The following is a 288,358-nucleotide window of genomic DNA, read 5'->3' as shown; positions in this document are numbered from 1 at the left end:
GGTAACGTGCAAACACCCACTGAAGTTTTGAATTAAAAATAAGCACAGAAGTAGAATTATTGTCTCTTCATATTTGCTGAATCTGATATTATTCTGCAGGCTAAATAACGCTAATCACATACCTTCATCACCATACTGATGGCAATCTTTTCACACTATTTTCAAGAAAATCCTGGAATAGCACCATAGTATGACATCACATGAAAAGCCTAAATATGGGCTCATAAACATTCTCATTGCGAAAACCAGACTAACGTACTCTTCCATGACATCAATCTTTCATTTTTCATAGAGAATTTTTTCCCGTATCTGCGGTTGCTTCAAAATGAATATTTCAAAAAATTTGGTACGATTCGTGGGTCCCAAAATGTTTTTCAGTAAAAAACCTGATACTCATGTATTCTACATTTTTCTTTAAATTCTTCTGGATTGTACTAGTTACACCATTTGTTATGTGCCATACATCCCATATTTCGGAATATTTTGCTTTGGCAAGGTTGGCTTGGGTTCATTGGTGTTAAATATCAGACTTGGTAAATGTAAGAAATTGCTCCAGATTAATTTAGTGATAAAAATAAACAGCAACATGGAATCCCGGCAAAACAGGTTGGTGGGAACCATAAACCAATGATCAACATATTTGAAAAGACATCATATGGTAAGTGAATTGTAATTTGATGATTTAACACATCTTTTTTATTACCTATTTCCTTTGTCATGCTTACCATTAATTTTTTTCACTGTTAGTTTACATGAGGTGAAACCATTCCTAATGCACTGCATTTAAATGTGTCAATCTCATTTTCTTTGCTCCATAATACCAGCTACACAATTAGATTTCTACACCCACAGGGCTCCCACTCAAAAAATGAGAAAAAGTAAGAAAAAAAAAAGACTGAAAAATAAGATGGGGAGGGTAACCTCCCTTAGACCACATAATCACAGCAAATGAAAAAAAATCTAATTATTTTTTAAATAAAATAAGTAAAAAAAAAATTTAATTCTGAACTAACTTTTCTTTTATAGCACTATTTCAGGTTTCCTGAAAGATTGACTCGCGCCAAAGCAAAATGACATGGTAACCAATTTTTGATATCCAACTGCTTTGTAATGCAAACTGATGTTTCTCCTATTTGCACCATAATTTTAAATGATGAATGTTACTGTCCAAGACCATGAAAAACATAAAATTATTTTTTCTATCCAGACAAATTTTTAATGACAACTATACTTGTTGAACCCTCAAACTAACCAAATGAAAAATTAAATCAACCAAGTGGTCCACATACATCACCAAATAACCTTAAAAACAATACAATTTCTGCTTTGGCAGAATCGTTAATTGCATTCTCCAACATTTGTAATATTTGGCAATGCATCAATGATACCCTGCTCAATTAAAATCCAATACAAATTTTGCCAATAGGATTTGGTAAAATAGGAAAAGTAAGACAAAACCGAGATAGGACATTTAACCAAAAAATAAGAATAGGACGAGTGGGAGCCCTGCACCTATCTTTGGTCCAGAGAAAAAAAAAGTCAAATTTATTTTTATCCCAGAAGAGTTTTAATCAGCCTGAGAATACCTATTTACAATCCAGGGAATATAGTTCCAGACTAGGACAGCGTTTCTCAACCTATGATCTGCAAGCACTTAATAAAATTGAATTTATTCATGTGTTATAACTGATATCGTTGAAATCTATGTGTTCAAATGAAACATGTATCAGAAAACAGGAAATAGTTAATATAGGATTAACAAAATCCTATTAGTTATTATAAAATTATTAAAAGGGTCTGGAAATAAAAGGCTGTTACAAATCGCAGAAAACTTTCACGAAAAATTCAAATGACCTTATTTCATAATTTTGAGAGCAGTTTATCAAATTTTATCGGTAAAAATTAAAAAAAAAAGGACTAACAATGTAGCATTTCATAATTCGCCCCAATAATTCTATAACTTATATTATGAAACACCGTATTCACAACTTCAGTAAATGATACAAATTCAAACAAGTATCATTGAAAAACTTCAAATACATAATTTTTATCAGAATTACAGAATGTCCTTCAATAGGGAACAAAAAATAATGTCAAATTGTTTGGCATGTTATTTGTTTTTGTGTTCAAAAAGGTTGAGAAACACTGGTCTAGAATGTTATATTTTAAAATCACGATTCCTCTGGCAAAAATATCCAAAAACATAATACCAAAAATTTTATTACACTTGTCAATTTTCTTTTAGCTCAATGTTCATCCATTTCTTCCGTTCACGTTGTTCCTGTCGGCTATCTCCTTCAGGTTTTTTCTTTCATTATCAATCTCTTATTTAGTCTAAGAATAGTTTCATGAGCTCGTGTTAATTTTTTCAGCCATAGGATATTTTTTTATATAGTATCGTGGTGATTTTTCTTCAGACATATTATAGCTGTTCTGGGGAATTTTCATTAGCACAAAAAATGTCCGAAAGCACGACTGTTCAACTCTTCACAAGATCTCAAGCCTTTGGATGTTTTGTCTAATTGAGGGAAAAAAATCAACACATTCTTGCTTTCACGGAGAATTTACTGGTTACATGTATTTGAAATTCACTCGCCTGATGATAGCCAGTAAACTTGCCTAATGCAATCAAGCCTTAGGGAATGTTCAGATCCATATAGCAATGCTCAGCTAGACATTTTTAAGTGAAGCAATTTCATCCCACAACCAAAAATATTTTCAACCTGCCATTAACAGTTATCTATGCCAATAGGCTTACCCTTTATTTCAATTCAATTAAATATAAAAATCAAAGCTAACAATTCATTTCATGAATTCCTTTTCAAGCCTCAGACTTCAATAAATTTCCAGATCTAAAGGCCAGGATCAACTTGAAAGTTAAAAAATAAATGCATTTAATACTCAAGTTACATTCAAACAGGGGTGAGGGTAAGGGCAATTGGTAACAATGCGATAGGTAAGCTTATTAGTTACATTTGTGAAATTTCATAATTTTTTTTTAAACGTTTATGGTGTAATACGGGCTTAATGGATTTAAAAAAAAAAATGATTACATTATACTGGGGTTTCTACTCCTAATTAAAAATATCGAGATGCTAATACGATCACAAGTTGATCAATAGCCCTCAAATTTCGTCCAAAATGAGCCCCCCCCAAGGATATATAAACCAATGCAGCGTTTGTACCGTTCAATAATTTCACTTATACGTTATCGATCGATAACGGAGCCGCGCCTAATCGCTCAATCGCAACGAAAAAAACTTCCATCGAGAAACGAAATAATCATCTCAAGTGCACCACAGACACGCACTTAAAACAAATTTAATAAGCAGTGCTCCACTGAAAGCATTTTAAAATTGATGACAACGGATTGTAGGAACAAAGGGTGGGGGAAATGGGGATGACGATCGGATTAGCCCTGAGCGCCATTTTGTTAAGCGAGACGACGCGAGCATCTACGCTATAGCCATTTTTCACCCCTAAATATTAAACTTAGCGAATAGGTGGTAATTAAAATGGTTATTTACCTGTCTTCATCCGAAGGGGATTTAGGTGCGATATCGGCGGAGCTTCCGTTCATTCCAGTTGTGTTACCGTTCTGTCCTCCTTCGTCCATACTTTCTCCCTGGTATTGTTCGCCATAGTTGTTCTCGCCATAGTCGGCATACTGCTGATCTTCGGCAAAGTTCTCTTCGTATTGTTGCCCATCGCCTGCCATAACCAAGTGATTAGAATTGCGTTTAACGATAAAACGTTCGAAATACGGTTAGTTAAGAATTTGCGGGTTTTGTCTTTAAATTAGGAATTTATTTTTTCAAATATCGGCGGAGCGATGATTATAACGCCGACTTCCTCAACTCAATGCCTCTGACTCGTAACAGGGAACCGCGCAAAATGGCCACAATCGACAAGAAGAAAAGAGGAGCAGAAGGCGGTTATCTGTTCACGTGACATGCAATGCACGTCTCTGATTGGAACATTCCAAAAAAACAAACGGCATTTGACATTTGGCTTTACAATGCATTGAAAGTGAAGACTGTGAAAAAAAAAAAACGGAATTAGTATTTCAAAAATATCCGAGTAAAATGTATCGACTGGTGAGAATTTGTTAATACAAATACAACGCCACAACAGACAAAATGCCCAACGAGGTGGCTGATAAAAAGATGCCCATAAGAATATGGATGTCATATATTTCAAAAAAATTAAAAAAAAAGTTAAAAATTAAAAAAAATATTTTTTGAATTCGTGAGTTAGGAAACACGAATTTATTCATCCGATTTGCGAAGCAAAGCAGCATGAAGAGCGCCCGTGTGGAGGCCACACTGAGGGCCGCTCTAGGAAGGGCGCCAGAACCAATTTGAAAGGGGAAAAAAAGAAAAAATTGTGTTGACTAAAACGAAATGGCTGGACGCCAAAAATAGGTGCTACACAAGTGAAGATTTTTCCCCCATATTCCAAAAAATTTTAACTTAAAAGAAAATAGTTCAACCCACCTTTAAAAAAAAAAAGATTCCAAAATCTTAGAATTTAAAAATTTCGTCCTTCCAGCCAGAATTTAGCGTCCCTCCTACAGTGAACAAAAATAATTTTTCTAATTTTTTTCCCTTGACAATAATTTTCCTTTTCGCCCTTTGATCTTCAATTTAGCGTCCCTCCAAGAGCCTACAGAAATTATTTTCCCTTTTTTTTTTGGCAAATTAAAGTGTTTCATATCTTTTCTTCTTGGATTTGACGTCCCTCCTAGAGTGTACAAAAGTAATTTTTCCTAAATTTTGTCACTTAAGTGATCTTTAAATAAACCATTTTCACTTAAGTGATCCAATAATGTGCCGCTTAGTTAATTTTTAGAAAATTAAGTTTTAGGTCATGGGTCATGGTCAACAGTTCCCTCGTCAGTAGTACTGTGTTAAAAGTGTTATTTAACCATGAGAGAATATCTGGGACCACGGTAATTCTCTCAGATCGATCGCTGTCTCTCACGTAAAGCGGTCTCATTGGTTGGTCTGACGAATTGAACTAACAATTCATGGAGTGGGATCGAGTCTTTTAATGGAGGAGTTTGGTCCATCGGAGTAGTCGAACAGAAGGTGAGAAATCGTGAGAGTGCATCTATTTGAGAAGCAACTTGTTGAGGTGGATGGAGGAAGAACAAAGGACGTGGGAGAGTTGGGGGTGTTTCTTTGTCTTTCTTTCAGTTGCCGTCTTCTGTGGTTTTTTTTTTGAAGGACAATATGGAGACAATCCTCTCATCGGTGAGGTATGTGATTACTCTGAGAATGTGTCCGGGAACCACGGAAATTCTCTTTGGCCCCTCATCGTCTCCTTGATAAAAAAGCGGTCTTATTCTTTCTTTTTAAAATTAATGACTTTTAATTCGAAAAAGGGATGACCTATGTCGAATATATCCAATTTTTGTGATGATAGTTGTTCTACAGAAGCAGTTAAAAGTTCAGCAGTGTATATATTACTACGCACAATATATTATTACGCTCTTTATGCGCAAAATTCAGGGACCGTACTAGAATATTTAGTGCACGTGAATTCGTAAACGCGTATGCGTCTTCATTAATGAAGACGATTCATTACAAAAAAAAAAAAAATGAAGACGATTCGCAGGCATGGAACTGAGCGCCCCTTAATTCATTCGGAAATCAAAATTTTCCTTGTAAAGATCAAGACGAGCACAGTGGCCCAAAAAAAACAAAAAATGATGCGAATCGTCCCGGGTCCCAGGGCTGGAGCTCTGTCAGCCCCACACCCTTGTGAAGACGCGAGGACCATGACGAGCACCCACAAGTTCCCCCACATAATACAAAGAAAAATAAATTCCGCCCCTGACGATATATAGTGAAACTAGAACGCTGCTTATAATGTCAATAATTAGAAAGTAGTAAACGATGAAAAAGCGCCAAAAAGAAATTTCAAACACCGTTTTTAACGTTAGTGTCAAATCAGCAATGTTCATAATATTTTCAACATGAAAATTGCCTGGCAGTTCAAAAGAACATGTAAAGGTCCAAGTGCAAACGTCCCTACCGGGCTGCACAAAACAGTTACTTGCGATTTCCCAACTTTTTGCACTTACGTTTCGCAGTTTTATAGGCTTAAATTGGTAGTTCTAATTCCCATAATTCGTTAATTAGAGAATAATATTAACGAACCTCACTTATAACATCAATCAAAACCACATTGACCTCGTATATGCCAACACTGGTTATAACGTCAATAATTGGCGATGCTAGTTACCACAGACTAATCTTAACGAACCTCGCTTTAACGTCAATGAAAACACAATGACCTCGCATATAACGACATATTTTTTTTGTCATTAATCTGTGCCGTTTATCATAATTGATGGTCGAATCCCGTTATAACTAACTCCAAGAGACCGGAGAAATCACTTCGTTATAACGAAATTTCGTTATAAAGAATTTCCAGGTTTTTGTATTGTTTCTATGTGAACTTATCTGATGGATTAGAAAACAGTGCCGTCTTAACGCATGGGACTACCCGGGCACGGCCCGGGGGCCTCAAGAGAAGAGGGGCCTCAGGAAAAGGAGAAGTAGTTGAATTTTTCAAGAATTTTTAAGGTAGGGTCTCAGAAAAATCACTTGGTCCGGGGGCCCATGTTGCTCTTAAGACGGCCCTGTTAGAAAAGTGTTCGTAAAAACGAGATTTTCGCTATAACGGTATTTATTAAAACGAGATTTTCGCTATAACGAGATTTTCGCTATAACGGTATTCATTAAAACGGGATTCGACTGTATGACATGAAAACAAAACATTTCGCAATTTTGTTCGATAAATTTTTCATGCTCAAAAGCATTTGTAAACGGCAACCTTGGTTATAACGGCATGTCGGTTTTAACGACAAAATTTCGCGGAAGCTTCGATATCGTTTTAACCGAGTTATTTCGCGCTGACCTCAAAAGCAATAGGTGATCACAATAATGTGACTCGTTTATTCCAGCGATTATGATCACTACAGTCATCATACTGCGGAAGTTTTACCTCATGCCGTTCACCAGCACCTGTCGTGACAGTGAAAAATGACAGTAGCTGTGTATTCGAAAATTATCGCGTGAAGTAAATTGTTTACGTTGTACTTGAAATATATTTGCCGACAATCCCATATTTCCAATGAAACTGTCTTTAATATTTATTCCTTTATTACGCAGATCAAGAACTGAAATTATTTTCCCAAACTCATTAATTGTAGTCAAGCACGCTTATAGCGGAATTGGATATTACAAAGTATCGGCTACACTTACACGCAGCGGCTTTTCGCGCAGTGTGGTCGCATGGGCATCGTGCATGGACTCTCTTCGCGAAAATCCAGGTTCGAACCCCGTTTGCGGCGCAGTCGTGAATTTTCTGTGGTCACTTTTCTGTGGTTTTTCCCGATTTCATAGGGCACTAACGCGATCTGTCTCCCATTTCAAAAAAGTCCGCATAGAGCAAGCAGACCTTCAACGCGATCCTTACATAACATGAAAAATTCAGGGTGTTTGACATCTTTGCGGAAGTGATTCGGATGCATAATAACGCACTCGGCACCGTCCGTCCAGTCCCACGTCAGGGGCAATGGATAAAATTGACACTTGTCGATACAGCCTGGGCAGTGCACGGTATGAAATGTGAGAAGAGACTCGGGCCGCTTTTAGTAGTCCAGTGGTTGTAGTGACGGATTCACATCGCGAGGTCCCGGGTTCGAACGTCAGTGGTGGTCTACTGAAGTTGGTTTTCTGTGGTTCCCATCTTCGAGGCGTGAATGCGAGCCGATCTCCCCGTTAAAAAGTCTCGCCACAGAGAGCAACAGGCCTACAACGGTACATGTATTCAATCATTACACTTTACTCACTTCACTTCTGAAATATAGATGGCAGCATTGAAAGAAAAAATCCAGACACAACACTATATATTCTCTCAGACTGTTAATGTTAGGTACGCACACACACACTCAGTGCCGTCTTATCACATGGGCCCACTCAGGCCCGGGGGCCTCAAGCGAAGAAGGCACCTCATAAAAAGAGATCGAGAATTTACCAGGTAGGGCCTCGCAAAAATCACTTGGCTCGGGGGCCCATGATGGTCGTGAGACGGCCCTGCACACACTTCTGGCACAATTCACTCTGTAGGAAATTGCCCATGGCGATAGACCGTAGTTGTGCTCCGTTTGAAAGAAAGTAGTTCGGGCTTTGGCCGGCCAACTCACGAAGTGGCTATCGATCCCAGGCCAATGTTCGATGTGCTGATGTAAGACGGCCCGGTAGGCGCCACATCCATTGTTTTCATCACCAACGTGTGATACGTGGCTGTACACAGTATAGTATAAGTATACAGTAGTAAAACAAAACACATAAGAATTAATATTAAAATTTGATAATATACGAAGGAAGCATGGTGATATATTTTTGGCCGATTCATGGCCGATTTCTTTGATTGTTAGCGTTGCCATAGATAACGTGGCTATAATTATCAGGAAAAAAAATGCGGCAACATTTTGTAATTAACCCGAATCATGCCATTTTTCGGACTTCGGCCAGGGATCAGCAGCCACTGCTCGAGTTGGTCGGCAAAACCAGATATTCGGACATTGGCCGGGTCCATTTTCAACGAAATCCTTTAATTCGCGAACTGGCCAATTTCGAGCTTTGGTAGTAACACACACACACTCACACAACACGTTCCCGCATTAACCAATTTGTTAGAAATTCCCCAGAAGAATATTTAAGAAGTCATGCGTGGTTTAGTAGCAGTGGTTTTTGAACTGTCGAAACACGTGGCTCCCTTGTCTCATTTGACGTTTACACGCGGTACCCAAAATATAGAGACAGAAGTGCATTTATGGTTTTTGCCACCCTTGGGCTACACGAATTTTGCGGCCGAGGAACAATTCTAGTCAGGGTCGTCTTAAAAGCATGGGCCCCCATGACTAGAAATGGTTGCTTGCCAATTTGCATGCTTAATCTCGAAAATTTCAACGAGATTACATTATCACGCCCCCCCCCCTTGAAATTCAGGTACCTTCCCCCCCCCCACCACCCCCGGAGCAGCATCCGGGTAGGCCCATGCGTTAAGACGGCACTGCCTCTCTACGGTTGAGAAATGTTGCATGAGTGAGTTCTCTCATAAGACTCGAGTGTTTACCCTGTATCGGTTATAACGAATTTCTAATATTGCGAATGTTTTCGCAGTCAAGTGCGACTTCGTTATAACATTCACGCTCGACCGTAATATGATATTTACACACACACGCGCACAAGTATAAATACAAATATATTCATCTCACATAGGGTGACCATACATCCCGTATTTCCCGGGACAATCCCGGTATTTTCTGTTTTTTTGGCTGTCCCGACTTTTTAGCAAAAGTGTCCCGGTTTTTCCCGTATTTTGCATGAAGCCTACTTGAATTTTTATTCTTTATTGAAGTCAAAGATTGAAATTATTTTCAACTTATAAATTATATTATGATAACTACAACTATAAATGACTATATGAATCTTCCATATTTGTCTTAGTGACAATTTTTTTTCGGGGAATTCATCCACTACAATTAGCAGTAATGCTGCATTTCCCGCCATTGTGATTTCTCCGTTATTTCAACAATATTTGGCGACTTTGTTCGGTTTTGGTGTCATTTTTGGCGATAATTGGCGATGTCCCGTATTTTCCCGCATTTGGAATCCCAATGTCCCGTATTTCTGTCGAGGAAATATGGTCAGCCTAATCTCACATGTTCTTTTAAATGAGTTTTTTATTTTTTTTTTGCCGAATTCATTTTAATATACTACATACTCAACATTATCCCGTGGGCCAAATGTTTCCCTTGGAATCAACTGATGCGGCTCTCGCCCTTAAAACTAATTTTGTAGAAATGAACTATAATAAGGGGCACGTTTTCCCACGTCACTTAAACGGCCTGCGACACATTTCCGGATCGCTTAAGTGACCCACAGTGCAGTTTCACATAATTTTAGCGAACCGCGGCTTATTCTAGTATCATTCTAGTGACCCGTCGCATACGCACCCCCTTAAGTAACAAGCGGCACATTTCTGCATAGCTTGAGCGACCCGCATTGCAGCTGAAGATCACTCAAGTGACATGCGGCAGATTTACAGATCACTTGAGTGACCTTTGCCACACTCCCAGATAACATAGGAGGCTCCGGTTCAGTTATAGAATACTTAAGTGTCCTGCGGCACAATCCCAGATCACCTAAGCGACCCGCGAAACATTTACAGATCACTTAAGTGATCCGTGGCACAGTTCCAGACAGACCCGCAACTAACGGGGGACATGGGGATCTGCTACCTCGGGCGCCTGACCAGGAAAGGTGTCGAGTTTACTCTTTTACTGTTCAAAATAATGGGGAGGGGTCGCTAAAATATATACTGGCCCCAGCGACGGAGTAAATTTTCGTTTCTAGTTAGGGCCCTGGTTCCATAGATCACTCAAACGGACCGCTTTATTACGGCACAACTCCATCGGTAGCAAATTGCCTATGGTGATAGACCGGAGTTGTATTCGGTTTGAATGAATGAATGAATGTGCATTTACAGGTCACTAAAGTAACTTGCGGTGCTGTTCCAGATCAGTTAAGAGACCCACGACAAGTTTTCAAATAGATGAAAGAATCCTCGTTCGAACCCCAGTGGTGGTCAGCTGAAGTTGGTTTTCTGTGGTTCTCAATTTCGATGAGCGAATACTTGCCGACGATCTCCCCCATTGAAAAGTCGAGCAACATGCCCACAACGGGTACAGATGCTCAATCATTACACTTCACAATTATTACACTTCATAATTTTGAATATAGATAACACATCACTGTGTTAAATTAGACAGAACACTTGATAAGCACTCAGATTGTTAGGTACTCACACTCGGCCCAACTCACTCGGTAGTAAACGCACCTTTGGCGATAGGACCGGAGTTGAGCTCAGTTTGAAAGAAAGATCACTTATATAAATGACCACAACGCCAGTCCCATAGATCACAGCAGTACACTTCCAGAGCACTTGAGTGACCTACTGTACAGTTCCAGATCACTCAAGCGGCCCGTGGCACATTTACATATCACTCAAGAGGCCAGCGGCACATTCGCATATCACTCAAGTAACGACACTACATATAAGAATATTCACCTCACATATTCATCATGTTACTTTCTAAACGTTTATTTCGTGGAATTCATTTTAATCCACTGCAATTTGCAGCATTGCTTTATAAGTCGCCATTGGCGAGTTTTCAAGGATTTTAGCAACAACGTAGCTAACTTTTGACATAATTTTTGGCGACAATTGTCAATGTCCCGTATTTTTCTAGAAAAGTATGGTCATTTAAGCCTTAATCTATTTTTTTCCGGTCCTCTCGTGGCTATCGTATGAACCAACAGAAGGGGGTTATAATTATTACCGCTCTAGTTTAATTTTTTTTTTGTTTCGTTATTCAAACACGGGGGACGGCTGGGAACACGGGACTGCTCGGAGCGTGAAAAAACTTTTTTTTCTTATCCCTCCATCCCATATCGTCTATCCCGGCATTCCGTGTGGAGGCTTATTTTCGACGTCGAAATACATAATTATCGATGATAAATTAATTTAAATTCGTGTTTCGCTTATAAATTTCGCTTGTTTTAATTATAGTTTCATTCATTTGTCGCTTTACGGCATAAAGATGAGTGACGGCGATTGGGTATGCAGCGACCAGCAGTAAGTACTATTTGGATTTGCATTCCACCCATTTCTCATTATTAAAGAATTAATACAGTGGAACCTCGATATAACGGCACTCTGCAGATCAAGAAAAAAAAAATCGTTGTAGAGGGATTACTGCTACATCGAGAGAGAGAGAGAGAGGCAGCAGTTTAACATTGAAGTATGGGCATTTCCCAAGCAAGACTTGAAACAAAATATCGTTGCAAAGGAATTTATTGTTATTTATAGTTATATCTTGTACCGTGTAATAGCGAGATTCCGCTTATTAATTCATGTAAAAATCTAGTTTAAATGCTCTTCTCAATCGAATTCATTGTTTTTCGTAGGTGCGGGAATGTTAATTTTGCGAGGAGGACGTCCTGTAATAGATGTGGTAAAGGCAAGTATTTTTATCAACACATATTTTTCGTTTTTTCCCCTCAAATTACCGTTCACATTAACTAGAATCCGAAAGTTTAGGCACTAAAACAATTCAAAATAGAGGCACTAAAAATATCATGGGCTAATGAATAAAATAGGCACTTATAATCAATGGAAAAAAGAAAAGTAACTAAAACACAGGGCCGAACTGGAGGGAGAGTAGATAAGTAATGTCCGGGACGCTGGACTAAAGGGGGACACCTTTGACTGCTCCTTCTCATGGTCCCCACATCTTGGAGCAGGGCCCATAGGCTGGGATTTTTTGCTTCCCCCCTCCCCCACCCTGGACTACACTTTCACTGGTTCCTTTGATGAATTTATAATTTGTAAAAGCAAAAAAAATGGTGAAAATCATTACGGGTCCCAGGGCTGGAGTCTTGTCAGCCTACCCCTTGTGGGGCCAAGCTCCTACATTACACGGGGCTGCCAAAATGAGTGCTTGTCGCGGCTGACAAAATATCTAGTTACAGCCTCGTTAAAACGAAATCAACGGCCCCCGAATACTGGCTAAAAATTGATTGCACTCATTGAATCTACTTTTAAATGATAGATTATAATAACTTAAGCTAATTAATATATTATTATGCCAAAAAAATGTGTTTGTGGTCCGTCAAGATTAGGTCAGAGTTTGATTTATTCGCATTCTTAATGTGTATTTTTTTTACATGGAAAAGTGCTAGCTGAATTGAAGAATAATTATATCAAAACTATGTAGGCTACAACGTTTTCATATGGAATTATTTGAAAACCATTTCCATGATAACAACATATTTTTCACAAAATTTTCAAATATATAGCATTGTATTTGATTGATTTTGCATGAATTTTTTTGAAAAGATCTTTCAAATTTTGGATGAGGTCATGGTGGTTTGATCATTTTTGTTGCACCACAGTGATTTTCTGCACACAAGGGTTAATTAGACCGAGACCTACAATTTATTTCCGATTCTGAACGGCAGGCTTATTTTATACTCATCGGTTGGTGCATTAACCCGCAATGGGGGACTCCTTGTGCTGTAGCAATTTTTTCCTGCGATCATGTCACCATTTATCTTGGTGGTTTGCATTGCTTTTAGGATTCAGGAAAATAAAATCAAACATGAACTCCAGGGCTCTGTCAGCTCCTACCCCACCCTGTGTGAGCCATGACCATGAGCTATTGAGATAGTCATGGGTAGATCTCTACAATATTGTATTCTCTGCTTCACTTATACATGGGGTTGCTTTCGTCTAGAACTCTTAATATCTTGAAGCACATTTGACGGTATATTGATTGCCACTGTATCTGAAAGATGAAAATTTTTTCATATTTATATGCCAAATTTCCTGTTGCTTAGGAACTTACTCCTATTCGTGTTCAAATGGGGCTGAGAGAGGGGGAGGAGCTTGTTGATAAGAATTATTACCAAGGGTTGAAGATTTTTTTAAAAAAGTTCTTTTGAAGTTCTAAATGTTAAAAATACCAATTTACAATGTTAAAAAGTTCTACAGAATATGGCTTCTAAAATTCACGAATAAACATAACAATATGGAAATAGGCATTTATGGCAGGAAAAATTAAAAGGTTTTTCACAAAAAAAAGTTTAAAAACAGGCAGAAAAAGATATTTATGGCATTTTGCCTGAACTGCTGGGCTCTAATAATAACAAAAGAAAAAAAGAAGAGATTAAAGAGCTTATTAATCTTCATTCATTTATATTAGAAAAATCACCATTAGAATGTGTGATTACTGGTCATTGATCCTTAGTGAATCCATGGGCGTAAACTTGTGCCTGGGGCTCCTATGGCCCCTACATCCTGGAGCAGAGCCCCTAGGCTGGGATCTTTCGCACCCCCAAACCAGACTTTTACACCGACCCCTTTATGATGAATTTATAGCATGGGAAAAAATGATGAGAATCGTCCTAGTTCCCCTATGGCTGGAGCCCTGTCATCTCCACCATTGTGAGGGCCTCTAACATTTTCTATCATCTCCATAATAACCTATGGAAATATGAGGTTTGACCCCCAGGCCCAATTATTCTGAACCCTCCCAAAACTTCCAATAACTTTACGCCTATGTATCATATTTATATGATATATATAAATGCCTTGCGTATCATATTTTGTGGGGAGAAGCACCAGATAAAAAATTGAAAACATGATCATTATTGAAAAAGTTTTATGTATCTTGTTTTACAGTTTTTCCTTCTCTTCCCCCCCCCCCCCAGAAAAGTCTGCTATTCCACCAAGAAAGAAGCTTGGACATGAAATCGGAAAGGCTGCAGCAGAAAAAAGCAGGGGTCTTTTCAGTGCCGATGATTGGCAGTGTGGGAGGTAAAAATGAGTTTTCTCTAGCTATATTAAAAATTTTACAGTAATCTAATGCATATATTACAGTAAATGTGAGAAATCTGGTTATTATACATAATTACCAACCACTTTGAAGTTTAATAAATTTGAAATTTTAAAAGATAAAACTAGTGAGTTTTATATCTTTTACTGGTGATTATGCATAACACAATGTCCTTGGTAAATTTGATGAATACTAAAAAACCCACCTTTGCCTGCGATTGCATAATATATATCCAAGCATCATTTGCGAGCATGATAAATTATACTAAATTCATCACATTTTCCAGCACCATTTCATATCAGGGAATAGGATAAATTGCTCCCATTTGTGTGTTAATATTTCTTATTTAAATTACTACTTATGAACCAGAGTCTGAACCGGATATGTTGAACAAATTTTTCTAACATCTTCGAAATAACTCTTATTTGATGAATTCTGAAATCAGACCTTGATATAACAATCCCCTATTTCAAAATCAGGATCATACCCTGATGTAACGAACTCTCAAATAACGAATTTTACAATTGCACTTCTGATATTAGGGTTTCTCATTTAAAAATTTACGACCATACCCCTGATATAACAAACTCTCATTCAACAAATTCAAGTAACTTCAACAAGGTAAAAGTGATAAATTTATCAAACTTAGAGATCATTGGCAATTATTCATAACCTATTTATACCATTTGCTATAACATATATGTGTTACTGCCAAAGCCCGAAGTTTACCACTTCGCCGAAGTGGCCCTCCCAGTTGACTCGGCCAATGTCCAAAATTCTGCCTTTCGCCAGCTTTTATATATCAATCCTTATGATTCAGGGCCATCATCGTGTTGGCGTATTTTTTGTGTGACAATTATGGCCATAATTAAACTCTAACAACTGAAAGAAATCTGAATATTAATATCTTAGTTATACATATATAGGAATCAACATATAAGGGCTGGCGAAAGCCAGAATTTTTGACATTGGCTAGGTCAACTGGGCTCTCCACTTTCCAAAGTGGCCAACTTCAGGCTTTAGCAGTAACATATATGTGTTACTGCCAAAGCCTGGGTATATATATATATTTTCAATAATATATAGCTTGTGTCAGTTCAAACCAGAAAATACACCTTGAGGCAAAGTAGTTTGTTCACAAACCTCCATTCAACTCATTTGCATCCTCCTGAATTTGTTGCTAGGCTTGTATCACTATGCATGAAAAAATATCTGTTTTAATCAAATAAAATTATTTATGCAGCTTTAAAAAGTGATTTAAATTTTTATTGAATTATTTTAATTATATTTTTAAATATTTATAATTTTAAAATATATATTAAATATCAGAGATGCGATAGTCATACCAATTTAAGGTAGAAACGCATTGATACTTCCTGTAGAGGCACGATGGAATACTTATGTTCATTCTCTTGAATCTTATGTTAAAATTTGTCGGTTGTTACCCAAGTTTGTGAAGACCACAGATCTCAAATAGATAGTGACATCTCCAGTAAAATTGTAAATAGTGGTTTAAAAAGAGAAATGTCAAGGACATGATCAAGATTCTGAAATCGATAGCCAAAACTATTGATTTTGTACAAAACAACTATTCCCTAGCTGAATGGATATTTCTAACCAGCATGGTAAAAGCTGCAATTGAAGATAAAAGAAGCATCAAACAATAAAAAGGCCTTATCTTCAGCATATAAAAATAGATATGAACAATCATATTAATAGATGCACACTTTGCTGCATTTATTCTAAGCTCATCAGTGTTAATTTCTAATATGGGAATTGATGTCACAAAAAAAAAGAAATAAAGGTCTTGAATTGATCAAACAAAACTTATTCTAGGTTCCCGGCAATTACATCAAAATGTATGTAATGTGTGATTTTAAAAATTTGGCCTTTTCCTCTCCTTTTTTTCCCCTTGTTGTCTTATTCTCTGAAATTCAATTCGTGAAGTGAAAAAAAAAAACCCTGTATATTATTTTCAAGTTCACCTTAAACTTCATATGGGCATGTGTGGTTTCATGAAATAAGCTATTTTAGTTGTTTTAAAATCTGGTTTGTAATAAAAATAATTGTGTTCTTGCAGGTGTGGCAACGTAAACTGGGCACGTAGACAGCAGTGTAATATGTGCAATGCTCCTAAATTTGGAGAAGTGGAAGAAAGAACGGGTAAAAAATTCAAGTTTTTCTCTCTTCGATGTGTTAAGGGGGTAACAAATAAATTTTGTGTAGTAATATTTTTCATTTCCATGGCCATATTTTTAAAATTTTGATAAACGTAACTTTCCCAATGCTCAAAATTTGGTACATATACAGCTCTCTAACAAAAACAAAACCATTAAAGAATGAATGAAAATGTTAATAAAGGTATATTCACACACTTGTTCTATGTTCCGTTTTTGAGCAATTTGCTGAGCTTCCGTGAATGTTAACAGGGCTTTTTCTTTCTTTTTTCTTTCGATTGGTCTAGCCTTGATGTAAACAGAATGAAAGGTTGCAATGATTTTCCAAAAAAAAGTGAAACTTGTGTTAAAGAAGAACATATGGCAAGCACCAGTATAACAAAACAAACGCAACTGTGATAAAATAAATATGTTAGGGCTATGCATATAACACCCACACAACATGTTCCTACATGTGTTAATTTGTCAGAAATTTCACAGGAATATTTATGAAATGCACGTAGGGTTGAGTGAGGCGCAAATGCGAGCCAATCTCCCCATTGAAAAATCTCACCGCAGAGAGCAAGAGGCTTACAATGGTACAATTATTTAGTCATTACACTTCATTTCTGAAATACAGATGGCAGTATTGAAAGATGAGTCACAACACTATATGCGCACTCAGACTGTTAGGTACGCACACTCCAACATCCACCACAATTGATTTTGTAGTGAATTGCCCATGGTGATATACCAGAGTTTTGTTCAGTTTGAAAGAGAAAGAAAAAAGGTTAAGTGAGTATGCCGCTGTGTTGGTCAAGTGGTCATAGTGACGGACTGGCATCGTTAGGATCCGGGTTCAAAGCCCACCGGTGCCACAGTGGTGGTCTGGCTGGAGTTGGTTTTCTGTGGTTCCCAACTTCAAGGTTGAAATGCCAGCCAATCTCTCCATTAAAAAGTCTCTCCACATAGAGCAACAGGCCTATTAATGATACAAATATTCAACCATTGCACTTTGCTTCTGAAATATAGATGGCAGCACTGAAAAATCAGATGCAACACTATATGTTAGGTACACACACTCAATTTTTAAGCACAAACTAACTCGGTAGTAAATTACCCATGGTGAGAGACTGGACTTGTGCTCGGTTTCAATGAAAGAAAAAGAAAGGTTAAGTAAAAGTACTCGAGAAAATCTATTTTTGTTCAGTACTTTAAAGAGACTCGCATTGTGTGCCTCTATGGTCCTATATAGCTGAAGGCTTTTGCTTTGCGGTCACAACTGGCTTGTGCAAAAAAAGAAAAGCAAAAGTCTATTTTTTCCCCCTACACGATAGATTTATTTACATCTATCATTTCTGTGGAAAAATAGTCTTCACAGACATACTCTAGATATAGGTATGTGCTAGCATTTTCTTGAAACATGAATTGTGAGGAAGGATCATTGCACCTTTTTCCAAAATACTTTGAAGCTAATATTTTTCCCATATCCAATGTCTTGAGTTTTCATGACTTCCATCAATGTGTAATCTGATCGTAATGTTTATGTAGGACTTGGCGGAGGTTATAATGAAAGGGAAAATGTCGAGTACATAGAACGAGATGAATCCGATGGAGAATATGATGATGTAAGTATAAAAAATAAATCAAATCTGTTTATGTAGTATAAAATTTATTAAGCATAAAATAACTATAAAAATGATCAAGCTTTTTTTAACCCTTTTTACTAAATCATACCCAGCATTTCAGAAAAAGACACATAAAAATTTGGTTCACGCTTCTTCCGGGACGTATTCTTTCCTAGTTCTAAGAAGAAAAAAAAGTGGAGAGAAAAACCTCCCTAATTTTTTTTCTCCCTTTTCATCGTAATCGCGCGACCTTGAAAAAGTAGTTATACTACTTTGTATACTGTACTGTATTGATATACATACGTGTTGTTAAAGAATAAGATGGATACCTAGTTGCTTCCCTGAATGAGGAGCCGTGTACAGAATTTTCAAATTTGTGAGTTTTTATTCCTCTGTGTATTACATACCTCTGGTTACATGCCCGAAATTATGGTACTTTCATGGTTATCTGCCAGCATTCAAAGACAGCGTTCTATACGGCGTAAATTCGCCTTGTTCCTACAAGATTGCAAATGTACATTTTTTAAAAAATCATAAAGAATTGGGAATGCGTGTTTATAAATTGTAAAACATTTTCCGAGAGGTCATTCAGGAAAAAAAAAACAATCTGCAAAACTCTACTTTGAATATCCACAGTTGACATCTAGCTGCTATGTGGTAGTCACCGTTTTGCATTGCAAAAATCACAGGTGTGTATGCAGAATCGGCAACAATGTAAATCGTCAACTAAAGCCGATGTGGAAAAGGGCAGTATTCATGATATCAATGTATCGTGATTCGGACATGCAATTGTTCATAACTGAGAAATGATCAAAACAAGACCACTAACATCATTTTTACAACATAACTCTTTTGAGTTACAGTACTGAAATAAAAATGGAACTAGATGTTTTGTCTGTAGCTGTGATATCTTTAGTGATTATTAGCACCCAAGTTAATTATGTCATTATCAAAATGACTCCAGCCATGAAAGTTTATATATGCACCATTTTATTCCTTGTATCTGAATGGAAAACTCGTTTTTTCCCATTTGAAAAAAAGAAAATTCTTTGATTATTTTTGTCGCATTTATTTTTGTCATTTTCTGCCCACAAGCGCTAATTAGATCGGGACCTACAATTTATTGCCAATTCCGCATGGCAGGTTTGTTTTTATACTCATAGAGGGGTTGGTGTGCTAACCCCTCGATGGGGGACTCGCTGTGGTAGCAATTTTTTCTGTGGTCATGTTGCCGTTTCTGTTGCACCTCTGCGTCAGGAAAGTTTTCTGAGGAGGACGAACTGGGTATCGAACTCGCGACACCTCTAAACATCCTTTGGTACTTTAGGCGAGTATCTTATCGACCTGGGCTATCGTGCCCAAAAAAATTGAATGTTTAAATGAATGTTTGTTTTTTTAAGCATTTTCTTCTATGAAAAATACGAAATTGCATATGGAAAAAAAAGGTAAAACATCTGGTTGATCAATTACTACCATATATACTCGTGTATAAGCCGACCCCCGTACTCCAGAATCAACAGAACTGCAATAAGTTAGAAACCTGTGCATGAGTGGAGATATGGGGGGGGGGGGCAAAAGTGTGTGTGTATGTGGAGTGGGCAGTAAATGTATATGTGTATGTATCTAATGTATATGTGTATATATGAATTGACATCATTGTGCTCCCCCAGCAATAATGTTCTTGCCCCCCCCCCCCCCCCCCAGACTTCCAAGTCTATCTCCGCCTATGAACCTGTGTTTAAGCTGATCACTCAAAATCAGTGCTTTTTAGAGCGAAAAAAATTCTTATATTTTCATGCAATAAATGTTACAATAAAAAATGATACAAACTTTCTAATCTATTTCTTCTTCTGATTCTCGGAGTTCTACATTGAAAGCCTATACTGTACAGTGTTTTCATCTTACAATGTGCTGTCATTGCTTTCGAAGAAGATGCAATCTTCAGTTCTGTCCATCATGCTACTAATATAACACTCTTTAAAGGATTTAATGATTTCAGTGGAAACACAGAAATCCATCCCCCATGAACCTGTTGGCCAATGTCTGGTTTCGTTAAGGCACCGCTTTTTGCTGTTTCTTTGTCTTCAGAACTTATCCATTTGGTTTATAAATTCTTTAAATAATCTTTAAAAGTCTTGTTGATGCTCACATCTAAAGGTTGTAAAATCGATGCATGTCCACCGGTTGTCAAAACCAACAATGTTTTTGATACTTTTGCTTTGGTATCAGCGGTTCTGTGGGTTTGAACATAGCTACAAAAATCACTACTAATCAGTAACGACATGTAAAGTAGTCCAGTGAGGTCTCAGATCTTCAAGCTTACCACGTGGAGGCCAGAGGCCATGCAGCTGTATGATTTTGTAGAGGAGGGGGTATTGGACTCCCATATAACCCGACCCCCCCCCCCTTCAAATTGAGGAACAAATTTTTCAACAACAAAAAATTTGGTGTATGCTCAAGTATATATATGTATGGTATATATATTTTTGTAAGTAGCCTATGCTATAAAAAATAAAGAAAAAAAACATTAAAGATGTCATTTTTGGCACATCAGACATTCTTGAGGGGAGGGGGGGGGGAGAGACCCAAAATCCAGGTGTTCTAGTGTTAAGTGCATTCACATTAAATTTCTCATTTAAACATCAGAATTTTCGCTAGACAGTTGATGAAAATTTCTGGTGGTTCAAAGGAGGGAAAATACTCTGGAGAAGAATACTTATTACTTACTTATAGGCCTATGCAGTGAATTTGTAATTAATATTGAAGACATTTTCTTGTTCTCTTTCATGCTAGTATCTAATGTGATTAGCAGCTACCTATCCTAATTATACAAGCAATAAAAAAATTTTAATTTTAAAAATGTTTACAGTGAAATGAGTCTAACTCAACTCTATCAGAAAATAGAGTTGAGTTAGACTCATTTCACTGAGGCAAGTTTACCCATGAACTAATAGGTAATGCAGACAAGTTTTATGGAGATCTTTGGGGGTAGAAAATTAATAGTAGGCCTATTATTTCTCTTTGGCCATATCTCTTCTTACTTTCGAATTAGAAAAAAAAACTAGAGCAGTTGGCTTAAATACTTGGAAGTTCTTTGTAAAACTTGAACAAAAATTTTTTTTTCTTCTCAGTTGCAACAGTGTGCAAATCTGTTGAATGAAGTTCGTTGGGGTTGCTATTGACATTGTTTCCTTCAAAGTGTATGCATTTCAGTTGATTACAAGGTTAAGCTTAAATACATCCTTTTTCTGGTTTTGTTTTGTAGTTTGGTCGAAAGAAAAAGAAGTACAGGGGAAATGAAGAAGTCGTACCTAAGCCAAAAGTTGTGCCAGCAGCAGCAGCAGTTGTTGCAAAACAAGCTTCTGATGAAGATAATAACAAAAATGCCGAAGAGGTAATAGCATTATTTTTTGTAAACATTTTATTATTGCTAAAAGATATGAAATAAAATTTGATTTGTTAACGCCCAAACATTGATGAACTTTGAATTTTGGTTCAACATTGAAATGTTTTGTTGAGAATGCACCATTTGCGAATATTTCTGAAGATTTTTGTAAATATACCACATCTGAGGACACTGGGCTGTGAAGTGAAATGAAGAAAAGCACTAGAATCAATGAATTGATAGAAATTTAATACTTTTTGTAGGAAAATATTAGTTTAATGAGCTTAAATGAATTTCATAAGAATATAATTTAATTTAAGATAAAAATAATGCCCTACTCGTGATATACCATATCCCCTACCCCCTGCATTATATGGTTATGCCATAAAAATCGGGGATTCCCATTAAAGTTTTGCCGCAGAGAGCAACAGGTTTACTACAATTTTATATTATTCATCATTACACTTCATGCATAGTTAAAAATGGATGGCAGAGATGGCAGCACTACACATAACACAAGCAGTACTCAGAAAAACTTCACGGGAAGTTCACTACACGTACACACACATTCCAACATGTACCGATCTATTAGAAGTTCTGCTGAAGAATATTGACGAGGTGCATGTCTGGTTTAATAGTGGTAAAAATGGCATTTACAGTTGGGGCCGCTTATTGAAATTACGGATAATGCTATCATTCAGGTATTGTTATTACTTTTGCAAAGAACTGAACAAACCAATATCATTACATGGGGGAAAAACTTGTTTATAGTTATCTGGACTTTGGATAATGTTATAAATTTTTTTCATTTAAATTTTTTTGCGTATTCTGAAAGCTTAACCAAACTTATTTTCCTGAAAGTTAACATTGTCAGACTGCAAGACTATGTAGGAGGTTAGAAGGTGTTTTCTCTTCCCCCCCCCCCCATACACACACACACCTTGTTGACAAACATTTCCATACTTAATGTTGTAATCAGTCCATAGTATTGACATTTATATTAGTTGTGATGCATGTATGAATTTTGCAATAGTGAAGGCAAATGTATGATAAGGAGAAAAACCCTTTACTTCAGTTCTTGATCAGTTTCTTTTAGTTGACCAAATTCAAATTTCTTTTCCCAAGAGAATTTCTCAAGGGATCTATGAAACATTGCAGCTAAATGTTAAAAAAATATCGTAATTCCTGATATAAATCTGACCATAGTTTCCCAAACTTTTTGTGCCATCGCCCCCTTCACAAATGTTTTTCTCTCATTGCCCCTGACTTAATGGAGCTCACAGGATTCTATGCTATACTTGTAGCTTCTATTGCCCTCCTGTACCATTTCATCACCCACTTTGGGAAACACTGCATTAGACAGTTCTATTCTAACTCTCAACAATGGCTGAATAACAGAAATGCAGGATTTTGGCTTAAAGCAGGGTTGGGTTTTTGAAATGGCAAGCGCCAAAAACTGGTGTAAACCGTCAAAAACCTAAATGAATGCTTTTTGATAATGTTTTGAACACAATAGGTATATAACATGATGAAAAACTTACTTTTTTGTATATTACAATGTTTTATTTTAAAACATTAATTTAATACAATAATTAAAACAAAATATTAATTATAATTTGCAATTTTGAATTTTTCAACATAAGAGTCTCAGACATATAAAATATAGTTTTGTGGTTCATTTTATCTAAGCTATTGATTACCTGTGTTCAATTTGCTAAGTGGAATAGAGCTGCTTATTCAAAATACAGTCGGCCCCCCATTATTCGCGGTTTCCGTATTCATGGTTTTTTGCTTTAGTGGAATTTTTCTCTAAAATACTCAGCAATCGTTGTTCATGTGTTTTATTTACAAAATTTGAGTTGTGCTTGTTTAGGATGGCTCATTTTTCTAGTGCTACTGATAATGCTTTGAAAAGGTAAATCAAAATGAAAACTTGACAAGAAAAATTTGATATATTGACTGCTTGGCGAAGTCAATACCTTCTGTGGTACGCCATTACGGAATCAACGAATCTATAGTGAGATATATCAGGAAAAAGGCATCTGAAATTCGTTCAGCCGTAGCTGTAGCTGAAGCCGTGGCAGTCAAAACTTTGCAGCACCTATGGAATCCATGTGTTTCATGTACAGAAAATGCTTTTTTTTGTGGGTACAAGACTGACACAAAAAAGTATTTCAATTGACTGTAATATTATAACAGAAAATGCGAAAAATTTTACTATTCCATAAGGAAAGGGCTGGTGAAACGTCTATTTCATCAGAATCTTATGCAAGTAAAGGTTGTTTCATAGGTTTAAGAAACGATTCAGATTGCGCAATGTAAAAAGCACTGGCGATCAAGCCTCTGCCGACCAGGAGGCAGCTAGAAAATTTCGTAAAATTTGTAGAAAAATATTAAAGAGAAGGGTTATGCACCTCACCAGGTGTTTAACGCTGACGAAACTACACTATTTTGGAAGAAAATGCCGCAAAAAAGTTAAGCAACAGGAAGAAAGCGAGCTCCTGGTTTTAAGGCAAGTGGAGATAGACTTACTATGTTGTTTTGCGCAAATGGGAATGGGTACATGATAAAGCCCACCATCATTTTCAAATCTGCGAATTTGCGAGCATTGAAGGGAAGGATAAGCCAAAGCTCCCAGTATTTTGGACGAACAATAAAAAGGCTTGGACTATGAAAACACTTTTCCTGGATTAGTTTAAATGGTTTTTCGTTTCGGAAGTCAGGAGGTACCTTGTTAGTGAATACATGCTATTCAAAGTTCTTTTGATATTGGGTTGACTGAGAAGGAGTTAATGCAGCTAACTGTTACTGAAACTGAAGCAGTACCAGATAAAGAAGATCGAGATAAAGAAGTAGAAGACAAGTTCACCACAAGTAACATAGCGAAAGGGATTCACAAGCTGAAATCAGCAATAGATTATTTTCATAACATAAATCCCTCTATTTTACGTTCTTCACATGTAGAAAAATTAGTAGAGGAAGCCTTGCCAACATACTCCGACATACTTAATGATATGAAGAAGACACGGCAAACATAAAAATGACAACAACAACAACATTCTTTCAGAAAACATCGCCAACAATCGCTGCACCTCTTTTACATTCCCTTCTACCTCTGTGTCACCCTGCTCTTTCTCATGATATTCAATAAACGAGATATACAATAAAAAACCTATGGTTTCTGTTATTTGCGGATTTCCGTATTCACATCATATATGTATTTCCCCTGAACGTAACCCCTGCGAATACGGGGGGCCGACTGTATGTATGATAGGGGCATCACAGAGTTAGGTTTTAGACTTCAGAAACTATAAATCAGTATTAAAACAGTAAAAAACTTATTGCCAACTAGTTTTTTTAACCTGATAGTGATATGCTAAATAAAAAATCCACTTTTATGTAGATTAAAAGGTTTTATATTCAGAACTATAATTACTGAGAATCTATTTTGATATTTTAAATTTTCTTATCTGCCCAAACTTTTATTCCATGTAAAAATTCTCACACAGAATCTGTTAATGCACTAATTAAACTTATTTTCATCTAAAATGTTCTTGGAGCTCAGGGTGTTCACAGAGTTTCTCTTCTCATTCACAGAGTTTTAAAGAGTATTTTCAACCAAAGCAGAGCCGACAGGACTTGATACCCAAAGCATTTGTTTTGCACATTTAAAATTAAATACAGCTTCAATTGGAAAACCATTGCATTATAAATTCTAGTAAATATACCATATCATAGTGCAGAACTAAGAATAACTAAGTTTGACTAAGGATAAGTAACAGTAGTTTCTTAAGCTTCATGTACACGCTAGCATTGCCAAATTAAATGACATTTTGGTTCTACAATTTAGTATTTTGATCGCTAGATATATTTCAAGATGAAGAATGCACAATAAGAGTATAACTAACACTAACAGTATAATGCACAATAAGAGCATATTGTGCACAGATATTGTTATGCACAATAGGAGTATCTCAGTGATTATCTAGATGATAATAACAAATCAACATTACATATATGATGTAATAAACTTTTTTAAACACTTATCTGTTGTAAAAAGAGTATCGCAGATGGATCATAATAATGCACATATACAAGCAAAGTTGAAGAAATTTTGGAAGGTCAAGAATCTTCTTGAATCAGAGAATGTCAAATCATCCCATAGTTTTCCCTTCAGTGTTTATGCTATGCTTTATTCAAATTGTATATTTTATAAGAAAAAAAACATAGGTATATTTTTGTCCAAAATAATTCTTTATATATAGAGTAGAAAATTATTTTAGAATCATATTAAATATTTATTCTTTTCATAACATAGTCACTTTAAACATTACATGCAATTAACGTGTGCATTTCCAATGGGAATTTTTATATTGAAAAGCAAATTTTGAGGTTTTTGACGTGACAGTTTAAACCATCAAAAACTGCCGTGTGTCAAAAACCTACCAACCCTGGCTTAAAGGGGAAAAAGTCTAATTTTTTTAGAACATAATTAGAAGAAAAAAAGAATGCGATGAACATTTTGCAAACAATTATATAGGGAAAGAAAAACCAGAATTGTCCAGTTTTTGCCAACACCCGTTTACCATACGTCCCGTTCGACCAAACGGGATGTTTGGGCATCATTTTTGCAAAAGGGACTTTTTCAGATATAGTTATCATTCTATTATTGTTATCAGAAACCCACAGTCACGATGTGATCACATTAAGTGGCGTAGACTGTATTTAATTTTGGCTAATTGCCAATTATGGCTAATATTTAAGTAATTATTTTTTTGAAAATTAATTCATAAACGCATACACACAAAATTAAAAAAAAATTAGAATTTTTTAACTTTTCGAAATTTGGAAAAAGATTTAATGAATTCTTTACTTATCGATTCCAGCTGGAACAACAATATATAAATATTTGTTAGGCATTTGATTATATTTTTTGATGTTTTTCTTGAGTCATGCTCATGACAGTATCAAATCTAAGCGCAGCATGCACAAGATACAAATGCAAACAGACCGCAAAACAAACTATTTTAGGTACTATATTTTTATCTCAATCGAAATGGAAAATAAGTAAGATCGCTGATCGGGGGGAAAAACTTTCACAACACAAATTTTGTCACACATTTGTGGAAGCAAGAGTAAAAGATGAGGTCTTAAAAAATTGGTGATCATATTTTTTGAGAATTGAAAAATTAAACTCTTATCATTTCAATTTTCCCAAATATTATATGTATATACTTTAAGTTAACATGATTTTTTTTCTCCATTTCTCACCTCTGAAAATGCTCTTCTCCATCCCTGTCTAAGAATTCACTGTTCTAATCTAATTATTGAAAGCCTAATACTAAATACAGATACTGTGTTTTACAGGTTTTTTCATTTTCAGAAAGAATTGAAGAAATATGCTGTCGCTTTTGTATTACAATACCATGTTTTGCAGTGCAGCTGCAAAATATGGTATAATTTTTCACTCTGCTTTTTCTAATTTTACACACACGGTCAAGAATACAAAAACACTTTGCAGTCTACAATCCATTTTTCCATTCTAAAGTCTGATTTTTCCATTTAGATCAACCAATCTATGAGAATGGAAATGCATAGAAACCAACATTTTCAATAAACCAAGATTTATGGTAGCAAAAGCAAACGTAATAATCTATCTCCAACTTAGTTCATGAAACACAAAATATTCTAAAATGCAGAGAAAAGACAACATTCAAATCAAATAATTCGATTCTTTAAGTCCAGATATTTAAGAATTTTCCCAAATCCTTGACTCAAATTTTCCGGCATGCTGGAAAATATGGGTATTCCTTGAATAATAGTCTCGCTCAATATTTCCCTGCATGCGACTAATGTGAGGGAATAAGGTATTATTTTTGAGTAAATTATTATCGTAATCCAATAAGCATTGTATCTGGTTTTTGATGCATTAAATAAATTTATCATCCTAAAATTAATTTTTTTTCCAAATTCACTTTATCACCATAGAGATAAACATTGTAGCAATATGATATATTAAATCAAATAATTATTTTGCATTATTATTTTTATCATTGTAATCTAGGATGATGATGAAGATGACGACGATGGTGACTTGTCTAAATATGATTTAACTGGATGGGGAGATGATGATGATGAGAAAGATGACAAAGAAAAGTCTGGAACCAAAGAAACTGTTCGAAGAGACAGGTCAAGATCACACTCATCAGTTTCTTCGAGATCATCTTCCTCTTCATCTCGATCTAGATCTTCCAGTGGTTCATCTCGATCTTCTTCAAAGTCTCGCTCTCGATCAAGTTCAGACACAGAAGCGAGGGGGCGAAAGAGGCGAGCTCGCTCCAGGTCCAGGTAAAAGGGAGGGTGGTAATGGTTGAAAGGTCAATATCATTTTACTTCAATTTCTTTGCTTCGATTTTTTTAGTTTCCTCATTGGTTGAGTATAGCACTTTTTTTACTTATTGTTTTTGTGGTCTGAACAGATTTTTTTCTTTAATTACTTGGAAATTACTGTACTGATACGTGAAATTATCTTTTGGATATGTCAGAAGTTTCCTTCCAATTTGTTATTCATTTAAACTACATTCGATGTCGTGAAGACTTTTGTTTTTAATTAGAATGAAAGTTTGACCAGACGTAATTTCAAGAGGAGAACAGAAATTATAATAAATGCATAGCTGTCAAGTCTCCCAAATTTCTATTCAATTTCCCAGACTCCCAAAAATTTTTTGTATCTCCTGAATTTACCTGTGACCATGATTGCCAGAAATCCCCTTTTTTTAGGGGAAAAAGATTATTCCAGAAGAATTCATCCAGAAAAGTCCATTGCATGTGTTCCTTTCCCCCTGAAAATATCACGTGCTTAATTTAAGTTGTCATTTCATCAAATCACAAAGAAATGTTTCATTTTGTTAAGGGAAAGACAAAAATTCTCAAAATAGCTCGTGTAGATTCGGTCTCTTTGCGATGGAATGATGGAATCTACTAGATGGCTCATATCTGGGGGGGGGGAAGGGATCATATGTTCTGTTGAGTCTGTATATTATTTTTGGGCTTTTTTTTTTTTGTGATTTTATTTTAGTGTAGTAATGACTTCTAATTCAACCTACTGGTAGGTGATGATTGGGGACTTTGTGCTAGTTGGTGATGGCCAGCACAGTTACATTTTTCTAAGCAAAGGGGAATCCCTACAAATTTGCTTTCATTTATGAAAAATCGGTACTTTCTTTTTCAAAGATTTCTTTAATAGCTTTTATACAAAATTTTTGATCCCTTTAAAAATCTCCCATATTATTCTCCAAGTTTAGCAGCTATGTAATTGTTTTTAAAATAATACGAAAAAGTTGAAACAGTTTCACAATTAATAACTTTTAAAAATGTCGGCCTATATAGTTCGGTTGATTTTTAAAATGTTTTGTTAAAAGAGTATATAATTTCCATCATACAAATAAAATATATCTTATTTCGGGTATCAAATCTTGAATTTTTTTGTTCTATGTATCACTGAAATTACCAGGTTGTTTTTCTTATAATTCATTGCAGGTCTTCATCTGCTGAACGTAATAACACCAAGCGTAGTGCAAAGTCTAATTCACCTTCTGGAGTCATGAAGTCTAAGGAGAGGTTTGTTGAGAGAAATTGATTAGTATTTTCTGACAAGCCCATATCCATAGAGAGTTCTTGGTGAACACCACCTAAGGAATGTAATTTTGGCAAGCCAAAAATGGGTTTAATTGCCCAAAAGTGGCCAGAACTGATTAAAACTATTGAAATACATTGAAATGGTTTTAAAACTGATGTAGTGATAGAGTTTTAATTGTTTCTTTTACATTGCATTTTAAATTATAGCCAGTTTTTTAATTTTAACAAGTAAAAACTGATTTTTGATAACTGAAACAAGCAATCCATTTGAACTGGCCTGATTGATATCATTTTTGACTATTTCTCAAGTGATTTGCCGTAAGTGTGTTCAAATGATCGAAACAAACAGCAACCAATTTTTCCATTATTTAACTTTTTTTTTAAATTTCACAATTTTTTTTATCTGCTTATAAATATTCCAACTTTATGCGACATTTTCACATACAGTTCGGTTTAAGGTGGAGGTTTTGGACAACAAGGCGTGGCAAATCGAAAAAATATTTAGGCGCCAGTTAAATTGCTTAGGAGTCAACCATAGTATTTGCTCAAGACAGTCCTGGATAATGTTTATAGACTTTTCTGAACTTGATTAAGTCTTTCAAAAGGATGAAATTATGTAATATGAATTAAGCAAATTTTGTGTCATCCACTATAATATGTGCAATCACATATGGGTGCCAGTACAGGTTCTCTAGTTGCAGGGTGGCCATGGAAACTAGGATTTGTCAAGCCTTTTTTGGACAATATGGTAAATACCAGGGCTATATAATAAGGGCTGTTTCATGGCGTGCTGGAGTCAGTATATGCTGATGTCATGCATGACATCATTGCTCCAACAGAACTGAAGGAGCCCACTTTGCTACTCTGTTAATTGTGATAATTTGCAATCGCTGTACTGCCTATTTTACTGGATTTCGAAAATTACCTTTTCGATTATTGCCACTAGTGTTTGTATATTTATTGGATTGCTCCATTCAACCAATTAAACATTTAAAAATAAGTTTTGCATTTGCTTATGAGGGAACTTCTCCACTGAGAATATTTTTCTCAGCTTCATTTCAGTTGAATCATGTGCATTAGTTAACTTTCATTGAGTTGATTGAAAGCCAACTTGACGTAGATAATTTTGATTACCTTTTGAACTTTCTAACAATTTTTAATTACTTTTGTGCTTTCATATGAATTAGGTGTGACTTTTAAAAGCCCTGGACTTTGTTATCTATATATATAAAATTGATTTTCTGTGTATGTTCTCTATACAAATCGACAATTTTAGATTGATCTGTGTCAAATTTTACATATATACCAAACGAGACCTACTTGAATGATAGGCTGCTTTAAATGTTTCTCAGAGCAGGGCAAATGCCTGAAACGGGCGAAAAACTGTCAGGCAACAATGGTTTCTTTGCCTCAACAATAACTTTCAGAATGTTTATTTTGGTTATAGTGGTTCCCTAGCAATGCATTTCTGACGTGCATATGCCTTTACAATGGTTTGTCACTTTAATCCTATCGGTATATGTATAATAGTTTATATGCCTTTATAATGGTTTGTCACTTTTCCAATCCTCTCAATAATTGAAAAAACCTGGGCATCACCAGGTATTATAGCTAGTTACCAATACAACTGCAATGGGACCATTCAAGTATTACGTAAGCAGATTTTTAGGCATTTTTGATCCCCCCCCCCCTTGTCAGCAAAAATCTGCAAAACACTGACCCCCCTCTCCTCCTTGTCAGCAAAATTTCGTCAGCAGATTAGAATATTTCATATCTTCAAAAAGGGTGGTTGATGACATAAGCAACCTTCAAACCCCCCCCCCCTTGTCATCAAAACTCAGCAAATCTGAAACCCCCCCCCCCTCCCTTGATGCTGACGTAATACTTGAATGACCCCAATGTAAAAACATGGGGAGCCAAAAAAAAAATTCTGATATAAAATTTTTGAAGTTATTTTAAATGCTAATATCAAAAGATGTTATTTTTAAGGTTTAGTTTATGGTTTTGAAGAGTGTGCATTCAGATCTTAAATCAAACACTTTCTCACAGATGACGACTTTGACCTTGTTATATCTTTGCCACATTAGCATGCTGTATTGCACACACTATAATATAGGATACTTTGTTTTTCTTATTTTTTGAATAGTCATATTATTTGAACATATTTACCACTAGGGTTACGAGATTCGAGAACTGAGAAAGGAGGATGCCTGCATGTGCAACCCTGATGACTTCATTTTCTCTAATTTTCACAACAGATAGCGCCACTTTTCTTCCAAAAAAAGGAATCCACCACCACAATAATTTTTTTCCAAATAAAACCGAAGTACTATTCCGTGTTACTGCAACTTGATAAATCTGGTTATTATGCATAATCACCAGCTTTTATGCATAGTTACCAACCACTTTTGGAAGTTTAATAAATTTAGTTTTTCACATTTACAAGGGATTATGTGTGATCCCTTGCTCTCTTATTGGTAAATATGATAAATCGTCAGTAAATTTACCGGAAAGTTTGCTCAAATTTCAGTCAAGGATGTTGGATTTGATCAGTGATGATTATTTAAAAATGTTGATAAATGTGGGAAAAGCTAACATTACATTGCTAGTAATAATTTGTTTTTTTATTCTCATAACACTTATTTTCATTTATCGTATTTTAATGTGTATAAGGAACCCTTTTTGCCGAAAATTGGGTCCTGATAATATGAAGGGTTTCTTATACATGGATAGTATAGATGTGTATCTTTCAAACTGTTTTCTATGTTTTAAGCCCAAGAAATCAGGGGGTTCCTTATACATGCTAAAATACAGTAATTTAGTTTTTATGACAAAATATAACCATGGGTGGCATCATGCATCCATCATGTGCAGAAGAAACTGATGAGTGGGTGAAGTTAAGTGATATTTTTGCTTGATTTTTTCCATATTTATCATACTTCATACTTACCAACTTCAATCAGGAATTTCGCATAATTACTGGTAAAAGTGACAAATGTAGAAAAATGTATCAAACTTACTGAAACGATTGGTGGTTGTGCATAATTGAGCTACTTCATTTTACGGTTCATTGGTTAATTTTTTCTCCCCTTCAGAATTTCAGATCAGATGGAAAGGGGAGTAGGATGACGGCGGCTAAAAAACTATACAATAGTCTTGGACCATCTCGGCATTTTGACATACATGTCTAGCACAGACATTATGAGTTGGAACAAAAAATAAAAAATAATGATCTGTCTTCCCTGGGGAGGGAGGGAAGGAGTGTCTTTTTTTGCTAGAGGAATCGGCATCAAGTGTTCTTTGCATCCTATTTTCTGTATTTCTGAATGGTAATCCCCCCCCCCCCACTTCAGTACATGGCATCTGCTGTTGGTGAGCAAAAAATGGTATTTTCAAAATGGATATTGCGCTTTTCTTTTTCCAGAGCTGGTTTTCTGACTGTCTTTTTCATGTTATCTTGGGGAAGCTGGACCCATGGGTAAGAATAACATCTGCCCTGCTTGGAGGCAACTTGGATTCATCTGGGAATTTCTAGAGTGTTGGTCAAAGCTTGTAAAAATGTGGGGGGGGGGAAACACATGCAAACACTCATATATTTCAGAGTGAAAAAAAAGAAAGAAAATGATTCCCGGAAACCTAAAGAAGGGGACAAAAGGACAAATTTTCTAAAACGTTGAAAGACACTTGAAATGACACAAAAAGGAAGGATGGATGGTAACCTTATTTACCACCTTCAGTGCAGCACTGATATTTCTGGTATTCTGCCAATATAGACACTTAATTTTGACTTTATTTTCAGAGTTCATTCATGCCATGTTGCCAACTTCTTTTCATATTTGCCATATTTCTTTTGTGTTTAAACTTTTGAGATGGACTACATCATTAGACAATTTTTGCATTTGTATTACTTCTCCTGTAATAAATTAGAAATATTCTCTGATTGACCATTTCACTCTTTATTGACAGACTCGACGCTTGATAGAAAGCACAATTATAAATAAATTTGCAATTTTTTCAAAGAGTGTTGAAATGGAACTGATTTTAATGACCTCAATTACTCTATATACAGTAAAACTTCTCTTTTATGGACATGGGCAGGACAAAAAAAAATTGCAAAAGAGGAGTGACCATTAATCATGTTTAAAATGCATACTTTTATTATTCTCTGGGAAATTATTCTTTGACTGTAAAAGACGGGTGACTGCATCTGGGGGGGGGGGGATGTCCATTAAGAAGAGTTTTACTGTGCCAATTTATTCACCATAATTGAGAAGTGATAAACTGCCCTATTCCCCCACCTTTTGATTTTTTTTTAATGTTTACAGTTCTTGATAATTTAATGTGTTTTCATATGTTTTGATAAATTTTTCAAATGTATTTTTAGGTCGACATCAAACTCTCCAGTTTCCTATAGATGAAGCGACTGATAGTCCGGGAATATGCCAAGAGCGCTAGCTCATCTGGGAAGAAATCATGCTGCCAAGTGCCGTTTTTTGATGTTTTCAAGTCTGCATTTTTTTTTTCTCCTGTATTCCCAAGCTTTTTTTTTAAATTTTCTTTCCTTATGTATGATTATTATTTTATTGAGTGTAATTTGTGGTTATGATAATTCTAAGTCATTGCAGTCCGAATGTCATTTTTGTTGCTTTCATTTTTTTTTTCCAATATCTTATTCAGTTGAGCTGGAAGCTCAGAACATTTTCTTTTATGGGTCAATTGCAGGTCTCGCCTTTATCAATAACTTTCTAGGTAGGTCCATGTTTCACAAATAACAAATATATCTCTGATCGTTTTGTTATTGATCGAACAGATCCAGAGTTGATGGCTAGATTTGAAAAAAATAACAATTTATATTGTATTAGAGGGAAAAAATATGTGCTAATCTCTTATATTAGATCATTTTTGGAAATTTCGTTACAATACAGTTCAATTCATGAAAAAAATTTAGCTTAAGCTGCTAACCAGTTATGCAAAGTCTTATCTCATCTATCATTACATTGTTCGTTTCTCATTCATTTCGAGAAAATTTCAAAATGTCTGTAGTGGTTGTTATGAATTGTTTTATACTACTTGGATGTTCTTGTTCGTACACATCATTCTTTGCAGTTTTGTATGTCAAATCATGTCAACAACAAGCACTTGCAAAAACTTGAAAAAATGAGGTTTTTGTGTGGTATGCCACTATGTTCAAAATGTTCTGGAACTTATTTTGTAACGGAAGAATTAGTATAGATAGAACCCTATTTATTTGGTATTTCCTTTGAAGTAACTATGCTGTGCAATTATGCATTTTTGCCATTGTTCCTACAAAGATGTAAATGCGGATTGCCTACTTTTTGGCACATTCCCCAGTGCCCCTTCGTCATTGTTTGCTGCACTACTTCGGAACCAGGAATCGTTGCCCCCTTTAAGCAAATTCTTTATTTGCATAAAAATTAAATAGTCACATAAGGTGAGATTAGGGGAATAAGCTGGTTATGGAAGTATCAGAATATGAGTTTTTGACAGATAATCTGACACTAGTAGAGACCTGCGAGTCCTTACACATCTGTATGATTCGGCAAGATGCAAGCAAGCAGTTCTTTGGGGAGCCAAGTCTTGAGCACTACATCACAATAATGTGCCAGCTCACAGGTCCTTCCTGGTGTCAGATTACCTGTCATAACATTGCATTATGATACATTCCCAACCAGCTTGTTTCCCTGATATCAATCCATGGGACTTTTTTTTTCTAGTATAAAGAAGGAGGATAAAGACTTAAGGAGCAACAATTCTCAAGTTTCAGAGTAATGCAGCAAACAGTGATGATAGGCACTGGGGAATGCGCCAAAAGTAGGCAATCCACATTTACTTCTTTGTATGAATAATGGCAAAAATGTATAATTGTACAAGGTAATTACTTTGAAGGAAACAAAAAAAAAAAAAAAAAAACAGGTTCCATCTGTGTTCATTCTTCCGCAATAAAAGTTCTGAAACTTTCTTAGTGTAGTGGTATATAGGGGTTTCTCCCCCCGGTTAAGTTGGTATCAGTATTGTTTATTAGTTATAATATTGAGCTACTTTCTTGCTTGCTATCCAACATGTTACTCCAAATTTGGTTTATATTTCTTGATAGACTTCATTTGGTTTTGCTTGAAGCTTATTTTTTTGTCCTTGTGAAAAAAGTGGAGTGTTATTCGTTTTTTCCTCTTGGATAGAATAGAGCTTCATATGCAGTATTTTATTAGAGTTCACACTCTTGCTATTTTTACAAGCCAAATCCAACATTTTTAAATACCGTATTCTTGAGAAAAACATTTATACGCTATTATGCATTATTATGACACTTTTTTTTTTAATACACAGGTTATTTTCCACCATGCTTGCAATTATGTGCAATAAATGACATAGTATTCAAGCAGAAAGCTGTTGGATCGAAGAATTCTGTCTTCGTATGGTTCATAGTTATCAGGTTAACCCTTCAGCTGCGGTTGGTTTTTTAATATAAAATCGCAGGGTATTTTTATCCGTTATGAATATAGAATGCCATATTAGCGTACGCCTCCCCTCAAAATTTTACAGAATATGAAGAATGCAATATTTGCATTGCCCACGGCTAGAGGGTTGATGAAACAGATTTATGGGATGCTTCACAGGGTCTCGAAAATAAAAAAATGAATAACATTTGGATGGGAAAATCTTTTTATCTCAAATTTTCTGGATTTTATGCATGAAAAAAAGGAAATTAAAAAGAGATGCTTTTCTTAAAATTTTTGTCATTTCAGTAAACTGAAACAGTCTCTGCTTAAAGTTCTTGATACACAGGGAGCGGCGTGGAAAGTTGGGAGTAAGTCAGGTAAATAAAAAATGGTCTGCAAATATTTGATAAAGTCAAGGAAAAAATTTGAAACGTGAAAAACATTTGGAAGGTCAAGATTTTTGTTTAAATGATCAAGCAGATTTTTATAGGAACTTAGTGATAACTTGCTTTGAGTCTATTGAAACCGACTATAACACACTTGTTATAGTTCCCTAATGTACCTGACAAATCTCTGTATACATCATCATAATCTCTATTAGAAGCTGAGTGGTCATAAGTCACGGATGTGGGTGGGGGGAAAACAAGCGAGTCCTTTGCCAAAATGATTCAGGAAGTTTCTTGCGATGACAAGATTGTCATAGTGACTTAGCACGTCTAATATGCCACCTGTTTAAATGTTTCCCATTTTAAAAAAGGTGGAGCTCCATTCTGCTGGAACCATGTGACTCAGATCCAGTGTTCATAGTAGGCATCTGGTATGAACTTTGTTGCCAAGAAATTGGTTTAAAAAAATAAGGACCCCTGATGAAATCTGCATGCAAACCACACCACACAGACTTAGATATTCTACCAACAGATTAGCCTGACCGATTGAAGCACAGCACATTTTGACAAGTCACACGCTTTAGAGTAGACAAAACATAAATTGTTAAAATTATGACTTGTCTGAAGAGTTCTGGACTTGTAATTTTTGTCTTATGTTAAAAATAAATGATGTTTTTCGCTGAAAAAATTGTTCAAGACTCACCCATTTGTGGGGTTGAGTTATCTAGTAAGTACATGCTTTGGTTTGTTGGAAAATATTCTCTTTTTAAAAGCTTTGCTATGGCAATAAATATTTTTGTTTCATTCTTGTGGCGAGGAAACTATCAATATAAAAATGCTATGTAATTGTTCTCTTTATTTGGTCTCGAATACCAGATCATGAATATGTCATAACTTCAGTGATATCTAAAAATTCAGAGTTGGTTGATGATTGTGTAAGTTTTGGTCACTTATTTTTTTATAGCACCTTATAGGGTGCATGTTTAAGTTATGGGAACTAGAATATGAATGGTATATTGCAGTGGTTCTCAACCTTTGGAAGCCCGCAGCCCAGTTGATTTCTTTTATGTGATTGGAAGGCTCAGTCATACACTCGCCTAATGGGATATCAATTGGTGATCTGTTCATGGCCTGGTTTGACTGATGTCAAGGCCCAGTACCAGGCTGCGGCCTGGCAGTTGAGAAACACTGCTATATCGTATATAATTTCTATTTTTTTTTTAAAACTGTCTTGTTAAAAGTAATGAAAATGCACATTGCAAACATCAAGAAAATGTTATAGGGTCCAAAAGTTTGTCATTTTCTTCCTTCTGGGAACACCTTGATATATATATATCAATCATTTTGACTCGTTAGATATTAGATTTTATCTACTTTCCTGAAAGGTAAAGTTTTCTTAGGAGCGGGGAAATTTTCCATGCAGAGAGCCATGTAAGAAAAAAAAAATGCTATGATTAATCTGAATATTGCCATGAAAACTGCTTCATGATTAAGGAATGAATTGAAGTCCATGTATTCGTAATATTCATAAAAATTATAACTTGACTTTTTATGGTGCGACAATGAACGCATATCATATTTCCGAGTCTGCAAAATTATTTATTGCATAAAATTTCGATGCGAGCTCTCCTTCCGGTAGAAGCGATAAATATTTTAATTGTATTTTGAATTTAAGTGAAAAGATTCTTATTCCTGTGCCATGAAGACATTATTATTCATCCCTTTATATACATTGTCTTTATCTTTTCTGGAATGTTTCTTGGAGTTTCGATTCTCAATTTTTTTTTTTCCTATTTTGTATCATCTTTCCCACTGACATTATCCAAATGTTCAGGATCTGAGTGAAACAGTGTGAATTTTTTCTCTTTAATATGTGCAAAATTTTTACAGCAGCTGGCTGATGTACTAAGACTGTTTGAAAATTATCATTGGGACAATGAAAATGTGTACAAATCGGCCTAAGATGTCATTTTGAGATCGAAATGCATTGCTGAAACAATGCAGGTGAAGTTGTTTGTTGCACGAAGGGTATTTTGTTTTCCTGAAAAAGTCAGTTAATATCATAGCGTGCTATTAATTCAAAGAATTTTTTTTCATCACAAATATTATTTTGGGGAATGAATATTTGAATTTTCATTGCGTATGGTATTATATACTGTGTATGATATAAAATAATTTTTAGTATTTACGAGAATGCACTGTTGATGAATATCACGTTTCACTATAATGTTCAAAAAAGAAAAAAAAATGTTTAGCTATGATTCATGAATGTACATGAATAAAACAATAATTACAACATGATTTTGTCATGGTGATTGCTGTCGAAATCCAATCTGACTTTCTTTAACTGATCGGGATTTTGCTGCCATCATCAGTGGAAAGAGTTAAAGGTTGATACGTTACTGTTACATGTTGATAGTACACTGATTGACAAAGGCTGACGTTGATTTTAAATTTGCAGATATTTTTCGTCATACCTAATGGTAGACATCCTTCAAAGAAATTAAACTTGGCACATGTTTAATAGACATCCTGAAGCATCTTTATTATGCAAAATGACATAGATATTGTCACATGATGAAAAAAGATAAGCTAAAGGTGCTCTTTACAAAGCAATTGTAAACAGTTATATGAAGTGCTCGTTCTGCTGCAAATGACAGATATGACCTTCTCGGACACTGTAAGGAACATCTTTTTCCCCTTTGCTTATCTTTTTTCATCATGTGGCAATATCTGCCCTATTTTGCATAATATACTTAAAGCATATCTATTAAACATGTGCCAAGTTTCAATTCTTTGAAGGATGTCCATCATTAGGTATGATGAAAACAACACTGATTCCTTAGCATTTGTCAAGCAGTTCATTGCTCCATGTATAGTCCTCCAAGCATGAGATGAGACCAGAGCCGCAACTAGAAGCTTGATCAGCAGGGGCAAGCATGCATTTTGGCACCCCCTTGTAATGTTGAAAGAGGTAAAAGTGTGACATATTTCACATATCTTCTGATCCAGCGAGGCAGAAACGCCTGCTCTTCCCCCCCCCCCCAAGTTGCGGCCCTGGATGAGACTTGGCTATGTCACAGCAGACTATTTTGGGTAGAGTGATTGCACATCAAGAATCGACTGTCAGTGACTGAGCTTTTACGTTTTGTCTTCTAGAAAAGAGTAGAATCGTCTAACGTGCCACAGCAGTCTCATCACATGGTTGTAAGTTTATACTGGTCTAAGACTTCCCTACGATTACAGCGTGCATTTAGAATTTTGTAAAAGCTGTTTTGTCCTGATTGGTTGTTGAGGGCTTGTACAGATGTCTTATGAGGGTCATCAGAGTTTCAGAAACTTTATTTCTGTTGCTTCCCCTCCCTGTCCTTAGATCATTCCAAACAGCACCCTTCAGAAAATACTGGTCTACAAGAAAGATGTGGCAAGTTTGAAAATAGTCTACTGGAAATGTGGGGGCAGAAGGCCTTCATTGGTATGAAACAGCTAATCAACCCACCCATGATCAGAGCTTATGCTCTTCTAGCCTGTTAGACCCAGCTTGTTGTGATTGGTCATAGTAAATATTCGATTGTTGATGTCTCCTGGGAAAGGCATCTTCATGTCCTTGGCAAAGATAGACTTAGGACTCTAGATGAAAATAGAGGCAAAGGTCTGGGGCCATGACCTCAATTCATACCTGTATTACATCACACATCTTTGATGGGGGTGGCACATATCTCGGCGCAGCCAAAGGCATAAGAATTTATCAGAAAATTGAAAATATTTTACATAGAGATTCAAGAAAGATTCTAAATTTTGAGGCCTGGTCTGACTCAAGCTTGCAGGCATTTGAGGCTTGATCCTTGAACAAAAAAGCAGTAACCAATCCAGTTAATTATCTCGCTGATGGCTTCAAAACCAAAAGGGTCTTTTTTTTTCTTTCAACCCAAGCACAACTCTATTCTATTGCCATGGGTGATTTACTACCGAATGAGTTGTGCCGGAAGTATGAACGTGTACCTGACAGTCTAAGTGCATATCTATTGTGGTACATGAATTACAATGCTGTTGAATTAAGAGGAACTAGACATTGAAAAGTTTTTTGTTTCATCTCAATTTCCAAATTTACATTTAGATATTCAAATCGGTATATTGCAACCTATCAGACATTGCTGGCCAAATTAAAACTTTCATGAAGCTTGTGGGAAACCAAGTCACAGACGTTCTCGCATGTTCTCAAACAGGGTTCCACAAATTATTGAACAGTTATTTACTCTGAAATTATTTCTTTCATTAAATTTGAAATATAATTTTAAATAATTTCTTTCACAGATTCAGATTTTTTTATTAGCTATTTCTTTTATTAGCCCTCTAAGCAGCACTGACGAGATATCTCACCTCCATAAAGCCTCTTATTTTAGCATTGGCAAAGCCCAGATATTTTGTAAAAATGATTTTTAAATGGAAAAATTTTCCCTTGTATCTCTTAGTTTGCACCTGCTGAAAATCTGAAGAGACCCTATTTCATTAAAAAAGAGATAGTGCATTTTGAAGAGAAGTTTAGTGATTTCTAATTGCTGCTTGAAATTTGTCCTAATAATTCTGCAATTATTTTTCATTAAATTTTACATTTTTTATAAAATCATTTCTGTCATGAGAATTTTTTTTCAACAATGTGTTTCTTTCAACAATTCTGAAAATATTTGTATCAGTAATTCTGCAGTTATTTCTTTCAAAAGCAAAATTTAGCTGCTGTGCAGGCAGTCGCAAGGCCCCCACATCCTGGGCAGTGCTTCTAGGCTAATATCTCCATGAGCCCTTCTATAATGAATTTATAACATGAAAAAAAAAATATATGATGGCATTTGTCCTGGGCCTTGTCAGTCCCGCCTTTGGGGTGGGGCCCATGTGTGGTCGTGCCAGAACATTAAAATTCAGGATTTATGAAAGACAAGATTCCAGAATTCATAAAAATTCAGAATTTATGAACGAAATGATTCCAGAAATAAAAATTAAGAGTTTATGAATAAAATGATTCTCTAGGATTGATGAAATTCAGAATGATGCAAGAAATTATACCATGGGGGGGGGGGGGACTGATCTAATGTATATATGAAATGACATCGTGTCTCCCCCCCCCCCCCCAGACTTCCAAGTCAATTTCCGCCTATGAATTATACCATAAGTGCAAGGCCCAGTGCAATCACACCTGTCGCACAACCCTAAAGGCGGCTATGAGCCCACATCAAAAGTGGCCCACAGCACATTCCTAGATCACTTATGTGGTCTGTGGGACATTTACAGACCACTCAAGTGGCCCTCGGTGCAGTTCAACATCACTCAAGTTACCTGTATCACACTGACATATTACTTAACCTTACATCGGCCAATCCAAAAACATTTGGTCTTAAAACCCTCTAATATTGGCAAGCCCAGAGAGCTTTGCCATTTCCCCCCCCCCCCACTTCCTGTAGATAAACTGCCAGTGGGCAGAGTTAGCCTTTGTTCAGTCTGATAACAGAAGGGGGGGGGGAGAATCCGGACATGTTTCCTTCGAGGTAGTATACAATATTATGCCTCTGCATAGGTCACTCTTATGGCTACTCACATGCTGTTTTGATCGCTTACGTGTTCTAGGTCACTCACTGACATGGTATCTGTCACTCAGTGATATGGTCTTTTGATCTCCAGGTCACTCTCACACTGTCTATGCCACTCTTGGTCACTGACCTCTTCTCTAGCTTTCTAGAGCACTCACTGACTCTGCTCTCTTGGTCACTCTTTTTGATCTCTCCACATGCTTGCATACTCTTCTGTTCACTCACATTCTTGAGACCTCATAGGTCACTCTCTACACAGAGGTAGACTTATGGTTTTACTGCTTTTGTGTGGGTGCTATAAAACTTTTTACCATGCTTTTCCTATTCTAATAAAGTTTTTTCACTACATTCCTCAAATTTGCAGCCTTGGGCTAACCACCCTGTAAATACGCACCAGACTGTGGCAGTTATAATGTAGATCAGCAAAATTTGAAAAACCCTTAAAAAGGTTGGTACCTATGGCATTGTTCCAGATCACTGAAGATGGCTCATGACACATTTTCTATAATCAATGAGATATAGTTATCATTCACTTATACACCCTCTTGCTTTATGTTTCTCTGTTATAAGACAATTTTTTTAACTCCCGATCAAAGACAGGTAAATACTGTAATGCTACTCACTTATACGTTTCTCTCACTCTAGCGGTTTTTTCCCCTGTTCCCTAGCACAGGCACATAAATGAGATCACCGCAGGTCAGGGGTTCTTAAATTGCACCTCCAACCTTTATGAGGGGCAGTGCTGTGACAAAGGTTTTTTTGAAAATATCCTTTGTTAAACAGCTCTGGGTGAGCTGGCGAAGTATGTGGTTAAGCACTGAATTGGAAAAAGGGGTGCAGCAAGTGCAAACAGTTTAAGAACCCCTGCTCTAGGTCAATGCTGGAAAAACTTTTTTCACAAGGAGCCATTCAAGCATTATGTCAGCAAATTTTTTTTGCCATTTTTCACCCCGTTACGTACCAAATGTGGCCCTGGGGATTATCTGATACATCCTGTCTCCTCAAACCAAATTTTTCAGAAATGAACTAAGTGACACATTTATAGTTCACTCAAGTGACCTGTGACACAGTTCCAAAACACTTAAGCGATCCGTAGCACATTTAAAGATCCCTTGAGAGAGCACTTAAGCGGCACCCAGTGGGGCTCTACATCACTCAACTTACCCATAGCACAATCCCAGATTACTTAAGTGATCCATGAAATAATTATGGATCACTTGAGTGATGCATGCACAGTTCCAGAGCACTTAAGTGGCCCGGACACATTTCCAGATCACTTGGATCCTTGAAAAAATTATATTTATCCCATACAGATCACTAAAGTGGCTCTGTATGAGACTTATCAATAGGGAGAATGTTAGTTCAGGTGCTAACTAGCGAAAGGTTTTCTCATTTTTGGCGGACCAAGTAAGATGCCATGAAGAATATTTCATGTGGTTGATGAACTAAACATCATTCAAATCCCCCCATCGATGCTGGCGTAATACTTGAATGACCCTTAAAGTGTTCATCAAAAGCTTATACGTCACATCCTGGAGACTATCAAAAATTAAAAATATTTTTACATTAAAAGAAAATACCCCAGATTGTTTCTGCAAGAGATTTCCTTCCCCCATCTTGTGCTCACAAGGTAGATTCTGCATATGCCTTCTGGTGTTGAAATTGAATTTCAATAATATGGCAAAAAGTATAAGAAATACATTTTTATGTGTTAATTACTTTGATATTATGGGGGGGGGGGGAAAGATCTTGCTCTGATGAAGATTTTATTTATATGATGTTTATATTTCTAATAGCATATATGATTATTGAAATTTTTAATATAATGGTCTCATATGCAAAAGAAACGGGAGAAAAAAAAAATTATGTATCTTTTTAAGAGTCAAAAATTTTTAGGATTTTCCACATATTCTTTGCAACCATAAAAAACCATTCTGTGTAATCTAAATTAGAACAATTATCATAATGAGAATCCAGTTTTTACAGCAGATGAAACCAAATCTTCAAGTTTTTTGAAATTCCCAGAACTCTTATCGTATCCATATTTTGAAATATGAGTACCGAGGAACTCTACATCGAGGACTAATTGTTGCCTAATCTTATCATCATCGGACATGGCACCAGATATATTTTGTCCCAAAGACTTCTCCCTGGCTTTCTTCAAACGCTTCAAGCTGTCTTCCATCTTTTTGATCGAAGTTAGAACATCCGACGTCATTAAAAAGCATTGTTCAATTATACTATCGATAACATCGATCAGCCAATCTTGTTTGCACTGGGGGACATCCAATGATTCCGTCTCAGACAGGAATGCACTCAGAGGCGACAATACCATAGAAACATAACCAGATGGTTTGGTTGGTACTTCTCGGTTTGTTTTTCTGTAGAGTCGAGGAATATCTGTTATGAGTTTTAGATGTTGCGTACAGTGTGATGTCAAGCGGTGGACTATAATACTACCGATTTCGGGAATCAGTGACTTGTAGGTTCTGATACAACCGTCCAAACCATCCCTCATAGAGTCTGTGACTTTATTGAAACTCCTGGAGATTTGGTTTTTGAAGAGATCTAAAACAGCCATAGACAACTCTTGCAAATCATGAACAAGCATGACTAATTTGATTGAAGGAATATCAGCTTCAATACCTTCGGAGGTTAGTTTTATTGATTTCTTATCATGCTCTTCTGTTCTAGAGATTGTTTTCACCCAACTGCTGTGGCGAGCGAGAAGCTGTAGGGTCAGTTTCCAAAACCTGTAATCTAACGATGCAACATACACATCAGACTCCCAACATCTTTTTAGAGCCTGCAACAGTACTGCACTAGAATATAAAAATAATTTTTCTCTATTATCATCACAAGTGAACGGGGTTGTTGATAGAGACGCCTCAAAGAATCCGGCTACCTCTTGGAACCTTATTTCGAAATATACGTCCAAGTTCCACCTGTCCATGAATAACTTATAGGACTTGTGGTTCCGTAACCGTTTCACGCTGGCCTGTACTTGACAACTCATCTCGAAACTATCGAGGAACTTCATGCTGTGCACGTAATTCTTGTGGAAGTGCATCGGGTCCCCGGGATTGAAGACGACCGGAGCGATGTATTCAAGGCAACTGACTATTTCCGGCCACACAGAGTTCACCAAAAAGTCATAATCTTTCAAAACTTCAGTGTCTTTTTTCCCGCCTCTTGTGATGCGAAGCAACAAACCGCAATTTTGAGGTATGAAATCGAGCACCCTCTCATACATCATATCTATCCCCTCTTTCCTCAAGAACTCCTCGTCGATTACCTGTTGCATGTATGGCCGAACAATCGCCACCCTGAATCTATCTTCAACATCACTAACTTTTTCGATATTGGAATAGACACGAAGAACCCTATATAAGATAGCTGAATCAGAGTTAGATAAGCTAAGTACGAACAATTTGTCCAAATGATGGAGGAGAAGTCCAGTGATTCCATTGATTGCCGGTTCATTTTCTTTCAGGATCCCAACAGACTCTCCCTGTGACATGTGGAACTGTATTCGGCTACACTCAGCTGCAATTCTCTCCAAAACCTCCATGTTTAGCACCACCTCCTTGTCAGCAGAGACTTTTTGTTTCTCGACGTGATCAACACCTTCCAAGACAGAGATAACCCTGTGCAAGAGAGTCTTCTTTTGATGGATGGTTTCTCGTCTACGCATGCTATCTTGCAAGGAGAATAATGTCCCTTCGAGTCTCCTCAGTACCCCGTGCACTCGAGACTGCACGTCTCTCAGCGGCGAAGAGAGGTTCTTAATGGACTTGTCCAGCCCTACCAGGTTTGTGGAGAGATTCACGAAGTCAGTGTAGTCCCTGTTGATCAATTCGACCATCGCTGTGTGGAGGACCTTGAGGAAGAGACCTAGATCTTCCTTGATGTTCTCCAGCGAAGTGTTTCTTCTATACTCGCTGACAAACTTGTCCACGCTGAAGTCATCGGCCATGAAATCCTCCCTCTTGAAACACAGCTCCGAAGACCTGTTCATAATAGCGCTTATTTCCTCCATTGTCCCCTTTTCAGTTTCAATTCATATATTGCCTATGGTGGGGGGAAATTGGAAAATACGTTTTTATAATTAATCGGTAAAGAAATCATTATTAACTAAAACACATTTACAGTGATAAGACACAATGATATCGAGATAAAATACATACTATTTCATCATAATAGATCCTAAGATCTACGGTTTATATTAACTTGTACATGTATGGGGAAGAAAATTTGTTTGTTGACAATCCACCTCATCCGCCCAAGATGTATGCGTTCATTGCAAGATGATTGGACTAATCACCTAAAGCATTAAAAAAAAAAAAATTCATATAAAATTAATAAATATATATAAATTGAAGTTTGGTTATTTTTTTTTATTCCATTTTATTTAAAGAAAAATTTCACTATTTTTTCAATCTGCTATCAACAACATTTTCCATTTATTTCTCTTTTTTAAAGATTTTTTAAAACAAAATATGGTCAGTTAATTTGTAAATGAATACAATTTTCACCACTAGGTGACGCAACTGTTTTTCTTTTCTTTTTCCCCTCTTTTTTTTCTGTTTCTCTCGTCTGCAGTTTATTTATCTTTTTCTGCTACAGCTTTTTGCCGTCATTTTTAACAAGAGCTGCGTTTGTTGTGGTTTTTCGTTCGAGTTTCGTCTCCGGCTTCAGTTGTTATTTGCGTACTTATTCACGTTTATCATCATATTTCTTCCAGTGAAAATCGGCCGTCATGTCTTAGACTTTTAAGTGTGAGTTTTGAATTGTATATTTCTTTTTAATATAAAGCTTTCAATTTTATCATCACATATAATATTTATATCTTTAACTATTTTCTAGCGGTATGTGAGTAATTTGATATTCAATGATCATCAAGTGCAGTGCATGGACTGAGAATCACACGTACCATGTTCATTTTATGTCTCATTCCATAGAGGATTCAATTTTAATTCTCGATATATTTTCACATTGTAAAACTGTTAATTTCAATTAAGTTATTAAAACAGTTAATTTAATTTCAAAAATCACAGGGAATTTCAATGTCATTCAGGGCATATATATTTGCCTTTTTTTTTTTATCAGTATATATAATTATTGATAATATAACTAATCTGAACTTTATATTGAGAAATAATGGGTAAAATCAGAAATATACAGGCTGAACGTCACCTAATCTATTAGCACATACAGGGTGTGAACTTCACTTAATTTATCAGCATATACAGGGTGAATTCCAACTAATATATCAAATGAAAGTGGGTGACAGACGAGCTCAAGTAGAACATAAGACACTGTAGCAACTCTTACGGTTTTCGAGTCATGGTGAAAAGAAGGAAAATGTGTCGAATCTGATGAACCTCAATTTGTGCAACCTTCCTGAAAGAGCTACAAGCAAACTAAGCACATATTTAGAAAGAACAAAAAATCATACAAGGTGACACTATTTTTATCAGAATATCTGGATTTAATGGCGAGCTAAAAACACTGAAAGATTGGCAAAGTGCAAAATCAAATAGTTGCCAAAATCTGTAACCGTCAATTCTGCAAACACTCTTCTAGCTACAATTGGTCAAATTTACCAGAAACTTGTCCATTCCACGAGCTTTTGAAAGAGCCTAAAACAAACCACGTCTGTGTTTCAGTTCAGGAGAAATTAGCCCTTAGTTTCCAATATATCACTGAAATTTGCATTTGTTGAAGTTGACATTCAGAATTGGTAGTTAAAGATTTTTGGGTGACAATTTTGCATTTTGATAATCTCTCAGCGCTTGTAGCTTGTTATTTAATCCAGATGTTCTGATGGAATGGGTGTCACCTTTATAGGATTTTTTCTGGGAAATCAAATTATCACCAAAATCTATAACTGCCAATTCCAGATATCTACTTTGATGAACGCTGATTTCAGTAATGTAGTGCAAACAAAAGGCAAAATTTCTCCTGAGCTAGAGCGCCAATATGATATTTCTTGAAGTTATTCTCAATGTAGGGGCCAGGATACAGTTTCTGGTAGAGAATCTGGTTGGGTATCTATGTGTAGGAGAGGAAAAACAAGAATGGACTTATTTTGGGCTGATTGGTTATCCAAAATTAGAAAATACAAGACAATAAAAAAAAAAAAGAATAATATAAATAATTTTTTTCTTTTGCGATATGAGTCTGAACACCTTCAATGAGATAATAAAACCTAATTTAATTTCCTTATAAACTTTATGAAAGCTAAATAAGGTTGAAAAATGTTGTCACAGTATTCCTTTACGCGAAAAATCCAGATCTAATACCTTTAACAATTTTGTATCATTTTAATTGCAATGGTCACTTAATATAATTTCCACTGTTTAAATCAAATGATGAGCCACACAAACCTCACATCATACAATTCTGTACTATTCTATATTTTTGGCTTGAGGAGAAAAAAAACGTTCCACAGTTCCATTAACTTACAGTTTATGTTGTAGATGTTAATTTTTTTCATGTTCTTCCAGGTAATTTTTTTCAGTGTTTGTGTGTGTGTGAATCGTCAACATGTTGAATAGCCAATCTCCGGGAAGACTGTCGAGGAAGTGTATCGTGACTTTGGCTGTTGGAATATCTTTTGGATTTAGCTTTGCATATGTGTTATTGAATGTCGTTGCATGGGAAAGAACTGATATATTTCGCTCACAGATATGGGACTCTACTTCTGATAGATCATCTATACATGACCCTCATTCTCATAAAGATTTAGAAGGAGCCAGGGGGCCAGATAGCCCAGTAAATTTTCATGGCACAGATGAAGAGTTTCATAAAGGTGAGTGGACATAAATGTTACTCAAATAACTTGACATTATCTTAAACAATGATTTTAAGATTTTTGATTATAATGGCCATCTAATTAAACCCATTGATATGACATCAGATGCAGTACTACTACTAAACCAAACATTCACCTTGTCCATATTCCTCTGCAGAATTTCTAACGAATTAGTACATGTTTGGAATGTGTGTGTATGTATAGTGAACCTTCCGTAAAGTTTGTTTCTGTGCAATGCTTGTTATGTGTAGTGCTGCCATCTGCATGCAATTTTTTAAACTATGAGTCTTTTCAACTCATAATGAGTGAAATGTAATGCATGAATAATCGTAATGTTGTAGGCCTGTTGCTCTCTGCAGATAGACTTTTTAACGGGGATCATCAGATGTACTGCTGATTCTTTGACTTGAGAGTGTATTTGTAAGCATTCCAAGTTTTGACTGTAAAAATATTTTCTACTACCTATAATACCCGGCGCTGACTGGGTTCTCTTCAATTATTAGGAGGATTGAAGTGACAAACCATTATAAAGGAGTACACTATTATACATAATACTGGCAGCATTAAAGAAGTGACAAACCATTTTAAAGGCATATGCATATCTGAAAGGCATTAATAGGGAACCACGGTAACCAAAGTAAATGTTCCAAAAGTGATTGTTGAGTCTCAGGAACCATTGTTGTTTGACACTTTTTATTTGCCCTGCTCTGATGAACTTTTAAAGTAGTGGTAGGTAAAGTAAAGCGTTTGGTAGGTCTATATATGTAAAATTTGGTGACAATCAGTCTAAAATTGTAGATTTGTATAGAGAACATACTCGCACAGACAGACAGAAAATCAATTTTATAAGTGTAGATAAGTCAGGGATTGACGAATTTCAAGTAGAGACAAGAAATTATTGGTGCCTAACCTTTTCTTTGTAATTGTTGAATTGGAGTTCAGGGGTGATACATTTTTTTATTATTATTTCATGGCACTTCCAATGTAGGAAGAGGTTATTAACTCTGGGAAAAGTAAAAAAAAAAGTCATTTAGTTGACCAGTTATCTTTAAAAAAACATTCTTAGCTTCTAAGAAATTTCACTTGCACTTAATTTTTTTTTTCAATATCTCAGTGTGCTATAAATGTGTCAACTAGTGAAGAAGTATACTCTTAACCAGTGTGACATAAGAAGAAAAAAAAACTCATTTGATACATAAATGCTTGAGCTCTTTACAATTCAAAGCTAACAGTGTTGTGAGATTTTTTGTTGTGTATTGAAGCCTAATTTATTTAGTTTGTGGAGGAGTAGATAAACTTTGTCCAAGAAACTCAGAAAGGACCATGACGTTTGAAGGGATCAGACATACATTTTCTGTTGAGTAACCGAGAGTTAAAATTTGGTATCCAACCCAAGTGGGATCCTCAGCCATCCTGTGATTAGTGGTTAAATAATTTTTTCCTCTGAAGGCGACACCCACTATGTGTCAAAATGCATTAGGAATTTTCATATTTTTCATATATTTTCCTTATTAGTTGGTGACTTCTTAATAACTTAACCTTATTTTTTGTGCATGTGTATAGAATAAAAGTACAATGCACTGAGCCATGCTAATTGATTTTTATATGAGTAATCAATATTTTTAGGGTGTAAAACAGTTTGATTTGTATTCGTTACTTTTTACATGGAGAAAGTTTATTAGGAATTTTTGTGTTCCTGATATTTAGGCTTTAATAACATATTTTGTTGACTTTTGCTTATGTAGGATTTATTCAACATATCATTAGTGAAACAAATCAAATGATGACAGTCCTTGAGGGTGGAGATTGGCTTCTTAGATGATGGTTGAGTATAGCTGGCAACATGTGATTGTGTTATGAATCATCTCCAGTGCCATTGACCAGAACTTTAGTGACTGCATGCTAATTATTCTCCGAGCCTTTGTTTTCCCACCTTCTCATGTAGCAGTTTTAAAACAATAGTTCTAATGTGTTACGGATAGATATCCTGTAGGATATAGCCCTGGCCACCACATAGGTTTTTCAAATGTACTACAGCATTTTTTTCTTAAAACTATTTCTTCTGCTAGGATTTCATTGATATATGTATGACTACCCAACATTTTTATGGCACCATGCTTGAAGTTCTATGCACATGTTCCTCCTCCACCTGGATGTTTTTCCCTATCACTCAGCAGTGAAAAAAAAAGATGAAACCGCTCTGATCTATAATAAAAATTTCGATAAGGGGGCAGGGTTAGAAGGAAAAAATCTAACCTGAGAAAATGTTTGTGAAAGAAAAAGTAAAGCTCTATATACAGGGTGATTATAAAAAAACTATCCCGACATATGGGCCCCTAACTATCATACCATTCACAGAAACTGAATGAAATTTTGGCATAAGGTATTTTGATGTATGCGCTCAAGAATGATATGGAAAACAACAGTGTCACTCTAACAGCTACGGTTACAGTGAGAAAATTTCGAAAATATCAAATGGCAACACCAAGTTTTTTGTATTGGAATGTGATCTCCATTGTGAAAAACCCTAAATAGCGTTCGAACGGCAACTGTAGCATGAAAATCACCGGCGGTAGATAGGCTAAAAGTGAGGACAACCAATAAGGACAGAGAAGCAGCATAAAATAAAGCATTTTATTGTGTTTCACAAATTTTCCACATGACCTTGGGGAGGACTAATCAGGCTGGGATCTCAGCCGAATGAAACGAACATTAATGCTCTGGTGCACGGCAAAGTCCTTTTTACTTTTTCTTTGCCTAGCTCCGGGAATTTTCGTGCTACAGGTGCCATTCCAACGCTATTTAGTGTTTTTCAGTATGGAGATCGCATTCCAATACAAAAAACTTGGTGTTGCCATTTGATATTTTCGAAATTTTCTCACTGTAACCGTAACTGTTAGAGTGACACTGTTGTTTTCCATATCATTCTTGAGCGCATACCTCAAAATACCTTATGCCAAAATTTCATTCAGTTTCTGTGAATGGTATGATAGTTAGGGGCCCATATGTCGGGATAGTTTTTTTATAATCACCCCGTATATAAAGTATTCAGATGCTACTGGCCTAATGACTAGAGACGTCGGCACAATTTCAATTAAATGTTTTTGCTACATCTGCATAAAAATTTGCTTTTTCTTTGTATAAAAATATTGTGCACCATTTTGAGCAATCTCAAAATTTGCATTGATTTAAAGCAGTCCATATTCATTTAGTTGATAGCCCAACATCATGAAATAGAGCAGATTGGTGATGATTATTATAGTTGCTCAAATGTAAAAAATTACCTTCACATTTTCGAATTAGGCAATTTTATTGTTTATGAAAGAGTTCCATTAATTTTCAGAAAAACAGCTGTGTTTCTTTATTATCAATAGATGTTGGAAGCAATTTATGTTCCCATAAACTTAATAGGCATAATTCATTCCATAAAATATGAAATTTTCCCCTATTTGATCATTCACATCTGTTCAGAGGTAAACTTGAAAAGTTTGCAAAGACAACTGTTTCTCCTGTTCACCACTGATTGGGGATAAAGCTTGAGAAATCATAAATACGGAACACACGATTATGATAACAGTATATCGTGTAGTATTTGCTGTGAAGAAACCAAGATATATTTGATCAGCTTTTTTTGTCCCGAAAGAAATGACCAAGATCTTATTTGTTACAGAAGGAAACCAACAAAAAGGCAAATAAAGTAAATTTTCCTTGGTTTCTTTGTGATTTTATCAGGCCAGGGATTATTAAATAATCCCTCGCCTGATATATCAGATATGGAAGAGTAAATTTTACTGTTCAAATCTCATTTGGTTCTGAAAAATTGGTTTTAAGGGTCTGCATTCGGGTTTCCCGTGTCTTCGTTTGATTTGAATCCCGAAACCGGGAATAGACCTTAACTAGGTTTCTTCATTGATAGGAAATTTTGGTTGTGTTTGTGTCAAAAGTAAGGGTAGTTGAATTTGATGCAGATTCTCACAACTATTCACTAGCCCAAGTTTAGTAAGAAATTACAGACATGTTTCCGTTTTCTCTCAAATTTACGGCAGCTTTGCCGGTCAACTCAATCCTCGCGTTCAGGGAATTTACATCTGGACAATTAGATTAGAATTTATCTCTGAGTCTTTGTCTTTCTCATAATTTCTCTACCAGTATTTATCAATTATGGAATTATTGCAACTTGTCGAAGAACAGCTAATAGACGGCCTTACGATCCATGTACGTATATTTCTATTCAAATGACGGGGCTGTTTTTTCAGTAAAGTGTGTGCGTCTCGTTTTTTATGTTTCATTCGTAAATATTATATCAGGCTGCCTGCTCAGTGATAAACGATCCACTGTCCAGCATAGAGGCTACTCAAAACAAGTAGTTCTTGTCAGAGGGTGAGCAGGAATGATCTCACTATCTTTGTTTCTCTTTTTTTAGTGCGGTGGAAAATCCATTTCAAATGCTAAAAGAAAAAACTGTCTTACTTTTACATGTGTCAGTACAGTTGATAAGGTGGTAGATAATATTTCGAGTGGTAGCTGATAGCATCGTTTTGGACGTGAAAGAAAAAGATTGCACTCTCTGAAATTGGGTACCGGTGCCAAAATTCTGGGGCTACCGTAATGAGAATAAGGGAAAAAAATATTTCTCAGTGTCGGTCGTTTCCAGTCATGTGGAAGTTCCTACTTTCCAAGTGTGTGAGGAGTAGTGATAATAAGTTTTCTATTTAAAAAACTTCTGAGAAATCTTGGATCGCAGTCTCGCAGCAGTCAGACTCACCAACCGTACCAAAGAATATTCAGAGATGTCACGCGCCGATACCATTAGTTCATGTCAGGATCATAACGCGCGTTTACATTAGCATGCCGATGTTGCAAAACTCAAGATCCCCTGCAGTGGTTTCCGTTCGTGGGTACACAAACTTCCTTTGTGTTCGTTGAAAAAACCGATTCTAGGTGGGTCCAATTCAGACAGCTCAAGAATCGTTCTCAACACTTCTCTCAAATTACTGAATAACCAATTGCGAATGATTTCATTGCATGGTCCGCTCGCTAATGTATACGTTCCTTTTCACTGATACCACAGAAATGTCAATATGATGACCGCTGAGCATATTTCAGCAGCAAGAAGTCTTCCCCCCCCCCCATTTCAAGGAGGGGGTGAGGTGACAATCTCCTCGCGAGACATGAAAAAAAAATGTTTATCAGGGGTCTGCAATCCATGGCCCGCTGGCCAAATGTGGCCCTCCGAGCTTTTTGCCTCGGCTCACCGACCATTTTGAGAAAATAGATCCTGACATAAATGATTAAATTACACACGCACAAACAAACAAAATTCGTTACAGAGCTATGGCAACTGAAATCTGTACTGCTGTGTTTAGAACTAGGTGCCATTCAAGTATTACGTAAGCAGATTTTCAGCCATTTTGACCCCCTCTCCCTCCTTGTCAGCAAAACACTGCCCCCCCCCGCGTCAGCAGCTTAGAATATTTCATATCTTCAAAAAGAGGTGGTTGATGACGTAAGCAACCTTCAAACCCCTCTCCCCCCTTGTCATCAAAAGTCAGCAAATCCGAACCCTCCCCCCCTCGATGCTGACGTAATACTTGATGACCCCCCTATGAGATAATTTACAAATTCAATGGTAATGCATTTGATACATTAAAAGGGTCGTCTTAACGAATTCGGAGGACCCGGAGCCAAAACAATATTTAAGATTTATGATTTCATGTACAATATATATATATACTTCGAGAGGCAAAATTCGGCATCCAAAACTTACAGAATTTACATAAATGCTGAAAAAAATTAATGAAAGAAATAACTTTTTATAGAACTAATGGGAAAAATAATTGCAGTACTACTGGAAGAAATAATTGCAGTACTACTTGAAAGAAATAATTTGAGAAGCTTATTTTCAAAAGGAACATTTACACTTTTTTCCGAAATGCACTTTTTAATAGTTTATGAATCTTTGGGACAAGCTCTGTCAGATTTATGCCACCGGGATTTATTCAAACGGAAATATTGGTCGTTTGTATCAAAAGGGAACACATTTTCAGATCACTGAAGTAGGCCCGTGGCACATTCAAAGATCACTTACCCGCGACACAGTTTCAAAACACTTAAACGTGGCACATTTAGAGATCCCTTGAGTGACATCATGTGGCACAATTTTAGAGCACTTAAGCGGCCCCCCAGTGTTGCTCTACATCACTCAAGTTACCAGCGGAACATTCCCAGATTACTTAAGTGATCCGTGGCATAATTACGGATCACTTGAGTAATGCGTTGCACAGTTCCAGAGCACTTAAGCAGCCCGGACACATTTACTGAGCACTTGAAGGATCCGTGAAACATTTAGAGATCGCTGAAGTGGCTCTGTAAGGAATTTATCATTAGAGAGAATGTTAGTTCAGGTGCCCACAAACTATGTAGCAAAAGATTTTCCTCGTTTTTGGCGCACCGAATAAGATACCATTACGAATATTTCAGATTTTCAAGTGGTTGATGACGTAAGCATCATCCAAACCCCCCTCCCTCTTGTCATCAAAAGTCAGCAAATCGGAACCCCCTCCCCCCCCCCATCGATGCTGACGTAATGCTTGAATGACCCCCTACCTCCTAATGTATAATGGGATCAGAGACGTACGCGGGGTGGGGAAGCATAGGGGCTCGTGCCCCCACCCTCGATGATCAAAAATTTAGTGTTTTGATGCAAAAAATATTTAAAAAAAAATTTCTGAAGAAAATACATTTATACATGTTATACAATCCATTTCTGTTAATTTCAATGCTATTTAAGGCTAAGAACAATAATTTCTTTTAAATAAATAATTGCGATCTACCCTCCAATCCATATATGCCAAACCCACGGCCCGCTACCTCAAACCTAATTTTGTAAAAATGAACTAAGCGATACATTGTTACAGATAGTAAGTGACCCGTGGCACAATTCCAGAGCATTTAAGCGGCCCGTGGCACATTTTCAGATCACTTCTTGTATAGGTCTATGGCCAACAATATTGTGTAAATAAATAAAATATCGAAGTAAATATCTATATTGTTGCCAATTCAATATTTGTTAATTTAAAATGCTTTTTTGAAGAAGTTAGGTCCGCTGCACATTCGCAGATCACTTAAGTGACTCGTGACTTAGTTCCAGAACACTTAAGCGAACCGTGGCACATTTAGAGATCCCTTGAGTGACATGTGGCACACTTTTAGAGCACTTAAGCGTCTCCCCAGTGCAGTTTTACATCACTCAAGTTACCCTCGGCACATTCCTAGATTACTTAGGTGCATTGTCCTTAAGGGGGGGGGTGTTGGGGTTCTTAACCCCCCCAAGCCAAGATTATAGCGTTATTTTACAGGAAAAAACGTAACACCCCCCCCCCAAAAGGAAAAAAAATCTGAACTCCCCTCGGAAAATTCTGTGTACGCCTATGCTTAGGTGATCCGGGGCATAACTACGGATCGCATGAGTGACGCTCGGCACAGTTACTGAATACTTAAGCGGCCCGAACACATTTCCAGATCACTTGACGAATCCGCGGAACATTTAGAGCATAAGTTTCCCAAACTTTTTGTTCCACCGCCCCCCTTCTTCAGAAATTTTTCTCCCTCATCGCCCCCCCCCCACTCAAACGAATTCATAGGATTTTAAGTTAAATCAGTAGCTTTTATCTTCCCCTGCACCATTCCATCACCCACCGGGGGCGATATTTGCCCACTTTGGGAAACACTGATTTAGATATCACTAAAGTGGCTCTGTAGAGGCAACACCCACTAGAAAAGAAAATGCTCTAGTAGGTATTGGTAGAGGACTTATCAGTAGGAAGAATGCTAGTTCAGGTGCCCACAAACTAGGGAAAGATAATCCCCCCGTCATCAAAAGTCAGCTAACCTGAAACTCCCTCCCCTATCGATACTTTGAAGGACCCCTAACGGACATCCCTTGGGGCCGAAAAATTTTCCGCTAACGATGAGTGACCGGTAATGGATGCCAAGATATATTGAGTTCCGTCGATGGGAGGTTCCACTGTTGTGTTCCGTATGTTAATGACGAGAGGGCAGTAAGGGTACCTTCCTGGGCAAGTTAAAACCTTCTGGAATCAACAGGTGACATAGAAATATCAAATTTTTCAGACTTGCCCAGCTCAAATTTTCAAAAGTAACATTTCCACTAATTTTCTTTCAAAACTGAACATTTTCAAAAATTCAAATGTGGGTAACTCTTGAATGTTGATCAAGAAACATAGTAATTAAATATTCAACTGCATGCTAGCTGTTGGGCAATTTTCTACTTTTGTAAAGCAAAAGTATTCCGGATGAATTGACGTACGTAAGGGGGGGGGGGGGGTTGGGGTTTTAACCCCCCCCCCTCAAGCCAAGATTATAGTGTTATTTTGCAGGAAAAAAGTGTAACTCTCCCCCCCCCCCCCCCGAGAAGAAAAAAAAATTGAATCCCCCTTCTTGAGAAAATTCTGCTTACGCCTGTGTCCGGATGAATATTTTTTACTTGTTCTATAAATTCAGTAAAAGTGGAAATGCTCCCTTTTGAAAATAAGCGCTTAAATTGTAGAATTATTGAGAGGAATTTCAGAATTTTTTAAAAGTTCATGAAAAAAACTAAGAACTGGCGAAAGAAAATTTCGTAGTTGATGGAAATTTAAAATGAAATAAAAATAGTTTTAGAATTATCTGGTAAATTTTCTGGATTAATAAAAGAAATAACAAAAATCGAAATATGTGAAAAAGTTATTTCAAAATAATTTAAAATTCAGATTTAATGAAAGAAATAATTTCAAAGTGAATAAAAGTATTCAATGATTTGGGAAACCCAGTTTAATAACGGGGAATACTACGGTGTGACTTGCTGATTCACGGGGTTCATGAAAAGTTTTAATTTGGCCCGCAGTGCCCGAAAGGTTGAATAGCTAAAGGTGGTTGTAAATAGTCGCCATTCGGAATCTGCAATAAACAAGTCCCGATGGTCCGCTTGTGCAGAAAATGACCGTGGTGCGATCAAATGATTGGAAGATTTCGAGAAGTTTCCTTGGGCTGAAATTCGGCGGCGGACTGCTTTAGTGTTCTGTGAATTTTTTTTATCGAGGTGTTACAACGGAGACCGCATATTGACCCAAAGGGTTGAAATGTCCGACAATAGTGCAATGCCCATGTCAATAGGTTAATAGTGATGAATCAGTGTCGGTGATAGAAACTTGTATTTTTTTATGGGGAGGGGGAACTAGATTTTTGCTGTTCTTTCGCAAAATTACGTGCAAAACGCTAGATTATTTATGAAAGATTTCCAAGTACCAGGATATGCATCATTTATGTACGCTATTCGTGTTGAAGTTGGCTTTCTGCGGTTTCACAATTTAGAGGCGTGAATGCGAGACATTCTTCCATTTGAAAAAAAACAATTTCTATGCAGAGAATAGGCCGACCTTTAACACAATACATGAAAATCCAAGCATTTACCATCTTCACTTCATAATATAGAAGTCCGGTGGCAGCACCAGCACGAAACAAGCACAACTCAAACAAAATATTGCACATATATATTTTACTCCTCAAACATAAATATTAGGGTCAAGCATATACACACCACGTTCCGGCATGTGCCGATTCGGTAAAAATTTTGCGGGGGAATGTGTACGAGGTGCATATACGGTTAAGTTATAGTGGTTTACACAGGTGCTGGAAGAACGAGGCTGGGAATACCTAAATTCCTTCCCACCCCACAATTCCTTCTGCCATATATATGTGACATTTTACAATTAAGCACCCTTATGGTTTTCTTGTGTCTGCGCCCTCTGGATATGGATATTTTTACGGTCATTTTTATGAATGTACAAAAAAAAGGGGGAAGAGAGAAATTCTACTAGAAAAGGCCACGAACGAGGAAACTTGTTTTTTTATTGGAATTTCTGCAGAAATTCGTAAAATCGAGGTCACGTGGTTGAATATAAGGGTGAATACGGAGGTCATGTTATTAATGACGTCTTCGTGGTCATCCCAACACAATAAAATGGTTACGACAGAGGGTCTTATATTTACAGTTTAGTGGCGTGACTTGAAGACGGATACGGGGTGTGGTTGTCCAATGATCCTAACTGTTATTTTTCATTCCTATCACAGATATCCATTGCCTTCCTTGACCGTGCATGACATTATATTCAGTTTTATTATTTGTCAATGTGTTGTACATAAAAATTAACGCAAGTCTTTATTTTTAGGTGTTCATTTAGGCTATAACTTATCACAAACTCTCAACTCTCTCAAAGCAATGCGTGTATTTTTCACGCGAGTCTTGACCGCGTGACATTCTTTACCATGTTCAACGTTAAAATCAGTTTGCTTCTTTCAAGCGTTGATGCTCCGATCGATGATCAGTTGTTCAAAATTCAGATAGGGTTTTTCGTCATCGTTAGCTTTAGTTTGACTTGTTTTCATGCAAGAAATACGGTACTACATTGGCATAACAAAAGTAAAATAAAACCATAGTTCCATTTCTCATGATCCAAATGAATTTACTCCCGAAACCTCCAAGTGCACTCAGTAGTTCCACAATGCGAGGTAAAAAATTTCAATGTCATGTGACTCAAATTAATCAAAGAAATTACCATGTTTATAGTCAACGAAACGGTCACAAACCGCCGACGTCAGAACTTGTTTTTGTTCTGCAAGTTTTGATGTGTATCATGTCCAATATTTGCTTTAAAAATCTCCGTGTTCATCTCGGTGGAGTTAAAAAATCATTTAAACAGCTTCCTCTTTTTAATTCTACGCTCGAGGACGTGCGGGCGTCTTTGACTCGGCTTTGCTGCCTCCAGGAGATTACTTACCGAAAAATATAATCCGCTTCATTACATCGTCACGTTTTTGTGTACGAATGTCGACCTTCAAAAAAATGAATCTTATTTTTCTTTCTTCCCTGTATTTCTTAGCTTGTTTGCCACAAAAGTGTCCACTTTATTTACGAGCTTTTAAGAGCAAAGTTTACGGCAAAGTGTTTTTCCTGGAAGTCCTGACGATCTCAGGTGTGTGAATATATAAGACTTCTCAAAATATGTTGTCTTTTTTTTAAAACTTGTTTTGAAGAAGAACGAAGAAAAACAAAAATAGAAAAACTTGTTGATAACCGTCCAAGAGCAGGGAGAGGCTATCCGAAGACAATTGGTAATTTTTTTTTTTGCGTGGGCACTTCTTATCCTTGACACCTCCCCTTGCTGATCGTTAAAATTTGAAAAAGGTCAATCCCGACTACATAATATTCATCGATTGGCTGTTGTTTTCATTGCCTGGCCTGCAAAGAATGTACTACAGCTTTTTGGTATGTACGGTATAAGCTTCGCTTCACACTCCCCCCCCCCCCACCCATTTCCCAGTGATGTAGAAATTGGTTTCAGTGGAAAACTTGTTGGTATATTGCTGAGAGCCGAAAATGTTAACACATGGAAATTTCGTCTTTTTATCAGTATTTCCTCTCTGATGAGATCTTGTACATGAGTATTTTTGCAGGAAGCACAGTAGTAGTATTATGTATAATTTCCATTCTTATAGAAATTTTTGAATAGGTTCAAATGGGTTTTTGCAGTCAAGTTCACTCAAACGTGAAGGGAGCACAAGGTTCCGTTTGCTAATGTGTTCTGTAATTATTTCATTATTCACTAAACACAGCTTGAAAAAAAGGAATATTATTTGTCTTAGCACCAGAATATCTGATCGTTTTATGCAGTGTCGAGTATTCTTTTATTCATTAAAATAGCTAAATTCTGTTAGGAATCCTGGCCAGTTATTTATCTATTAATAATGAGACAGTGAAACCTGTATGAGACGGAACGTCAAGAGACTGAAATAATATTCAGTTTTAGACAGATTTCCGTTTTATAAATGTGCAAATCAAAGCACTAATCATTGAACGGATTATATTTTGATTCCGTTTAAGACAGGTTTCACTGTATTTTTTTTATATTCACAACGCCTACATGATAGAATGAAGATTACCAATAGAAATTGCATTTGTAACAAACATACTGCCATGCTGCTGATTCGTTTTTGAAACTGTTTTATAATCACTGACACATGTATCCTGTGATTTGAGACTGTTTTGTAGTGCAGTTCTCATCCCACACACACACACATCAAGAGAATTATTGCACAAAAAAATGACAGTTCAAGTGTCGAGCTCTGTCAGTTGTAAACCAAGCCATTTTTTTTTCAAAGAAGAAAAATGTCACAAGCATTGAAGTGTGTATAAGAAGTGTGTGTGAATGTTTTTTTCTTTCTTCTTTTGCTTTGCATGAGTAGCTGAGTAGGTTTTCTCGTGGTTTTGTCGGTTAGACGATGGTATTTGTTCATTGTGTATATTCTTTGACGACTTTTTTTTATTCACATGTGATGTATAAACGTACCGATTACCTCACCCGTGATTTTGAATATATTCGAAGTATTTAGGATTGAGATGTTCATACGCAGTTTTTTTAATAAATGTGGGTGGGGTACACATACTTGTGTTCACGCTTATCCATTTCGTCTCGCGACACACCTGGTAATTACAACACCATGTTTCAATCTGGATGGAAACTTGATTCATTTATTAACGAGTGAGACGTACAGTATTGTACATAAAGTATGTTCTATTTAGCATTTCAGACCACAAACTCGTGGAAATATTTTTTCTAATACAGTGTTGTACTTCAATCTCTTTGTATCCGCGGGACGATGAAAATATTTGAATGATTTTACGGACCGACGGAAATGGAATAAATAATTTGCAGACCTGCTGCAGGCTAAGGTAAATGAAAACTAATAAAGACGGTTAAGTAAACAAGCGGCTACACATGAAATAGGACAAAGTATTTCTCGGACAGTCCGGAAATCCTCACGGAACGCCGGTCGAAGAACGCTGTTCTAATGAATATTTTTCACTAAAATAAACATATTTTTCCAGACCATAAACATTCTTGTTGACGCGTCCTGATAACAGTGTTCGAGTGAACTTTTCCTATTTTCAATAACCAAAGGAATTTGTAGTTATTAACCAAGTTGTTTTCTATTTTAAATTCAATTAATGATAAATACCTGATCGGTAATCCACACCGAAATCTCATGTATATACTAGTTTTTGCCATTTCACATAGTTTGTATTTTTGAAACTTTGGAAGGAAAACAAAATTTTTTTTTGGAAAGAAATAATTTCACGGTGATATTTTCTTCAAAAAACTTGTGCCTTATTTATTTCAATATTATTCGGTCTGAATATGGGGAATATACATTGTATTATTATTTTTGAGTGCAGTGCAACTATCAAAGAAACAACCAATGTCAGTAATACCTGAAAAGATTAATTAAAAAAAGTAATTATGTAATACTTGAAGCCATAAAGAAATAGTCTCTATAGAATTTCGAGGAAATGTAAAACGTGTCTGGGTCAAAATGTGGATCAAAAAGAATTAAAAAAAATAAGCATTGTTTTTTGGAAAGTTTATAAATTTGTTGTGCAGTTGACGGAACCGTTTCTGAATGCGTCTAAACTTGTTGAAACATGGTTCGTTGTTGCAAATGTTTTCCATTTCGACGGGAAACAAGAAACATCACTATTTGTTGCGTGCAACATCCGTGAAACAGTTTCGCAGCAAGTCAGCAACAAATTTGAGCTGTTGCGAAACATTCACGAACACTGCTCACCATCATTGCATCTGGGCGGGAATTGATGGATACGGATGTTTAAAATTGAAAACTGCCCCATGAAAAAATCATTGAAGTCACTGGTTTTCAGCTGAGGAAACCTTTCGTTCTTGGTGAATCTCGTGCTGTATGTACTATAGAATGCTTGAAAGAATTTCTTTTTTAATTTTTTTAAAACTAAAGATAAAATATGCCCCCACCCCACTTATATTCTCTGAGTTTAAGATACACGAAATAAAGTAAGGTTTAATGGATTCGATTTTTTTGCTGAATGCTATTTCACAGTCTACTGTCTATTAGGCAGGCCGTTATGACTTCTTTTTTTAATCGGAGCGTAAAACAATTTTTATCATATCGATGAGAGTGCTTGGGAGACCAAGTTCATTTTAATATAATTTATCAATATGCAATATGTATCATTTTTCCAGCTGCTAGCCCACAAAATATCAAATGTTGAAATCGTACCCGTTTGAATCCAGGTAAAGGTTTGTAATTCATTCATTCTCAGCATAATAATGTGATATCACGGACATCGTGTTTCGATGATAATTGTTAATCCATTTTTTTTATTGGACTTTTTGTGGTTGTGAATGACAATTATCATTTCATGTCTTTTTTAGAAACAGCCTTTTTTCTCAAACGTCGAGGTTTTGGGTCGCGTAGTTCACACGCAAACTGCTGCATAATCCTTTATGAGATTAATACCGCCCCGCCCCCCTCCGAAAGATTACGTCCATTTTTCTTCACGTGTGAATTTTTTCGGTATTCGAAACGTATACTGTATATTATGATTTCTTCAAGCAGATTAGTGCCGCATTAATTCATTCTTCGGCGACATAAATCTTCTTTTGTCCTGATAAGTTCCGTTTGTGTTGCGCAATCTGTTCTGACACCTTTTTCCTTTATTTACTAGTGTAGGTTTCTTTTATTATGTTTTCGGAGAATTCTTTTTTTATGGGGCATCTCCGGTTATTGAGATCCTTGTTCGATCGGGGATGATTGATGTTCGTTTTGTAGTCGGATACTCGATTTTTCCCGCGAACAGTGGTTACAGTATCATTTGTCTTGAAAGAAAACCGTGAGTCTGACAAGGAAAGAATCATTTTCTAGTTATTATTGCATTGTCAGAAGCTGGGAATGAAATTTTTCCGCGTCGTTGGGATGAAGGAAAATATTACAATGAAGATGAGGAGAAAAATAGGAACAAAATACATTTTTATTCGCCGCTTTGTTCTCAGATTTGTATGATTTACACCCGCACCTTCGTTTGAGTTGAAGGCAGATGTTATTGATGAGAACTAGGTAACGTTTTACGCTTTCGGATAAAGAAAGAAGAATTTTCACTGATTATTTTCGATGTTATATACGTATGTCGTAAACGTTGCCGATAAAAGAAACGTGCGGAAGTCGGCTAGTTTTTTCCTCTATTGAGAGGCAGCGTGAGAGTGAAATGTCCTCCCATTGATAAAAGAAAGAGAAAAAATGGAAAGAGAAAAGGAACGTCCAGCATTTGGCATTATGTCAAAAGTTATTGAACTGAAATCCTTTTGTGTAAATAATAGTAAAAATCTACAGAAAAAAATAGTTATGTCCCCAAAGATCTGAGTTAGGGATGAAAGCGGGGGAAGTCAAGCAAGCTGGAAAGTCATTCATGCGACAGACTGGAATTTAAAAAAAAAAAGAGATATAGTAATGATATTGAGGAAAAATATGATACCGCTTTTGAACGACCTTGATTTCTTCGCATCGATAGCACATGCAATACTGTATCTCCTATATTTTGCACGCCGTAGTAATAATAATACAGTACTAATAAACATATCGAGAAAAACGATCCCGCAGTCCTTACACGGTAGAAACGAAGAGGCGAATCTTCTTGTCGCCCTCTGTGTGTGTGAGTTGTTTTCTCTCTTTCTCACTCCTCTAATAAGGCGTAAAAATATTCACATGCATGCACTACGCCTGTAAAACTTATGAGTTCTTATAGTATACTCTTTAACTATATGCATCGTTGGGACTAGTGCTTTTTCAAACCCTGGGAGAATTATTCCAGTGAGTTGCTTTGATCATTCAAGCGTGTTTGTAAAAAATAAGAGTTGGAGGGGAAAGAAAATCAACATAGAAAGATGTGCTTTACTCTGTGACATTTTAGTTTTATGTACTTATGCAAATGCTGTGCGTTTGATCATTTGGTGCTGATACGGATAGAAATGTAGCAATACTGTATACGATGCAGACCTCCGTAATTTTACCGTCGGGCTATTTTTCGTGGGAACGAAATATTCCATAGACTCTATATTTAAGCTTATTATCTTATTAAATATATCTCTTGTGTTTTAGTATTTGGGTTTTGCGGACGCTGTGTTTTCGCTTTATATTCATTTTCCATGCATGCGTTTTGAAATGCCTCTTGGCAAATCGTGAAAGTTGTATTTTATACTGTAACATAAGTTGATATTGCGGAAAAAATTTTGGAACATGATTCGGTAGAAGTTATTTCTTATTTTTTAGGACAAACTAAGAGAACGTATTTGTTTTTGTAAGGAGAAGTGTAATCATTAATGCAATTTTTTTTCGAACTTTTGGTATAAATTTGTAATGTTTTTGCTTTTAGTCCTCTCACAAGTTTTATTTTGCCTGATAGCATTTTCAAGTCTTCAGATCCCCGAACGCGTGGTTTCTATCCGTTTAGATTGAATGTGGCATCTTTCCATGTCGAAAAAGTTTGGGATCGAGTTTCGAATAGTTCAGTCGAATTTACATGAACTAAATATCTAGATCGCTCTCCAGAATATTTAATAAAATAAGACGTGTTAGTCGGATGGGGTAACCGTTGTCGATAAGACATTCATCTACTGTACCAAGACAGCTTCATAAAGCTTGAGGCCTCATTCCTCGTCAGAATTATTCTTGATATCCCTCTGTAGGAATGTATTTCTTGTTTATAATCCGTGTATTATATTTTTTAAAGAAATATCTGAATTTCTCCTCGGTACAGACTGATGTTTGTCATCTGCAGATTTTTTCCCCTTCGAGGTTCGAGTAAGAATAAATATGTATTTTGAAAAATAAATATTTTTTTTGGATAACAAACGGTGACGGCGTATAAATGCAAATTAGAATCGAAAATTATATCGTTTTCAGTCAGATACGTGTTAGTCTGTCTGTCTGGTCAGTAGATGTTGGAAATTTTTACTGTTCAATTTAAACTCCGCCACACTTATTATTGGGGGGGGGGGCTTAAATTTATTGAAGTGCATTAAGAAAGAAGTGCTATAAAGAGTTATACTTACGTACACCTGAGATGTAAAACCGAAAATCTTTCCTTAAAATTATCACGAATAGCGCGGAAAAGAGAAATAAAAAATACATTTATCAAGTGGCACGCATCATTCCACTGTTCACTCGTGATTAACCAAGGAGTGTAAAATGGAAATACGGACCATTTCGAGAGGTTCCTTTGAATTCTGCGATTTATTAGTGAACCCAGTCCGCTCGGTGCGCGGAAGTGAAAAATATGGCAATGGAGCTACGAGCATATATATATATATATATATATATATATATTTTTTTTTTTATTAATTTGTATATGTCATTAAAGTCAATGAATTTATTTAAGGAATAGTTTCCGGGGGGAGGGGAGGATAGAGAGAGATCGTTACCAACCGTAGACAATCAATATTTCTGGCTTAATTCTCGAAAATAGTTTTGATATTCGGAAAATTATGAATTACATGCGATTACGGTTAATTTCTACACGAGCGAGCTTTGCGGATGAATCCGTGTGGTGATTTTAATCAGTTAGTAGATTGTGTGTGTTAGTAGATTCTCAGCTTATGTAAAACGAATGGAAGGGAAATGCTTTTTTTTCGGGTCGCGGCTACGGTATAAAACGCGTGTTGGGATCGGCGAGTGAAAGTAGGATTATGTTTCGTAATTTCCACGGTCGTCGCGGAATTTTTTTTGCACAAAATGGATGCATCACCCGTGTGGGCAAAATGTGTCGTTACGCAATGGGCGGAACCGATGAACCGGAAGAGGTTTTTGAGCTTGATTGTCAGGGACGTTTGTTCATTCATTGTGAAAATAGCGTGCGCAACCTTTCGATGCTCAGGATCAGTTCGATATATACAATGGATAAGTGTACACTTGTACTCGGGGATTATTTAATAGTAGAATACTGTGTGGCAAAGTTATGGTAATCTTGTGGTAATTTTGATTGATGCAATGCATGCTATTTACAATTACTATATCTTTCGTGTCTAGCATTCATTGAACGTATCGGAGGTTATGCTTGCATTCGCGAGAAAAATAAAACATAGTACGAATTCATTTGTTCAGCAGAGCTTAAATGATTAAAATTTTATGCGAAAAAGCTTCTGATGATTTTTTTTATAACCTACTTGGTAGTTGCTTCCACAATCTACTACCATGTTTTCTCTGAAATAGATAGGCTTAAATGTATTTATAGCGACTTCGTAAAATACCGTGTTTTAACGTGTATAAGGACCCCCCCCCCCCTGATTTTTTGGTACTTAGAATTTGGAAAAAAAATGTTGAAAATATCTATCAATAATACTACCCATGTGTGTATAAGAAACCCATCCTATTTTTGGAACTGAATTTTTTTAAAAAGAGGCTCCTTATGCACGTTAAAATACGGTACATTCCATTTTCATCGTTATCTTGGCATTCAAAGTGTAATATCTACTGTGCTGCATCTGTAATTTTCATAACTTGGCATCACGTGAATGACAAGATTATTAATGACTCAATGGATGCTCAAGTCTGTTAATCATGCATCTTTCTTTATTTGTCACTTATTGAAATGCATATATTTTTCAATCCGAGCGACACAAAAGCTCCTCTTTTGATGCTGTAACTTCTGCGTTTTTTATTTTCTGCCCCGGAAATGTTTTTGTATCGTGCTGCAACCCTCCCTCTCGTAACTATATTTATAATTGTGTTATGCTATTGTTTTTTTATTATAAACTATTTTATAGGTTTTATATGAATAATATTTTTACTGGTCCTGCCTCTTGATGGGAGCTAAAATTAGTGATCGTTGATAGTCTGGGGCGTTTAAGGTTTGAAAAAGAAAAGCAATAAAGCTAGATTGCACTTAATAAGCTGCAGATATAAGCATATATTGAGTGATAAATCGTAGATCTGCCTGGTTTTCTAGATACTACGTAAGCTATTTGGAGATATACAGTATCTTCTCACAAGGCCTATAAGCCCCGCAGGATCGTTAAAAAATTATATATGTGGGACGACGAAATTACTGGTTTATCTTTTAACTTTAATGCTACTTTCATACTGCCTCAGGTTGCTCATATATTATAAGCTCAATTAGCAAAATTTTCCGTTTTTCTTCTCCATCTTTGATAGAAAATCTCGTTGTGCAACAAACGACATTTAACAAACGGTATCAAAGGGCAATCCCAAGAGATTTATTAGAGCTGTTGAAAGAAGCAGCGGGTAATTTCCTCTTTTTTTTCCTGTAAGCTTGTTTACTTCACCCTCATTTTTCACGATATCCTCACAGTTTCTTCTACTTCTCGTCATTATTGGTATCGTGGCCATCCCTGTAACTTATTTGCAAGTCATAAATAACGAAGGAGGAATTTTTAGTGTTAGAGATAATTTCCTGAGCAAACGAGAGGACAAGAGCTAGAAATGAGATGTGCGTTCTCCCTACAACCTTTATATATGTATATCCCTGTGCAGAATTTCTCCTTTTTCTTTAGTTTTTCCGCCATTTTTTAATCATTGATTGCGTTCATGTAACAAAAACTCGTGAAGTTCTTGGGGAACTTCCCCATTTCCCCCAATTAAACCAAGTGAGCTTCGATAAATCTTTATTTTGAATATCTTTCTCAATTTGCGCAATGATCCAAGGTTAGTATCAGATCCAAGACTGCTAGAATTGATTTGCCATCGACATGAACATTTTTTGTCTTATTTTTTTCCCTTTATTCACTTAGATTTGAACTCATGATAACGATTCCAGTTACAGTTGTAGAAATTTATTCCTACATTTTCCCTTAAAAATGATAATAGATTTTTTTTTTTTTTGGTAAATAATAACTAGTTTTCTGGCGTAGATCAACTTTCTTCAACTTTTTTACCCTTGCAGAACCCCTCGAAATAATTTACATATTCTAAGGAACCCTTGGAACAACATCCACATTCTTCAAAGTTTGATTTTAAATTTTTGTATGAGGAGGGAGGGTAAATTGCGTCATGTATTCTAACCCAGGATTTCACAATAACCAGGAGCTAGGTCGCCATGATGACTAAAAAATTGGTTTTTTGAAACTCAATGGTTTTGGCTCCTAACATTTTCTTTGTGTAGTTAGTACTAAATTGTAGGCTGAGAGCAGTGCAAAATTTTTGGAAGTTATAGCAGCATAACTGTGAACATATGAAAGAGGGTCACTATGCCCTGAAAAAGACAAAAAAACATTACTTTGGACGTTTTCCTTCAGATAAAAATTTTTGGCACCTAAAAAAATTGTTCAGGTACTTAGACTTTTTTGCGATTTGTATAGCAATATCAGATTGATCGCACTGATCTTTCAGTGTTAGAATTATGTGGGTAAGAAAATGTTTAATAATTGTATTGTACAATTAATAAAACACCGTATTTATTTATTTTGGGTGTATTTCCCACCACGTCACATTGTCATGGGTCCAAACACCTAAGCAAATAAAGATTTACTGATTGAATATCTATGCTCTAGAAATCCTTGAAAAAATATAGGTTTTATTTTGGTAACCCTTGAAGTTACATATGTGTTATAGGAATCATTTAATCTAGTGATGGGCAAATTACGGCCCGCCGCAGATTTCAAAATGAAGTTTTCCATTTTTTGCACATGGAAAATATAATTGTGAGAATTTAATAAAAATTGATTTATAAAAACCTTTGCATATCGTCCTCCTCATGCCAGAAGCATGAACGTTCAAATTTCCAAAACTTGGGAAACGATGTTTGAACGTTTAATCTACCCATGTTACTCTATGAAACCTAGATAGCAAAATAAGGGATCCAATCTGCTGATAAACCCAAAAAGTAAAAATTTGCACATTCCTGCTTCTGGCATGAGGGGACGATATGCAAAAAAAAAGAATATACAGTAGACGCACGATGTAATCCTTCGTCCCGTCGAAAATGGACGTCATATTGGGAGGGTCGTTATATCGAAAATAAAATATATTTAATAGTTCTGTGAAAACATTTAGGACTTATCCTGCAGGTCGGACCATCGTGAGATAGGTTAGTTTTACTCTACTGTTGGGTATTTTGCCCTTGCGTGTACGGTGGGGCTTAAGCTTTGCGCTGCCGTTATGTAACCCTAAGCCCTGCGGTTGAAGGCTATAGATTTGTATCAGTAGCGAAAACCACACGACGGACATAAAGGGGGATAGCATCCCCCTCGAATCAGACCTCTTTGGCACTCGACTCGGAGATTATTCCCATTTCGCCCTGCCAATTATCATACTGGGCAGGACTGCATCGCCTGATTTACGAAAGAAACCTGTATACCTTCGGGTGTGTCAGGGGTGCACCAATGAGGTTATCACCCAAGGTTTCTTAAATATATCCTACCGGTCGTTCTAATGGAATGGTTGCTATAACGGGGGGGGGGGGGGTCGTTGCAACGAGCGTCGACTGCATATGCAATAAATATGCGTAAAGTTATATACTTATTTATTTTTTCACAGTTGTAAAGGATAAACCATTCTTGCTCATTTCCAATGAAACTGTGTCAGTCTTTAAAGTATGCAACACGTCCCGCCACTCCATTTCTAAACATAAAAATTCCAATTATTAATTATGTCTGAATATGTTCAGCCCCGCAAAAATTTTCCTTTTTGTTTTTTGGCCCACTCCTAAAAAAATTTGCCTACCACTGACCTAATCTCTGACCTAGTCTTGATATCAGGTAAATGACATTCATATTTTCTACAACATTACTATTCTTATTTGCGGTTCTATTTAATATTGTTTTCCTAGCGATGTCTATGAGAAGCCCTATTATTCAGTGGAACACCGGGTGAAAAAACGCTAGCTGTAGATGCTCAAAAGAAATCTAATAAGTAGAGATGCAAAATTCTCGGTAATAATCTCTTAGAGAATATTCTCATCGAGGAAAATGGTCGAGAATATTCTCTGGAAGGGCTGCAATAATAAAATAATAGAAATACATAACTTCATCTTGATTTCTTCTACTTATGAATTAATATCTAAAAAATATTTGAGATGCTACATGTTTAGGAATAAATTTAAAAAACCCATTAATAGTAAACTGAGCTAAAAGAACTAAGCCCGAACAAAATACTAGCTAAAGCTGTATTTTGTTCGATTTTTCTGCAAGCTAAAGTGATTGAACAAACATTTCGGTAGAACATCACCATTCTCATAGGACACAAAACTTCTCTTAATAGGCCCTCTGATTCTAATTATTCGCAATAGTAATTAATTCTTGCATTCTAGATTAAGATGTATTTTTGCCGCATGTCTATAAAATTCATTATTTGCTGAGTCTTATTGTAAAATGTATTAGTCTGACAATCAGTTTGGTTGTCAAAGCATTTTTTTCTGAAATCAGCAAACGCGGGCAGAATCTTACATTAACTTCACTCCTGAAACATGAAGAGAAAATCATACTTGACGTCCCTACTAATGAGAATATAATTGTAAGAAATTTTTTCGTGATGGGATTTTTCCCCCGTGCATTCGAATTTGAAGGGGGGGGGGGGAGAAAATCACGTATAAATTCACGCAGCGAAAAAAAAATAAACTTGAGCTTAACTTATGAACAAAAAGAACTTAATGAAAATGAATATGCTCCTTGTGTGAATGCAAGCCTTGTACGTTTGAGAAATTATCAGACGTCCAAACGCATTTCTCTGAAATATAAATACGCGCGCTCGGCTCATTACATAAGGGATTGCTGCTGGTCGACTTCGTAAATGAACAGTTTATACCCTTTCCCCATTTTTTTCGTCGATGCACGAGTTCACTCATATAGTATAAGGTCGTTGTCTCTGGTTATGTGTGTGTGTCGGTTTTTTTTTGTGCAAAACAACCTTAATGATACTATTTCCTTTTTCTGCTCGCATGAGCCAATTTTTTTCCCTACGTCCGTTTTAATTATAATGCGGGATTATCTTAGTTATAGTTCATGTACACTGTGTAGGTTAATTGTGGGAGGCAGCACTCTACCAGTTTGATTGCTTTGAATCGAAGCTTTGTCTCGTTTGTTTCACGTTTTTTATTTTTACTTGCAGCTGCGTATACGTGTTAATTAAACGTTTTAATGGAAAATATCTCGTTGTGCTCCGGTTGGAATCCCATTCGGAGTTCACGTTCGTAGATGCTTTTTATGGTGTACATTATTATTATTTACAGTATTGTTGTATGACAGTTTGTTTTAAAAATAAATCTCGTTTAAAATGATTGTGAAATTAAAAAAACCATTTTTCTACGAAATATATTAAGCATTTGCGGCCCTGCGTGCATTTTTATTTTTCTACAGCATCATAAAGTTTTTTCTGCGATCATAGCGGAGTACGGAATGCCAGAAAAACTGTTTAACTAAACGCGTAACGTTTTTATCAGCTTTTCATGGTATTTCCACCTGTTACTCAGATTGTTGCAACGCTGAAGCTGCTATCGTAAATTGTCAATGTGGTAGTCAGTAACACACGGTGCTGTATCACAATTATATATACATACAGGGTGTATAGGTAACAGGGCGTATGGTATTTTACTGGCGAATGGTTAATCCTAGAGGCATGCATCCAATTAGAAAAAGTATCCAAATAGCGTGTAGTACTCAGATACGTCATTCATGTTGCAAGGGATTGTATAATTAAATAAAAATGTTAACTTTTTATACGGACACTCTGTGCTCAGAAACCCAATTACAGTGAAATCTGTACAAAATGGAGCCTCAAGAGACAAATAATGTTCCGTTTAAGACAGGTTTCTGTCTCATACAGTGTCAGGTTTCACTGTACAAAGTTGTTGCCCTGTCTCTTCTGATGCCAACAAAAAAAGTCACGTTTCTAAGTGCAATATTCACTGAGATATTTGAGTTCGAAAAACGAAGGAAAGTAGGGGTGAAAATAACATTAAATGCGGGAAAACCGTTTCACCTGCATTTAATGCTGTTTTTCCCAACTTTCCTCTGATTTTGGAATTCGAATATCTCAGTGAATATTGCACTTAGAAACGTGAATTTTTTTTTGGCATCAGGAGAGACAGGAAGAACACACAGAGACACAGACACAACAACTTTGTAATTGAGTTTCTTAGTGCTTAGTGTCCGTATGAAAAGACATTTTTATTTTATAACTATACAACCATTTACAACATTAATGACATATCTTAGTACTGCACGTTATTTGGATACTTTTTCCAATTAGATGTAAGCCTCTAAGATCAACAGTTCACCAGTAAAATGCCATACGCCCTGTGTGTGTATATATATGTATGCATATTTATTTATTTATTCTACCTCTATATATATATTTTAACATCACTTCAAGAAAAATTGATTGAATTATTTCTCTTATTATTATTTTACATCTAGTGTCGCTAATCAGACAGACTTGGCCCACTCATAAAAATAATCTGTAGATAACGGTGGGCTCATACCACACGTGTTCGGATTCCTCGGGGAAAGAAAAGACCCACGACAAAGGCAAATAGTGGGTGATTTCAAGTATGGTCCAATACGGCTATTTTAACTATGCGACCCAGAACATAAAAAAAAGTTGGTATTTAACCCTAGTCGAGTATATGATCTATACTATCATTTTTCTCGATAATAAAAAATGTTCAGAAAATTTCGTATATCACAATTTATTCGAAGAATTTTTCTCTTTCTCGTGCTTATTTCGCTGGAAGCGTAACTGGGGTGTGTATAATATTTATTTCATAACAAGTCACAGAAAACACAGCGTTGTTTTTTATCTCGACTTCTCACTGTCCGCTAAAAGCCTGGCCTAAATCTGAGTTTTCGGCTGCAGATCTTTCCTCCTCTAGTCATGCTATTAGCCGCTTATGAAATTCCGTGTATCATTTTCATTTGTTCGGTTATGTCATGCAGGGCGTGGTTGGGGGGGGGGGGTTGACTAACAAACGGCAAAAATTTTTGTATGTTATCTATGGAAAAAGTCTCTTAATATGCATATCAAAGTCACTCGAATTCCGTACTACTAACTCGCACGCTCCTGTGAAATGTGTACGGGTGTATATTATGAATATCGTGTAAAAATTCGTTTTGTTATCTGCCCTGCTATGCTTTTATTATTATTATGTGACATCCCGTCAACGCCTTATTGGGCCATTCTTCTATGGAAGTTCATGTTAGGGTTGGATTATTGTAAACTTTTTTGATGATGCGTATTTGAATTGGGTTATTGTCACAAGTAATAATGATAGATGGGCGTAGGATGATATATGTGCTTTATTTTACCTGTTTCTGTGATTTTTTTTTTGCTTTGCCCTTCTCAATATTTTGTCGTTTTTTTACGTTCAGTGTATCGTCGGCGGAAACTCCAACACAACGGATCGACCTTTTGACTTCTTTCATAGGCCGGTTTGTATAACAAAACTGAGCTCTATTGTGATGCCAACTTTTTTTTATTTATTCATTTTTCCATGCTTGAAATATAAAAATGATGGCATTTTCTAAATTTAGAGATTGAAAAGGTCGTATTTTCATGGTTGATATATTCTCTATATCTCAATATATTCTCTCTAACAATACGAAGAAATTCATTTTCACTTTATTCATATTGGTGTGGTTATATCAAGCCTGTTTTGATCGACTGGAGTTAACATTTAATCTTTTTAACCGCTTATTATTCTTTCCATATAATCGTCATAAACTGCAATATTTTTTGCGTACAGTAATTCGATTTAGATTTTTTCATCAAGTTATCAGTTTTCTTATGCACCCTACCCATTATCAGGAAAAAATGTTTTATGTATCTTGAGGTACTCAGGATAGATTATTTTCAGGAACGTGGAATCAGAAAGCTCAAGACTTCGAAAACTTCGCAAACCAATGTGTTTATTGGAAAATAATTTCATTAAATTGAAAATAACGATTCCCTCAAACACCACGAAGTTTGGACGTTCTATGTTAAACAGGCTTGTACCAGTTCAACGCTTCTTTTACGAAACTTAATTTTCTATGGAGAAGAGATTCGAATAGATTGCTCTAATCGATTTCGCTGCTTCGTTTGATCGGTACGCAGGCACTTCCCAATGCAAATTATGAAAGGAGAAGATCCCTGCTGGGCAATTACAAAGCATCATTTCCGTTACGTTAAACTATTTAAATAAGTTGTATATTGTATACACAGATGGTGAGCTTCGAGATTTGGTAACCGTTAACTTTGTCATAACCCAATGTGGAGAATTTATAATAATGGCAATAATTATGCATGGCTGAGTGTGTGCACTTGCGATGAGCGTCAGTTTATGTATGGATTATATGGTAGTTTTTTTCCGGTTGAACAAATCCAATTCCAGTGTTTTTTTTTCTCTCTTTATCATCGTAATTTTACGCCTCTTTGGTTCCACGGCATCGGTTATCATAAGTTGACTGTCGTTGTTGCTTTACTATTGTTATTTCTAAGGGCTGAGGTCGCTTATCAGTAAAAGCACATGGAATGTGCTTCCACTTTTGTTGTTTGTGCAGATGCTGAAGGAATAAACATTTTTTATCCAACTCTAAAATAATACGATTGCTTAATGCATCCCTATGCTTCTTCTCTCATTCCATGTGGACTAACTTTAGTCATAGCTTCACGTTTATAGACAGCATTTGTAATAACGGGCATTTTACCTGTTCGTTTTTCCTCATTTATTATTGACTGAAAAAACACTCATTGAACGAACCATCGTGATGGCATGATGATGTGGTCATTTCATTTCCTGAATGACAAAAATTTCACCACAGTATAAATGTATAATGAATTCTGCTTCGAAATAAAGTTAACGAAACGACTTTGAGTTCGAAATATGCCGATTTGAAATACTTGATGAGGCCTCGAATGCGAATTTCGCGGGCCTGCGAGTAATACTGTACCTAGTCACCTGATATGGAATCAGGTGGCATCCGTTATAAATTTTCAATGAAAAATATAATTGGGCTGACTGAATAACATTAAGAAATGCTTACAGAGGGAGATTTTCATAACCGAATTAGAAGCTTTTCCGCTCAGTATCGTAAGTAATACGTGAGCACTTGAATCGACTAATATTTCAGGAGGACTTGTTTCACTCTCAAAATGATAGCCTTGCCATTAAGGGGGTTGGTGCACGCAAATTTTCCAAAAAAACCGTTTTCTTTTTTTTTTCAATACTATGAAATATTTTCTGCGTCAGTGTTCTACCTGTACTAAAAATATGTTAATATAAACTGCTGGCAGGCATTACACGTGCTAATGTTTATCTCTAAAACGTTTTTTGTTAAATAAGGAAATTTTTTTTTCGTACAGCACTCATTCAAATGTCTTGAAACTTTGTGTGTCTCTCAACACTATGGTGTCATATACTTTAACAAGAGCTTTTATGATTTTAATTGTTGGGTATTTTTTTTCTTGAATTTTAACTTTAACTACGTGTTACGTTTTCACAAATCACAAATTTACCCATATTTTGTGCTATAAAAAGTTTTTAAATAATTTTAATAAAAAATCCTCGTGTTAGTATACACCATAGTGTTGAGGGACAGATGAAGTTTCAAGACATTTGAATGAGTGGTGTTCGAAAAAATGTTCCTTATCTAACAAAAAACTTAGTTTTGATAAAAAAAAAGCATTTTAGTGAAAAAATTAGTAGGCATTAGCTTATGTAATGCCTACTAGCAGTTTATATTAAAATATTTATATATTAAAATATACAGGTAGAACAAAAACTTGAACACAGATAGACACAGAAAATTTCATAGTACAGTATTTAAAAATTGGAATTTTTTTTTTTTGGAAAATTTGAAAATTTGCGTTCACCAACTCCCTTAAGATCGGTTTGTTCTGAATCACGCGTATCTGCAGTGGCCGGTTTATTTTATATCATCATTCATCCCATAGTAAACAAGGTGTGTGTGTGAGTCCTACTACAACTTCATTCCCTTAAGTTGCTTCACTCGTGAGGGTCCCCCTCGTAGTTTCGCAGAAATTAGTGAAGTTTAGATAACACTCGGGAAACAGCAGTATGAAAATTCCTGAAAGAAGGGTAATAATACATTGAGCATTGAAGGACCGGATACACTCGGCTTCACATCTCAGGGAGATATCGAAGTGTTCCCGAAGGATGTGTGTGCATGGAACTTCATTACTTTATATGAAAATAAAAAAAACATTATTTCATACACACACACATATATATACACAATGAGAAATCTGGAATAAAAATTGTAATCAAACATCGTCCACAGTTAATCAGGCTCGTAATACAGAATGTTTCAAAAAGAATCCCCCTTATTTGAAATTCGTATATATATTACGAAAAATATAATCACTTTAGATTAATTTTATATTGCATGGCTAATCAAAGTTTTTTTACAAACCAAATTAAAGGTGCTCAATATGTCCACCTTGGAATGCACGGCATATGTCTATACGGTAGTCAAATTCGTCCTCAACTTTTGCGAGCACCTTTGCATCCACTGCGAGTGAATTTCCGTGGACTACATGCGAAACTCTGTCGGATGCGCTCCACATTTTCTTCTGAAAACCCCCTCGAAAAAATTCTGCGTACGCCTTGCTTTCTACCTTTACATTATTCGATCAAAACGGATTAAAATCTAAATAGTTATGGTTTTTTTATGACATACAATTGTATGACAATACAATTTGAAAAAATGCCGCTTGCAAGAGCTAGGGTGAAAAATGGCTAAATTATGATTGTTCCAAGTTATGAAGTTCCCTCTAATTGTTTTTTAACTAGCCTTGTTTTTTTTTCTGCTCACTGTTAGATATTCTTTTGCATTCGCACTTTTTTGAAGAAGGTATTCTCAACCTTTGATGTACCACGGACCCTTTGTGCTAATAAAATGAGGGTAACAGACCCCCCCCCCTTCGCAAAATAATATTCCGTTATATTTATTTATTCAATATTGTTTGGCCGACACCTATACAAGGAAATGCGGTGGTGAAGTTTGACAGAAGAGACGGTTGATGTTGCAAAAGAAATCGGAAACTGTTGTAAAATCAATGATGTTTGATGGGAGGTTGTTCCAATCGGTTGTTCGAGGAAAGAAACGAAATTTAAAACGGTTTACGGAAAATTCAACGCGAGGAAAATACACACCGCTAGGAAAATTCACCGCCATGCAATTCACCGCGAGGAAAATACATCGCTAGGAAAATTAACCGCCGGAAAATTCACTGACTAACAATTCACCGACAACAGTTCGATGCGAGTCAGAAAGCGAGGGAGTGAGCGATTGAGTTACTGAGTCAGTGAGCGAGGGATTGGGCGATTGAGTTACTGAGTCAGTGAACGAGGGATTGGGCGATTGAGTGAGCGAGCGAGCTATGAGTCCATGAGCGAGTGAGTGACCGAGCTACTGAATCCTTGAGTGAGTGAGCTACTGAGTGGAGGAGTGATCTAGTGAGTGAGTGAGCTACTGAGTGGATGAGTGATCTTGTGAGTGAGTGACCTAGTCAGTGATCCTAAAGATATGGCGGAAAGTTTTAATAATGACTTTATTCGAAGAAATTGAGATGATACGGAAGAAATTACAAATTGCTGTTGCACAAGAGAATATATTCAATAATTCCATCAACTTTATATTTTACTCAGAATCTTCTAACGAAACGTTAAAAGGAATAAATAACAGAAATAACAGAGAATTAAAAGATAATAAAGTAAGTCGATACGCGATGAATTACTCCCTAAATGATTAAAATCATCTCCTGTTATCACTTTGATATTATAAAAAACATTGTTGATTATCAGTAAGCAATGGATTATTTTTTATCACGACCTAGCTGTTACCAGCGACTTCATTGGTGTGGAATTCTGCAATCTCAGATTTACTCAGCAATGATTCCCCTTATACCACTTTAACACCTCATGATCCCCATGGGTGATGAACAACATGTCCTGACTGATTCATCATCGCCGAGCTAAAGCTATAAATATCGAATTTTGTGAATATTTTTGTTTCACGACGTGAACTGACTAAGAAAGGTTTTTCCATATTCGACTCCTAAGGGGGGTTCAATAATGGAGGGAGTCATACGTTGGAATCACGCCGAGGCGAAACCGCTGAAGCTATAAATATGCCATAAGGTCAATATTATAATGTATACAATATAACATAGAACAATCAGATTTTTTAATCATTTGTGACACTACTAGGTTAAAACTAATTCACTCACTCACTAGGTCATCGCTCAATCACTTAATCACTCACTCATTCAATTACTAGGTCACTTAGTCACTCACATACTCACTCACTCATTCAATTACTAGGTCACTTAGTCACTCACATACTCACTCACTCATTCAATTACTAGGTCACTTAGTCACTCACATACTCAGTAAGTCACTCACTAGGTTAAAATCAACTAATACACTCACTCACTAGGTCACTCGCTCAATCACTTACTAGGTCACTCACTCACATTCACTCACGCACTCACTGATTCAGTAACTCAATCGCTCACTCCCACGCTAACTGACTCACATCGAACTGTTGTCGGTGAATTTTCCTAGTGGTGAATTTTGCTGGCGGTGAATTTTCCGAACACGATTTAAAACAATCTGTGGATGCAAAGATGGGTTTCAATTTTTGGGAATGGTTAATTCTATTGTAAAAGTATGAAGCTGGAATATGAAGCAGCGTTAAATTAAAAATTTAATTTAACGCTGGAAGTGTCGGTATGAAAAATGCCGTGAAGGATTTTAGAAAGGGAAGTTAATCGAGAGATATGTCTGCGGGTGGAAAGCGGTTGGGTTGGATATTGAGTTGGCACTTGAGTTCAGTAACGAAGACGTAGGATGACCAACAGTTTAAAATGAAGCGAGCGGATTCATTTTGAATAGATTCTGGTTTGTCTGTGTTGTAGAGAGTATGGGGGGGGGGGGTCCCAGATTCCACAGGCATTTGAGAGTACAGGAAGGATATAGGTTTGGAGATGCCTGAGGTGACGGGTGGATTTTTTAAGGTTCCGACGAAGAAAAAAAAAGTTTTTGGAGACAAAATTTTTGGACACACATGAAAGACGTAATCAACATGGTGGTTATCATTGTAAAAACAACGATAGTTGATTGTTTTCTTATCCAAACTCGCGAACTCCCGGAAAACTAGGACCCCTTTCTTTGAGGGAACACTGGTCATGATAATTTTGTTCATTTAAAGATTTGTAATCGTACATGAATGCCATTCAGAATATACTTGCATTAGTATGGGAAGTGCTTAAAGTTCTTATATACGGTAACTATACAGCGTAATTTCTTTTTTCCCTCCATCTTCAAAGAGCTGCTATTTCAAACTTTTCCATTTTCAGTAATCTTTATCCAAAATTCTGTCTGGGCGTATCATCAACAGTGTGTTCTCAGTTTTTGGCCACCTTTAGCTCGGCTTCCTGGAATAGTCTGGAAAAGAAACACTTCACAGGCACAATCAATATCGCCAGAGAATTCTAATGGTTTAATGTGAGTGTATGGGGGGGGGGGGATTATAAAATATGGCCTTATATATATAAATTTTATAAAGGAACGTTTTACCAGGTTTTATTTCCGTTAAAGCAAAATATAGAATTAAGGAATTCTACTCGCAGTGTTTTCCCGCTTCCATTTATCGAATTCGGGGAAAAAATTGCAGAATCGTTATTAAATTTTTATTCTACGTCGGGATAGAGGTTTTTTTTTCATGTTGGAAACTTGAATTAAATTATATCTCTACAATATTATTCCAATATCAAGAGTTTTTGTTATTTAATGCGATGATTTATTTATTCAGGACATCATATGCCAATATGATAGCTCTGTAAATTACGCATATTTCATGAATTAACAGGAAATTAGTCAGTGTTTTTGTTACATCACAGAGTTCTTTCTTGCTTCTATCTCCCCCACTCCTCCTCAATTTAGTTTTAAGTATTTAAATACTCGTTATTGTTTGAATAGGATTTATCTTTATATCGGATCACGAACTCATCATTTATGTTGGTTGTTTGGTTGTTCTGCATACATTTATTTCAATTCATAATTCTATATCAACGCACGCAGTTTGGTGTTTGCTTCTTTTCCTTTTAGATACGTTGCTTGCATGGTTATCTTCTACGCTTCTCTCTTTATGTATTTCCAATCTCTCTTCCCCAAATTAATGTGAGCTTCCTGTATATAAAAGAAAAATATCTGCAATATATGCTGCTTCCTGTTCTGGGTTTTCATATGTATTAAAAAAAAAAAAGATGGGTTTTCCTATTCGAACGCCAACTGGCAGTTAATTACCCTTTTTTCCCTCTCTCTCCTGTTTAATTTAGTGTCCTACTGGGAAAGGGAAATGATCATGTGGCATTCGAATGGTTGATGTACTTCTACCAGTACTGTGTTCTATTTATGTGATGATGTGGTTCCCATGTCATTATTTGTATAGTTTTAGATAGTTACAGCATATCGAATAAGAATTATTTTACTTCATATAAATGTGAAATAAATTCCAGCTCTTGAATTTCGAACAAATTCCGGCTTTGTGAAATAAGGCACGTATGCATTGTTCATCCATTGGTTTTTATCATAATCATTAATGCACTGACGTGATTCTTGGATGTTTATCAGAAAATAGCTACTGGAAATCACGCTTTCTAAATGAATTTGTCGAATCACTTTTTTGCGCACCGAGTTTCAGTCGGCTTGCTCATGCCACAAGCTAGTTGTGTCTGGAATTAAAAAAAATAATTAAAATCTCAATAATACGTTTAAGTAATAATACTCATCGTAATGTAGAGCTTGACAAATCTCATGTCGACTAAAAAGATTGGAATGGTGCCTAAAGTTTTCTATGTGTGATTACTATGTTAGAGTCTGAGGGAAAAGCAAAAATTTAGGAATATACTGTATTTCAGCATATCAACCAACATGGAAAGAGGTCACCGTGTCCCGTGGAAATTGTGGGGAAATAATTATTTTGGCGCGATTTGTTCTCAAGAGGAAAAAGTATTTGGCTCCTGAAAGAATTTGGCTGATGCATAATTTTTAAACGAAAAATTTCGATTTGTCAAGATATGGTATAATACAGTAACGTATATAACGTTTCTCGAAAAACCAGCATCAAAATAACTTAACGACTTCTTTTTCAAGCACTAACAGTGCGGAAAATTATAACTGACTGACTTTAGGTTTTCAATTAGTGACCGCATTAATTTTATGAAAGAAGAAGAACAGCATCGATTCTCCGAAAATTGATAAATTAGATCCTGAATGTAATAAGATATTTTAACGGAGGGGGGGGGGGGATTAAGGAAAAATATTTCTGATAAAAGGTGTTGAGACAAATAATATTGGAGAAACTGCTGGTTTTCATCACATGTGATTGCTGTCACAGCAATGATAAAACAGATTCAGATGATGATTTATGTTAAAAATTTGTGTTTTCATTTTTTTTTGAAGATTATTTGAATAACTACTATTACAGGAAGCTATTTTGTACATTGTTTTTAAAAAATGAAAAATGATTTTTACAATGAAATAAGTTTATCAAATAATAATATTTCTAGGGCATGCATTATTTCAAGTCACGTACTCAACCGGGCATTTGAATTTTTGAAGAGTTGTGCAGCCCTGATATAGGTTTTAATCACAATATGTATTAGATTACATCGTATTAGTGATAGCTGTATAATGTCGGAGATAATATCGGTAACCTATTACCGGTGTGTCGCTAAGAACCCGAGTTGAAATTCGATGTGCTAGAATTAAAAAAAAAACATTTGTTGTATTAGTCTTCTGGTATCAAGCAGTACCTTGATGTAACATATACTCAGAAATATTTCTTTCCCAAGTTGTTTTTTGATTCAAGGTTATCCATCATACGTGAGATTGAAATTTCGGGAGTGAGTTTGGAAAATGAAGTCGATGGTATGGTAGGTTAGTTACGAAAAGGGAAGGAACTTGATTCATTTGGTTAAGAAATCCTTGACCCTCCATTCCGTACTAGAATCTTCAAGTAAATCATTAAAGCAATTGGATTGCGTGATCATTTCATCGTCGGATATTGCTGCCGTGTAAGTACTAGAGAAGTGATAAGCGTTTTCGGACCGATATCGCGCGAAATGCGGTCGGCTTGTTTTAGCCTCGAGGAATGCGCCCGTCAAAAAAATTGTAGCTATTTGCTGTTTTTCTCGAAACAATTAAAAGTTTTTGTTTTCAAATCAAATTAATCTGTTACGACCTAAACTTGATTCACTAGGGCTGCCCAGATGGATCGTAGATATCCAGTCCTGTTATAAATGCACATATTGCATCACTGGTTTCACTAATTTCGGAAAAGAAACAGTCCCATGGATCGGCCGCTGTAGTGATCATAGTGACGGACTCGCATTGTGGGGACCCGGGTTCAAACTCCACCGTCGCCATAGTGGTGGTCGACTGAAGTTGGTTTTCTGTGGTTCCCGACTCGAGGAGCTAATGTGAGCCGATCTCCCTGTTAAAAAATCTCACTAGAGAGAGCAGTAGGCCGGCCTACAACGATAAAATCTTCAATCATTACACTTCACTCATGGTTAGAAAAGTTGATGACAGATGGCAGCACTACACATAACAAGCATAACACAGAAACAAACTTTACGTTCGGTTCACAACACGGGCACGCACATTCCAACATGTACCAATTCGTTAGAAGTTCCGCAGAGGAATATGGATGAAGTGGGTGTACGTCTGGTTTAGTAGTAGTCCTATGGGTCGCGAAACTGATCTTGTTGGTGATTTTGGGTCGCGCGGCTGAAAAAAGTTAAGAGCCACCGATATAGTCACTTTCTCCTTTTTATCAGAATCGCTCAATTCATTCAAGGGGAAAAAAGTTTTATCTAATTAGAAAATGGCGGAATAGCTGAATAAGGACCAAGTTCCGTTTTAGTATCATGTATGATCTTCACTATACTTATATTTTTTGAAAGAAGTATTTCGTAATAGTAAGAAATGTGTTTCTATTCGGTGATAAGACAATAATTCAAACGTGTGCACATTCTTCTGCAATTACAACAATTGGTTTTGATGACATTCCAAGTAGGTTATCTCATCTGAATCAATTCACGCTACGCACGCCACCAAGAGAAATGACAAGTCTAAATGTCTCTCTGGACGCGCAATTTTTTCTGCGTCTTTGCTTTATTTCCTTCTAGTACGTGAAACTTTTTTTTATATGTGTACTCACACGTAGCGATAAATAGATGAAATGTCTTTTGGCTGTAACGTCCTGAGCCACTTTCTCCAATACTTTATTACGGACGGAAAAATGAGGAAGTCGAAGAGCAAAGGAAAAAAAAAATCGTTAGTAAAGAAAAATCTCTACTTCTGTCTCAACGATCCGTAACCGCCTCCTCGAGAAAATGTTGCAACTCACCTTTTCTGTTGAAGAAAAGAAGCTGATAGTGATGTCTATATCAGTGTGACCGTCGATTTCCGCCAATTTCTAAAATAACATCTAGGTTTCTAGGTATCGTTTCTTCTTTCTGGGAACATCGTAATCATCGCCCTAAATGCTGAAATGGAAACGATATGATGGCAATCAAACTAAGTGATGATTGACGAACCACGTGATCAATGATCATTTTATAAAATCGAGGAAAAGTAACGCATGGTTCATTAGGAATAACCTCATGCCATAGCCAGGACTCAAGCGGTTAGACCTCGGCAAATATTAATCGCGTGTGCAAGCTGGTTAACCCTTTCTCTTCTTACAAACTTAACCGGGGCGTTTTTTGCTGCAAAATATGCTATCAATTCATTTGCTAAAATGAAAAGAAGCTGGAACGGAACTGTAAATTGACTTGTGGGTTACTAATTGTTAAGGGTTATGAATGTACTTGTTTTCTGTTTCACCTTCTCTTCATAGAGCTTGATTTTCCTATTACTTGCAGTCAGATGCTTTCGAGGAACTAGAATCTATGCATGCAATGATAAAGGAAATTACTGCCTATAACATCTTTGGCATAACATTTGAACAAAATAAAAACTGCTACTTATAAGACTACAAATTCAGTAATTCGAAAACAACAAAAAATTCATAAATTATAACACATTGCTGACAAAAAAAGGAGAAAAAAAAAAAAGAAATATTAAGAATGCATAATTAAAACTCATTATTATTTTAAAGCTCTTGTGTGAGCAAGAAATTTTTAATACCAAATTATACATTGAATTACAGTGAAATTGATTGCATGCCCTTCAAATAAGTCACTGCTTTTTTTTTAATTTGAACATGAACGCCACAGAACAATGATATTCACAGCTTCATACCGGTAACGAGCGAACCAATGGATATACTTCCCAATTTTATGAAAAAACGTTCATTATAGGCGGGAAATGTATCTCATGAATAAAATGCTTTCATCTATGTCAATCATGGAAATGATGAAATGTTTTTATTGTACAAAAAACAGCGAAATTTGTGTAAAATATTTTGCAACAAACCGCATTAAAATCTGTTTGTTAGTTGTTTTTCTACTGCGATTTCTATAATTAAAAAATCATGGTTGTCTACGGGAAATACCGTTAATATCTTCATTTCTAATTTTCTCCGTGTTTGTTTTTCGTCATAAACTGATGTTGAAAATGTCCCTTGCGAACCAAATTCCATTCAATTTACTCCAAATTTTACACATTCGTTTCTTATGACCTATACCTATTTGAGAACTAAGCAACCATTTTTAAATCCATCAGTATTTACTGCTAAAATTTTAATTGTTAAAAAGGCCAAAAAAAATTGTCATTTGGTTCGATTATTTTAGTCTTTATTTTGTTTTCTCACATACCGTCGACATATCCCAAAATGCTTACTTATAAATATTTGTATGTATCTTTCATCAAAATAGGAAAAACTGGGGACAAATATAGCTCATTTTAGTTTTGTATAGTTGTTTTCCAATAAATTATTCATTTAACATACAAATTTTTCAAATAATTTGATTAGTTTCACCAAAATGCATTTATTGTGTATGTTCACGCTATTTAAAGATACGTTAGCTGAAAACATTAAAGATCACTTCTTCATATGGAAGTTAAAGGAAAAATACATTGTGTGTGTTTTTACCCGTTGCTTATAAACTTGAGTTTTTCAAGCTTTGATGATTAATATATTGTATTGTAAAAACTTTTGTTTTGATCTTTTCTTTAGGAAATTCCCGTACGAAAATGGTGGGAGACATTGTTTTTTGGTCGATGATTAAGCATTGGTATCTCAAAGCTTTGAATATTTTGGCTGAAAACTAAGGGAAATATTTTCCTGACTTATTTTACTTTATGGCCAAAATTATGGCTTGCTATAAGTTGTATAAAGACAATCATAAACCGTCGTTGGTCGTAAATAGATTTCGATTTTCCTTCTATCGGAAAAAAACGCGCCAGGATGTATACGGAACGGGAAACTGCACGTCATAATTTTTGCGCCGCCCCTGAGCATGGGTAAAATCTTCCTAACCCTTTCTTTCTGTAAGCCACTGATTTGGGTTTGAAAGTTTAGCTTCGCGCGCGTTAAAATCGGTGTCTCCACCCAATTTTGCAATTCTCGCGTTGTGGGGTTCGTCCGCAAATGGCACCTGTAACTCTTCGCTATTATCCACAGACTAGAGATAACAATCTATCATACGTCTATGCTATTATCGAAGCTTTGAATACTTGGGCAGTATTTTTTTTACAGTATTTTTCGACATACTTGGTGCACGTTCAATGGTGAAAGTTGATTTCTGAGAGCACGCACTATCATGTATTCAATTGACTTTTTTTTTTTTATTGAACAAACAGCACAATGAACAAAACAGACAAAAAAAAATTAAACAAACACTTTTCGACCCAAAGGGTCGAAACCTTCCATGGGTCGTGTTGATACATTACGCAAAGAATTTCTGGCAACATACATAGATATATTTTACTACAATTGCTGCAGGCAAGTCACACCAAATATATTACTTTAAAATGTTAAACTATAGTCTGATATGTCGAAATACAGATATATTTTCTTACACAACAAAGATATAAACAAATTTTACTCCTTATATCATTTGCAATTTCATTAACTATCGAACGAAACGAACCGCTCCTTATCTGCTATTTCCAGTATACGATCTTTTATAGCCTTTTTAAACATATAAAATGATTGCTGTTGTCTAATAACATCATCAAATTCTCTACATATTCTTGGAGCAAGAAAACATATTGATTTTTTGAAAATTGTTTTTTAGGTAATGGTATTTGATATAAATATTGTGATCTCATAGTGCTTCTTTGTATATTCACTCTGGGATACCAATCAGGATTCTTATAGATGAATACTAAAACTTTATACAGATAAAGTTGCCGTATATTAAATTGGATTAATGATACTTTATTTTGTGAAGAACTGTTAGTTTGTATAATGTCACGTCGCAAACAATCATAAAGATTATCCATAGTATGGATTGAATTTTTATATGTCCCCCCCCCCCCAAACTTGTAGTCCATATAAAATATGTGGGAACACCCATGCAAAAAACACTTCTTTCAAACTTTGTTGTGAGATGATAGCCTTTAATTTATACGTCATTGCTGTAATTGCTTGTAATTTATTAACAACTTGATCAGTATGATCTTTCCAGTTTAGGTTAGATGAAATAATGATTCCAAGATATTTATAATGCTGTACTCTTTCAATGTATGAACAATTACATATAGGATTTGAAAGAAAGTCGTTACATTCATGAAATTTCATTAAATCTGTCTGTGTTCTTAAGTTAGTTAAATTAAAAAGAACCGATTTAGTTTTGCTAGCATTTAGCCTAAGTCAAAGGTTTCGAATTCTTTTATTTATTGCATGGATGTCTTTTTCCAAATTTTTTATCAGTTCTTCAGTTGTTTCAGCGGAGGATACCAGAACGGTATCATCTGCGAATGAAACAAGTTGAAGTTGACCGGAAATATTGATATTATGAATTTCGTTAATGTAAATAGAAAAAAGTATTGGGCCCAGGACCAATCCCTGAGGTACACCTGTATCTATTGCCCTTACCTGACTTATCGCATTGCCTATTTTAACGGTCTGTTTCCTATTTGTTATAAAAGATCTGAACCAATGGAGCGGGAGCCCTCTTACTCCAATATTTTTTAGTTTTTCCAATAAGATATCCCAGTTTACTGTATCAAACGCTTTACTGATATCTATAAATACAGCTGCTACTTTTTTGTTATTATTTATTTTATTTTGTATATAGTCCATTAATCTAATAGCTTCATAGCGATTTCAGTATTCATTTTTTTCCTGAAACCAAATTGATGATGTGAGTAGTAGGCAATGGCGTGTAAATAACTATTAAGTTGTCGTTTTACCCATTTCTCTAATAATTTCGACATAATAGGTAAAATCGAAATTGGTCTGTAATTGTTCATGTCGTCTTTATTACCTTTCTTGTATATAGGCGTAACAATCGACTTTTTTAGACATTATAAAATATTCCAGTATTTAGAGATTTATTAATCAGATGGGTTATTAGTGATGGATGGTGACTATAGATAACTTTAATCATTCTTGGTGTCAGACCATCACTTCCTGCCGGCTTATTAATATTAATTGAGTTAACCAAGCTTTCAGTTTGTGGCAAGTCAATTTCGTGAAGAACAATTGAATTGAGTTGAGAACTTTCGTCGTTTCGACTTCACGTCAGTCATTCGCTTTAATTTACCCTCTATACCAGTGATTCCCAACCGGGGCGTTGGAATGTTCCAGGAGGGGCGGTAGAAGCTACGGGTATAAAATAGGATCCTATGGGTTAGATTGCTTTTGGAGGACGATGGAAGAAAAAAATTTCTGTAGAAGGGGGCGATGTGTATTCCCGTCTATACCGTAGTTTGGTTGTTTTTTTATTTATTTTTTATCGCTACAAGTTCATTTGAGCTTCATTATAAGCATTATTGTTGTAGCGAGTAAGAGTGATGAAGCATATCATGTTGAAGATAATTTTTATTCGAATGTGTCTGGCTGTTTTTGAGTGAAACCTGCGTTTTTTTAAATACAAATACAAAGGCCACAACAAATAAAATGTCCAACGAGGTGGCTAAAAAAAGATGCCCATAAAAAACATGTATGCCGAATATATATCTAAACTATATCAAATAAAGCAACCCAATATAATAAGATCAATAAAAACCAAACCCAGCCAACAATCACAGTATCACTTGAGAATAAATATTTTGTTTGAAAAAATTACGATCCTAAATTATTTCCACCCTCCAATTTTTGGTGTGTAACTTATGGTTAACGAATAATTACGATCGAAAATTATTATGTTATCGAACTCCGTGAAAGTAAAAAACAAAATGACCACGTTATTAAAGAGATGAAAACAAATTAACCACGAAGAATACTATATTTATTCATTTTTTATTCCTAGGTGAATCCATTCTCGCAGATGAATTGGCTCGGAAAGTGCGGGTGCTGTGTTGGGTGATGACTGGTCCTGCCAATCATGAGAGTAAAGCCAAACACGTCAAGGCAACCTGGGGTCGTCGCTGCAACGTGCTTCTCTTCATGAGCTCGGAATACGATCCCCAATTGCCCACGGTAGCCCTGGATGTAAAAGAAGGCCGGGACTACCTATGGGCCAAGACCAGGCTCGCCTTTGCTTACGTATACGAACATCACCTGGACGAGGCGGACTGGTTCATGAAGGCTGATGATGACACGTATGTTGTAGTCGAAAATCTGAGGTACATGCTGTTGTCCCACAACTCTACAGAGCCAGTGTATTTCGGCTGCAGGTTCAAGCCCTACGTGAAACAAGGCTATATGAGCGGTGGTGCCGGATACATCCTCAGCAAAGAGGCGCTGAGACGTTTTGTCGAGCAGGCCTTGCCAGACAAGGACAAATGCAACCAAGGCCACGATGGAGCCGAGGATGTAGAGATCGGACGGTGCTTGGCCAATGTCGGCATCATGGCTGGTGACTCGAGGGACGCTCACGGTAGAGGCAGGTTCTTCCCCTTCGTTCCTGAACATCATCTCATACCCGGACACGTGCCAAAGGATTCTTGGTTCTGGCAGTACACATATTATCCAGTCTCTGAGGTGAGTTTAATTTCGTTTAAGAATTTTCTGTTTTCTTCTGTATAAATTAAATTTCCAATTCTCGGAATGATACTATTTTTATATCAACAAAGAATACCTCGATTTTTTGTCACAATTGGGATTTCCTAATCGATCATAAAAGTATGGTTTTTATATAAGATTTGTTTCTGTGAAAAAAATGAGATGTTTCTTTGAATAATTAATAATTATTATCTCACAGTATAACAGCTCTTCTAAAATATCCATCTGGCCAATGTTGGACAGTAAATATTCAAAATCGCTTAGAATCTATGACTGTCAGAAACATTAGTATACGCCTTTTTTCCCGAGCCGAGATTATAGTGTTATTTTGCAGGAAAAAGCCCCATAAAGAAAACGATGGACACCCCCCCCCCCCCAGGAAATCTTGCATATGAATATGCTCAGAAATATCTAACTTGAGTAGGCTGCAACATGTCGTTTTAGACAATGCAGAGCAGCATCACAACTGTAGATTCAATTTGGATCTACTTTAAGTGAACAGGACTCTGAGGTGTACGTGTCATTTTAAGTTGCATGTTGTGCTCAAAATTTTCTTTGAAAACTTCATAACATGGTGGAAATATTGAAGTTTTACATTTTCGATTATTTCCGATGTGTGTACGTGATTTGCCTAAACACCTTTTTTGTTCTTTCATGTAGGGGATGGACTGCTGTAGTGATACAGCAATATCTTTTCACTATGTGCACCCAAACCTCATGTATGTCTTGGAATACCTCATATATCACTTGCGACCATATGGTATATCGAGTCGAGTCATTCACGTAGAAAATCATGGTCACGACAAGAGCAACAGTACTGTAGGTCATAAAGAACACAAGGAAGTTCTTACTACCGCAACTATCGTTACTGAAGCTAAGGAAGATCAACCGCCTACCACAGAAATGAGTCAAAGCCCTGATACGAATTCAACTAGTCACTGAACATGTGGTGGTTAGGGAAGGAACAACTGTCCGTGTGATGTTGTTCATCCATAACAGTAAAAACTTCCTGCCTGAGAAAAGAAGAGTTGCAAGTCTGCAGCTTAGTCGGTTTTTTTTTCAATTTCATCCTGCAATCGTGTCAGATTGATGTCCTAAGAAACCTGGAAGAAACCCCCCCCCCCACCCCTTTTTTTACAAGGGAACTGTGATAATTTTTTTTTTCTGTTAGTTTTCGGTATTGTACAGTTACGAAATGGACCAACTGTTTAATTTATTAGTGAATTACTTTTCAAATTATGTGAATATTTTTGTGAAGTTTTCTAAACTTTTGTGCACACCCGAGCTTCATTTTTTTAAGTAAAATTCCCTTTTTTATTTTTTTTTTATAAAATTTGCCCTTTTGTAGCTTTGTGGAATTATTGCATTTGTCATACTATGGAAGGAGTTGTATAAGCAGGCTGTTTCGTCTTCACTGCACCTTTTTCTGTAGTAGATATTGTAGGAACTTGATGTAAAGACTTCATTTATTTTGTGTATTTTGTAATATTGTTTTATCCTTTATAAAGGCTACACACGAACTAGGGATGCTAATGTTAGGTGGGGTATATGTTTCTACAGCTTACCTAACCTTCTCAGCATGTAAAGCTTTTCTGTTTGGGATGCCTCATCCCAAAACTTTTTTGAGGGTACTTGTTTGCATCGGAAGTCAGTGAAGTGTGCATATGAGTGTTTGTTCCTCAATTACATATACTAGTCTTTGATTTTCAGATTAGTCAGGAATTAAAATGGCTTGATCAAATTCCTTCAAAAAGCTTTTTTTTAATTTGTCATGTAAACTTTAGTTTACAACTGATGTTAGGAACAGAAAATTTACATCTCTTTCACATTGGACCACACCATGGTCGTTTGTTTAATCCTGTTCTCAGTGTACTTAATTTAATCTTTTTTCTCTCAAGGAATCAGTTCTTTCAACTTTTGATTGAGAAGAAAGTATCTTTCATCATGCATTGTAACTGAACGGTGACCCAGTCCATATTCCAAGGAATTTCTAACTGAAAGGTCACAGACAGACTTCTTTCATCATACAGTAGAATTTTTATTGGCTAGCACTTTTTTGGTGTTACGTTAGTGGTATATAACATACCATTCATTTCAAATCACTTTTACATTTCTGAATTTATAATACTATTTTAAAGTCATGAACAAAGAGTCAAATTTGTGAACTTTGCAATCGAAAATTGTGGTCATTGATTGTTTTTTGTAATTTGCAACATGAAGGGAATTTTTTCACTCCCAAACCAAAAAAAATTTTATTTAATGTATAATTTTTATAAAAATTTATATTTTAACCCGTTTCCGCCCAGCGTCCTCATTTAAGGACACAGGGGATTTGGCTTTGTATAACATTTTAGCCTTGCAGCTAGATGTATATTTTAGCATGTGTGGATGACATCCCTACTCAGAGATTGGCATCAAAAACATTCTCAAGGTGTCACATTTATGGTTTAGAAATAAACTCTAAGTGTATTTTATTATCTCGTGGGTACTTTTTTTCCATCTTATATTATAGATATTATATTATTTCCATGCAAGTGATTCTTTTGTTTAATTGATAATTTAGATTATGCAGTTTAATGTGAATACCTCATGCCATTCAATTCCTTTTCCCTTCAACTTTCTTTTAAATGTGTGGTCATATTTTTCTGTTCTCAATTGAGGATACTTGTTGTCATGTGTCATACTTCCTATTGATGTATTTAAAAATTTTCTTGGAATATTATTAATTGGTGCAATTGCAACAAAATATTCTAATATCGAAATGGAATTCAAAGTGCATTAAGGTGCAGACGTTAACGAGTTAACTGAACTTTTCTAAAATATGAAATTGACTGTATATAAAGCATAGACAACTGGATACAATGCTAAGATGAATTTTAGAAAGAAAATTCAACTGGCTTCTGGAAATCAAACCACTTTCCCCTCACAATCCATGCAAGTGCGTTAGACAGAAGCACAGATAATTTTTCTTCCTTAGAGCATATACAGTCAAACATCTCTATCTCGAAACTGACGGGACTGAAAAAAAAAATCGAAATAGGGAGTTTTCGAGAAACAGAGTTTTTTCAGTAAGAAAGAAAAAACAGCAAAACTGGAGGAAAATTCAATTGATAACAACTTAAAAATATGCCATGCTGTATTTTACTACATACTAATAAAATAATCGGTTAAGTTACATAATCAATGTTCAATCACACTGTATGCAAATATATTGAAATACGTTTTAATTTTTTTTGTTAAATTTTATTTACATATCTTAGCTACAATAATCCGTAAGCTTAGATTGACGCATATATTTTGCTCTTTGAGCTTTCACAATTTCATCTGTACCGAAATATTTGCAGCAAGAACTGCAAATATTTCGGCCCCTATCTTCTCAGTTTCCTCTAGGAAATGGAGCAGCGTTTTTACAGCATGTGCTTAAAAATTTTTCACTGTTACTTTTTTCTAATTTTCTGGAGTATCTTCTGCTGCATTTTCGTTACCCGAGTCGGCCATACATTCAGCAATAATTTCGGTATCAGTCAAGGTGCTGCAAGTTTATAGTGAACTTTTCTAGCTTCAAGTGTTTTTTAGTAATGAAATTTTGAAATATCATGAACACAATGCGCTGTAATACGAATAATCCTTTGTAATCAGTTTCTTTCACCTCTGCAGATTTGCGCGAAAGAAAAGGAATTTCAGTGTTTCCATTTTACTATCATTGGGTTTGGCCTTTGAGATAGAGAGTTTTTGAAAATTACTTCGAGACAGAGGTGAAAATGTATTGATTTAGTACATTAAATGCAAGGAATTTTTCCTTTTTGGAGATATAGAGTTTTCAAGAAAGAGAGGTTTGCCTGTATATGCTGAATGGGACTTTATAATGGATAGCTAAGCTAATAGCTCATATGTTCAATGACATTTACCACCAGTGCAGTCTTAACACATGGGTCCGCCTGGTACCCAGGAAGTGGGACAAGAGAAGTGGGGCCCTCACACAAAAATGAGATTTAGTTGAAATTTTCAAGGAGTGTGCATGTAAATTTCCCTAATAGGGCCTTAGATAAATCACTTGGCTTGGGGGCCCATGGTGGTCTTAAGACGCCCTGCTGACCACCAGGTAGCAGCATTCAAAGAGATGATGGTTGATGGACCATGATTCATTTGAATGTAATCCAGTTGAATTTTTCTTCTGAAATTCATATCCATATTGTATACAGTTGTTTCTATCTTGTATGAATACTGGAGAGTAACATTTTGATTGATTGGATATTTACACGATATCCTGAATATTTAAGGACAGGGTTGGAACTTGGGGCAGCAAAATTTAAGGGGGTGGCAGTTTTAGTTTGGAACAAAACACCGTTTTAAAGTTGTGGAGGTGGCAAAATCCTAGTTATGATCCTGTTAAGGACATTATTTGTTTCTATGATATATATACACATACTCATAGTAGGCCCCATGTTGTTTTTTTTCTATCAAATATCTCATTCATTGATTTTTTTCGCGCATCAATTGTCATTAAGTGATGGAAAACATTAGTCTTGAAATAATACGTACATATCACCACAGGTTGGCTGCTGGTCAGCCATCTCCTTGAAATATTGTTATTATTTTGATGTCTGTTTAAAATACTGAAGTGTGCGGTTCTCAGCATCTATATAAGTACTTATTTTCTGAAACAATAATTATTGTTGACTATGACATTAGTAAAACTATTTTTTTTCTCATTCCTTCGTAGGGGTTAATGCTAATTTTATTGATATTTAATATTTGTAGTTAGCTGCTTTTCTCAATTAAGGCAGCTTGTATTGGCGTTGTTGAAGTGTTTGTGTTAAATGCGTGTCCCCTGCATGTTCCTTTGAAATAATTTCGTGCAAATATTTAAAAGAGCCAATGAATGAATACGAAATATTTTACTTTATATAATGTATATAACATGACAAATATATTTTCTACACGAGGTTATTTATGGCAGATTTGATGATTGATTGCATTCATGGGAACTTGTTAATTTTTTTTGCTCGACAATCTTGAATTCAGTTAGATTATTTTTCCAAAAAATAATTTATTCTCATTGTAGGAAGTATAAATGCTTATATATAAGATAACTTGCATCAATTTTTGTTCAAACAATTTCAGTGTGAGAACTACATGTATAAATTGAGCTTGTATATATATAAATGTAGTAAAATGTACCTGCATGTGTGATGCACGATTTTATTTATTGCATATATGAAATGATACACGAATATAATTGTTATACATATTTGTGAAATATTGCATGACTTTTGCTTGATCATAATTAAGTAAATGCAATTGCACTGAGTAAAATGTGTGTTTCTGACAAATGATGTAAGAGAAAACATTAGCCATGCCTTTTCTTAGTTTCCTGACTCTCTAGTCAGACATTATTTGTTAGTCAAAGTGCACCTAATGTCATGTGTAAAACTTACTTCACTTTGATTTGTTTTCATACAGTAGTCATGCTGACTCAAATCTAATGCAACGTAACCTCTTTATACTGTCATCGTTGGAGAACTAAAACAGCGTTTATAAGTGGGGCTATCAAAAACTGACTGTGTAGGAGGGTGATAATATAAAGAGATTCCACTTTACAATAGTGTTTGAAACAATTATTATAATCATTTTTCAAGTTCTGTTGTATATTCTGACTGGTGCTTCCTACAAGATTGGAAGAATTGATGTATGAAACATAATATTTTCTCACACATGGCATTTTGATTATTTTGTTGTTTTTAAAGTGAGAAATTTTCAATACTGTCAAGGTATCTACATATTTTGTCTCCATCTGTAATTGACTCTCTTATTTCGAGCTCAATTACTCCTGGATTGAATAGAGACTGAAAATATTGGCTTATGACCGGCAAGATAGTTTATTTTTCCCCCAAGTTGTCATGATGTTATATTAACTGCTGGAGAATATATTCCGAGAGATATATTGGTTTGCTTCTAATTTATTGATGAATCAAATGTCAGAGCAAAATCATTGATATTTGATACTTCTCCTCGTTGGAGTTTTACTTGATCAAGATTACAGCAGTATTTATGATAAATTTTTCATAATATTTATCCCTTAGAACAAATATGCTTCCATACCCGATTATGTTTTCTTTTTTTTTACTTTTCTGTACTTTTGTATCTAGTCATTAGTTCAATTAGTTTTTTTTCCTTGGTTTTTTCCTGTATGTTAAATATTTACAATTTTATATATAATGAAACATTCCAATAATTTTGTATTAGTATTTATGCAAAATGTGTAACTTAGGAAAGAAAACAGCCAAAATAACTTTCTTTTCTTCCTTTTTTAATGTGAATTTTCGGTCGATTTTGCAGCTCGTCAATTAAAAGGATAATAAATTGCAAGAGGAAAACGTTTTTATGGATTTCATGTATTTATTTAGACTTCTTTTATTTTATTTAATGATTGTATGTTATGACCGATACTAAAGTCGTGTCAGTGTAAGTTGTTAGCCCTTGTGCTGCCGCTATCGTGAAAATGCGATATCGGGGTGCTAACGGTTGCGCACATACAAAGAGGTACGCGACCAGGGAGAAAAAATCACATAGGGGTGGAGGAAGAGATCTGCATATAAAGCAGCAGGATAGAGAAAATGGCCGGAGGGATTCTGAACTGTAAGGTGTGATGATGAGCCCTCCGCAGAAGGTTTTTTTTTAAAGAGAAAGAGAAGAAAAAAAATATTAAACGGTCCAATCAGCGGCGAGTTATCCTGGGCTAACTCGTGAACCGTTGATCCTAGAATCATACTTCCAGATGGGAAAAGTATCAAAATAACGTGTAGACCTCAGATGCGCCATTCATATTGCAAGGGGCTGTATAGTTACGTATTAGAATAAAAATTTTCATTTTATTTGGTCACCCTGTCCTAAAAATCGAATAAAAAGTTGTTGCCCTGTCTCTCCTGAGGCCAACAAGAAATTCCATGTCTGAGTGCAATATTCGCGGAGATTTTGAATTTGAAAATCAATGAAAATGAACAGCATTAACTAACGGACAAGTTCATTCTACGCTTCATGTGCTGTTCTTTCCGTCTCATTTTTCAGTTATTTTTTTAACTCAAATATATCAGCAAATATTGGACTGAAAGGCATGGTTTTTTTTTGGGGGGGGGAGGGGAGGCTCAGGAGAGACAAGCAACAACTTTCTGACTGGGTTTCTTAGGATAAAGTTCGTTTTTTTTTTTTTAATTTTAATAACTACACAATCCCTTGGTCTTTCGACAAGCAGAATGGGTAGAGCTTGCGATTCAGACGAATCTCATCGCAGCTAAATAAATATCTGATTCGTAAGGCCATTATTCTTTTGAGAACTAAGCTTTTTACGATCAGTGGTGTCAAAAGTATGGTGAGAATACATTGTTGCCTAAGAAAAGGACAAGTGAAAATGAAGTTAGCCTTGAGCGGGTGGCTCAACCGTTTGGTACGTCGTTGCCGAGGTTAAACCTCAGCCCAATTTACTGCTCAGATGAATGAGTCAGTTGGACCGTGTGAAGCGCGCAACCTACACCAAATGGGTATCAGTTGCCGAAGACCCACGATAGTAGCGGGCCATTCAAGTATTACGTCAACAGATTTTTTTTTGCCATTTTTGACCCCCACCTGTCTGCAAAACACTAACCCCCCCCCCCCCCTTGTCAACAGTTTAGACTATTTCATATCTTCAAAAAAGGTTGGTTGATGACGAAAGCAACCTTCAAATCCCCCTTGTCATTAACAGTCAGCAAATCCGAACCCCCCCCCCCCTCGATGCTGACGTAATACTTGAATGACCCCTAGGTACATTGCTTGCTGTATCGAAACTTCGAGCTCAACGTTTTGCTTTGGCTAGAGAATGGACCGTTGTCGATCAGGAGAAAACGGTGATTGGTCTTGTTTCGAACTATACCTCGCCGATGGCATAGGCGGATACAGGGGAGTGGTGATCACCTCCACCCGTTCAATGAAGAAATTATATTATTTGCATAGGCAGGAAGGCAGAGGTGGGCACTGTCAATACCTTCTAAAGCTTGCTCTAGAAGGTGTTGACACTGTGCACCTCCCTCCCCCATTCACTATCACACTCCCTCGGTGATTGTCCTTTCCCCTCCCGTACGAGAAATCTATCCGCTTATGGCCGATGGGATACCGCATATCAGGGTTGGAATTGCATGAGATCATGGTGGCTTATTAGTGGTTAGGATTAAGCCTTGGTGGCGTTTTCTCATAGCCATATGTTAGGTATCTTTGGCCACTTGTACCGACCAATCTCGTTACTTACAGCTGCTGGCCGATCACCTACATTGATTTCTCTGCCATCCATCCTCGTCCATGGTGTGTACTAGCAAATCACTCATCTCACAGATTCCGGTCAGTTACTACATAGTTCAAAGAGTTCATAGTTCAAAATCATTCTGTGGTCTTCTCTGTGATCAATTGGCCACCTGGAAGCCCCGAGTGAAATCCTAATGAACACACTCATCATCCAATATTTTACAATCGACCGGATTATCAGGGATTTGAGTAGAATTTCTGATATAAAAACTCTCAGAATCAGGTATTTTGCTTTCTTATAACACTGTTTAATAATCTCTTCTGTCACCAAAAGGGGATCCTCACCAAAAAAGAAGAAAAAAAAAGAGACACCAGCCGAAGGATACAAAAATACAGTTTTTTGTTATTCACTCAGCCTCGTGGTCCTGGTACTGTGCAGACTTCTTCCAGCTGTCGGGTATTGAATGCGTCGTCGTCGAACCGAATGTCAACTGTGTCCTTGGCCTAGGCCATCCAATCTTGGCAAATGAGTTTCTAAGAGTGGATATGCGCGAGCCAAATCCTTGATAAAGAGGAAGAGGCATCGCCTGTGGTACTCGTACTTCTTCTTGCTGGTGGTGCAGTTTTTGCTGTTCTCTCGTGCCTTTCCAACTGTTCGGTTCCATCGAGTCGTAGGAGCTAATTCTGGGGCGACTCCTCGTTTTCTTCTTCTTGCTGTTGTCCTCGGGGATGCCTTTCAGCTCTTCCTCGTCGACCCTTTTGCCTTCCGCCGGCTTTTGCTCAGAAGTCGAGTTAATCGGCCTCTTCTCGCGATCAATCTCCGGCTGATCTTTGGCTGTCGTCGTCAAGGTGGTCTTTAGCGAGTTTTCGAATTTGCAGGTTCTGACGCTAACTCTGTTGTCGGGCTTGGATTTATCCGCTCCTGTGTCGATGAAGCTCCCGAACCTGGACGCGCTGGCAGCGTGGCGATTCTGCAGGAGCTTCCTGGCGTGCAACAAGCAGGTCTCCAGTTTCTTCTGGCTCACTTCTGGCGGAGTCCTCCTGAGGACGGAATTCCCTCCGGGGGCGGATTCGACCAGTCTGTTCATGTAGTTTTCTATCCTGTGAGTCGGGAGTTCCGGATCGGGGACGTTGTCATCGGTGCTCTTCTCCGAAGGAAATCGACCTTCTTCGAGGTCGACGTACAGTCTGTGGCGGAATTGCGGTTTCGTGTCCTTCAGTCTGACGCCTTTCAACCTCATTGGTGGTTTGGTCGACGACTTGATTCGCTTGTCTCTGAAATGACAAAAAAAAAAGAGAATAATAATAATAAATAAAAAATCAGGTATCAAAGGAAGACAGTATAGATTCTCAACCAGGTGTCCGCGGACCCCTTGAAGTGGTCTTTACAAAGATTTCAAGGGGGCCGTGAAATTAGATGAAAAAACTGATTAAATTTTTTTTCCACATTGTGTTCCACAAAATTTGACAAAATTTGATATGCAGGGCTTCCGAGACCAATCGTACGAATCCACTCACAGACAGGGGTTCTTGAGCAATGGATCCCGACCAAAACTTGATTAGCACGGACTTCCGAGAAGGGTCGTAAAAATATACTCACAGACAGGGATTATTGAGCTGTGGGTCATGACCCAAACTTAATTCGAAGAGGCTTTTTAAATGAGTCGTACATATCCACTTGTTATAAATGCACTTACTGTGTCACTGGTTTCACTGATATTGGAGAAAAAAAAAATCAGTCCCATAGGTCGCGGAGCTGATCTTGCTGTTGATTTCGCATCACAGACGAAAAAGGTCACGAACCCCCTGTTCTATGAGAACCCTTAACCTCTTTACGATCAATGACGTAATGTTGTGTCCAAACGCCAGTGGAAAGAATTCAAACAAGCTCGCTCTGTTTTCTTTCCTCTCGCTTGATCACCCCAAAGCTTTGTTGCAACTTTACAATTTTTTTTTCCTTTTTGTATACCGATAGTGATTTTTTTCCGTCACATAAAGGATGTATATTTCTTATAAAAGCAGAGGTGGATTTAACGACGGGGCGACCGGCCACGCGCCCGGGGCCTCGACTTCTAAAGGGCCCCCGAAAAAACCAAACTTCACACTTTTTTTTTAATTTAAGGGGCCCAATATTTTCTTCTGCGCCAGGGGCCTCGACCGACTTCATTCCGCCACCGTATAAGAGTGAAAGAGAACGGGTGGGCGCCTAAAGTACCAAAGGATGTTTAGAGGTGTCGCGAGTTCGATACCCGGTTCGTCCTAGTCAGAAAAATTTCCTGACACAGGAGTACAACAAGAAACAGCGACATGACCGCAGGTAAAAATTGCTACCGCAGGGAGACCCCCCCCCCCCCCCATCGAGGGATTGGTACGCTAACCCCTCGATGAGTATAAAACAAACCTGCCGTTCGACTGCTTGGTTAGGTTACGACACAAGGTTACTATAATTATTGCCGATTCGTCAAATAGAAAGCATCTGAATTTCTTGCCAATTCGCATCCGTAAAAGAGCCACTTCAAAGCACTGAGAAAACAGTAAAAGCAAATCAATGTCGCCAACACGCCGCGACGTCCTTGACAAAGATTGGCGACACCGCTAGGAGCCGCGGCGCACACTTTGAAAACCCACTGCCCCCAAATCTAGAGCGGTCTTCAGGAAGTGGTCTGGGGTTTCCCTGCAAGAGGGTCCCTAAAGAGTTTCTCGAGATGTGTTTCATAACAAAGCGCACATTAGATCGAAAATATTTCAGTAAGTGGCCTCTGATATAGCCTAAAGGTGGGGGGTCCTCGATTACCCAAATTTTTGACCAGGTGTGATCTCTGGTAAGTGTTAGTTGAAAATACGTTGAATATAGATGTCAACGTTCCACTTGGAGTGATGTTCTTGTTCTAAGTCAGCCATCTTCAACCTTTTGTTCGCGAGCACCATGGTGCTAAACCATGACAACCAACCCCAGATAACTTTAGCACCATGGTGCTCGCGAGCCCTTAAGCCAAAGGGGTGCTCAATGCTCACGCCAGATTTCATGCTCGTAAGTACTCCTGATCAACTCTTCAATTAAATACACTGTAAAAAAATTCCATTCGAAAATCAAGATATGCAGATTTCAAGCATACGTATGCAAACGTTGCCGAAAGGCATGCATGCTCAACTCTTGGTCCGAGGGCCTACTATGGCCCTCGAGTGATATGATGTGGCCTGCGACCTCAAACCCTATTTTTTTTTAAATCAACTAACACATTTACAGATTACTTAAGTGGCCCGCGGTACATTTCCAGAACACTTAGGGCCGTATTCACCGACATGGTTTAAACTATAGTCACAATTTTTGGATAAGAGATCAAATACAGATTGGTTAAAAATCTGAATTTAACCAATCCGTCTCGATCTCTTATCAAAAAATTGTGACTATAGTTTAAACCATGTCGGTGAATACCGCCCTTAAGTGACTCGTGGCAAAATAGTAGATGATTTAAGTGGCCCATGTCAAAATAGCAGATGATGTAAGTGGCCCATGACACAGTTCCAGATCACGCAAGTGGCCCGACGTATGTACAGATCATTTAGGTGCTCCGCGGCAAATTTACAGATCGCATAAGTGACCCGCTGCACATTCACAGATCTCAAGTGACCCGCAGCACAATTGCAGATCAGTCAAGCGGCCCGCAGAACATTTACAGATCACTTAAGGGATCCGTAAAATGCTGCGGTGGCTTGCACATCTACAGATCACTCACGCGGCACACGAAACAATTCCCGATAACTTTAGCGGCCCGCAGCACATTTACAAATCACTTATTTGGCCCCGCGACAGTTTGTAAACCAATGAAGTGGCCCGCACTCTCCCAAAAGTTGAGCACCCTTGCCGTAAGGGGCGGGGGGGGCGGAGGCTCTCTGTTTGATAAACATAAGGCAGTGCTCGTGACTCAAGAAAGGCTGAAGACTCCCTGTTCTAAGGCACCGATTTTGGAAAATGTTTTCCACAGAACCTCGGTGGTCCTGAGCTCACCACACACATACACACTCACACACATCCATAGGTGTTGGAACCTAGGGGCTGAAGTCATTTGGGACAACGCCAATAATTTCTGAAAAAAACAATGCAATGCCCCTTCTCTCTCCTGCGTACGTGCTTAAATCCCGTATATACGGGACGACTAGCAGCTTTCTGCCTTCCCCCCCCTCCTCAATGTTTTCTTCATGTCGGCGCCTCTGCACACATCTTTTCCTTGCATCCTTGACATTTTCCATGAGGAGACGGCGATGCCTAGGTCCAGCCCATCTCCACTATTCGTTGATACAATTTCTCTCACAAAATGACCTAGTGATGTCTCTAGAGTCTAGAGGAATCCACGGTTGTGAACAACCTAGTGATGTCTCTAGGAACCCCCCGGTTGTGAGAATCATCTGATAGAAATGCTCATTTATTCGCACAGGACCAATTCCTACGTTTATCCCTCTTTCCCAATGAGCAGTCCGAAGCCAACCTTGTTGGATGTCGTGAATTACGTAGGAGTGGATAATGAATGATTCATGATTCTTACTTTTGGTTTTCGTTCGGATCCTTCTTCGGGGACTCGACCGGCTCCGCTCGCGGCTCCACCTCCTGCTGTGGCTCCAAATTGGCCCGATTCTTGTCTTTGGATCTGCATTCGGACCACCGGGTTGAGAATTTCTTTTGATTCATGAGAAAATCTGCCAAGTTCTTCTGTGCCCGCTCGGCGACCTGAAATTCCAGGAGACACGCGATCACGTTTTCACAATAATGACTCGCATAAGTGTCCTAGGCGATTTAAGGAAAAGTTACCGCTGGGAAAATCCAGTGACAACAGTTCGTCACCAGTGAGTGAGTGTGGGAGCGAGTGAGTGGTCGAGTGATTGAGCAAGTGAGCGAATGTGTGAGCGCGTGAGTTTCCAAGTGAGGGAATGAGTTGGTGAATGTATGTGTGTGAGCTAGAGCGAATAAGCGAGTGGATTAGGTGAGTGACTGTATGAATGACCAAGTGAGTAATTGAGTGAACGGATAAGTGAACTGGCGAGGGAGCGATTGACTGAGTCTGTGTGACCACTACCTCCTGTATATAGGAGGCAGTGGTGTGACTGAGTGGGTGAATGACAGTATGAATGACCCATGCCCTTTATTTTCTTCAATACTTCGAGTATGAATGACTGAGTAAGTAAGCGATTGAGTGGATGAGTGACCGAGTGAGTGGGTGATCGTATGAGTGGCTCGCTCATTCGCTCCTCTGTTCATTCTCTTGCTCATTCACCAACTCACTGGCTCACTTACGTGTTCATCCACTCACTCAATTTGTCACTTTGTTGATGAATTTCCCTAGCAGCGAGTTGTCATGTCGGTGAATTTTCAAAAAGCTGTGAATTTTCCTTTCGGTGAGAATAGAAATTACCAATTGTTGTCGGTGAATTTTCCGCACACACACACACGAGGAGGAACAGCAAAATTACGTTTGCCACAACCTGGCAAAATTTGCCGCGGAGAAAAAAAACTGCGATCCTAAGTACGGGAAATTCTCAAATTGTCGCCAAAAAGTTGCCAATGGTGACTAAAATCGCAAATGGCGGAAACTGAAGCGCTACGACGAATCGCGGTGAATTCAAAAACGTTACGGATAGAAACGATCTTATTACCTTATTGGGCTGGTCATCGACGATCGAATTCGACTTTTCGATCGCTTGCATGAGAGCAGGCTTACGCTGTCGATGCTTATGGTGGTGTTGATGGTGGACGACGTGCCCAAGCTGTGTTTCGGGCATTTTCGGGAGTGGAGCGTGAACCGCGGGTGGCGCCGTTGATTCCGGCTGCTGCGCCGTCGACTTGCTCGCCGGAATCTTGTTGGCCTCGACCCATTTACACGAGGCCATGTGCTCACGGACTCCTGGTGCGTCCTCCTCGACGCCTCGGAAAAGTTTCATCGGGTTATTTTTTGGAGGCTCCAACGATCGGAACATCTGGTTGATCTTATGTTCTTGCTTCGTGGTTGGCGTTGTCGGCTCCTGTTCGACCTTTTTGTCGCCGTGCTTGCCGTCGGCTCTGAAAAGAAGACGAGAAAGAGAGATCACTTTTCTTTCTCTCTTTCAAACTGAGTACTGCATAGGCTCCCACTCCCCCTCCCCTCCTCCCCATAGAAATTTGATGCGTGTGCGAAAAAATCATCGCCAACAATTCCTCCCACCAGAAAATTCACCGACAACAATTCACCTCCATGCGAAATCACCAACAAACAATTTGCCGACTAAGTGATATAGTGAGTGAATGAGAATGTGAGTAATTGAAGGAAGTGAGAAAATGAGTGAGTCACTCATACCAAAGCCTCCTAGATACTACTTCTAGGAGGCTTTGCTCATACTCGGTCATTCATACTGACACACACATACTTACCCGGAATAGACGAAAGGTTCAGCGCAGTCTCCAGAATCCTCGTTGTCTTCGACATACAGAAACCTCAGCCCGCTAGAAATGTCTTCGTGGTCAACCGGGCAGTACATACCCACATGCCTGATCCAGTTCTGGGCACAGTGAGTGTGGCACTGAAATGACAAACAACATGTCTCATCAATTGGGAAAACATATTATGCACATATGCACGGCATCTATGTGGATGCGGATTCAGAGCATTATGTGGGGGGGGGGCGAATTCGTGAAAGTGAAGGACGTACAACGAAAGCATACGTCCCGTATTTTCACGGGACAAAACCATTATTTTTGGTATTGTACTGGCTCTTTTTTTTGGTAGGTCCCCCTACCCGGATCTGCTCTTGTATCTACACGGGTAATGTCTATAAACTAAAGTTCACTTTTGCTCATTGAAAAAGAATTGCCTGGGGGCTCCCTCACAAGAGTGGGGCTGACAGGCCCCACGACAATTATCATCATTTTTCGATTTTTCATGCTATAAATTCACTATAGAAGGACGCGTGAGAAGTCTGGCTTGGGGGATCCGCCAAAGATCTCAACATAATTAAGGGGCGCAGCATGAGCCACGGTGCTCACGTTGAGAACCACTGACCTACACAATTAGCCCCCCTTCTCAGGGCCCCAACTGATGGGGGAGGGAATGCCCAGGAAGTTCTGGTACCCTCCCTGGTCGCTTGACAAGGGAAGGCGCTGAGTTTAATCAGATTTCATTTTCATGAGATCACCTCTGCATTTGATGTCCCCGGGTCATGTCCGAGTGGGCCCATGCGTTAAAACGGTACTGCATTCAAAAATGACACGCGGCACAGTTCCACAGCACTTGAGCGGCCCTCGGTGCAGTTCCACGGCACTTGAGCGGCCCTCGATGCAGTTCCACATCACTCAAGTTACCCGCGGCACATTCCTAGATTACTTTACAGACCACCACGAAACGTTTTCAAACCAATGAAGTGGCCAACCTTTCCTGAAAGGCTGAGCACCCTTGTGCTAAACCAAAGGTGCTCAACTCTTATGAGCGTGTGGCCCATAACATCATTGGTTTGAGAATATGCCGCAAGCCACTTGGGTCACCTGGAAATGTGTTTCGGGCCATTTGAGTTATCTAGAAATGCGCCGTAGATCACTCAGGTGATCTTGTAGTGTGCCGCTTGAGTGATATGCTAATGTATCGCAGGCAATTTAGGTGATCTCGAAATAAGCCATGAGCCACTTGAATGATCTATATAAGTGTAGTGGGCCGCCAGCCACTTAAGTAATCTGCAAATGTACCACGCATAGGCACCAGAAACTAGGGGCTCAGGCCATTTGAGCCCCTCCCCAATAATTACAGAAAAAACAATGCAATGCACCTTCCCTTTCCTGAGTAACTGACCACTTGAGGTTCTTCCGTATATACGGTATGACCAGCAACTTTCAGCCCCCCATCCCGATTTTTTCTTCATGTGGCCCTCTGGTATCACGTGCCACTTAAATGAACTGGAAGTATGCCACGGGTTGCTCAAGTTATTTGGAAATGTGCTAGGAGTCGCTTAAGATATTTGATAATCTTTCGGCTCTTGAGTGATTTGGTTATTTGTTACGGACCATATCAGTTAGGCTGTTCCGACTCATCGGAGTCCAATTGGACTTCAATTGGGACCACATTTGGTTGGCACGGGGGGGCCATGGGGTTGAAGCCCTGCTTCCCCCCCCCCTAATTCTTACCTTGTGCTTGTTCGAACAGGGCAGGCTGTTGACGTACTCGCCGACAGTGAACCTGTGCAGGCAGATCTCGCAGACCGCCGCCATCTTCAGCAGGTAGCTGGTGTCCCAGATCCTGGACACGTTCAGTCTCGTCACCAAGTCCTCCAAGTAAATGCTGTCGCAAATAAAGTAAATAACAGAAACTGAGATGCATGGTCGTAAGCAGCCCCCCCCACCCAAGACTTTGAATTAAGAGGGGGGGGGCTATTCAAAGCAAGCATTAAGTTTCAACATTAGACCGAGGTGCAAAAAATATCGGTTGGTCAAGGAATTTATGTTGCAGTAGTTTCATGTAGAGAAGGGGGAGAGCACCTCCCCCCATAAGTTACGGGATCTTCTTGTACCATCCGTACACTCGAGCACGTTACGGGGAGGGGGAAGGTATATAGATCTAGGTATATTTCAGATAGAAGGTATAGATGCTCAGGTCTATAGATCTCAAGAGATCTAGTACATGCTTTTCGGGAGTAAAGACATAAATTGCAGGCCGGCAATTAGACCCTGTTTCTCGCATGGGCAAACGAGGTACGTGCCTAGTGCTCCAAAATAGACTGCTGTTTGTTATTCTTGGCATCGGCCCCTCTCCAAGCCGCTGCCTCAAAAAGGTCCATAAAAAATTCATGTTTGTCCGGGGTCAGGGCTTTTGATAAACAGGCACTGCCGGAAACTACTTCTAGCCGGTTCAAGGCCGCAACTACAAACAAAAATTTATTATGTTGCCCGGGGCCAGTACCAATTTTGCGGCAAAAGCGTGAACTCAAAGTCCTTCCTGGTCCGGCGCCTGCCCTGCTAAGTTGCGGCCATCGGGACCCCGACTCCGAAATCACTAAGTCTTTAACGTGTACCTCCTTCGCTACTAGACATTTTGGTGTTTCACATCAGAGAGGGTAGTCAGTGCTAGAACTGGGGGGGGGGGAAGCTATACCAGAACGTCACGTAGAGTCCACCCCCGATTTAATGCCCTCATTTATTTTGGAGAATTCTGGTGCTGTAACTAATTTGGCGTCATATTGAACCACGTTTGCTCGAGTAGCGCGATGTTGATCGTCTTCCACCATGCCAAGGTCGTTGTCGACGTCCGTTGGTGTCAATCCTCGGGAAGAATAATTGATAACAAGTTCTTTTCCGCAACGAACCTAAGGTCACCGCCGACAGATGCCACCTTCGTTTTCAACCCAATTTCATCGGCCGCAAATTGCCGTAAGGCGATATGACCGAAGTTGGCGCGTGTTGAAATAGTGGTTTGAATCCCTGTAATTCCCACCCCCTCCTCTTATATATAGAATATTTGTTTATTGAAAATTTCTGGAGCTAAACAGGTTCTCTCTCTAGAGAAGCTTTTTTCTGAAAAAAAAACCAATTAGTTTCCTCCTTTCTTTTTGTTAGAGATCTTTTCACTCTTCATCAACATCTTTCCGAATGACTTTCCTTTCTTTAGCCGATTTCCCCGGCACAAATTTGGATTCCTTGTTCATCTCCCGAAAAATGCTTCTCTTTCAGCCAACACCATTATAGAAGAATCTCTAGTGTCGAGCTGTTTGGCTCCGGAATGTTCCGACTGCCCATTTTTGTTTACCTATATCTGTTCTCTAAACTAGGTCAAAGTTTCTCGCGGAACCCTTGATAGTTATAAGGATGGTCCGGGGAAACCTTGATGATAATTAGTCTGTTCTACAGAACTGAAACAAATTTTTGTATATTTAATCCAAAAAAAAGTGTGTTCCTACTGCTTCCTAAACAAAATCATAGCCCCAGGACAAAATGAAAGAGGGCCTAGGCAGTGCCTCTTAATTTATATATTTATTGTCATAAATCATTAGGCCAGATCTTATCGTGGAAGCTCCTCTTCTATGCAGGACTACGGTCTTTGCATGACCCTCACAAAAAGAGGGGGGTCGGGGGTCGGGCAGGGCTCCTGCCCTGGGGGCCCGATTTAATTCTCATCAGATGTAATTCTATTTTTGTCTTTCATATTACAAATTCATATTAGAAGGGGCCCCGTAAAGAGTCTGAACTGGAGTCCACCAAAAATCTCAGCCTAGGGCCCTACAGCGGGATGGGGGACCATGGGTATTCGTGCCGTGCCCGGTTGAACTCATGGTTGGGATTCACGAGGTTGGAGCCCTGTCAACCTATGGGAAGGCATATTCACGTATCGGAGCTTGATTATAACCCTCACCAGAAGAAAGCATCCGCACAAGAACTCTGACATATGACTTTAACTGAAATAATCATGAGATGCTAATCATTGAATCATAGGGTGTTCATCTGAGTTGTCCGTGAATATCTCCTCAGTATGAAATCAAGCATCTATCCTCAATGGTTTAAATGAGCACTATGACCCCCTACAAGGGTAGGGCTTGGCAGGTCTCTAGCACTGGGGTCCGGGACAAACACCTCAGTGTTTTTCTTTTTTTTTGCACTATAAATTCATTATAGAGGAGACACCAGATACAGTACTATATACCAAGATCTCAGTCTTGAGGGGGAGGGGAGGGGGCTCTGTTCCAAGATGGTGGGGGTGGGAATGATGGGCACCGAGATGCTCGCAATAAAAAGGAAAAATGTTATTACTTGAAATGTGTGCTTTTTTCCAGATGACGGCACATTGCCTTTTATTACACCTGCACAACAGACCTGTTTCTTTGCTCACAGAATTTCGATATTTGGGCGGAATGATAAAATAACATGTTGCCCTATACAATATTGGGAATTTTTTTCTGCGCAGCAAAAAAAAATCTCTGCGTACATAGAAGCATTCTCAAACTCTAAACGAATATATTTTGTAAACTTATTCACCATGAAAAAATGGCGCTTTTCTTAAGCACTTTTGTCCATCACCAATAAACGGGTAAAGATAAAATTTTATCAGCAAAAATTTGCCTTTGCCTTCCAGAAAATATTGAAAACAATTATACAGTACTATATTACATGTGAGAAAGACATCAATGAAGTAGAACCCCTTCCGCCACCTATCAAATAAAACTGTTACAATTCTTCTATTACAAATAGTAACTGGATTTTGATTAATGTGCCGTGTGAAAAAAATAATGTGACATGATATTAGTTAATATTTTATAAGTAATAATATGAGTTAAATTATCAAATTTGCCTCGAAATTTTAACAGTTGTTATTTGCCAGCGGTAAAGCAACATTAATAAATCTCGCAAACTGTAGCCGTCTTTGACTTTCATATTGTTTTTGATTGTAATCGCAAGAAGCCTACGATAACATGCCATTGCCGTCTTAATGCATGGGCCCACCCGGGCACAGCCCGGGGGCCTCAGAAGAAGAGGGGCCTCACAAAAATGAGATTCGGTTGAAATTTTCTAGAATTTGCAAAGTAGGGTCTCAGAAAAACCACTTGGCCCGGGGGCCCAAGATGCTCTTAAGACGGCCCTGGCCATTGCTAGTTGATGCTAATACTTTGCGAGTTTTACTAACAATGTTTTACCACGCACACATAACAACTGTTATAACTTCGAAGTAAACTTCATAATTTAATTAATATTATTGCTTAAAAAATATTAACTAATATCACATCATATTGTTTTTTTATATGGCAGGTTAATCAAAATCCGGTTACTGATTCCAATCAAATAATTGTAACATTTTTATTTGATAGGTGGCGCAAGTGGTTCTAGTTCATTGATGTCTTTCTCACATGTAAAATACAGGGTGATTCTAATTTCATGGGACAAACTTTAAGAGATGATATAAGACACCTAAACAAGCATTTTTGGTCATAGAATGTGCTGTCGAATCACTATAGCGAAGGCGGTAGAGAGTGTTTTTGAAGAACGATTTGCTGATTTTTTTCGACGTATTTGCTACGATACATGTCATCATTCATTCGAGGGTGCATATGCACCTTCGGATTGGATTGGAGTTTGTTTTTTTACAGGTGCAAGGACCATCAAGGCTATGCTGCGCCAAACAATGATCAAGTGGTATAATGACTTGTGGTAGAATTTGCGTTACCACACAGGGACCTACCACATTACAATACCCTGCGCCCTGGGCACGAGCATTGGCGTACGCAAGGTCGACCTTTAGGGGGGAACCCATTATATTCGAGGAACACAAGGAATCTCTCCCAGAGAAATTTTGAGCTACTAACCTTCAAAAAGCATTCTAAATTAACAGACATTGATAAAGATAACATGAGGTACAAAAGTATTTTTTTTTATATTTAAATTTTTCACTGAAATAGTTGGAAATATTTTAAATTGTTGATAGTCTTGTGGAGGGCTCTCTCCTGCGTATGCTTCTGGTCACAAACGTATGAACTCGGGGCTGTTACTTCGCTAGAATATTTCGCTGCGACGTATAAATAAAAAGGTAGAAAAAACTTAGCTTTATATGTGTTACGCAACATAACATGCAAATACAAATACAAAAGCAACGCCCAACGAGGTGGCCGATAAAAAGATGGCCATAACAAATATGGATGTCATATATTTCAAAAATACAGCAACCCAATTAAAAATGTAATTACAAACAATATATATACATGATGAAATATTGTAAAATGCCCATAAAGAATATATACTTATGGTGGTCTAATTCTAAGTATGGATAGCTTCTTGATTTAACCCCAACATGTTTATCGTATTTCTTTTTAAACTTAGCAAGAAATCGCAATTGCGCAAGAAATCGCTACCCAATAGAATCCAACCCTAAGATAAACTTCATGTGACTCAATGCAATTTTGTTTCAAGTTGCGGGCTACAGGGCCCGAAATAAACAGGGCGTACTTGAGTTGTTTAAGGGTTTCATCAGTTCCGCAATTATTTCTTTCATAAACTCTGCTATTACTATTTCATTTAAGCCCAGACCACAATCTTGTCCAGCCTGGTCCCCAATACGTTCCAAATAAGTGTGGATGCTCCACCATTGGCAATGATTGTCAAACGTTGGAGTTTGGAAGGCTGGTCCCAGGATCTTCCATCCCACCCCCTCACACCACTCCAAAGAAGTGAGATGAGTCGTTTCCCTTCCCTATCTTCCAATCCGTCTGCTCATACATTGGTCAAAAAACGCCAGTTGGCGTATTAGTATCCCTGAAGAATGTTCTGGAAGCAGATATCAGCCAAGGAACCTTGAGTCAGACCACGACCTCCTACATAACCTAGTATAACCTAGTATAGGTTATCTAGGTGGTCGTGGTCAGACTGTCAGAGTGCAGCCAAATGGTGCATTGCACTGGGGAGGCAAACATTGCCGAAGGAAAGTATTAGTGAATAACTATTGGACCAGGCTGACGTTGAGTGTGACGCTATAAGGTTAATTCTGAATTTTCATCGTGTATCGAATTATTTCTTCCAATAACGTTCTAATATTTATTACTTTTGGAATTCAGTGGAATCCCGTTTTAACGAATACCGTTATAGGAAAATCTCGTTTTAACGAACACTTTTCTAATCCCCCAGATAAGTTTACATAGGAACAATGCAGAAACCTGGAATTCCTCTATAAAGAAATTTCATTATAACGAAGTAATTTTTCCGTTCGCTTGGAGTTCGTTATAACGGGGTCCGACTGTATTATCCCTTATAGAAAAAAGTGGTCAGTGCTGGTTATGATGTTAATTAAGAAGCAGGGGAGAAAAAAAGCAGCAATTTTTCGAGGTAAAAAGCGATTTATAAAAAAAAACTCACCGATCCTTCCTTTTGTTTAACTTCTCGTGGAAGGGACTCAGAGACAATCCATCGGCCATCATATCATCATCATCATCATCCTACTACATCATCTTCACTCGTTCCTACGAGAAACGACGACGACGACACCTGCGTTCAATAATTTCATTCACAACGAAAAATAAAACAATTTTACTCGCAAAAACATTAAAAAAAACCACAAATAAACAAAGAATTTTGCGGGAAAAATGCTAAATTTTGCTGTTTGGAAATACTTGTAGCAGGCTTAACTAAACGGACGGAACGCGACGTTTTTGATCTAATAATATGCATTTATACGTGTTCTCTCTCTCTCTCTCTATTAACTCACGTTCTTCTGTGTGGAAAGAATTATTGGGCCCTCTCTCTCGTAAGGCCCGAGAGAGGAATTAACTTATAAAGCCCTTGTTGTCGGCTATGCGTTATTTTGGGGTTATTATATTATTATCAGGGCAGAAGATAGAAATCAGACTCAGATCCAGGGCTATGTGTCGGGAGGGGCTACTCATTCTGTATGCTCGTTGGACCATCACGTATTTTACAGGACAGACAGTTTTTTTTGTATTACTCGGCTCTATGGGGGGGGGGGGGATCGCTCATCTCTGAATCCGCAGCGAAAGCAGAAATATTCAGCTGCGAATGGAGCGAAAGCAAACATCTTCAGCAGTTGAAGTTCAACTGAGAATGGAGTGAAACCAAGCATCTTCAGTTGCTAATGAAGCAAAAGGAGAAATCTTCAGCTGCGAATGGAGCGAAAGAAAGCATGTTCAGCTATGAATGAAGTCGAGGCAGACATCTTCGACTGTGAATGAAGTCGAGGTAGATATCTTCAGCTGCAACTGAAGCCGAGGTAGACATCCATGGCCCCCCACATCCAGTAGCGGGGCCCCTATGCTGGGATCCTTTGCGGGCCCGTCGGTAAGACTTTTAACGGGCCCCTTCTGTAGTTAACTGTAGTTAATTTATAGCGTGAAAAAACAAAAAGAATGGTGATAACCGTCCCGGGCTCCAGGGCTAGAGCCCTGTCAGCCCCCCCCCCATGTGGGGGTCATGAAGACATCTCCCCCCCCCGTATCTCCGCCCATGGTGGTAGTAGTTGAAGTTCAGCTGCGAATGGAGCGAAACCAAATATCTTCAGCTGCAAATGAAGCCGAGGCAGACATCTTCAGCTGCGAATGTAGCCGAGGCAGACATCTTCAGCTACGAATGTAGTGAAAGCAAACATCTTCAGCTGCGATTGGAGCGAAACCAAACATCTTCAGCTGTGAATGAAGCCGAGGCATCTTCAGCTGCTAAAATAGCAGAGGCTAGCAGGAATCCAAGGCGTTGTGTCAGGATAGGCAATTTATTAAGTGGGTTCGTTGGATCGTCCCGTATTTTGCAAGACAGACAAATTTTCCTCATATTATTCGCATAGGCGGAGATAGACTTGGAAGTCTGGAGGAAGAACGGCCATTATTGTTGGAATGGTATACTATGATGATGATGATGTCAATTCATATATACATATATGCATTAGATCAGTCGACTCCACCTTTGAGCAGTCTCCCCCCCCCCCGTATTTCCGCCCCTGATTATTCGGCTCTTGGAAAGGCCGGTCGATCCCTCTGAACCCAAATACGAAAGAAATTTCTTTCCGAGGGGGGCAACCAGAGAGGTATTTAGAGAGAGGCTTAGCAGGCTATAGCCAGGTAGTTCTTAACGCATAGGCCCACCCCCCGGGGCCCTCAAGTGCGGGGGGGGGGGTGCGCCTTATAAAAATGAAATCTTTCAAAATTTTCATGTAAACTGGAATTTTTAGCCACATAGGGACTTCAGAAAAATCACTTTGCTCGGGGCCCATGATCATGCCACCCACAATGATTGAGCTCATAGGGCTCTCTCGTCCAGGAATCCGGAACGATTCTTACCATTTTTTTCTTATACTTTTTCATACAATAAGTTAAATGTAAAAGGAGCCCATGAAAAGTTGTGGTCTGGGGGGGGGGAGAGCTTGTACAGATCTCAGCCTAGGAGTAAGATGTGAGGTCTCATGCCCATGACAAGGAAAGTGTGTGAGCATGTGAATGACAAAAAAGGTGACTTGGAAACACGGAAACACAGGAGCAATTTTTGGGGGGCGGGGGGGGGGGGAGTTGGAGCTACGCATACAGCGAATTCAGAGGACGAGTGTGTCAAAAAAAGTTAACTAATATGAAGAAGGGCGGTGGACTTTGTGTGTAGCCCACGGGCAGCAAAAACAGTTGATTCTCCTCTGAAGCACATCTGGTACTGGGGGGAGGGGGGAGATCGAATTTTTTTTGAGAATAAATAGACTTATTTATATATTCATTATACGTGTAAGTAATTTATATATTTTCTACCAATATTTTTTTTGTTTGAGGGGAAACAGTGCGGCCTTAACGCATGAACTGACTCGGGTATTGCCCGAGGCCTCAAGAGAAGACGGGACTCAGAAAAACGAAAAGTAATTGAATTTTTCGAGAATTTGCAAGGTAGGGCCCCAAAAAATCCAATCGGCCCGAGGGTCGATGACGCTCTTATAACGGCCCGGCGGCCGTTATAGTATGCGGCCGGTGCTCTGGTTACAGCCATGTCATTGGCTCATTTTTCAGATTTCTGCGATCCTGAGCCAAATGCCGGAGCCGCTATAGGCGAAGATTCTTTCGATCTTCGCTTTATTCGAAATTTCCGACGTTTGCTTCCTCTGGATTTTTGTCCCCCATTTGACATTTTCTAAATTTCTGCACCCATTGATTTTCTGTTAGTTTTCGCCGTCTTTCACTGGGAATTTCGACAATAATCGGTGTCATTTTTCACGATGAGTGACGATTCACCCGCATTCGGAACCGCAGATTTCCTGATTTTCCCTCAGAATAATGATCAGCCGGACGACAATGGAAGTTACTTGTAAGCAGTGATGGTAACCTCTTCCAGTAAAATTTCCCTTTTGACTAAATTTTTCCGATTCATTTCGAAAAATGTGCTGCTATCTAGCGGGGAAAATACGTAATAAAGTATTCTACAATAGAAAAGCACTGCATTAATTTCTTAATTTTTTTCAAAAAATTCTTTTGTTTTATGAACTCTCAAAATTTCCCACAAATGCTAAGAAATTTCCCATTTGGACAAATTTTGGCCAATTTTTCCCACCATCACCGCTTGTGAGTTGTGAAGAAAAATATTTCGCTAACATTTTCATGCTGTCATCTGGTGTAAAGTAACAAAACTACAGTGTTTGAATATGCTGACAGATGGCAGCAAATGTTCAATAAACATGATCTATCCTAGCCTCGACTTACCAACCGTCCTTCTTTTTTGATGTCATTTCAAGCGTCCCCTACGTTTCGGAAAATTCGCCTTTTTGTCCTTCTTTTCAGGTTTCCGGAATTGTGTTAAATTGTTTGAAACACACATTTCTTCATTTATATGAGTGCTTTTGTGCTCCCTTTCCCACATGCATTCTTATTTCCTATATTTAAGCCAATAAGATATTAAGCCATAGCCGTCGAAATTTGAAGAATTTTTCTGTTTCTGCTTTTTTTTAGCGGTTCTGTTTATTCATTGTTGTGGCCGGTTTTATCGATCGTAATAATGACGCCATCTATTGGAAAAATTGAGATAAATGACGTCACTGAGGGAGCATGTGCTGACTAAGACGTCTTCATATACGGAGTGTATTAAGGAGTTCTAGTGCTGACTATAGCCACTCGAATAAGGAGTCTCTATCCAGTCGCCTTAGTGCTGACATCCTCCTTTCTCAGACATCGGATATAGTAACACTATCCTTAACGGTCTGAGTGTGTGTCTAGTGTTGTGTCTGATTTTTAGTGCTGCCATCTATATTTCAGAAATGAAGTGTAATGATTGAATTACATTTATATCTGTTTGAGTCTGTTGCTCTCAGTGGTGCGACTTTTTAAAGGGGAGATCGGCTCTCATTCGTGCCTCGAAGTTGGGAACCACAGGAAACCAACTTCATCCGACCACAACTGCGGCGACGATGAGGTTCGGATTTGGGACCTTGTGATGTGAGTTCGTCACTATGACCATTCGATATAGGCGGAGATTGACTTGGAAGTCTGGGGGGGGGGCACGATGATGATGTCTGCTCATATATACATTAGATCAGTCGACTCCACCTGTGACTCTGGGGGATACGGAGGAGCGTGGGTGGGGGGGGGCAATACCACGATTCATTTTTGCAATCGTTGGCAATTTTGCACCGTTTTGGCATTACTTTTGGCGAAAACTGTTGATGTTCCGTTTTTGAAATCTCAACATCGTAGTTTTCTTGTAGAAATATGGTCAGCTTTAAGATTATAATTTGATATTATCGTCATGGCCCCCACAAGGTGTGGGCTGACAAATCCCCCAGCCCTGGGGCCCGGGACGATTTTCCACCATTTTTTTTTGCTTTTCCACGCTATAAATTCATCTTAAAGGGGCCCGTGAGAGTGCGGTTGGGGATGGGTTCAAAAGATCCCAGCATAGGGACCCTGCTCTAGGATGTGGGGCCATGATCACTGAGCTATAAGTAAACCTTTACTTATAGCTCAGTGGCCATGATTATCGTTTCGCCATCTGTTGTGAATATTGCAAAAACATATTACCATAACTGGTGGACTTTCCTTTTACTTCAAAATTAATTCATTCGGTTAAATTAATTAATTCGGTTAACGCTACTCTTAAAGTTTTGCAGCAAATTCACAGAACAACAAAAATTCATTTGAATAAAAATCTTTGAAGACATTAGTAACAAAATTGTTAAATATTCATTTACTATTTATCGAAAAGTTTCGAGTTACAAACATTCCATACTCTCGTATCCCGTACCATATCTAGTATCGCCATCTATGGCGACAATCTCAAACTACACAAGCTTATAGTCGGTCGTTCACGTTCTGTTAACCGTAACCGGGTCAGTTAAGCCACAAAGAAGACTTCAGTGTGTGTGTGTGTCGTCTGTCAGGAACTTGTCTCCTATATGTGTGTAAAAACATGCAGGTTTCGTCCATTATTTAATTGAATCAAATGGAACGCAAACTAAAGTTAGAATCGCCATTCATTAAACAAGTAATCGTAAATGAATGAACGAAGTCGATTATCACAGGAAAACTTTATTTAGGTATGACTTGAATTTCAACTGATTTTGTATATTTTTAATTATAAAAAAAAACAACATTGTTTATATACAACTGTTCGGCCGAGTTAATTGATCGCCTGTTAAATGATTGTACAAAGAAAAACCCAGTATGTCTGTCCATTATTTTCATGGCGCCGCGGACGTGAGTCTTGGCGCTACGAATCCAGAACTGTTAAATAATCGACCTCGTTAACGAATCCATCCACATGTCCCGATTCAAATTGTCAATTTAACTGGCCGGATCGGGATTTTTAAATAATCGAGTTGTTTCAGCATCGTGCTGTTTCTCAATTATGAAGTGGGTGGCAGGACCACGATCTTTTGGCAAGATGGCGACTTTAGCCATTATATTCGGCTCTCCTCGCTCTTGCGCAGGCGTCCCCACATTTTCTTCAGAAGACGTCCGGTGGTTTCGTTGCCAGGTATTTTCCTTTCCCCCCCGCGTCCTCCCTTTCGTAGGTGTTCGTAATATTTCTAGTTTCGCTTAATTCAATTATTAATTATTTATCGGAGTTCGCTATTCATTCCATACTGATTCCATGCTAAACAATTTTTTTAGTAACATTAATTATGTCTGTAACTTGGAAGTTGCCAATGTTAACCACTGGCTAACACTGGAATACAGTTCCTGAAGTGGTTGTGTGTATTTGGCGGCTATATGATTTACTCAGTTTACAATTTGTCTTCTCCACTTGAGTTATTGGTGGTTTTTAGGTGAGTACAGGAAAAAATTGAATGCTTTGGCACGCGTTTCAATATCCTACAATCTGTTCCATGGTGAGCGTACATGATAGTCGATTATCTCTTATACAACAATGATGCAACAGCAGAATTCAATTCCTATAGTGGCTATCATTGCTGATTGTTTCATGAGTATTTGATACTCTGTGTCATTTCGTTGACACGACTCGATAACACGAAAATTGTTGATTTTTAGGCGAGTTCACAGAAATAAAGCAGATTCGCATGCGCTTTGATATCATACAATTGATGCAGCAGCGGAACAGCTAAATCCATTTTTGATGTGTCAGCAAGAAAAACAACTAAAAGCATGACAAGAAGTGGCCAAGAGAGTCGTGTTTTCCAACGCCTTTCTTGCAGAAGAAAAAAAGTAGCCCCCCCCAAAAAAAAACTTTTAAAATAACAAAAACGATGATAGTAAATTGCATTTAAAACCAATAACATTTTCAGACTAAATGATGGATCCATGTTAGAAGTAAAACATTCTAAACTAAATATCATACTGATACCACGCTAAACAATTTTTATGAGTACTAATGATTATGCCTATAACTTGGAAGTTGGTAATTTTAACTATTGGCCGATGTAATACCGGAATTCAATTCCTGTTGTGTGTGCGTGTATCATTCACCGAGTATTTGATTGACTCGTTTTGCAATTTGACATGTATGAGTTACTCGGCTTACAATTTTTCCCATCAACTCGAGTTATTTGTGGTTCTTAGGTGAATACAAAGAAAAATTGAATGTCTTTATGTGTGTTCTTAGATATCGTACAGCGCTATAATGAATGATTATATCTCTAACTTGGAAGTCTTTGAATTTAACCACTGGTTGATAGTACACTGGAATTTGTTTCTATTTGACAAGCTTTTAAATGTCTCGGTTTAGAATTTCTTGCCATTGTGTATATAATTTTCAATCATTTGTCAAGTGTTTTATTAATCTTGGTTTATCAATTTGTGGCATCAATGCTATTGAAAATTGATTTTTTATGAAAATTGACTACTGGAAAAAAGGTATGCCTTTGCATAAGCGGCATATTTACAGAGGGCTGAGCAAGAGAGTGTTTAGTCAGCACCACCTATAGAAGAACGACTCTGCACGAAGCTTGCGATGTCACTGAAGAAGACCATTTCACCTATTGCTATTGGATGTACTGGAAAAAGGGTAAAGGTAACGTATTCCTTGACCTGCTATGTCCAATGACAATAGGTGAAATGGCATTCATCACTGACGTCACGAGTTTCGTGCAGAGGCCTTGTTTTATAATAGGTGGTGTTGGTATAGCCCAGGATGCAAATTTTGGTAGTTGTCGATCTAGAACAAAATTAAAATAGAAAGCAAAATTTGAATAGTCCACAGACGGCAGTTATTAATTGGCCTGTACCATGTATCTCGCCCATATCCTCTCGCATGTTGGATGAGCGGCATATGAGATGTGGGTTTGATTCCTGATAGAGGCAGTGCAATTTCTTTTCTGAATTCACCTTCACATCAGTCAATTGTTAAAATCTACCTATGAATAGTGGGGGAATGACATCTCTCTCTTCATATAACTTGGAAGTTGCCAATTTTAACTGCTGTCTAATGTAACACCACTTCCGTTCCTATAGTGGTTGTATCGTTCTCAGTAATTTGGCAAGTACAGTCGAATCCCGTTTTAACGAACACTTGTCTAGTACCCTAGATAAATTTATATAGGAGCAATGTAAAAAAACGAATTCCTTTATAACAAATTTTCATTATAACGAAGTGATTTCTCTGGTCTCTTGGAGTTCGTTATAAAAGGATTCGACTGTATTTGATTAACAGGGTTTACAATTTGTTGCTTTAACTTGAGTTATTGTAGCTCTAGAATTCAGTTTCTATTGTGGTTATATGTATCATTCATTTGAGGAGTGTTTAATTTCAGTTTACAATTTGCCATGGTTGTGTTCATTGTTTATTCATGCCCTTGTGTTCATCCTCTATCATTTCACAAGTATTTATCAATCTCGGTTTATATTTGTCGTCTTACATTTATAACCGGAAAATCTGATTTTTTGGTCGATACTGGAAAAAAGTGCCTGGGCACGATGAATTTAAATAATTGGTGATCAAGAACAGTGCTTGGCATATGTTTCATTGTACAATTAGATAATCTGCAATCAAGAACGATTGCTTACTGCTTTAAAGCTGAGCTCTAAAGAGGGCGTGGTAGCCCGGTCCATAAGATGCTCACCTAAAGTACCAAAGGATGTTTACAGGTGTCGCGAGTTCGATACCCAGTTTGTCCTTGTCAGAAAACTTTCCTGATACGGGTACAACAAAAAACGGCAACTTGACCGCAGCAAAAATTGTTACCGCAGGGAGTTCCCCATCGAGGGGTTAGCGCACCAACCTCTCGATGAGTATGAAAAACAAGCCTGCCGTTCGGAATCGGCAATAAATTGTAGGTCCCGGTCTAATTAGCCTTCGTGTGCAGAAAATGACAGTGGTGCGACAAAAATAATCTAAAGCTGAGTATGCACCCACTGAATTCCACGGTATATCTGTAATGTGAAAACAGGATTTGGCGTGTCACTATGAAAAATGCCCCAGCTTTGCACAGAAGTTGCTAATTTTAACTGTTGGCTGATGGAACACTGCAATTTGATTTCTATAGTGTGTTGTATGTATGATAATCATTTAATAACCAATTTACAATTTATCACCCTGGTGCTGCTATTTGATAACTCAAAAATGCAGGATTTTTAGGCAACTTCATGAAAAATAGATCATTTAAGACTGTGCCTTATAATATTCTGCAATCCACAATTATTGATTATGTAACTTTGAAGTTGCTAATTTTAACAACTGGCTGATGGAACACTGGGGAACAGATGCAATAAAATCTATTATTGATGATGCATTAGCAAGTTTCTTCCTTGGTGGGAAAAACGTCTTACAGTCTGATGAGAAGATACAAGAGTGGAAACAGTCATGTTTTTTGACATCTTTCTTGCCAGAGAAAGAAATCGCCCACGAAAGAGATAGCCTGCAACTAACAAACAAAAAAGTTCTTGAATGAAGAGATAGCCTGCAACTAACAAACAAAAACAAATGCTATGGCTCAATTGATTCAAAGCAAATCTATAGTGGTCTATTACTAGTAACCTCTATAGCAGTGTTTCCCAACCAGTGTGCCCCGGCATCCTAGGGTGGTGATATTACACACACACACACACCTTCGAATACACTGATAAAACCTCATTTGTCAACACTTATCAAGATTGCAAGATGCAATAGATATGTACTTTCCATCTTTTTCCACTGTGAATTTCGACTGGGTTGTCTCACAATTTGATTTCGTATAAAGTGAGGAGGAAATAGATTTCACTGCTTGTGAACGAGGGGAATTTATTGATCTTTGTGTTGATTCCACACTCAAAGGTAAATAAGTAAGCTCACTAATAGCGAGGCTTGTGTGGCTGCTTTTTGGCTTGGATTGAGATAGGAGTACCCTAATCTAAATGATGAAAGCAATTAATGCACTTTTACCTTTCTTAACATCATATCTATGCGAACAAGCCTTCTCGGCGACAATAAAATACAAAGCAAGAAATACACTACCGCTACTATCAATTATCCGTACACATTCCTCTATGGAATTTCTAACGAATTGGTACATGCCAGAATGTGCGTGTATGCGTTGTGAACCTAACGTGCCGTTTGTTTTTGTTAAACTTGTTATGTGTAGTGCTGTCATCTGTCAAGAAATAGACTACAAGTCCTTGAGGACAATTCATGTGTTCTATCATGTATTCAATCCAACTGTAAGGCCTGATTTCAAGTATCTGCTCTCTAAGTATAAAATCACAAGTTTCACTTTAATGATTAATCAAACATCTCTGCTGATGAATTTTATACTCAGTCATTTTTGTTGAAGTAAACTGTATTCTGTATTCAAGGAAGTGTGCCCCAAGTTTTTAATGTTATCCCCAAGGGTACCGCAAACTTCAAAAGGTTGGGAAACGCTGCTATACAGAGTAGTGTCATTTTGAGACTATTTAATAGTCTCAAAAAAGAAACTGCAATCCAAAGGAAATAAGAAATAATAGCGGATAGAAAAAAATGCCATCAGAGGAAAATGGCCTACCAGGAAAAAAGCACCAATTAGGCTAGAAAGGAAATCCCACGGAATCTCTCCCCCCCCCCCCCCCCGTGCAATGGCCTATTTTGGGGTGTGGCCATCAGGGTTTAAGCTAGATAAAAAATTCCTTTAGCAAAAATAAGGGGAAAAGCTATAGCAAAATGCTATGCAAGCAATGTTAATGATTGGTGGTTTGATGTTTACTCGTTGTACGATATTTTCAAACCGAGCACAACTCAGGTCTATCACCATGGACAATTTGCTACCTAGTGAGTTGTGCCGGAAGTGTAAGTGTGTGTACCTAACAGTCTGATTGCTTATCTAGTGTTGTGTATGATTTTTCAGTGCTGCAATCTATATTTCAGAAGTGAAGCAAGTGAAGTGTAATGTCTGAATACTTGTACTGTTTGTAGGACTGCTGCTCTTTGTGGCAAGACTTTTTAAAGGGGAGATTGGCTCACATTTGATTTGCACCTTGAAGTTCAAAACCATAGGAAACCAACTTAAGCCGACCACCACTGTGGCGATGGTGGGGGCTCAAACCCGGGTCCCCGCGATGTAAGTCTCACTGTAACCACTCAACCACCACAGATGCATTATCCTATACTAAAACCACAGCTTCTACTGCCTCCTGGACCATTACATCCCCCCTCGGGGAAACACTGGTCTAGGTGGTTTTTCATTAGTAGCTTCAATGTGATTTGTGTTTACTGTTTCTAGTACTTCATTTTGCTTTAGCTGAGGCACATATCCAATATCAATAGGGATGGGGCAAATAGTGATTTGGCCAAATACTGAATGAATATTTGGTGGCTGAATATAAATTTTCTTAAAAATCATCAGAATTATGAATGAATTTGGTGTTTTTAATTGAAATAAAATTATAAATTTTAAATGATTAAATTTTAATTATACAATTTATCATTTGAACATAAAAAACTGGTAATCAAACAATTTTTATTTTCATGATATTGACAATCAAATTTAAAAACACTTTTGTTCACTTGAAAATATCTAATATAATGATGTGTGTATAACAATGATTTTGAAGAACCAAGTAACTTACACTTGTTACAATCTCACATCTAATTACGAAAATGTCAACAGTTTATCCTCGATTAGTAAATCATAAAATTTACGACTCATTTTCTTGTTTTTCCTTTTCAAATGTCTTTGTCTTTTTCAATAGCTTGATATAGTTATACCTGTCTAACGAAGATAATTTGTTAACTGAAACATGATTATCCATAGGTTTATAGAAAATAGTTTAATTTGTTTTAGGAATCGCCCAATATTTCAGCAAAACTTTCATGAAACACTATAAAGAAATTAGAAATTGGTCGAAGGCTGAGATAAATAACCACAATCAAATAAAGAATAATTCAAAGTAAGATGAAAAACTGAATATCTTTTAAATTTTACGCTATGCAGTTAGGTTCACGAGTTATAGTGAAAAAGAAATGTGTGGGAGATGGTGTGCTATGCCATATATTCGGCTCATTTCTCACAAACACACGCACCCGAAAGCCGAATATGCTGAAATCTTCTCTACATATGGTAGAATAAGACCACAGCACAAAGTACAGAAACTGTTTTTGCTAAGGATGGATGATGTAGACTTGCATTGGCAAAAATTTTGGTAGAACATGTTAACTTTTTTTTGTGTTTCCTTGGCCAATTGATCGCAAAATGTTCAAAGTGTTTGTGTGAAGTTTTCCATTAAGAGGATACAATTTTTCTTTCTGTTAGGCAGGTTCTGCTTAATCCAAACTTTTTAAATGTGCATTTTGGCATTGAAATCACCAGACCATGATTTTCTCCATTGAAGACAGGTATCTGCTTAATACAGGTTCTGTTAAAGACAGGTTTTACTGTACAAATATCATAATTTTAAATTTTAATAGAGGAAAAACGCGTGTATAAATTTTTTGCCGATCTTTAGATTGATACTATATACTTTTGGACAATTCTTTTATAGGTCTAGAACCATTTATTGATCTGGTTGCAGTTTAGCATTTGCTCATCGAGGATTTATATAAGGGTAAGCTCATAATGTCACTAATTGTTTTTCTTTCTATTTGAAGAATGTTAAATCAAATAATTAAATCAAACTTCGAAAAAATGAACTAAAACAAATCCTTTCCCTTCATTCATGAGTTCTCAGTTGTCTAATGAACTGAAAATGGTAAAATATAGGTGTCTGTTTAGATTTGAAATTTGATATTTCTTCTAATCATGCTGGAAATTCAAAGTCTTGAAGAATGATTGATACCTGTACTAATTTGATTCAGAAAAGCATACCTTATGGTTTACTAAACATACACAGCTCACTTTGCTATCACCACAGTCCACCTGCTCACTGGAGTGAGCAGACTACCCAAGAATGCTTGATGGTTGTGCTCAATTTTGTATTCAGAAAGCGTGATTGCAACCCCATTTGAAGTGTTACTCAAGGATTAGCATTATATTGGTTTGACTGTCATAGCTGCCATGAGTCTGATGTTTTGGTAATTGGCACAGTGCTCATTACTCTAGAAATGCAGATCCCCTTACACCAGGACTTGACAATTCCTAAGTGCCAGGTCGTTCAGGTTATTAAAACATTGGAATTGATGTCTAAAATTTGTTAGTTGCAATTGCTGACTGAGTTGGAGTCTGAGGAAAATAAAATTTTCAACATCTATCATGTTTATTGGCATGTAAGTGGGATCCCAAAGTCTAAGAAATAATTTTAGACAATTTTACAAAGAATACACTTGACCAACACTTCAAATCTTGGGCGGCAGATCACCATGGCGACTAGAAAATCTTTGCTGGCACCTAGAATTTTTTATACGTTATAGTTAAATTAGAGTCTAAACGATGACATGAAATTCACTGATTTAATGACTTTTTTCAATATAAAAAGAGAATATCTAGTTCTAGAAAGTCAAAAAAACATAATTCAGGACAGTTTATGCTTGACCCCGTCGGCCAAGAAATTTGGCTGACAGCTAAATTTTTTTTCATTTGTCAAGCCCTGTCTCACACCATTGGTAACCCACAGTATTCCCTTCCTTCGCTGAAAAAAAAAGTTAGTCTTTTTCTTCAATGAAATATGAAATACTTTCAGATCGAAAAACAATGCTGCTTGAAACATTACGACAGCTTGTGATTTGATTTTGTTGAGTTCTAGCTAAAACAATACTTTGTAATTTCATGTTGGATTTTTTCGTGGGATTCTAGTGACATGTGGCAAATGAAAACGTTAGTCTTAAAGGAAAAAACTTATTTAGATTTTTGCCCGCCTTAATTTTTTTAATGCAAGTATGCTGCCTTTATATAATGTGGACAACAAAGGTGCAAGTAATAATTTTTTCATTAGCAAATAAAATATTGATAGAACTTGGCCGAACCATGCCTGATGATTCAGAAAAGAGGAAATATATTTTTGACATGAAAGTGCCAGTTTTTTTTAAATTGCAATTTATAGGTATCTCTTATTAGTTTCTCTTATTTAATTTCATGAGTTATAAAATATTAAAATTCCTAAGATGCATGTATTGATCTGATTGTATAAACAAGCTGATGTGTATGAATAAGATTCTCTTCGGTTTGGAGGTTGTGTATTTTAATGATTCAATGTTTCTACATCAACAGTTGCCAAATCAACAGATATAGATGAGACTGACTGTAACAAGCACTGAATCATCACTATTATTGCTTTTCTTGACTGATTGAATCACAGAAAATTTTTAGACCAACTGTCAGTGAGAAGTCCACAGATTACGCAACTTGTCATTCAAATATATGATGGCTTTTTATCCCGAGAGAATCATATTCATTGAACAGCAGCCGCAGAAACCTAATCAGCTATTACTTAATCTGATGTTGCAATGGAACCTCAATTATCCAACCTTAACATATCTGAAACTGTTATCCAACATAGGTTTTTTTTACTGATAATTCTTTTGTTACTCATGAGGGGAATTATCTCTGAATTTTGAAATTCTCTTACTGATGAAAAGGTTAATGAAGCTAAAGAAAGTTTGCAAGAACCAAATAAGTAATATCGATGCTTTTTAATGATTCTTTTGAGGAATTGCTCAGTCATTGCAGCAAGAATTGATACTCATCAGAGATAATGGAGCTTTGATACACACAAAGTATGAAATAGCAAAACATTTAACATGTTTGTTAGCTGTGTATATCAATTTTTCTTTGATAAAGAATGCAGATAAGATGTACCTTATACGTTTTATATACATTCAAATTTATACATAGTTGATCATCCAAAATTTCAATTTACAGACATAGGCCTCTCCAAATTATATCAGTTGATCAAAGTTTTACTGTACTTTTTGCCTATGTATTGCATAATGGAGGTTTTTCCCCATTGCACATTAGATGCTTGTTATGCCTCTTATTTAAAAGCAATGAAATATTGCCTCCTTGTCTTACCAATTTGTTTTTAATTTTTGAAAGTCCTTGAATGTTAAAAACCTATTGTGTGTGAACATGATTTAATGAGGATTTACTGTAATTTAGTTATTCTTAAGAAAGATATTCTTTGTTTGTATTAGCTCCAAATTATTCCCTCAATCAAATTTCATCAAACATGTCATTTTAGAAGCTACAGATATGTCTGCGTTAAGGTGCAATTCAGAGTTTCTAACTGCTTTATTCAGAATTAAATGAAGTCGAATGTACTCATCATAATCAAAGAAGATCTGTTATTCATCATTTTGAAGATAGTTGCAGATAACGTGGAGCATGCAGCTGAAAACAGTTATGCGAAAGAATTCTTGAAGTATTTTTGGAACCATGTGTGTGTGCTTTAAAAAAGTGAAGATTTGAGAAAGTAGCATAGTATGGTCTATCTGCAGGAAAATATTTCTTTTGGAGATAAAAGCTGGAAAGTAATATTTTCCCACCCCATCTTTGTCGAATCACCAGACTTGCTCCAGGAAAATGGCATTGATCTGAGAAATTTTATGTATTTAGAAAAAGCATCTTTGGTATTCTGTTTGCAGCTATAACTCTATTGCTTTTTTTTTGGCATTTTTAAGCTCATTTTACCATAGAAATGATAAATCATTTATTTTGACATAACTTTGTTCATGGATTCGATTAATGATTCTCTTTTGAATATTGGACTTCATTGCATTACATCTCTTTATAAGTCCAGCAAATGCCGTTCATAAGGATTACTGTGGCCACAATTTCAACTTTGACCTTGAAGTGCAGTCAGAGATAGAAGTTTATGATGGTTTCTAATTTGAAGTAGGTACATATTAACATGCAGGTTCTTATTAACCTTACTATTTGTCTCAAGGTATATACTTGTTACTTTCTGTTTGGGTTCTACAAATCAGATAACAAGTATAAGTATTAGGTGCAAAAAATAGAGGGGGGGGGGGTGGGTTTGGGAAAATCAGTGATAGTTGAAACACAATTGATAAATCTACTTTTTTGAAAAAAAATGCAGACTAGACATTTTTGTTTTAACTTTTTTCATGAGTGTGTATCTTGAATATTACCTGACCAAGCAAGGTCAGAATTTATTTTTCAAAGTGATCTGAAAGAAAACTTTCTTGTTGCAGATCTCAAACTGCTGAGGGTAGTTGACATGACTACATGTGCCAGTAGTCTGAGTCAACCAAAAAATTTTAGAAGACGAAAGACTAAAAACCAACCTCTACTGGGAAGTTCAAAGGCTTCTGATACTGTTAATAAGAACTCAACTTGTGATATCATAGATGTAACAGACTTGGAAAATGTTCATGATGATCGGCCTGAGATTGTCTGTGACATTTATGATCTTCTAGAAATTTATGAAGCACTTTACTATAAATCATGGCATAGTCCTTCAGATAGTCCTCCCAGACAGATAGAGGAGTTTGTGAGCACAAATGGATCTTCTAGTTTTAGAGTTACGAGCATAAATATTTCTGATCACCAGTTTAAACATGATTACATTAAATCAGAACCTTCAGAACCATATGTCTCAGAAAAATATATAGAAGAATCAATACCTAAGTATTTGCAGAAGGAAAAGATAGATGAAATAGCAGGTGTGGACCGCTTGTTGAAAAAATCTCTATCAGTTCAGTGTGAAAGACTTGATATAGATGAATTCTGCCGAAAAAATAACTATAGCAAACGTGACCGTAATACTGTGATATTGAAGTCTTATGAGAAAGCAAAAGCCTCTGAAACTAAAACAAACAATGAAAATCTCATATGCGATTCTGTGAAATTAAAAACTCCACATACTGTCAAACTAAGTTGTGATGATCTAGTGAACTACAATACTGACACGTTGCGTAATGTTACTGTCCATGAAAATGAATTGAATTTGTGCCCAAATATCAACAAGGTTTCGAACTTGAAAAATAGTAGTGATCCAGAGCTTGCCATAAACATTTCTGGAATAAGTGATTTGTCTTCGACATCTGAAAAACCACCTTGCAGATTATCTATTTCCAATCTTCCAAACAATACCGTTTCTTTGTATAATTTAACTCCTTCATTAAACTCTGATAATACTCATAGGAACAGAAATCAAAATAAAACTACCCACATTATACAAATTAAAAAGGAACCTGATAATTCTCGGGACAATGAAAACATTTCTAATCCCCTTATATGGTCTGATGAAGGTGTGCGCACATCAACTGATCCACACATAGTCAATTTGCAAGATATTCCATCGGATCAAAGCAACACCATATTAGAATCTGTTTTACAGCTTGCATTATCACAAACTGATAGCAATGTTGAAAGCTTGAATTTTGAGCCAAGTTTCAAGCAAAATTCAGAGGCAAATTTGTCTCAACAGCCAGAAACAAGTAATTCTGAAGGTTTTGATGTAGAAAAATTGCTATATAATCAAAATAAAATAGCAAATAGTGATTATGTAATCAGTGATGAATATGACCCAGAAGAAAAATATGTTAATGTGGAAGATAGCGAAAGTGATGAAGAATTAAACAACAGTAAACTGAGTGAAACTAGAAATGCTTCTGATATAAGAAAAGATATAGTTTCCTTAATGCTAAGTGCTAAACCAATAAAACCAAGCTCTTCACATGTAGAGAAATCCTCTTCAGACAATATCGTTGATGATGTGCCTTTATCCCCAGACTCTAATTTAGATTATTCAGGCTCTTGGTTTAGAGCACAGTTTGATTGTCTGATCTTTGGTGGGAAAAAAGATTTTGATTCTAATTTCACTGAAGAAATAAAATCAGCTGATGCAACCATGTCAACTGACTCTGATGAAATAAATTCCCAAACTCAATGTGCAGCTTCTAGTCCTAAAGTTCAGTTGGATACAAATGAAAAAGTGAAACATAATAAGCAAGATGTGTGCAAAAAACTTGATGAGAATGAAACTGTTCCAAGCAGTCCAAAAAAAATCACCATGAAGATTACACGAAAGTCAACTGGAGATGAAAGTTTGAATTTGGATGGCAAGAGCAAGAAACAGTATGTCACATGGACATCAGAAACCAAACTTGTTGATAGTATGTCGCAAGAGAGCAGCATATCTTTAGCTTCTGAAAATGACATGAAATGTTCCAACGTTGAGGAACAACCTGAAAGTGTTTCTCAACCAGTAGATAAACTGAATATCAGCAGGCCTGAAATTAATTCAGATATTCAACCGGTTCACAGTGAAGATGGTGCTGGCACCTCTGATGCTGTTGAAACCAAGCTATTTAATGTTAGTAAATCTTTAGCTCATTCAACATTATCAAATGAAAATTCTAGAAAGAAATGTAAAACGAAAACAAACAAAGTCTTCAGCAATGATTCTTTTGGTGAAAATAATTCACATAACTTTGATTCTAGGTCTCGCAGAATCTCTAAGACAAACAACACAAAGAAAGTGAAGAGCAAGTTAAAGATAGAAAGTCTTATATCGAGAAGTGTCTCCCACTCTCGAGGAAGAAGCAGTCATCGATGTAAGTCAAAATCTGCAACACCACCTTCAGTAAGAAAATCTGTTAGAGTTAGCACTGAACTTCGTAAGGAGAGTTTGCATAATATTATTAAAGAGGAAACATCTGTCATGTCTGCATCAGTTGAAATTGAAGACAAAAGTACTAGTAACTCTGAAAAGAGTAGCGCGATTCTAGCTACTAGCCAAATAAACAGTTCTGTTGAATTACCAAAAGATACTGTAGATATTGTACTTGAAACTAGTGGAGCCAATGAAGAAAGCTTTCCTGATGTGTCTGATTTAAAAATGAATTGTTTCGACAGTGACAGAAACAGTGAAGTCTGTGATACCCCATCAATGAGTACTGTTACTCCTGTTTCTGAGATAGCTGATGAAGTTGTGAGTGAGTCAAGTGAAAATCAACATGCTGTTATGAAACCTAGTATGGAAGAGAGTCATATACAGTCTCCATGTCTTGAAGTTGAAGAAAAAGAATTCCTTGAGGATGCAGAAGGAGAAAAATCAAAGGAATTTGTTGATGATGAGGCAGGTGATGCACATATTTGTGCTCATGAAAAAATGGATAAAATTTTTGATGAAAAAAAATTACATGGCCATGCTAATGAAAGAATGGGTATCCTTATAGATGAAAAAGTGAATGAGAAATCATATGAGAATGTAGTGACAGATGTCCTAAAGGATCAGCACGATCATTCAACAGCAGAAACCTTGTGTGAAAATGAAGACTTTCCTGCAGAATCAGAGCATGATGGCTCAGAGAAGTTATTTGCCTCCTCTGGGGAGTCTGATTCATCTGCTTCTGAAGATTCCTTTATTGGGAATAGTCCAAAAAATATGGAGAGAGATTATAACTTGGAACGGAATACAGACAATGAGCAGCATAAAGAATGCGTGTCAGTTGATGGTGGCAAACCACAACCTAATACTGAAGGTATCAGTTGTGTGTCTAAACAAGAAATCAATTCTGTGGAATTAAGATCTAATTTACCTGAAATGACAGAAAATACAGCTTTGAATGAGAATATTGATTCTTCAGGAGAAAGGCAGCTACAAGCAAAACAAAAGAGTGTTAAAAAAAAGATGAAAACACAGTCTTCTGGTGTTTCAACTTCTATTGGGAATGAGTGTACTGAAGCTAATGCAAAGACACCCACAACAGATAATTCTGGTGATGGAGTGACAGTCAAAAATGGAGATGGTCCACCAATATCTATTAAAATGGAACCTGGCTCTTCAGAACCGCGTATCAAAATTGAAGCACAGGAAACAGTTGCTGAAAATAATGAAAATACAGAGAGAACTGGGAAAAGGCGAGCCAAGCGAAAAGAATTTACAGATCATGTCTCATTTGGGTTTAAAAGAACAAACCAAAAAAGTGATAAGGCATCAAATGACAAAGCTCCTATGCAGTCTGCTCCGGCAGTATCTATAAAGGTCCATGAAGAGAGTGCTAGTGGAATGGGCAAGATCAAAAGTGAGTGATTTATTTTATTATAAACTTAACATTGGAAGAACTAAGATTCACAAAACATTTTTAATGGTATAGACTTCCAAAAGTTTATCTTGGGTTATGACAATTTTTTAAATATGAAATTATAAATGTTATACAGTAGAGCATTGATTATCTGAAACAATGGGGGGAGTGGGGTTGTTCAGGTAACTGATCATTCATGGAAAAAAATTCTAGCAGTGTGATGGGGGCAATGTGAAACAAAGAAACAGTGATATTGAACACAAAACGTGTATATATTTTATATCACTTGTCTTACAAATAACACTGAGAACTGACTAGCCTAGTTTGACAAGTTGAAAATGGCCATTAAATTAGGCTTATATATATATGCTTACTATATATACATACATACACACACACAGTTTGGGAAAAGAAAACCAAAATTTTCCTTTGCTTCACTAAAAGCACTAGTGGCTGCTATCAGCTGCTAGTGGAATTCCTACATGGCTCACAATTTTGAATTTGCAGAACGAAATGCTTCGCATTCATATAATTGATGCTCTACTGTAAATGTAAACACAACACAAGCAAATTTGTGTATTAGGGGGCTGTGAGTTAAATAGTTATATAAATACAGTAGACATTCGTTACAACGACCTCCATCGAACTGCCGAAAATTGACGTTATATTGGAAGAAAAACATATAGGTTATTCATTATATGAGAACATTTGAGACTTGTCTTACTGGTCATTGTAATGGAATTGTCTATAACAGCGGTTCTCAACCGGTGCTCCATGGGGTCCTTTGGGCTCCTTGTGCACTCTCGAGGGGCTCCGCGGCCGCTCGAGGAAAATAAAAAAAAACCCAGAAAAATTTAAAAGTAATTATAAATATTTTCAAATAGTAAAAATAAATCTGTAACTTTGATGAATAATTAAAAAATTGGTCTATGGGGCTCCGCCATAGAATTTTTTACTTGAAAGGGCTCCGCGAGTCAATAAAGATTGAGAACCTCTGGTCTATAAAATGTGGGGTCGTTATAACCAGGGTTGTAAAAAACCCCCGTGTTTTTTAGGTAGAAAACCCAGGTTTTTTTGGGCAAAATGGGGAAAATCAAATTTTCTTTTTCCACAACCACAAAATATCTAATTTAAACATGTGTACATCTTGCATTATGCCTAAATATATATTTTTAGTGCATGTTGAACTATGTATTTGATTAATAAAATTGGGAATAATAAAATAAGAGAATAATTGTTCACTTACAGCCCAGGCGGGATTTTGGGCAAAATGAGAGGAAAATTGAATTTTCTTTTTCCACAACTTCAAAATATGTAACTTAAACATGTATGTACAACAGGGTGGGTTGAAAAAAAAATTAAGTTTTATTTTCAGATTGCTATAGTGCGGAAAAGTTGCCTCTTTTAATAAGAAGAAAAACAACATAAAAAAATTGTAAAAGCAGTTGATATCTTCCAGTTGTACATAGTACTTGAAGATTATGAAAATTGATAAAATTAAACATTTTTCTTAATTTTTTAATATTACTTAAAATTTGATGATCGACATGCAAAAGTTTGTTATGCTTATTTTATGGTTCAATAAAGTAAAATAAATTAAAACATCATTGATATTTCAATTTTATCGGTCGCGTAATGTGTTCGAAAAACTGGAATTGACCAAATTTTTGCAAGTTTCATTGTGCAAAAGTTCGACTTTAAACGTGAACACTTGGAAAACAAACAATAGAAGAAACTGTAAACCAGTAAATCCTAGTCAATTTTGGTAACTATGATGTAAAGTACATACACTCTCCTACTTTGGATGGTTGATTGGATAGAGTGTAGGTGGAACTCAATGTGCAGCCACCTCTTCATGGTTAATTGTGGGTCATTTTGTTCTGACAAAGCATGCGAAGAGCTGTACAACGAAACTTGCAAAAATCTGGTCAATTCCAGTTTTTCGAACACATTGTGCGACCGATAAACATTGATTGCAATATCAATGATGTTTTAATTTTACTTTATTGAACCATAAAATAAGCATAAGAAACTTTTGCACATAAATCATCAAATTTTAAGTAACATTAAAAGAATTAAAGAAAAATGTTCAATTTTGTCAATTTTCATAAACTTCAATTACGATGCATGACCGGAAGATGTCAATCAATTTTAAATTTTTTTCCATCATTTTTCTTTTTATTAAAGGAGGCTACTTTTTCGCACTATAGCGATTTGCAAATATTTTCTTTGACCTACCCTAATGCATATCCTTTATGTGTACATCTTATATTATGCAGGGGTGCAAGAGCTGCGCAAACTGCGCCGAAACGGTTCTCTTGCTACATGGTGTGCCAAGGCGCCGAATCCCTGCGCATTTGCGCCAATTCTTGTTTCTGGTTCGTGGAGGTACCGCTAATGCATTGTAGTGCGTCAAATACCGGGAATTTAGGAAAAAGAAGAATGACAATTTTGTACACGGGACGCGTTCTTTCCGAGACACGGAAAAAAATACGGAGGGAGAGACTTTAATTTTTTTTCCACTTCCCACCATCTACCACAATCGCGTTATATCGTGACCTTGGAAAGTAGTTCTACTACCTTGAAGTATAAAGTGCTATACTGTTATTGGTTAACCGCCGGACTATCAAAGTCCCTGAATGAATATGCCGAATTTTCCGATTTCGGAGACCGTTTTTTCTGTTATATGCTGAAAATTACGGTAATTTTGCGGCTGCCAACCTGCGTTCAAAGACCGCATACATCGAAATGAGGATTGGTTTACTCGTTTAAATTACCGACATTTTTCGAAGATCATTGGAAAAAAATGGGATCTGTTAAAACTCCAGCTAAAATATTCATAGTTTTGTCATCTAGTCACTATGCGGTCGTGTGATTATTGTCGGCAGTTGCCGATCGTGGCAATTTCATATTGCGAAAATCCGGATTTGGTGAACACAGGGGAGGCTCGAGGAAAACAATTTCTACCCATGCGGAATCTGTTTTTGGCGCTACTGACGGCGCTGTTGTTTTTTTTTTTTTTTTTGTAAACAAAGCTTTTTTCACCCTTTCCATTCCATTTGGCACCCCTCCTAGGGCGGCGCCCAATATGGCGGCACGGTCCGCCACTGCATTGGTGGGAGAGGGGCATGCTTTTAACAATAGTCAAAGGAAGGAGTTTGTACTAGGAGCATGTGCTCATTTTACATAACTTCTGTGAGATACCTTTTTTTTATATTAATGTCCTACCTTCGCAAAACATGTTGGAGAGAATGAAACGTTTGCACTTCCCCTCGTGCATTGCTGGGATGGTACATTACTCCCTCACGTATTGCTGGGATGTTGTTTAACATTGTTAATTATGTGTGATGAATGGGTTGCACTACAATGCAAATAATTACAAGAAGTGAAATCAGTTCAGAGAATAGATAGATGTTGGGCTGACATATTCAAACTTTATAACCTTGAAAGCAGCCCAAAGTTCAAAATTTTGCCAGTTTTGGTGAAGGCTTTTTTATCTTTAGCACATGGTAACACAGACAGTGAAAGAGAGTTCATTGTTAACAAATAAATAAAAGTCTGTTCGAACATTGAAAAATATGTCCATCCAATGCTTTAATGAAATAAGACATATAAAATCTTATGTTCAAAGGGCATGAAATATTTGAAAAAAATTGTCATTGAGATGCTGAACTTCTGAAAGCAACTCGTGATTCGTAATATATTAACATGCTATTAGGTTGAAAAATTGTTTAAGTAAATAAGGTATTTATATTTTTCTCGTTTTTTGTATTTTGCTTTTAAATTTAATAATTCCTTTAAATTTTGTGAGAAGCTAATTTTTTTTCACGGAAACCCTTATTATATTCTGCACACATTTTTTTTGCACACACTATTTTTATATATCAGGATGAATAAGATTTTGGTGTTCAAGCAGCAGAAATTCTTGTTGCCTAGGTTTTTAGTATGCATGTTGCTTAATTTGAAAAGAGTCTCATAATTTTTATTCGTCATTTCAGTAATGCATGTTTTAGTAGTGACAGATAATATAATTCAGAAAAAATTTAAATAGATTTTAATTTGTGAAGGAAATTTATTTAGAATTATTTGTTTCAACCATTTTTGGCAAAACTTTTGGCATTTCACAGAAAAATTACTCCTAATATTGCAGATATAGTTCGTTTTTAGTTCTGCTCCATTTTCAAAATTTCTGCTCCAAAAATGAATTTTGCTGCTCCGAAATAGATGAGGGGAGCTTGCACCCCTGTATTATGTCTAAATATATATTTTTGGTGAATGTTAAACTATGTATTTGATCAATAAAATTGACCATGATTATAAGTAAGGGAATAGTTGTTCACACACAAAAACACACACTTCTGTGTAATTATATCTGAACCTTGAGTTGTATGCAGAACTGCAGCAAGAAAATTGTGTGTGGTAAAATAAATGAATTTGGAGATAATGAAAATTCTGAGAAATCAGAATGGTGCCTGATTTTTTTTTTCTCCAAATTTTTCAGACCCCGCAGAAAATGTAACCAAAAGTGTCCTGATAAGTCAAAAATAAAACCTTTCAGCTATGTAACCAGAACCAGTTTTTTTTTTTATAATTGAACACAAACTTTTAGGAGCTAAAGTCTCTCATGCTTCTCTTTTTCCTAAATTCCTCACTGTTAAAGAATATCCCTACTTCATTAAATTAAATTCTGAAATATTTTTAAAGGAGCACTGATAATTAAAAGATGATCTGGCTAAGAGGAGATAAGTCATTCACAAGTCTGATGTACCTGTATAAAACTTATTAAAAAGTATTGCAAAAACATGTAAATATTTTTTGAATGAAAATTCAGTTTACATACATTGGTTTACTTCTTCACAGATGCTTCAATTTATTTATACAAGGATTTGTGTGTGTGTGTGAAAAATTATTGTGTATTATAAATAAATTTCTGTAGGTATGCTTATCACATATATCAGGTATATTTTTTAAACTAAAGTCCATGGTTACAATTTTCTGTTTGCGATTTCTTGTAAAATATTTTAATATGTGGATCTCATACCTAAATGCTTACATAAAAAAGGTAGAAGAATTATAAAAAAGGGTGTTTGTGATTCCAAAAAATTATTTATTATCACATTTTTGTTCTTAAAAAATCATTAAAAATTATTTCAAAATATACATATTCTAAACACTGCACTATGCAGCAATTTTTGGAATACATAAACTAAGCTCAAACTAAAATTTTAACCTGAAAGTAACACATTTTCTTCGAAAACAAACAATGTTCCCTACAAAAAAACCATTTTCCCCAAAAAAACCCTGGTTTTTTAGGCTAAAAAACCCAGCCAGGGGGGAAATGGGTATCTACCCGGGTAGCAAATTTGACAACCCTGGTTATAACAAGTGTCAACTGTAGTTATATTAATTTTAATTGTGCAGGCTTTTCTCATAGAATAAATCTTTATGCTTTGTAGATTTTTTTAATTGAAATTTCTTAACCTTTAAAAGAGGAAACAATGGCAGTGAAAATAAATTTTGATTTTTTACTGAAAGTACTGCCCAGTCTCATCTAGAAGAGCTTGATACAAATTAAAAATTTGTCCCACGGGGTGTGTACATGTAAACCTAGCTGCCAAGTCTCCCGAATTTTTCGGGAATCTCCCAAATTTTAGCTTCATCGCTCGACCTCCCGAAAAGTTCTTAAATGTCCTAAATTTTTACAAAAATCCCTAATTGTCCCTAAAAATTCCCTACTTCATTAAAAAAATCCCCACTGATGAAAACAATCCCTAAGGAATTTCTTGTGGGGCATCATGAAGCCTCTTTTTTTTCCCTTTCGAAATGACGTCACACGTCGTAAATGGAGAAATTCCCTTTTTAAGGAAGTTTTACAAACCCTCTGATGGTAACAAGAAAGTTGTTTGTCTTATCGTGCAGGGAAATGGCTTAGCAGCCAATAGTCCTGGATAATAATCGAAGATTATAGTGACGCGCATATGGTCAAAATTTCTTTTGAAGTTACGTACGTGCGATATAACAAAGCATGAATACTGATAAGCAAAAACATATTTAATCTATTTTAAAGATACTTATTCCGATGAATTTCCTTTCATCAAACGTTCCAGAAGAGGGCAGACTTTTCCTTTTTGTACAAGTTATGTTACAGACATAAACATCGGTCATGTTTATGTCCAAACTGCCATCATCACTCATGAAATGAAAAAAAAAAACATCAAGCAAGTGTCACAAAAATGTGTCGGTGTTCTTTACAAATTGTCGGTGTTTTCCTTCATCTTCCGATGATTTTGGGGTCATTCGCTCAGAAAGTTTGTTCACAGCGTTTCTGATTGAACACAATATTTATTTTTACATCACTGAAGTTTTGGCCTCCAATTTCACTTGTTTTTTGCGTAGGAATTTTATTCCCAAGGGTTTAACTTCCATGTGTGTAAAATCCCTATTTTAATTTGACTTCAGTTTTTAAGTAGGGATTTTATTCCCTATGTTTTAACTTTTATGTTTGGGAAATCCCTATTTATTTGGAAAAATCCCTATTGTATTTATTAGGGAGTGGTTTTAGCATAAAATACGGGTTTGCGTGAAAATCTCCCGAATTTTCATTTTCAAAAGTTGGCAGCTATGTATAAACCACATGAACTGCCCATTAAGACTGAATGACAACTGCTACAAAATAAAAGAATTCTTATTATTCTTTTGAAGCAATACTGAGGCATTTAAATAGTAGCTGCCCTTGTCTTTCTTGGAACAGATTCATTACAAATTGGCAATTTTCTATAACTTGTTCATTTACATTTTTCATTCTACCCCTATTTATTAGAGACAACAAATAATAGTTATATAAATATTTGGCAGTTTTTACTAATTTCCTTATTACAAGCATTGAAACCGGTTGTAAATCTGAGTCCTTTATGCCAACTTATTACAGATAGACCTAGCTGAAAATTTCTCCTATGGGTGAGTTCTCTTCAGTGAAAGGGTTGAATACAAACTTTTCTTTAGACCACACATTTTTAACCTGTTGCTTGCAAGTCCTGTGGTGCTTTTCCAAGCACCAAGAGCACTCAATGCTTGGTCAGATTTCATGCTCAAGACGACTTGATCAACGTTTCAATTGAACACGCTGTAGAAATGGCTAGGATCGCAGTATGCAAAATTCAGGCATAAGTATGTCAAAGTTACTATATTGGTTGGTCTTTGTTTGATGGGTATAGGCAGTGCTCGTGACTCAAAAAGGTTGAAGAGGCTCACTTTAAACCCCTTATATGTATCATTCACATAGTTCTTTCATTGCCCTATTAATTTTAAAGCTTAAAAACACATTTCTTTATTTGTTTATATAGTGTAGATTATTAAATTTTTATCAGTTTTTATATGTTTTTTAAATTAAAATTGTTGAACTACATGCTATGCTTCAAGTCTATTTTCATTGTCAAATCATTGTTTTGTCAGTTAATACAAAATTCTGTTACTATGATATCGGTATGACTGTATTTGAGTTTTTTTTTTATGTCTGCAATATATTATATTATTATATCTACTTTACATAGAAGAAATGCTATCTCCGGTATTTACTACACCATCACCATCCAGAGGAAAGAAATCAATATTTGACAGGAGTAAAACAAACATTCCATTTACAGGAGGTGAGTGATGTTGAAAGATATAATATACACTATTTCTCTGGATAGATGCCACCACTTAAAAAAAGCAGTTAAAGATCTTGTTGCATTTATTCTCGATGCCATACATATGTTAGTCAGTGTCAGAAGTCTGGATGCTTTGTGAAGAGACCATTAATTTTGCCGTATCTCCAGACTCTACACGTGTATCATAGCACATTTAATAAAAATGTTTTGGTGCTGTCTGGGATGTTTCTAGATTGCTGGAAGTGACACAATAAGATGATAGAGGTTTATTTATCGAAATCCAAGCGGATTGAATTTCACACTCTGTCCTGTTTTGGACCCACTGTGGTGCTTGGCCAAGCCAACAAAGGTTCTCTCTTTTAAAATCTGTTAAATAACTTGTTTAACCTGTGACAGTAATAACTGATAAGTTTCAAGTTCTATGGCCAAATAATGATCTACGTCGTTTTTCAAACTTTACAGGAGACATAATAAAAGTCATTGGTGAAACAATTTTTTTGCATGGATTGTGGCAGGTGCATGGCAACTATGTCTGTTAGTTTCTGCAGGAACTTACTTTAGGAGCATGTAGGGGGAGCTATATAGAACGTTATTCAGTCAAAAAATTTATTTTGCCAAAATGTAACATAGACCATTATTCAGCTGTACGCTTAATTTGTAAAATGTTTAAATTTTTCCTTTTACTTGCACCTTGCTGGTTCACTACTCTTGGAGTGAAAATGTCAATAAAAAATGTTGTCACAGTAGTGTAGTTCGACTCTGCATTCATTTTTATCACTAAGCAACTTTCTAAAGGAATGCTGAAACTATTATGCGGGTCATTCCATGTCAAATCACCCAGCCATGACACCCGTAGTCTCAGATTTCAATGATTTTTTTTTTGTTTATTGCATTTACCATCCTTATTAACCGTGTGAAATATTATTTGCATATCTCTAAAACTTTTTGAGAAAAAAAATGTTGAAATTTATCAAAAACTGATGCAGATGACTTTTCCGAGGCTCAATTTTTAAGCGGCATTGTTTGAGAAAATAAATCATAACTTTTTCAATTTTCAACATATTCAAGTGAAATTTTCACTGAAGTGTTCACAAAAACATACAGAATATGAATAAAAATAATTCATACATTTGCATTTGAAATTTACATGCAAAAAAATTAAGTAAACTTTGTTTTTGTGGAATTTTTCATTAGAAAAAATACAATTTTTCAAACATATTTTTAGACCAGAGGCACAGCAGTTACCAAAACAACTGTTATTTTAAATTCCTCCTAAATATATGAAGTAAAATACTGGAGAAAAAAAATAATGGTTTATTGACCGTTAATATGTTTATTCTGGCTCGCAACACAAAAGATATGAACTATGGCACACTGGTCTTTGTCCTTCAGAGGGCAGCTGGTGTCTTATTTAATTATAAGACTTTATCATCCCAGCAGGTGATGATAAAGTCACTGTTGCTGCTTCATTGTGAAAACTAAACCAAAAGTGTTAGAACTAAACTGCCCCCCCCCCCCATCAAATGATGCAAGTCTCAATTATGATCTTGCTGAAGACAGAGAATGTGCTCCATAAAGTAGCCTACTCCAGGATTAGCAAATTTTTCTTATGATAACACAATTTCCATTTGAGCTAAATATTTTATATCATTTTGGAATTCAAAGTAAAATGTCAGAAAAGACACTTGAAATTTATAGTGTTGGAAAAAAAACGATCTGACTGTCATAAAAAGTGTTATGCAAAGTGTAAAATCTGTTACCCATTACATCATTGGACCCATCGGACATCAATATTGAGGAGTGGAGCAAGTTCTGAACATTTATCTACTGTGTGCTTAAGCATCATAGAGCTTTTTTTCTCAAAGTATGAAATATATCCGGAAGCATGCTTTAATCCTTTAAAATGTCATAAGAAAAAAATAAAAGGTTTAAGGATAGTAAACTTGTATTTTTCATGTATAAATGAAATAAATGGTTGTACAAAATCAATTCCAGGGCAAAAAATATGCCATGCCTGTAGAGACAGTGAATATAAACAACAATAAATTAAATGAAGAAACTGAATACTGTGAAGAGATGAACAGTGATAGTAATGTAGAGAAGTAACTTGGAAAAATGTCAATTATTAAATAAGAAGCACTTGAAGAAATAAATTAATCTCTACAGAACATAGAAGAGTCACCAATTAAACTTCATAGGGTAGCTCCACAGTGCAAGTCAAACAATGCCAAAAGAAAAGTTGAATCTGCTTGCAACATTTTAAAATCAAATATTTGTAAAGTTTTTGAAGAAAAGATATTAAACAGAAAGCAAATATGAATATTTTGATAAAGTTAATTAGAAACAAGACTCAATTTACCCATCACAAGGGGAAAACTGCAAATTTTAACTCTGGCCCCTGCTTTAGGAAAGGGGGAACAAGGAAAAAAATCTGAAGAGTTCAATGTCACTGAATATGCCGTGAGAAAAGCAGGAGAGCTTTTGTAAATGGCTTTTGTTAAAAAATTAAATTTCAACGATTTTTTTCCAATCTAATTTTTTAATGCAAAGGTTTAAATTTTCTTTCCTAGTCATAATCTACATTTTTTTGTGAGCATTTTAGTGGAAATTTCACTTGAATATATTGAAAATCTGCAAAGTTATATATTTTCACAAATAATATTGCTTGAATGGGGTTAGCCTAAGAAACGCCATTCGTGAGGTTAGAAAACATTTTTTTTTCTCAAAATGTTTTTGAGATATGTACATGAAACTTTTCATGGTCAACAAGCATGGTAGAAGCAATAAATAAAAAATAATAATTGGAATCTGGGATGATGGGTTGCATTTCAGTATCTAGTTGAATGATTTGAAATCGGAACGATCCAGTCTTATTTCGATGAATTTTGTGTTGCGAGCCAGAATAAACATATTAACGGTCAATAAACCATTATTTTTTTTCTCCAGTATTTTACTTCATATATTTAGGAGGAATTTAAAATAACAGTTGTTTTGGTAACTGCTGTGCCTCTGGTCTAAAAATATGTTTGAAAAATTGTATTTTTTCTAATGAAAAATTCCACAAAAACAAAGTTTACTTAATTTTTTTGCATGTAAATTTCAAATGCAAATGTATGAATTATTTTTATTCATATTCTGTATGTTTTTGTGAACACTTCAGTGAAAATTTCACTTGAATATGTTGAAAATTGAAAAAGTTATGATTTATTTTCTCAAACAATGCCGCTTAAAAATTGAGCCTCGGAAAAGTCATCTGCATCAGTTTTTGATAAATTTCAACATTTTTTTTCTCAAAAAGTTTTAGAGATATGCAAATAATATTTCACACGGTTAATAAGGATGGTAAATGCAACAAACAACAAAAAAAAAAAAATCATTGAAATCTGAGACTATGGGTGTCATTTTGGCATTTTGCCGGGTGATTTGAAATGGAATGACCCATGCATAAAATATCTTATTGCTCTTAAAATAGTTCATTGGATTGCAACTGAAGCGTTTAGTATAGGTACCAAGTATTTTTTGGTAAAACGGAGACAATTAAAATATTCACTAAAGAAATACTTCGTGAAATGAAAAAGAAAAACCAGGAGTTTGTGTATGTGGTACACTTAGTCCTACATGACCATCCAAGCCTTAATATGACTTGTCAAGTTTTAATTGCTTTACAAACCTGCCAATTTCAGACCAAATGCTTTCTAAGGAAGTGGTGGTCCTTCCCTTGGCCCTTTCAGGGAAATCAAGCTAATTATGAAAGAATACTGTTCATCGTAACTGGATACAGAAGGGGTGGGGCGTTCACTAAATAATTTTATTATTAAATTGGGTGAGGGGAGATGAACAATGTCCCCTATTCAAAATGCCAATATCTGCTTATGTTCCTAAGCTGATGGTGCACAGCTTTCAAGTGATTTACAATGTTTTTACTTGCTGTGGCTCATAGATCCACGTGGTTTTTATTTTTTTGCTCAGAGAAATGTGGTTTTATATTCTGTTGTCAAAATCACCTGATATCTAGGTTAAAAAATGTTTGAAGAAAGAAACGACGGAATCTGTAGCTCTAAGGCATCATTGTATAAGGGGTGATCAAATGAAAAGGTACGAAACGACACGGTGGGTACAAATGTAGACTTTATTCAAAATATACACCATAGGCCTGAGCACAACGATCCCACTGATGAACAAGCCGCAGGATTCCTTGTTCCCAGAATTCCTGTGGCCGTGACGAGACCCAGTCCTTCACAGCGTCCTTGAGTACGTCGTCCGAGTTGAAGCGCTTCCCTTTCAGGTGTTTCTTCAGTGGACCAAACACGTGGAAATCGCAGGGCGACATGTCCGGACTGTAGGGCGGATGGTCCAACGGCTCCCACTTGAACTTGGCCAGTTCCATGTGTGTGACTTTGGAGACGTGTGGACGCTCGTTATCATGGAGCAGAACCACACCCTTCGTGAGCAGCCCCGGTCTTTTGTTCTTGATGGACCTGCGTAGGCGTCGGAGTGTCTCACAGTACACATCGGAGTTAATGGTTTTTCTGTGCTTGAGGAATTCCACAAGTAGCGGACCTTGAACGTCGAAAAAGACGGTGAGCAACACCTTGCCTGCTGACGGCATGGCTTTGAACTTTTTAGTGGGAGGTGACGACGCATGCTTCCACTGCATGCTGTCCCGCTTTGTCTCTGGCTCGTAGTGATGGCACCAGGTCTCATCACCTGTGACGATCCGCTCCATGAAAGCGGGGTCTTCCTGATACCGAAACAGATGTTGCAGTGCTAGCCCCATACGCAGTTCCTTTTGCTGGTCGGTGAGCTGCTTCTGAACCCAAGCGGCACACACCTTCCGATATCGCAACCTGTCGTGAACAATTGTCCACACTGCAACGCCCCTTATGGGAGTTGCTTGCCCGGTTCGAAATATCCAGTAATAAAGTGGCAAACGACAAGTGGAAAATGATTGCAAATAAACTTTCGCATGAAATATTATTTATTCAAATTAATTATAAAGTTAGTCAATTTTAACAATAGATTAGTATAACGTGGAGCCCTCTATTTGACGTTAACAGTAAAGATACTGGCTCACCAATTGATGATCATCAACAGTCAACTTTTATATTGATCGGACATCCGATGTTGTTAGCCTTTCCCCGCAAGTATCAGAGAAGTTTTCTCAGTTGAGAGCCGGAACACCTTGATCAGCTCCAGGGGGCCTCTCGGTTGAGAACCGGACTACCTTGATCAGCAATGAAGAACTTTGACTGTGAAGATTATCTAATATTTTCGATTCCGGACCTGCCGGAAAACGGATTCAAACAATGTAAATTATTGCATTTTAACTAATCAGCTTAAGGCCAATGGATACGGTAGCAAGACGGTGAACCTGTCCTACTAGAGGGCTTCAGTTGAATAGAACAAACAAAAGATGAACGCGGAATCAGACCTGTTACAACGTACGGCCGGTATTTGAAAGAAAAACTTTCGACCGCACGTGTCTAATCAAGCCAATCGGCTTCAAGGTCACCTCATTTGCATGTGATCGCAGGCGGACATCACGATCGGCCTTGATCGTCGCCATACGATCACCGCTGCCGATGAATAGTAACAAATAAATAATATAAACAACAGATTTACGTAACGGCGACTACAGACTTTTACGCCGGGGGACCATCGGCACGTTACAACACGGTTCCATAGCTGACATCCACCTTCACCGCCAACATTCGCAATGTGACACGCCGATCACTTCGCACTAGGTCGTCCACCTTGTCGATGAGATCGCTCGTGATGACAGTGTTTGCCTGGCCTGGTCTCTGGTCATCACCCACACTCTCACGGCCTGCACGAAAACGGGCACTCCATTTTCTGACAGACTTGTCAGAGACACATTTCTCCCCGTAAACTGTCACCATCCGGCGATGAATAGCTGCCGGTTTCTCACCTTCCGCTGTCAGAAATCGGATAACACCTTGCTGCTCCTCAATCGTCGAATTTTGCAACACGAACGCCATCTTGTCCTCATACGGACTGCAGCATCATTTGGACGCCGCTTTTGATAAGAGCCTCTGCTCTCTCCTGCGCATGCGGGCGCCCGTGCATGCTCCGATCCCAGTCAGAGACTTCAATCGCATCCCGAGATGTCTCGCTACGTTCTCCCATGGCGGAATATGCAATATTTAACTGTTGCGTTTTTATGTCGTTTCGTACCTTTTCATTTGATCACCCTTTGTATGACCATATTGTGTGTGAAACCATTTAGGCATAAACCTTTCTTTTCAGTAAGCACTAATCATTAGTGAGCTATTTTTAGATATTTGAGGTTCTTTTATTTCTTTTTCAAAATTTAAAACCATCATTATGTACTTTGTGTAGTTTCAAGCTTTTTTGCATCATTTTATAGGTTGGATGAGAGAAGTTGTTCACAGGGCGACTATTAGCAAGACCAAAAATGTAAAGGCTATAGATGTTTATTATTTCACACCTGAAGGCAGCAAATTAGTAAGTATCACTTTTGATAAGGTACCTATAGTTTCTGATCAATGAATATTCTGATTTACGTTAATTTTAAACCACATTTTCCAATTTTATAAGTTTTCATTGTCTCCAGATAATTCCTGTAAAATTTTCAACTTTGTTGTTTCAGCAAATTTTTAATATCAAATCATACATATGCCACAGTGTGTTTTGCATTGTTCTGCAAAGAGCCCTGGGATGACAGTTTTCTTTAGTAAAAATTCCAATAATGTTTTTTCCCAATTACCTTTTCTTTCTTCTGAAAATTCTTCCTAAGGTTATTCTGTATTTATGTCTCATGTAGGAGGTGAATTTTTTTTACTTTAGGAAATTTCGGTGGGTTTATCCCCAATCACAACATCTTCAGGTTTTCACCAGTATTATCCGAAAATATAATTTGGAAAAGAAATTTCACCCTCCCCCCCCCCCAATTTTTAAGGAATATTTTTGTAAAAAAATGAGTATTTTTTTATCAGTGCGAAATTACTATATTAAAAAAAATGTCTGAAATATGCATTATATTTGCACCCCAAAATATTTGGAGGAGTAAAACTGAATTTTGATGCGTGCATCATGAATTTAGATGCATGTAGGCGATCGCTGGTTTCCACCAATCAACCTTTCCTTTCATATTTTTGTTGATATCTGTCAGATCACCTTGTCACTTGAATTCCCTTCATCTAAAAAAAAAAAAAGATAAAAAGACTGAAATGGGAGGGATCTTTTTCTTTTAACCAAAAAGAATTCTTTAGTGTTAGAAGGGGGGTGCCAAAAAGACTAATATACATTCAGGGCTCTCACTCACCCTACTTTTCCTACCAAATCCTATCTACAAAATTAGTGTAATTAGTTTTAATTGAGCAGGAAATCATCGATATATTGCCAAAGGTACAATGTTATAGATTGCAACTAATGATTCTGCCAAAGCAGAAATTGCATCGTTTTCATGGTTATTTTTGGGGGTATGTGGATCATTTGGTTTATTAAGTTTTCATTTGCTCAGTTTGAGGGTTCAACAAGTAGAGTAGTCATTAAAAACTTCTGTTTAGGTGGAAAAAATAATTTTGTATTTACTTTTCATGGTCTTGGACAGTAATTAGCAATCATTAAAAATTATGGTGCACATTTTATGTATAGGTGAAACAACAGTTTGCATTACAAAGCAGTTGGATACATAGGCCTATTCTAGCTTTTGTGACTCTGACGATACCCAATAACATTCAATTGTCTTCTGTATTTTAGATGTGCAGAGGCATAAACAATATTTACAATGCTCAGCAAAGAGCTAGAAATTAAAGTGCTTCATTTGTCGAAAACAATTACACTCGCATTAAGCGCTGAATTTCAAACAAATGCTTTTAAAACAGGGATGGGCAATGCAGTGAAACCATCTGACCCACCTTGACTTATTTATATTGAACCTGGTAATTTACACATTTTGCATTGTGTTTTTGGAAGTGGTCTAGAAAGAGCATCATTCTTGAAAAACTTTAATGTCTTCATAATTTTCTGTTTTGCTATGTGCATTGTCAAAGAGAGTTGCGGACTGGACTGCGGAAGACTAAACAAAAAAGAATGTAATATATATTGTGAGGAGAGACAAAAAAGAATTATCTGTGATTGCTAGTGCACTGTTTTGGCCAAAAATTGTTTTTGTGACTAAGTCATTTCTGTCATTTTGCTGTGGCTCAAGTCAATTTTATAGGATACTGGAATAGCGCTATTTAAAAAAGTTTAATAAAGTTTTTTAGGATTTTTTTAATACTACGATTATGTTGTCTTGGGGGGGGGGGGGTACCCTTGCCTCATCCTACCTTTTAGTCTTACTTTTTCTAATTTTTTGAGTGGAAGCCCCACTCAAAACACATTTTTTAGATCATTCCAGAAATGAGTTAATTCATCCATGTCAAGGAACAGGATTGTTTGTAATTTAATTTATTTCAAATCCATCTTTTGTGATTACAAACTCTTATTTTTTTAATGTTACAAACTTCTGGTTTTTTTTTTTTTTTTTTTTTTTTTTGAGAGGACATGCATATATCTTATGATTCCTTTCTATGTACGGGTAGTAACCATTAATTTAAATTTTTTCATCTTAGTGAGGCAACTAATATGTAACACAAAATCCACACTTTTTAAACACAGAAGCTGCAACTTTAATAATACTCTACATCAATGTGATTATTATTATAGGTATTGATAATTTATAATTTAGTAGCAATGGAAATCAAATTGAATATGAAAGTCAGAGATAGCAAAGACCCTGTTCTCATAGCAGATTCTTTGTCTATCTTAATAAGATCATTCAACTTCAGTAGGATTTCTCTCACTATGAAATTCAAGTGTTGTAAGTATGTATGAATAATTTTTTTCTCTTTCCAATCATAGCGCTCCATGCCAGATATTGCCAAATATTGTAAGTACTTGTTTTATTCTGTTAGTTTCTTTATTATTTCTTAAGTTTATCGATTTTTTTTATCATTTAGTGTAATGTTTCCAGGGATTTAAAATAAAAAAATAAAGTAAATAAAGCACCTGTCAAATTTCTTAAGAACCAAGCATATTTTCTTTTGAGGAAAACAGTCTTAAGTACCGTATATACTCGTGTATAAGCCTACTCGTATATAAGCCGACCCCCCCCCCCCCACTTCAGGACCACCAAAATTGCAATAAATTGAAAACCCGTGTATAAGCTGACCCCAAAAAATCCATGCATTTCAGAGAAAAAAAATTCTTATATTTTCATGCAAAATGAATAGTTTACAAAAATTTACAATAGAAAACGATTCAAAATTTTTAATTCGTTTCTTCTGAGTCTCCAAGCTCATTGTAATCCATCGTAGGGAGTGTGGCATCTTTGTTTTCATCTTCATCTGGGCTGCCATCGCCATTGTCACCTTCAAATAGGATATCATCTTCAGTTCCGTCCATCGCATTGCTGATGCAACACTTTTTAAAGGATCGGTGGAAACAGAATTCCACACCTCATGTACCCATTGGCACACTAGGACAATGTCAGGTTTCTTCAAGGCACCACTTTTTGTAGTTTTTTTATCATCTGAACTCATCCGTTCGGATCCACAAATTCCTCAAATGGTCTTTGAAAGACTTGTTGATGCTCACATAAGCCTTTACAATCGACATTAGCCCACCTGGTATCAAAGCCAATGATGTTTTCGATTTCTTTGCCTCGTTTGTGACATTATCGGGGTTTTAAACATATCCCATACCAATAATGCCGGTTTCTCGAACCCTACTACAAAAATGACTACTGATTGTGGGGTCGAAATTTTCTCATCGAAAACTGACCTGAGTATAAGCCGACCCCCCCCCCCCACTTGAGGAACGAATTTTTCTACAAAAAAACTCGGCTTATACACGTGTATATACGGTAGCTGGTTTTACAACATTTGTAATTGGTGACCTTTTCTGTGTTAGTAGAGTTGCTAATATAGATTTTGAAAATTTTGTTCGTCCCCAATTTAGTAACTGCACGTGGAAAATTTCATCGGCAAATATCAATTTTTTAGTTACCTTAAATCCTGGAATTTGTCGAGTGCTGTTATTTCATCTGAAATATCCAGCCCCATTGCTTGGATGATTTCACGTGGATTGACACTCACGTGCCCATTTTAATATATTGTTTAACATGTTGTCACTGGCTCTAAATCACTTGTATCATATTCTACAATTTTTTTCATTATTATGCATATTACTTGCATTAAAAATTGTGATTTCTTAATAGGTTTCTTATTAAAATGTGATAAAAAAATAGAAAAGTGCTAGACTCCTATAATTTTTCATCCTTGAATCAACTTATTTGAATTGCTACTCTGATATTCGTTTAAATATTTGTTATAGTGTCTGAACACAGAGAATGTGGACTGAGTTTGGAAAACTTCACATTTGCAAAGGAGAGAATCTATAGAGACCCGTTTGAAAAAGAAAGAGGAGCTCGTCCCAGGATAGGGGATTCTACTGACAGCTCTCCAGCTCAAACACCACAAAGTTCTGTGAGTGATGAAACCCCCCCATCAATGAAAAAAGCCCCACGAAAGTCATTACCGGTATCTTTGAAAATTAAAGTGTCACCAACATCAAAGACAGTGGGTCATAAGAATATTCTTGATAGCAGTTCGTCTCAAAAATCGACCAGAAAATTGAAGCGAAATTATAAGGAACTGGATGAAGGAGAAGGATTAGAAGAGTCTTTTGCAGATTCTTCTGGTGACAGATTGAGTATTACCAGTGCTACTAATTTGAAAGATAGTACAGAAAAAGTATCAAACAAATCTCTGGAAAAACCATGTACGCCAGATATTTCAACAGGTTTACCAGCTGATGCAACTGAGACATTGACTGATATGTCGAAAACTCAATCTCATCCAACTAAGACATCAAATGATTTAAAATCAAATCAGCTGCCAAAATCTGTCGGGACAGATTCACACCAACAAACTCCAGTGTCAAGTAAGTCTGGAAGAATCAGAAAAATACCTTCTAAGTTAACATCATCAAAAGAACTTGTGTCGGAAGAAAAAAATCCATTCAAAAAGAAAAATAATCAAGATGTTAAATGTCCTCCAAGAAAACGACCAAAGATCAAAATAACCCATAAAAAGACAGTGGTGGGCATGAAAAGCTCAGTAGATCCGTAAGTATGACAAAGTTTTGTTTGAATCATCTTTTGTTGAAATTTGAATGAAGTATATATAAAAGGGTTTCAAGTTAAAAAAATCAAAGGGCCAGCTTATATTGTATTTCAGGCTGTATTCAACAATATTCTATGCATATGCAGGTGATATTCTGCAAACTCAAACAGTATAGTAAAGTCGTCTTTGTTTGTGTAAGCAGTCATGAAATCATTTAAATTTTTAAATTTCTAACCATAGGTATAATTCAAATTCAATTATATAACAGGCTGCAGTCTGAATATGAAGCTTCTGAGGGTTATATCCGGCCTGCTGGCCCAAAGTTTGCAACTTTTCCAGTATTTTGAGTGAAAAATAAATCTGAATATTGTCTCTATTCATGCAAAATATTGCGTGTCAGAATTTTAACATTTTGTAATGCCCAAAGCATCTTCACGTGTGTTTTTTGTGTTCTGTAAAAATTTCATATTCATCTTTTTATTGGTTAGAAACATCACATTTTTACAGAACATGAAAACACATCTAATTATGTTTTCTTACGTGGTATTAAAATGTTTTTAAATTTTGACTTATAACATTTTGCATGAACAGCGATGGTGTGTAGACAGCTTCTTGGAAATAATGTATCTCAAAATTAAATTTTGGTATGGTAAATGGCAAAATTAACAATTGCACAGCTGTATAAATACATTCATCTTAGACAAAAATTGGGGGGAAAAAATATTACTATTGAAACACTAGTTTTTCTTTTTCTTGTGATTATATCAGCCCATCTTATTCATGATGTGTGGTTGAGAACCATTGCAATATATGAACAGCATATTTGCTCAAATAATTTAGGGGAACAGGGAATGAGAGGCAGATTATGTGCTCAACGCATCTCTCAAAGGAATAACAGCATTTAATTTGTAGTATAAATGGGTTTTCCTGTGCATGAAAGAGGAAGGGAACATAAACATATGCTCCCTTCTGTATTTATATGCTGTGATGAAGATAGTAGAGCCCCAAAGGATAATATGCTGAAATCTGTGACGTATGTCGCAGAACCAGCTGAAAGAATTTTAAGAAAAGTGTAAAAAACGCTTATGGGAGTTTTCACCACAGGACATTTCTAGTCAGCCATGAGCTTGCTCCAGAACAATGCAAAACATTCTGCTGTGGGGTATTAGAGATTGATATAAGTAATGTAATTTATACTTCTCAGAAATTGGATTCTAATTTTATGCTGTTATTTGAATGAATACAATCACAAAAGGAAGAAAAACCACTGAAGAATGTAACCTGCCGTTACTTTTGATGTTTGAATTAGGTGTATGCTTTCATAAATATTTATGTAGTATGTAAAAATTTTTAATGAGCGTGTATCAACATTGCCATACAATATGCCCCAGATGTATCCCTAGATTTCAATAAACCAATGTTTCAGCAGCTCACTACCTTTGGTTAAGGCAACAATGGAAAAAGAAATGTCAATGATTTAAAATTTTTTAGTACTTTTTAAAAAATTGTTCCATTCAAAGAGCAAATATTATGAGGAATGATTAAAATTACAGTAATTTCTTGCGTATTATCAAGGATTATCTTGATGGCATATAATTCGCACTTGCAAATTTTGTTATTCTGAGAATAGTCCTTAAATCATCTGCATCTGAATATTTGAAGGATGAAATTTCTGTGACTGCAGTGGCATTTCATCTGCGAGTGAACAAAATATCGCAATATGAACACTTCGTTTCATTAACATGACGTGTAAAATGAAAATGCTATCAATTTAAATTCTATCGTATTTGTAGAACTATGAGTGCACAAAGGTAAGATCTCCGCTAGATCATAGGATTAGCACTCTGGTAAGGGATCTATTTCACCACTTACAAAATCTTCATGAATAAAAAAAGTTGGTCGCACATATATATTTTTTAGAAAAAAAGTTGATTCTTTTTTAGTCTCATCTGTATGCCATTAGATATCTTTGAAAAAATATATTTGTGGATTAATTAAAAAAAATATTCATTTTTATTCCAACCTCAAGGGTAAAAAAGCTGCTGATAATAAATATGCAGTGGCCCATGGTCCACACTAAGAAATCAATGTTTCTTTAATGTATGATTTGCAGACTATAGGCAGGAAATTATGGTACTCTTACAACAGCAGAAGCCTCATAGAGAAAGAGAACCTTTACACAATGTTTTCAATGAATTGAAAAAAATGGAAACTTTTCAATTACAATATTTCTTTCACATGAAGTCTAAAATTTCTATTTGTTGATTATTTTTTTGGATCGACACCTTTTTTAAAAATCTTTTCTTTTCAAATAGTGTACGATTAAGAAGATAGATATACTACACAATATAGTGCTGCAATTCTCTTTGATATTCTATAAAAAATTTGAAAAAATTCATATTGTTTTAGATTCTGCTAGAATTATAAAACTGTTGTTGAAAACACTTATGTTGTATGAAAAGTTCTATGCACAGTAGAGCCTCCATATTTTGACCTAAGTGCAGAGTAGGGTCAATTCTTATGTATGTGATAGCCAAAGTAAATATCGTGAGGTATAAAATTCCGAGGGAAAAATCTTCAAGACACAAATAATGGATGCATGATTATTTGAGAGTGGCCCTTTGTTTTGTTAATATTAATAGGCGTTACATTGCAGTTTCAGGTATACATACAATAAAACTTTCTAGAGGCAAATTTATGGTTTTGCTGCCTGTAGACTATAAAACATTTTTGCTGTCCTCCCCCCTTCTTTTTAAATTTTTTTAAACTACTCATTCCCCAAATTTACCACTTATCTGAACTTGGTGCTTTGCAATTTTTTCAGCCTGCTTATTTCTGTGGTGAATGTGTCTCTGAAACTTGGGGAGTGAAGTTGAACTCATTTTGGATAAGAAAAACTGAATGCGAGTGAATATCTGTATAGCTGTGTGTGTAAAAGAGATGAAATAAGGTTTTTTGAAAATGTGTGTGATAAATACCTTTGTTAAATGATTATATCAAAGTAGTTGAATTAGGGTTTAAAACTTCACAATCATAATAGTTTTTATATAAATATTGGCCTATGCTATGGGCAGTGTCTGAAGTCTAGGCACTCCACTTATTCGCCTTATGGCAAATAAGTGGAGTGGCTCTCAAAGTGGTTCTCAGAGCATGTATTGTGGCTCTTATTGGGTGCTGCCAACCTCGGTCAGTGGTGTTGTGAAGAGTTGGCGTATTGATGTGGCCCTTTCAGCACTTTGAAATGATTCTTTTCTTGACTTTTCTGGGGAAGCCCCAGATTAATGATGGCAAGGCATCAGCCTTGCAGATAAGTCTTGGGCAGATAAAATTTGAGAACCACTGCCATAAGGCATACATAATTCATTGCCTTTCAAGCCTTATAGTACGTTTCAGTGAATTATGAATCAAAATTTTTTTCTCTTTGTAGTACCTAGAGATTCATTTGAGGTTTCTTAAGGAATATATTAACATGGGTATTTGCCTTTGGTTTTTTAAGTATCTTGAGATTGTAGTTGAATTATAAAAATGGTATGAAAGCACCATAATTTCTTGCATATAATCTGCACGTATATATGAATCGCTGAATGTAAAAAAGGGAGGTCGCGTCTCATATTTTGAGTTGTCAGGAGAGAGAGAAAAAGCTTTTTCTCCAATAGTTTTTATTAAATTATTTAATTGTAGTGTCTGTGGAATACATCTAATGAAGCATTAATGAATACATTTAATTTTATACCATAAAACAACGTTGGTGTGTCTATTACCCAAATCTATAAAAATTTAAAAAAAAAAGGAAGCACTACCCTTTTTTACATTTAGCGATTCCATATGTTTTTAATCATGAAAACTGCTTAGAGGAAAAATGTTATCCTAGAAACTACAAGGGCATATAATCTGCATACACACATCTGGGTTTTGGCCAGGTCTCTTTTAGGAATAAAGTTAATTCTTCCATTTGCATCTATCTGTATGCAATCTGTTTATCTGTAAAAAAAATTATATTTTGGTGAATTATATTTTTCAAATTTTTTTTTATGTATTCTAAATCTCAGGATAAAAAAAAGCTGCAGGTTGTGCGGAGCTGACCAATCAGCTCAGAGCAATTTAGATGTTTTTCAACATATAATCTGCATCTTATAGACAGAAATTTACAGTAAATTGTGAGGGTTTTGAAATTTCTGAATTCTTTTTGGTTCTGTAGGTGAATGGCATACCCTCCCTTTTTACACCATTAGTTTTGGTATTGTGGTTAGCATATTGATGTATGTTGTTTCAGTGATTACACATCTGAAACAGTATAGTTGATGTTAGGTGAACATGTTACTTGATGTTTTTTATTTGTTATTCATGCTTAATGAATATTGAAAGCATATTTTTCTAATTTTTTAATGGGGGAAACAATTTATAAATGCAAGGATTCCCAAACGTTTATGTTCACAGCACCATTATTTCAAATATTTGCCACACCAACTTATTTTTCAACTTGGAGGTATTTCAACATCTAAAATTGCAATGAAACACTAATTGTGAGTGGAAGCCACAGCTTTTTTATCGTGCTGAATATAATTTTATTCCTGAAATATATCTCGTCGCACTAGCATCATGCCAGTTTGAGGTACCATGACATACTATTTGGAAAAATCACTTATAATTTTCTTCGCATATCAAGAAATTCTTACTGAATGTAGTGCTTTAAATTGTAAAAGTACAAGAGTAAATCCACTTCATTGAATTGGCTTCATATTCTCATTAAAAAAAGTTAATTTTTTTACAGGGGGCTTTTTTTTAACAAAAGTAGGAAAATGTTTTATGATTTACCCATTTTCTTAGTACAATAAAATCCCATAAATTGACGTCTTGACATTTGTTACTCATGTTCTTTATCTATGGAATAACGAAAATTCTATTTTATCGTATAATCCTTTTTCTTGCTTTAATGTGCTTACAACTTGCTACATTCAAGCACAAGAAAATAGTGAACCAAATTTTTGAGAGTGCAAAAGTTAAGAATTTATACTTCAGTTTAAATTTAAATTATTGGAATGAATCGTTTGTAAACGAAGGTACATCTCAAAAGGGATGAAATAAATTTCACAGATATACTGAGCTTGTTTTGGGGTTTCAATAAGAGACAAAATAAAAAAAAAAAATTAGGCGTATATCATGTACATATGCATATTAATGAAAATCATTGAGTTCTGGAGATTTTTTTTTCCTACTTAGACCCATTTGTTAAGATGCAGTGTGACTACAAAAGTGGCATTCATATCTCAAACTCAGGAAAAATTGTGTCTTGCTAGAGATTTCACTCTTGTATCATTCCACAAAATTAATGTGCCTTTAATAAAATATATAAAGTAAAATCCCCAATTAATATAAAAATAAACGTGCACTGTATCTTTGAAAAGGATCATAATTAGTGTGAGGCAGATGGTTATGGAATGAATCATTCCAGTTTCCATTATTTCTTATGGAAAGTTTGATCTGATAAAATGTGTGTTGTGGATTATGAGCATGTGTTCTTGGAATGAATTTGTCGGTAAACTGAAGTTAAACTATATTTCCACTATTTGAAGAGAACAAGTTTTTTTGCACTCAATTTTTTAAATGACATTATTTACTTGAGAGAGTTCTGGTAGTTCTCAGACTATTTTACAGAGTTCTGGGTGGAGGGAAGTAATCATGGGGAAATTATTACGCGAAATCCGATATTTGCGGATGTGAAAGTAAAAGCCAAAAATGTTATACAGTTCGTTAATGGAGGCTCTATTGTGTAGAGTTCAGTTCACCTTGAGATTGTGTAAAAGTTCAACATTTGGTAAGTAATTTGATTATATATATTTTTTTACTTTCGATTTTTTTGAATGTGAGATGTTTCTGTAATTAATTTTAAATGTCAAAAGTTGTTAAAAATTTCAATTTTAAAATATATGTTATTACAGCTGTATCTCAAAGTACAACAGTACATTCCTTATGTTGTTCTGAGTGACAGCAGTTTCCATACACCTAAAATATTAATATATATGCTATAGAGTGAATTTCTAGTTTGTATAAGTACTTAACACATGCATTTTAAAATACTTGTCTATTTTTGGTGATGAAAACTTGTATCTTGTCTAAATGAATCTATCTATTATAACAAGGGTTGGAACATTCTATTGTTTTGGATTTTAATACTGTGGAAATATAATTCGTATATATTTATCTTAGTTCAGGGCATGACGAATCGCAAAACATTCAGGCACCAGAACAATTTTTTAGAAGCCAAGAAATTTTTTTCCCCAAAAAGGTTCCTCCAAATAAGGTTTCTTTCAAGTTTTCCAGGACATACTGTATAGTCACCCTCTTGTAGATATACTGATTTAAACTGATTTTGATATACTGATTGTTCACTGACACCAATTTAGCAACCACTGATATAAAATTTTCGGTGCCACTACCAATTTTTTAGTTGCCATGGCAACCTGGCACTTATCGAACTCTTAATCCCAAAATCTATAAATGTCTTATCTCTCGAACTGAAAATTAATTTTTTATAAATTTTTAAAACATCTTGTATGAAAAAAATATATTTCTGAAAATTTTTTGCTGGCATGTCAATTTTTTTTTAATTTGTGATTGAGACGTATCCTTACAAAGGTAGACTGACCTTCAGGTATGGAAAAACCTCAGAGGTTCAAACACATCATCACAGTAATTAGACCCCTACTGCGCATATGTATGTGGAAGGGTTCATATGTTTTCCTGACCTGAATCTCATGAAGGGATTCTTACAGGAAAACATTTGTTAAAAAATTAGGAACTGGGGGAAAGAGGTAGATTGAACTTTGATTTGTTTTTATATTTTTAATTCCTCACTTCAGTGATAGATTTTTTGTTTTTAATCAATGTAAAATAACGTAGGAATGATAAGAATAATAAAGTGGAGAAGCTGAAATTCAGATGTCAATTTAAAACAGGACATGACTTTAAAGTGATATCAGATAACAAATTTTTTGTGTTTCGACAACCTTTTGCATAAGTTTTCAATTTTTTTATTTACTTTAAACCAGGGGTCTTCACACATAGCCAATCCAATGCTTGTTTCTCGCATGGGCAAATGGGGCACCACAATTGTTTTAATTTTCAGAGGGAAGCACAGGCTCTACATTTCTCTCTCCTCAAAGAACACTATATAATCGCTCTTAAAAAGTCATGTTTGCGGTCAACAGAAGATTTTTTCCTATTTTTCTACACTCCGGTTTGGTGATTATCCCAAACATATAATGCATCTTTCTCCTATTAACGTAAACAACCAGTGTTTGCCAATACGCATCAAAATTTAATTTTACCTCAAGTTTTGTTGAGAAGTGAAAATACTCCTCCAAATCTTAACATATCACTCGATAAGTCTCCGGTCTAACTAAGAAAAACAATTTGTTTTTTAGAAATTCGACTTTATTCATCAACATACTCTTCTTCAAGAGAACATTCATTCCAACACTCCTCTAACTTTTCTATGCCTTTTTTTTATAGAACGATTTGTCTTTGGTCTCAAAATAGGCCTCAGTTTCGGCAATCACTTTTTCATTTGAGCTAAATTTCTTTCCCTGGAGCATCTTTTTGATGTCTGCAAAAAGCCAGTTGTCGCTGGGAGCCGGATCTGAAGAGTACGGTGGGTGAGGAAGCAATTCGAAGCGTAATTCATTCAATTTAACCATCGTTTTCATCGACTTGTGATAATAGGCATTGTCTTGGTGGAACAGCACTTTTTTCTTTTGCATGTGAGGTTGTTTTTTCTTGATTTCTACATTCAATCGATCCAATAATGCCATGTAATATTTGCTATTGATAGTTTTACCTTTTTCAAGATAGTCTGAACAAAATACCATGCACGTCCCAAAATACGGATGCCATAACCTTGCCAGCTGACTTTTGAGTTTTTGGTTGCTTTTGGCGGCTTTCACTGGCTGCTGTCCACTCAGCTGACGATCTTTTTGCTTCAGGTGTGTAGCAATGGATCCATGTTTATCCATTGTCACATACCGACGAAAGAAATCCTTTTTATCTCGCTTGAACAGCTCCAAACAGTGCTCTGAATCGTTGAAGCGTTGTTTTTAGTCCGGTGTGAGCAAACGCGGCACCCATTTCGAAAGCAGCTTGCACATGCACAAATTTTCGTGTAAAATTGTAAGAGCACTACCTTCTGATATCTTTAAGGTGTCAGCTATCTCGTGCAACTTCACTTTACGGTCTTTCAAAATTATTTTGTGCACTTTTTTTATGTTTTCCAGAACAACTGCCGATTTTGGGCGACCAGAGCGTTCAGCATCATCAGTGTTTGTACGACCGCGTTTAAATTCAGCATACCAGTCAATAATAGTTGATTTCCCTGGTGCCGATTCTCCATAATGCTTATCAAGCCACTGTTTGGCTTCAACAGTATTTTTCCCCATCCAAAAACAATGTTTAATCAACACACAAAATTCTTTTTTATCCATTGTTTTGAAAATTACAAAACTGGGGTCACTAAAACCCCTCTTGTAACCTGTAAACTAATTGTCAGTATATCATGAAATTTTGACACGTGTCGTTTGAAGGTTGGTACTACCCAGAAATCATATAGGTCTGTCAACAGTGCTGCCATCTATGTGTCAGACCGGAGACTTATCGAGTGATGTGTTAGATGATATTTTAATAGAGTTATTTCTTTTTTTTTTATAAAAAAAATACCCCTCTATTTACAAAATAATTCCTCAAAATTTTGGAGAGGAGTGAAATTACTTTTCAAACTTATTTTTCCGGATAGCACTGCACATAACAAAGAAAACATATAAGCGGTTGGAGGAGGTGGTTTGGAAAGAGAAATCTACTGCACTTGTCTTGCTTTCCACTTCTATCTTTAACACCCAAACAGAGAAACTAATTTTTCAGATTTATCACAGATACTTCAAATATAAATTGCCCAATTTTGTTGCCAAAAGCCTGTATACGATGGGGTTAATACCCCACTCATATACCTCTATACTCATTTTTCCAATACATTTTCTAATTATGTTTCTGTGATAAATGGTGTGAAATTAAATGGTGTATAAGGACTCTTTAACCAAGATACAATGTAAAAATTCTAATACATCCTTTAACTTTTAAACCAGTCATACAAACCTATATATAGGGTGCAAAATATAGCAATGCATCTACTATACAGATATTTGTATGATCATAGAAATATATTATAACATAAAACGAGCAGAAGCATAGCATATTTTTTTTTTCTTCCTCCTTATCTAGATTAGGTCTGACACCATTTTTAAATTTAAAAAAATTATCTTATTAAAAGGGGGGAGGGGGCTAGGTGCATGTGCCATTTCAAATGCAAAGTTTTTAATTTGTTAGGTGAATACATCATAATTACATAATTAAATGTTAAAACTATTTATTAACCCTTCCAATAATTTTTTTCTCACTGCTTATTTCAATGAACTGCTTTTTTTCCCCCATGCAAAGATTCACCAAAAGTAGAAACTGTTCTCTGGAGAAAACGGAAAAAGATTATTCTAGTTAGATTATTATTTTTTGTGTGTCCAAGTACAAAGATTACTCGTGCAAGCAAGTTTTAGTGATTCAATAACAATAGATGTATATGAAGATTGGAGGGTGTGAGTGAATAATCATCATGAAGTACAATTTTCAATCGAACATTGAATTGTTCTCATTTGTTTCTTATCATATAACAAGCCTTTTTTTTTCAATGAGAGATTTTAAAACTTCCCACATTAGGGATGAGCACCCTCAGTATTTTCTTGCCATGTGTCTAAGCACACCAGAATTTATTCAAGAGTCAAATTTTTACATGAGGCTCAAGCTGAACACCAGTGCCCATGGTTTTAAAACACTTTTGATGCTTCTAAACTCGATTCCCACCACTTAAACTGAGCTTTCAGAGTCTGGCACCATGCATAAATCAGACACGTCAGAATGAAAAATGTATCATAAAAAATACAAAATGCAAAATCTCAATATTCAAGAGCAATATCTCTTTAGAAAAGAACTGCATATGATATAATGGGCAAAATAACTATATAACATCAAATGATGATTATCATAGGTGTGAACTTGTATCTGGTTCGTGAGCTCAAACCAACTCAATATTTGTCACCATCTCGATAATACTTATGAAAATATTGGATGAGCCCCCCCCCCAATATTTCAATTACTTTATTTACATTATTACACGTTTTTGCATATTCTACTTGATATTATTTCTAATTTGATATAACTCACTCTAGTCGGTTTCAAATTCTCTCTATGAAATTATTCTGATGTACAACCTCTCGAGCACAGATGAGCAGAGGAAAAAAGAAAAAGATATTTTTAATCTACGTACACAAAAAATTTCTTAAGTTAACTTACGTTGATCTCAAACGACACATACAGTTGACAAGCAAAACGATGGTGTTTTGTATTTTTTCATAGAACTTCTGGTATAATATGTTAAAAACATTCAATGAGTTAAACATATATAATTATAAGTAATGTTTAATAAGTTTTTTGTCTTGTATAGTGCCCATCTTACAAGGAAACGGTTCCAAAGTGTCATCCTAAAAAAATTACCGAAAAAAATTTGACTACATTCTTCTCATTCAGAAAAAAAACGCAGAATGCAATTATTAAAGTCGTAAAAAAATATTAAAATCGTTGGCTACTAACCACCTCTTGATGACATTTATAAGAAATTTTATTTTAACTTTTTTTTCTCCAACTTCTCTGTTCTAGAAACTAGTTATTCCTCTTTTCTCTGTGTTGTACTTGATCATGTGTTTGAATGACAGCACTGAACACTCTAGGGTTGCAGGATTTTCAAATTCATTCATGGCCTCTATTCATTTGAGTTTTATTCAAATTAAGAAAAAGCAATTAAGGACTAGTTGATATTAAGTTACTGAGTCTGGATATTACTGTACTGTTACATATTATGCATAGCCATAGCTCTTTCCATTCATGAATTATTTTAGTTCAGAAAGAGTTTTCTATACAATATGTATAACTATATGTGCATGTACCATTACAATTATGAATATAGCACCGAGATTGCAGCGGGTTTTGGGTTGCAAAATACATTGAGATATACGGGGTGATTATGAAAAAAACTCCCGACATATGGGCCCCTAATTATCATACCATTCACAGAAACTGAATGAAATGTTGGCATAAGGTATTTTGAGGTATGCGCTCAAGAATGATATGGAAAACAACAGTGTCACTCTAACAGTTACGGTTACAGTGAGAAAATTTCGAAAATATCAAATGGCAACACCAAGTTTTTTGTATTGGAATGCGATCTCCATACTGAAAAACACTAAATAGCGTTGGAATGGCACCTGTAGCACGAAAATTCCCGGAGCTAGGCAAGGAAAAAGTAAAAAGGACTTTGCCGTGCACCAGAGCATTAATGTTCGTTTCATTCGGCTGAGATCCCAGCCTGATTAGTCCTCCCCAAGGTCATGTGGAAAATTTGTGAAACACAATAAAATGCTTTATTTTATGCTGCTTCTCTGTCCTTATTGGTTGTCCTCACTTTTAGCCTATCTACTGCCGGTGATTTTCATGCTACAGTTGCCGTTCGGACGCTATTTAGGGTTTTTCACAATGGAGATCACATTCCAATACAAAAAACTTGGTGTTGCCATTTGATATTTTCGAAATTTTCTCACTGTAACCGTAACTGTTAGAGTGACACTGTTGTTTTCCATATCATTCTTGAGCGCATACCTCAAAATACCTTATGCCAACATTTCATTCAGTTTCTGTGAATGGTATGATAGTTAGGGGCCCATATGTCGGGATAGTTTTTTTATAATCACCCTGTATATGTATAAAATTATCTAGCAGAAACTAACGTAACCTTGTGAATTGACAGTTTCACCTACCACATTATAGTTCAATACTTTGTAGGGTCTAGTGTGCTTTTACTAGCAGAAGTTTTGCGAAAAAAAGTGTCATGGAGAACATTTTGATTATATACTATATCAATCAGACATTTCCAATTCTATTTATGACAGTTTATAGTTAAAATAATGAATCTCTCGGAAGTTTCATATTTTGGCTCTGTTTGTATCATTCCATTTTTTTAATGTTTATTTGGATGCTTGATTTAAAATTTATTGATAATTATAAAGAAACAACTAGCCAGCCATAACTAAAACTGAAAATAAAAAAAAACCACTTTTTAAAATTCTTTTTTTTAATCAGTTTCTATTTCTTTTATTAATAATAAAATATTTATAAAGAAATATCTCTCTTTAATGATTTTCAAAGTATTGCAGAAAGTTAGTTATAAAATATGTGTCGTTACGGATGGAATAAAAATTAACACAAATTATATATATCTATGGGAAAGTAATATGAGTAAGGCGATCTTGTTATTTTAGTAATTTCACTGCAAAATTAATATTCATCAAGAAAGGATAATATAGAACCATAAAGAAAATGTCTGATTGCTCTTTCTGCTTGTAATAAAAGTTTTTTTGATGATACCTATTCCCTAATCAGTATGATTTTGATCAGTTTATTAATATATGTAAAAAATATGTCATATTTCTCTTCCATGTAGTCTGACTCGCATGATCATTTCGGTTTCTTCATTTTGAAAGTGAAACAATTTATTATTGCTCATTAATTTTTTTACTTGAAATTTTGTACATTCTCTAATGTAATGCCATTTATAAAGTTGCAGAAACGATCTATTATTTATACATAATCAGAGGGCTTGACAAACCCCAAGTGCCAGGTTGCCAAGGCAAATAAAAAACGGAATTGGCACTTAAAAGATTTTGTGTGATTGAATTAGGACTTGAGGGCAACACAAAATTTTCCGAATATATGTCGGTGTACCTATTAAAATGGAAAAGTGCTGTCAAAACCTTGAAAAGTTAAAGAAAAAGATTTTTGAGGTTTTTCATGAGAAAAATGCTTGGTGCCTAAAAAAAATCCAGCTGCCACCTAAATTCTTTTTTTGATTTGTCAATCCCTGGGCATAATTTGCTATTGATATGTTAATTTTTATTCTTTATAGTAGCGATTCTCCAACCTTCTCCATTTGCGGTGCCTCTTACCTAAATCAACACTGACCCGCGGCTCCCCAGAGCAATATAATGTAGAATCTCTTTCAAAAATCTTTGTTGGGTCGCTGTGCTACAATTTTTGAGAACCCCTGCTTTATGGTATTATTACTGAATTCAAGAATTCATACAGAACATTGTACTTGACATTAGTTGCCAGTGAATATATATTTCACCAGAACTTTTGATAAAGAAAAACATTATTTGCCATTTTAGAATTAAAATATATCAATTTGGTACTGTGATTGAAGGAAAACATATGAAAGTGACATTAGTGGCTGAGGTAGAACAACTTCACCAGTAAGCTTTATCCACCAATGTCAATGGCAAAAAACAGACTTAAAAAATTATGGTTTTTGAAAAATGGACTTATCAAATTAAATCATGACATTGAAATAAAATTGACACTGTTTTTCATTGTTATTTTCATTTATCACAAATTACAAAGCATAAATTTTGACATTACTGATCTATATTTTCAGAAACAGCTTATTACAGTGAAACTTGTACAAAATGGAACGTCCAAAGACTTGAATAGTATTCTGTTTTAGACAGATCTTTGTTTTATTATGGGGAGCATCGAAGCACTAATCAACAGACTACTGTTCAAAATAGGTTTCTGTCTCATATAGTGTCCGTCTTGACAAGTTTCGCTGTGTAAAGAAACTATATACAGGGCATCCATAATTTAAGAGACCCTATTTTAAGTAGCCTACAGGCAAAACCAGTCATCAGAAAAGTGAAATTTTGTGAAGGACTTCATGAAGTGATGGGAATTTGTTTCAGGGGGGAATTAGTTGCACATGTTCCCACCAGAGGGCGTTTCACTTTGAATACTTGTAGTAAACATGTAAATTTATGTGATGTTACGCAGCATCTGTTATAAAACCTAGAAACATTCACGGAGATCTTGTTTCTCAATGTGTTTGCTGCTCACAATGACAATAATTTTACGAGATCATGTTTTCTTGGTCAACTAAAGCTGGAATTGTTTTAACAAAACAGCAATTCTCCGTATTAACTGTTCTATGGGAATATCCGACTTGGAAGTGGATTCAAAAAGATCCAACGAATGTTAAGAACCTTTGGAGTATGATAAAATTTGAAACCATAGGATTGTTGGCTGTTTATCCTGGAAGAGGAAGAAACTCGTTTCTATAGATGCAGTACAGGTGGTAGAGGACAGAGCTTCAAATTTTCGTGGTGTCAGGCGCGTAGCACAGGCATTGGAAAGGCCACATTCAACTTTCTATAAGATCATGCGGAATATCTTCCGATATTATTCGTACAAAACTCACATTTGCAGCTGTTGGTTCCACATGATTATGACACTTGACTTCTCACTGCAGTTTCTAGCTCGCATTGAGGTTCGATTCAGAATGCCCTTGGAATATCCTCTGGACAGACAAAGTACATTTTCACTTGGATGGTGCAGTCAATGCTCACAGTGGCCGAATTTGGGAACCAGAAAATCTGCACGTTATCTTAGAGGTTCCGTTGCATTCACCAAAAGTGACGGTATGGTGTGGATGTATTGCATCATTTATTCTCGCTCTCTACTTCTACAAGGAGTTGCATTCTACAGTTCCAGTGACATGCTCGATCACAGAGAAGCGATATGCATTGCCGTTACAGAACAAAATTATTCTGGCTCTGCAAGCACGTCGCTGCCTTGCAGACACAATCTTTATGCAAGACGGAGCTCTTCCACACATTCCAGTGTGCGTTATGAATATTCTTAAAACACATTGTGCAGAAGAAAGTGACATCAGCTGGCTTTAGGGGCATTTGAAACGTCTGGTAAGTCGTGACAATCCAAGAACTTTACATGACCTTAAAGGCAGCAGCATTTCACGCCACGTGCTAAACATTTTCCCGCACATACTTGGGTCAGTTGTGGAACATGCGATCTTGTGATTTCACATGGTATTTGAAAATGATGGCCATCATGTGGAACATGTTTTGCTGCAGTAATTCTTGTCTAAGTGCTTAACAGTTAAAATTTTAAAAGTTTGCCTAAGTGTGTAATTTCTTAACAAAACGCCCTCTTGTGGCAACATGTGCAACTATTTTTTTAACCCCTAAAACAAATTCCCATCATTTCATGAAGTCGTCCACAAAATCTCACAATTTTTCGATGACTGGTTTCGCCTGTAGGCTACTTTAATATAGGGTCTTTTAATTATGTATATTTGAGATTTCTTTAAAATTACTTGAAAGTCAAATTTTTTTCTTGTGTGGTGATGAAAGAAAAGCAGATTTGTAAAAACGAATTTATTTTGACAGGTCTACAAAGCAAAAGAGGTGATGGATCTGGAAAATCCATTTGGAACTTGGTTTAGATATTGGTCTATGACCTCTCATTCCTGGTATTGACTTTGGAAAAACACTTCCTGATGAATGACGATGACTGGCCGAGATTCTTAAGAATGCTGACAATGCTCACACATGGAACGGAGAAATAAGAAATGATTGTGAAGAAATTTAAAATTCTGTGGGTGCTTCACACACTGATCTGTATGCTCTCGTGGTTTAGAAGATTTTTAAAAAAAACCTCCAAAAGAAATATGTTTGAAAGACAGGTGTGTGTGTGACCGATGACACTAAGATGCTGCGATATATCTTAGAGATTGTCCTGTTTTAAGAGTGCCTAAACCACAGCTTCCTACCAAAGTGAATTCATTATTGCGGGTTTATGTGTGTTATTTCTATTTCTCCCAATTCTCTTAGTAGTAAAATAAGTTTTATGAATATCTTGATGCAGTTTTGGTTCAAATATTACATTAATTACTTTGGTTAAGGAATCTCGTCCATTAAGAAATCTTTCCAATAGAACGTTTTACCTCTTATGTTTTGCATTATGCATCAGGAAGCATAGTCAATGTATGTTTTATTCTTAGGTCAAATTTTATTAAAATTTTCCCTGATTTTCTTAAAAAAAATTATGTTCAAAAACTTCTAATAGGCGTACTTCTTTTGCGAAGCAAGGTTATTTTAGCACTTCAGTTTCTATCATTTTCCTCCAAGTTGATTGTTGGAAATAGAATAGTATTCCTTAAGAGCAAAATTATGGGTAAAAGAATTGTAAATAAAAAAAATAGATCATTCTATTTCATGCTGCTTTTGAAAAAAAAAATCCAAGTGTATTGATTTGGCTGCCTGCCTTCAAACCCTACAGAAAAATTTCTTTCTTGGAGAGGGGGGGGGGGGTTAAAAACAATTCATTTATTTGAAACATTTTTCACAACTATGAAATTAAACGCTTGCAATTGTTTTTGAAGAGGAAATCCGAGTCTTTATTTACTTCCCCCTTTTTCTTTTGGGAAGTAGAAACCAGATCCGAATTGTGAAGTGTGTGTGCAGGGTTTTCAAAATATTTCCCAAAGCCGAATGCTTTGTATTTTTCTGCTATGAAATATATGTGTGAAATATATAGTCCTCAGTGAACTGAAAGTGTTGTTCTGTGGTTCAAATTCCCTTTGTAGTGTTTTCTACACAGAACAGTTATTTTTTCTAAAACTTTCTTGAAATTGTGTGTGGCAGCACTAATTACTTAGTATATTCTGTTTTGGGGAAATCATTATCTTGGTATTTGTATAATTTTCAGTTTCAAACTGATATAGCTCCATTTATACATATTTAAAAATATTTATTGGGAAATGTACAGTACAGTGTTATCTTTACATTGTCTATACAATACAATTTTATCCATACAAGAATCAATTACATTAAAAAGTAATTAATAACCTATCTATAATTAGGAAAAATGATTATACATGTAATATTTTGTAATTTATTTTACATTTCTGTCAAGTTTAAATTTTTATTTTTGAGGTACTCTAAAATTTATGAATCTGAATATTAACCATTTATAAAATATATGTAATTGGTTTAACATTGGAACTACTGCACCATCATTCTGACCACTTTTCGAACTTTGATAGCAATTCGCAACTTTATTTTTCAAAGTTTGAAAATTTCCCTCTGACTTTTCTTAATTTGTTGAAAGAAATCCTTTGGAACAAAAATAAAACTTTTATCATTTTGTGAATTTTTAAAAACTACTACCTAGCACTACCAAGCGGTCATTTTCACTGCAGTGGAAAATTTCATTGCCTAACACATTACTATGAATGTATTATTTAGGAAATAAGACTATTCATTTTCTCTTCTGAAAGATTATATAGAATCTTTCATGGTTTGTTACATTTTAGGTGTAAGCAAACATACAGGGTTTTTCAAAAAGAAGGGCTAATTTCGAAAAGGGGATAGAGAAAGAATGCGCTGAAATCTTTTTTGTCTACAAATACTTGGTAGAAAATAGGGCACATAAGTGCCAAAAAGTGTTTTTGAGGGTAAAGCTGAGAAGGTGAATCACATTTTATTTTCAACCATGTATTTTGGGAACGCATGTCCTAGTCGAGGTGTCAAAGGGTAGACTATGGGAGTAAGTTATGCAATGACCTTAGATTCTGTATTTTATCGGACAGGACCCTTGTTTTCCCTATATTAGAGCTCATTATGCAATTATATGTTAAGTGACGAAATGATTGTCTGTTGTAACCACTTGAAAACAAAAGTGATAAAATTGCAACAACATCTCGTGTTCTTTCTGCTAGTGAATTGAGTATCAGCTTTGAAAGTAAAAGTTTTTTGACTGCTCCAGCTGGAGGGGGCCTCATAGTTAGTGGAACCCCAAGGATTCGGGCCACTTTAGCCCCCAAGAATTTCTATGAAGCAATAATTCTACCCTTAGTAATTCATGAAAGAAATGCACATACCCTTTCTGCGTGCTTTATTGAATCCTTTGTATGCCAAGATGTCTGGCAACCCTTCATTGTTTTGCCTTGTCGAAACTTGTAAAGGGGGGGGGGGGGTGTCACTCGGTTGTCGTGGAGCAACTTACATGCATTCCATAAACTTTAATATGACAATATTTCAAGACAGGCAACTTTAGTTCTTTGAACTTCTCTTCTTTAGAACTTGTTGTAATCAAAAAAGTGAATCCACATTTACAGCTGTATCCTGTATTTTTACAATAGCGGTCATTTTGACTACTTTGGTAGTGTCAAAGAATGAATAATGTTTGTGGACCAGTCATATTGTCAGCTGTATCCAATGGCCAGGTACATTTATTGCTCCGTAAGTGTATTAGGAAATTCTTCTCTCTATATATAAAGCTGGGAATACTTGGATTGGTTACAGCATATTCTGCTATATATTAATGTAACAATTCCTCTTCTGAGTAATGCCAAAAAATAAAATTATCAACAATTCATACTGCAATCCTCAGATTACTTTAACATATATAAAACAACCATGCAAATAAGTTCTTAACTGTCTTATTTGAGAATAGTGCCTTTAAATCTATAATTTCATATCACTTTAATCTTATTACATATTATATTTAATCTTTATGAAGAACTAAAATGTGGTTGATGGCTGATTGCACAAATTCCAAAATGCATTCAAGATTTTTTCTTAATTTTGAATTTTAGTAAATATAAAGGAACACATCGGAAATATTGATTGCGCAGCAACAGAAAGTTGATGTGATAGTGTAATCATAAACATTATAACTTAAATATGACACATACACTGGCAGTGGTTTTTTGTGTTGTAACAGACTGTGTGTGTTAACTCGTTGAATATATTTAACACTTGTAGATCATGTTTGCTGCAGGTTTAAATGTTCCTATTTGTCTTAATGCAAGTATCGCGATTACTGATACTATGCCTGGACATTGTATTTATTCATTAGGTAGTCTATATTGTAGATAAAACCTGTGAGGTTTTTAAATTAATACATATGTTGCACACTAATGTATGAAATGTTTACATGTAAAATGAGTGTGAAGTGCTATTTCTGCTATTGACGTTTGTTTTTTTAAACATAAATGTTTAAAAAAGGGAATACACCAAGCCATTTTGTTATCTTCCATTTAGTTTTATGTCGTGGTGTAGTATAACAATCGTTTTTGTGGAAAAAATTTTGTACTTTATATTTTTTCATTAATAAATGAATTGCAAATATACATCTCTGTGGTCTTCTAATTGCTTTATGCTTGTTTAATTATTTTTCTGCATTTTATTGTACTACTGCGATGGCTCTTTCTTATATAGCGAGAGGGCGGTGACTTTAATTGAAAAATTTTTGTTTAATCAGGAATAAATATATGGTAGAAATATATATATTTTTTGAAAATATATGCTGGCACAAAACATAAATGTCTATTTTAATTTTTGCTTTATATACAAAAACAGAGACAAGTTGAAAATGTTTGCAATATAATATACTGAAGTTAGTTTTTTCTATCTCATTTATTTTAAATGAACTAACTTGTATTTGGCAAGTTCATTATATTTTATGGATTTTGTAGTATAAGAACAAGTTTTATTTTTGCCAGTTATTTTTATAAATTTTTTCCCTGAGAGATCGGTGTGGTCAGAAATATTGTCAGAGTCACACTGCCCGAACCGGGATTTAAATCTAGACCCACCCAGCGTAAGCATGTTGACCAATCAACTCTTTCAGATTGTTATTTTTGTTCTGATAGTTTAATTTAAGATGAAATACAGTAAAACCTCGATAAGTCGTCACCTCAAGTTATCGAAAAATTATGACGGCCTAAGCGGAGTGACGACTTACGAGAAGGTCTGTCAGTTTTAATGTGCAATGTTATGAAAATCGTATAAATTTAAAGTAAAATATCATTTATTAAAGTATGAATCAAAATAACAATATTAATAAAATTTATAGATTGCGAAAGAAAAAAAAAGCAATTTTTTATCTTTTTTCTCTTATTACTTGTGTAGTGAAATGTACTGTACACTTTGATTTAAACTAGCAATTTTTAATTTATAGAGACTAACAGAGCAACTGTTTGAATAAGTAGCTTTTCTTCATAACAGAACCCTCTATTGCACATTAATTTTACATGTACATCAAATTTAATTTCAGTGTTTGAATTCTTCATCAGTAGTTCATGATGCAACTACAAAGTAATCTCAAACACTTTTGACTTGGTGGAGGGGCCCTGGGCAGGAAAAAGTAAACAGAAGACACCAACTTGGGAAAAAATGTCTAATTTTTTTCAACAAAGATATTTTGTATAAATTTCAAGCCCTAAATTAATAGAGTCCATGCTTTCTATGATTATTTATTATCCGTGCCCGTTGCACTTTGACTTTAACTTGATTAATTTGATTCTTTGATTTACGTAATTTGATTTCCTTTATGTAATCTTTGACATATCAATAAATTTTGGTTTTGGACCAAAATTCCTGCCTCCTCCGGGGGGGGGGGGGGAAGTGCTTACGTTGCTTCTTGCGACAGAGCTTGGGTGTCTCGCGTTTTGTCCAGTTTCTCCAATGGAGCCCAGGCAGAAATGAGATCTAGCTTGAACAGTCACCAATGTTCCAAAAACCTTATAAGGCAAATGAACTTCTCCAGCGTAACTTTTGTTACTTACTGTTCCGTTTGGGTGTATAATAGGATTTTATGGTGACTTTTAAGCATATGGCAATGCTATTAACAAGCTCTTTTTTTTAATGGGAGCCATAAAAATAGTTTGTTCCTCTTTCTCAAACTTTTTCATAGTGACGACTTGACCGAAATTAGCGACGAGTAAACGAGGGTTTAATAAGATTGTGGTCTATGAGAGCTGGAAGGGTCTGAAGAAAAATTACGACTTAACCGGAGTGATGACTTATCAGGATGATGACTTAACAAGGTTTTACTGTATTTGTGTATTCTTTAACAGAACGGAAAAGTTCGTGAAAGAATGTTTTATCACACTGGAAAAACACCAATGCCAAATCTATCGTCATCAGGAGTTGTGATGCAAAAAGCATCAGCGAATTCAGGATGTCTAATCTAAGATCATGGAAAAGTGAAAAAATCCTGGAAAAGTAATGAAATGAAAAACAAAAAAAGAGTACAAAATAAGAAAAATAGGGAGTGAAAACAGATTGTACTCGGATTGAGATTTTGTGAAAATAGAATTATTTTTTTCTTAAATTTCTAATAGTTTAATCATTGTTCCATAGTTTTTTATTTCTATAGTTTAAATTAAAAATAATTCAATTCTACAAATAAGTCAGATAGTATAAATTACTATAGTTAAAGTTAAGAATAATTTAAGTCTATATAGTTTTTAATCACTCTATTAAATTTCTTAGAATTTCTAATAAATATTCTGGGAATGGCCCAGCAAAAGAAGTCATCTCAAAGTATGTTGAATCAAATTGAGGTAATGATCAAGAGGCTAACTCAAAAAGAAACAATTATTTTGAATAGGAAATGGGTAAAAGCATCAAGATCGAACGTTCAAACCTGAAACTCGAGAAGAAAAGCACAACTTTGATCAGCGCCAAAAACAGGAAAAATAATTACCTTTATATTTTTATATTGGGTGTTTCAAGCAGGGCTGTCATTCAACTTTTTCCGGGGGGGGGGGCAAAGCACATGTACTCAATGTATGTATATATATTTTTAATGTATTTTCAAATTTTCAAAAGCCGGTCCCCCCGCTCCTAAATGACTTGCCTGGTTTCAAGTCTACTAGCTAAATCCAAACACTCATTTTCAAATTATTTTTGAAATTAAATACAGTGTGTTAAAATGCCTCTATGTTAAAAGCCTCTCATTTGTTGATATTGTAGAGAATGTAAGAATATATAAATGTATCAAGAAGTCTTTCAAAAATTGTTATCTATTTAAAAAAAAAAAAAAAAAATTCTTCTAGAGGAAATCTCTATGTATTTTGTGCCGCCTTCTGAGTTGAGATACCACTTTTTAAAGTAAAAAGTAATCCTGTGTGCTCTACTGTATATATGTATATAAAAACTTTAAAATTTTAGCACTAAATAAAATACAAAGTGCTACAAAACTGATAAATGCTGCTACGAAAATCAAATTTTAATTTTCCACCCCGTATCTCACGTTTATTTTGACCAGATTTTTGTGAAACGATAGCTGCTCATGTCCACATGTGACGAATCTGTAGAAATCTAGAAATTTTACGTCACTCAAAAATGAAAGAAAAGAAATTTAAGTTGACTATTTTCATGTTTAGACTAGATCAGAGATACTGAAACTTTTTCCATTAGCTGCTCCCCATTCCCTAATCAACATTTATCCGCTGCTCCCCAGAGCAGTTCAACAAAGAATCTCTTTGAAAAACTTCGGCAGTGACATTGCTATGCTCCATCTCGTACGAAGAATGCACCAAAGTGCCACGGCACACAGTTTGAGAACCCATGGGCTAGATTGTTTACCATTTGTGGAATATAACATTGGTCATATGAATGTCTAAATGAATAAGAATTCTATAATTGCTGTTGTAGTAGCAATGATGTAATATGAACTTGTGAGAAGACCACTTTGTGTGCGTTCTTTGCAGTTTGGCAAGTGTCTGTCTACACTTTCATGTGCATCATCATTATTAATTGGTGTCTCAGAGTGATGAGATAGAGGCAATTTTGCTTGTTCCGGTGGAGGATCCTTCTGTGGAGATTTCCCAAGTATTTCTTGAACAGTAATATTGAAAAAAGAAAGGCGTTAACTGGTATAGTTTTTTGTATATACAGTATTTTTTTTCAAATGCTTGAAAAATAAGGAGATACGGACTCCAAAGTTACTTTTTAAAATTAATAATTAATAGCAATTGTGTATGCTATTTTCTGGTGGGCAAGATATTTTTCATCCATTGTTGAGAATTCGTAACCAATGATAAAGATAAAATTTCTGTTTTGAGGGATTGATATTTTCTGGATTGATCATGGGTCAATAAATCCTCTCCCTCTGGCCTCAGTAAGAGGCGCTTCATTAATTCTGGGGATTATATATATCGTGCATATCCCACTATGAATACAGATGTATGAATGATGAATTCATCCCACGATGAATAAGTTGCATGTATGAAGTTTCTAGTTAGGTCTTATTGATCTGCATTTTATTTTGTTCATGTTAATTTAAAATTGTACATTTCTATAAAATGTAAAATTATGTGTAAATTTTTGTTTTGCATTGAAGAATAGATTTTTAAAAAATTTAACGGAAGTAATACAGGAAAGAAGCCTATCAGTTGAGTGTGGAGGGACGGGTAATTTGAGATGGTGATTAAAAAAAGTCTATTCAAAATCACATAGCATCTCTTTCGTCAAATGTAACTTTTTGGCAACAGGAAATATGGGTGCTGGGGTGTCTGTTCTAGAACAATAATCATAGGCATAGAAAAATTTTTTAGTAGCAGGCAAAAAATTAAAAAAAAAAAAAAATTTCGGCGGGCTGGACATATTTGGGTATTGATTCATGCTGTATTCCCTGCATTTGAATGCTTGAATCTGGTCTGTTCTCGATATGCCGGATTATAGGTCCTGGTCTAATTAGCCCTCTTGTGCAGAAAATGACCGTGGTGAGGCAAAAATGATGATGCTACCACAGATGTGGGTGAAACATTAGGAAGAAAACGTCTTAGAGACCAGTGATGAGAAAAATTTTTTAGTAGCAGGCAAAAAAAAATTTCGACGGTTCGGACATATTCGGATATTGATTCATGCTGTATTCCCTGCATTTGAATGCTTGAATCTGGTCTGTTCTCAATATGCCGAACTATAGGTCCCGGTCTAATTAGCCCTCTTGTGCAGAAAATGACCATGGTGAGGCAAAAATGATCAAATCTGATATGTCAGAAAAATTAAGGTTTAACACAGATCACAGTATTAGGGCTCCCACTCATCTTACTTTTTCTAATTTTCGGTAAAATGTCCTACTTTCTCAGTTTTGTACTGCTTTCTATATTTCGTATTTTTCCTACTTTTTTTTACCAAAACTTATTACCAAAATTCATATAATTGATTTTAATTGAGGGAATCATCCATATAATGTCAAATAATACAAATGTAGTAGGTTGCAATTAATGATTCTGCCAAAGCAGAAATTGTATTGTTTTTAAATTTATTTAAGGGGTCATTTGCTGATTTATTAATTTTTCATTTGTTTATTTTGAGGGTTCAACAAATAGAGCAGTGGTTAAAACATCTGCCTGGTTGAAAAAATAATAATTTTGTACTTACTCTACTCCATAGTCTTGGGCAGTAACATTCATCATTCAAATGGTGAACATTTTGTGTATAGGTGACAACAGTTTGCATAACAGAGCAGTTGGGTACATAGGCCTATTCTAGGTTTTGTGATTCTGATGTGATACCCAATAACATTCAATTGTCTTCTGTATATTTAGGGAGACATAATATTTACCATGCGCAGCAAAGAGCTAGAAATTAAAGTGCTTCATTTGGCAAAAACTATTACAGTGGCATTGAGTGCTAAAATTTAAACAAATCCTTTTTGAAAAATGGATAGACTAGATAGACTAGAAAAATAGATAGAGCTGTAAAACACTATACTATCTGGTCCACCTTGACTTATTCCTATCGGACCTTGTAATTTATACATTTTGCACTGTGCTCTCGAAGTGGTCTCGAAAGAGCGTCACATTCTTAAAAAACTTACATGTCTTCATAATTTGCTGTGTGCATTGTCGAAGAGAGTTGTTACAGACTGGACTGAGGAAGACTCCAAAAAAAGAAAAAAGAATGTAATATATATTGTGAGGGGAGACAGAAGAAAACTATGTGGTTGGTAGTACCTTGTTTTGGCCAAAAATTTGTTTTGTTACCAAGTCATTTCTGTCATTTTGCTTTGGCTCGAGTCAATCTTACAGGATACTGAAATAGTGTGGTATGTGAAAAAAGAAATTAAATTTTCATCAAAAAAAAAATTTCAATGATTTTTTTTAAATTATGCTATGATTATGTTGTCTAAGGGGAGTACCCTCCCCCGTCTTACTTTTTCTGATTTTTTTTGAGAGGGAGCCCTGCAATATGCATTTGGCCAATTCAATGGAATTTTAAAATAGATGCATTGTTCAACCATATTCCAGGATCTGTGACTCAAATTTCACGGTATGCTGGCGAAAGAGGGGGGGGGGGTGATATTGTAATTGTAATTTTTTGCTTAGAAATGAAGTGGCGGAATATGTTGTATACTTTGAAGACTGCCATAGATTCATTGCAAATGAGACAATGGGTTGCCCTTTACAACTGTCAAAAAATAAATACAGTAAGTATCATTTAACAACTTTATGCATATTTATTGCACATATGTGTTCAAGTTTTTCATACGCTGAAGTTTTATAATCAATTTCTATTTGAATTCTCACAACTATATTTTCCATATGGGAAAAAAGGAACAACCTCCCTTAAATGAATTTTTTTGAAATACTGAAATTGAAAAAAATTGTTTTGAATCTGTGGTAGGCTATAGTTTGCCATCCCTACTTTACACCATGACCTAATACCCGGAAACCGCTCGTAACTCATTTTTATTTAAGTTTTTTTTGTGCCACAATGATGTCTGAAATAATTAAATTTCTGTGATAATTTCTACATTCATTAGTGTGAATGCTATTGTTTAGCTTTTTTAGTAGTATCATATTCCATAGCTGCCATATTTCCCATATTTTTTGGGAGGATCCATAATTTCTACTCCCCCTCTGGTCTCCTGAGTTCAACAGTGATTGTGAAAAATATAAACTTTTGAGGGAAAAAAAATTATTCCCAAAGAATTTATTTGGAAAAAAGGCTGCTGCCTTCGTTTTTAATCCCCAAAATGACATTACAAGCATGATGGGAATCGTCATCATTGTGGGAAACGGAAAAATATTTAATGTTTTTAGGGGGGGGGGGGAGAAGAGAAAAAAATTTGCCAAACAGTGCCAATTTTGGCCTTTTGACATCTAAAATTAAGATGACTTGTATCTGCTTTTTCCTTATGTCCCATTTTGGACTCGATGATTTTTTTTGTTGGTGGGATTCGATTTGAGAATAGTAATGACATTTATAATGAGAATTTAATTTACTGGTTGATGACTTGGCTTTAATCGGCAATGGTTTGCACGAAGTCATGTTTTTGCAAAGGGAAAAAAATGACTACAATGTTTTTCAAAAATCCCTTCTATATTTTTGTGTGTTCTGTGTTTGAACCTCCCTAATGCTCATTCACTAAGTTGGCAGCTATGGTATTTGTTTAACAATGTATTTTTCATAATGATTAGTCACTACACAAAGTTCTTTTGTGAGAAAATATGGATGTGGTGATGGGAGGGGGCTTTTTAGCTGTTGATTTAGTTTTGAAATGGAATGGTAGAGCGGACAAATCAAAAATAATTAAAATTCTATAACCATTATATATTTCATCAGATGATAAAAATATCACACCAGTTTCAGGATTTGGAGAATGTTAAAGAAAAGGAATCAAAAGTATATGATGAACAAAAATAGCTGGTTGTGGGCGTATTTACCAAATGGGAATCTGCTGGTGAACAAGTAGGACATTTGTTGTGTGTTAGATTACATGGTTTTTTTAATAGCGGCCAATTTCCAGGAAATAAATTTTTGTCATTAAGCATGGGTTGGCTTTCCTCTCCTTTTTTGCAGGAAAGAGAAACTAGGTGATTGTGATGCACGTAAATGACACGGAAGCAAAATAAGAAAAATACAGTAGAACCTCATTGTTTAATGCACATCTTTTGTAATGAACCCAGTTAAAAAAAAAATTGTGATACAGTTGAAGTTCGGTTAACGAGCTTAATCTGTTGTGCCAACGTGCGTGTTATCTGAATTGCTTGTTATTTGAATCAAACTTCTTCATAGGAAATAATGGAAACTTGGATAATTTGTTCCATAAATATTTATTCACATGAAAATTACTAATAAAAATGCTATTCAATACTACAAAATAATATAATAAATAATACAGTAAAATATAATGCCATAAATAAACATACAATAACGATAATGTTTGCAAATTAACTTACTCTAAACGATCAGAGAGAGGAAGACTATCATTTAGGGTGACTTAAGGACTCACTTTTCTGTATTCTTTTTGTGTGACTTTAAAAAACAACCCTATCTATGTAAAGTGCAGTGCGAGCAATATTTGGGGTTATTCTCTTCTACAAAGTTTTGCACAGAATTGACCAACTTTGACTTAAAACCAACCTTGACTTAGAAAGATTAGTTTTGTGTTTGGTTCCAATGGTTACAGTCATTTGAAGAGCTAATTTTCAAAAGGGAACATTTCCACAATTACTAAATTTACAGTAGCGGTAAAAAAATTCATTACTCTGAAATGGGTTGCTTTAAAAAAGTGGAAAATAGCCCAACAGGCAGCATAAGGAAGTGGTATAAGAATATTTAATTATATTTTGTTTCTTGATCAACATTCAAGGGAGTTGGGAATGTTTTGGAAATGTTCTGTTTTGACAGAAAATTAGTGGAAATGTTGCCTTTGATTGAAATTGTAGCCGCTACAATTTCTGTGCCACCTGTTGATTCCAGAAGGTTTTACTGGGCCAAGGAAGGTACCCTTACTGCCCTCTCATGAGTAACATAAGAAACACGATTATTCCAGTGTAACCCCCCATATTGGTCACTCTCATGGGGCTGGATTTCAGAAAGATTCAGAAACTGTTGAAAAGTTAATTATAAAAAATAAATAAATATGGAAATGTTTCTTTTTGAAAATAAACTTCTCGTTTAGTATAAACACATTTTTAATTAAATTTCCATAATATTATGTATTGAACTGCATTTCAACATTTATTAGTTCATGATACCTCTTGTGTTTATTTATATCAGATTTGTAAGGCTTTTTTTTTTTTCAAATTTCCAGTGCAATTGTCAAACGATGCTCACAAAGGTGCAATGCCGCTCGTTTTGAGTATCCAACAGTAAAATGCATGTCTTGCCTTTGCCTTTTCCATCCTATCTGCATCAAGACTTTTACAGCAAATTACATGTGCAAGGTAATATATTTTTAATTGTTTTTTCATTCAATAAAGAGACTGTCTCAACCGAAAATGACATTATTGCAGTAATCCTTGGGCAGGTGCCAATACGTGCAATTTACCCAGAAGCTTTCAATTTTCTTAGCCTTATTAAACTAGCATAACTGTCAAGTCTCCCGAATTTCGACTCTTATCTCTTGGCCTCTCAAAAAATTCTTTTATCTCCTGAATTTCGACTGTGATTGAAAAAAATTCCTACTTTTAGGAAAAAGAATTTTCAAAAAAAAATGTTAGGAAATTTTTTTTTTAATCTCAAAAATGACGCAAGTGTGATGTGAATTGTTTCCATTGTGTGAAATAAAAAATATTTTATTTTTGAAGAGAAAAAGAAATTTGTTAAACAGCCAGCGTCAATTCAACCTTTCAACATCTGAAATTGGTGAGCTGATTTATATCTGCTTTTATCGTATGTCCTCTTGTGTCTGTACGTCCCGTTTTGGCCTGATAGAGATTTTTTTTTATTGCTGTGATTTGATTTAAGAGTAGTGTAACGACGGGCAATTCTAATTCTCCAAAGATGGCACCTATGTGTTAGTATTCAGTCTTCCAGTCGGAAACCAGATTATTTCAATTTTTCTTATTTATAGAAAAATCCCTAAAAATCCTATAATTCCCTGAAATTTCTCGAAAGAAGTGTTTATTTAATAATTAATCAGTGATCAAGAATGAGTTGAAAACAAAACCTAGCTGTCATGGATATGGTTATTGCAACCAAAATTTAAATGGCAACACTCACTTTTATGCATTGCAAGGTGATAGGCTCAATAAAAAAACCATAAATGGCATTGGAACGATACCTGTAGCACCATAAACGGCAGTACTAGATGCTGACAGAGAAACTTGTGGAAACAACCAATGCAGATTATATTTCTGCTGCTGCTGGGAGTTCCCCACTAGGAAGTTAGCATACCAACCACTTGGTGAGGTATTCTTTCCGTGTCCTGCTTCAATGTTTATGGTGATACAGGTACCATTCATTGTTTTTCACTGTGCTGATCACTTAGCAATGCATAAAAGTGAATGCTGCCATTTTAATTTGAGATTTTGTTGCTGTGATCATTAAGGATGGGGACAAATAGTGATTTGGCAGAATACTGAATATTTAAAAAAAAAAAATTTTATTTCAAATAATTACAAAAAAATAAAAAAACATCATTCATATAAAATTACAAAACAACCATGGAGACATTAGTCCCATACTGGTTGTGTATGTTAAGATTACTACAATAAGTTAGAATTCTTGACAAATAGATAGAAAAATTATAATTAATGAAACACAAAAGTAAAAATACGTATTATAAAGATAAGTGAAAAATAATTAATAGAAAACAAAAGAAAATAAGAGAAAGAAAAGAGAGAAATGTAAATGAATTTAGTATAACAGTAGGTGGTGGCAAGATATATACAATTGGTGTGACTAATGAACATGTAGCAGGGTTGAAGGTGCTGTGACGCTTATGCGATATGAGAACATGAATCAACATATGTAATCAACATTATTGTATTTTGCATATGATAACATCCCTAAGGAATTTCTTGTGGGGCATGAAGTCTTTGCCTCTGGTTTTTTTCCCTTTCGGAATGATGTCACATGTCGTAAATGCGGAAATTCCCTTTTTAAGAAAGTTTTACAAATCCTCTGATGGTAACAAGAAAGTTGTCTTATCGTGCAGGGAAATAGCTTAGCAGCCAATAGTCCTGGATAATAATTGAAGATTATAGTGACGCGCATGTGGTCAAAATTTCTTTTGTTGAAGTTACGTACGTGCGATGTAACAAAACATGAATACTGATAAGCAAAAAAATATTTATAATCAATTTTAAAGATACTTATTGCCCGATGAATTTCCTTTCATCAAACGTTCCAGAAAAGGGCAGACTTTTCCTTTTTGTACAAGTTGTGTTACGGACATAAACATCGGTCATGGAAAGACTGCCACCATCACTCATGTGAAATGAAAAAAAAACATCAAGCAAGTGTCACAAAAAGTTAAGTGTTCTTCAAAAATTGACGCTTTTTTTCCCTTCATCTTCCGATGATTTTGGGGTCATTCGCGCAGAATGTTTGTTCACAGCGTTTCTGATTGAACACAATATTTATTTTTTTTAGATCACCATTTTGAAGTTTTGGCCTCCGATTTCACCTGTTTTTTGCGTAGGGATTTTATTCCCAAGGTTTAACTTCCATGTGTGTAAAATCCCTATTTTATTTGACTTCAATTTTTGAGAAGGGATTTTATTCCCTACAGTTTAACTTTTATGTGTAAAAAATCCCTATTTTATTTGGAAAAATCCCTTTTGTATTTATTAGGGAGTGGTTTTAGCATAAAATACGGGTTCGCGCTAAAATCTCCTGAATTTTCATTTTTAAAAGTTGGCAGCTATGCAATTGTCTGGAATTTTAAAAAAATGGAACTTTTTTTAACTTTTTTTAAGATGGATTTTTTTTAAACTTGAGAATGTAGTTACTTCTTTAATCTCAATGGGAAGGGCATTATAAAATTTCGGAATGAGAAAACTGAAATGTTTTTTGAGTGCAGTTTTGTGAAGTAAAGGTAGTGTATAAGTGGAATTAAGGTGAGCGGATATTAATGTTTTTGACGAATACCAAATATTCGGGGACTGAATATCCATTTCCTTAAAATTCATCGCAATTATGAATAAAATTGGTGTTTTTAATTGAAGATAAAATTACAAGTTATTTCAAATGATTGATATTGAATTTAATTATGCAATTTATTATTTTAATAAATATTAGAAAAAAATTTTATTGAAAGATTTTTATTGCCATGATGACAATTAAATTTAATGATCTATATTCAAATTCAATGTTACTTACAGAATCAATTTTTTCTTCCAACACTTGTTACAATTTTACAGCCAATTAAGAAAATGCCAACCATTATTTACTCTCAATTAGTAGCACATCATAAAATTTATGAGAGTCAAATCTCTAAGTTGAATGTGCAGCAGCTGACGAAAAACTTTGAATTATTGTTAATTCGACTTATCAGAAATTATGATTTCAGAATGAGGTAAAGTAAGGTTTTGAAATCTTTACAGTGCTATTTACGAATACCGTATTAGTAAAATATTTCAGACTACATTAAATGAAGAAATTCGAAAAAATAAGTTATTCCAATTTAATCTTGTTTACTTATTGAATGAGAAGATTTAGAAATAAACTAGATTTGCATACTGTGTTATGGAAATGGATGTATGCATAATATTCATACAAATGAAACAAATTATAACGTGTAAACAAGATTACTTTTTTGTCAAAATATTCAGTGAGTGTTAATTGCTAAATTGTGTTGCTAAATGTTAAATTCTATTACTAAATGTTAAATTACATTCCTAACTGCTATCTTTAAAATTTTTCTCATTCCTGAAAACTTCGACTTAGAGGAAGAAAATTCTGAGTTAGCAGAAAATTTTAACACTAAAATACAAAAAAAGTCCTGGGGCTGAATGAAAACTTTGACTTGAACAGATATTTGAGCTGTCTGAGTTCGACATATCAGGAATTCACTGTATTTTTACTTTTTAGCTGTTCTTTGCCCCTTTTGTCTTTTTCCGTAGCTTAACATATATCTTGTCTAGATACATCCTTCAGTTAGTGAATTTGTGTAATTCATGCTCACTTCCATCTTTTATTGCAGTAGGATTCTATTTTATTTTTCATGTGTTTCTTATCCTAGAAATTCACCCTGGCATAACCTCTTTCATAGAAAGGGAAATGCACTACACAATGAAATATAATCAGTAAATTTTTAATTTATGGGAAAAGGAATATTTGGAAATTTATGAAAAAAAAGGAATATATATGGAATATTCAGCAAAAGAGTCGAACATGCCAAATAACGAACAGTAGCTGAATATTCGTCCCATATTTAGTGATCTTAACCACCCAAGCTAGAATTTTGTTTCACTACTTATTTTGCATGCTCTGAAACACCCATATCTCTTAATTTCATTTACATTTGTTGATTTTCACAACTGATAGGGGGCCTCTTGTATCTTATTAAGTTACTTGTAAGTTATTTTATGACAACTATGTGACAATTTTTGTTGCCTATATATATATATACAGGGTTGTCATAAATAATATTTGCTGCCACTTATATAATTTCTTTTATAAAAGCTTGCACTATTTTTTAAATTGGCATTCCATTTTCAAAATTAGTTTTCTGAATGAATTTATGAATACTTTTTGTAATTTAGTTTTTTAAATACTTTTTAGCCATGCAGGCTCCTGACAGTAAAATCCGCAGTTCCGAATGTTCCTGAAAGTGATGCCAATGAAGATGATATTGTGTCCCTGGGATACTTTTTTGATTCTATTGATTATCCAGTTGCATCTATTCCACCAGAAGTCTCTCTGCAAATGGAACAAGCAACGTCTGAGGCTACTTCAAGTGCCATCCCTCTTCCACCTCCTCCGGGAAAAGATCCTTTAATACATGCTTTGTCTACTACATTACATTCCAGCCTCATAAATATGACTCCTTTGCAATCTACACCAATGATAATGACGAGTCCAACCATGTCTTTCCCACCGCCAAATGCAAGTTCAAGTGCTTTCGCCAAAACCATATCTACCCCATTGGTTTCCATGGCCAATATGACAAGAAAAATTGTTTGCAATTCCTTGCAAGCTCCTTCTGCATCTGGGATGAATATAATACACAGAGTACAACTTTCCAGCAACCCGCCGTCTTTAAGGCCTCTTAATGTACCTTTTGGAAATAAGATTGTCGGAACACTATCTCTACCACCGCATCAACCACCACCACGTGGTGCTGTTATTTTTTCGATGAGAGCACCTTTTCCTACGGCAGTAACATCTCCATCACTTTTCCCACAACATTGTGTTAGTGCAACAACAATATCATCTGGTACGATAACTACATCTCTGAATGACACAAGAACTGATAATCAGAATGACAGTTCTCCGAAAGATGTTCCAACAAGTTCATCCACATCCCAAGCAGATGCAAATTTGATCTTGAACTCAAATTCTTCCACGAGTACATCTAGTGCGACAACAAGCCCCAGACCAAGTATTTTTGACCCTAATTTGCCTCTAAATCTCCACGGGAGTGCTATCGGAACAAAATTCAGAGCATTGGCGGTGAGAGGTCCAATGACATATTCAAACGTGTCAAATAATCTGAGTAATCCACAATTTACTCAAGTTATTGGTGTTCCAAAAGGATGTAGACCCATTATTCAACAAAGGGGGCCATCTGATCCCAGAACATTCATAGCAATTGTAAGAAAAGGAGTTGATAATAGACTTTTGTCTCCCACACCATTCCAGCACTTTGGTGGCCCCGTGATGATGAACTGTTTACCACTGTCTCCTGCTGTCCCCCCTCCCGTGGGAACACAACAAGTCAAATACTGTGATGCAAATGTTCAGGTGAATTTGCCTGTTGAAGTGCCTAATGGAGATCTAGGTGCATCTGTCTCTCGGAGAAAGGTTGAACGAACTCCATCGGATTCGTCTGCTTCTGACCCAGAAGATAATATTGGCACAAATGGTGTGAAAAGAAAAAATAATGCAAGGCAAAGGAATAGTTCTTTATTTGATGCTGATGCGGACAATAATATAATGGATCGAGATAGTGAAATCACTTCTTCCAAAAATTTGTCTCCATTATTACCTCAACCAAATATGCAGTCACTGATGATGGGCTACGAATGCCTCAATATTATTTTTCGGGGGTTGAAAGTCTGTGATCTTTTAAGGTGAATATATCGGATTCATTTGTTAAATTATGTAGAATAAGTAACAATCACCTTTTATCTTAGTTTTTATTTACTATAATTTCACTTTTATGGGAGAGAATAGTCCTTTGTTTCATAAAGTCACAAAAGTAGAACAATGAAAAATGCAAATAAACCGAAAAATGCAAAATTCCTAATACATTTTGACACACTGTGAATGATGCATTCAGCAGAAAAAAATAACCACAATCATGGTGACTGGGAATCCCACTTGGGTTGGCATATATCATACCAGAGTGTGCCGGATTACCAAAATTATTCGGTTACGGGAAGTGTCAACTGAAAAAGCCCATATAAAATTCTACACAAATACATGCAGCGACATATTTTCCTCTTCTATGACTTGATGATAACCTGCCCAATAAATGCTGGATTACAGTCAAACCTTGTTAGTTCGTCACCCGGGTAACAAGTCACTCTGCTTACCGAGTAACTTTTTTGAAGTCCAAATTGCTCTCTATGGGGGGTTCTAGTGTTATTAAACTCTTGATAATGGATCACCCCACTCTGCTTAAGGAGTCACTTTTGTTAATGTACTCTTTTGAAAATTACAATTCAAATCGGAAACTTTTCGTACAACGTGCATGATAAGTTCAACGTTCACGCTTACCACATTAAAAATTTATCTAGCCGCCGAAGCCTTTATTTTTTTGCCCCCCCACCATTTATTGCAGGCTTGTTGACAGCTTCTTTCAACATTGGGTTACTTCTTATGTGGGAATGTTTCAGCTGGATTTTTTTTTAGCTTGGGGAGTTGCGGCTCTTGGTCAGCTTTTGATGAAAAAGTGTCCACGGCAGAATTTTTTTTTTTGGGTGAAAAAAAATTTAGTTTATAAGCTGCTGAATATTTTATTTTCCTTTTTGATGCTTTAAACAAATCTTGGCTAGATTTTCAAGCATCTGTATCCCTTTGTGTTCACCCTACTGCCAGAATGTTCTCCAGATTTAAAGAAAAGTCACCTTTAGAGACAAACCAGCGTTATAATAGAGGAATAGGAAAAACCGGCCTATTAAGACAATTTGTATCGGGATTGGAAAGCACAACAGTATTTTATTTTCATTTATGGTGTTCCAAAAAGAAGTAAACTGCCAATACAAGACGACAATACTTTGGTTTCCATGCACATTAGGAAAAATTTGTGAAATTTTAAAAATAAAAAAAGGCAGAATTTTGTATTATTCAAATGCTTAATTATGCAGCAAATAAACATTAATTGATTTTAGAAAAGTTTGAGTACTCAATTTTTATGACTCAACTTGTTTGAATAACTAGAATTCGGTTTTTTCTGCAGGAATGCATCAATAGGGAGACATGAATCAACGTGGCCATGGTGCATTCTGTTTAACAAGTCATTCCACTTATGAGGTCATATTTTTGGTCTTGTGTCCAGCACAGTCATTAATAAGGTTTGACTGAGCTGGACAGGCTGGACTATTATGCAGCTGGATTATGGAGATTTTACTGTATATTTATTTACGTTATGAAAGAAGAAAATAAATTTAAAAGGTTTATATTTTGGGAAATTTTTCAGTCTCCCCTACAGGGGGTTGCAACCTACAGTTTGGGAACCACTGGTTTAAGGTATATACGATGGGGGAAAAATATTTTGATGCTTAAATTTTTTTTTTTTGTATTCTTTTTTTTTATATAGAGAACTTGGTGTTATCTAAACTAGGCATTGTATTCTGATTTCAGGGCGGCCCAAGTTTGTCATACTTGGAAAATCTTGGCCACTCAGCAGTTTTTGGTATGTTCTTCCTTGAATTTGGTTTTTTCTTTTTCTTGGAATGTTATTTACATTCATAATTCACTGTACAGTGATAGTGATACCTTGGCTAACGAAGATAATTCATTCTGGAATCACTTTTATTAGTTGAAATGCAGTTTATCTTAGGTTTCTATGTGAATTTTTCCCAAGTACTGATACATTTCTTGAAATACCAAGAATTAAAGGAAGATGAAAGATACTGAAGATCTTTTTATTTTACACTATATACACAACTATCACCTAACTTAGTCTATTAAAGCTGGTGTTTAAACAACCCAGTTGAGTTTGTAGGTGTTGCCATCCACTTGTTATTTAGTCAGCTTGTTTCTGTGTCTTATATGTGCAAATAAAAAAGATAAGCTCCTGGAATGTCCAGATTGTTCAGTTTGAGGCTAAGAGTCTTTGCCTGAAAGAACACATTTGCTCTGAAAACAGTTTCCTTTTTCTTTTCCAATGCATTTTCTATTAGCTGAATTTTTTCATGTGTTTTCAAAAAGAGAAGTGAACGTATACACCTGGGAAAAAGATTCCAAGGTGGACATGAGTTAGTCAGGTTCGAGTGACAGTAGTTTTGATGATGATTGCACTAAAATTCAGCTTATGATGTGGCCGTTTTTTAATTCTGGGAATGCATCTATAATAATAAAAATGTTCATCAGGTGAACCCATATTCATTGACCATCGCAGAAAAATCATAGAAACAGCTTTGTAAGCCAAAAAATTCATAAGCCGATGTATCACTATTATTTAATTCTAGATTTTACTTTTACCCTTCAAAACTTGTCCTCGCTTTTAGTTAGACGATGGCCTTAGTGGCCTACTCATTTTTTTTTTAAATTTGAAGTAGGCATACAGTAATATCGTTGCTTTCTTGAGATAAAGTTTTAAAATGCCGAATATATTGGTACATGTTCCCCAATTTTTCTTCTCTTTTCCCTGACAGGATTTTTTTTGTGCTGTATTTTCTTCTATCTAATGGTTCTATTAGATGCATTTAATATCTGATAGATATATCTTTACTATTATAATTAGACATATTATGCCATATTTACATATATTAGGCATATCTTTACTACGCTATTTGCACAGTTAACGAGTTGGATGACTTATTCGATCCTAATTTATCAAAGAATCTGTTGTTCAAATTTTTAATTATTTGCTCTGCAAGCTGCTGATATCTTCTAACCAGGTTCTTATTTTTGGGTATTTTTAGGGCAGTGTTTTGTTGAATTAGAAGTTTCTTTCTTCTAACTTGCAATTTAAAATTATTTTTACAGTGGGAAGAAGTTAATATGAAAGATTTGACTGTGAATGATTGGAAGTCATGCTCAATGGCTCTGAGAAAGTATGGCACTAAGTTTTTGGTATGTTTTTTCCTCTGTTCACTTTAGCATGTGATTAAATAGACTTTTTAGAACACATTTCATTTCTGTATTTTTTATTTCTGTTTGTTCTACAAATTATCTAATGAGTGAATTATGTGCCATCTTATGATCCACTAATATGAGCAGATTATATAACCATATATTATATGGTAATAATCTTTCTGAGAATATTCTCATTGAGGAGAGTATTCAAGAATATTTTTTGTGGAAGAGCTACTATAATAATTAACTTTACCTTAAAGATGGTAATTTTACTTGTGAAATAAATGTCTAAAATAAATTTATAAAAATCTTACATGTTTAAGAATAAAAGAAAACAATTAATACCAAACTGGTTACATTAGTAAAAGAACTATATTTTTGATTTTTCTGCAAACCATTGTGGCTATACAAAATATTCAAGTTGAACACCATAATTCTCAAAGGACATAGAATTGGTCTCATTGGGCACTCAGAATTATATATTCACTTTTATTCACAATAGTAATTAATTCATGCATTCTAGATTAAGATATATTTTTGCCGCATGTCTGAAAAGTTCGTTATTTGCTGGGTCTTACTGTGAATGGGTCTTACTTTACTGGGTCTTAGAATCTGACAAACAGTATGTTTATCGAAACATTTTTTCTGAAATCAACAAAAGCATGCAAAATCTTCCATTTACTTAACTCAAATGAACCAACTGAAACCTCTCATCATAACCAAGAAAATGAAGTTGTCATTACGAGGTGGTTATGCCAAAAATTGTTTTGTTTCAAATGTTTCAGGCAATGAAAATTGAATTATATTTTATAATATAAACAAAATTTGTAATTTTTTGTAATTTTTTAAAGGAAAAAAAAATTATACATCCAGGAGAAAATATTCTCAGTATATTCACATTTTCCAAGAATAATTTCTGGAGAATGTTATTGTCTTGCATCTCCAGTATTAATTAAGCTAATAGGGTTAGTTATTTATTAGTTTGCCAATTACGGTGGGACTTTTTGAATGGATAGCCTAATTTTTTTTGAGGCGGTCATAATGTTGTTGGTTGCACAGTTTTGCTTTGAGTGGAGTCATGACATTTTAAAAAATTATGGTAACATTTGTGACTACTGTTCAGAAAGATTACTTTAAAAAATATTTTTTTTTTTTGGCCCAGGAATTGAAAATTACTATTCTAGATCACATTCACTTCAAAGTGACATTGTTTTTATCCTTTTTTTATTTTTGTATTCTGCAAGAAATGTTGAATGTACTGATTTTTACAGAACTTAAGAGGAATCAAAGTTGATAACCTAAAGGATACATGGAAAGATTTCACGCAGTCTGTGGGTGCTTTATCTGCAGTGGAGCATCTTACCTTTGGGCAAGTTCCAGCATTTGTTCTAGAAGCAGTTGCAAATAATTTACCAATTTTGCAGCGCTTGGAATGCTATTGTTTGACTTCTACATTGGAGAAACGAGAGATGTGGTGAGTAATATGAATTGTTCAATGCAAACCAGGGATTTGAAAACTTATTACATCGATAAACTTGGGGAATAAAATTGTAATTATAAATATTTTGAAACACTCTCTTTTGATCTCAAAAAATTGGCACCACCTTTAAAGTGCTGCAATACTGATCCCAAATCACATCCATATTACTGTTTTAAATATAATTTTATCATGGTTACCTTTGGACAGTTTTCCAATTCTTTGATTTAGACACAGGTATTTTAAAGAATTACAGTGTGAGATATTTATTTATTTATTTTAATTTATTTTATACTGTCAACATTCATTATAACCAACTGGTACGGTAAATCCAGAATCTTTTCCTATTCACCTCATATTATTTTTCATCAAATATAATGACATACAGAGATCATTCATTCCAATAGAACAGTGGTCGGCAAACTTATTAGTCAACAGAGCCAAATATCAACAGTACAACAATTGAAATTTCTTTTGAGAGCCAAATTTTTTAAACTCAAACTATATAGGTAGGTACATTGTTATTAACTTAATTACTCCTAAGCTGGCCTTCTCTAAAAACGTCCTCGATCTGATTGAGGTACATTCGCTGAGGTCAACTTTCAACTCTCTCATCTACACTCGTCTTGTATACTTGTTTTGTCTATCTCCTTTCATTCTTCCTCTCTATATGTCCAGACTATCTCAACATACCTTTCTCAATCCTTGACACTACATCTTCTTTCACTCCACAATGCTCCCTAAAATTAATTTAATAAACTTTACTCAAAGTTAAAAGTTTAACTCTTAGTTAAATTGTAGGTACATTGAATAAAACTTGATATACTTAATAACAATATTATTTATTGATAAGATTAAAAATTGTAAGGTATCCATAAAATTAAATCATGACAATGACTGACAAACACTAATGTGAAAAATGGCCTTGCATCTCCTTGGAAAGTTTGGGTAAGTCAAGTTTGTATGTTGTCTTTAATTTTAGGCATAATTCCAGGTTCTCATCAATAAGACGACTTCTCAATTTACTCTTGATAAGGTTCATGCTTGAAAATGATTGTTCGCATGAATATGTAGACCCAAATAAGGAAAGAACAGCAAACGCTAGATTTTTCAGCTGATTATATGAGTCAGGAAAACTATTCCAGGTGTTAAAAATCAACATGTCCTCCTTCTCCAGGTCTTTTTCAAAGCAGACCGCTTGTGCTGTGAACTAAGTTCACATTTGTTTTTCTCCAATATTTCTATATTAGCACAAATATTTCAATATTAGCACAAAGACGTTCAAATTTAGAGCTCCACAATTTTGTTTTTTACATCCAGCAATTGCATTTCAAAGTTGCTGATGTCAATATTAAAGGGAGAAAAATTTAATTCCGTTACAGTAGCTGTAAGAGGTTTTTGACAAAGGCTAACGTTGCTTTGCTGTTTCTGAATTCCTGAAACCTGTTGAGAAAAGCTTCCCTCATACTTGGAAGTGTTTTTAAATAGTAAATGTGTCAATATCAGAATTATTTTCTTGGTAATGTTTCAACAGGCTTTGAAAGTGAATCAAAGTTTCTATTTCAAAATCTTGAACAAAGGGATAATTTGTTTTTGAATGAAATAACTTCTTCTAACATTAAAAAAAATTGTTTCCTTTCCCCTGTAGTTTACAATTAAGCTGATTTAGATGAGACATAACGTCTACCATGAAATAAAATTTTTGGACCCACTGATTGTTACACTGGTCATACTTTTTGCCCCGTCTGTTGAAATTGTGACAATTTTATAGAGTGGAATATGATGTTTTTCAACGTACTCAAATTACATCATTTGCTATATCCTCTCCACGTGTTTCACCTTTGAGTGGCAATAATCCTAAAAGTTCTTCTTTAGGACCTGGAGATGAAATAAATTGTTAGGAAAAGTGAAACTTGCTCTATATCATTTGTTTGATCATTTTTGTCGCACCACGGCCATTTTCTGCACACGAGGGCTAATTAGACAGGGACCTACAATTTATTGCCGATTCCGAACGGCACAGGGGTACAACAAAAAACGGCGACTTGACTGCAGAAAAAATTGCTACCGCAGGGAGTCCCCCATCGAGGGGTTAGCGCGCCAACCTCTCGATGAGTATAAAAACAAGCCTATATCATTTGTCACAAGACTCGTCAACTGCTATTGATAAAACAAACTAATTTAAGATCTTTGACTTGCTGGTTGGTTATATTCAAAGACATTTTGACTGTTCTATCTTTCACTGTTTTAGCAGACAATGGTAACTCTTTAATTTTTTTTGAATATCTGTTTTGTTCTTAAAATCCCAAAATAGCTCTTCGGATTTTCTTGTTATGAGCCAATTTTTCCAGGTCCTAAAGAAGAACTTTTAGGATTATTGCCACTCAAAGGTGAAACACGTGGAGAGGATATAGCAAATGATGTAATTTGAGTACGTTGATAAACATCATATTCCACTCTATAAAATTGTCACAATTTCAACAGACGGGACAAAAAGTATGACCAGTGTAACAATCAGTGGGTCCAAAAATTTTATTTCATGGTAGACGTTACGTCTCATCTAAATCAGCTTAATTGTAAACTACAGGGGAAAGGAAACAATTTTTTTAAATGTTAGAAGAAGTTATTTCATTCAAAAACAAATTATCCCTTTGTTCGAGATTTTGAAATAGAAACTTTGATTCACTTTCAAAGCATAAAGCTGTAACTTTATGCTTTGAGTAGTGATATAATGTTATTTAGATTAACTGTTAAAGTTTACTCATTACGATACAATCAGAAAGTGGTTATGGCCGTTCAGAAAAGGGGGAAGGTTTCACCCAAGTCCACATTTAATGTTATGAAACAATTTAGTAATAACAAGAATAGATCTCAACAAATGTTTTACGCAATAAGTCACCAAAACAATTGCAATTTAAATATCACATTGAAGATGAGGCCCCCTTTAGAAAAAAATACAGATAATTAGATTTAAGACATGACAATTGAACTCGAAATACAATCCTTTGAATAGACAGGAATCAATTTGGGTAGGGGGTCTAAATATTTAGTGGGACATGATAGTCGTTAATTAAAAAAAAATTTGTTGGCTTATGAATATATCTGACTCCCTTCTCTGCGAAATGCGACAAAGACGGGTTCACTGTAACATGGTTCGTACGGTCCTTGAAAAAAAAAAGTTAATTTTCATGGCCTTGAAAGTACTTGAAAATTGATAAGAGTCCTTGAAAAAGAAATTTGTTTTAAGAATTCTGCGAGAGTCCTTGAAAAATTTGTTTTTTCCGAAATAGTTTTTGCCACTTTTTTTTTTTTTTACTCTGTAAGTGATGTCCTATAAGGCTTTTTCCCTGTGCAAAGCACAGGGAAAAAGCCTTAGCAGCCAATAACCCTGGATAATTGGATTTAAAGCAAGTTTTTCCCCATTATTCTTAAGCCGGGTTTTTGTAGGAGCAGGTTCTCTGTGCAGCGTGCAAAGTGAATCGCCCAGCGTGACACGCCGTCCACTCACCAATAATACAAGTTCGACTGTTTTCCTAGAGAGCACAACAAGCCTCATGGCAGTGTTTTATGTCGGGTGTGATTGGCCGACTGCTTCTGGAGGAGTCAAATGCGTTGTGCGTCACTCGTTTTACCGATCTTCTCTTCATTTTTGTTTTCTTTCACTTCCCTTCATCGAGCTCGATGCTTCCCTTCAAGCCGAAGTATGTAAATGACAGAGTAGCTGATGCACCACGGTAGAAATACACAAACGCATAGTGTGATTATGTAACACGTTTCTGTCGACGCGAAATGATCCAGTTTGGTTCATGCAGTGCCAAAAACCTATGTTGGAATGTTTTTCCCCCTTTTATTCTCTGTGCACGTGGAACCGCTGGGCCAGACGCAATATGTAAATCGCGGGCGGCGTGCTCTCACCCTCACGGGAGCTCAGCTTTATACTGTAGGCTGGTTTTTTTCCGCGTGTATATCTGGATTTTTTTTTTCTCCCTGACATTGCCGGTTATTTGTCAGCCGTTTTATTAATTTTTTTTTATGATCGTAAATGATCTTGTTTTTTTCCTTGCAACTTTTATGGAATAAAAGCTAGAGTTCAAAATGAACTTCCGATCGTTGTTTTTTTTCTTTGGCTCAGTCGGCACGCTCTGGCCACCAGCAACCCACTTCTAAGAAAACCCGGCTTTATGGTAGCATGTATCCTGCGATCGTATTTAGACGTATTTGGAGTCGTTGGAGGTCATTAAACTTTTGTACTAGGTATTTTTTCTGGAGGACTTGAGAAATCAATATCTTAGGAAAAAAAAGTTTCCTAATTTTTGCCAAAATAATTTCAGCTTTTCGGTCCGTAAGTGAGCGAAGCTTCCTCTGATTACTGTCAATCATAGGCGGAGATTGACTTGGAAGTCTGGGGGAGGAGCATGATGATGATGATGTCAATTCATATATGCATATATACATTAGATCAGTCAACTTCACCTTTCACGTTAGCCCCCCCCCCCCCCCGTATCTCCGCCCATGCTGTCAAGAAAATATTTATTGAGGAGTGATGTGAAGCGCTTGTACAAGGTTCTTTCAAGAAAGAAAACAAAAAATGAGTAGCAAGTGTGTGTACTTTTAATTACTTGTGGCTGAAAAATCCCTTCTATCAAGATTGGTTGCTGAGTGTGCCAGACAAAAATGCCGCCAAATGCGAGCTGTTCTTCAATGGGTGAGTTGGCGCTGAAATCCATTGCACTTATATTACTGGAGGGAGTATGATGCAGGGCCATAACTAGGATTTTTGTATTGTCTTGCCGCTCCCACCAATTCGGAATTCGATAATTTTATAACGGTGTTCACCTAAAAATTGCCACCCGGGGCAGTTGCCCCCCCTGTAGTAGAACTCAGTACACGTTGATGTCGTCTTAACCTGTACTACCGGTGCTGGTATGACGTCAGTGGCCTACATCATTCCTTGGAAGATCACGTGACACGTTGAATGTCGGCGCATCTCCGTTATTTTCTAATGGCATCCATAGTTGTTTAAAACAATGAATGAAAGAAATAATTTCAGTATCGATGATATGATTCCAAAATTAATGAAAGACGACTTCAGCATTGATAAAAGAGATAATTCCAAAATTGATAAAGCAATAATTCCAGAATTAATGAAATAATTTTAGAATTAATGAAATAATTTTAGAATCAATAAAAGAAAGAATTTCAGCATTAGTGAAAGAAAAAAATCCAGAATTGATGAAAGAAATTCAGAATTAATGAAAGAAATAATTTTTCTTTTTCTATCTTTAGAAGAGTTTTTTTTTTTTTAGTCTTTAAAAGAAAATTAATTGCAATATTTAGAGACTAAACTACGTTTCAATGGGGAAATTGACAGGCACGAACTGTGTTATTCAATGTGTCATATGTTTTGTATGATATATATATGTATGTGGCCTCCTTTATTCATTACGGATAATGTGAAATAAAGTAGGTAGAAATGTAATCTCTGAAAGTTTTAATCAAAATTAAATATGTGCCTATTCATGTGAAAAATATGCGTTTGTAAAAAAAGTCCTTGAATTTTTAAGTTTTATCTTGAAAAGTGCTTGAATTTTTTTTCGTTGGAAGAGTACGAACCATGTGTAAGCTTGTCAGACGAGATATTAGTCTGAAAATGTCGTTGATGAAAGCCCAAGGAAGGCCATCTTGTGGGGCAGAGGCCCCAGGAGCATCATCTTCGGATGGGTCGCCCCTGGTGGATCGCTTCAACAGAGATGACTAATGTTGGATGCGGAGGGAGAGAGGTGGCCACGGGAGAGTTGTCATGAAAAGTGGTAACCCAGGAGTGTTGTCTTCAGAGGTGTGGCCCCTGGTGGATGGTTCCTAGTAGTGTTGACCGATGTTGAATGTGAATGGGGAGAGGTGGCCGCGGGAGAGTCGTCATGAGAGGTGGTAGTCCACGAGTATCGTCTTCAGATGTGTAGCCCCTTGTGGATCGCTTCTTGCAGTGTTGACCGATGTTAGATGGAGAGAGGAAGCCTCGGGAGAGCCCATGAGAGGTGGTGCCCCACTAGGGTAGTCTTCTATGATCTGGCCGGGTAGCGGTTGACATTCCTCAGTATGGATAACATTGCATGTCCCCCCCCCCCCATGTTCCAAGAGGAGACTTGTCTTTTGCATCTATCTACCCCTGATTACCTTAGGAAAAAGCCTTGTTTTTGACTTTTTCCCCAACATTCCATTTCCGACCTACCTAATTGGTCGGAGAAGTATCACATGACAGCAGCATCAGGCCTTCACTCTATTTTTTGGCAAAAGCCTGCGAGGTGGATGGATAAGGTGCATGTGGGTTTTAGTAGTGGTACATAGGTGCTTGCATGTAATTAATCAATACAATTTTACTATCACTTTTTAACCCATTGAATTTAATTGCAACTGCTTACTCATGAAAGCAAAATGATTTTTTAAAAATTTTGTATTCCTTCCAAGTATAAATTCTCTTAAGAAGCTAATTTTTTGTCAACCGTTTAATATAACGACCTCCCAGTATACTATTTTCATTCAGTGGAACAAGGTGGGTTGTTATAACGAACATTGACTGTATATTGTGTTTGAGTAAAATTTGTTATTAACAATATCAATTTTTTTGTTCCTAATTTCCAAAGAAACAATTATGACCCAAGTCATTGAAAATTAAACTTTGTGCATTGTTAAAAACTTGACACTAGCTTATTAGTGTGTGATTAGTACCAGTCATAAAGGTGGTTAATTAGTCATAAAGGTTTCTTATCTCCAATGATGCTTACTATCATCAAGTTATCGCTTATATTTCGATTATTTACAGGGACACTGTGAGCAAGTTGAATTTTTTCCCATTTCGGTTTTTAAAGCAACTTAAAAAATTGAAAATTCGTTCTGCTGGTGGTCTTTCTTCTGTGGAAGCCCCTACACAGCTGAGCCATCTAAAAGAACTTCAGCATTTGGTAAATTGTTAATTTATTATCCATTTATTGTCCATAATTCTATTTTTTAGACAAGGAAAGTTTATCAGTATAATATATTGTGAAGTTGACAGAAAATCATTTCTTCTTCCCCTGTCTATTGAGTAAAGATGATATTCTCTTTAATAATTACATTCACATGCCCACTAGGCAAGAGCAAAGATAATCTGGGGTCCTTTAAGCACATCCTGTATCTAAACAGTCTGCATGCTTGGAAAAGTCTGCGTCATATTCAGCTATCAGTGGAGACACAGGAAGCTACTTGATTTGCTTTGCTAAATACCCTTGAACATCCTTTTTTTAAAGAAGTGTGTGCATTTAACGCCATTGTTATCTACTAACAATTTCATCTTTTACTCTTCATAAATATTGATGCCTCGGTTTTCCAACTTTGAAGCGCACATGCAAGCCAATCTCTCATTTGAAAAAGTCTTTCCATTCATAGCAGGCAGACCTTCAACATGATATTTACTTAACATGAAAATTCAAGCATTTACCATCTTCGCTTCAAAATATGGAAGACAGATTCCATACCTGCAAAAATATGAAACATTCACAACTCGACCATAAATACGTTAGTGCCACGCAACACAACATATTCCGGCACGTGCAGATTCATTAGAAGTTCTGCAGATAAATGTGTACGAGGTGCAAGTGCAGGGATGACTTGACAATACCCAACATTTTTGTAGTTCTAGATATATTTGTTCTACGCCTTTCACAATTTGGCTTTGAAAAGCTACTTCAATCAATAACATCATAGCATGCATAATTAAAAAAATATATATTCTGTAGCAACTGATGTATAACCCCATCTGAACTTTATCGTCATCAGTTAGACACATGCTCATTTCCACAGTGTATGAGTGGTCATAATGTAGTTTGACTGATTACTGTGTATATCACTATGTATTTCATCATATTAATGGCTGAAATTCTCTAGATGTTGAAAGTATTCAAATAGAATTGTTTTTGCTGGAATGCAAACAATTAGAGAAACAAAACCGCACATTCTTTCAAACTAATAAGAACAAAAATAATTAAGCAGAGATCAATCTTGTGTTGGTTTGTTGGTGAATAAAGTAAAATTTGGAAAATGTTTCCATGAACATGAAAAGTTTTCTGTTGAACGTTCTGAACAGTTGTTATGCCCTTAGAAATATTTTAGTCTGTATCATTTATTGTAGCAAAATAGATATTTTTTGTAAGAAAAATAGATTATATAACCTGACTTTATTTACAATGAAAATATGAGCTCATTAAATGTTCTTTCCAGAGTCTGACATCGTTGAAAGATTTTCCAAGTAGTCACTTTGGTTTTCTTACTGATATGACAAATTTGGTAGCTCTTGAACTTGGAGATTGTTACTCTTGGACTAGAAAGGTAATTAACTTCTCTGTTGATTCTTTATTAATGTTTCATGCACACAAATATATATGGAAGTAAGATAAACTTTGCCTAACAATACTCAGAAAAATCACCAACACAAAAGGTAAATACAAGGAAAAAATCAATACTCCGTATGCATTTTGACACGGTATAGGTGCCATCTTTATATATGTATAGGTGTATACACACTATGGGTGTTCCTCTGAAGATAACACCCATAGTGTGTCAAATTGCATAAAGAGTTTTGATTTTTTTCTTTGTATTTGCCTTTTTCGTTGGTGATTTTTCTTGGTACAAATATATATTGCGTAAGTTATGTAACTCTGATTTAATATTTTTGTTATTCTTTTTGAATTTAATTTTGCCAGGGAAAAGAAAATTGATAATTTTGTATGCTTTTATCAACTGCTAAACAATTCTATAATATTTTTGATTAACTTTTCCCATGTTGTCAGTATAAACCAAACATTTTACCCCTTGACATCTCATATATGCAACAATGAAGATACAGTCGAACTCATGTATAGCAAACACAAATATTATAAATTTTCATACATAACAAAATTTTCTCTGGTCCTGTGAATTTCGCATTGCTTATCTATGCTATTTTGATTGCTTGTAACAAACACAAATTTCAGTGAAATTACCTTTATAACAAATTTGCACAACTTTTCACAAATTTCTCGTGAATCTTAGCTAAATCATCTTTTTGGTAAATTTACCTTTTTACATCTGATAATGCCCTCTTTCTTTATCAGGAAGACATTCTAGTAAGGCTTTTTTGGGTACTTAATAAGCCTTTTGCTTAACTTTTTCAAACTTTTCTCTGTTAAATATTATTTTGCTTGCAGAAAACCTTATTAGGAAGAAAAAATTGAGAATATTTATCCTCCCAAGAAGCTAAAATATAGAATACCTTTAGAGCATTTGCCAATTTTTTTAGCTAGATTCAGATGTTTGTTTATGGTGGGGTTATCATGTGTGACTATACTTTTGAGAATTTTCAGTCCAAAACATTATCCTATTGTTCCAAAAATTAAAAACTATGCTGTTGGTTTAAAGCCCAAAATAAGGGGGGGGGGGAATTAAAATTGGTTGCTTGAAGTTTGATATACATGGTTTTAAAGAACAAAGGGGAATTGGAAGTTTTTGGATAGTTAAGTGAAAATATTCTGAGGAAAGATTTAGAGAGAAAGCCCGTACCTATGTGTGTGAAAGCAGCTCTTTTTTTGTGATTAAAGAAAAAAAGAACAAAATTTTCCAGTGACCAGGCCGTTGGTTGAAGAAAAAACATTAAATTTTGCATGCTCATTAGGCAAAAATGATTTTGCATTTGCAGAAAAATCCAAACCATTTAATGTCCGTTATCATATTAAGGGGAATAAACCATGATTGGTAAATATTTTCATTGTTATTATTCAATACATAAATATACCTGCCAACTCTCCGGATTTAGGCGGGAGACTCCAAAATTTTCACCCTTCTTCATGCTCTCCAGATTTGTTAGAATTTCTCCGGATTTTGGCAGAAAATTAGATTTTCTGAGCTTTCACGTTGTGACATCAATGACTACCGTCGTCGTTAGGGAAAACACCCACAGAGGGCAACCGTGGTCATTTCCATCAAGCAACCATAAAAAAAATCTTGGTGACTGCATTTAAGCAACTGGAAAAGACGTGACTTTGTTCATTTAACGTTTATCTGCAATAATTTATCAGGGGGATGATCTTGGTTGCCAAAATTCCTGTATAATCATTATTGTATTGCATTAACAGCTGTGTGGTACACACAATAAGTTTTTTCGTCAGCAGCTTTGTATTTTAAAGTTTTTGTTTCCTCTGATTAAATATGTCGTCAGAAAGAAAATATAAAACTGCTTTTGAGTTCATATACCCAAGATTATCAATCACTGATAGCATCCATGAAAAGAAACGCTTAATGTTTTATGAACAGTCTGTAGATGTGATTTCTCTCTCTCTTTCTATTCTGCATGGAAAGACTGACATTAAATTATACTCTGCTCAGGGGCAATGCAGAACCTGCCTCCCTGGGGGGGGGGGGGGTGTTGGAATTTTTTCTTGATTGATTAAAAAAAAAGGGAAAAAATTTGAGGTAATTTTTTGTTATTGATCGTCTATGAATGTGGGGGAATTCCCCCCCCCCCCTCTCTCAGGAGAATCTCCAGATTTCTGGATTCCAAAAGTTGGCGCATCTGCAAAAAATTTTAATTTTTGGCTGATTTTGAAATTGTGTTAGCTCAATCTCATCTTAAGAATGCTGAGATTAAACGCATTAAAAATGCATATTTTTCATCAGAAGTGGCTTCCTTTTGCTTAAATCAGTTTTCAAGCTAGTACAGACATAACAAAGTTCACATATAACCAATTGTTTTATTGGTATGCCATGGTATGGCTAATTACTTCATGTTTAATTTTCTAGGCTTGGTATCTCTAAGCAAACGCAGTATTTCGAAAATCGGGAATTCAATACAATTTTTAAAATTATTGATGTGGTGAAAACCTCACTAAATTTCCGCATTTCTACAGTAAAATTGACAATTTTAACACTGATTTCTATGGGGATCATCCTTTGCCTGACCCTCAAAGTGATGCTGCTGATGATTGTGACGTCTATTCAAAATGCCTGTACTGGGAGGATTGAAAATATATACGCTTTATTATATACGATTATAAAATATATATATTGCATATATACCAAATGGGTCTCTTTTGGTATACATGCGAAATTCGGTAGCGATAGATTTAAAATTGTAGATTTGTATAGAGAACACTGTATACAGTAAAACCTTGATAAGTCGTCACCTCAAGTTATTGAAAAATTATGACGGCTTAAGCGGAGTTCCGTCAGTTTTAATGTGCAATGTTATAATAATCATATAAATTTAAAGTAATATGACATTTATTAAAGTATGAATCAAAATAACAATATTAATAAAATTTATAGATTGCGAAAGAAAAATAATAGCATTTTTAAAATCTTTTTTATCTCTTATTACTTAAATTATTGTGGTGAAATGTACTGTACACTTTGATTTATACTAGTAATTTTTAATTTAGACTAACAGAGCAACTGTTTGAATAAGTAGCTTTTTTTCATAATAAAAACTCTCTATTGCACATTAATTTTACATGTACATCAAATTTAATTTTAGTGTTTGAATTCTTCAGCAGTAGTTCATGATGTAACTGCAAAGTAATCTCGAACACTTTTGACTTGGGGGAGGGGCCCGGGAGCAAAAAGTAAACAGAAGACCTCAACTTGGGAAAGAATGTCTAATTTTTTTCAACAAAAATATTTTGTTCAAATTTCAAGCCCTAAATTAGTAGAGTCCATGCTTTCTATGATTATTTATTATCCGTGCCCGTTGCACTTTGACTTTAACTTGATTAATTTGATTCTTTGATTTACGTAATTTGATTTCCTTTATGTAATCTTTGACATATCAATAAATTTTGGTCTTGCCGGAGATGCACTGCCCCCCCCCCCCCCCCCCCCGGGGAAGGCGAAGTGCTTACGTTGCTTCTTGTGACAGAGCTTTGGTGTCTCGCGGTTTCTCCAATGGAGCCCAGGCAGAAATGAGATCTAGCTTGAACAGTCCCCAACGTTTCAAAAACCTTAGGCGGCAAATGAACTTCCCCAGCGTAACTTTCGTTACTTAAACTGTTCCGTATGGGTATATAGGATTTTATATTGACTTTTAAGCATATGGCAATGCTGTTAACAAGCTCTTTTTTTAATGGGAGCCATAAAAATACTGTTCCTCTTTCTCAAACTTTTTCATAGTGAGGACTTAACCGAAATTAGCAACGAGTAAACGAGGGTTTAATTACATTGTGGTCTATGAGAGCTGGAAGGGTCTTAAGAAAAATGACGACTTAACAAGGTTTTACAGTATATATATACATACACACACCAAGAATGTGAATATGGGGCTCCCCATGGTTAGGAAATTTCTTGAAATAAAGACCATCCACCCCTTCTGCCTCCGAGCATGCTTATGTCTTACTTTTAACCCAGTTTTAATGCCAACTAACATTCAGAGCAGCCATTTTCTTATAGCCATGTCCGTGATACTCTTTAGTCAAATGTGTTTGAGAGAAGAAAATGTTACTTGTTAAACAACTAAGTAATTTGCTATTTTTCTACTGTTACAACCTTTAGAACTACGAAGATCTGAGTAAATTGACTAATTTGAAGCACTTGAGGTTGGAAAATGGTGGTGGCCTGTATGTTGGCTTATCTGAGGCACTGGAGAAGTTGGAAAAGTAATACATCAAATTTTTTTGTCTGCATTGTTTAATATTGTGATTTTGTACAAACTTATATTGTATGCATTCATCAAAAGTATTTTCTAGTCATTATATTTAATGAACCAGTTCTTAACAAATAATTGAAAATTAGGAATCCTTCAATTTTCGAGCAAGGCCCAGGTCTTTGACTACCTGCTTATATTTCTTTGTCGAGTGGCGGGCCACATTCTGGTTAGGAAGAGGAATTCTTAAATAAAGTTATTTTTGGCAAGCCAGAATTAAGCCAAAAAGAAAAAGTATAGTCATCCTACCACGAGATGAGAATTGGCTACGGCACGTCATGGCACATCAAACGATTCTATTTTATCCTAGAAGGACATGCCAATCGTGAAAGCTCAGTCACTGATGAACTTTTCTCGATGTGCGATCGTTTTACCCAAAAAAAATTGAATAAAATCATCCGACGTGACATGACGCAGCGAAAATTCATCTCGTGGTCGTAGGACTATACATGAAGAATGATGAAACAAGGCCAGGGGTTTTCCAAACTTTTTGTTTTAGTTACTTTTCAAGTTCTAAAAATCTGTATACACCTTCTGTATTTGCTGTGGAGTATTTTTGAATCTTGTTATAACATGGTTGCAGAGTCTCCTGGATTTTCCAGGAGGCTCCCAAAATTCTACTCTGTCTCCCAGATTCCCGTGAAAAATTCCCAAATTTTGATGAAGATAGTAAAAAATCTATACTTTTGGGGAGAAACAAATTATTCCCAAACACAATTTACCCAGAAATAATACTTGCTTGTGTTTTAATCCACTAAACGATGCCACAAGCGTAATGTTAATTGTTCCCTTTCCTTTGTGTCAAATAACAAAAGCAAAAATTTTATTTGTGGGGGGGGGGGGGGGAGAGAGACAAAGTTCGTCAAACAACCAGCACTAATTTGGCCTTTCCATTAGAAATTGGTGGAATTTCTTGTATGTGCTTTGACCATATTTTCCATTGAATCTGTATGTCCCATTTCATGCCCAATGGTAAATTTTTTTGTTGGCATAATTTCATTTGAGAGTAGTAGTGACAGGTTATTTAATATAACTGGTTGGCAACTTGGTGCTAATCAGTGGTGGCTTGCACAATGTAAAATTTTTGCAAACGGGAAAAATTCCTTAATTGTTTTTCAAAAATTCTTTTTGTATGGAATTTGGATCCGTGCTAAAACCTCCCTAATTCTCACTCTCCAAAGTTGGAAGCTATGCAAAAATAACAGACAAATAGTAAACTGAAAATGGATAATTTGTTAAGTATATTCTGAAATCGATTGATTAAATTTGTTAATTTCTTGTAGTTTCAAATTAGAAAGGAACAGTGAACTTGAAAGAAAATGTTTTGTAACTTTAGCTGAAGTCATGCATTTTATCAGGATTTTTGTTTTACACAATATTTTTCATTTGGTTTCAATGCTTTTTTACAATCTAAAATGTTATATGAATGGAAGTTTATTTGTTCATGGCCTATTGCTTTTAGATTACAGGATTTAGAGCTGATGAAATACGTTATACCATGGGATTTGGGCCCAGCCTTGCAGAAATTGGATACTTTGAAGAAAGTCAGCCTCTGGCCATTCAGCAAGGATAATGTGAGTTCTTGACAAATTATTTATTTTGTTATTACAGTAAAAGTTTGCTATAATGACAGTTCACAATCGCGAAAAAAATTGTTGCTATAACGGACTCCTCGTTATAAGCAAACTTTTTTGCTCTGATAGGTACAAGCAGAGGCGGATTTCACGGCAGGCACCCCAACATCTGAAGGGTTCCCGAAAAACCCAAAATTTACACTTTTTTTAATTTAAGGGGCCCAATATTCTCTTCTGTGCCTGGGTCATCAACCGACTTTAATCCGCCTCTGGGTACAAGGTATTATAAATTGTTACTTTATCTGCTTTAAAACGTCTCTTAGATAGTAATTCTAGTCAGGGAATTGATCTTTGGTCCCACAGTAGTTATTTTCTAAAACATGGCATGACCAGATTCACTCCGCCTTACATCTTTTGAAAAATATTGAAGTGTGGGGATGGGTGAATCTTGGTTTGTTTATTTTGAAACTTGAAGTATTTCAAGAAATCATGAAGATGGGCAATAACATTTTAGGGAATTGATGAAATAATTCAAGCAAACATTTCTCTAAGACAGTGTTTCTCAAAGTTTGCATTGTGGCTCCTAGGGACGTCGCCAACTTTTGTCAGGGGTGTCACGATGAGCTTGTAATTTGTGTGCCTATTTATGCTTTGATGTGGTTCTTTTATGAATTTACGGTATCTATACTAAACTAGTCTAGGGGAGCCGCAGGTGAACCATGAATAAGCAAGGGAGTGGGGAGTGACAAAATTTTGAGAACTACTGCTCTCAGATATTTTTGCAGTGAATTTTGTATTTTCAAATCATTTTGGTTGACCAATTGAAAAATTAAGTCTCAATTATCAGTGCTCACTTTTATGGCTGTGTGGACTCTTTGACACTTTCCCTAGTTGGAAAGGACTCTGAACTGCAAAAGTTCTGGTCTCAGTCACTGGAAGAGACAAAAGTCAAATTAAATCACATAACCCACGTGTATAGTGAAGCAGCCCAAAAAATAGTGAAGGGGGTTAACAAAATTCTGTATCCCTTCTTTGTTTAAAGTACTTCCACATGCTTTTTTCAGGAGTAACATGAGCCATGATGATATTCATTGTTTAATTCTTGAAAAGAAGGAAAAGGTCAAATTTTTGAGACGTTGTAGTGAATGCTTCTCCCAATTTTCAACTTCCTATAGCCGAATATTATTTGTATCTTTGACATTGGATATTTGACAATCACTTGCAATTCACTCATTGTAACGAGATTCTCATTATAAGCCTTACTCATTATAACAGACTTTACTGTATTATTGATTTTGGTAAAAGTGGTGAATAAGAAAATGTATCAAACTTACAGAGATGGTTGTGGTATTATTAATAACCAGCGATTATGGATAACACATTTATTACACTTACTGTAACATATAAGCCTTTATAATATACATAATAAAACTTTATTTTACTTTTCCAGCAAGCATTAATCAACTGCAACACCCTTCGTCTCGTCCCGTGTATAACTCATGTGTTATATTTCTGTTGGGGTATCATATCGCCTGATGATTTCATCCCCATAGTACCAATTCTGAAGAAACCACAGCACGAAACTGGAGGTGAACTTGGTGAGGTTAAAGACGTCGAATACGAGGATCTGTTCAATGAACTTTGCGACATCATGATAGAATCCAAAGTTGAAATTAAATGTATAGCTGAAGGGTTCCTAAGAGAGTATTGTACTTTGCAGAGGTGATTTATTCTTCCAAAAGTCTTAGTTTTTGTCAAAATTACATCATTTGTGCTAAAAAAAAAATCATGGAACAATGTTGTCCACGTTTGCAACATGCACAAGAAACTGAACTCTAATCATATCAATTTGCTTGCTTGCAGTTCAAAAATTTTGTTCGTGTGTACAGTTTGTTTTTCTGTATTTGCACTTTTTTTCTTTTAATATTTAGTGGAATGTATATGTGGTTTTTCATGTTTTAAATGTTTTATTGGAAGTTAGTGTTGAATAACCGCAAGACATCGTACTGAAACATCATTTGTTTTTGTTCTGTCCTATTTACTGTTGTGCATTAAACGGGAATTTATATTTTTTAATGGTGGTTGTCATAGAGTTTTAGTTTCTATGTGTTTTTTTTTTTTTTTTTTTGTGATGCAGTGAAACCTTTCACAGCTTAATCCTTAATGGGATATTCCGGTCTTCATCAATATATGTTCTATTTGGTATGCATTTCATGTAATTTGATGAGAATCAATTTTGAGACCCTTTTTGATTTAGTGGGTGAATTAAATTTTTTCAAATCTTCACTGTTATATTTTTCAGTTTTTTCTTGACAGATACTTCTCCTTGATTTCATTCTTTTTAGTTTGGAGGCTGGTGGTCTGCTAGAAGTGACCAGGAGGCATATTAAAATATACAGTCGACGCTCAATTTTGCCAAACTTCCTATTTACAAAGACTTTTTTAAGACCTAATCCCCTGTCTCGAACAGCATGTAAAAATCTGCTCTATTTTTTGGACTATCATTTCTATGTATTCTATATTTTACAAACTCATATGCCCCACCCCCTTTTGCCTCTAGAGTTTGTTGTAACTGAAAGTAAACTTCAATTCAGGCTTTCTATATACCTTGAGAAAACAGAGGAAGGGGGTAGAGAGTTTAAAAATTTGCCATCCAATATGCAGGTGTTTCGCAAATACTTGCACCACCCCCTATAGATAAGATCGATCTTATCTATAAAACCTCTATAAATAAGATTTAACTAAAAGGGGTAATGACACATTCCAGGAAGGATTCTTCCATGCCCTAGCAATTAGGTTGGGTCAAGTAAAGCTTGAGTGCCAGGAAAAAGGGGTCTGTTTGTGGGGGTGACCATGATGCGAAGATGCATAATTCACTATTTGTGCATATGAATTTGGTCATCAAAATTGAAATGTGATCTTACATAAATTCCATGGAGTCATATATTTACCAAAATGTTGTGATGAAACAAACAAATACAAGTGATTTTTTTTGGAAATCATCCATAGTGGTGGGTGACTAACTCAATTTTTCATCATCTCTCCCATTTATGAACTTTGGAATGCACTAACTATTTATCAAGTCTGTTCAGGTTCATAAAAACAAGCGTAGACCATATCTCAATTCACAGAAAATCCAGACTATCCCACAAAGGATCAGAAATGGTGATTGACAGAAAAATAAAAGAAGTACGTTAATTTTTTAAACCATAAAAATCTGATACAGAAGTTTTAAAATTAGTTGCAAATGTTGCCGCCAGGTAATGCAACTATAGTATAGTTGCAAGTTGCACTACCTGGCGGTGTCACTACCTGCACTACCATTACTGTGTTTGAGAAATAGGCTATAAAATGTCGTTTACAAGTAGTCATTGCAAACGCATCACAGTTGATTCAAAATGCAGACACCTTTCGCAACACAGAGAGGGTATCCTCTGTAGTCACTCAACGTAAATGGATGCACATGCCTCGCAGATCAAATCTTGAAGTTTTGCTTAGTGTGTTGAAGGATTGCTTGGGAAAACAGTATTAATCCTTTAATTTGCCGCACAGAAGTCGCAGAAAGGTCAGATCAGATGAGTATGGAGGTCAATCTATGCCTGTTCCATAGATCAATGCAATGATTCTATTCCCAAAGTGTTCCTCAAGAAAGGCAAACTGTACTGTATCATTGTAGTACAGTGTGGTTTGACCCCATCTTGCATGAACTACGAAGTGTTTCGTCGATCCTCCAATCTAGGCAACAAATTGTTCAAAAACTGCAACATACTTTTAAATAGTTATCATTTGAGCCATCTCTGCTGCGAAATGTGTACATTTTGAATCAATTGTGATGGGATTGCAATGACTGCTTGCAAAAGACATTTTACAGCCTATTTCTTGGATTCCGCACCGTAACTTCAGTGTGCATCGCTATCTGTCTGCAACATTCGTAACTAGTTTTGAAACTTCTGTATCAGATGTTTACAGCTTTCAAAATAAACATACCACTTGTTTTTAATTTTCTATGATCGCCATTTCCAAGTTGTTTAATTTTGTAATCAGGGAGTCCTTTGTGGGGCACCCTGTAAATGAACTGTGTTGAATATAAACAACCTTGAGTGACGATCTTCTGTTCAGGAATGAGATTTTTTTCATCTAGTCATTTCTACATATCACTTGTGTTTTTTTGTGTTCTGTTTTATTAGTATTTCCACCTTTTTCCATGAATGTGAAAACTTAAAACTAAATTGCAAACTGTAATGAAATTCCTCTTAACCGTTTGAAGGCTGAACTATTAACAAAAGGTGCCAATTGTTTTGAAATTTGGTATTAGAGGCCCTTTTACTTGCCTATACAGAGATCCACTTTGGAAGTTGAGAAAAAAAAATTTCTTTGTTTTTCATGATGTTCCATGAAAAGAACATTGGTGCTTGGGGAGAGGTGAAAGCGTAAACTTGTATTGCCTATACAGAGTTGCTACCTGATACAGTTGAAAGTAGTTTCTATGGATGGCCGCAATGAATTACAGAGTTATGGGAGACGCTCTCAATATTACAGAAATCGGTTTTAAAAAATCGGGTCTTTGAATTTCTAGTGGTGTTTCACTTACTTTTATTATTTTATAATATTGCATCGATCTTTACCTGTAATGATGAATTCGTATATGCAAGTGAGAGGGAGTTCGAGAGAAGATAAACTTGAAGCCGATCTGTTTTGTCTGTGTGTGGAAGACAATCTGTAAAGCTGTTGGAATCCGCCGCTCTACTTGACGGCCAAACATGCAAAAACCTGTTTTCCATTAAAACTGTCCCACGCTGTGGGCTAAAAACGGTTTAGAATGGTTCAGCTCAGCGGGTCCAGGCCTGTCTTCATTTGTATAGTGCATGGTCAAGCTCGCAGAACTTGTATCGTAAAGAATATTTCATTGTAAGAGCTCTGCTTCGAAGAAAATGAGGATGGGATCTAGGGTTTCTAGACGTCCTTATATACACAGCGCCACAAGGGCTTATGTAGGTTGGGATTGTATTGAATATTCGTGAATTATTAAGGGACTTGGTGACCTTGGAACATTGCTTTAGAAGGTGGGGGACTCGTGGCCTGAGTCCTCTAGGTTCCAGTGCTACTGAGGTGCTGTATTTAATGAACTTTGAATTAAAATATAAAAAATCAAATTTTTGAAATTATTTTTTATTGTACTATGATTATGTTGTCTTGGGGGGCCTCCCATCATGGTAAAGATGAACATCGATCACTACTGATGAGCTTTAAACCAGTGTTGGCATGTCTGTCTATATAATGATGATTATTTATTTCTAGTGTACAGTAATCATGAAATTTTCTACTATAAATTCAAATTAACAAAAATACATACATGTTTTTCAAACAAAAATGAGTGCGGAAAATTTTCTTTTAATGTCTGATAAGAAGGAATTTTGTAATTCACACATTTTGCACTGCACTTTTGAAAGTGGTCTCGAAAGAGCGTGATTCTTGAAAACCTTTCATAATTTGCTGTGCAATGTTGAGGAGAGTTGGCAGACTCCTTGAATGTGAAAGAAATTAATTATCTTTGGTGCCGTTTCGGCAAAAATTGTTTTTGTTTCTAAGTCATTTGTCATTTTTCTTGATAGGGTACTGAAATAGTGCTATGATTTTTTTTTATTTAAATTTTTTAAAAATAAAAGAAATTTGAGGGATTTTTAATATTATGCTATGATTATGTTGTCTGGGGGGGGGGGGGGGTGTTATTGCATTTGACTCCTAATTTTTCGAATTTGAGTGGGAAACCCTGTATATAGTTGCAAGCAGTGGACATTTCATAAAATGACCAACGTAAGATTTAAAAATGATATCGATTGAAACTAACTTTTTTTACTTACTCAGCCCAAAAAGAATGATTTGAATACAGAAAACATGGGTTTTTTTTTTTCATTACAGCTTAATGTAATCAGTATAATTGACTGGATACCAAGCGGAGAGAGAAATTTTGGGAAAGTTATTCATATGCTCTTGCGGCGGGGTGGGGTCCAGACAATTGGCAATGCGCTGAGTCTGGTGACAGAGTTCTGCCATTTATTCCATACTCTCATATATAAGGATTGTTTCAAAAAGTTTGAGTTATCATATCTGAATGTTCACCGTGTGAACAATTAGTCATTTTATTAAAGTGAACATACAACACAAGGAAACGGTTTTCCCTTCAGAGTGCCTGATGACATTTGAGTGGGTATTAGAGAATATTGTGAAGACAAAGTCTCGCTTGAATCCCGTGTGGAATCAAGGCAGACAAAATCCGTGTCCTCCATTTTAGCGCTTCCGCCATACAGTAAGCCACTGTATATGAAATTCCAATCTTTCGGACATTTCGAAACACCTGTAAATGTCCTTGCTGAACCTTTCGAGGGTAGTCGGCACGTGCAACATAATAGCTCATTATACTTTCCACCATTCGAGTACGATATCGACGTCAGATGCACGAAGGATTGCGTTTTTGTGGGAATCACGGATTCGGTCTTGTCCTGAAAGCATATGAAATTGGATCCTCCACCGAAATCTGACGGACCTTTAGCATATCCGGATGAAACTGTTTCTGATCCGTTCGTGCAATTTCGCACACCCCAGTGAGTGTACATCGCTCCAGTGCCTCTGAATCGGTTCCATTCTGTTAGAGTAAAACACAAATTTTAGTGATTATCATAATATACAAGGTGAACTTCACCTAATGTGCCAAACGGAAGAGGATGACGAGCCCAAAAGCAGCATAAAACACCATAGCACATCTCTAAACAGTTTTTCCAGTTATAGTGGATAAAATAAAAATGCGTCAAATCTGAAGAAAACTCAAATCTGTGAAATTTCTGAGAGATCTACCCGCAAACTAAGCACATATTTGAGAACAGAAAAAATCCTATAAGGTGATATAATTTTCATCAGAATATCTGGATTTAACTGTGAGCTATAATCGATGAAAGATTGGCGAAGTGAAAAATCGAATTGCCGCCGAAACCTGTAACAGCCAATTCCGCACACACTCATCTATCTACAATCTGTCAAATTTAGCAAAAACTTGTCCGTTCTGCACCAGATTTCGAAAGAGCCTACGATGAACCATATCGGTGTTTTAGTTCAGGAGAAATTCAGCCTTTTGTTTATAATTACATCGCTGTAATCATCGTTAGTAGAAGTAGACATTTATTAGATTTTGTTGACAATTTGATTTTGCACTTGACCAATGTCTTGGTGCTTCTTATTATTCAGTGTTGTATTATAAACAAAAGGCTAAATTTATACTGAACTACAACCAGGGCCGTAACTAAGATTTTTGCTGCCCCCCACAACTTCAAAATTCTATAATTTTATAACACGGTGTTCTTTGTTCCTACCTAAAACTGCCGCCCGGGGCAGTTGTCCCTCCAAAACTTCCCCCCCCCCCCATAGTTAAGGCCCTGACAGCAACAGCGATATGGCTTATTGTTGGGGGCCCCTTTCGAAAGCTGGTGGAATGGTCGTTTCTGGTAAATTTGACTGATTGTAGCTAGAAGGGTGTTCTTGTGGAATCGGCAATTTTACAGATTTTGGCGACAATTTTAGAATTTTCATTCCGCCAATCTTTCAGCGCTTGTGGCTTGCTGTTAAATCTATATATTCAGGTGGAAATGGTGTCACCTTATGCGATTTTTTGCTGTTCTTTCTGAATATGCGCTCATTTTGTGCGTAGGTCTTTCAGGTCCTACACAAATTTAGTTCTTTTTTCTTTTTTTTTTCAGATTTGACACATTTTCCTTCCATAATCCACCATAACGGTTATAGGTAGGATAGGGTCGCTCTACATTGTTTCATATTCAACTTGGGCTCGTCTATCGCCCCCCTTTTGTTTGGAAGAATAGGTCAAATTCACCGTGTATTACCCAATATGCAGGGGGGGGGGGGGTCCGGAGAAGGGCAATATTAAAATTTTAATATTTTAAAGTTTTGGGTCACAAAAAATTAATTTTTTCTCCGTGTTTTGACAGCCTGTAAAATTTAAATTACTAAGTTTTACGAAATCATGTAACTACCGATTTAAACGGAAGACAGTGTAATAGTCGTTCCGCTGTTATTGGCTGTCAGACGCTAGTTAATGGTAATTGCTTGCATAACATGCATGAGCACCAAGCGTGGACTCAGAGGGGGCCCATCACCCCTCCCAAGAGCCGAATAATATGGGTAACATTTATCTGTCCCGTAAAATACGGGATGATCGATGCACCTACATAATGAGTCACTTCTGCAACACATCGCCTCTGATCGACTTGTCTCCGCTCCATTCGCAGCTGAAGATGCCTGGCTCTGCTTCATTCGAATCTGAAGATGTCTGCCTTCGCTCCATTTGCAGCCGAAGATACCTGTCTCCGTTCTATTTGCAGCTGAAGATATCTGCCTCGGCTTCACCCGCAGCTGAAAATGCCTGCCGCCGCTTCATTCGTAGCTTAAGATATGTACCTAGGCTCATTTGCAGCTGAAGATGCCTGCCTCCGCTCCATTTGAATCTGAAGATATCTGCCTTCACTCAGGGTCGGTCCTAGAAATTCTGCCACCTGAGGCGAATAATATTTTGCCGTCCTTAAGATACGACTGTCTGAAAAGAGTTTTCTTTCTCCACCTCTATTACCTTAATTTAATGGTTCCCAAATTGTTGGTCACGACCCCTTGAGGGGGGGGGATGATAACGTTGGTGATTTAAGATGTCACGGGAGAATTTCCTAACTAACAACGTCCAGATGAACGTAAATATATGAAATCAATATAATAACACTTCCTTGAAGTGGGAAGGTGGTCCCATAGTGTGGACGCACCTATTTAAATTTTTTTCTATGGTTTTGGAAGAATATCTGCCCTTTAAAGGGTTAATTGAGCTCTATTTAGCACATATATATCATACAACGCCTTAAAATTCACTAAAAATAATTTGAAGAAAAATGTTATTCAATCAAGTAGCACAAATATGTTTTTGCGCACTTTTATGAGAAAACATGAAAATTAATAAATTAATATATTTATTCTGAATCCAAAAAAAGACAATGTATTTATTGGAAATTCAAGAATTGGGTATATAACATATATCTCTCTCCGGATATATATGCGTATATATCTCTCTCCTCATTCCTAGTTTTTAAAATCGTTCTCTGCGTTATGATGTTGTTACACGCTATGTTGCGTAGCATAAGGATCCATAAAGATAAGCTTTCCCTACCTCTTAATTTATACGTTGTTCCGAAATTTTCTAGCGAAGTAACATCCTTGAGTTCACAGGTTTGTGACCAGAGGTGTACGCAGGAGAGAACATGGGGGGGGGGGGTCGCATGCCCTACCCAAGACGATCAAAGGTTAAAAATATTTTCAAATTAAAATATCGAAAGAAATAACTTTATATAGTGTTTGTTATGTTTATCAATTTCTGTTAATTTAAAATGCTTTTTGAAGGTTAGAAGAGCTCAAAATTTCTCTGGGAGAACTTCCTTGTGCTCCCTAAACCCAATGTGCACCCTCTAAAGGTCGATCTTGCGTACGCCAATGCTCGTGGAAAGGGTGCTGGGTATTGTTTATGGGAAATGCGGTAAGTCTTATCATGGTGCAACCTGGTAACGCAAACTCTAAAACAAATCATTATACTGCTTGGTCATTGTTTGGAGCAGCATAAGGAATAAAAACTCCAATCCGAAGGTACATATGCAGCCTCGAATGGTTGGTAGGACATGCCGCAGCAAATCCGTCTGAAAAATATGTTTTCGGTGAAGTGCTGTGCAGTGTTCACTCTCTAAAACACATACCGCCTTTACTATTGCGATTCGACCACGCATTCTATGACCAAAATGTTTGTTTAGGTGTCTTATATCACCTCTTAAATTTTGTCCCATGAATTTAGAATCACCCTGTATTACAAGGACGTAGTGAGGAGGGGGGGGGGGCTTTTGGTGGTCTCCTACTACTACTAAACCACACGAACGTCCATATTCCTTTGCGTAACTTCGGGGAGGGATCTGCCATCCCCGCGAAATGTGAGAAAAATGACTGAGGAAAGGGGGCAGGGCCGTCATTTCAACTTTTTCCAGGAGGGGGGGGGGGGCAAAGCACATGTACTCAATGCATGTACATATATATTTGTGTGTATATATATATATACACACACACACACACCATTTTTAGTGTATTTTCAAACGCCAGGGGAGGGCCGCTGCCCCCACTCCCAAATGACGGGCCTGGAAAGGGGGCAAAAGATGGCTAAATCTATATTTATACCAGGCAAAGTTTCTAATTTTTGTGATAACAAATCTATATTGTTCTATAACTTTGGTCCCCCCCCCCCCCCCCCGGAATGCAAGTGCTGCCTCCTCCGAACGAAATTTCTGGCTACGCGCCTGCTATATTACGTGAGAAACATCAATGAACCCCTTCCGCCACTTATCAAATAAAAACATATATATATATATATATATATATAATATTTATTAAATTATCAGGATTGCCTCAAAAGTTTAACAGTTGGAATTTATGCGTGGTAAAGTAACCTTAGTAAAAATCGCAAAGTGTATTCATGTTAGGTTGTAATTAAAAACTAAAACAATACTATACCGCTTTTTCCATGCAATACATTAATCAAAATCCACTCGTTAATTTCATTCGAAGGGATTTGTGACAGTTTTATCTGATAGGTGGCAGGAGGGATTCTTCTTCATTGGTGTCTTTCTCACATGTAATATAGTTATTGTGTGTGTGTGTGATTAGCTTTCAATATTTCCTAGTAGGCATTTTTTTTTTAAGTAAGCGAGTTATTTTCCGGATATTATGCTGAGGTGAACTCGGAAAGAAAATTGTTGGGCTGAGAAAAAAGTCATCTATATATATTTTTTTTTGCTGATGAAATTTCATTATTACCCGTTTATTGGCTATAGGCAAAAGTGCCTATGAAATATAATAAAAATAGGCCTATGAGTTTATAAAATATGGACGTGTAGAGTCTGAGAATGCCTCCGTGTACACAGGTTTTTTTGCTGCTCAGAAAGAAAAGAATCCCGATATCGTATGAAGTAGCATATTATTTTATCATTCCGCACAGATATCGAAATTCTATGGACAAAGAAACAGGTCTGTGCGGGTGAAATAAAAGGCAATGTGCTCCTATCTCAAAAAAAAAAAAAAAAAAAAAAAAAAAAAAAATAATATATATATATATATATATATATATATGTATATATATAGCGGTTCTAATCCGCCGGTGGGTACACAAAGCGAGCACTTCCTTTCTTTCCTTTGTGTTCGTTGAAAAAAAAAAACCTATTCTAAGTGGGTTCCGTGTGTGTGTGAAAACAGCTCAAGAATCATTCACAACACCGTACAAATTACTGAACAACCAATTGCAAATACTTAAATTGCATGATCCGTGCGCTAATGTATACGCACCTCAAGAATAGCATTTTTCCTTTTTACTGCGAGCATCTCGGTGCTCATCCTCCCCCCCCCCCCCATCCTGGAGCTAGGCGCTCCCCCAAGACTGAGATCTGTGGTGGGTCCCCTTCTATAGTGAATTTATAGTGTAAAAAAAAAAACCCGAGGTTTATCAAGGGCCCCGTGCTAGAGCCCTGACAGCTCTACCATTGTAAGGATCATAGTGCTCGCTTAAACCATTGGAGGCAGGTGCTTGATTTAATACTCAGGAGATATTCACCAACAACTCAGATGAACACCCTATGGTTCAATGATTATCATCATGATTATTTCAGTTAAAGCCATATTTCATGGTTCTTGTAAGGGTGTTTCTTCTGGTGATGGCTATAATCAAAGCTCTCGCTCCGTGAATATGCCTCTCAATAGTCAAACAGGGCTCATACCTCGTGAATCTCAACCACGAGTTCAACTGGGCTCGGCACGAAGACTAATTGCCCCACATCCGGCAGTAGGGCGGTAGGCTAAGGTCTTTAGTGGGCCCCAGGTCAGACTCTTCATGTCCCCCCCCCCAACCCCTCTAATTTGAATTTATAGTATGAAGAACAAAAATAAAATCGCATTTGATGATAATTATCTCGGGCCCCCGGACAGGAGCCCTGCCAGACACACTTCCTTTGTGGGGGCCCATGCAGGGACCTCAGTTGATTAGGAGCTTCCACGACAACACATTCTGGGACAATGATTTATGGCAATAAATACGTAAATCCAAAGGTGCTGTTCGGCCCTCTTTCATTTTGCCCTGGGGCTGTGATGTTGTTGGGACAGCAGTAGGGACACACTTTTTTTTTGGATTAAATATTCAAAAATTTCTTTGAGTTCTGTAGAACAGCCTCATTATCATCAAGATTTCCTCGGACCAGCCTTATAACTATCAAGGGTTCCGCCAAAAACTTTACCGTGGTATAGAGAATAGATACAGTTATACAGAAATTGGCAGTCTCCGAACATTTCGGAGCCAAAATAGCAGCACACTAGAGATACTTTTATTATGGTGTTGGCTGAAAGAGGCATTTATCGGAAGATGAGCAAAAAATCCAAATTTATACTGGGGGATTCAACTAAAGAAAGGAAACTCGATTGGAAAAATGTTGATGAAGAGCGAAAAGATCCTTAACAAAAAAGAGAAGGAGCCTAATTTTTTTTTCAGGAACCAGCTTCTCTAGAGATAAGTGACACATTTTGGAAGTGTGGCGTGTCGACATGAATTAAGTATTGAATAGTAAAGAGTGTTATGTGTGTTGAATAGCATTTTGCCTGTGCTTATTTATCCACTCGCACTTTCCCTTCAAAATTGTTGCAATGAATAAAAATTTCCAAGAGTGAAAAAAAAGCATCGTCATAATAAATATGTCACTAAAAATGTGGCCCCTGTAATCATGCCACCCTAGGCGGCCGCCTCGTCGCCTCATGACTGGAGCCGGCCCTGCCTTCACTCCATACGCAGCCGAAGATATCTGCCTCCGTTCTATTCGCAATTGGAGTTTTCTGCCCGGGTTTCATTCGTAGCTCAAGATGTCTGCTTTGGCTTCATCCGTGGCTTAAGATATGTACCTCGGCTCATTCGCAGCTGAAGATGCCTGGCTCTGCTCCATTCGTAACTGAAGATGTCTTTGCTCCATTCGAATCTGAGGACGCCTGCCTCAGCTCCATTCGCAACTGAAGATGTCTTTGTTCCATTCGCAACTGAAGATGTCTTTGCTCCATTCGAATCTGAAGATGTCTTTGCTCCATTCGAATCTGAAGGTGTCTGCTCCATTCGAATCTGAAGATGTCTTTGCTCCATTCGAATCTGAAGATGTCTTTGCTCCATTCGAATCTGAAGATGTCTTTGCTCCATTCGAATCTGAAGATGTCTTTGCTCCATTCGAATCTGAAGATGTCTTTACTCCATTCGAATCTGAAGATGTCTGCCTTCGTTTCATTCGCATCCGAAGATGCCTGCGTCCGCTTTATTCGTTGTTGAGGATGTCTGCCTTCGTTTCATTCGCACCCGAAGATGTCTGCGTCCGCTTTATTCGTTGTTGAGGATGACTGCCTTCGTTACTTTGGCGCGGATCCAGAGGAGGGAGGGGTGATGGGAACGACTACTCCTTCCTAGAACCGAATAATATGGGAAAGTTCATCTATCCCGTAAAATACGGGACGATCAAACGAGCTCGTCCTATCATCACATCGTCCTGGATCCACGCCTGATTAGCACAAACATGCAGCTTCACTTATCTTAACAAAAACGTCGGCTGTACGAAAAAAAAACCCCCCAGCTCACACTATGCGAGTATGGATTTATTGAAAGACGGTACAGCGTCGTCTATGAATGAAAATTATATCTAAACTCGTGAATTTTGTACAGGCTGTCTGACAAACATGGAGCAATAATGAATTGTCATTCGTTAAAAAAAACCGTTCCTAAAATATTCCATTTCAAAGTTGAGATGCCTTTTTTCAGAGTAAGTGAGCTGTGCCGGAAGTGTGTATCTGGTGTTGTGTTTGAACACAGTGCTGCCATCCCCTTTTCTAATTGTGGGTGAAAGGTAATGATTGAATGCTGTAGGGAGTCTGTTGCTCTCTGTGTTCAGACTACACAAAGCTTATTGACACTCTGCGATTAGAACGAAAGTAAATTTGCGAGAGTAGAAAAAAATAATAATTGAATAATATATAATCAATGACTTACCTCCTTGATCATGGGACTGAAACATGAGAAATGAATAAGGATTAAAATGTGGTTCTTCTGGGCTATATACTCTCTTATTATTTACGAATATTAAGTTTTTAGCGGTATAAGAGGGGAAATATATACGTACTATACTTTCTCTCAGTCTCCGGTATCTGTTGTAGAAGTGTCCCGGAACGCCGTCACCGTACGCTTGGAGGGCGGGTTGTAGCTGATCCGTTCTTCCAGTCATGTCCAGGCCACCGATCACTCCGTGAAATTTAGTGAGTACTGTCGACACTTCATCATAAAATGCTCCAACCTAAAATTTCACGAGAAAGAATGTTATAATGTCCCATAATAACTGTTTTTGGACACTGTATTCGTGACAACGTGACCGAGAATTAGAAACAAAAACATATATATTGGTCTCACTTACTATGAAAATAAGCAAAATTGGGATTGGAAATGAATCAAATTTAGAATTTGGAATTTTTTTTTGTTATCTAATGGCTTTCAAACCACAGGCTGGGATATATACAGGGTGTCCGATAAATTTGTTAATAGTTAAATTTATAAAAATTGAAGGTATTGGTATTTTGAAAGCGGATTGCGGGAAAGTTATTCTCACGAAGGGGGAATTTTTCTTTTTGGTACAGAGAAGAAAACAGGTTCGTATTTTGTGTCTATAGAGGGCCCTGCATGAAATTAAATCCACGGTGATTGGACCTGAAACTTTCTGGAATCTCTTCTGTGTCCGAAACGCTCGTGCATCTGCAGCCGCCGATTAGTGGCTGAGGTAAAACAGCTTCAGGAGTAGTACTTTATCCACCAATGTCAACGGGTTTACGGAAAATTCACCGCTAGGAAAATTCATCGACCAGCAATTCACCGCTAGAAAAATTCACCGCCAGGAAAATTCATCGACAACAGTTCGTCATGAAGCTACCGAGTCAGCGAGCCAGTAAGCGAGAGAAATATTGAGTGACAGAGCGAGTGATCGAAGGAAATAGTGAGTCACAGGGAGCGAGCGAGTGGGTGTGGGTGAGCGGTCGAGTGGGAGGGCGAGTGAGCGAGCGAAATAGTGAGGGAATGAGTGAACGAGGAACCCTTTAATTATAAATATGTTAAATAATAAGAAGCTGAGGCTATCTTTTACCAGTTTTGCTGATGGAGAAAAAAATTAAACTTATCTTTTATAGAGAGGCAAACCTCGTTAGTGCGTCACCCGGTTAACACGTCACTCCGCTTACCGGGTCACTTTTTGGAACTCCCAACTGGAATTGGCACAGCTATGGCTTACTCCGCTTAACGAGTCACTCCGCTTACTAAGTCATATTTTTGCGCTCCCAAGAGTGACTCATTAACGAGGTTTAACTGTATTCCTTTTATTCCATTAATTTTTTTCCAGCGTCAGTAGTAGGACATGGGTCTGACTCATATTCCCGACAGGTTCGAACTGAAGATTTTAGAATTTTAGTTGCATGGCGGTGAAATGTTGTCGGTGAATTTTCCTAGCAGTGAATTATGGCGGTGAATTGTCAGTGAATTGTTGGCGGTGAATTTTCCGGCAGTGAATTGTTTGCGGTGAATTTTCCGGCAGTGAATTGTTGGCGGTGAATTTTCCAGAAACGATGTCAACGTTATGCGAGCACCAGTAACAGGGAAATTAAAAAATGAGCTAATCCTATACCCTGCAATTTTATAGGTCTCTGATTTGCATATAATTATTTATTTGCTTTTGTGCAGCACCTTCTGTTGACAAAAATTTGAACTAAAATATTTTATACTGTATTAGCAAAAAAAAAAAAAAAAAAAAAAAAAAATAGAATGACTTCTTTTGCAAATCGCATACACATACAATGATACCTTCTTCCATAACGGACACTTTTTTTGAATTACGTCGACGGGCCTCAATGTATTTTACTATCTATCTATTAAAGGGCACTCCTCGATAGTGAACAAAATTTTCGGTCCCAACAGTGTTCGTTATCGAGAGGTTCCGTTGTATACCAATTCCTTCAATTTTTATGAATTATTAACCTATTAATGAATTTATGGGACACCCTGTATGTTTCAGTCGTTGCCAATGGTGAGATGCTCGTGGCTCATATATGTCCCATTAGTTAGTCAAAGGGTTAAAGAGTGAAGGAAGAAGAAAACTTACCTGATTTTCTTGGGCGTCGGTCAGGGGCTGCGTAAGCACTTTCATCCATTCAACAACAGCAGTTTTAGTATTGAGCACGTCGTCGAACTTCTGCTCGAATGTATCCAAATATGCTTCCAAAACTCTACAATTATAAATATGTACGTTCAATATATTGTTTCGGATAATGTCTCTCACAAGCACTGGAGATGGCAAAGAACGAAGCAATTTGAAGGACAGCACAGATTTATTTCACAGAACAGCTACGTACACACGTATTCACAAGCAGAGATTTGCTTATACACGTTAAACAGAGAGCCCTGAAAGTTGGCTTCTCATTCTATGAGACACACGAATTCTCTGTTAACTAACCACACCACGTGGTGGTGGTTCGTTTTGGCGGCGTTTTTATGAGGGAAAGAAAAGCCATTCTCGCGAAAAGCCATTCCTCTTCTTTCTACAAATGAATTTCTCTTTGCGCTATGACGTCGCCAAATCATTGAAGTTGTCGCCAAAATCGCCAAGTTTGTCGTCAATTTGGCGATATTTATAAAGAAATGCGTTATAGTTTTCATTTTTACATACGATAATGACTATGTACAGGTAATGACATAATAAATAATAAATAAGAACTATTTACACCAGTGTTTCCCAAAGTTGGTAATATCGCCCGCGGACGAGTGATGGAAGGCTCCGGGGGCGGTCGGTCAAAGCTTAAGGTTTAACACAGGATCCTATGGGTTGATTCTCTCGTGAGTTGGGGGGGATGAGAAGAAAAGTGTGGGAAATTATGATTTATACAATTTTGGTAACAATATAAAATAGCAACCGAGAGGTTTTCAGATAACTGATAACTAAGTAGAAAAGATACGTGCGTACACTACCTATTCTGAATGTACTTTTGCCTCGAGGAATCCAAATATTCCAGGGGCCAGAGCTCCATCCTAATCGGGACACCTTTACCTTGGTTGTAAGACTTCATGTCTTCGGGGAAACGATCCAGCATCGCTTGAAGTTCCGTGATGTTATGTGGTATCTTCGACAGCGGCACCGTGCTATGCACTTTGATCTGCATCGAGTCTACTGACTTGGATACGTCCGACATGTAACCACCTTCCACTGAAAAGAATGATTTTTTTAATTGATGTCGAATAATCACCAAAACTTGAAGCATTTCTCTCGCCGTATGTGCAACAACATACACAGGGAAAGATAGAAGAATGCGGGATCTATTTTTGGCGCCGCTCGAGAAAAAAAAAATCTCTTCCCGTGCGACACCTATTTTCGTCATCTCTCGAGAAGGAATATCTTCCGATGCTAGACCTACTTTTGGCGCCACTCGAGAAAAAAAAAAAATCTCCACCAGTGTTGGACCTATTTTTGTCACCCCTCGAGAAAAAAATCTCTTCCTACGCGGGACCCAGTTTTGATAACGCTCGAGAAAAAAATCTCTACCTGTGCGGGACCTATTTTTGGTGCCGCTCGAGAATAAATCTCTACCCATGTGGGATCTATTTTTTGTCATCCCTCGAGAACAAATCCCTGCCCGATTTTCTTATTGACCTTACAATGGATCCACGTATAACCTCATATATTATTTATTTAACCGTGAAATGGACCTCGTAAACATCCTTATATTGTCAGAGTAACATTGGTTTATAATGTTCTGCTGTGGTGGTGCCATGAGTTTATGGGGAATTTCACCGCGACGTTTCATACCAGACATTTCGCCCCGGCACGTTTCGTTCGATACATTTCACCCTTGGTAATTTCGCCCCTGACATTTCGCCTGCCCTGATTGTATGAGTGATTACGTGAGTGGGTAATATGAGTGAATGATCGTAAAACTCAACGAGTGACGATATGAGTGAATGACCGTAAGACTGACTAAATGAGTGGGTGAGTGACAGTACGAGAGCCCAAATGAGTGGGTGAGTGACAGTATGAGAGCCCAAATGAGTGGGTGAGTGACCTTGATCAGTCATACGGTAAATCATTTGACCACTCATATCGTCATTCGGTCACTAATAAGGTCTCTCACAAACGCACTTGGTCTCTCATACTGTCACTCACTTGATCATTCATATGGTCATTCACTCAATCATGCAGTTACTCATACGATCCCTCATTTGGTCACACATATGACCACTTACTTGATCACTCATTCAGCCAGTCTATCATACGGCCAGGGCAGGCGGAATATTGAAGACGAGACGTTTGGGGGGGGGGGGCCGAAATTTCCGGATCCCGCTGCCACCTGTTAATAATCACTTGAGATTCCGATTTCTGTTTCGATAAGTATTACGTAAATTTGTTAACTACTGTTAAAAAAAAATGATATTGTTACCTTCGAAGCCGAAGTCGATAGCTTGGACTCTGACTCCAGCTTCTACCGCGCCTTTGATGTCTAGCTTGTTCCTGGTGTTGTTGGAGATGAGACGTACCGAGGCTATGAGCTCACCGCCGTACGTGATGCTCTTCACGAAATGCGTACCGAGTCCACCCATCATTTTCCAATAATCCAATGGACTTGCATTATCCGGAAGAGTATGCGTTTCCTTGGGGGAAAAATTGTAATGTAAGATTGAATTGAAATGCGGTGATAAAAGGTACCGAATTTTTCATTGACGGTGTAACTCATACGTGCTCAACCCATGGCCAGCGGGACAAATGTGGCCCCTCGGAGTCATCTGATGTGTTACGCGACCTCAAACGTATTTTTTTTTTAAATGAACTAAGCGGCACATTATCAGATCACCGGAATGATCTGGTATCACCAAGTAACCGGAGGTGCTGTTCTACATCACTTGGTTATCGATACATTCTCGGATAACTTAAGTGACCTGGGTCACTGTTCCACATCACTCAAATGGTCCGAGGAACATCTTCGGATCATTTCAGTGACCCGCGGGACATTTCCAGATCACTTCAGTGATCCTCGGCACGTTTCCAGATCACTTTAGCAGCCTGCTACGCATTTACGGATCACTTAAGTGGCCCTTGGCACATATACATATTACTTAGCTGGCCCGCGACGCGTTTTTAAATCAGTGAAGAGACCCGCACTCTCTGAAAGGTTGAGCACCCTTGGTTTAATTCGTACATGCTCAACCTATTAACTTCGGGCCAAATGTGTCCCCATCTGAGTGTTGAGGAGTCATCTGATGTTGCCCACGACAAATTACCAAACCACTCAAGTGGCCTACGAAAGATTATTATATTGAACGACGTTGACTGTGTTTGTGCAATGCGTCGAAATTCTACGTTGCTAGGTGTGCTTTGTGTGTGCGGGGGGCCCAGCTTGTATAACTCTATACAGCATACAGGCTCACCCTATGAACAGCGGGCCAAATGTGGCCCTCGGAGTGATGTGATGTGGCACACGACCCTAAACCTAAATTTAAAAATTAACAGAGTGTCATATTTAGAGATCACTCGAACGACCCGAGGTGCAGTTCCAAATCGCTTAAGTGGCCCGCGGAATATTTAAAGGTCGCTTTAGTGACCCGCGACACAGTTCGAGGTCACTCATGGTTCAAAAAATCGGGCGCAAGAAATCTTGAAATGAATTCCGGGAAATGATTGGTCAGTTACCGTTTGGAAAGTGGCTTTGACGAGGATCTCGACGGTGTTCTCCCTGTTGTAGACGTCGGAGAGATAAGCTCCAGCTACGCCACCCTTGACCGTCCCACTTTTGACGTTCAAGCTGACGGCACCGCTGACGTCCAGAAAGTTCCTCGCCTCCTCCGTGCTGTCGATGACTTTATAACGGGTTTCTGTCACGGGATTCTGGATCACCTAGGTGGGACATCAATAACAATGCCATACACAAAGTTGATAATTCGGAGGTGCACAACCTCCGGCCTGCGGGCCGCCAAGGGGAGTCTCATCCGGCACGCGAGAGTTATTCCGGTAGAAAAGTATCAATACACAAAACACTATAAATAGGCTTCTTAAAGATAACCACATTTACTTCATAAAAATTTGGAATATCAACATAAAAGTTGTCGAAGTTGCCAATTACAGCCGAAGAAAAAAATTTGTCAAAGGCAAGCAAAGTTGCCAGTTATAGCCAAAAAACTGTCAAAGGGTGGAAAAGCTGCCGATTACAGCCAAAAAGAAATTGTCAAAGGCAAATCATTTGCATCCAAAAAAATCCCTTATCAAATTAAGGGAAGTTGCCGATTACAGCCCAAAAAAAAAAAAAAATGTCAAAGACATGACAGTAACCTTGATTCTTGATCTCAAAAATTCAAGCAAGCCTAGCCTTGTTGAAAATAAGGGAGAAAACAGCACATATTTTTATCAAAAAGTCGTAAGAACAAAAATTACGGGAATGTCCCGTATTTCACGGGCGCCATGCATATACTGCATAGGCGGAGGTAGACTTGGAAGTCTGGGGGGGGGGGCAAGGTCATTATTGCTGGGGGGGGCACGATGATGATGATGTCAGATCACATATACATATATACATTAGATCAGTAGACTCCACCTTTGATGCTGGGGGGGGGGGCAATGCTCCCCACGCCCCCCGTATCTCCGCCCATGATATACTGAATAAGTTTCCGGGCCGCCAATGGCAGAATCACCTCATATCTGGCCCGCGGATTGAAAAGATTGTGCACCACTGTGATAAGTGCATTAAAATTCGGCAATCGGATGCACATGATACAAAAACATAATTACACTGATAACCATCAACACAATTATTTCTGGGATAACGAAATAATAGAATAACCGAGACTTACCGTGGGCGTTGATACTTGATTTTGCGGATAGATGTCGACGCCGACTTCCAGTTTATTCAGGTCGATTGTCCGTCCGAGAAGAAGCGGCATAATGTACATTATGGTCGTGGCCATCTCTCGCCCACCTTGAAAAGCTCTTTGTCACTTCTATATAAAGACTATAAAAAAATTTAGTCATGAAAAAGCTGGTTGTATCTGGTCCTTATTACGGTTTACGGAAAATTTTATCCTCTCCCCTTCCGACATTTCTCTTCTGACATATCGTCCCGGATATTTTGTCCGGAACGGGCCAAGTGAGTAGTGGGTGAGTGATCGTATGAATGACCGAGTGAGCTCCCTTGCCTTAGTGATCATTCATCTGCGTCTCTTTCGTTCTAATGATCATCCATGCACGTCCTCCTTGTCCAAGCGGTCATTCATCCTTGGCTGCCTCGTTCTGGGGATCATCCTGGCCCGTCACCCTTGCCTTGATAGTCGTTAGTTAGTATCTCCCCCGTTCTAATGATCATCCAAGCCCGTCACCGTTGTCCTGGTGGTCGTTAATACGTGGTTCCCTCGTCCTCGTGATCATTCATGCGCGTCACTCTTGCTCTAGCTGTATATCATCCGTGCCTGCCTCGTTCTAGCAATCCATGCACGTCATCCTCGCTGCAGTACAGCAACAGATGAATAGCCAAGTGGCCATTTATCTGTTTTTTCTCTGTTAGTCTAATGGTCATTTTTCCACGCGTCCTTGCAAGGCAAGTGATCATCATCAATGCGCATTACACTTGCCTTAGAGCGGTGGTTATTTATTCGTGACGCTCACGCTCTAGTGATCACCAATGCACGCCACTCTCGTAAATGTGGTGATTTATTTGTTGCGCGCTCAGTTAATTTAGTGATTATTTGCAAATCTCATTTCAACGAATCATCAATATATTATTTTAACTGGACAAATTTCGGAGACGCCTCCTGGGATCCCCCGACGAACAGTTTGAGAACCATCGGGTTTAGTTGTTCGTCAGTTTATACATCGCGTTACAATTCTAAAGTGACCACGCCGTATAATCATAACAATAGTAATTAAAACCCACCCGAAATCAAACGGCTCATTGATCTAAATTACAGAACACAGATGTTGAGAAAGACGTACTTGCCCAAACGAATTGGGTGAGGCGACGACGATGAGTAATTGTTATTACAGAGCAACGGACTTGATGATAATGATAACTTGTAAAAAAAAAAAAAAAATGGCCAAACTCTAAAACTTTCTAAAAGCTTACCTTAAGGAAGGGGGGGATATCAAAAAGACGCTTCGGCGACGCCCTTTTTTCCACCACCAAAAGGCGTTTTCCCAAATTCCTTTCTCAACTCGAAAAAGAAAGTACACATAAATTTCAGACAACACACATTATGATGATGATAATAATAAAAAATAACAATAAAATAGTCTCCTCGGGGCTATAATTTCTTCATTTTTTTGCCTTGGGAAAAACAGCATCTGATGAGGCCTTTATCGCCTATCGATACCTGTTACGATATATACGAAATTATCAGCTCCAACTGTGGGATACGATTTTCCCTTTTTTTTGACGTGTTTAGGTCGAGGCTGGTATTAAATCATCCAGAAAATTAATAAGTATAATAATAATAATAATAATAATTATTATTATTATCATCATTATATCGACTCCGTCTTAATGGCCTGATCCGGAATATAATTGATTTGGGAATTTCGTGATCTATTATTATTCTTATTTTTTTCCCTTTGGTTTTTAATCTGGCCATCAAATATTCATGATCATGTTGGATATCAGACACATTGACCGTCGTCTTATAATTATGATGATAATGATAATTTTCTTGATGTCGTTATCATTTGTCTCGTCGGATCAATCTATACAGTAAGTGTATATTTTATGTTTTTGAAATCAATTTTGAATAGGGATAGATCGATTAGAGACGATAAGAAGCTAAATGATCATTTCTTCTTTTTTTGTAACAATGGTTTATTCATAAAAAAGTATTTTTTTCGTAATAATTTCGTTGAAAATATCTAAAAAAATCAATTAATAATTTTTGTGGTAACAATGGTAAGTTCGTGTAACAATGCAACTATAATAAGAAATACGGGTGGCCATTTTATTTATCAGAATTATCGGAGATTATTAGATAGTAAGATACAAAACAAAATTATTCAAAAACTTATTTATAAAAATCAATTGTTATTTTTGTGGTAACAATGCTAAATTCGCAACAATGCAACTGTGATAAGAAATACGGGTAGCCATTTTATTTATCAGAAGTATCAGAGATTATTAGATTCTAAGATATAAAAAAAATTATTCAAAAATTGATTTACAAAAACCAATTATTATTTTTGTGGTAACAATGGTAAGTTCGTAACAATGCAACTGTGATAGGAAATATGGGTAGCCATTTTATTTATCAGAAGTATCAGACATGATTAGATAATAAGGTATAAAAAAATTATTCAAAAATTTATTTACAAAAATCAATTATTATTTTTGTGGTAACAATGCTAAATTTGCAACAATGCAACTGTGATAAGAAATACGGGAAGCCATTCTATTTATCAGAATTATCAGAGATTATTAGATACTAAGATATAAAAAAATTATTCAAAAATTTATTTACAAAAACCAATTATTATTTTTGTGGTAACAATGGTAAGTTCGTAACAATGCAACTGTGATAAGAAATACGGGAAGCCATTCTATTTATCAGAATTATCAGAGATTATTAGATACTAAGATATAAAAAAATTATTCAAAAATTTATTTACAAAAACCAATTATTATTTTTGTGGTAACAATGGTAAGTTCGTAACAATGCAACTATAATAAGAAATACGGGTGGCCATTTTATTTATCAGAATTATCGGAGATTATTAGATACTAAGATATAAAAAAATTACTCAAAAATTTATTTACTAAAACCAATTATTATTTTTGTGGTAACAATGGTAAGTTCGTAACAATGCAACTATAATAAGTAGGGCTCGGATTTCTGTGTTTGCATATATATTTTTTGCATTTTTCACTATTTTTACGTGATAGAGCATATTTTCAAAATTTTAAGCCATATTTTGCATATTTCATGATTTTCGATAAGAGTAAATTTTTTCCTCGAGAGTTCCAAACCCGCTTCGGACTGGTTTTTGCTGTTCCCGCCTCTGACGAGAGCTCTTAGGGCTAAGATTTTTTATGCACTAAAAATGGAACGTCGTTGCTGATTGGTAAAAAAATGCTGAAATTCAGGTTTTTCAACCAATCAGTAATGACATTGAATTGTTAGAGCATGAAAATACTAGCCTTTTGACGACATTGGTGTGTGGCTGTAAATACACTGCTGGCCACCGTAAATGCAACACCCTGAAGGAAGCATGCAAATAATATGAAATTTACAACATGCATTAGCGGAGGTGAGATATGCAAATGATTAGAATTTCAGCGCAGACGCACATCACGCGCGCCTGTGGCGCCACTTCAAAGCGCTATTTAAGGCTTGGAGATTTCGACGATTTGAAGTACGGCAATTGTGTTTTTCTTGTGGTTTTTTCAAAAAAACGATCAATTATGCCTCGTAGAAAACAGCGATCATCTTTTGATCAAGTATCCGAGTTCGACAGAGGAAGGATAGTGGCCTACCGAGATTGTGGATTATCTTTCAGGGAAATCGGTAGTCGTGTTGGACGAAACCAAACAACTGTAATGCGGATATGTGATCGTTGGATGCAGGAGGGTACGACGTGTTCGATCGCATCCACCTCAGTGCACCACTTCACGTGATGACAGGCGTATTGTGCGTATGGCAGTGACGGATCGCTCAGCCACATCACGAACCATAGCACAGCACATTCAGTCTGTACCGCATCATCCAGTGTCTGCGCGTACCATTCGACGCCGTTTACAGCAGAGTGGTCTGTCCGCAAGACGTCCATTGCTTCGTCTACCCTTGACGCAGAACCACAGACGTCTCCGCCGCCAATGGTGCGATGAAAGAAGGATGTGGACGGCACAATGGAATGAAATTGTCTTTACTGACGAGTCACGCTTCTGTCTGCAACACCACGATGGTCGGATTCGAGTCTGGAGACACCGTGGAGAGAGGATGCTGAACAGCTGCGTTATGCACCGCCACACTGGTCCTGCACCGGGTATTATGGTATGGGGCGGTATTGGATATCACTCTCGCACTCCTATAGTACGCATTGCCGGTACTTTAAAAAGCCAGCGTTACATCTCCGAGGTGTTGGAGCCAGTTGTCCTTACTTACCTTCAGGGCTTGCCCACAGCCATATTTCAACAGGATAATGCGCGACCACACGTGGCACGCATTGTCCAAAGGTTCTTCGTCAATCGCCAGATTGAATTGCTTCCCTGGCCAGCTCGCTCTCCGGATCTTTCGCCGATAGAAAACATGTGGTCCATGGTTGCTCAACGATTGACCCAGATTACATCCCCAGCTGCCACACCAGATCAACTTTGGCAACGCGTGGAAGCTGCTTGGTCTGCTGTACCCCAAGAACACATCCAAAGTCTCTTTGAATCAATGCCGAGGCGTGTGGCAGCGGTGATCTCCAACAATGGCGGCTACTCTGGCTACTGATTTTGGCAGGAACCACACTTCACAGAAGTCTATAAATTTAATCATTTGATGCTTGGCCAACATGTTATCTACAAAATAAATATTGTTGCGATATCTCTTGTCTTTCTTGGTGTTGCAATTTGGGTGGCCAGCAGTGTAGATTAATCATCTGATTTGGTGTCGGTGATGGTAAATTGAGTACAATTGGTAAATGGGGGAAATTTTGGGAGTTTTCATAAAATTAAAAGAATTATTTATTTATTCTATTTTAAATTTTTTGCTTTTCTAAAGCTAATTACACTACTTGGATACGTATTTTTACATGTAGATGGCAGCACATCAATTCTGAATTTGGAGAGAAAACTGCTTGAAAGGGAAATTTTAGAGGAAAATATTTTTTGGCTCGATAAGGTTAATTAGTAAAACGAAGAATTTCTGTTCACACAAATAAGTAATGGTTCAAAATAGTTTAGACTGCATCAGCACGTCTCATTATCATATTATTTTGCTTAAACTAATGTTATCTGAGATAGGAATGAAAAAATTTTTAGGACGTATTTTTCGTTTTATAGGGCATATTTACAGTTTTTTAAGAACATATATTTTATAGAGCATTTCTTAGAAATTTTTAGAGCATAAAAATCTTAGCCCTAGTGATAAGAAATATGGTTGGTTAGTTTATTTATAACAACTATCAGCGATGATAAGATACTAAAATATGAATTGTTATATCTCTTGGTTTATTCAATAATTATTTGCTAAACCATTGTCACAAAAAAGAACAACAACAACAACAACCAAAATCGCTTATTGTTTTCTCTGTAACTATGGTAAGCTGATGACAATCTAACTATGGTAACCAATGCAAATGTGGTGGGCTACTCCATTTATCAGAGTTATCAGAGACGATAAGATAAAAATCAGCAATTATTATTCTTTTTTTTAACAATGTTCATTGAACGAAAGAAGTTTTTTTAACGATGAGCAGTTGGCAATAATGCCTGACAACTATGCTAATAAAAAATCAATTGTCATTCTTTTTTGTAACAATGCTTTTTCCAACAGTTCATTCAAAAAACAAAATAATTTTTTTTAAATTTTTTGTAACAATGTAGCTAACTGGAGCATTCGTTGCACTAAAATAATGTCCGATAACATTTAAGGCAGAGAAAGGGATTAAGATTTGCTTGCCCTGTATCCAGTTTTGGAAGATTCGAAGAAGTAGAAAGGGGGGGGGGGAATGGGAGAATTTTTCCAGGGGTACTAACAACGATGTCAAAACCAGAGGTCGTGCACCACCTTCTCAACTTACAGATAAAATGATATGTTTTCTCACTTCCTATAACAAGAAGATAAGATGCAGCATGTAGCCTTACTATCTATGGGGGGGGGGGAGGAGTGATTGACATGCCCCGTTTATAAGCACCTATGAATAAGAGGGTGAAGAGATGTGATGGATACGATTATTTTACATAATAACTCATTTGGAAAATTTCTTACATATTTATCAAATTAAATCAATTACTCTAGGGTATTATGCATAATCACAGATGAAGGTGATAAATTTCAAGTATTTATCAAATTTACCAACGATGCATGGTTATTACGCCTAATCACTGGTAAAAGTGATAATGATTTCAGTATTTATGAAATTTACCTACGACGCTTGGGTATTATGCATAATATGCATATATAACCGATTTATCACTTTTACCGTAAGGTATACAGTGATTTCATAGAGAGAAAAAAAGGAAAACATGCTGTTTTTCGAGAATTTCCATTGTTGTTATATTGAATGTGTTCAGATTTTCATACATGAATAATTCGCTATAAGTGGATATTTCTTGCATCATTAGCTTTTTTTGACAATCATTTTCGAATCACTCGGAATAGCAAGGTTTATAAATCATATTCGTTATAACGGACTTTTACTATATATTTAGGATGAATAATGTTGATTGATTGGTTTGCCAACTTTACGGTCGCACAGCCAACAAACAACATGTCGGAAATTCAATTCAACTTATGGTTGACGAGATTGATTAAGTGTTTTGAGAACGCGTGCATCACAGTCTATCACCATAAAGCAATTCATTACAGTATCACCTCCTTCGAAATCGACGAAAATAATCAATTTTCTTTGAAATAAACTATGTGTATTCCTTGTTATACTCGTGATAGATTTATATGAGAACGTCTAAATATTTGGGAATTTCGCGAATGAGATATAACGTGGGAACTTGCGATATGTCCTTCAGTTGATCCACATCCCAGCTCCTGCAAGAGGTTAAACGGTCGTGCCTCCAGCCAATCAATCAGAAGCTCATCTTCCCCCCCACGGGACACGTTGCCACACGGATTTCGGGAACCCGCAAGGTTTTCCCCAAACTCCTCAGACTCTCATCTTAAACGTTTTGTCAGGGTAGAGTTTGGTAAAATAAGGTAGGATATATGTGTGTGTCTACACACACACACACCCCTTATACCTCTATATCTGTCCTCTCTGCTGACGGCTGAATTATCTCCAGGGGGAAACTATTTGGCGCCCATCAACTCAGCAGTAAGATTAATGAGCTTTTTGATGTGATAGGGCAATGTCAAGCAACTTCCATGTTGATAGAAATTCGAACGCGAAGAGGACGGATGGTGGGAACGTCGTCACCCAGTTTCCCAAAGATTAAAATTCCCCGGTATAACATCCTCTGATAAGCCTCCCAAAAACCCTATAATAGAAGAGTAGCCATGTCCGCGAACTTCGTCCGGATAATATACACGCTTTCTATGTGGTTTAGCTTACAGGAGCTTTACGCCACTGATGAGGGGGAAAAAATTAATTACGTATTAAATTTTTATGTGGAATGGTTGACCAGCTGCGTAATAAGGGGCTGATTAGATAAAGGAAAATTTATTCCAGGGTATCATGAGCCCCCTTAATCAAAATTGCACAAGGACAACACTCTTCTTGTTTTGCTCTGTATTGACACTGGCGGTAACTTCTTCGAGGAAGGCATAGGGAAATTCGTGCCAAGGTATTATGAGTTCCTTAATCAAGATGGCAGAAGAACAATATTGCTCTTCTTTTGTTCTGTGTTGAGATTGGTGGGAAATTCTTCGAGGATTACATTGGAGAATTCGTGCCAACTACTAGGAGTTCCTCAATAAAAATGTCAGAAGAACAACATTTCTCTTCTTTTGTTCTGTTTTGACATTCACGATAACCTCGAGGAGGGTATAAAAAATTCTTGCCAAGGTATTACGAGTTAATGAAAATAAATAGCAGAAGGGTACCATTCCTTTTCTTTCGTTCTGAAATTGGCGGCAACATCTTCGAGGAATAAACTCGTGCTAAAGTAATACAGTTAAGCTCCATTTATATTTGCAATATTGCGGTAGCATCGGTAGTTACGGTGCCTTTTTAACGAGTTTTAAAAAGGGGGGGGGATTATTTACACTCTATTTTCTATAAGGATCCCTGTAATCCTTTGCGATTTTTCCCTATTGCGGAGTAAAAGAACCCATTATTTTCCATTCCCATGTAAACGGACCTACAGAGAGAAAGTGAGACGGCTTTCCCCCCCCCCCCCAAACCAATACATCATATATTATGCGGAGGTGAACTCTGAAAGAAAAGTCATCTGTTCTACTTGAATATTATGAATTTCTTAATCAAAGTAGCAGAAGGACAACATTCTATTACTTTCATTCTGATATTGGCGGCAACTACACTCATGTCCATAAATTAAGGATAATGCCAGCTCCGGCAAATGAAGGTTCAGAAACAAAACAAACGTTACTTATTCATAAAGCCCATTTATTAAACAAAAGATGAAGAACAAAAACGATGGTGTGTGTATGATACCATTCATAAAAACTACGATTTTTGCTCCCTGGAGCAATTTTAAGAAATATCTCCTTTACAAAAACTTACTATTACATGGTTGGTATGATGGTTAATACATTGTATGTCTTCCATGCGATGAAATACAGTCCGTACAACGCCTAGGCATGCTGAGTATCAAATTATCGATCTGATCTTGGGGAAGATCACTCCACTCAGCAAGCAATGCTCTCCGAAGTTTCGGTACACATGCTCCGAGGTGGTTGACGGGCTGCAACTCGTCGGCCAAGCATGTCCCACACATGCTCTATCGGATTCAAGTCAGGTAAGAATGCTGCCCATTCCATACGGGTTATATCCTCAGATTCAAGGCATTCATTTACGATGTTTGCTCGGTGAGGACGGGTGTTGTCATCCTTAAACACAAATTCTGCGCCTATATCACCCCTAAACAAACGTACATGTTGTTCCAGAATGATGTCCCGATAAATTTGGGCTTTCATGGTTCCGGTTTGAACATGCAGATCTGTTCTGGAATCCAGTATAATTCCACCCCAAACGAGCAATGCTGCACCACCGTAACGGTGCCGTTCAATGATGTTGTCTTGGTGGTAACGGGTACCTGGCGTTCTACATATGAAAGTCCGACGTGAATCAGACTGCAAGCTAAACTTGGACTCGTCGGAAAACATCACACAAGCCCACTGTGACGATGTCCACATTGCATGTTCTCTACTCCAGGCTAATCGCTGCCGACAGTGAGTTGTCGTGAGCGGAACACATCTGACAGGCCTGCGAGCATATAGACCAATATCTCCCAAACGTCTGCACACGGTTTGCCTTGAAACTGTGGTACCCGTGGCTGCAGATAGCTGACGAGACAGGTCGGATGCTGTGCTCCGTCTGCTTCTTTTGGCAGTTACTGCCAAATACCGGTCTTCATTCGGCGTTGTAACTCGGGGGCGACCTGTACTGTAACGTCTACTGACATTTCCGTTATCTTGGAATCGTTGCCAAAGCCTAGAGATGACACTTTGGGCAATTCCAAGTTCCTCGGATACTTCCATCTGATTACGCCCACATTCCAGGCGGCCGATAATTCTACCACGTAAAAAATCATCCACATGCGTCCTCTGTGTCATAACTATTCGCTTATGGCACTGAGCGCCTTACAGAACCCTTGTGAACAATTTTACTTCTTTGCCACCATTCCTTATATACCCCCCTCTTACACTCTCGTCATTGTGACGTACTATCGGCATCATCTAGTGGCTTCCTGAAATTTGCATATCATTCTTGCAGATGCGTGTGATAATTCTACAGGTGAAACTTTTACTTTAGATTTCGATTTCCGTGTGATTCTGAATTATCCTTAATTTATGGACATGAGTGTACTTTGGGAAGGGTATAAAAAAACTAGTGTCAAAGTATGGTGAGTTTTTGATTAAAATAGCAGAAGGACAACACTGCTCTTCTTTTGTTCTGTATTGACGAGATGGTAACTTCTTTAAGGATGACATAGGAAAATTCGTACCAAAGTGTTATGAGTTCCTTAATCAAAATGGCAGAAGGACAAAATTTCTCTGGTTTTGTTCTAATATTGGTGACAAACTTCATCGAGGAGAGCGTAAAAATTCGTTCCAAGCTAAATAAAAAGACTTCATAATCAAAATGCAGAACAACATTTTCCTTTTGTTTCTTATACTGGCGGCAAATTTTTCCAGAAAGGCTTAGGAACAACCATGCCAAGGTATGCGGAGTTTGTTAGTATATTTATTGCTTCGATATCCATCCCAGATGTGAAGCGGGGGGAGGGGGCTTGTCCAGTCCTCGAAGGTCAAAGGAGCTCCATAATGAAAATAGCTGGAGGACAATGTTCCTCTTCCTTTGGTCAGTGTTGAGATTGAAGAGAAATTCTTCGGGGGGGGGGGAGGGGGGATAATTCATGCCAAAGTATGAGAAATTCCTTAACCAAAATGGCAGAAAGATGATATTTCTCATGTTTTAATATTGGTGACAACTTCTCCGAGGATAGCATGGAAGTTCATGCTAAGCAAAGAGAACGACCTTAATCAAAATGCAGAGAGGACAAAATACCTCCCCTTTTTGTTTTGATATTGGCAGCAACTTCTTTAAGGAAGTGTTGAGGAAAATTCTTGCCAAGGTACAGTGGCCGATGTTTATAAGAATCACGTTAGGTTTAGCCATTTTTATTCCTATGAGCGGTTGGTTCTTATAACCAGTGATTCTTATAAGCGGTGGGTGTAGTATATTTTTGCCAAGGGCATTGGAAAATTCACGATTAAATGTTACGAGTTCCTTAATCAAAATGGTGGAAGGAAAACATTCCTCGTCTTTTGTTTTGATATTGACAGCAACTTCTTCGAGGAAGGGTGAGGAAAATTCGTGCCAGTAGGCAATATGAGTTTCTTAAGCAAGATGGCAGAGCGACAAAATTCCTCTTCTTTTGTTCAGATATTGATTGGCGTCGATTTCTTCGAGGAAGGCATAGGAAAATTCTTGTCAACGTATAATGAGTTTCTTTATCAAAATGGCAGTTATGCAGAAATGTAGCAGAAAGTCGTACCTACATTGTGTGTACTTTATTTCTCCTTATTTCACCAGAGTTTTGGAAGCACTACAACACTGTGCTATCTCCATCTGACACTCAGAATTTCAGCAACTGTACTCGCACATAAGTTTCATACACATACATACTCGTACTCGCCTCGTTTTTCGCTTTCATTTCTACAGAAATAGTTTCAGCCGCGAGCTGAAGTTTATTTTGGAGATTTTTCTTGAGGGATTTCTGTGTTGAAAATTCCAGCCGGAACTTAACAAGCCTCGATCCGGTTGTGTTGAGATGGATTGAATGGAAACATACCATTCAGTAAAGCTTTCCTACTTGCCAAAACAGGTTCTCTCCTAGTGGGAAAATCATCTACTTTCTTAGGATATCATACATGTTGGAGAGAAAGTTCGTTGCCACGTGACGAAAGAAAACATCTCGAGAAAAGTTTTTCCCAAAAGAAACTTATTTTTTAAGAAAAGAATAATAATAAAAAAGGGAGTTATATATTTGCTAACGATGCCACCTACTTTCTCTTTCGTCTTCTACGTTAACTTTTAGATGACGTGGAATCGGTCTTCGAAAGTACGAGTATAATAGGGGGTTCAGTAGAGTATTTGAAGGGTCATTGAAAGAACCTGCGTGGTAAAAAGAAACGATTTCATCATAAGAAACATCTCTTACATTTCTAGTTGTCCTCAAAGTTTGTCCAAACTCTTCCTTACATGTATGGCCGACGTATCCTACTCACGAAATGAAATATAGTAAAATATAAAATAAATGGAATAACAATTGATCATGAAATTCACATTTTCATCGTTAACTCCCGTATAACTCTTATATTATTATCGGAGGAGTTTTACCATTCTAACCAGCATTAGTTGTGAAAATGCTCCAAGGTTTTTTCACATCAGGGCTTCCCCTCCAAGTTCTAGCGCAGAGGGCGGTGCACAACCTTTTCAGTCAATGGGCCAGGAAGTATAAAAATTTATAAAAATTGAAGGAAGTCGTGTGTTTTTGAATGTAGTTTGCGAAAATGTTATTCACGAAATGGGATTTCTTTTAGTGCAGAAAAATATTTTAGTACATATTTTTGTCGCTAGAAGGTGAGGGAAATCATCCGGCAGGAGTGATTGGACCTGAACCTTTCTCAAATTTCTTCTTTGCCCGAAACGTTCGTAAACGTTTGACACCGGTGATTCGTGGCCGAGGTAAAACAACTTCACCAATAGTGCTTTATCCACCAATGTCAACGTCACAATGAAAACAAAATTAAATGAATGCCGCTTATATATATGAACCCGTGTGAGCGGCAGTAACAAGAAAATTGAGAAATCAGCTGTTAATCGTATACTTTGAATACTACAAAACTCTGATTTGCGTGTTTCCAATAATTTGCTTTTGTGCAGCTCCCTCTATCGACGAAATCGAAACAAATTTTTGAAAGAACCGATTTAACTAAATTGAACTAATTTTTTTTTCCTGTTTCAAAGAAAATTACCTTTTGTGAGAAGAACTTTTACGCAAACCTCTTTCAAATACACGAATTTCTTCAATTTTTTAATGCATTTTCGAACTATTTACGAATTTATGATGCACCCTGTATAACGGGTGGGAGGTCCTCAATCTCTTAAAGAATGTGGGCCAGTTCATTGGTTTGAAAACGTGTCGCGAGCCACATAAGTGATCTGTAAATGTGCCTCGGATCACTCAACTGATCGGAAACTACGTCGCTGGTAACTTTAGTGATCAGAAAACGTTACGCGGCCCACGGGTCACTTAAGCGACCCAGAAAAGTGTCCCAGGTCACTCAATTGACTTGTAAATATGCCGTGGGTCTCTTGAATGATCAAAATGTAAATAAGCCGCTGGTCATTTAAGCGGTCTGGGAATGTGCCGCGAATCACTTGAGTGATCTGGAAATGTACGTGAGACACTTGAATGATCGTGTACGTATGTACATGGGTGACTTAAGTGAGCTGAACATGTGCGTGGGTCACTTAAGTGAGTTGAGAATGTGCCGCGAACCACTTATGTGATCTGGAATAGTGCCCCAGGTAACTCAATCGATTTGCAAATGTGCCGTGGGTCAGTCACATGATTTGTAAATAAGCCGCAGGTCCCTTAAGCGGTCTGGGAATGTGTCGCGGGGTCACTTGAGTGGTCTGAGTGGGTTCGTTGTGTAATTACTATACTTATTGAAATTTGATAACACGTAATTATTTTTTTGCCTCAAAAGTTACTGGAAATGCCTGAACATGTGAAAAAGATACATATATTTGTGATCGTACTTACGCAGGAATTACGCAGCTGCGGATGGTAAAGACGTTATACCCGGACGAGCGGTAGAGATTCCGGCCAAAGACTACAGGCTCTCCTTCAAAGTGAAAACTCCTCAACTTGGCGATTGCGCGCTGAAGATGGAGAATGGTGTAATAAAGAACTGGTAAATTATCATTCTGTCACTTTCACATATTTACATATCGGTACGCAAATGCCATTTGCAAAAATTCACGTTAAGCAAGAAGATCCCTAACTGAAAAAAAGAGCAGGATAGGGGAAAAAAGCAGTGGTGGTAATACTGACGTTACACTTTTGCTCAAAAATGGCGCATATGCCAGGCTAGTGTTTATCAACGTGCTGTAATTCGGATCGAAAACTGAACCCATAGGAACAAACGCCAAAACAGATTTTTTTTTGCTTTTTTGGCATAAAATGGTGTGTTTTGATAAAATTTTTTCATCTCCCAGGCCGTAAGGCCATGATACGAGACATTTACGTCCTGACATTCCGCCCATACCTGTTGCTGGTGGTTAAGAAACGCGTATGTCTCTGCAATGGGAGTGATGACTGACCGAAGTAGATGATTGGAAGGGCAAAACTAGGGATTCGTTTCCGTTCTACGTGCATGAGAAATGTTTTTGTTGCAAATAATAGCTAAGATTCCATCATGTGTAACACATTTCTTTTACCATTTCTCAAGTAAAGAAAAGTTCACTGGTGAGATGGTTTTCATTCCCAAAGCTTCGACGGACGTGGATTTTTCTCGAGTGCAAACTGTCGATGACGTCATAACTCAAGGGATGGGAGGCATCGGAGTCAGCATCGGTCTTCTAGGGCTTATCAGTGCCGGAGTCAAGGTACGTATATACAGGGTGTCCCATAAATTCGTAAACAGTTTAAAAATTCATAAAAATTGAAGGAATTGGTATGTTTGAATGCGGTTTGAGAAAAAAATTACTTTTGTTAAGAGAGAGCGTTGCACGAAAGGAAGCCACTGGAAATATGCAATTCCTATAAATGGAAGGAATTGCACCAATTGCACCACCCCGTATTATGAGTCCTACAAAATACAGGGTGGTACGATTAACAACTCATTTCGGAAATTTCCTGTCACTTTACATAAGGTTTAGGTTTTCATTACGATGTTGATTGGTTGATAAAGTTGCACTAATGGTGAAATTGTGTTACCTCATCCACGAATGCCGGCTAAAGCTTTACGAACGTTACAGACACCGACAGACATTACCGCCCAAACAGACAAACTTGGAATACGGTTTGCGCTCTTTCCCAAAGGGATGAACGGCTCGATTATGGAGGGAAGGAAAAACCCACCTATTTTACCCCAGGGGGCACCTTTAACATTTCGCGAACAGAAATTTAGTGTCCCTGAAATTTTTTGCATAAATCCCCCATTTTTGCATAAAAAAAGAGAAAAAACAATATATATATAAAACACATATTCCCCCCATCTGGAAACGCTGAAAATCATAAAACGCTTCCTCTTTCACGTAAATACGTATTTTCCACATAAATTCATACATACAGTATTCTATAACTTCCAGACACAGAAGAGATTTAAGAAAGTTTCAGGTCCAATCACTTCTGCTGAACTTTCGCGCAGTGCTGCTCTCAATCTATTTCGCGCAGTGCTGCTCTCAATCTATTTCGCGCAGTGCTGCTCTCAATCTATTTCGCGCAGTGCTGCTCTCAATCTATTTCGCGCAGTGCTGCTCTCAATCTATTTCGAGCAGTGCTCTATCTCTATCTCGAATTATTCTTTTTTTCTGTGCTAAAAAAAATCCCTTTTCATGAAAATAACTTTTTCGCATTCAAATTTTCACATTCCATTTAGTTTTTAATTAATTTATTAACACCCTGTTTAAATATGAGTTGACTCTTTCGGTAAGATGAAATATTTAAAAAATAGTTTCCCTTCCCTCAATGAAAAAATATTGTGACACGGTCTATATAAATGTTTTTCTCTTCAGGCAAACGTCGCAGTGAAGACTCACACCAATAATAAACGGATCACATTCATGAGCAGCTATGACGTGAAGACAGGGTTGCTGACCTTGAGGAATCCCCGAGCAGTCACAGAAGTCGGGCCTGAAGGAGCGCTGTATCTCTCAGAAATCGAACTCGGTGGCACGGAAATCTTGCAGGTCAGCTTGGAATTCGAGAGCGCCGAGAAGCAGGTCGAGGTGATGCTAACCGTGTCTGTAAAGATCTTGTTCTGGACTATATCCAAGAAATTGCATTATATCAAGAAACAGTTCAATTCAGCTTCAAGAACGAGGGTAAGTTGCGTTTTTTTACTCAAGCTCACGGGTGCACAAATTCGAAACTCTTATCCAGCGAGTGAAGAAATTGAAAATAAGTTTATTTAAAAATTACGTTTCATCAGCGGTTTTACATTCTTCATCAATCCTAAGACTAGTTCGCCCCCATTTTGAGCAGCCGCCACTCATCTCTGTCTTGGTACATTCTGCGTCATTTAGTAGCATTGAGATCCAGGTGATCCATTTACCCTGCCTTCCATCGCTTCTCGTAGCAATTCGCAGTGACAGAGAACATGTCCCAATCCTTTTCAGGATTTGGTGACTCTTTCCAACCTGTGTTCGTACTTGTGAATTTGACCTTTTCAGTGTCCAGCTTATACGCTCCATGCGACTCCAGCACCACATCTCCAGCGCTCCCATTCGTTTCTCGTCTCTCTTGTTCATGGTCCATGTCTCTGATCCGTATAGTGTGGACCAGACATATACCTTAATCAGGCGTTTTCGTAGTTTAATTGGTAAATTGAATTTTGTGGATGCTAATGCCGAAACTGATACTTGGAAAGAAAAGTTATTTGTCTCCTCCGGGAATCGAATCCGGGTCCCCTTGCATATCGAGCAAGTGCGCTAACCATAGACATACTTTGCAGTAACACCCTACTAGTAGCGTGAAGCGCTGAGTGGAGTCAGCAGCCTCTCTTAACTACAGCATTTTTCAGCCCAGTTAGCGTTTTGGTTATTTCTCTCGTTCACAACCCTTGTTTAACGAGGGCGAATTTAGTCAACGTTGCAATAGCTATCTTCTGCAATCCTTTTTTTTCCAATTATTTAAGCAATATTACTTTTTCTAGTTTTTAACTTTTGTTTTTTGTTATAAAACGATGAACTTATTTGACACAAATGATGATGAGTGTAGTAGCGTGCTCCATCTCATTCTGAGCTTATTCGATTTTTTTTCAAAGAAAATTTTTAACATGAATTTCTTAAAATAACGTATAGATGGCGTTCACATGTACATTCTGTTCTGTAATCATTTCTCTATTCTCCATCAGGGTTGCTTGTACAATGTCGAGTAGTGGTGAAATGTCTGCCGCAGTCATAATTTTGTCGGTGATTGTGGGTTCGAACCCAGATTCTCTTTATCACACCTTTTTTTTCGATTGTTTTATACAATGAAACGTTTACGCTACTGGACAAACAATATTTCATTTGAGACAGGTTTCCATTCTATAAAGGTGCAAACACACACACATTAAAGCAAAAGGACGTTTTTTTGATTCTGTCGAACACAGGTTTCCGTCTCATACAGAGTCCGACTTAGACAGGTTTCACTGCACAGTGATACCCCGGTTAAAACGAACGCCTCGGCTTACGAAGTTTTCGGTTAATGAACGTGATTCCGGAGCGATTTAGCTTCGTTAGACGAGGTATTACTGTATTTGCAACGTATGAGTTTGAGTGCCATCTATCTTTCACAAAAAAAAACCCCCGAAATGAAATGGATATTTTTTTTATGCAGCCGTTTTGAGAGCATCTTTTCTCCGACTTTTCCCGCAGCCTAGGGAAAAAAACGTGCTCCATTTTTTAATATTTTTTCCGAAGGGATAATTTTGATTTTAAGTGACTGACTGACACTTGAAGAGGCAATTTTGAGCCGTTTTACGCCCTAAAAATGAGCTTAACGTTTATAACAACCCCCCGGAAGGAATAATTGAGTTTCTATACGGCTTCCAAAAAAGTATTCAGTTTACATACTATAACTTACAACTATTACTTCACGGTAAATGCACTTCGTACACATTCCTCTGGGGAATTTCTAATGAATCAGTACATGTCGGAATTGTGTTGCGTGAGTGTTTATGCATGACCCCAACGTATTTATGCCCTAGAAGAAGAAATTCAGCTTCATGCGGCCGAGGAAGGAATGATATATCTTCTACGCTGGTTCCAAAAAATAATCCAGCTTATATGGAACCTCGAAGAAGTTATTCAGGATTTTTCAAGAGCCAAAGTATAAGTAACCCAGATCTTCTATCCGAAGAAGTAGCAATTTATCTGCTATACTGGTTTCTAAGAAGTAATCCAGCCTTTGTGCTGCCGTAACTGCTTTATACAGCCCTAGAAGAAGTAATACAGGTTTATACGGCAGAGGAAGAGGAGCAATTCATCTGCTGTACGGGTTCCGAAGAAGTAATCCAGCAATTTACGACAGAGGAAGTAGCAATCCATATGCAATGTAGTGTATATGCTGTCCAGAATAAGTAAGTCACCGAAACTTTGTACTGCCCTAGAAAAATATTTCAGCTTTATAGGGCCCTGGAAGAAGTAATATAGATCTATACGACCGAGGAAGAGGAGTAATTCATTTGCTCCACGGGTTCCGAACAAGTAATTCCGATTTTGTACCACCACAGAAATTATTCAGATTCATACGAGACACTTTTTTAAAAAAAGGAACAATTCATATTTCTTTCTTTTAAACCAAACACAACCCCGACCTATCACAATGGGCAATTTACTGTCGAATGAGTTGTGCCGGAAGTGCGCACGCGCATCTGACAGTCTGAGTGCGTATACAGTAAATTTCTAGTGTTGTGCCCATCTATTTATTAAACTATAAGTGAAGTGTAAAAATTAGCGACATCGGTGGGATTTGAACCTACGACTCTGAAGAGACTGGTGGAGGCGTGGATTCGAACCATAGATATAATATATGTGTATAACCACATATTTTCCATCTATATTATGTCCATGTTTCGAATCCAACGAAATTCATCTGCCATACAGGTCCATATAGTCTGGTGGTGCCATACAGGTCCCGAAGAAGTAATTCCTCTTTATACGGCCATGAAAGAAGTTTTTTATATTGCCCTCGGAGATGCTATTCAGTTATTGTATGGCTCCTTAAACGCGGGAGAAGTTAGTGCACTCCTACTTTAGTTCATTCTCGTGGGTACCGAAGCATTTCTCTTCTGTGTTATTTCCAGTTTTTGTTTCGTTCAATGTGTTCGTATTTCCACAGATTCTGTTCGTGTCTTCGTGGAGAGGAACAATCGAGAAGACCTTCACGGACCTCGACGCCGCCATAAAAGAGGTCGAGAAGATCGAAGAAATGTATGTCAACGGTCCGGTCGAACTGAAGAAGATGAAACATTCGGATGAAAATTTGCACAACATCTACATTTTCTCAGCCTGGAAAAAATCCCCTTACGGTATGAAGAGCACGTTTCAAAATTAAACGGAGAATCTAATTGGATGACATTATGACTCATATAAATTGTATGTGTGAAATATGTATTTTAATCTAAAGGGAGACATATTTTTTTTTACTGTGAAGGTGAAAATATGAATCGAATCATCGTGGATAACGAGATCGAAACGCTGACGCAACAGATGACCGAAGTAACGGCCGTCATCGATCAAATCGACGATTACCAGAAGAGAGTGGTGAGTTGCCTTTTTAGTGACTTTGTAAAAAAATCAAACATACATTTTTTTTTTTTGATGAATTAAATTTTGACTTTCAGTACCGATCATTTTCCGAAACTGGTGATTTTTCAGCAATTTTAGCGATAGGTGGCGACTTTCCTTATCTTCGACAATGTTTTTGGCTGCAATTGGCAACTTTACTTACCTCTGACAATCTTTTCAGCTATAACTGGCAACTTTTATGGCCTAGCTTTAGACAACTTTTTTTTTATGTAACTGGTAACTTTACTCGCCCTTGAAAACTTTTCGGTTGTAACTGGCAACTTTACTCACATTTGACAATTTATTCAGCTGTAAACTGCCATTTAACTCACTTTTGAAAAGTTTTCGGATGTAACTGGTAACTTGACTTGCTTTGCTTTTAAAAATTTTTTTGGCTGTAAATGGCAACTTTACTCGCCTCTGACAATTTTTTTCAGTTGTAATTGACAATTTTACTTAACTTGGCAACTTTAACTGGAAACTTTTTTTATGAAATGTCCCGTTTCTTCCTCCCATTTTCAAGACAGTTACATTTTGAAATCAAGAACTGAGATTATTTTCATGACTTATACTTTATATTATGATAATTATGATTCTATCATAAACTAATTATAGTCAAATAAATATATTCATCTCACTTATTTATCAAACATATAGGTTTTTTTTTGGTGAATTACATTTTAACTAGCAGTATACATCATTTTTCCGCGATTGGCGTATATTTTCAGCAATTTTAGCCATGTTTGACAACATCACTTGCCCTTGGCGATTTTTTTGGTTGTAACTGGCAACTTGCCTTTGACAAATGTTTCAACTGCGAATGGCAACTTTACTTGTCTCTGACAATTTTTTCAGCTGTAATTGGCAACTTTACTTGACGTGACAAGTTGGCAATGTGACAGGACAATTCGGTAATTTTAGCCGTCCCAACAGTTTTATGAAATGTCCCGTTTTTTTTTTCTTATTTCCAACAAGGCTCAGTTGCGTATTTGAAATCATGAATTAAGATTATTTTCATGACTTATAAATTATATTATGATAATTATGACACGGCTATAATTAATTATAGTCAAATAAATGAAATCTATATTTTGCAATTTATTGCCATTAAGCGGTTGGAAATGAAGGCGTTGCCTATCACTGGTCACCTCAAGTTCATTAGGGGAAAATACCTTATCTATGTCCTCCCTCGGGTTCGAACCCGGGACCGTGACAGCAACTTTAACGGTGGTAGACGAGCATCTTCCCACCACGCCACTCGGGCATGATCATTCATGCTGTCACCCATTAATTCTTCCATTCATCACTTGGGCCACCCCGTCCTGTGCGAAACATCCGGGGGGGGGAAATGTTGGAGGCCAAATGTCGGTGGATGAATCGTCCGCGGACTAAATGTGCTTGGGGCCAGGGCCGCAACTAGGGGGGAGCAGGCGGATCTCGTGCCCCGGGTGCTAGACCCGAGGGGCACCAATTTCATTCTGAAACCACTCCTTCACCAAGGGGGCGTCAAAATATGTTCTTGCACCGGGTGACCAAGTATCTACTTGCGGTGGAACGTCGGGGCCAAACATCAGTCGATGGAACGTTCGGGGACGATATGTGCTAGAGGCGGAACGTCATGGGGACGAATTTTCAGGATCCCCTCATTTTAGCAACAGGAACACCCTGTGTATTCGCGACACTCTTGCGACATCGACGCTCGTTCAAATATTTGGGTAAATTCTAAATTCTTTTAATCACTTTGCACATCGGCCCATCACAAAAATTTACGAAGCTCCACGGTTATACTGCTATGGGTAGATGGAATCCCCCCCCCCCCCACCACATATGCACACACACCACTATGGAAAAGATAAAGAAAGCCTTCACATATCTGCTATAGTATGTCTTATGTTAAAAAAAAAAACTTGCATTTCACGATAGAAATACGACACCTAACATGTGTGTGTTGTGCGTTTTTTTCTTTCTATTCTCTATGTACAGCCCTGGGTCGAATCCCGTGGGAAATCGATGGAAAATTTGAAAGCCTCACTGACGTCCGTCAAAGGGGAGCTCTCGAGAGGCTTACAGTCTTATTATAAGCTGACAGCGGACCAAAGAAAACAACTCTTCGACCTGTATGGAAAAAGCAAAGCACCGGGATATTATCAAAGGAAACTCAAAAGCATTATGGGTTATTGAAAAATGAAAAATTATTTTTCCTAACATTTTTTTTAAAAACTGTCTATGAGTGTAATTCCTTCTGCTTGTGTGCGTGTGTGTGTATTTGTTATGCCAAATGTGATAAATCAGTTATCATGCATAATTTCCAGTCGTCTCGATGAGGTTTGATAAATTTATCACTTTTACCGGTGCCTATGCATAAAACCCAAGCGGCTGGAAAATTTGATAAATACTAAATTAAACTTTAACAGGCGATTATGCATAATATTAAGGCGTCGTCGTTAAATTTGATAAATGCTAAAGAAAAACACTACTTTCACTACTTTCAGGGGCTGTATTATGCATAATCGCTGGTAAAAGTGATAGTTTTCTTTAACGTTTATGATGTCCAATTTGCCCATTTATCATGCATGCCACGTTGCAAATTTGACGAATGCTAAAAAAAATATCAGATTTTTAGATTTTGCCAGCGATTATGCATAATATCCAACCGTCGTTGGTAAATTTGATAAAGGCTAAACAGATTATCATTTTTACCTGGGATTGTACATAATGCGCAAGCGTCGTTGTTGAATTTGATATAAAAATGATAAAGAAAATCACCCCTTTCGCCGGCTGTATTATGCAATATCACTACTCTACCGCACGCCAACACTGGTTTTTCATCGCCATACGGCAGTTTCCAACCAGCGAAGTTGAGTGGGAAATGAAGGTGCCACCATCTATCGGTGGTCGCCCCAGGCTCGGTATGTAAAGAACTTGTTTCTGATGTTCTTGCCCGGATTCGAATCCGTGGACCTTGACGGTAATCTTCATAGTGGAAGACGAGCATCTTACCACTGCGCCAATCGGACACTCTATGCATAATCATTGGTCTATCCGTACATGCAGGAATGTGCGTGTACGTGTAGTGAAACCTGACGTGAAGTTTTTTTTGTTTCTCTGTAATGCTTGTTATGTGTAGTGCTGCCATCTGCCACCAGTTTTTCTAACTATGAGTGAAGTGTTATGATTGAATGATTTATCGTTGTAGGACTGTTGCTCTCTGTGGCGAGACTTTTTAACGGGGAGATCGGCTCGCATTTGCGCCTTGAAGTTGGGAACCACAGAAAACCAACTTCAGCCGACCACCTGTCAAACACCACTGGACCACCACAGCGGCTACAAATACATACAGTCGAATCCAGTTTGAACGAATACCGTTATAGCGAAAATCTCGTTTTAACGAACACTTTTTAATCCATTAGATAAGTTCACGTAGAAGCAATGCAAAAATCTGGAATTCCTTTATAACGAAATTTCGTTATAGCGAAGTGATTTCTCCGGTCTCTTGGACTTCGTTATAACGGGATTCGACTGTATATATATAAAATTATAAATACATTGAGTACATAGGGTTCTTTGCCCACCCCTGGAAAAATCCCGCCCCCCCAGAAAAAGTTGAAATGACGGCCCTGTGTGAGTTTAGTACGATTTGCCATGCTTACCAGTGACGCTTGATTGTTATTCGTGATCACCGATGAGAGTGATAATGTTTTTTTTATCATTTATAAAATTTACCATCGAAGCTTAGGCATTATGCATAATCGAAGGTGAAAATAATAAATTTAGTGAAATTCATCAAACTTACCAAAATGGTCGGTGATTATGCATAACAACCAGATTTCTAACACATTTACCGCATAACATATTCATTTCATAGGAATGCATTATGTGCGAATCTCTGTTCCTTGAAAGAGGGAGAGAGAATATGCCCTCGAGGGTTGAAAAGATGACAACGTGATGTCGATTTCTCATCAGTTTCAAGAAAGTGCGAAGTTTCCAACTCGTCATACCCCATCTTTAGAAATTTATTGTCTGAGGATTTATATTTGAAGTAGGCGCTGTGTGTGGAGACTAATGCCAGATGCATTCATTTGGCATCGCCACGTTGGGAGGATTAGCAGCGTTCTGTCAGAAATACGAAATGCACAAACATTTCTCCGGTATTTGCTCTACACAAAAGACGACAGAAACTTTGAACTTGGATATTATCATTTTTGCCCTCTTTAATAGAGAAAACTTATATATGCCTTCATATGGCAGAGAGAATTTTCTCACTCTACGTTTCTATCGATGATGGTAGGGAGGAGGGATTCTATAAAAACGAAATAACGTAATGAACATGATGACACATTCAGCTTAATGAGCTAACCATAACACCAAACATGGCCCCCGCTCTGTCCCTTGCGGGATATAATGAGCTAACCGAAGGGAGTAGATATTATGAAAATTATAGGCTTTATGTATGTGCTACTATCAATGTCTGAAGTGTAGACTCTCCGCGGGGAATGACCGGTATTCGTGCTTGGACCGTAATGGTGAATTGAGCGAACCGAGCACGATCAGGCTCTGTCGCACAGTGCCTTGATCATGAATATAGCATTTTTTTTTGAAATTTTTACTCAACAGTCTTACAAAACAGACAAAAAAAGAACTCTTTTAAAAGGCTTTGGAAGCTAAATTATTAGGAAACCTAATACGAATTAGGTTTTGTGATACAAACGTCACAACAGACAAAATGCCCAACGAGGTGGTTGAAAAAAGATGGCCGTGGATCCAAAATGTATCCAAAGTACAACAACCCAATATAAAAGCATATGCCACCAAAAAAAAAACAAAAAAAAACCACCAAACTAATAAATAACCTATTTGTGCGTGTATGTTCTCTATACAAATCTACAATTTTGGACTGATCAACGCCAAATTTCGCATATATACACCAAATGGGACCCGACTTGAAACTAGTTAAGGCTACTAAAGCTAACTAAGGCTATTTTAAACGTTCGTCAGAAAGCAGGGCAAATACCCAAAATGAGCAAAAAGATTGGGGTTTGTTGCCACTGGCACACACAGTCTCGCCACAGAGAGCAACAGGCCTACAACAATACAATTATTCAATCATTACACTTCACTCATAGTTAGAAAAACTGGTGGCAGATGCCAGCACTATACATAACAAGCATTATACAGAAACAAACTTCACGTCAGTTTTCACTACACGCACACGCACATTCCAACATGTACGAATTCGTTAGACGTTCCACAGAGGAATATGGACGAGGTGCATGTGTGGTTCAGTAGTAGTAGTAGTAGTAGCACTATGCATAAAAAGCATCACACAGAAACAATCTTCACGTTAAGTTCACAACACGTACACATTCCGGCATGCACCAGGTTTGTTAGAAATTCCGTAGAGGAATGTGTACGAATGTGTGGTTATGTAGTAGTAGTAGTCTGGAATTCTGAATTTTAACTCAAGAATTCTGAATTTTCACCAATTGTGGATTTATTTCTTTCATTGATTCTAAATTTTCATGAATTATGGAATTATTTCTTTGATATTTTTTGAACAATTATCAATTCTTGAATTATTTCTTGAACTTGTTCTGAATTTTCCATAATTTTCATATTCTGAATTTTCGATTTCAGTTTTGTAACGAATATATAAAATCAGGACTCCGATATTATAAAGACGCCTCTGGTTAGTGCGGCCTTAATTAGAGCACGTTTTATTATCTTCTTGTTTTGGGTCGAAGAAGGGTTCTAGGGCCGAAGTAGAACGCGTTTACGGCACCACTAAGAAAAAATTTAGAAGAAATCTATTAACAAATAATGATTTTGAAGAAACCATCAATATTTTGTATACGAGCAGCGCTCGTAGTTTGCACAGTTGGAGCATTTGATTTTCGAACTGTCTCTGCGGGAAGACAGAGAGAGAGAGGAAGTTAAGTGTAACTCTTGTTGCATAAGGGGCGAATGTTAAGGGGCATAAGAAGCATTAGTGCTTAGTGAAGTGAAAAGTATGCTGGCCACTATTCTTGGGTAAGACACAAAGTTCTGCAGAAATCATTTCAAACTTCCCTCCTCGATACTTTCGAACATATCTAAAAGCATCTAAAAGAGTATCAGTCAATTCGAAGACTGTATGCAAATGAGGATAAACTTCCCGATGTAACGACGGATCATTAAAATTTCACATCTTTTTTTCCCATCTCCTACATCACGTGAATGAAAACGACTTAATATCCCAAGGTTTCTTCGGGAAATAATAAGATAACTAAAGTTCTCTAATAAAAGGACTTTCTCCTCTAAGGTGTGTGTGTGTAATGCATGAGATGTCTTGATTATTTGTATTCGATATCGGATTCGATGTCATTAGAATCCAAAGTTAATTAGGACGAAAAGTTTAGGATTCTCTCTCTCTCTGGGATACACACCTGCGCCTGACGAAGACGAGGTATCGCGTGCGAATGACATTTAATGAGATGTAATGTAAACTAATGGAAGATCGTGAATTATTAACCACGTGCCCCTAGGACATGCGAAAGGATTTGAATATTTGACTCACCAAGTTTACTTTGATATCTCTCTTCATAGCTTCAGATTTTCCTGCGGTTGGCAGGAAAGAGTCCTCAGGTAACCCTATCACAGGCGGGGAGCCGGGTAAATTAACTGTTCCATCGAAGAATTTTGCGAAAAGTGAACTTCGGGTGAAATAATAAAGTATACAGGGTGTCTAAGAACTCTACCGCTAGTATGAGAAAGGTGATGGCATATGTCAAGACAGGCAATTTTTTTTAATGGGACCCAAGGTCAAAAATGACTTTGTCATCCGATGTTAACATGCAATTTCAGCAACGGGCGTCAAAAAGGGAGAAGGAACAGGTCTCAAAGTAACTCTGGGAATATATAAGGGAAAAAATAGTTTTTATAAAGCTACTGGTGCCGAAAAAGGGGAGAAAAACCAAATTCCTAAAGTAATCCTGGGAGTGAAGGGGGAAAAATATTTTTTATAAAGTCACTGTCGCTAAGAACGAGAGGAACAAAAAGTCCTAAAATAACCTTAACAATAAAAATGAAAAAAAAAATCTTATAAAGCAACTAGTTACAGGAAAGGGAGAAACAAAAGATACCAAATTAACCCTGGGAGGTAAAGGGGAAAATATTTTTTATGAAGCCGATGGCATCCACAAAAAGGCGGGGGGGAGGAGAGAAACAAAAGGTCCTAAAGTAATCCTGGGAGTGAAAAGGAAAAGAAAAAAATTTATGAATCCTCTGACGCCAAAAAAGAAAGAATGAAAAGGCCTCAAAATAACCTTAGGAGTAAAGAAGAAAAAAAAACTTTTTGTATGAAGCCAATCTGTGCCAAAAAAGGGAGGAATAAAAGGTCTTAAAGCAATCCTGGGAGTGTGAAAGGGAAAAAATAAAGTTCTAAAGTAACAGAAGGGAAAAAGGGGCAAAATATTTTTTAAAAATCCATTGTTGCCAAAGGAAGAAAGGAAAAAAGTTGCTAAAGTAACCCTGGGAGAGTAAGAAAAAAATATTTTTTAAAAATGATACTGACACCAAAACCAGACAAACAAAAGGTTTTTTTATAAAGCCAATGGCGTCAAAAAGGGAGTAAGAAAAGGTTACAGCTGGCTTTTGACTGTGTAGGTCTGGGTTCGAATCCCGGGTTGGGCACGGATGGTAACGACCTCTTGGGAATGCGTGCTGATCACGTTATTATTATTATTAATGACACCAAAAAGAGCCGAACAGAAGGCCCTGAAGTAACTCTGGAAGTGCAAAGGAAAAATATTTTTTCATGAAAGTGTTGGTGCTAACAAATATGAACAAAAGGCCCCTGAGCAGCTCTGAGTGAAAAGGCAGAAAATATTTTTTCATAAACGATTCTGGTGCTGAAAAAGAGAGGAATTAAAGGTCGTAAAGTAACTCCGGAAGTGAAAGGGTAAAAATAATATTTTTTCATAAAGGTGCTGGTGCCAAAAAATAGAGAAACAAAAAGTCTTGAAGTAAATATGGGAGTGAAAGAGAAAAAATGTTTTTATCAGACGCGTATATTGCCGTTATTGCAGGGGTTCCTAACATTTTGTGCGCCACAGACCCGTCGTGTCAATGAGATGCAGGTCAGGGACATCCTTTACCGAATGACATTCAACGCATAATAATGTAAAAACAATAAGTCAATTGTTTACCCATTCAACCTCATGGATAGTTTGTAATCTCATCAAGAACTCGTGGTTAAGAACCACTGCGTTACACTATAGTCAGTTCGAAACGGGATACAAAAATAAAACAAAATAATTATACTAGATCGATTCATCGTTATATCGAGTGTCGTTGTAGTGGGGCTTCACCGTGATACACTGATTACCACCAGCCAAGAATTAGATCGTATCGAGACAGTTAATATTTTTGAAATGCAGCAACAAACACCCGAAGAACCTCGTAACAAAGAAGCATAGAGAGAATGATTAGAATGCTCATGTTGAGTCAGAAACTTGTCCGAGGACAACGAAGTATTCAAGACACGAGTAATTCGGGAACTGGTGTACACATTAACTTAGTAGTGTTTCTGAAGGGGTAGACCTTAAAAGTACGCGATTTAATCTCCCGTGAGAAATGCTTCCTTCCTGTTGCGAGAACTGAGACTGCTAGAGATTCTCCTGGAAAGGAACCCGTTAATTTTGCTCCCACTAACAACAACAGCAGCAGAGGGCCCGCCACTATTTTCAGGGAGGAATCTAGAGAATGAGGGTGGGGGGCTTCCAATTTATCAGGACGCATAATCCTGCTGGAAACTCTGTTCCAATGGAAAGATTTATTTTGGGGGAAATTTCTCTCTGTCTCGCCTATCTCTCTCTCTCCTTTTTCTATCGCATTCTTTCGCCTTCATATTGTGTAAAACAACTTCACTGTTATCCTTCTCGGCCACCGTAATTTGTTATTTGTGAGAGAATTTGACTCTCTACTTCTCTGAGAATACGGTACTTGAAAAAAATTGGTATCCGGCGAGCACGAGACGTTGTATCGAAATGTTTACACACGGTGTATATGTTACGCGGTAAATGTGTGATGAATCCGGTTATTATGCATAAATCACACCGCTTTGGTAAGTTTTATAAATTTCTCTAACTTTATTACTTTCACCGGTGTGATTGTGCATAATACCAAAGCGCCGTTGGTAGAAATAAATAAATGCAAGAACTTGCGGGCCGGCAAAAAATTGAATATATGCAAGAAGAATGGGAAGATAATTAAATAATGAATAAATGGAAGAAAAGATTTGCAGACCGGCAAAAAAAAAAAAAAAATTATATATATATATATATATATATATATATATATAAGTCAGCCACCTCGTTGGGCAATTTGCCTGTTGTGGCGTTGTATTTGTATTTGTATATATATAAATATATATACAGGGTGATCAGCGAATAAGCCCTTATTTCAAAATTAAATATCTCTACAACAAAGGTCAATAGAATTATGCGGTAAACGGTACGTTTATTAGCAAAACTGTAAGAATGTTGTACGGAAATTTCGAAAATTTAGTTTTTTTTTTAAAATTAAAAAAAAAAAACAACAAAACTGGGGATTTTGGGGTTCCGAAAATCCTCATTTGTGTGAAGAGAAACCACTGCATTCGCCTAAAGTTACTGCATGGGCTGCGGTATGCGCCATGTATGCTGACAAATTGTTCCAAAATTTTAACGTAACGTTCAGTAGTAACCGTTTCTCGCACGAACAAGGGACCGATGATGCCTCTGGCGCATACCGCAGCCCATGCAGTAACTTTAGGCGAATGCAGTGGTTTCTCTTCACACAAATGAGGATTTTCGGAACCCCAAAATCTCCAGTTTTTTTTTTTAAATTTTAAAAAATTAAAAAAAAACTAAATTTTTGAAATTTCTGTACAACATTCTTACAGTTTTGCTAATAAACGTACCGTTTACCGCATAATTCTATTGATCTTTGTTGTAGAGATATTTAATTTTGAAATAAGGACTCATTCGCTGATCACCCTGTATATATATGTAATAATAATAATAATAAAAAAAAAATAAAAAATAAACGAATTCGAGAAATATGATTTACGGAATGGCAAAAAATAAATAAGTACCTAGGTGAAGTAGTCTTGGGACCGGCGAAAAATACATACCCGGAAAAAATCATTTGTGGACAGGTATAAAATAAATCCTGTAGCTAAAAGAAATAATTTTCTACCGGCAAAAATATACGAATGAGAGTAGTTATTGGAGTACTAGCAAAATACACTGGGTGCACTGCTAATTCTCCTTGCCGCAAATTGCTAGTGAGCTGTTAGTTCTAGAGTTATCTTCCAATTAGAAGAAGTATCCAAATAACGTGTAAACGTTAAAAAAATAAAAAAATAAATAAAAATCACGTTTCCATGTGCAATATTCGCAGATGTATTTGAAATAAAAAATATCTCAGAGAAAAATTCGGAGAGAACAGCACATAAACGAGGGAAAGAAGCGTTGTGCGCACGAAAGGACTTCGTGGCGTTCTTTCCCACATTTTCTGAGATTTGTGAATTTAAATATCTCAGTGAATATTGCACTGGGGAACGTGGAGTTTAAATTTTGTTTGGGCTCAGGGAGAAAGGGGCAACAACTTTCTAATTGGGTTTTCGAGGACAAGGTGCCTCATAAAACGCTAGTTTTTGTATTTTAATCACATTCTCTTACAATATGAATAGCGTATCTGAGGTCTGCACGCTATTGGGATGCTTCTTCTAATTGGAAGTGTGGTTCTAGGATCAACTGTTCACCAGTTATTTGCGGCAAGGGGACTTGATTGCGCACTCTGTATACAGGTTGGATACTATTGACCGCCCAATAATTACACAAGTGATTCCTTGTGAAAAACTAATACGGAAAAGGGTTTTCATTGTTTTGATTTGACCAATAATTATGGAGTTATAACGCATTAAAAACTCATGACGTCCCTTTCGAATTCTGCAAAATTCACCAAAGGGCACCAAACGTATAACTTGGTACTTTGAAGTTGAGAACAATACTGCGATACCTGAGAGTAATCAAGAAAGCTAAAGTTGTGTGCAAACCAGTTTTTCCCCCCTACCCTTTCCCTCAAAACAATTGACTTAACAGTGAAGGAAAGAAAATGACTATAAATTTTAATTTAGGATTTTGGCAAAAAAAAAGTTGATTTTAAGAAAAAATTTTTTTCCACTAGATCTCGTTTGGCCAACAATTATCTGGTGATAAATTTGCCAATATAGTGGGGTGAAGGTAACGCGTAATAACAAGGTTAACATCACTCCATACGAAGGGGAAAAAGCGACTTTTCCAATACAAAAATGTCTCGTTTTTTAGACGGAATTTATTTTAATTATTTATCTTTACTAGAATTTTAAAGATGAAGTTATTTTGCATAATTTATAAGTTGCATAAAAATGAATACGTTGAATGCATTTCAAATCACCGCATATTTTCTAGTACTGCATTTCTCGCCAATGGTTATCGCCAATCGTAAAAGAAAATAACTGAACTTGGCTTCTAATGGGATTGAATATTTTAGTTCATTTTCAATTGGCGGCAATCAGCTGCATGGGGAAAATATATTTGTATTTTTTCGTTGAGCGTTTGGCGCGTAACTGAGCGTTGGAAAACTGATACGTCACGAAATTTCAAAACGTTATAATTCCCTTAATATTCATCCGATCCCAAAACGGAAAACACTCCTCAATATTAGTTTTCCCCAAGGAATTGCGCAAGTAATTAATGGGCGGTCGATTAGTGCCCACCATGTACACCATGAATAAGAGAAACAATTTGTGCTGCACGGCAAAAATTGAGTAAATGGCATAAATAATTTACAAGAAATAAAAAATCTAAAAGTATTTAGCAACTGTATAAATTTGGCAGTGGGGATCTTTGCTCAACGTACCATACAATAGAAAACTCTTCAATACGTATTGATAATACCACGCATATATGCATTCGACAACTCATTAATTGCCACGAACCCGCCATTATAACCTTTTACAAAACATTTATTTGTATTATAAAAAAAACGAAAATGCCGAAAACACAGTGTTAAAGCAGTCAGGATTTAGCTGTAAATACATGGATCATCAATTATTTTACTTCACACACACGTAGTTATAGATACATCAAAATAAAAATGGAAATGAATAACCTCATGGAGGCGATGAATGAAATGAAACACGTTTTGCAGACAGTATACATTCTTGTTTTGCGAAATGCATTATTTATTTATTTATTTTCATTCCTAAGTTCACTAAACACTTTTTCACATGAATAGAAAGCCTGGGAACCCTTTTATTCACTAAACAAAAGATTGGAGAAATGTTTGATGAATGAAAGAGAGGAAAAAAAAAATGAATGAAATAAATTTTTTTTTTTCAAGCTTTCATTTCCTTTTTTCCCAACCGCCGTCATTTCCAGAATTCTTTTGTGTATTATAACCAGATAAAGAAAAAAATCCCAATGTATCAGCAGAACTAAATGCCTTATGGGACGTAAAATACTTCTAGATCCTCGATCAAAATACCATTAAATTCCCCTCAATTTGTTTTTGTTTTTTTTTGCGTTTTTTGGTAAATGTGTGTCTGTTTGTTTGTGCATTTTTTCTCCTGCTCTATATCATTATTATTTCCTTCACAAGAAGATACTTCACAAATTTGTCTTTTGAAGAGAGAATTCTTTTCTTCATTATAACTATTATATGAAGTAAAAGAGAAATTAACGAGACATTTTTTTTCTCCCTCTCTTATAACAACACTATTATATTGAAACTTCTACGATGAAAAAAATTAAAAAAAAATCTTCTATGGAAGTTGTTTTTTAGTTTTATAATGGTTTGTATTCAGGACTTTTTGCTTTACCCAGTGGTAAAAAATTGAAAGAAAGCAAAATTAAACTTCACCACAAAATAGCAATGGACAGGGAGTCCCGTAAATTTGGAAGTAGTTTGGAAGTAAAAATTTTTGGAGTAATTTGAAAAAATTTGGAAGTAAAAATTGATAAAATAAATGGAAGGATTTGGTATATTTGAATGTGGTACGTGAAAAATTGTTACTCTCAAGAAGGATGAACTTTTTTTCGGAAAAAAATAGATTTTTGTCGATAGAGGGCGATGAACAAGTGCAAATCGGAATCATAAATTTCAGGGTGTACTTGCTCATTTTTGAATTTTCAAAGCATAAAATGAAGTTTTTCAATATTTCTATTTATTCATTTCTTCAAATTAATTCATGCATAATTAGTAATTCAAAGCTTAATAGGATATAAACGATTTTAGCAAACAATATCATATTAAGCGTGGTATCCGATTATACGGGTAACAATTCAATATCCATTTCACAAAGTTAGTATAGTTTGCATACTGAAAACTGATAAAGGATCGATATTAGTAAAGCTTCTCGATAAATCAGATATTAAAAATTAAATGAAAATTATATTTAATTACAATGATCACAATACCCCAGATTTTTACTATTCATTAGAGAAATTAGCGCTCTCTATTGGCTCAACAGAGAACAAAAATGAAATAATTGAATGCATATATTGAAGAAAATTTGAATACCCCCCATGTAAATTTTTTTAAATCTCAACTTAGTAACATATTTTCCATTGATGCCAACTATTTCACTCAATAAAACATTATGTGCATAGTGATTGATGTGTATTAACAGTTGACATGTGAAGCGTAATATTCAATTAAGCGGGGGAAAAGTCACTGAAATTATCATATTAAGGATTAAGGGGGAACTTTAACATTGTCTCTATGGGAGAAGTTTCGGTGACTGGGGAATTTTATCCATTTAAGCGGGGTATCCATTTATCTGTTATCCGACTGTATTTTACACATTTAATCTTGCCCAAAAACATTTGAAAATTAATAAGAGGAAAATGCTTTTAGAATACCTTATTTTCTAAAAGATAACAAACGTTATAAACGTGTCTAGTAAATACAATATCAAAACCTAATATAAAATATTCGATGCCCAAATGATAAAAAAGATGAGTTAAAAACGTATTTTCGAAATGATTCGATCCTAATAATCTAATTTTCCATTTAAAGTTACAAAATGAAACTACGTATTGAATGAAATAATTCTCGCTTAAGAAGAATTAATTAACCACTTATACAACCAGTGGTTCAGAGGTAACTAATGACTGCTTTCAACATCAGTGGCTCCCCATTCTTGACTCTTTTTATCTATTGAAACCGAGAGGAAAAAACTTAATCCTTTCAAAGTTGCGATAACATATGAATTACCACCGATAATCCTTCTTCATTCAAAACTGAAGAAAAAAAAAGCGAATTCCTCGCAATTGAAAAGAAAAATCCACGTAGGAATTTTATTTTATTAATTTCGTTAGATTTTTTAAAATTTTAAAACGGTTTCTTTTTTTTTATTATTAGAAACAATAAATTATTAAATTCGGGTTTATAAGTTTGAATAAAGAAATAAAAAAATATGATTTGAATTTTTATTTATTTGCTTTTCTATATTTGTGATTAACAAAGTTCCAGTAATGTAGTTACACATTCACTTTGTCTTTTTCGGATATTTATACTTAATAAATATTAACTGATCATTATATCAAGTGAGGTTTTTGCGTTTAAATCTTTTTAGCAAAAAAATAATGTACTTAGTACTATCTCTATATTTTTTGCTTCAATTACCTAAAAAAAATATATACAAAAGCAGATATTAATTCAAATTATTTTAAAAGTTAGCGCATAATCACTTGTTCTATTCTTGTTTTTGGTTTTTTAAAAACTTGAATAATTGCATTAACAATAATTCTAACGAATCATAAATATTTAAAAATATATAATTTTTATACAAGAATGAATGTGGGAATTTCACTATTAGACATTTTTTAATAATTACTAGTTTTCATTTTAAGCTTTCGTCATAGGAATGCGAGACTCAAATGAAGTTATGTACATTAAAATTTTATTATGTACAAATAAAATATTTATTTAAGATAAATATAATTTTACATCATACTTTTTATAAATGTATGCAATGCATACATTTCTAAAAAGTAAACATGACATATCTGAGTAATACACGTTATTTGGAAACTTTTTCTAACTGGCTGTATATCTCTAGGATCAATGGTTTGCCAGTAAAATGCAGTACCCTCCGTTTGCTATTCACCATTTATATCGGCCATTTGCAATGACACTAAAAAATAAAAAGCGAGCTTTGAACGATGAAATATTTATGGGAAAAATGAAACCATTTTTAGCTTTAGAAACTACAGATAATCCACCTGAGTCATCATGATACTCTTTTGAAAAAAAAAAAAATCCTATTTATCAAAAATAATTCATTATTGCCGACTTCAAACTACAACTTCCATCATCTAACGGTAATTTCTCTCACATAAAGTCATATGCAAATGAAAAATAAAAAAAACCCAACAATTAATAAATGAATATAATTAATGATGCAAATTCTTATTTTCCTCTTTCCGGATTTTGTATCGAATATTACCTGTTATTCCACTTCTTCTTCATACTAAAGAAGTTTCACTCAAATGATTCGCTCCAACATGATTTTAAATCTTTCATGAGAGATTTTAATCGATTGATTTGATTTTAAATCTTCCAGATTTTGGTGTAGCATATCTTTTCTTACTTATGTGTAAGTAAATATTAAATAAAAAAGTGTTATTGAATACTGAACTGAAATAAGTATAACATATTATTCCCCGTAAAAAGGTGAATAAAATCAATAGAGATTGAATCAAAAATAACTATTTTCACGAGAGATTCAAATACACATCACGTCATTTTTCGCGAGAAATCTCGTAACTACGAACGTCATTTTAAGAATATGATGTTTCCCTTTCCTTCAATTGCTTCAAATTTATCAAATCACGCATACCGATAACATGGAAAAATATCGGCATATCTGCATATAAATATCATCAGCTTAAAATGACTTGCATAAATGCTACGCATACCGAGCTAGAAATATTTGTGAGTAGATAGTGAGGTTCAAGTTAAAAGGATACGCGAATATAAGTCATAAGATAAAATTCTACGAAGCATTATGCAAATTTCATTTCATGACTTCTCATCTAAAGACCCCGAATTCTTGGAATTTATGCTTTATGAGATACTATAGAATTCCTAGAATGGTAACTCATTTTTTTTCAGCCGTATCCTTATCTTAATGTCAATGCGTTCATGGCTTCCAGCAGCTTCACAAACACATCTACCAAACGGGGAGGGGGGGGGGATGTTTCGTTGATTAAGGAATCTTTCTGGATCCAAGTTCTTGTTAAATGCCAAATTTTTTTTTTTTTTTTTTTTTGTGCAGTGAATAATTTAGCTCTTATCAAAATGGGAGAACAGTCAAGTGAACCATGTGTTTAGCCTAGTTACTTCTGTTGACTGACGTTAGAGCATGATATTGAATATAATACAATCGACTGGAGCTCTGTTTAACTAATGTTTATGACAATTTGCGTTACATAAAACTGTCCACATTCAATATATGAGTGACCTCTTTAGAGAGAGCTCGGGAAACAACAAACCAGTGGTTCCCAGACTTTTTGAAGCGCGACCTTATATTGGCAAAAACTTCATGGGGTGAACATATATCCCGTTTGTCCGGGACATTTATGATTTTTATATTAATAAATGTTATAACTGCCACATTGGAAATAAAAGGGTGGTGAAAACCCGATATACTTCGGGGTGACCAAAATAATAAGATCAAGTTTGACGAGGTACTCTGGGATTGCCGATATAAGGGTTAATTTCCGTAATTAACGTGAGCAATGAAATTAATTTATTTTTCAATATTTAGTTGGTAGGACTGTTTCATCACGAAATTTAAAACTATCCACACGTTTTTTACCTTTGAATCCTGAGGACGGTGCCATCAATACGGGCGTAAGTTGAAACGGAATGCGTATCTTGCGCATCGTAAAGGTGCGGAGTGGATAACTTTGTAACCAAATTTAGAGTCACCATTACCAAACGCAGGACCAAGTGCGAAAATATTCTCGGGTTCCTTCGTAGGAAAAATTAGGTAGTTGATTCGTTATATTATTTTGAATATTCACGACACTTTTATAGTTATGGCACAGCCACCCTTGCTTTATTATACAAAATTATTTTTCGCAGTAGTATTTTCTGTTAAACTGAATACTCGGTCTACTCCCCACAGCATTTTGACTCCCTTGTCCTTCCCGATATTTGTGCGCCCTCCCAATCAATAATTTCCACTTATCGTTATCACACTATCGTTATTAATTGTTTAAATCTGAAATGCTGAATTTTTCCATGTATATATATTACACATCATTCTGTGTTTTTAATTTTTAAAAATATATAATAATGCTTTGAAATACGATGATTATTTTTGAATCTTCCCCCGACAAAATATTGGCTTGATCTATGGATTTGTACAATTTGTATAATTTGATAAAATTACATTATACGATACATGTAAATGGCAAGTATCTGTTCAGCTGAGTTGAGGCTTTTTTTTTAGTTTTGTCACATTTTCGCATAAATTGCGAAAAATAAAAATAAATTTTTTAGTAAGACATTTTCGTTTTTGAGAATCTCCCGCGATTCCCCTAGTTCATTATTCATTCGCAGCACTTTTAGGAACTACTGATCTGAACGGATGAAAGGGTGTTCAAGTTAAAATATAGTAGCTTTATGTAACGCAAATTGTCATAAACATTAATTGAACACTGTGTTGCATTTTTATGTTACATATATCGAGTTTTTCGTTTCACAGCGCAACCTGTGAGTGGAATATGAACCTCTTTTTCTAATCTATCCAATAAACAAAAAGAAACAAACTCTAGGCCCCGATAAGTATTTTAGTGGAAACTGTGTACCTTTTTATGTCAATTGGTTGATTTGTTAATAATTTATAAAATGTGTCCAGGACTTCTCGTTCACCCTATAGCAGCGTTTCTCAACCTTCCTGAACTCAAGGACCAGTGAAATGCCTGGAAAAATTCCACGGACCACTTTTTTTTTTGTCCCGTACTACGGGACATTCCCGTATTTTTAGTTCCGAATTTTTTCATACATTGGTCTCGTATTGCGAATTACAAAAACAAATGCTCCTTTGAATTTGCAATATAAACTAAAAACAGCGTTATCATAACTTATTATGATAATTATAGCTATTAATACAAATATTCATCTCATATTTGTCAGATTCCCTCCACCTCCAATTTTTAAGCGATTATAACTGCAATTGAGGATTTTGCCGACTAATGGCGATGTTTTTGATGACAATAATTGGCGACGTCCTGTATTTTACAGTATTTAAGATCCCATTTCCCATATTTGTCCTCGGTGAAATATAGTCATTTTAATGGTTTTTCGCCAAATACATTTTTGTTCACTGCGATTTGTATCAGCATTTTATTTCCTCCCCCCCCCCCGAAATTTTATCAGTAATTAGAAAATTTGTCCTCAGTTGCATTTTTTGGTTACAATTAGTGATATCCCGTATTTAGGACAGCAACTTCCCGCATTTTCCTTGATGACGTATGGCGAACCTAAGCGTGAATGTATAATTTTTATTTGAACCCAAATTGGAGGTTATTAATATGAATTACAACAATTTAATAACTTTTTCATCCAGATAGAATCAAATTATTAAATCTGCCTGCGAACCACCTCTGGTAGACGGACCATAGGTTGAGAAGAACCGCACTATAGTATTACTTTTAAACGTACCAAAGTCTCTATTTCTGACAGAGCTCTTTTTTTTTTGTTGCCAACTAATCTGGTTAATTCGTAAGAAATTCACCAAAAAACTTGGCGAGAAAAAAAACAAACTCGAATGAAGCTCCGAGCTACTTTGCAATGATTTTTATGTACACTATGTTCATTCCAAATTTTTTCCGGAGATGATAATTCTTACTCGTTTCCCTAAGAATAATTCAGAAACAACGATAATAAAAAGAACAAAAAAAAATGGGAAACAAACTTCATTCAATAATTCATAACTGAATTGCTTTCTCTCCTTTTCCATTTTCCCCGGAATAAACAGAAAAAAGGAACAAGAAATTTTTCTTTCTGAAGTCGATTGGACTACTTTTTGGAGGGAATTTCACCATTTTGCATTTCCCCGGAAAAAAATAATTGCATTTGTAATTTTCTTCTTCGTTTTTTACTTCTATTCTGAAAGTGAATGATGGTGATGATGATGCAATTTCCCTGCCCATCATTCCACGGGAGGGATATAGGTTCTAAGTTTGCGTGCATACATAATAGTTCTGAATTTTTGTCAGAAAAATAGAGGAAAAAATGGAGGTAATTCTTTTATTTCAGGGAAATTTTTGTGATTTTCTTGCGGATGAGGTAAAAAAACCAAAAACAGTCATTGATTATATTATCTTGAATCGCGAGTAACCAGTTCTAGGATTTTTAACATGGATTAATAGCTGGGTTTCCTGAAACTGACAAAAATGAATAATGAAGGATTTTAATGTTCCGTGTATTTCAAGTAATGAAGAAAATTATCTTGACTTTTTTGAATTTCATCTCTCATGTTTTCTCCTTTTTTTCATGACTGGAAATCTGTATGAATACGTTGAGAAAATATGTTGCGAGAATGAATTAATAGAGTTCAAAAAATTAGAAAAACGAATAGAGGTCAAAGTGAAAAATGAGAAAAATGAATAGAGGTCAAAGTGAAAAATGAGAAAAATGAATAGAGGTCAAAGTGAAAAATGAGAAAAATGAATAGAGGTCAAAGTGAAAAATGAGAAAAATGAATAGAGGTCAAAGCAAGAAATGAGAAAGATGAATAGAAGTCAAAGCAAGAAATGAATAGAGGTCAAAGTAAAAAATGAATAAAAGTCAAAGTATAAAAAATGAATAATATTTAAAGTAAAAAACAGATAGAGTCCAAACTGAGAAACGATAGAGTTCGAAATGAAAAATGAGTAGAGGTCGAAATGAAAAATGAGTAGAGGTCGAAATGAAAACTGAGTAGAGGTCGAAATGAAAACTGAGTAGAGGTCGAAATGAAAACTGAGTAGAGGTCGAAATGAAAAATGAGTAGAGGTCAAAGTAAAAAATGAGAAAAATGAATAGAGGTGAAATCAAAAAATGAGAAAAATGAATAGAGATCAAAGCAAGCAATAAATAGAGGTCAAAGCAAGCAATCAATAGAGGTCAAAGCAAGCAATAAATAGAGGTCAAAGCAAAAAATGAATATAGCTCAAACTGAAAAACGGTATAGGTAAAAATGAAAGATGAGTAAAGGCCAAATGAAAGATGAGTAAAGGTCAAATGAAAGATGAGTAAAGGTCAAATGAAAGATGAGTAAAGGTCAAATGAAAAATGATTAAAGCTGAAAATAAAAAATGAATAGAGCTCAAAACTGAAAAACGCTGGAGGCCAAAATGAAAAACGAATAGAGATCAAAATGAAAAAAGAATAACGCTCAAACTAAAAAATGATTGGTGGTCAATGAATTGAGTTAAAAACAAAAAAATTAACAGCCATCATCGCCATTAAAATTTGAAGTAAAATTAGTAAATTTTTTTGGTATTTTTGTTGATTATTTACAAAATAACACAAAAAATTACGTATCAAGTATAATTTCTATGCATTAGGATTAGAATAACACAATTTTTCTTTCTTGTATAAAACGTTTCTTGTGTTAATTGCATTTTTAATTGGGTTGCTGTATTTTTGAAACATATGACATCCATATTTTTATGGGCATCTTTTTATCAGCCACCTCGTTGGGCATTTTGCCTGTTGTGGCGTTGTATTTGTATTTGTATTTGTATTTGTAATTAGCAACTGAAGGATTATGAATAAAAATATAATTTTGAACGAATTTTCGAACGAAAATGACCCAAAAAAAAAAAAATATTTACGACCAACGTTTTTTACTTTTCTCAGAATGAATGTTCTTTTCTGAACTATTTATCGAATTATACGGTAAGAGATTAAACGGAAAGCAAAACATTTGTTGCTTAATATCACACTGATCCAATGAAGCTTTTTTAATTATCCACTCTAATATGATAAAAGCTAATTTATACATAAGCGGGGTAATAAGTACTTTATTCTGAGTTTCTGTAAAAAAACGTGGCAGATAATATTATCGCATAGGCGGTGATAGACTTGAAAGTCTGGAGGGGGGCACGATGATGATGATGATAATGTCAATTCACATATACATTAGATCAGACGTTTCCCCCTCCCGTGTCTCCGCCCATGTATTATCGTACGACAAATAAGTTTCGAGAACTTAAAGTATTACCTTATTTATACCTTATAAGTTATAAATAAGGTTGAAAGTTATACCTTATTTCACATTCTTCTTAATTCTAATGTTGGAAATTTTTAAGCAAAATATATAAAGCGACAAGATACTGTACTGCATCTCATACATATGTCTAGTTCAATACAGACAACTTTGAAATCTATGTTCAAAGAAAAGTGTAATATACAGTCGACGCTCCTCATAACGACCCCTTTTCGTTCCACGGAAAAACGGACCTTATATATTGGGAGGTCGTTGAATCGATCGTTTAAAGAAAACTTATAGCCTAACTTCTCCGAAAAATTGCATATTGTACTGACCGGAGTACAACAAAAATTCTTTCATTTTTTGTTATAATGTTGTAGTGAAAATGTATCACGCTACAAAAAAATTGAATACTTAATACAGTACGTGCATTGTACTCACCGAAATACTGCATGTGGTCTAAACCTACATTTATTTTTTTACTACATGTGAGAACATAATAATTTCACTTTATTAAGAAATAAAAATAGATTAATGGAATTTAAAATAATACAAAAAGTCAACCACACGGGGAAATTAAGAGAGTCACCAATTGTGAGATAATAAAACAAAATGGTAAGTGAAGTTTGCAGTGATGGTGGTGGTTAACCATCGGGTTTGCCGTAGAAGAGACAGCGCTTTTACTTTAAACAACTATGTTTCATACCCGCTCTTCTTCACGCATCAGGGGTAAACACACTCTCAACGGGGGATTATGTCCATTTCCTTGCAAAAAAGGACTGAGCCGAGTTTGGTCGTTGTAATGGATTCAATGGTATTTACTGGTCGTTATATCAGATAAAAATAACATGATGGAAAGAGGAGGACACTTGGGATCTATCGTTCAGGTCGTTATAATGGAATGGTCGGTATAACGGATGGTGGTCGTTATAACGGGCGTCGACTTTATCATGATTTATTTCAAACTTCATTCTATTCATAACTAATTGCCATCATTGATTATGAATGTGACAGCCATTTTCTATTCAAACTTCTTTCTTTCAAACCGAGCACAACTCCGAGCACAAACCGAAATGAGTTGTACCCTAAAATGTGAGTGTGTTTGCCTAACACAGTCTGAGTGCGCATATAGTGCTGTGTCTGATCTTCCAGTGCTGCCATTTATATCTCATAAGTGAAGTGAGTGAATTCAAGATTTGAACCGTTGTAGGACTTTTGCTCTCTGCGGCAAGACTTTTTTTCGAGGAGACCGGCTCGCATTCACGCTTCGATCTTAGGAACCACAGAAAACAAACTTCATCCAACCACCATTGTGTGCCGGTGGGGTTGCTATTCAAACTAAAAGCCGTAAAAATAGGGTTTTTTGGAATAAAATGGTTAAAAATTAAATGTAAATAATTTATTCATTTAGCTTTTTAATTTGCGTTTTTTGGAAATTAATTAGATAATGCAGGGTTGAACAATCTCTATCCCGCGGGCCAAATGCGGCCCGCCAAGGGATTCCATCCATCCATCCCACGAAAGTTAATCCAGTAGAAAAGTATCAGAAATAAAAACGTATAAAGTATCAATAAATCAAATAACGCATATCTGGCCCGTGGACTTTTGAAAAAGGTTGTTCACCCCTGATATATATAAAGCATTACTCGCTATAAACTATTTATGGAATTTCGGTGAGATTATACGGAAAGCAAAACAAGTGGCGCTTAATATCACTGATCCAATGAAGTTCTAATTATCCACGCTAATGATAAAAGCTAATTTATACATAAGCAAGCATAATAAGCACTTTATTCCGAGTTTCCGTAAAAGAGAGCGGCAGATAATATTATCGGACGAACAAAAGAACTTTCGAGAGCTTATTTCACGCTCTTCTTAATCTAATGTTGGAAACTTTCAAGCAAAATATATAAAGCGACAAGAGGAAAGGCATATTTATACGAAGTAAACACAATTGAGAGAATCTTGAACTCCCACCACCACCACCCCCCTTCCTTGTCATGTCAACAAGTTTCTCCCGTAAAATATGAGCAACATCCTAACATTTATCGTAACGATGGATACTTTAAAACTCATAGATAAGGAATTACTGGAGTATATTCTCGGGAGAAATATAGTGAGGAAATAATCGCATCGGAGGGAAGGAAAGTTATAAAATACGGCGCGAAACATATTCCCATTCCTTTCCGAAGTTTATGCGTATGGATAATCGTGTGAGTTTGCATTTTTAACAGGGAAATTTATTGCGATGTATTTCATTTTAATTTTCCGAAGTCTGCGATAACCATATTTCTCATTTTTTTTGCGTTTCTTATTTACCAACACTTTTACATATAAATTTGAAATTTATTATTGTTATTTTCTATTGGACAGAACAGAACACGTGCCAAAATACAAAAGAAAAGACAGATAACAAGACAAAAGTGCACAAAAAATAAACAAAAATGGACATGCTCATACACCCACCACTTTGTGACCTTCGAGGGTCTTCTTGTCCTTTCAGAAGATCAGCAATAGTTTATAATGGAAAATTTCTATTTCTCTGTTAAAGCAACTTGTCATAACATTCTATTTACATATATAGTACATATTTACACTCGGATGCACACGCACAATAAATTTTATAATAGATCACAAAAAAAATGTTATTAAAATTCTCTTTTTCCTGCCAATGCATTATTATTATTTTTATTATTTCCATATTGATTCGTACCTCAGATTTGGAATCACTGACACATTGGAAATGAGTCTTCAGGCGAACCTTGAAAACTCATCAAAAAGAGAGAAATAAAGAGCTACAGTCGATTCCATTATAAATAAAATCTCGTTTCAACGAACACTTTTATAATCCCCCAAATAAGTTTAAATAGGAACAATGCACAAACCTGGAATTCCTTTATAACGAAATATCGTTATAACGAAGTGATTTCTTCGGTTTCTTGGAGTTCGTTATAACGGGATTCGGCTGTGTTATCAAATTTATTTCTTAAAGATTATGCTCGGAAAACTTTTTGAAGTATCTGAAATATGATATTTTCAAAGAAATTCTGAGTTTTTTTTAGTAAATTAGTGAAATTTTCATCTGCTTCTTTGCTATTGGTAATTCGTTGCATAGCTCATAACACTGCTCAACACTGATTTTGTTTTCAAAGATATTTCAGTGATTTTAGGGTGTATCGAAGCTGCTGATTCCGAATCTGGCATTGGTTTTGCCGAATTGGCTCTAGTTTATGAGATGATGCATACTCTCAACAATGTGATTTGTATGCTGCTTATGTATTACCATAAAAATTTAATTTTCACTTTATCTCACAAATTACTTTTCCGCACACCAACTCCAGTCCTATACATCACCATACGACAACTTCCAACCATTGGATTTGGGTGGGAAATAAAGGCACCATCTACCGGCGTTCGCCCCGGTCGGTGAAGAACTTGTTTCTAATGTTCTTGCCCGGATTCGGGTCTGTGGACCTTGACGGTAACCTTTATAGTGGAAGACGATCTTCTTACCACTGCGCAACTCAGGCACTATCTCAAAAACTAGGACAAATCTGACAAAACCGATGCCAGATTCGGGATCAGCGCTCCAAAATTATCCTAAAATCACTGAAATATCTTTGAGAACAAAATCAGTGCTGAGCAGTGTAATGATTTAGTTTTTTCACATGAGAAAGAACATTGTCAGAGTTCCTAGAACCCATTGGATCCCTATCGATATGTTTGCTTTTTCTTTCCGTTTCGTTATCTCAGCGAGCAAGTTGAAGTATCTCCCCGAGGATCGGGATCCATGGCTCTGTGTTTAATCCGCGTATTCGTTATCTCTTTGAGTCTTTTGTTCGTAGGGATTTTTGGTATAGACTTATTGATACCACTCTTCCAGGACTACATAAGAAAGAAGAGGAGCTTAATTTACGTTTCTATGACTAGATTCCAATGAGGTCCAACAAGGTATCTCACCAAACATTGCAAACTCACATCAAATATCACCGACTTCTGCCAAATACCACCAATTTTTGCTAAAACACCACCAATTTATTGCTTGTTAATATATCAGATATCACAGATATTCACCAAAAATTCCCCAATATCGTCAATTCACACAAAATTAAATATTGCCATACCAATCTAAATATTGCCATTTACTACCCAATTGCATTCATGCCAAACTTTGCCTTGTGGGATCAAGATTTTAGATACCAACCGAAACGGCAAAAAAAATGTTAACTCCTTTAATGTGAAAACAAAACCTTGTTATTCCATTTTCTCGTAGCTGATAGCGTCTAAGAATTATAAAGATAGATCCAGAGAGAGGACCGTAACTGGGGGGGGGGGGGACAGGTGTTCCGAACGCTAGACTAAAGAGGGTGAAAATTTCACTATTTTTGACTCTCCTTTAACAATATAGGGGGAGAACCCAAATGCGGGCTCGCCTGGCTGACCAAGCTAAGTGCGGTCCTGGGCTCCTGTTCCGTTTTCATTTGAAAACGATTCGTTCGACGTTCAAACGATTCATTTGAAAAAATTTCGACGAAACTTCAATGCCCCTTATTCAGTGGATCAGAAATGTGTAAGTCACATGATCAGAGATATAGAAATTTCAGCCCCTCCCCCGACGTTTTGTCCCAGTATATTTCGCCTGCCCTGATCATATGAATTACCGAGTGAGTGACCGTGTGAGTGAATGAGTGACTGCTTGGTTGAGTAAATGACCATATGAATGATCAAGTGAGTGACTGTATGGGTTAGTGTGTAACCATGTGATCATTTACTCACTTGATCACTCCTATAACAACTCACATGCTCACTTGGTCACTCATACGGTTACTCATCTGGACGTGCGTACGGTCAATCACTTGTTCACTTATGCGGTAACTCACTTGTTTGCTCACTTGGTCATTCACTTGTTTGCTCACTTGGTCATTCACTTATTACTCACTTGATCACTCATACTGTTCCTAACACACGGTCATTCATACAGTCATTCATATAGTCACTTACTCGGTCACTCATACGGTCAGGAAACGCGAAATGTGCGAGACTAAAATTCCGGGGCGAAATGTCAAAGGCGAAATTTCCGTAAACTATTTGATGAAAACAACGCAAATAGGAAAACATGGGATTCGCTATGATGGAACGGTCGCAATAACGCATAGTCATAAATCCAAGTGTCGACAGTACAACGTCACAAGTTTCAAAGTTCCTCTCAAAGCGTTCTAAACAGAAAACCCCGACCAAAACGCACAGAAAAATTTTCTCGATTCTATGTTTCACACGAGATTTTAAACTCTTTTAAACCAATGTTTCGGATGATCTTGAAACTCCCCTTCTCGTGTGGTGTTATCTTAATTTCTAGTTAAAAAGACCCGATTTCATCAAAAGAATCATGATGATGATGATTGAGCGGAAATGTTATTGTGCGGCCAAATTTTAAGTGAAAACTTTGCGTTTTTCTTTTCTTTTCTTGCTGACCCTCAATAATCTCGGACTTTTCCCACGAGTTCCCTTATTTTTTTTTTTCAAAGCCGCGAGCTCAGCACTTTCAATATAAAAACCAAAGTAAAAGTTAACTTTTCAAAAACGCTGCCTACAGCGAATTTTTCATTTTATTGTTTTTTTCATTTTTTTTGTAAAACCACATTTCCTCTATTTTTCGATATATAGTTCCATACATAGTTGTTTTCCTATCAAAAACTTCAATGGATCATTTTACGTCCGTTCATTTATATACCCTTCGTATATACAAGAAAAAATAACTTTTTTCTTCATTTTTCTAATTATTTCGAGATTATTTAGCTGAAACTGCAGTTTTACCTTTAAGATAAACCTAGTCTATTTTCTTTTTTTCCCCATTCATATTTAATTCTTTTTCAAAGCGTTCCTTATCTTTAGTTTACCGATACTGAAACATTATACTGATGATATCGGATGCTACGTTGTTTTCCCTGCATATTCAATTTAATGAGTTTAATAATTGTTTAAAAGTAGCTATAATATCCGGCGCTGACCGGGTTTCCCCTCAATTACTGGGAGGATTGGAAAAAGTGACACACCATTATAAAGGCATATAAACTAGTATACATATACTGGCAGAGAGGATGAAAGAAGTGACAAACCATTGTAAAGACATATAACTTAAATGTCGGAAACGCATTGAGAACCACGGTAACCAAAGTAAGCATTCCGAAAGTGGCTATTGAGGCTTAGGATTCATTGTTGCCCGACAGTCCTGCCCATTTCGGGCATTTGCTCTGCTCTGAGAAACTTTTAAAGTAGCTTATCCTTCAAGTAGCGTTGCGTGTGGTATGTATGCGAAATTTGGCGACAATAGATCTAAAATTGTAGATTTGTATAGAAACCATACACAAAGACGCACACACAGAAAGTCAATTATATATAGATTTCGTACAAAAAGAATAAGTAAGAGCACAACCCCTTTAGCTCGTTTTTTAATTTTTTCCGTTCAAAAATGTTGATTTTACAAGTTGTTTTGATCGTAATTAGGAAAAAAAAAGGTTTTTGACTATAATTTAATTATATGCCTTTGAAATTTGACAAAATTTAGATTATAATAATTATTAATATAGAAAATAATTACTACTCTCCTAAAGTGCCAAAGGATGTTTAGAAGTGCCGCGAGTTCGATCGATACTCGGTTCGTCCTTGTCAGAAACTTTCCTGACGCGGGGGTACAACAGATACGGCGACAACATGATCGTAGCAAATGGTTACTATCATAGGGAGTCCCATGCAGAGGGTTTAACGCACCAACCCAGCCCCCTGCAATGAACTGTAGGTCCCGGTCTAATTAGCCCTCATGGGCAGAAAATGACCATGGTGCGACAAAAATGATTGGTGATAAAATTTAGCAAGTTTAAAGGAAAGTATTTTTTCAGGATATATATTATTTGACGTAATTTTATATACGCCTCTTTTAATAGTTTTTAAATTTATATATATGGATGCTTTTTTTTTTTTTAGCTTTTATTGCTCTTGTTTGCTTTTATTTCTTTTATTTTTTACTTGCCCGTTTATTTTATTTTATTGGTTTTTGTCTGTTTACTTGTTTATATTTTTACACTACTTTTTTACAGTCCGCGGGCCAGAAATTTGTGCATAAAGAATGATGTTATGATCCGTATTTTAAGGGACATTTCCTAAAATTTGGTCGTCCAAATTATTACTCTAATTATTATAAATGACAATAGTCGTAAAAATATATTAATCATCCATACTTATCAAACATTTTTGACTTGCTCATTTTAAAGGATTGACAATTTTTCAACACTTTTAGCAATCGATAGTCGGCAATTTTAATCGCCTGTGACATTTTTCAAGCTGTAAATTGTAACTTTACTTGACTTTGACAATTTTTTCGATTGTAATTTTTTTTTAATAACGTGATCCTCACGTATTCCCCAAGAGATTTGCATGATCAGTCCAGGGAATTTGTTAGTGTTAGTAGACATCCATGATGCCCGAACCGGCATTCGAACCCAGACCTGCACACACACACAGTTAGAGGCCAGCTTCATAACCAGGTAACAACTTCATTGATATTGATTGCCTTGGAAACCTTTTTTGGCGAGATTCCCGTAGTTCTATGAAATATGGTCAGCCAAGGTATTCATCGGTTTGTGTGTGGTTATAATTTATTCTACCGAATTAACTTTCGCGATCCGGATGGAATCTCTTGGCGGACTGCATTTGGCCCGCGGGACAAAAGATATGCACCTATGACACTATTAAAATTTCAAAATTTTTTAAATTCTAAAATTTGACTTAACAAAAGAAATGCTGTCTAACGTCGAAATATAATTTTAGCACAAAAATTCATTTTTTGACATTAATTTTTAATTCAACTGAGAGCAAAATATGTATATATATATATATATATTGAAATCTTTTCACAATATCACTTACTTATTAAAATCTATTCAATATACAGGAGGATTATAATTAAAGTTCCCAAACGCTGAGTAGTTTTTCTTAAAAACTGTTTATCCAAAAACAACCATATTTTTAAGATATCTTAATGAGACCATGGGGAAAGAGATTTATGAAGTATAAAAAAAACAGTTAAATTCTCGACTACCACGTGGAAAAAGTGGTGCTTTTTATTTCATTTTCCCCCATCGACCATATAGCGTATATGCCAAGTTTCAATAGAATACGTCCTCCAGAACGGGTGTTACATTGGTCAGAGCACAGTGTCAGCATACTAAAACTACTTAGACCTATGTATCGAACGTTCGGGTAGACGTATTTCATTGAAATTTGGCATACACGATATATGGACCATGGGAAAATGTAAAATGCAATAAAAAACCCAAATTTTTTTGTCCTGGTGGTCAAAAATTGAATTTTTTTTGTTTGTTTCATAAATCTCTCTTCCATGGTCTCATTAAGCTATCTCAAAAATTTGGCTGTATTCGGACAAGTAGTTTTTGAGAAAAACTACTCAGAGTACGGGAACATTAATTATAATCATCCTGCATTTTTATCTACTATTATAAAATAAATTCAATACTTTTTGCAAACTGCATTCAAAAATATTTACTGTTATCATCACAGTAATATAATAAGTAACACTATAAATTTTCTTCAAACTAGAATGGACTGAATAAATTCTAGAATATCATGAATTTTGGATTTATATGAATTTTTATGCTATTTCATTTAATTTTTTGTTACTAAATAAAATATTTTCTACCTGGAATTCCATAAATGTCAATAATTATGTTTTTAGTATTTTATAACTTAAAATTGAAGGTATACTACATTCTTCAGGAAATATATCGTGATTCATTTCATATTAGAACAATTTAGACACCGGAAATCATAAATTGGAGAGCAAATATTTTCTATCAATCAATAATATATAAGATTTCAAAAGCAAACAGTTATTTCTATACTTTTTCGGGATGTTTCCATACATTCACTTATTCAGTTGAGATGAATATACCGTGGATGCAAATGCAATTTGGAATTGATTCGAGTAACTTCCTTCATACTTTTCAGCTTTTCTCTATAATTAGATTATTTGCAGTGAGGAATAAGAAAGAACTATTCTATCCGTGTGTACTTTGCATAAAACACTGTTCGAACGTGTTCGAAACATAATTTAATTTTCAGTGCTGCGTCGTTAAAGCGATGTTTTTGCGGTATACAGCGTTCAAATTCTGAATTTTTGAAACTCTGCTTTGATTCTTTCTTATTTGAGAGAATATACCGATTGAGAAAATTTCAAACGTTAACATGGACTTCAGTCATGTTAATATATGAAACGTTTATGTTATCTGCTTATCTCTCGTAATTTCTCTTGAACATGATAAATGTTCAATTTGTATTCGTTTTAATAGTGCTCATTTGAGTTTTAGGAGACATTGATTTTGGATTGGAATTTTAATTTTTCATGTATACATGTAAGTATTCAAACACCAAAAGCTTGAAAATTTTTGTTTACTGTGTGTTTTCAGCAGCCCTTTATTGCCTCACCCAGCAATAATTAAGAGATTTGTCAAGAATTGCATTATTTGGCCACAATTAGTGACATTCTATAGGCCTATTTAAGGTAGCAACTTCTCGTATATTTCTCGATAAGATATGGTCCTAAGGCCGATAATATCCTATGAAAGTGTGGTAAAAGTTCTTTCATAAAACTTCAAAAATTCAGCCAATAAGCGTATCGGTGACATTCAAGTCAATGTAACCAATAAGCTTATTAACTGTTTTTTTGAAGTTTTTGTAAAACATCTTTTATCAAACTTTTATGGTGTAATTCCGGCCTAATATCAATTTTAACATTTTTAATACCAGGCCTATCTGTGGACGACCCATGTCATCCACAACATTGGAACAGGTGGTTGAGAAATGCTGAATTAGGCCAGGTTCTTAATCATGTGCGCCTCTCTTTTGCGGACGCAGGTAGGACGGAAAAAAAATCATCTGTAAAAAAGGGGTGACCGTAAATCAGGGGTTTGAAATGCATACTTTTATTATGCAAGGGGAAAATATTACTTGGCCGAAAAAGAGGGGTGACCGTTAAGAAGGATTCTACTGTAATTGGTTTTAGCATATTGGTTTAGCTCAGTGATTCCCAGACTGTGGATCGCGACCCCTGAGATCAGCGTAGTTAGTTTCTTTCTTTCCTTTTCAAACCGAGCACAACTCCGGTCTATCGCCACGGGCAATTTACTACCGAATGAGTTGTGCCGGATGTGTGTGTGTGTGAATGTGTGTAATTAACAGTCTGGCTGCGTATATATTGTTGTGCCTGATATTTCAGTGCTGCCATCTATATTCCAGAAGTGAAGCGAATGAAATGTAATTATTGAATATTTGTACCGTTTGTAGCCCTGTTGCTCTCTGTGGCGAGATTTTTTTAACGAGGAAATCGGTTCGCATTCGCTTGTCGGAGTTGGGAGACGCAGAAAACCAACCTCAGTTGACCATCACTGTGGCACCGGTGAGGTTCGAACCCGGCGAGTCATTATGACCCCCCTCGGCCACCACAGCGGCTGTGAATTAGTTTAATAATGCTCACAGAGATCGGCCAGGTGTGGCACGAAATATTTCAAAGAAGAGTTTAATTGAAAATAGTAATTATATAATATCGACTCCCATCCAGTTTGCCCCGACATTTACCGAAGCAATAAGTACCTGAAGATGTAAGATATTTGAAATTCCAATATCATCCCACACACAGGATACCACGATCGTGAAAATTTTACGAAACCCCCGCTGTAAAAACTTTAATGTTCCACTTAACGCAGCAATTCAAAGAAAAATTCTTCTCTATAAATAGTTAGATTTTTAATAGGTTGAGGTAAGGTCAAATAAAAATTTGGTAAATAGGAAAGTAATCAAAGGTCTTCCACTTAAAGAATCATAAAAAATGTATTCAGTTAAATTCTATTGAACAATTTTTCTCATGCAGGGGACATTAAAAAAACATATGAACATACCGAGGGGACATATAGAGCAAGGGGAGCACAACATCCGGCCCGCGAGCCAAATGCGGACCGCCAAGGAGATTCATTTGGCCCGCGGAAGTTAATCTGGTGAGTATCAATGCACACCACATGATGAATGACTAGGCTGACCATATTTTTTTCATAGAACTATGGGATATCTCCAAAAAGTTGTCAAGTGAGATAAAGTTGACAATTACATCCGAAATCATTGTCAGAATCAAGTAAAGTTACCATTTAAAGCAGAAAATTTTTTTAAATGCAAGTAAAGTTGTAATTTAAAAAAAACTTGTGATAAAAAAATTGTATAAAGAAAGGCTAGTAAAGAGAGTGGCAGTTACAGCTGAAAGAATTGCCAAAGGTAAATAAAGTTGATAATTACAGCCAAAAAATTTTCAAAGGCAAGTAAAATTGCCAATTACAGCCAAAAAAAAATTGCCAAAGTAAAGTTGCAATTTACAGCTAGAAAAATTGCCAAATTGAAATAAAGATGCCAATTATAGCCAAAAAATTATCAAAGTGGCCATTTACACCCGAAAAAAATTGTCAAAGGCAAGTAAAGTTGCCATCTACAACGAAAAACATTGCTTAAAAGCAAGAAAGGTAAATTTTTCATTTATATCCAAACAACTGTCGAAGACAAATTAAATTGAGAAGTACAGCCAAACGCGAGTAAAGTTGTCAAACACGAGTAAAGTTACTGAGAGATTGCATTTTTTTGAACGTTATGCCGAAACGAATAATTGGAAATAAAAGCCGATACTATCTGTCTAATGCTAGTAAAGTTGTCAGTTACAGTTAAAAAAATTGTCAAAGTCGAGTAAAGTCAATTGCTGCTGAAAAAAAAAAAAAATCAAAAACAAAGTAAACTTGTCATATACAGCCAAAAAAATTGTCAGACGTGAGTAATGTTGCCAATTACAGCTGGAAAACCTGTCAAAGGTCAGTAAAGTTGCAATTTAAAGCCAAAAAAAAAATTGTTAAGAGCAAAGTAAAGTCGCCAACTATAGACGGGAAAATTTTCAAAGGCAAGTAAAATTGCCAAATACCACTAAAATTGCAGAAAAATTACCAATCGCGGAATATGATGGATACTGCAAGTGAAAACGTAATTCACCGTAGGAAAATGTATATGTTTGATGAATATTTGCTAGATGTACATTTATTTGACAATTATAATTTATCATAGATCCATAATTATCATAATGTAATCTAAAAGTTCTCATGAAAATAACTTTAAATATCGATTTCAAAAATTCAGCTAAGCCTTGTTGAAAAGAGGGAGAAAAAAACGTGACGTTTTATAAACAAGTCAATGGCAACGACCAAAACGACTGGAATATCCTGCAAAATACGGACTATATGGTCACAATATACAAGTTTCTGGCCCGCGAGTGGCAGATATAACGCATATCTGGCCCACGGATTGAATATGTTGTTCACTCCTGTTATAGTGTTAATTACGGAGACGTATTTGAGAAGAAAAGTTATTTATACTTGGATTATGATACATTTTCACCTTTGAAATACAGTGATACCTCGGCTAACGAAGATGATTCGTTCCAAAATCTCATTTGTTAGTTGAAATCTGCGTTAGCCGAAACGGAATTTCCCTAGTTTTCCAAGAAAAATCGTTTAATTCGTTTCATATACGGCTCGAAATTTGAAGATAAGTATTTTTAAAATACCAAGAGAGAGGTGCTTTAGAAAAGGCAAAAACTGACCTAGGGATAAAATAAACAGCTTTGAAGTTGGATAAATGAGAATTTCTAGCAGATGAGATACTGAAGATCTTTTTACTTTGCGCCATGTACACAATCAACACCAGCTTTAGTCAACGGGAGCTGGTGTTGGCAGACACACACCATTCGAGTTCGTAGGTGTCCTCATTCATTCGTGTTTAGGTCATCTCATTTCAGGATCTCGCACATGCAGATTGAAATGAAGAGCTCCTAAAATGTTCAGTATGATGTCAAGTCTTGCACTGAACATGCACTCCTTCTTTTTCAATGCATTTTATATTTCAGCTGAATATTTCATTTTACATATAATGATTCAAAAACGTTCAGAAAGAGAAGTTAAACTACATGTGTCGATGTGACGACTACATGTGACGATTGTTCCATCAATTGTCACTTTCACCATGTATAAATTCCGCATCCTGTTGTATAGGCCTCGGACAATCAATATTGAATGAATAAATGTGGGAAATGATTCTGTCAGGTGTACACGGGTTAATTTTGGCTCAAGTGACAGTAATGATAATTTTGGCACTGAAATTTAGCTCACGACTCTGCTATTTTATGTGAGCGCGTGTATCCATGTCAAGGAAAATGTTCGTTATCTAAATCCATATTCGTTCACCAAGGCAAGACAAAAAATCGTGAAAAAATATTCGTTACACGAAAAATTCGTAAGTCAAGGCGTTCGTTAGCCGAGGCTTCACTGCAATAGAAATATAAAAAAAAAAAATGTGTAAATTATTTTCTGTGTACACTTCCGTTTTCTAAAATATTTTCGAGTTCTAAACAACTAAAATGTTTCACTTTATCTGACCATTTTTTTCTCTTCCGAAAGAAAAAAAAATACAATATTTTCAAAGGGGAAAAAAAACGAATAGCAATCAGATTCTGTAAAGTGGCCTTAAGCAAATATTAAAGAAAAAAACGGGAAAAGTCCTTTAACTTTTTTATAAAAGACTTTTCTGTAATTTTTGATTGTAGAAAAAGAACGTGTAATTGCCTCAAGAAATATTCAAAGCAGTTATTTCAACAGGAAGAATCACAAAAAAAGAGTGGCGTTATAACCTTTTTTTTTGGTTTTTACAAACATTTTAGTGTTTTTTTGCACAGTTTCATTAGATATCACTTCAGTGTTAAATTTAAATATTTGAAATTTTTCTTCTGAATGCTCTTGAAAATGAAGTTTCCCTTTTTTTTCACTCGTTTACTTACACGATTATTTTTCTCTAAAGTATTTAAGATTATATTTTTATTTAAAACTTTTTTTTTTCAATTGTATCTTTCACTTTATATTGAAAAAAACAGAAAAAGAACTATGTTTCAATGTTAAAAATCACTTTTTTTTACATATACTATGTGAATTATTTTTTAAATTTGTGGTTGGGTATAAATATCTATAGTACAAGAGAGATAGTGTTGATAAATAATTTGGATTCAGTGAATATTTAACAATTTAATTTAATTCAGGGGGTGCACTGAACAACCTCCGGATGCTGCCAAATGCGGCCCGCCAAGAGGTTTGATCCGGCCCGCGAAAGGTGTTTCAGAAGAATAGTATCAACACACACACACACAAAGCGATAGATGTCTTGTCCTTCATATAAATACGAGTAATCGGGATCCATACGAGACATCACTAATTATGGAAAAAAAATTGTCAAATGCTAGTGAAATCGCCAATTACAGCAAAAAAAAAAAAAAAAAAAAAATTGTCAAATTCATGTAAAACATTAATTGCAGCCAAAAACATTTATCAAAGACGAGTAAAGTCACCAGTTAAAGCCAAAAAAAAGTAACAGTATATACAAGTAATTTTTTATTTTAAAATTCAATACAGTCTCGTTGTAAATAAAATAAAAAAAAACGGGACATTTTTTTTTAAGAAGTTGTGACCTAGAATAATGTCCCATAAGATACCGGTCATATGGCAGTCACTTAATATGAAAGTTTCTGGCCCGCAAGACTGAAAAGGTTGAGCACCACTGAATGGATTGTCATTTTTTAGAAATTGAAATGGTTTTCACTATATCTTCATTTTACCACAGCATTAATTTATAATTTGCCATTCGTTTTTATCGATTAGAATAGAAGAAAATTTTTGGATTCATTTTTGATGTCTCAATCAACGTGAATGATTAATTATAAATTGATATTTATCACATACACGATGCGTTGGATGGTTATGGAGATAATACAGTGAAATTCGATAACTCTGTACTCCAAAGGGATAGAAAAACATGCCGACTTAAGGGGGCGTCAAGTTAGCAAGGGGTTTTATTTCATCTCAACGCCAATGATTCTTGAAAATCTTTTACGCATGTCAGGGGTTCTTAACCTATGGGTCGCAGGAGTTCCCGAGATAGATCGTAAGGCCCCACTCAAAACACAAGATTAATGAAAAACATTTCCTAATAAATGGGAAATGATTCTAGAACTGATGAAAAATAATTCGGAAATTAACGAAAGATAATTGAACATCGAAGAGAGAAATTGTTCCACAATTAACGAAAATTAAGAATTCATGTAAGAAACTATTTGAGAAATGTTGAAGGCTTTCAATGATCTAGGGGTCCCCTTGTTTAATTCAGGTCCCTGATCTCAGACCTTGTTGGTCCACCTATTAAGACCGGGTTTCACTAGGGGCGAAAATTAATCATTTCGTTAGAATAAAATGTTTTGCAAGAAGTTTTAATTTGACAATTGCCGATGGGTCACGAAGTTGATCATGTTATTGATTTTGGAGTAACGTCTGAGAAAGGTTGACATCCTCGATGCATGTATATGTACCTGTATATAATTGAAAAAATTCTATATAGAAATTTATAAAATTTTTTGATCTGAAATTTTCTTTGAAGATTCACATATTGTGCGAATAACATCCCGAATTAGGCGGGAAAATTATACAAGCTTGTATTGTGAATTCCTGGAGATCTTTTATCTGTGAATAAGCAGTGCAATATAGCGCAAAACAAACAATAGTTTCCTCCTATCAATTGATACGTTTTGATCTAGTTTTCTCAACCATCTACCGTTCCCTTGTAATGTGACGTGTATGTGACTTTTTTAGTCCACAGTTCGAGTTTTTAAATTTCAAATAGCACGAAGTATGGGAATTAACCCTACAAAAAGCTCTGGGGGATGGGGAAGAATCATCGAAATAAACGTGAGCAATGCTGCAAAGTTTTTTGAACTCAAATATCTCAGGGAATATTACACTTAGAAACGTGAACTTTTTTTGTTGGCATCAGGAGAGACAGGGCAACAACTTTCTTAACGCACAGGGTGTCCGTAAAAAGGTTACCATTTTCATTTTAATAATTGTACAACGCCTTGCAACATGAATGATATATCTGAGTTCTACACGTTATTTGAATACTTTTTCTAATTTCAATTATGCCCCTAGGATCAATGGTTCACCAGTAAAATGTCATACGCCCTGTTACCTACGCATCCTGTATATATTGCGGCACATACAATTTATACAAGTATCGTACTAAGAATTGTTAATTTTCATGATGCACACCGGTTTGAAACAAACAACAAATTTCACTTGAAGAGTTGCAACTAATAGTTTGTTTTTATTTGACAGGTGGCACTGTGGGGTTCCTTCTCGGCAACGGAAAGAGTCCGGCGACAGAGTTCTAGCGTGCATTCATTCAGCACAGGGGTTCCTTAGCAATGTTGTAACGTTGTCTTTCGCATCTATAAAAATAAAGAATACCTATGAAATAAATTGAGGTTAGGGATTTTTCCCTCCTATTATTATTATTTTCCACTGATTCGCATATAGTTTCTCCCATTTATCCCGGTTGCTTAAATTGTTCACTTACTTGCAAGGAGAAAAACAGTGCCGTAATACAACCGAATGGTTTTAACAAGTGATCAGGACAATATGACCTTTCATATGGAAGTCTGGATCACATATCGCGAGTTAACTGGTCGTATTGTATCGATTCAATTGATATACATTTGCAAGTACATGCTCTCTACACGGAGAAGAGAGGACGAGGAGCGATATGTGTGTGTGCTGAGATTCATTGGACGTCGGTATCGTAATTGCTTTCGAACAGTAGTGAAGTATCGAACCGCAGAATCGAAGCTAATTTCTTCCGTTATTTGCCAGATGTGCCACTAAAAAACACACACGCCGACCCGGCGTATTCCTCGGTAATCTCGTCTTTCTTGCGAAATGATAAGATTGCGCTCTTCCGTGTCTAACTCTATTAGGCGCTAACACTAAAAACACGATGGATTAGACAACCAATTTCGATTACGATCTAAAGAAAAGAAGAGCATAAAGAAATGGACGAAACATATAAGACAAAAAAAGAAAATAGCACGGACTTCATTCGGTTACATAAAAAAGAAAGAAAACACACTGTGTCTTGCTTTAATATAAGAAGTAAAAGAAAACTTCTAGTTGGTTGAAAGTAAATGAGTTTTGGACATGAAAGCCGAAAGTAAAAAAAAAGTGTATATATATATATATATATATATATTTAGACAATCTACCATCAAAGAAACTAGCAAAATCCTATTACCGAAAGAAAATAATATAATTCCTTCACATATTGATTGGAGAAAAGATTTGATGAACGTCATGACGATAAAAGAATAAAAAAGTATATATTTTTAGATCTGATCACATACTATCATTTGTTGTAAAGAAACATTTGTTCTCAATACAATCGTAATAATCAGAATCATATTCAAGGGAAATAGATATCTATTTCATTCTGTGATTATGCAGTCGAACTTGGTTAATTCAAAGTTCGAGGGGACAGAAAAAAGTTCGAATTGTTCAATTCATAAGATATGGAAAATAACTTTTTTTTTTTCATTAATAAATCAAAAACTAATGATTAGAAAAATGTATTGATCACTCATTACGCCAGTTTGTTCTTAGCTTATTATTACGCCTCGTTGTTGCAGTTAGTGTTTGCATGAAACCTAAACGACCACGAAAACGATTGCATTTGTAATGTTTCACTTTTTTTTCTTTTTTGGATTATTGTTTTTTGTACAAAGTTTTCAGGTTTATTTAGAGAATGCGATCGACAGCCTTTTTTTTTTTCTAACATGCCCGTAGATTCTACAAGTGTTGGAATGGGGGGGGGGGGACATCTGTTACTTACTTAAACCGGGTTTTCCTAGGAGGAGGTTTCCTGTGCCGCGCGCAACGTGATTCGCCCAGCGCGACACGCCGTCCACTCACCAGTTAGAAAACAGCATGACTGTTTTCCTACAGAGCGCAATACGGCTCACGACAGCGCTTTACGTTGGGCGTTATTGGCTGACTCCTTCTGGAGGAGTCAAATGCGTCGTGCGCCGCGGTTTTTCCGATATTCTCTTCACTCTTGTGTGTTTTCTATTCTTCCCCTTCAAACCGGAGCATGTAGACGACAGAGTAGCTCTGATGCCAAAGCCATATACTTTATATAGCCGCCCTAATCTGATGCGCCACGCTAGGAAAACATAAGCGCGTAGCGTGATTATGTAACTCGTTTCTGTCTGCGCGAAATATTCAGTTCACGCTGCGCAACAAACCTATTCCTAGGAAAACCCGGCTTTAGATTCGTTTTGATCCTCTTCATGAAAAGATTCAACGCGACTCTATTCTGCACTTAACTAATAGTATTTCTTTCTCTCTCTGCATCCACTAAAATTCTTTTTTCCTCTCTGTCTCAATGAAGCGATTTCAGCAGGTAGTTGAAGCAGACCTAGGACATACTGGAAGTTGTGCATGTATGCGTTGTGAACCTAACGTTAAATCTGTTCCTGTGTAATGCTTGTTATGTGTATAGTGCTAAAATCTGCAAGCATTTTCCAACTATGAGTGAAGTTTAAGTAATAAGTAAGATTGAGTAATTATTGAGATTAAGTAAGTAAGATTGAGTAATTATTGAGATTAAGTAAGTAAGATTGAGTAATTATTGAGATTAAGTAAGTAAGATTGAGTAATTATTGAGATTAAGTAAGTAAGATTGAGTAATTATTGAGATTAAGTAAGTAAGATTGAGTAATTATTGAGATTAAGTAAGTAAGATTGAGTAATTATTGAGATTAAGTAAGTAAGATTGTGTAATTATTGAGATTAAGTAAGTAAGATTGAGTAATTATTGAGATTAAGTAAGTAAGATTGAGTAATTATTGAGATTAAGTAAGTAAGATTGAGTAATTGTATCATTGTCGGGCTATTGCTTTCTGTGGTGAGACTTTTCAACGTGGAGGTCGGCTCGCATTCGTGCCTTGGAGTTGGGAAGTACAGAAAACCAACTTCAGTCGATCAGCACTGTGGCGACGAACCCGGTTCCTCGCGATGCGAGTCTGTTACCATGACCACTCGACCACCCCAGCGGCTGTTCTTCCATATCCCGAAAGTTTTAGAGTTACCTACGTGTATATAAAAACAGTTTACTTGAAGTCATATTTTTCACCCATAATATAAAACACTGATATTTTGAATTTTCTGGCATTTACTAAATGGAGTTATTGAAGTTTTAAAGCAAATTCGCATCGTCGCAAAAATGGATTGTCATTTTGAAATGAAGAGAGAAAATTTTAAGAATCAGAAAATTTCTCACAAGAGAGCTTCGTGAAACCTTAACACGTGTTTACGCAAAGTTCAGATTTTAAGATTTACTTTCGGAGAATGAACTAAACTATGACAGTTTTGCAGCTATTGCGTGAGTTAATGGACCGTCAGTTGGCACTAGCGATTCTCTTTCCCACTAAACCAGCTTCAATTTGAACTCGATCGAAATTACAAACGCAATATGACTTCAAATAAGTGGGACACGCAAGCCTTCGGATTCACTATGAAAGATGAAGTGAGCAAGAGACATTTGGGAGAGGGTTTATGTTAGTATGGGGGGTAAACCTATATGCTTAACAAGTATAGCAATAAATACAGCTAGTAGAACATTATTTATTAACATCAAATGAGACTAGTTGGACGCCAAGTTTGAAGTAATGCTCACGAGCATAATCAGGCTGCATTAATTTTTTTTCCCGTTCTCATTTATTAGATCACAATTTTATGCATTATATACAATCAAACTCGGTTATCATGACATCGGTTGCAATGACAAATCGGTTATAATGACATCGGTTGCAATGACAAATCGGTTATAATGACCTTGATTGCAATGACAAATCGGTTATAATGACCTTGATTGCAATGAAAATCGGCTATAATGATTTTGGTTGTAACGACAAATCGGTTATAATGACCTTGGTTGTAATGACAAATCAGTTATAATGTCCTTAATTTGTGACCTCGACTAATTCATTTGGAGAATAATGCTAATGAACCTTATCATGCCGATGACGACTCAATGACCTCGGAGAGAACCACACATTTTTTCGTCACTTTGCGACGTTTTCCAAGAAATTCCTGTAAAAATGTCTGGTTTTTCGCAACGAAGCATGGAAAAAGAATGACAAATCAGGGATGAAGATAATTTGCATATATATAATTTATGAATTATATTAAAAGAATTCTCCGCCCCCCCCCCTAATATATGTATTCTTTTAATTCTTTACAGACGTATTGTAGCAATTCATTTTCAGCCAAAGGTTCTTTATAGGCGATAACTGACAATTTTGTCGACAATTCGTAAAATGTTTTGGCCAAAAAAAGCTACCCCGTGTTTACGACCCCGATTTCTCATATTTCCCGCCATAAAATATGGTCACCCTAATCATAATGAAATGACAATTTTTGTTTGTGCTCGATTGCATCTGAGTCAATTTTTCACGTTTAAACTGTCTTTGAAAACGTCCAGAATGGTTGCAACGACACATCGGTTATAGCAACAAAATTGCAGAGAATTACCGATATCTTTTACAACCGAGTTAAATGATTATCGAAACTACAATTTTATCGTTAAAAGTATCCAAATATTTGAAAGTAGAAATGATATGAATATAAAGCAGGCATCGACGAATGTAGGACAAAAATTGAGTATAAAAATTCGACTACTTTGTATTTCTTGGCCTATTTTCAGGGTACTTACGTTTTATTAATAAAATTTCAGAGCTTTGTAGTGTTTATACAAATGTAGCACCGACATCAATTTCTTTTGAAAAATCACAATCATTAAGAAATCAATTATTCAAATATCAATCAATTATTCAAATATCAATCAATTATTCAAATATCAATCAATTATTCAAATATCAATCAATTATTCAAATATCAATCAATTATTCAAATATCAATCAATTATTCAAATATCAATCAATTATTCAAATATCAATCAATTATTCAAATATCAATCAATTATTCAAATATCAATCAATTAAATTCAATTCAACTATTCAATATTGAGCATTAAGCAAGCATTTTCTCAAAATGTAGTTCGTAAAATAAAATAAAAGAAGACCACAACTATAATTTTTCCTTGAAAAGCTGTTCTTACATACGTTCAACAATTATTCCAGTGTTTTTCGCGAATGTAGATCTTACGTTTCAATAAATTTTGCGCAGGAACGTGCTAAAAACTTTAAAATTTAAAAACTCAATAACACTCTTCAATTCTCTTACTATATAGAATTTTTCTTCTATATTCATTTTTCAAGAAAATTAAACCCCAAACATCATATAAACAGTGGTACTATCCTTAGATACAAAAGTACAGGGTTTTTTTCACGGACTGTCCGAAAGGAACCGAAATTCTGCTGTGATTAATAGTAAAGTTATTACTATTATCTAATAATTAAATATCATAATATTTTAAATTATCAGCAAAGCAGGAAAATTCAACCGCAATGTTAATAGTGACATAAAGTCAGATTACAGACATATGCTCTATAAAGCCAAAATTTGGCGAAGAATATAAAATGAAATTTTCACATAGTCTCCACGACAAAATTTTAAAATTTGCGAATCTTTAGGCTTTACCAAAAGAAAATTATCCTAAATATTTTAGATGAGCGTTCACCGAGATGTTTTTGCTTGAAATTCTTGATTTTTGTTGTTTTTTACGTTTCAAGTTAAAAAAAAAAATCGTGTTCAAAAAAACACTCTAAAAGCGGCAAAAACCAAGCAATTCAAACACCGATACCTCTGTGAATTATCATTCACATGTTACCGGATAAATTTCTTTCGGTACAATGGCACAAAGAAAACTTTGACTGATCATATTTTCAATTTTGGAGGACGGAAAAAAAATTCAATTTCTACATAAACTATCATCTTACGGAGGGTGACCATATCACTGAATTTTCCAGTTTTTCTAAACCAGTGGTTCTCAACATTTAGTGAATATACCACATATCAGAAATTCACCATAAACCAGTAAAGAAAAGGCATATTCAGAGATATTTAATGTTTACAGTTTTATAAGAAACAAAAAACTGACAATTATCATGGATTCTATTGAAAGAATTCGAATAACGCAATCAAATTATGCAATAACAACAGTAATGAATTTCAAAAGAAACAAAAAACTTTTCACGATCTAATTTTACAATTTCACACAAAGGAGAAAGAAAAAGGTTTCTTTTATTCTTCAATGAAAAACTTTTCAAGTGCCCATTGACTTTTATTTTAGAGTGCATCAAGAAATAAAATATATTTCTTTGAAAGTTAATTACATTTCGGGGGAAGGGAATCGTAATTTAGTACAAATGGTTTTCAATTAATATAACTTTGAATCATTTTTCTTGATTATGTAAAGTATTTTTCTTTCGTGCTCTCTATCTCTCTTTGAGATTTTTCTCTTATATCCCTCCAAAGTAATTGGTTATTTTAAGAGAAGAATAACTTATACATGCGTATATATTGAATTAATGAAGTTATGGAAGAATGAATAAGAACAAAAGAGATAGTTTTTATTTCTGTATTATACAGAAAAGCTTCACAATTGTGTTGGTTGGTTATAAAATAAATCCCGTAAAGCTTCAAGTATGCGTAATAGAGCACTTGTCTCATGTCTCTCGTTTACACGTCGTTCCTTTGTTTTCTCTACTCAAGAAATGCTTACGGATACTTAGAGTATACTTTGAAGTGATTTTTTTTGTACTTGGAGATACTTTTGTATTCCGTGTAAATGTAAAAAAAAATTGAAAAATTATTATTTTTTTCTTTTTATGGCATATATAGACAGTATTTTAATTTAGTTAATGAAGTTAATATTTAAGTTATTAAAATATTATCTTCCATGTTACTGAATGAATGAATTTTATATACAGTCAAACCTAGTTGGAGAATCACCCGGATAACGCGTGACTCCGCTTATCGGGTTACTTTTATAAAATCTCGATTGCCCTCTACGTCGTTCTTATGTTATTAAACTTCTGATATTGTGTCCCCACACTCCGCTTTAGGGGGGTAACTTCTGAAATTATGCCTTCACAAATTTTTATAGAAATCGGAACTCTTCAAACAATGTATACGTATCATAACGCTTAATTATTGGTGGTTTCCCGACCGTTCGACAAAGCATAGTTTCTCCGACCCCATGCAATACGCCTTTTGCCCGGGCACCCGGCTCTATGATAAGAAGCCCTCCGACAGAGACAGACTCCTAATTTTTATTTTAATCCATCCAACCTACTAAATTCTAATTGCCGATCACTGCTTATTTAGTGTTTTATACACACACTGTTGGAAATTAAACCGGTGAATTTGTTTTTCGATTTTGATCTCATTAATACGAGCCCCATATATGCAATTGGGGCCAACAGGCAATTATCAGGTGGGCGCACGCGTTAAGAAGGCCGAACAAGTTTTTACTAGTCGAATATAAATGTAATTTTTATTCCTTTCAATACACTTTGATGTGACCTTGATTTTTTAAAATTATTATTAGTAGAGTAGTTTTATCATATCACTATGAGTCTACTGCAGTCAAAATAACACCAACTGGTGCTTTTGCGAAGAACCAAGGTCTTGAAATGGAAGGGAAGATTAAGGTATATATATATAAATATTATAAACTAATGTAGTTAACTTAAAAATTAATAAATTTCCAAGTCTAAAATCATTTGAATAACGAAAAGTTCATTTTGAGTGCATCAATGGATGGGAGAAAATACTTAGATCATGGCTTACTCCGTTTATCGGGTCACTCTGCTTACAGATACAAAGGCCGCAACAGGCAAATTGCCCTACGAGGTGGCTGAAAAATTATGCCTATAAAAAATATGGGTGTCAAATATAATCAAAACACCCAATACAAAAAAAGCATACGAGATCATATTTTTTCCCTCCCAAGAGTGATCCTTTAACGAGATTTGACAGCATTTGTAAGTTCAATAAATGCATCAAGCTTTTTTAAGCACATCAGTAATTTTTTTTGCTCTTTGTTAGGTCTCGGGAAAATTTTTAATCGTATGAAAAATGGCAATTTTTTTTAGTTTAACCTTTGTACACATTAGCAAATTGCACTTAAAATTTTTTCAAACGTGTGAAATCTTTAGAAGAAATTAGTTAAAAAATTTTATCAAAAAATATTAATAAAATAATTAAAACATTTAATTATTAAATTATTATTTTCTCAGCATGTCTACTTCTTTTCGGGAGAGATAGATGACATCCTAAAAAAATTAATTAAAACTTTTCAAGACTTAAATTGCTGCTAAATCACTAGTTTTTTTAATGTTGTGCAGTAGGAAGAAGAAAAAAAAAAATATATATATAAAACTTATTATACGCCATCTATAAGCCACTTTAAGAACTTTAAAGTATCCATACCTCATTCAAATCATCAGAGTAATCTCCTACGTCCATAGGCGG

General features: G+C 36.2%; 7 protein-coding genes across 8 annotated transcripts in view; 4 read left to right on the top strand and 3 right to left on the bottom strand.

Annotated features, from left to right (window-relative positions):
* LOC149088215 (RNA-binding protein squid-like) overlaps positions 1–3,909 on the bottom strand; it is an 11,922-nt gene extending 8,013 nt beyond the window's left edge. Inside the window, exon 1 of the mRNA XM_089245565.1 lies at positions 3,528–3,909. Within this exon, the coding sequence (XP_089101691.1) occupies positions 3,528–3,718 (191 nt within the window). The 5' untranslated portion in view covers positions 3,719–3,909. The remainder of the gene's footprint in view (positions 1–3,527) is intronic.
* A 7,564-nt stretch (positions 3,910–11,473) lies between these two features.
* Positions 11,474–38,362, top strand: LOC149088214 (uncharacterized). The gene is made up of 9 exons (XM_089245564.1): positions 11,474–11,718; positions 12,051–12,103; positions 14,355–14,460; positions 16,560–16,642; positions 18,187–18,263; positions 21,529–21,657; positions 27,713–27,996; positions 29,188–29,268; positions 33,671–38,362. The coding sequence occupies exons 1-9, from the start codon at positions 11,684–11,686 to the stop codon at positions 33,702–33,704; spliced, it is 882 nt and encodes a 293-aa protein (XP_089101690.1). The 5' UTR covers positions 11,474–11,683; the 3' UTR covers positions 33,705–38,362.
* Positions 38,363–43,514: 5,152 nt separating this feature from the next.
* Cog2 (conserved oligomeric Golgi complex subunit 2) lies at positions 43,515–46,005 on the bottom strand. Its single transcript, XM_089245563.1, has 2 exons — positions 45,900–46,005; positions 43,515–45,783 (listed from the first exon to the last, which is right to left on the bottom strand). The coding sequence occupies exon 2, from the start codon at positions 45,749–45,751 to the stop codon at positions 43,673–43,675; it is 2,079 nt and encodes a 692-aa protein (XP_089101689.1). The 5' UTR covers positions 45,752–45,783; positions 45,900–46,005; the 3' UTR covers positions 43,515–43,672.
* Positions 46,006–46,318: 313 nt separating this feature from the next.
* Positions 46,319–95,913, top strand: LOC149088212 (glycoprotein-N-acetylgalactosamine 3-beta-galactosyltransferase 1-like). Its single transcript, XM_089245562.1, has 4 exons — positions 46,319–46,490; positions 48,222–48,526; positions 88,838–89,511; positions 90,193–95,913. Exons 2-4 carry the CDS (start codon positions 48,262–48,264, stop codon positions 90,472–90,474), a joined length of 1,221 nt encoding a protein of 406 aa, XP_089101688.1. The 5' UTR covers positions 46,319–46,490; positions 48,222–48,261; the 3' UTR covers positions 90,475–95,913.
* A 20,613-nt stretch (positions 95,914–116,526) lies between these two features.
* LOC149088211 (uncharacterized) lies at positions 116,527–204,656 on the top strand. 2 transcript variants are annotated; one of them, XM_089245560.1, is made up of 17 exons: positions 116,527–116,792; positions 123,643–123,705; positions 127,247–131,086; positions 138,637–138,732; positions 145,124–145,221; positions 147,625–147,652; positions 149,098–149,890; positions 177,726–177,858; positions 182,144–183,654; positions 185,390–185,441; positions 186,740–186,826; positions 188,101–188,303; positions 195,127–195,265; positions 196,560–196,667; positions 200,856–200,959; positions 202,469–202,580; positions 204,031–204,656. In XM_089245560.1, the coding sequence occupies exons 3-17, from the start codon at positions 127,273–127,275 to the stop codon at positions 204,304–204,306; spliced, it is 7,554 nt and encodes a 2,517-aa protein (XP_089101686.1). In that variant the 5' UTR covers positions 116,527–116,792; positions 123,643–123,705; positions 127,247–127,272; the 3' UTR covers positions 204,307–204,656. The 2 variants fall into 2 exon arrangements, with proteins under 2 accessions (XP_089101686.1, XP_089101687.1); XM_089245561.1 differs by having other exon boundaries at positions 116,581–116,792; positions 129,501–131,086.
* Positions 204,657–208,687: 4,031 nt separating this feature from the next.
* On the bottom strand, positions 208,688–224,996 carry LOC149088210 (uncharacterized). The gene is made up of 9 exons (XM_089245559.1): positions 224,859–224,996; positions 223,594–223,751; positions 222,440–222,643; positions 221,193–221,403; positions 219,730–219,964; positions 218,867–218,990; positions 216,851–217,021; positions 216,721–216,736; positions 208,688–209,223 (listed from the first exon to the last, which is right to left on the bottom strand). The coding sequence occupies exons 2-9, from the start codon at positions 223,705–223,707 to the stop codon at positions 208,724–208,726; spliced, it is 1,575 nt and encodes a 524-aa protein (XP_089101685.1). The 5' UTR covers positions 223,708–223,751; positions 224,859–224,996; the 3' UTR covers positions 208,688–208,723.
* A 153-nt stretch (positions 224,997–225,149) lies between these two features.
* LOC149088209 (uncharacterized) lies at positions 225,150–244,926 on the top strand. Its single transcript, XM_089245557.1, has 7 exons — positions 225,150–225,479; positions 236,893–237,039; positions 237,577–237,733; positions 238,865–239,173; positions 242,175–242,364; positions 242,490–242,599; positions 244,607–244,926. Exons 1-7 carry the CDS (start codon positions 225,373–225,375, stop codon positions 244,802–244,804), a joined length of 1,218 nt encoding a protein of 405 aa, XP_089101683.1. The 5' UTR covers positions 225,150–225,372; the 3' UTR covers positions 244,805–244,926.
* The last annotated feature ends 43,432 nt before the right edge of the window (positions 244,927–288,358 follow it).

The sequence above is a fragment of the Pholcus phalangioides genome, unplaced genomic scaffold (genome assembly GCF_987345545.1).
Source record: "Pholcus phalangioides strain wild (caught in Gottingen) unplaced genomic scaffold, Ppha-v1.0 ptg000003l_1, whole genome shotgun sequence".
In the NCBI taxonomy this organism is placed as follows: domain Eukaryota; kingdom Metazoa; phylum Arthropoda; class Arachnida; order Araneae; family Pholcidae; genus Pholcus; species Pholcus phalangioides.
The sequence above is the reverse complement of the archived record's forward strand: the minus strand, read 5'-3'. Positions and strand labels throughout refer to the sequence as shown.

Excerpts from the sequence above, each read along its gene's own strand:
- LOC149088209 (XM_089245557.1), top strand. The coding sequence starts at position 225,373 with ATGATCATGTTGGATATCAGACACATTGACCGTCGTCTTATAATTATG. Across the intron at positions 225,480-236,892 it reads TCGTCGGATCAATCTATACA|GAATTACGCAGCTGCGGATG; the intron begins GTAAGTGTATAT and ends GTACTTACGCAG. Across the intron at positions 237,040-237,576 it reads AATGGTGTAATAAAGAACTG|TAAAGAAAAGTTCACTGGTG; the intron begins GTAAATTATCAT and ends CCATTTCTCAAG.
- LOC149088210 (XM_089245559.1), bottom strand. The coding sequence starts at position 223,707 with ATGGCCACGACCATAATGTACATTATGCCGCTTCTTCTCGGACGGACA. Across the intron at positions 221,404-222,439 it reads TCAAAGCCACTTTCCAAACG|GAAACGCATACTCTTCCGGA; the intron begins GTAACTGACCAA and ends TTTTCCCCCAAG. Across the intron at positions 219,965-221,192 it reads TATCGACTTCGGCTTCGAAG|TGGAAGGTGGTTACATGTCG; the intron begins GTAACAATATCA and ends CATTCTTTTCAG.
- LOC149088212 (XM_089245562.1), top strand. The coding sequence starts at position 48,262 with ATGTTGAATAGCCAATCTCCGGGAAGACTGTCGAGGAAGTGTATCGTG. Across the intron at positions 48,527-88,837 it reads AGATGAAGAGTTTCATAAAG|GTGAATCCATTCTCGCAGAT; the intron begins GTGAGTGGACAT and ends TTTTATTCCTAG. Across the intron at positions 89,512-90,192 it reads CATATTATCCAGTCTCTGAG|GGGATGGACTGCTGTAGTGA; the intron begins GTGAGTTTAATT and ends TCTTTCATGTAG.
- LOC149088211 (XM_089245560.1), top strand. The coding sequence starts at position 127,273 with ATGACTACATGTGCCAGTAGTCTGAGTCAACCAAAAAATTTTAGAAGA. Across the intron at positions 147,653-149,097 it reads GCCAGATATTGCCAAATATT|TGTCTGAACACAGAGAATGT; the intron begins GTAAGTACTTGT and ends TATTTGTTATAG. Across the intron at positions 202,581-204,030 it reads GGCCATTCAGCAAGGATAAT|CAAGCATTAATCAACTGCAA; the intron begins GTGAGTTCTTGA and ends TTACTTTTCCAG.
- Cog2 (XM_089245563.1), bottom strand. The coding sequence starts at position 45,751 with ATGGAGGAAATAAGCGCTATTATGAACAGGTCTTCGGAGCTGTGTTTC.
- LOC149088214 (XM_089245564.1), top strand. The coding sequence starts at position 11,684 with ATGAGTGACGGCGATTGGGTATGCAGCGACCAGCA. Across the intron at positions 11,719-12,050 it reads TGGGTATGCAGCGACCAGCA|GTGCGGGAATGTTAATTTTG; the intron begins GTAAGTACTATT and ends TGTTTTTCGTAG. Across the intron at positions 27,997-29,187 it reads CGAGCTCGCTCCAGGTCCAG|GTCTTCATCTGCTGAACGTA; the intron begins GTAAAAGGGAGG and ends AATTCATTGCAG.